At 47.9% G+C, this 221,208-nt stretch overlaps 4 protein-coding genes and 1 long non-coding RNA gene across 11 annotated transcripts; 2 read left to right on the top strand and 3 right to left on the bottom strand.

Moving 5' to 3' along the window:
- Nucleotides 1–1,660: 1,660 nt before the first annotated feature.
- On the bottom strand, nt 1,661–3,659 carry GP9 (glycoprotein IX platelet). Its single transcript, XM_079934646.1, has 2 exons — nt 2,397–3,659; nt 1,661–2,311 (listed from the first exon to the last, which is right to left on the bottom strand). Exon 2 carries the CDS (start codon nt 2,296–2,298, stop codon nt 1,765–1,767), a length of 534 nt encoding a protein of 177 aa, XP_079790772.1. The 5' UTR covers nt 2,299–2,311; nt 2,397–3,659; the 3' UTR covers nt 1,661–1,764.
- Nucleotides 3,660–24,040: 20,381 nt separating this feature from the next.
- Nucleotides 24,041–56,122, bottom strand: EFCC1 (EF-hand and coiled-coil domain containing 1). The gene is made up of 8 exons (XM_079935660.1): nt 55,314–56,122; nt 53,599–53,885; nt 32,627–32,784; nt 30,483–30,639; nt 29,217–29,358; nt 27,292–27,432; nt 25,115–25,184; nt 24,041–24,311 (listed from the first exon to the last, which is right to left on the bottom strand). Exons 1-8 carry the CDS (start codon nt 56,007–56,009, stop codon nt 24,175–24,177), a joined length of 1,788 nt encoding a protein of 595 aa, XP_079791786.1. The 5' UTR covers nt 56,010–56,122; the 3' UTR covers nt 24,041–24,174.
- LOC307193536 lies at nt 44,998–47,800 on the top strand. Its single transcript, XR_013830349.1, has 5 exons — nt 44,998–45,023; nt 45,774–45,891; nt 46,147–46,316; nt 46,598–46,665; nt 47,476–47,800. It is a non-coding gene; the product is annotated as an uncharacterized lncRNA (long non-coding RNA).
- Nucleotides 51,515–154,041, top strand: CFAP92 (cilia and flagella associated protein 92 (putative)). Of its 2 annotated transcripts, none has more exons than XM_079935653.1 (14): nt 51,515–51,760; nt 64,905–65,200; nt 69,025–69,215; nt 69,849–70,053; nt 74,500–74,631; nt 75,556–75,628; nt 84,136–84,257; nt 87,368–87,508; nt 91,888–92,072; nt 100,255–101,159; nt 118,609–118,803; nt 119,401–119,698; nt 152,781–152,978; nt 153,051–154,041. In XM_079935653.1, the coding sequence occupies exons 2-14, from the start codon at nt 64,984–64,986 to the stop codon at nt 153,384–153,386; spliced, it is 3,198 nt and encodes a 1,065-aa protein (XP_079791779.1). In that variant the 5' UTR covers nt 51,515–51,760; nt 64,905–64,983; the 3' UTR covers nt 153,387–154,041. The 2 variants fall into 2 exon arrangements, with proteins under 2 accessions (XP_079791779.1, XP_079791778.1); XM_079935652.1 differs by having other exon boundaries at nt 75,553–75,628.
- A 173-nt stretch (nt 154,042–154,214) lies between these two features.
- ACAD9 (acyl-CoA dehydrogenase family member 9) lies at nt 154,215–215,437 on the bottom strand. 6 transcript variants are annotated; one of them, XM_079935656.1, is made up of 19 exons: nt 214,255–214,302; nt 212,614–212,783; nt 209,902–209,995; nt 180,676–180,777; nt 177,386–177,492; nt 176,555–176,655; nt 175,759–175,837; nt 174,301–174,475; nt 173,685–173,758; nt 161,919–161,994; nt 160,409–160,479; nt 160,037–160,156; nt 159,325–159,453; nt 157,547–157,626; nt 156,854–156,980; nt 156,586–156,663; nt 155,953–156,081; nt 155,283–155,355; nt 154,495–154,921 (listed from the first exon to the last, which is right to left on the bottom strand). In XM_079935656.1, exons 4-19 carry the CDS (start codon nt 180,695–180,697, stop codon nt 154,821–154,823), a joined length of 1,542 nt encoding a protein of 513 aa, XP_079791782.1. In that variant the 5' UTR covers nt 180,698–180,777; nt 209,902–209,995; nt 212,614–212,783; nt 214,255–214,302; the 3' UTR covers nt 154,495–154,820. The 6 variants fall into 6 exon arrangements, with proteins under 6 accessions (XP_079791780.1, XP_079791785.1, XP_079791784.1 ...); XM_079935654.1 differs by lacking the exon at nt 212,614–212,783 and having other exon boundaries at nt 154,215–154,921; nt 214,255–214,475; XM_079935657.1 differs by lacking the exons at nt 212,614–212,783; nt 214,255–214,302 and adding an exon at nt 215,423–215,437.
- Between the last annotated feature and the right edge of the window lie 5,771 nt (nt 215,438–221,208).

Here is a 221,208-nt window from a genome sequence, read left to right as displayed (position 1 = left end):
CCGAGGGTGGGGAGCCCCCCACTCTGCCTGGAGCTGCAGCCTCTGCTGTGGGTTCTCCTCACCTGGAAGAAAAGACTCGGCGGCGGGTTTGGACCGACTCCCGGGCGTCCTCTCTGTGCTCCCCACAGGCCGGCGCCATGGGCCCTGCCGCTTCAGCCCTGATCCGCAGCCGTGGGTGAGGGGGCCACGGGGGTCACGGGAGGACGGCCCCCCAGAAAGGAGCAGGGCAGAATTTAGGGGCACCCCACTTGGGGACTTGAGGCTGAAGGGGCTCAGTTCTGAGGGCCCAGGGCCAGGAAGCTTCCAAGGGAGCGCTTCTCAGGTCTGATGGGGGATGTGTCTGGCCTGTGCCTGTGAAGTGACCACGGGCCTGGGCCTGAGTCCACCTCCATGCGGGGCAGGAGGACAGCACCTCCTCACAGGGTTCACAGGGTACAGGAGAAAGGCCCGTGTGGGGGGGCTTTATGCAGAGCCTCCCACATATTAAGTGCCCAGCGAGTGGATGCCAGCTGATTCCTAATGCAGAAACCAAACTCTCAGCCTCCGGACTATTCATGTTGATTCATATGTTTTATTTGTCCCGTTGATGTATATTTAAAAAAAATTTAAATTTAGTTGCCAATGCTTAAATAATTCAGTTTAACATAAACTTCTTCCAACCTCTCTGTAAGAACGGGCACCTGGCCACCTTTCCACGTGGCAACATTCCACTGGGCCTCTGGATGGAACGTGGGATCCCTGGTTTACCACAGTCCCCACCACTCCCTATTGTCCACCAGCCCCAAGTTTGGGGCTCCTGGTCCAGCCTCACCTCTGTGGGTCACTGCCCTCCGGTGGCGCCTGGTGCCCACTTGGCCTCCCTCGTGGCACCCTCTGACCCACAGCCCCACTATGTGGACCTCCTTGCTGGGGGGATCTTTGGTATAATTATATTGGATTTGGGCTGGCCAGTGATGGATCTGAAATTATTATCTCATATGGTGGAAAAAAGTTTAAGCTTTTAACTGCTGGCACCAGAAACCCACTGAGGGAGAGAAGCATCTTGTTTGAAGACTTTGGTGACCGTTGCTTAGGGTAGAGGTGGGAGCCCAGAGTTTGCAGGTGTCTGATGCCAGCATCCGGAGGGGACTTGCTTCCATGAGAAAAGGGGGAATTGGTTGTTTTGTTTCTGAAGAAGAGGCATAGAGAGGAGGAAAAGGAGAGAGAGTGAGAGAGAGATGATGACAAAGGACGGGGCGGGGTGAGGCCAGGTGGCCTCATGGCCAGGTCAGGGTGGCCAAAGCCCATTTTGGGAACAGTGATGTGCCTTCCAAGGTCTGTCACAGGTATGTCTCCTCTCCTCCCACCTGGGGTCTGTTCGCTGCTGCGTTGTTAGGCCAAGGTTTTTTGTGGAACTTAGAACATTGATGTGAGAGTGGCCTGGACTGTCTGGCGGTCCGTCTGCGCCAGCAGCCAGGAGGGTGTTAGAACGGGACTCCCGGGACCTGGGGAAGTGCCCGGGGTTCCAGAGATGGTGGCATTGGGGGTGGCTGGAGGAGATGTGGAAGTGGGATACACCATTTTGCTAGGAACTTGGTGGATAGAGAAGCCCCAGTCAATATCTGTCAAAACAAACATGGTCGCAGGTTTCCAGGATGAGACAGACTCGGGTGCTAAGAGGGAAACATCTCCGAGCCTGGGTAACGGCTGAGCCGCTGGTTTATTTTAGCTACCGGTGGTTGGAATGCCCAGGGCCGGGGCCGCGATGACCCGGGGGGCCCCGGCTCAGGCTCGGGGCACGGAGACGGTGCACAGCAGGCCCGCCAGGAGAGCCAGGCCCAGCGCGGCCACGACGGCCAGCGCCGCGTCCCACCAGGGCCCCGTGTCGGCCCAGGTCGCCCGCAGGATCCAGCCGCAGCTGCCCAGCTCGGAGCCGCTGAGCTGCCCGAGCGCGCGGCCGGAGGCGGGGCCGGGGCCGCCACAGCGCACGCGCAGCAGCTCCGCGGGCGCGCGGTCCTCCAGCCAAAGGCGCAGGTACGTGACGCCGCAGTCGCAGCGCCAGGGGTTGTGCGCCACGTCGAGGCTCTGCAGCTGAGGCAGGTGGTCGAAGGCTCCCCGGGGCACTGAGCGCAGGCTGTTGTTGGCCAGCAGGAGGTGGCGCGTATGTGCCGGGAGGGCGGGCATCACCGCAAGTCCCCGGCCCCTGCAGTCCACCAGCAGCCCCATGGTGTCCAAGGCGCGGCAGGCGCACGCGGCGGGGCAGTCCTCGGAGGCCTCGGCGGCCGCCCAGATCAAGAGCAGGGCAGCCCAGATGGACATCGGGCAGGACGGGCTGCGGGGACAGTGGCCGTGAGGTCCTGGCGGCCTGCACCCGACCCAAGGGCTGGTGGGACTCGACCGGACAAGGGACCACTCACCTCCCTCTCCGGCCGGGCTGTCTCCTCCGTGAAATGGGTGCTGGGATCAAGGAAGTGAAGCGTGCGGGGTCCAGGCCGGTTGACCCTCCCCGGATGGTCAGCAGGCAGGACCGTGACGGCCGCTGCGGTGGGAGCACGGAGCGGGCTTAGTCCTTCCTTGGGAAGAGGAAGGACCCTCCCGTCCTCTGGCAGAGACCCAGCCTGTACTCCGCGGTGGGGGGAGCAGATGCCTGCTAAAGAATCCCAGGCCTGGCCCCGCCCCCGCCCCGAGGCCGGGGAGGGCCTCCCAGGCTGCTCCCAACACCCACCCTCAAGCCTTGGTCTGGCAGATGGTGTGCACGCCACAGACCACACCTCGGCCCACGGATTCCAAGTAGCTTGGCCCCAGCGGAGTGAACTCTCACAAGTGGTCTCTGGTGTGGAAGGCAGCTGGCTGAGGATGCTGACGGGGGCATAGGGAAGGGGACCCAGAAGGGGCTGAGCCTGGAAAGCTGTTGATCGAGGCTCATGCTTGGAGTTGGGAAATTGAGGCCCAGAGACGGAGAGTGACTTGTGCAGGGCTGCCCAGCGCTCCACGTCAGAGACCACACTGGCACTCAAGTCTCTGCTTTCTGCCTGGTCCAGTGCCCCTCCAGGACTCAGTGCGGGCTGTTTCCCCTCGCGAAGACAAGCTTCCGATGAACGTTTGTTGAATAAACCAATGAATCTTGACTCAGCCAAGGACCTGGTGTCTCAGGGCGAACGCCTGCCCGTGCCCCCCACCCCAAGGAGGGACAGAAGCTGGACTTGCCTGCTGGCCTCCTCTCTCCCTGCCCGGCCTGGTCCCACCGCCTCCCCTGCCAGGGGCCCACACAGTGGGAGGTGGTGCGGGGTGATGAGGGCCGCTTACCTTTCAGGCCTGCTGGCGGGGCGCCCCTTTCCCGGCCTGAGCTGTCCTGGCTGAGACCACAGTGATAGCTCCGTGTGGGGCAGCCGATGGCAGCCCCTGCCCGAGCAGGAGGAAGGAAATGGTGAAAACGGCCTGGCTTATCCCTGTGTGCAGCCCCCAGAGGGCCTATCTCCAGAAGTGGGGGCCCTCGGGGTCCCAGGGACTTGCGCACAGAACCGCAGGTCAAGCCCAGTTTATGGAAGGGTACAGTGCCTCTCACTGCACCGCCAGTGCCCCATGATCCTCAGCGTGCGGGAGAACCAAGGGGGGCCCCGGTCCCAGAAGGTGTGCAAGGCTTCCAGGAGGAGGGTGCCGTTGCATCTTCAGCGCCTTTCAACACTTTCCGATCCTTCTTTTTGACGAAGAGCTGCATCAGTCTCAGGCTAGAAGTCAAGACCATAGTCGTCTGTGCATTGTATTTATTTCTATAGCGACATTCTACTCTGGGGAGTGACATCAGCTTCCCATCTATGCTAGTGATATAAAGTTCTCTATAAAAGATAAATGTATCTTTATATTTTAACGTTATAAAATATGAATTAAAATCAAGCTGAACAGTGAAATATTACAAAGAATTATATTGGGAAGTTAAAACATTAATGTATGCTTTTTATTGGAAGTTATAAAAATGTCAGCAATATGAAATATTAACTTAGTCAATAAGGGATTTGCAGAGACGGCAAAAGTTGCACCCGTGGCGGGCTGGGGGGACTGAGGTGTGGGAACCCCTGGGGTCTAGCAATGCTCTGGGAACAGGGAGAAGGGGTTCTAGCAGCCAGAGGGGCCCAGGAGAGGAGCCCAGAGTGGGGCGCTGCTGAGGAGAGGGACCCCTGGCCATCCCCCATGGCTGTGGCCAGCGTCAGCCAAGGACGTGTCTCGGGCCCCCAGTCCGGACGGTTGTAAACCCTCTAAAACTCAGAGGGTTCGGGCTGGAGAGCGAAACTGAGGCCCAGAGCTGCCATGCTGCCAGCCGAGGGGACACTGGACCGTGACCAGGACCAGGTATCACCCCAGCAGGAGGGAGGGAGCCCGCACCCTCTCCAGCTGATCCTTGTTCTTAAAACAGGGTCGTTGCACCGGAGGTCACGGCGCTGGGCAGGAGAAATCAAAGTCAGGGGGCTGAGGGCGCTTTACCCCCGGCACCCCAGACCCACAGGAATGTTCCTCACGTTCAGGACAGGCAGCAGGTGTTGGCCCTGCGACTCCCAGGCTGTTCCTGACCTGACCTCATGTGGTCGGGCCCACGCTCTCTCCTCCTCTGGGGCCTCTGAGGTTTCCTTCTTATTTTCAACACGTACAACTTAAAACCACAAAAAGCGACACAAATAAGAAATCGTTTTCATTGTGGAAAACCTGAACTCTGCAGATGAGCAGAAGAAGATGATAAAAATTGTCCTCGCCACAACAGTGAGAGGCCCGTGTACCACAAAAAAAAAAAAAAAATTGTCCTCAACCCCAATATCCAGCAAGACTACCTTTTATTTCTGTCCTGTGAGTATTGTTTTCCTACCCAAACAGGGCCACACAGGGTCCACGGCCTTGGGGAACCTGCTTTCGCGCCTGTGGACATAGCCCCAGGTCACCAGCATTCACTGGCTCCATTCTGCATGCATCTTCTACGTGGGGATCCTGGGCATGCAGGGCTCGCCTGCTCTCCTTATCTCCCCGCAACAGGCGTTCGTGGGGACGGGGCTGGGGGCAGCCTCTGGGCTTCCGGAGGGGACACCCGCTTCCAGGGCTGCCTGAGCTGGCCGGCCTGGCTGACCACACGGTTCCCCCGAGGGGAGGCTGAGGCATTCCTGCTCCGGCCTCTCGGGCTCCTTGCTAGGTCCCTCCCTCCCTCCCTCCCTCCCTGTGGAGGCCCCTCTCTCTGGCTCTTTCTGTCTGTAAACGTGCTCAGGCCTCCTTTATTCTGGAAAAATCCTATGTGCGTGTGTGTGTGTGTGTGTGTGTGTGTGCGCACACAGGCCTCCACGTCCTGCCTTCCCACCTGCTCCAGCACAAGGGGTTCCTGCTCCTGTAGGAATCCCCAGGAACGGCCCCCACCATCCCACAGCCTGATCCCTGGATCCAGAGAATCTGATGCAACCTCAGGGCTGTGTTTCATGGGACGGCTGACCCCAAAAGAGGGAGGTTTTCCAGGAGGCCTGAGCTGAACGTGGGAGCCCTTAGACGCAGACAGCCTTCTGCGGCTGGTGCAGAAGAGGAAGCGAGAGACGCAGCACAAGGGGACTTTGTTGCGGTCTCCTCTTCGTCGGCGGGGCTTGGTTACAGCAGCAAGAGATCAACACAAAGGCCGACTCTGCTCTTGAGCTCTGAACTCTGCCCCCTTCACCGGTTCAAGGTCATGGCTGCTGCAGTGAGCCCACTCCCACCGCCCTTCCTGCTTCACTGGACCCTTCCCATCAGATTACAGATGCCTAGAACACGGCGCTTCTGGAAAGCCCACCCCCTAAGTCCACATCTTCCTCCAAATGCCTCTGCTTTCTCTGCCTCTTCCACAGCATTTTGCAGGACCTAAAATTATATTCTGTTTACATTTTGCGTGCAGTTATGAAATGTCTCCTCCCACTGGATGCGAACTTCAGAAGGGTAACCACTGTTTAGGACACACCAGTGCCTGGCACAGAGCAGGTGTAACAAGCATCTGTCAGCCTTGGGGACCATGTCTCCGCTGGTTCCAGCCAATCCGCTTCTCTCTAGGACGGCTGTCTCCTGGGTGCCGGGCTCTGCCTCTGCTGACAGAGGTTTGACCTCATCTTCAGTGTCCTCAGGTTAAAATCAGCTCCTCAGCAGGGTCCTCCCTGGCCTCCTCTCCAGCCTGCCCTGTCATTGCCTTGTAACTGGAAGCTTCATAGCAGGCCATCCTCGTCCCCTCTCCCCACCACAGGCTGTTCTCTTTCTGGAGCCCACCCCCAAACTCCACCTGGCACTCTCCATCCTTTCAGATCCACCTAGGGCATGACCTCTTCCAGGAAGCTCTCCTGGACCGCTCCCCCAGTAGAGTAAGTGGTGCTGCTGTTTGCTGTGTGTCTGCCCACGAGCCCAACAGCTCCGGGGGACCATGGTGGCCACACGGGAAGTGTCCTGGGCGCTGTTCACAGAGCAGGTGCGACTGAAAGTTGGGCAGGGCTCTTAGGCGGTTTCAGGCGGTAAGTGCCTAAGAAATAATGAGAAACACAAGGGGCAGAGCCCCCTTTCCCCTGCCCTGCCCTGGAATTGGAGCCTTAGTCCGTTCACTGTGTTATAAGGGAGAACGCTGAGGAGGACCTTTATCCTGCGGGCCCAGGACCCTTCACTATCCCCCCGAAGCAATTCTTCCTTCTCGCAGAAGCAGAAACCCTGCTTGTGAGTCTGAGGGCGATCATCACCTAGATACATCACACCTGTAACCTGCCCCCACGGGTTCGCTGGAACGCTTGCACCTCCTCCAGGCCGCCCGGAGCCTAAAAAAATGTTTCCTTGAGTTGTTTCGCAGGAACTTGGAGTCATCTGTGTCCAGTTTGAGCTCGAGCCAGTTAAGACTGGTTAGGACCACCGACCCTCCAACTGGGCCTGCGCGAGTGTCCGCTCCCTGACCTTTGACATCAGAGGCCCCGAACTCCACCCTCCGAAGATGTTAATGAGGCCTTTTTCTGAGCATGCGTCCCATGAAGAAGCCTGGAGCGGAAGGATCGCTCCGCACCTTTTTCTTCTGTCCAATCACCGTTCCCTCCTCCGCAGCCTCAGCTTTATCCCATAGATACCCCAGCCCCTCGCCTTCCGGGAGGGGGATTTGAGGTTTGCTCTCCCGTCTTCTCCCTTGGCGGCTCGTGAATAAGCCCTCTCTCTGCTGCAAACCTGGCGTCTCAGCGCACGTGGGTGACTGTCACTTACTGCGTCTTTGCAGACACGCGCCTCCATCAACAGGGCTGTGTGGGGCTGGGCTGCGGGGCTACGCCTGGCTCCCGAGCCCGGTGTGCTTCGCGCCAGCTCTGTGGTCTGGGAGAGTTTCAGCCTGCCTCTGCCTCAGTTTGCTCGTCTGTAAAGTGGGGAGAATGAAGCGTGAGGCTTGAGCGCGGCCGGCGTTGATCGAGGGCTGCTGGGAGCCGGCTTCCTCAGGCGCAGGGGTGGCCTGAAGCCCCTGCGCTGCCCCCGGAGTCGGAGGGCTTCCGTGTCGGGACGCGGCCTGCAGCCCTGACACGGGCCTCCCCGCGCCGGTCTCCTCAGGCTCAGCAAACACACCTGGTCGGAAGCGAACAACGTCGCCGCATCTTCCGTGAACTTACGTCGTGCTTCCGCCTCTGCAGGGCAGGTAAGGCTGCTGTCTCTGCTAGCGTAGAACACACACTTTCCTTCTTAAGGTCATTTACGTAACTTTAAAAAGTGAGCCGATTCTAGGGAAATTGTAGAGTTGGTAGGAGCGCAGGTGGTGGGGGGACATGGCACATCCCCAAGGAGGGGACTGAAGCGAGTCAAAACCTCCCCCACAACGCCCCAACCTGCTTTGAGCGTTTGGACCCTCTCACCTTCACTCCGAGCCGTCGCCACCTGGTGGTGAGAGTGTGAAACTACAAGATGTTTTCATGGCCGGGGTCGGGGAGGGTGGGAGGGGGGAGGCAATTCCAGGCCAACAGAACGATTTTGTTGCCAGAAGGTGAGAGAGGACAGTAGTTAGAATTTCCTAGAAAACACGTTTAATGAGTTGCAGACCATTTGAACAACCCCAAAGAAGCCTCTCTAGAAAAAGGCAAAAGGAGAGTGGTGGACGGGGAGGCTGTTCACAAATATCCCATTCTCCTCCTCTTCCAGAAACACGGCAGGGTTCGTGCCCCGCCCCTGCCCCTACCCTCCTCTGCCCACCCAGGGCCAGCTGCAGGCCCTGCCACCAGTGCAGCTGCCTAGGGCCCACTCGGAAAGGCCCTGGACTTGGGGTTTGGTGCTCTGCGGCCACTGTCCCGAAATTCATAATCATTGTACCTTTGCGTTGTCCTGTCGGTGAAGTCCAGTGGGACAGTGGCGCATGCACCGGGCACTTGGAGCCTTGGCTGCACAGTCTCCGCTTCCTGTCACCTCCTCGACTCCTGGCTGCCTGCGCCCCTGGCCCCCCAGGCCCCCAGGATGCCCTTGGCCAGGGTGTGTTGCGTCAGTCTGCGGCTGGTGGCAGGGGGATCCATCAGGCCTGCGTCTTCCCCCAGTATCTCCGTGCCCTTGAGAGCTCCTTCAGCCGGCTCTGTGTCTGGGTGCGGGGAGCAGGGTTGGTCCTCCTTCTAACCTGCTGGTTATCACTGTCAGGCCTCCGAAGGTTACTAATATACCTAAACACCTGCCGGAGCACTCCCAAATCACCCTGTGTGCTGAGGAAGCATGGTTTTTCACTAGGAAATGTATTTGTTATCTCTTGCTGCTGCATAACACATCATTCCCCAAACTAGCAGCTTAAAACAGTAACACGCATTCCTTTATGAGCTCAGTTCCTGTGGGTCAAGCCCTAGGGAGTGGCTTAGCTGGGCAGGTCTGGTTCTGGATACTGCAGTCAGGACCTCAGCTGGGGCTACGCTCATCTAAAGACCTGACCTGGGCTGGAGGACACGCTTCTGAGATGTGAGCTGGGCCGTTGGCTGGAGGCCTTGGTTCCTTGCTGGCTATTGACAGAGGACGCTGATGTCCTGTCACATGGTCTTTTCCACAGGGCGCCTGGGTACCTTCTTGACATGGGGAGCGAGGAGGCTGCCCAGGCTTTTCAGGCCCTGGTGTCCGAGAGCACCCCAGCAATTCCGCCGTTCTCTGTTAGAAGTGAGTCACGGGACTTCCCTGGTGGCGCAGTGGTGAAGAATCCGCCTGCCAATGCAGGGGCCACGGGTTCGAGCCCTGGTCCGGGAAGATCCCACGTGCCGCGGAGCAACTAAGCTTGTGCGTCACAACTACTGAGCCTGCGCTCTAGAGCCCGCGAGCCATAAATACTGAGCCTGCGTGCCACAACTACTGAAGCCCGTATGCCTAGAGTCTGTGCTCTGCAACAAGAGAAGCCACCACAGTGAGAAGCCCGTGCACTGCAACAAAGAGTAGCCCCCGCTCGCCACAACTAGAGAAAGCCCGCGTGCAGCAACGAAGACCCAATGCCGCCAAAAATAAATAAAATAAATTAAAAAAAAAAAAAAGAAGTGAGTCGCTAAGTCTAGCTCACACTCAAAGGGAAGAGAATTTGGCTTTATATCTCAAAGGAGACTTTGTAGACAGTTTAACAGGAAATTTTCAAATTCAAATATCAATCGTTGCAAGGCCTCTGTCAGGAAAACTCTGCAGCTTTATTGAGAGGCCCTGTGAAGGGATAATTGGTTAATGGAGCTCCCAGGAGCCTCAAGTGACAGGAAACTTCCAGGTCCAGGTTGTGACTGATTTTCAGGCCCTGTTTTTGGTGAGAGTTTCTCAGGAATTGTGCACTTTGCTGCTTCTGACGGAAGGAAGCCCTGTTTCCCATGATGTCAGCTCCCCGGGCTCCACATTTCTCCCCTGGAGAAATCACCCCGGTCTTCAGCTCAGCAAAGGTGGGCCCCGCCTTTCTGTGAAACTGTACCCTTTGACTCCCTTTCCTGTCAGTGACCTCAGACCTCGGTGCCCAGTGAAGGCCCTGCCTGTTTATCATGGTGACAGGGTGGTTAAGTGGTCATGAGTGTGGGCTTGGGTCGGCCAGCCCGGGGCCTGAATCCTGGCTCGATGGCTGGGCTGCATGGCCATGGGCAAGGCCCCAAATCAGCATCCTCGTCAGTCAGGGTGGAGGTGGGAGGAAACCCCACGCCTGGCTTCTGTCGGTCACAGACCCAGGCCTTTCTCCAGAAAAGTCCGTGGTCTTCTCAGGATCTGTCGCCCTGAGGCCTTGGGCCAGGCTTCGCTGGGCTGGGAGCAGCCACCTGACCTTGGGCCAGGGCAGAGCATTAGACAGGTGCTTAGGTCACGTCCAAGTTCAAGGTCTGGGATTGAGGGGGTCCCAGCCTCTCCCCGCTGGGTAAAAGGGAAGGTCACCAGGCTGCAGGCCGGCAAGGCTAAGGGTCCAGGAGGCACCTGACGCCAGGGCTGACTCTGCCCAAAGGTAGCTGAGGGACCTCCTGTGCCCATTCTCCCTTTCTCCTTTTTTGAATAGACAGTACTTTTTAGATCAGTTTTAGGTTCACAGCAAAACTGAGTGGAAAGTACAGAGTTCCCCTTTATCCCCACAGACTCGCCCACTAATGTGGTGCATCTGTTACACCTGATGAACTTACAGCATCACCCAGAATCCATAGTTTACGTGAGGGTTCATGCTTGGGTTTGTACCTTCTATGGACTTTGACCAGTGTATATCTGGCATTATTGTACCATAGAGCATATTTTTGCTGCCCTAAATTCCTCTGTGCCTCACCTGTTTATCCCTCCCTCCTCACCCAGCCCTTGGCAACCACTGATCTTTTCACTGTCTCCATAGTTTTTCCATTTCCAGAATGTTATATAGTTGGAATCCTACAGTTTGTAGCCTTTTTACATGGGCTTCTTTCACATAATAATATGCACTTAAGGTTCCTCTGTGTCCTTTCACGGCTTGATAGTTCATTTCTTTCCAGCACTGAATAATATTCCATTGTCTGAAAGGACCACAGTTTATTTATCCATCACCTACTGAAGGACATCTTGGTCACTTCCAAGATTTGGCAACTCTGAATAAAGCTGCTGTAGACATCTGTGTGCAGGTTTTCGTGTGGGCATCGCTTTTCAGCTGATTTGGGTAAATGCTAAGGAGCACAATTGCTGGATCATGTGGTAAGAATATGTTTAGTTTTTAAGAATTTGCCAAACTGTCTTCCAAAGTGGTTCTACGGCTTGTGGCTTTTCTACCAGCAAACTGGCATTCCATCAGCAACGGGGGCACGAGAGTTCCTGTTGCTCCACATCCTTGTCAGCACTTGGTGCTGTCAATGTTTTGGATTTTGGCCATCCCAACAGGCGTGCAGTGGTAGCTCCTTGTTTTAATTTGCATTTCCCTGATGACATATGTTGAACATCTCTTCATTTGCATATTTGCCATCTCTGTATCTTCTTTGGTGGTTTGTCTGTTCAGGGTCTTTGCCCATTAAAAAAAAAATCAGGTTGTTTTCTTATTATTGAGTTTAAGAGTTCTTTGTATATTTTGGATAATAGTCCATTATCACATGTGTCTTTTGCGAATATTTTCCCCCAGTCTGTGGCTTGTCTTGTGGCTTATTCTCTTGACAGTGTCTTTCTCAGAGCAGAAGTTTTTAATTTTAACAAAGTCCAGCTTATCAGCCATTTTTGATTGATCATGCCTTTGTTGTATTTAAAAAATCATAGCCATACTCGCGGTCCTCTAGATTTTCTCCTGTGTTGTATTCTAGGGGTTTTAAAGTTTTGCATTTTACATTTAGATCTATGATCCACTTTGAGTTAATTTTTATGAAGGGTGTAAGGTCTGTGTCTAATTTTTAAAAAATTATTGGAGTATAGTGGATTTACAATGTTGTGTTAGCTTCAGGTGTACAGCAAAGTGAATCTGTTATACATACATATATATCCACTCTTTTTTAGAGTCTTTTCCCATATAGGCTATTACAGAGTATTGAGTAGAGTTCTCTGTGCTATACAGTAGGTTCTTATTAGGTATCTATTTTATATATAGTAGTGTGTATATTGTCAGTCCCAATCTCCCATTTTATCCCTACCCCGCCTTACCCTCTGGTAAACATAATTTACATCTGTAACTCTACTTCTGTTATGTAGATAAGTTCATTTGTACCATTTTTTTTTAGATTCCACATATAAGGGGTATCACATGACATTTGTCTTTCTCTGTCTGACTTACTTAACTCAGTATGACAATCTCTAGGTCCATCCGTGTTGCTGCAAGTGGCATTATTTCGGTCTTTTTTATGGCTGAGGAATATTCCATGGTATACATGTACCACATCTTCTTTATCCATTCCTCTGTTGACGGACACTTAGGTTGTTTTCATGTCTTGGATACTGCAAATAGTACGGCAGTGAACATTGGGGTGCATGTATCTTTCCGAATTATGGTTTTCTCTGTATATATGCCCAGGAGTGGGATTACTGGATCATATGGTAGTTCTGTTTTTAGTTTTCTGAGGAACTTGCATACTGGTTTCCATAGTGGCTGCACCAATTTACATTCCCACCAACAGTGTAGGAGGGTTCCCTTTTCTCCACACCCTCTCCAGCAGTTGTTATTTGTAGACTTTTCTTTTAAAATTTATTTTTATTTTTGGCTGTGTTGGGTCTTCGTTTCTGTGCGAGCGCTTTCTCTAGTTGTGGCAACCGGGGGCCACTCTTCATCGTGGTGCGCGGGCCTCTCACTATCTTGCCCTCTCTTGTTGTGGAGCACAGGCTCCAGACGCGCAGGCTCAGTAGTTGTGCCTCACGGGCCTAGTTGCTCCATGGCATGTGGGATCTTCCCAGACCGGGGCTCGAACCTGTGTCCCCTGCATTAGCAGGCAGACCCTCAACCACTGTGCCACCAGGGAAGCCCCCTATTGGTAGACTTTTTAATGATGGCCATTCTGACCAGTGTGAGGCAGTACAATTCCACACTGTCTTGATGACTGTAGTTTTGTAGTAAGTCTTGAAGTCTGATACTGCCAGTGTTTCAAGTTTGTTCTTCTCTTTCAATATTGAGTTGGCAACTCTGGGTCTTTGGCCTCTCCATATAAACTTTAGAATCAGATGGTCAATACCCACAAAATAACTTGCTGGAATTTTGATCAGAAATGCATTGAATGGAGAGATCAACTTGAAGAACTGACATCTTGATGATATTGAGTCTTCCTGTCCATGAACATGGAATATACCTCCATTTATTTCATTTAAAAAATAAATTTATTTATTTTATTATTTTATTTTATTTATTTTTTGTTTAGTTTTGGCTGCGTTGGGTCTTTATTGCCGCATGGAGGCTACTCTTCGTTGCGGTGCACAGGCTCCAGGTGCGTGGGCTTCTGTAGTTGTGGCACGTGGGCTCAGTAGTTGTGGCTCACGGGGTCTAGAGCACAGGCTCAGTAGTTGTAGCGCACAGGCTTAGTTGCTTCGCAGCACGTGGGATCCTCCCAGACCAGGGATCGAACATGTGTCCCCTGCATTGGCAGGTGGATTCTTAACCACTGTGCCACCAGGGAAGCCCTCCATTTATTTCTTTAATTTATTTTATTGGAGTTTTCTAATTTTCCTCATATAGATCTTGTACACATTTGTTAGATTCATATCTAAGTATTTCATTTTTGAGGGTGCTAATGTAAATGGCATTGTGTTTTGATATAAACACTTGTTTGTTGCTGGTATTAGAAAAACGGTTGACTTTTGTATATTAACCTTGTATCCTGCAATCTTACTATAGTTGCTTTTTAATTCCCTTTTTCATTGATTTTTTTGGATTTCTATGTAGATGACCATGTCATCTGCAAATGAAGGCAGTTTTGTTTCTTCCTTCCTAATCTTTATTGCCTTTTGCCTTAGTCACAAGATACTATACACTGGGGGGCTTAAACAACAAGTATATTTATTTCTCACAGTTCTGGAGGATGGGAGTCTGACATCAGGGTGCCAGCATGGTCAGGTTTTTGGCTGGGCCCTCCTCCTGGTTTACAGATGGCCCCTTTTCTCATCGTAGCCTCACATGATGGAGACACAGAGAGAGGAAGCGTGTTCCATGTCCGTTCTCATAAGGGCACTAATCATCCTGAGGGCTGCACCCTTGTGACCTAATGATCTCCCAAAGGTCTCATCTTCCAATACCATCACTTTGGAGATTAGGGTTTCAACATGTGTTGGGATACAGGTATTCAGTCCATAGCACCTTTTATTTCCTTTTCTTGTCTTTTGCATTAGCTAGGACTTCCAGTAAGATGTTGAAGATGAATGCTGAGAGGGACATCTTGCCTTGTTCCTGGTCTTAGTGGGAGTGTCTAGTTTCTCACCAATAAATGTGATGTTCACTGTAGGTTTTCTGTAGATGTTCTTTATCAAACTGAGGAAGTTCCCCTCTATTCCTAGTTTGCTGACAGTTGTTTTTTTAAAATCATTAATGGATGTTGGATTTTTTTTCAAATGCCTTTTCTGCATCTATGGATATGATCATGTGATTTTTCTTCATCCTGTTGATGTGATGGATTACATTAGTTGATTATTGGATGTTGAAACAGCCTTGCATACCTGGGATAAATCCCCCTCGTTCGTGGTGTATAGTTCTTTTTATACAGTGTTGGATTCAACTTGCTAATATTTTGTTGACGGTTTTTCTGTCTGTGTTCATGAGACACACCGTCTTCAGTTTTCTTTTTTTTTGGCTGCACCGTGTGTCTTGCGGGATCTTAGTTCCCCGACCAAGGATTGAACCCGCACCACAGCAGTGAAAGCGCTGAGTCCTAACCACTAGACCTCCAGGGAATTCCCCAGTTTTCTTTTCTTATAATGTCTTTGTACAGTTTTGGTATTAGGGTAATGCTGGCCTCATAGAGTGAGTTAGGAAGTATTCCCTCTGCTTCTATCTTCTGCGAGAGATTGTAAAGCATTGGGAAAATTTCTTCCTTAAATGTTTGGTAGAATTTACCAGTGAACCCACCTGGGCCTGTACTTTCTCTTTTGGAAGGTTATTAGGTATTAATTCAATTATTTAATAGATATACGTCTATTCAGATTTCTTCTTGTGTGAGTTTTGGCAGGTAGTGTCTTTCACAGAATTGGTTCATTTCATTTAGGTTCAGATTTGTGGGCTTAGAGTTCATAGTTTTCCTTTATTATCCTTTCAATGTCAATGGAATCTATAGTAAGATCGCCTCTTTTATTCCTGATATTAGTAATTTGTGTCTTCTCTCTTTTTCTTTTTGGCTGCGTTGGGTCTTTGTTGCTGCACACGGGTGAGCGGGAGCTAGTCTTCCTTGTGATGCACGGGCTTCTCATTGCAGGTGGCTTCTCTTCAGGCTTTAGGCACGCAGGCTTCAGTAGTTGTGGCACACGGGCTCAGTAGTTGTGGCTCGCGGGCTCTAGAGCGCAGGTTCAGTAGTTGTGACACACAGGCTTAGTTGCTCTGCGGCATGTGGGATCTTCCCTGACCAGAGATCGAACCCATGTCCCCTGCATTGGCAGGCGGATTCTTAACCACTGCGCCACCAGGGAAGTCCCTCCTCTCTTTTTCTTAATTAACCTGCCTAGAGGCTAGTTGATTTTATTGATCTTTTCAAAGAGTCAGCTTTTGGTGTCATTGATTTTTTTCGTCTATTTTCCTATTTTTAATTTTATTGATTTCTGCTCTAATTTTTATTTTATTGAAGTATAGTTGATTTAAAATATTGTGTTAGTTTCAGGTATACAGCATAGTGTTTAAGTATTTTTTCAGATTATATTTCATTATAGGTTATTATAAGATATTATCTTATAATTATAAGGTATTATCTTATAAGATATTATCTTATAAGATAATGGGTGTATTCCCTGTGCTATATAGTATATCCTTGTTGCTTATTTGTTTTATATATATGTAGTTTGTATCTGATAATTCCATAATTATACATAATTCCATAGTTTCTTACCCCCTTCCCTCTCCCCTTTGGTAAATACAAGTTTATTTTTTATATCTGTGAGTCTGTTTTTGCATATACATTCATTTGTATTATTTTTTAGATTCCAAATATGAGTGATATCATATAGTATGTTTTTCTGTCTTATTTCACTGAACATAATATTCCCTAGGTCCATCCACGTTGCTGCAAATGGCAGTATTTCATTTCTTTTTTTTATGGTGGAGTAATATTCCAGTGTGTGTGTGTGTGTGTGTGTGTGTGTGTGTGTGTGTGTATTAATCCAGTTGGCTGTTCATGGGCACTTAAGTTGCTTCCATGTCTTGGCTGTTGTACATAGTGCTGCAATGAATGTTGGGGTGCATGTGTCTTTTCAAATTATTGTTTTCATTGTCTTCAGATGTATGTCCAGGAGTGGAATTGCTGGATCATCTGGTAGTTCTAGTTTTAGTTTTTTGAGGAAACTCCATACTGTTTTCTATAGTGGCTGCACCAATTTACATTCCTACCGACAGTGTACAAAGGTTCCCTTTCTCCACATCCTTGCCAACATTTGTTTTTTGTGGTCTATTTGACAGTAGCCATTCTAACAGGTGTGAGGTGATATCTCATTGTGGTTTTGATTTGCATTTCTGTGATTAGCAGCGTTGAGCATCTTGTCACATGTCTGTTGGCCATCTGTATGTCTTTGGGAAAATGTCTATTCAGTTCCTCTGCCTATTTTAAAAATCGGTTTTTTTAAAAATTTTGAATTGTTTGAGCTGTTTACATAATTTTGGATATTAACACCTTAATGGTTATATCACTTGCAAATATTTTCTCCCATTCAGTAGGTTATCTTTTCATTTTGTTGATGCTTTTCTTTTCTGTGCAAAAGCTTTTAAGTTGACCTTTTAAACAAAGGTTCCATTTGTTTATTTTGTTTTTTCCTTTGCTTTAGGAGACAGATCCAAAAAATTCCTATGATTTATGTCAGAGTGTCTGCCTGTGTTTTCCTCTAGGAGTTTTATCCCTCTAGGAGTTTTCCTCCAGGAGTTCCAGCCTTGTATTTAAGCCTTTAATCCATTTTGAGTTTATTTTTGTATATAGTGTGAGAAAATATTCTAATTTCATTGTTTTACATGTAGCTGTCCAGTTTTCCCAGCCCACTTATTGAAGAGATTCTTTCCCCCATTGTAAATTCTTGCCTCCATTGTTGTAGATTAATTGGCCATAGGTGTGTGGGTTTATCTCTGGGCTCTCTATTCTGTTCCATTGATCTATGTGTCTATTTTTGTACCAATATCATACTGCCTTGATTACTGTAGTTTTGTAGTATAATCTGAATCACAGAGCATGGTACCTCCTCCTCTGTTCTTTCTCAAGGTTGTTTCGACTCTTCAGGGTCTTTTGTATTTCCATACAAATGAAAAAAATTTTCTAGTTTTGTGAAAAATGCCATTGGTAATTTGATAGAGATTGCATTTTAACAATATTCTTCAGTCATTTTAACAATATTCTTCCAACCATGAACACGGTAAACCTTTTCCATCTGTTTCTGTTGTCTTTGATTTCTTTCATCAGTGTCTTACGGTGTTTTGAGTACAGGCCTTTTGCCTCCTTAGTTAGATTTACTCCTAGGTGTTTTCTTCTTCTTCTTCTTTTTTTGCTGTGCTGTGTGGCTTGTGGGATCTCAGTTCCCCAACCAGTGATTGAACCCAGGCCACAGCAGTGGAAGCCCAGAATCCTAACCACTAGGCCACCAGTGAACTCCCTATTTTATTCTTTTTGGTGTGATTGTAAATGGAATTGTTTGCTTAATTTCTCTTTCTGATAGTTCATTGTTAGTGTATAGAAGTGTCATAGATTTCTGTACATTAACTTTGTATCTATGAATTTACCAAATTCATTGAGCTCTAGTAGTTTTTTTGGTGGCATCTTTAGAATTTTCTGTGTATAGCATCATGTCATCTGCAAACTGTGACAATTTTACCCTTCCTTTCCAGTTTGGATTCCTTTTATTTCTTTTTCTTGTCTGATTGCTGTGGCTAGGTCTTCCAATACTATGTTAAATAAAAGTGGTAGAGTGGATATCCCTGATCTTAGAGGAAATGCTTTCACCTTTTCACCATTGAGTATATTAGCTGCGGGCTTATCATATATGGCCTTTATTATGTTGAGGTATATTCCTTCTATATCTACTTTCTGGAGAGTTTTTTTTTTTTATCATAAAAGGTTGTTGAATTTTGTCAAAAGCTTTTTCTGCATCTATTGAGATGATCATATGATTTTTAAAAAATTAATTAATTAATTTTGGCTGCATTGGGTCTTCATTGCTGCGCATGGGCTTTCTCTAGTTGTGGTGAGCAGGGGCAACTCTTCATTGCAGTGTGCAGGTTTCTCTTGTTGTGGAGCACGGGCTCTAGGCGCACAGGCTTCAGTAGTTGTGGCACATGGGCTCAGTAGTTGTGGCTTTCAGGCTCCAGAGCACAGGCTCAGCAGTTGTGGCGCACGGGCCCAGTTGCTCTGCAGCATGTGGGATCTTCCCGGACCAGGGCTCAAACCCATGTCCCCTGTATTGGCAGGTGGATTCTTAACCACTGCACCACCAGGAAAGTCCGATCATACGATTTTTTTATTCTGCAGTTTGTTAATGTGGTGTACCACGTTGATATTTTTGTGTGTGGATATTGAAATATCCTTATTACATCCCTGGGATAAATTCCACCTGATCACTGTGTATGATCCTTTTAATGTATTGTTGGATTTGGTTTGCTAATATTTTGTTGAGGATTTTTTCATCTATGTTCATCAGTGATACTGGCCTATAATTGTCTTTTCTGTCTGTGTGTGTGTGTGTGTGTGTGTGTGTGTGTGTGTTATCTTTGTCTGGTTTTGGTATCAGGGTGATGCTGGCCTCATACAGTGAATTTGGAAGCATTCCTTCCTCAGCAATTTTTTGGAATAGTTTGAGGATAGGTGTTTAACTCTTCTCTATATGTTTGGTAGAATTCACCTGTGAAGCCATCTGGCCCTGGACTTTCGTTGGGAGTTTTTTTTCTTTTAATTACTGATTCAGTTTGAGATTTCAGCACTGGTAATTAGTCTGTTCATTTTCTCTATTTCTTCCTGGTTCAGCCTTGGGAGGTTGTACATTTCTAGGAATTTGTCCATTTTTTTCTAGCTTGTCCATTTTATTGGTGTATGGTTGTTTGTAGTAATATCTTATTCTCCTTTGTACTTCTATGGTGTAGGTTGTAACTTCTCCTTTTTCATTTCTGATTTTATTGATTTGGGCCCTCTTTTTTCCTTGATGAGTCTGGCTAAAGGTTTATTGATATTTATCTTTTCAAAGAACAAGCTCTTAGTTTCATTGATTTTTTTCTATTTTTTTTCAGCCTCAGTTTCATTTATTTCCACTCTGATCTTTACGATTTCTTCCTAACTTTAGGTTTTGTTCTCCTTTTTCTAGTTCCTCTAGGTATAAAGTTAGGATGGTTGGTTTGAGATTTTTTTTTTTCCTAAGATAGGCTTTTATTGCTATAAACTTCCCTCTCTGAATTGCTTTTGCTGTGTTCCATAGATTTTTTTTAACAGCTTTATTGGAGTATAATTGTGTTCCATAGATTTTGTGGGGGGGGGTCGTTGTATTTTCATTTGTCTCCAAGTATTTTTTATTTCCTCTTTGACTTTTTTTTTCAGTGATTCATTGGTTGTTTAGTAGCATATTGTTTAGCCTCCACATGTTCGTGTTTTTTTGCAGTTTTTCCCCTTGTAGTTGATTTCTTAGCTTTTGTGGTCAGAAAAGATGCGTGATACGACTTCAGGTTTTTTTAATTTGATGAGGTTTGTTTTGTGGCCTAGCAACTAATCTATCAGGGAGAATGTTCTATGTGTACTTGATAAGAAGTATATTCTGATGTTTTTGTATGGAATGGTCTACACATTCTCTTAAGTCCATCTGTTCTAATGTGTCATTTAAGGCTAGTGTTTCCTTATTGATTTTTTTCTGTCTGGATGATCTGTCCATTGATGTAAGTGGGGTGTCAAAATTCCCTACTATTATTCTGTTACTGTCAATTTCTCTGTTTATGTCTGTTAATATTTGCTTTATGTATTTAGGTACTCCTATGTTGGGTGCATATTTACAGTTGTTATATCTTCTTGGATTGATCCCCTGATCCTTATGTAATGTCCTTTTCTGTCTCTTGTTGCAGTCTTTGTTTTAAAGTCTATTTTGTCTGATGTAAGTATTGCTATCCTGACTTTCTTTTGATTTTCATTTGCATGGAATGTCTTTTTTCATCCCCTCACTTTCAGTCTGTGTGTCTCTTTAGATCTGAAGTGAGTCCCTTGTAGGCAGCATATATACGTTTTTATATCCATTCAGCCACTCTGTCTTTTGATTGGAGCATTTAGTTCATTTACATTTGAAGTAATTTTTGATAGGCATGTAATTATTGACACTTTGTTTAATTGTTTTGGGGTTTTTGTTCCCTCATTCTTCTCGTCCCTTATGATACGATGACTATCTTTAGTGTTGTATTTAGATTCCTTACTCTTTTTGTGCGTGTATCTATTATAGATTTTTCGTTTGAGGTTACCATGAGGTTTATATATAGCAATCTATATATGTGTGATTATTTTAAGTTGCTGACCTTTTAATTTCAAACAAATTTTAACATCCCTGTATTTGTACTCCCCTCCCCTCATAATTACTGTGATTTTTTTTTTTTTTTTTGGCCTTGCTGCATGGCACGCGGGATCTTAGTTCCCTGACCAGGGGTGGAGCTTGTGCCCCCTGTCTTGGAAGCGCGGAGTCTTAACCACTGGACCACCAGAGAACTCCCACTGTGATATTTTTGACATCACCTTTTCTGTGTTTTTGTGTATCCCTTAACTGCTTACTGTGGATATAGATTTGACTACTTTTGTCTTTTAACCTTCCTACTAGCTTTGTATGTGGTTGGTTTACTACCTTTAGTGTGTATTTGCTTTACTAATGAGTTTTTTCCTTTCATAATTTTCATGTTTATAGTTGTGGCCTCTTCTTTTTTGCTTAGAGAAGTCTCTTGAACATTTCTTGTAAAGCTGGTTGGGTGCTGCTGTAAAACTTTTGATCTCTCCCTCAAATCTGAATGAGAGTCTTGCCAGGTAAAGTATTCTTGGTTGTAGGTTTTTCCCTTTCATCACTTTAAATATATTGTGCCTCTCCCTTCTGGCCTGCAGAGTTTCTGCTGAAAAGTCAGCTGATAGCCTTATGGGAGTTCCCTTGTGTGTAACTTGTTGCTTTTCCTTGCTGTTTTTAATGTTCTCTCTTTATCTTTAATTTTTGCCATTTTAATTAGAATGTGTCTTGGTGTGGTCCTTTTGGGGGTTGCTCTTGTTGGGATTCTCTGTGATTCCTGGACCTGAATGTCTGTTTCCTTTTCCAGGTTAGGGAAGTTTTCAGCTACAGTGTCTTCAAATAAATTCTCTGTCCCTTTTTCTTTCTCTTTTCCTTCTAGGGCCCCTATAATGCTAATGTGAGTACCCTTGATGTTATCCCAGAGGTCTCTTAAACCGTTTTCATTTCTGTTCTTTCTTCTCTTCAGCTTCAGTGATTTCCACTACTCTCCTCCAGTTCGCTGATCTGTTCCTCTGTATCATATGATCTACGGTTGATTCCTTCCACTGTATGTTTTTCATTTCATTTATTGTATTCTCCATCTCTGTTTGGTGGTTCTTTATATTTTCTAACTCTTTGTTAAAAACTTCTAACTTCTCACTCTGTTCATCTATTCTTCTCCTGAGTTCTTTGATTACCTTTATGATCATTACCCTGAATTCTTTCTTGGGGAGATTACCTATCTCCGCTTCACTTAACTCTTCTGGGGTTTTATGTTATTCCTTCATTTGGAACACATTCCTCTGTCACCTCATTTTGCCTAATTTGCTATTTTTATTTCTGTGTATCTGGTAGGTTGGTTACATTACCCAACTTTGGAGAAGCAGCCTTTTGTAGGAGATGTCCTGTGTGTCCCAGCAGTGCACTGTCCTCCAGCCAGGCTATATGCCATAGGGTGCCCACTATGTGGACTGCATAGGTCCTTCTGTTGTGTCAGGCTGACTACTGTGGGTGGTCTGGTGGGCGTGGCTGGCCCTGGTCCAGTTGGTTGCCTTTTTTCTTTTAATAATATTAGCATTAGCTGGATACGTGGTTTCCCAGCTATAGATGATATTTCCCAGCATCCCTTTCAGCTAGGTATGGCCAATGGGATGAGAGTAGAGGAGATGTGAGCCAGAGTGCCTGACCCTTCCCTTCCTCTCCCCTCCTTCCTGTGGAGGGCAGATGCAGTGCTGGTGAATTGGCTTCCACCATGCAAAGGAGGATGACACCCTAGGGTAAGGCAGAGCAACAAAGTGGAAGGAACCTTGATCCCTGGGTGACTACATGGAGCAGAGCTGCTCTGTCAACCAGGACCACTGGACTGTTACAGGAGAGAGAGTTCTATCCTGTTTGACCCAGAGTATATTGGGATCTCTCTTATCAGGGTGGTTTAGCCTGTACCATAACGAATCCAGACCCCAAGCCTGGAGTTTCCTAGCCAGAGACAGCTGGAAGTGGTAGGAATTGTGTGAGATATGAGATTAGAAAACAGGCCTCAGTCCAGTGTTGGATGCTAATTTGCTGTGTGACGCTGGGTAGCTCCTCCAGCCTCTCTGGGCACCTCTACATCCTAGTCCACGTTATAAACTTGCCTCCAATGAGATGAGGTTCGTACAAGACACAAGGCTGGGCATTGTCCTCCAGCCCTCCCTGTGGCTCCTGCCCAGGAGTGCCTGCTGGTCCCGGGCTCCCCTGATCTCCTTCCCCCAGGGTTCCCCTTCTGTGTCCCGATGACTCTGCTCCAGCCCCTTGGCAACCCCTTGCTCCCAGAGTCCTGCAGCCTCCTGTCTCCTCCTCTCTGCTCCACCCTCTGGGAGGCAGGTCAGAACCCTCCAAGGCCCCCGTTGCCTGGGGGATGGAGTCCTAAACCCTCGTCTGTCATCAAGGGCCCCCTGACCTGCCCCGTCCCTGCCAGGCATCTGCCCTTGTCCCACCGTCTCTGTAGTGCTTCATCCTCCTTGGCTCGAACTGATCCCTCTCAGGTGAGCTCTCAGAACTCTCTCTTCTTTTTTTCTTTTTTTTTAATAAAAATATTATCAAGGCTTCCCTGTGTCGCAGTGGTTGAGAGTCTGCCTGCTGATGCAGGGGACATGGGTTCGTGCCCCGGTCCTGGAAGATCCCACATGCCGTGGAGCGGCTGGGCCCGTGAGCCATGGCCGCTGAGCCTGCGCGTCCGGAGGCTGTGCTCCGCGAGGGGAGAGGCCACAGCAGTGAGAGGCCCGCGTACCGCAAAAAAAAAAAATTAAAAAAAAATTATCAAACCATTACCTTTGATAATTGACTTTATTTGTGGAGTTTTTTGTATACACAAAAATTCTAATTTTCGTATATTCACATATGCCTTCACATTCTTACATAGCTTTGGGGTTGGCAGTTTTAATTAAGAACCCTCTCTTCTACCTCAGGGTAGCCCGGATTTCACCCGCGTTGCACGACTTGCCATCGTATCTTTCTCTCCTACGAGAGGTTAAGGTAGATGAGGCCAGGCAGCTTGTCCTCCTCCTTCCTGTGACCCCATGAGGCCTGGTACCTACTGTGTGCTCAGGAAAGAGGGGCTCTGGGTTCTGTACTAATGGGGGCCCTTTCTGGCACCGCACTTTTGCTCTCACTGTTACCTCACATGAAATGCCCTTCCCTCCTCTCTGCCTATCTAAATCCTATCCCTCTTCTAGAGCTAGTTCAAGGCCAGCTCCACCAGGAAGCCTGCAGTGATCACGCTGCCCACCTTGGAGTTCCCCCAGCCCTGCCTGGGCTTCCGCAATTCCTGAGGCATGAGTAGTTTCCCCGGTGGACCTGGGGACACAGAGTCCCTGCAGCAGGCATGCTGTGGGGAGGAAAGGGAGGAGACCCTGGGAACCCAGGGAAGAGATTCTGGACTGGACCGGGCAGAAGAGTGTACAGCTCTACTCCAAGGGCAGGGGAGACTGCAGCAGGTACAGGCTGATCCAGCAACCTTAGGGCAGTGTGGACCCTGGCAGCAGGAATGCAGGGGCTGCTAGGGAATCTGGGAGGAACCCAAGGAAGGGATGGCTGCCGGGCTCTGAACTGGGGCCAGTCTCAGAAGGAGCCTGCACCTCCAGGGTTCCGAGGATGTGGCCAGGCTGTTCCTCGAGGCTGGTCTGATGGTGGCCAGGCTGCCCAGGGGGCCCACAGACTGGGCTAGCAACCTCAGCAGGAGATGAGGAGGGAGTTGCTGAGTGCTGGAGCTGCAGAGGCTGGTGCCAAGGGCTCTCTACGCAGGAGCTCACAGCCAGCCAGAGCTCGGTGCAGGGCATCCAGCATGGCTGAGGGGCCAGACGTCCCCTCTGAAAAGGAAGAGTGGGCAGCAGGGCGGGTCAGTCTGCTCATTCTGGCCCACAGAGCTGCTCCCCCGCCTCCCTGGGCCCTCCCCAGCCCTGTTCAGCTGTCCCCCGCCTCTTGCTGCTCTCCCACTGAGGACCCTGGGGAAGGGACCTTCTAATGCACAGTTTCTGACCTCCTTCTTGGTGCCAGGGACCATTCAGGGCACTGGACATACCTGAGCCCTGCCCAGCAGTGCCCAGTGAGGCCAGCGAGCAAATGCTCCTCAGCCGTCTGTCTCCCCGCCAGCCTGTGAGGCCCTGTCAGGCAGGAGCCGGCCTTGCTCCTCCTGATTTCATTGGGCACAAGCTGGCACTGATGAAATTCTGCTGCCCTGAACTTTGTCTAAACAACGGGGCCACGTGGCCTAGTACTTAAGGGAGAGACCTGAGGTTTTGGCACGGCTGGCCCTTGGCCTCTCTGTGCCTCCGTCTTCCCATCTGTGGAATGGGTATGATAACAGCCCTTCCTCCGCAGTAAGCCCAGGACTGTGGGTGAGTCTAAACTGCCCACAGGGAACTGCCTGGCTCCCCTGGGGTCTGGCCACACTGGCTTCTGTTTGGCCTTTTCCCTGGGGTGTGTGCTCCCTGCTCTTGTCAACTAGCACCTTCAGCTTCCCGAAGCCTGTTCCTGAATGTACCCTTCGCAGGTGGGCAGGGCAGGAATGAGGTGGCATTTTGCAGCCCAGACACTTAGGACAGAGGTGCTAGGTCAGGATGCCCTCCAGCTGCAGCCAGGCTCTGGAAGATGGGGTCGGGGGCTCACCTACCATGTGCAGGGTCCCTGCAAGCGTCCAGTGTGCTCAGCAAAATCTTCCCCAGGGCTCTTTTCGATATGTTCTTAAAAAGAAATGGAGGGCGGGTGGCACTTGGTGGCCCTTTCGGGCTTCTGTGTGGCTCCCTGTGTCAGATAGTGTCCCCCTGCCCATGGTCCCTCCCTGGCCCCCACCCCTAGGGTGGCCGCACTGCCCAGACTCTAGGTGGGTGATGGAGCAGCACGCAGGACCCGTTTCTTCAGAGATCACGTGCTTACAGATAACTGTCCTTGTGCCCAAGTAGGCACTTGGGAAACGACTGTGAACAGAGAGCCTCTTGATGCGTCAGCTCCTTTAATCCTTGAAAGAGCTTATTTCATTCTCATTTTAAGCAGTGAAAAAAGCAATTTGGGGGACTTCCCTGGTGGCGAAGTGGCTAAGAATCCACCTGCCAATGCAGGGGACACGGGTTCGAGCCCTGGTCCGTGAAGATCCCACATGCCGCGGAGCAACTAAGCCCGTGTGCCACAACTACTGAGCCTGCATGCCTAGAGCCCATGCTCCACAACTAAAGAAGCCACCGCAATGAGAAGCCCAGGCACCACAACAAAGAGTAGCCCCTGGTCACCGCAACTAGAGAAAGCCCGCGCACAGCAACAAAGACCCAACACAGCCAAAAATAAATGAATTAATTTTTAAAAAATTTTTTAAAAAAGCAGTGCTGAGAAAGTGAGAAATCTGCCCAAAGCCACCCAGCTGGGAGATGGAAGAACCAGCATTTGCCCGCAGGCTCCATGGCCCAGAGCTGTGCTGGGAACCACTACCCTCACAGCCCACAGGTGCGGGGCTGCCACTTGCCACTGTCCCAGGCTGTGTCACATCAGGCTGGGCCTCGGTAGCCCGACATCCTGGGCAGCCTGAAGCGCAGGCAGAGCCCACTTCAAACCCTGAAGACCTGTGTTCACATCCTACTTCCAGCTCATAGTGGCTGTGCAATCCTGGCTAAGTTAGTGTCTCTTAAGAAAAATTTTTAAATGGTTTGCTGATGCTATTTAGAAATATTGATCTCTGTCTTATGATTTTTTAAAATTGGGCACCTTGCCAAAGGATAACAATACTTTGCCTTTAGATTCTCTTCGGTATTCTATGTGGATAAATGTGATACATAATTACTAATCACTTTGTTTCTTCCTTTCTAGTCCTTACAGCCTTTCTTTTTCTCTTTATTTATTTATTTATTTATTTATTTATTTATGGCTGCGTCGGGTCTTCGTTGCTTTGTGCGGGCTTTCTCTAGTTGTGGTGAGGAGGCTGTAGGTGCATGGGCTTCAGTAATTGCAGCATGTGGGCTTAGTAGTTGTGGCTTGCAGTCTCAGTAGTTGTGGCGCACGGGCTTAGTTGCTCTGCAGCATGTGGGATCTTCCCAGACTAGGCCTCGAACCCGTGGCTCCTGCATTGGCAGGCGGATTCTTAACCCCTGCGCCCCCAGGGAAGCCCACATCCTTTCTTTTGCTTGTGCTACTGCATTGGCTAGGAACTCTACGTGGCACAAGCAGTGATGACAGGCATGCTTGTCTTGATTCTGATTTTTAGGATTCCTTCTAACATTTCACTAATAAGCGTGAGGTTTGTGAGAGGTAGTTGGCTGAGACTCCTAATCTGATTAAGGACGATCCCTCCTGTTCTTAACTTGCCAAGAGGTTTTATAATAAGAGGAGCTGTTACTGACTGTTCATCTATTGAGATGAACACGTGGTTTTGCTCCTTTTAATCTGCAGTGTGCTGTACTGTGTTAATAGATGTTTGATCTTGAATCATCCTGAATTCCTGGGATAAATCCAGTTTAGTCATATTGCATTTCTTTAAACACTGCCAGATTTGGTTTACTAATATGCCATTTAATATTTTTGCATCCATATTTGAATATGACATTAGCTTATCATTTTCCTTTCTTATTGTATTTATTGTCCTCTGGTTTTGAGATCAAAGTTATATTAGCTTCATAAAATGAATTAGAGAGCCTCCCCTTTTTTTGGATTAGCTTCCCTGAGCTCTTTCTACATCTGGAAGTAGAGATGACACCTGCCTACGTAGGGAAAGCTCAGAGCCAGTCTCGGACACAGGCTGGGCTCCCCAGCCCCGCCCCCCAAGCTCCTCCCCTGCCCTGGCTGTGCCAGCTCCCGTGAGCCTACCAGGTCCCGGAGCCTCTGCAGGAGCCGCAGCACGTCCTCCAGCTTCTCCTCCAGCAGGGACAGCCGCACCCTCTCTGTCTCCACCATCTGCAGCTCCAGCCTCAGGCGCTCATTCTCGTCCACCTTCTGCTGCAGCTCTGCCTGTGGGGACCAACCGGCTCAGCGCCTGCCCTGCTGCCCTCTGCCCCGTACTCACAGCACCGTCCCCAGGCGGGGCCCATGGCCTGCCTTGACCCTTTCACAGAGGTCGTCTCATCTGGCCCCCCAAGCCTGCCAGGTGGCCGGGCACATAGAAGCCCCACTGTCTCCCCAGGGATGGCAGCGAGGCCCAGAGAAGCTGAATGCCGGGCCTGAGGCCACACAGTGAGTCAGGCTGATGTAAGAATACACATCCTTCCTTTTCTGGTGGAAGGACTCCATCCTCCCTTCTCTTCTCTATCCATCTGCTTTTACTTTTTAAAGTTTTTTGGCTGCAAGCAACAAACCGATCTGGCTAGTTTGACCAGAAAGGGAATTCACTGGCAGGCTAGTGCCTTGTTCCCAGAAGGGACTGGAAGCTGGAGAACCTCAGGATGAGGCAGCAGAAACATCTCGAGCCTCTTGTCCGGTGCTGCAGCTGAGAACACTCTCCAGCCATTCCCCCCGCCCCCCCTCACTCGGGACAGAGAGCCCCAGGAGAGGGGCCCCACTGGCCCAGCCACAGTCACTGGCCCACCCCTGGCCAGGGCGCACTGACGCTGTTGATCCCATCAAAATACCAGAGGGTGGATGGTGGGAGGTCGCAGAATGTTGCATGGCCACCTGCCTTCCGAAGCAGGGATGGCAGGAGTGAGGCAGCCCCCTCTCTTAGCACCGATGGAGGGAAAGAGAAGCAGCTGAAGGCATGGTGCCATTGGACGTTCAGCTTCAGGCAGGAGAGAGGAGGCCTGGGAACATAGTCAGTAACTGAGCTCTCCAGACGCCTGTTTGAGATTTAATTAGAAAGGAGTGGTCGCTATGCCCTTTGGAACTGTATCAGATCACAGATACGTTTAAAAAACAAAAGAAAACAAAACAGTATGGATTTAGAATTTCAGGTATATAAATATAAAACTCTTTTATCAAAATCAGTTTGCAAAAGTGCATTGTGCTAGAGGGCTTAGGGAAATAATAACTTTCCATAGCATTCCATGCTTGATTACTATGGAGCAGGGAAGTTGCCATGGTGTAGACAGACGAGAAAAAACATGCCAAGTGGTCTTGTTGAGATGGGGACACCTCTCTCGGTGTTGCCCGGCGCCACCCTTCTCCTCCACAACAAACTCACTAACTTTCCTTGAGGGAAGTGTCCCTCGTCCATTTCATCTGACTTTGATGGAGCTGCCAATCATGGGACCCCGCCCGCCTACCACGTGGGTTAGCCCTGGCACGGATGCATGACTGAGCCCGGACCATTGGAGCTCTTCCCTGAGATTTAATGTACTGGGCTATTATTGTTCCCCCGGGGTTTCTTCAGTGGGCTGACGGGAGCCTAGAACTGCCTGTGGTCCTACCTTCCCGTCCCCCGCCACATGGAGCAGGCCCCTCTGAAGTAGGGGAAAGTGAGGTCAGCACCCAGAAAAATACAGAGCAGATAGGTGGAGGCGGTCTGAGTCCCTGCATCCATCTTAGGGAGCTGAAGTGCCTGAAGCTCGTCTTAGCTGTTCTTTTGAAACTGTTCTCCCAGCTCCGTATTCTAATAACTTCCTGTTTTTCACTCGAGCTGATCTGAGATGTATCCTTTAGCTTGCAACCAGAATATTCTTCATTAGACCTAAATCATCTTCTCTCTGAGTCTCGGTTTGTGCCTCTGGAAATGGGGCACAGCACTTGGCTGAGGTCCCTCAGTTCCGCCTGTGAGAGACTCTAGCATTGCTCCAGCTCTCAGCCTGTGGGACTCAGCTGACCTCCTCCCCTGGTGTCCCCAGGGTCTTCCCACTGCAGCCCTGGGTCCCCAGCTGCTCCAGCTCCCCCAGGGCACGGGCATGGTCGGCACTGCCAAAGTGGGTGAAGTAGGTCACGAGGTTCTTGGCCGTCTGGTCATCACACCTGCAGCGGAGGAGAGTGCCAGCACTGAGGGAGCTGCTTTCCAAAGTCTGCTCCAGCCTGGGGGGGGGGGGCGGGTGTTATTACCAAGTCTGTCTCCCCTGAAAGCTGAGCGGGGCTATGGCACCCCCTGCTCACCCACCCCCGCGGCCCCTTATCTCATCAGAGCAAAAGCCAGAGGCCTCGCCCCCTCTGCCCCGTGACCTCCCGACCTCCCTCCCACCCACCTTCACTCATTCTACTCCAGCCACCGCAGGCTCCTTATGGCCCCTCCTGCATGCCTCTGGGCCTTTGCACTTGCTGTTTCCTCTGCCTGGAATGCTTTTCCCTCATTTCCTTCAGGGCTCTGCTCAAACAGCACCTGCTCAGAGGCCCTCCCCTGCCCCGCCTCTCCCTCACACCTGTCACCACTCACTGGAACAGAGGCTCCAGGGCAGAGGGCCTGTCTTGGTTAATGCTGTTTTCCTGATGCCCCCAAATTTGTTTGGCACAGAGTAGGTGCTTAGTATATGTTTGTTGACTTAAAGGGTTGGTGATAACAATGACCCTGGAAAATCAACGGAACCTTACAATATCATTTAAAAAGTCAAGGCCGCCCCCAGTGGAGTACCTGCTGGGATCGGGTACCCGTGGGGCATTTTACATCCTCGATGGAGAATCCTCACAAAACCTCTGTCAGACAGGTGTTACTGTCCCATCTGAGAGACAGGAAGACTGAGGCTCAGAAGTTGGGCGACTTGGCCGAGGCGCCCCAGGTGTCGGGAGCAGTGGGTTAGGAAAGGGACTGATGTGTTGAGGGTCCCACTAGCGCTTCGGGGCAGGTCCTGGGGCCGCGGCCAAGGGAGTGAGAGTCAGTGGGGATTAAACCACCAGGAACTGTGCCTTGGCTCATCTCATTTCACCCTCACGCATGCCGGGCGCCGTCTTCTCCCCTCCCCCAACAGATGACGGGACAGAGCGTCAGAGGGCATGAAGGTGACCCAGCCTGGACGTGAATCGGGGGGGGGGTCAGCCTCCCACGTTCAGGGTCTGTCACTGCACGGAGGGGCCGCCCTGTGCTTCCAGGACGACTGTGAGAGCCCGGCGCCCTGGTGCCCGGTCTTGGGCGTCCTCACCGGCACACGCACCCACGCCCGCAGCTGGAGAGGCCGGCCAGCAGGGCCTTGACCTCAGCCGGTGGCCCCTGCTCCTGCTGCCACTTCTCACTGTCGTCCTCCTCGTCAGAGGCGGCCTGGCCCTCGACCGAGCGGAACAGCTGCTCATCCACTGCTGGAGAAGCACGGGCTGCAGATAAGGGACAGAGGGAGGGGAAGCAGGCAGCTCTCCGGGGGGGTGCAGGGGGGAGGGGAGAGAGGCCCTGGTGCCATCTCCCCTGCCGGTCCCTCACCGCCTCCGCCAGATAGTGGCTCTCCCACCCCCTTGGGCTGTGCCGTGCGGCCCCCTCCCGTGTGCCTGGCCCGGGACCCCCTCCCTGGTTTCACACGGGGACACTGGGAGCGAGGAGCCTTCCTCTCTTCTCTGCTGAGAAGCCTGGGGTCCGGCTACCCTGCGTCAGGCCCCGTCTCCGGGGGCACCTCCACTCCACCCTGGCTCGGGGGACATGTGAGTCCAGCCTGGCCGGTCAGAGCGCAGACCACCCAGCCACGTGACTGGTGCAGGCAGGGCCAGGGATCCAGCGTAGCCAGGGAGGGTCGGGCCAAAACTTGACTCAAACTTCCAGAGAAGGGTGACACCGCTGTTCCTCCAGCCTGGGGTCTGGAGGGCGTGGGTCTGAGCTGCTGGGGGCCGCCTTGTCAGTGTGAGGGGAGCCCATGCACAGGACGGCAGGTGAGGCCGGGAGGGATGGGGTCTGCTGACACTCTTGGGCCTTTAAGTGAATTCTGTGAAGCAGCAAGTTCCCTTTAACTAGAGCCGGTTCAGGCCGAATGGCCTGACACTCGCGGACAATGTCCTGACTGGCACGGCCGTGGAATCCTCCACCTTCCTGCCCCCAGAGCATCACGCTCAGCAGCTTGGGGGTGGGCCTCGACGCCTGTATTTCTTTCTTTCTTTTTTTTAAACAAATTTATTTATTTATTTATTTTTAATTTTTGGCTGCATTGGGTCTTCGTTGCTGCACGCGGGCTTTCTTTAGTTGCAGCGAGCGGGGGCTACTCTTCGTCGCGGTGCACGGGCTTCTCATTGCAGTGGCTTCTCTTGTTGCAGAGCATGGGCTCTAGGCGCACGAGCTTCAGTAGTTGTGGCACACGGGCTCTAGAGCAAAGGCTCAGTAGTTTTGACACACGGCCTTAGTTGCTCCGCGGCATGTGTGATCTTCCCGGACTAGGGCTCGAACCTGTGTCCCCTGCGTTGGCAGGCGGATTCTTAACCACTGCGCCACCAGGGAAGTCCCTGGGCACCTGCATTTCATGAGGCTCCTGGGTGATCCTGGCCAGCTGGCAAGTTTGGGAACCACTGGCTCAGGTGTCCTGATTTTGGACACCCAGCTGGGTGGGCTCAGGGCCGTTCTGTTTTGTCTCAATAAAGTGTCCCAGACCCAAGAGAACAGGGTTGAGGTGACTGGTCCATGACTTTTTGATTATGTGTGTTTCCAATATTGATCATTTGTTTTTCGTTGTGGGAATTTCCTGATGATGATGATGATGATGATGGTGTGTGTGTGTGTGTGTGTGTGTGTGTGTGTGTGTGTGTGTGTGTGTGTGGTGTCATGATCGTCACAGTCGTCCTGGTGCCCGAGGCAGGGGCAGTAGGGGCCCTGACGTCGGGTGGGAGGGATGGCACCCAGCAGCCCGTCCACTCCTGCCTGCAGCTGAGCTGCAAGAGCCCTACTGGCTCAGACAGCTTTTCTCTCCTTTCCTCCTGATGCTCCACAGCCACCAGACCCAGGTTCATTAAGATGATGGGCCTCTTTGCACTCTTCTTGAGGGGTGACCGTCCAGCCCTACTTACACACCTCTTAGGATGGGGAGATTACTCCACCCCAGCTCCCTGGCCCGACCCACCCCTACACGGGATTGACAAGAGACATATTCTCCCATGCTGAGCCAGAACCTGCCTCCCTGGATCCCAACCTCCCCCACTGGGTGTCTGCTCTCAGGCCCGGGTGTAGGGGGGGCTGGGGGCTGCGGACGCCCAGCCTCAGCAGGTAGGGGATGGGGTTCTGTCTGGAGGCCAGATTGCAGCATCAGCTCAGACAGGACCCTGGGAGGAGGGCTGGGGCACAGCCTGGTCAGTCGTGAGCTGGCAGCAAGCCTGGGTGTGCGGGACAAACCTTCGTGCAGGGGTCTGCTCCCCGAGCTGCTGTCGGAGCCCCAGGCTCCCTCTGGAGGAAGGTCTGGGCCTCTGGTCCCACCATCCTCAGGTTCACCACTCTTGGCTTGTGGCTCTGGGCTGGCTCGTGGTGAGGTTGGGAGGTGGCTGTCCTCCGACCTGTGGGTGTGGGAAGACACGGGTGTTGGGAGGGAGGGGGCTCAGCCAGTTTCCTGCGGGAGAGCGTGGGGTATGGGCCCGCCCTTCCCCACTCCCTGCTCTGCACAGCTAAGCTGTGATATGCCTGCAGAAGCCCCTGTGTGGTCTCTGTGGCCGACCCCATTGGCTCCCTACCCAGTGGCCAGTATGGCCGAGTCAGCCTTCCACGGTGGATATTCACCCAGCCTCCCTTGTAGCTAAGACGTAGGCTTGTAACTGAATTTTAGCCAATGGGACTAAAGGCAAAATCTTCTGAGGAGCGTCTGCATCCGGGAGGGCTGGGCAGGGGTCCTTGATTCCGACCCCAGCGCTGCCAACAGGAACTGGCAGTGGGACTTGGGCTCCATTTTGCAGGTGGGTCACTGGAGCCGATGCCTCTGAGGTCCTCCCGGCTCTGATTGGGTTCTTGCGGTCGGGCCTCTGTGAGAGGGCAGGGACCCGGAAGCCATTAGCTTGTCCAGGAGCTCCTCTGGCCACGTGCCGGTCAGGGGTAAACACAGCAGCTGTCCCGGAGTAACTGGGACACGGGGAGAAGGCACTACAGAGAGCCTGAACAGGTGTGGGCGCACAGGGTTGGTCAGGTGAACTCACCACCCAGAGGACCACCTGCTGAGCCAAACAAGTGGGGGTCTGCAAGGTTGTACAAGGCCCAGGGTGAGCCATCCGCCGCTTGGGGCCATCCAGCACCCCTTCCCCAGGGGTGACAGCTCCCCGATTGTCCCCACCCCCAGCCACAGGCTGCTCACCTGCACAGAGGAGGGCGTAGTACACAAATCAGCGTAATCCCACCCCCAGCCACCATGATTGGCTAAGGGCTGCACAGGTATAGCCAATGAGATGCAAGGAGCTGTAGGCTTGGGGAATTTCCCGGAAACAGAGGCAGCCCCTCCCCAACCGAGCAGGTGTGCCGTGGGGAGATGTGACAGCCACCTGTGACTCTTAGGGGGCCACCTGGAGATGCTGGGGGCTACGGATAGAGCCTAACAATGACGGCAACAGGAACGGATCCTTGGTAACATCATTAGAGTTGCTGGATCAGGCTCTGCCTGAAGCTAGAGCTAAGCCTAACCTTCTGTGTTTTTTTTTTTTTTTTTTGCGGTACGCGGGCCTCTCACTGTTATGGCCTCTCCCGTTGCGGAGCACAGGCTCCGGACGCGCAGGCTCAGCGGCCATGGCTCACGGGCCCAGCTGCTCCGCGGCATGTGGGATCTTCCCAGACCGGGGCACGAACCCGTGTACCCTGCATCGGCAGGCGGACTCTCAACCACTGCACCACCAGGGAAGCCCTAACCTTTTGTGTTTTATGAGCCAGTAACTCTGACTGATAAAGTCCTGCTTTCAGACTCCCCCAGTGCAAGCCGAGAATGGGAAGGTGCTTGGCAGTAATCAGTGTGAGACCCCCCTGGATGGGGATTCTTGGTTCAAAGAGAAACCGTGTGATTAGAGCTTAGGTCATATCATTTGAGGTCTACTTGGGCAGGTGACAGTCCCTCTCAATTCCAGAGGCTCAGACCACAGCCAAAAGAAGAGAAGACACAGGGGTATAGGGTCCCTGTCTCCAAGACTCAGGGCAGGAGGCAGGTAGCCTTTATGTGGCCCCAGAGGGCAGTGCTTGACCAGGATGAAGGGGGAGGGGGAGCAAAGACGAGAGAGAGTCAAAAGAAGGCAGTTTCAGCTCCCTTTGAGGAAAAACTTTCTCACAAGGACTGCTGACCAAGAATGGAATGGGCTGCGTTGGGAGGTGGTGAGCTTCCTGGCAGAGGAGGTATGTAAGCAGATAAAGGACTTTAATGGGTGGAATTTTGAATAGAGTCAGACTAGGCAATGTCTAAGTCTTCCCACTGTGAGGAATTAATTTTTTCCCTAAATTATTTAAGGGCTTCAACAAGCAAAATGAGATGGGGGGACAGCCCTTATTCAAAGTTTCCTAGCAGAGGCTGGGCCTCCCCTCCCTGCATCCCCTCAGCCACTGGAGTCTCAGAAGCCGCGTCCAAGAGCGACTTCCTGCGTCAACACAACAGTAAATCGTTCAGCATGCTCGCTCGGCGCCAGGCACTGTTCTAGGGCTTTGAACATTTCCTCACAACAACCCCACAAGGTAGGTACCATCATCCCCCCCCATTTTGCCAGAGTAACTGCCTCAAGCCGCACAGCTTGGAAGCGGAGGAGCTGGGTTTACACTCAGGCCCCTGTCTCCAGGCCCACGTCTCGGTGGCCCCACCAGGTGCAGCGGAAGCTTGCAAGGCAAGCTTGGAATGGCCCAGCCCAGCTGCTGTCCTCGTTAGGTGACCACAGGTCACATGCAGCAAAGTGGGGAAGAGGAAGCCAGCGAGGACAGAGTTCAGAGAGTGGGACGGATGAGGACACACTGGAATTTTCCAAGTGCAACGGGGCTGCAGAGAAACAGTGGGGTGTTACTCTCGTCCAGCAACTGGTCTCTAACGGCCTGTATCGCTGCCCCTCTCTCTGCTGGGTCGATCTGCAGGATCGTTCGCGTGTCACACAGATGAGCTGTAATATCTCCACCCTGAAACAAACGCAACAACCCTCCCACCATGTGGCTCCTCCACCCGCTTCTCTGCCTGCTCTGCTCACATCTTGTCACCCGGCACCGCCACACTGCCGGGCCTGCCGAGGCAGGGCTGACCCCACATCGCTCCCTCACTGGATGCCTCCTTCCCTCGGCTTCCGGGAGACGCTCAACCTCCCCTGCACCCTTTCTTGTCTGCTTTGCTACTTCCTCCTCTTCATCCTGGCCCCTAACCCCCGCGGCCCTCGGGCACCACCCGAGGACCTCCTCCCTTCTTCGTGTGCGCTCCCTCTGTAAGGTCTCAGCCGTGCTGTGGCTTCAAGCACCAGTGGCTTCCAAATCTGCCTCTAGCTCTGGCTTCTCAGATCTGGTTTCCCAGTGAGCTCCCAGCGCAGCTGCTGCCTTGGCGTCTCCACCTGGATGTCCCACAGGCATCTCCACCGCTTCCTTGTCTTACTCCGTCTGCCTCTCCTGCTCCTCCCGTCCCTGTGTAAAGCGCCGTCACCCACTTGGCCACTCAAACAGTGTCCGTTGGGTTTGGCCACCTGGAGGTCATACGCAGGGCCTAGTCCGGGGGGGCCTCAGCAACGGTGCTGGGCGGAGGGCTGCAGTATAGATGCTATTCTGTGGCGCCTACAGTGCCTGGGTCCGTGCAGGCGGGGGTGGGCGGGGAGAGGGGCGCAGTCCCTGCCCTCAGTGGTCCTCTGGGTGGAGACATGGGACCATCAGGCAGGGAGAGCAGAGACAGCCCTCATTCTTCAGGGCCGTGCCCGCTGGACGCAGGGCTGGACCTCCAACAGACAAGGAGGGCGTGGGTCTGCAGGGCGGGGCGGGCAGCCTGAAGGAGGCAGGACCTGGGGTTGAGCAGCATGAAAGAGGCCTGGGCGGAAGAAGAGAGGTGGCAGGTGTTTGGGGACCAACGGGGGCAGCAGGGCCAGGGTAGCGGGCTCGCAGAGCAGACCAGAGAACGGGGGAGCTGGCCCTGACCTGGCACCCTGCTCTGGGCTGGGCCTTGGTGTGCTATTCCGGGCAACCCTCATCCCTGGGCTCTGAGGTTGCTGTTTCTCAGAGGACGAAAAGATTATGTCACAGAGGTGTTGGGGGCAGGACGGTGATGCGGACCCGGGTCCACGCCCTGCCCAGCCCGACCTGCCCACGGCCCACTCCCTGCTTCACAGGCTCCACTGAGCTTCATACTACAGGTGGTGGAAGCATGTGTTAGGCTGACCCAGGTGTAATTGCTGACTTCCTGCTTTTGACCTGCACAAGGCCACCTGAGAGTGGTTCAGACTAAGAGGACACGTCTGTGTAATATTTCTTGATTGACTGACTGCAAACCCTCACTGCAGTAGTTTGTGAAAGGCTTTGTTGCAATAGTCCGGCCTTAGAAATCTGACAGCTCTTGGCCCTGGGACTGGACCACAGGGCCCAGTGGTTTAATGAGGGTTTCCCATAAGAACGAGATCCCTGAGGTTGGCTCTGGGGAGGAGATGCAGTGACCTGGGGGCAGGTGGAGGTCACCTGTGGTGCCCCCCTGACTTGCAGCTCTAGCTTCTTTGAATGCTCCAGCCCCAAAGTCACAGAGAGGACCCTGTAACCTGATAAGTATGTGTCTCTTTCCACCCACCCCCAGGCCATCAGCACTTGCTGTCATGGCCATTTTCTGGAAAACAGCTCTGACCCTGCTCCAAAGCCTTCTGTGTCTTCCCATGGCTGACCGGACAAGTCCAGATCCCCCCATATTCTAGCCGCTCCCCAAGCTAGTTTCCGCAAGTGATGAAGCTAAGATCCGGAGGAGGAAGGGATATATTTTGTTCAAGAGGGTCCCACAGGTGGCGAGAAGTCCCACTGCCCACCTCCACTTCTGCACTCCAGTCCCCACTCTACTCTGGCTGCCAAAGGGAGCAGAGGTCAGCTCTGACCCCGTCCATCTTCCCTGCGAAATGCTTCAGTGGCTCTCTGTGGCCAAGAGAAAGAACGCCAGTGTCCTTAACACAACCTCGAGGGTCCTTCACGGTCTGACCCGGCCCAGCCCTCCAGCTCATGGCTGCTGATGCCGCCTGGGCATGGCAGAGCCAGACCCACAGACCCTCCGGCGCGTTGCCCTCTAGGTCCTTGTACGTGATGACCATGGCCAGCACCTTACTGTGTTCCAGACGCTGCTCTGGGTGTTTTTTTCCCTTATATATACAGATTTAATTTTTTAAATTGAAGTATAGTTAAATTACGTTATATTAGTTTCAAGCGTACCTCAAAGTGATTCAGTTATACTTGTGTGTATGTACACACACACACACACACACACACACACATATTCTTTTTCAGATTCTTTTCCTGCATAGGTTATTACAAGATACTGAGTAGAGTTCCCTGTGCTCTACAGTAGGTCCTTGTTGCTTACCTATTTATTTTATAGATAGTATGTACGCTCTGAGTGTTTTAATGAAAAAAGTCATCTATTCCTCCCAGCAGCCCTAAGAAAAACTTATTCTCATTCCTACCATTTCACAGATGAGAAAACTGACGTCCAGAGCTGGGGAAACTTGCTGAGACCGCACAGATCCCTCGAGCTGCAGTGTGGACCCATCCCGAGCTAGTCCTGCCTGGAAAACCCTGCTGGTCCTTCAACCACCCACCTGCCGGGTCCCCGACACACATGTCGCTTCCTTTCAGAACTTGCCTCCCTACCTGGATGCCCTGAGCTCCCACGGTCTCCAGCGGCTGTTGTGCTGTGTTTCCCCCATCAGACGGCGTTTCCTGGAGGGCAGCCAGCACAGGACAGAGTGGCCCGTCAAGGTTTGTTGAACGATGAATGCGGGAACGGATGAATGACACCACTGGCAGCAGTACACGGTGACTAGCGGGAGGGCAGGTCAGGGGAGGACAAGCCCAGCGCCCCGGGGGGGATTCCAGCTCCTCCCGTCCCTCTGTTCTTGGATTGTTCCAGAAAGACAGGAGAGCGCTAGCTTTGGAGCCACAGACCGGGGGCGAGTCCCATCCCCATCACTGCCGAGTCCCATGGATGGGGGCTGACAGAGGGGTGGACCCTCCAGGTGAGAGGGTGAGAAGACCTTCCCAAACTGCAGGCATTTTGGGTCACTGGCCCTATTGTTGACTAATACAGATTTCCTTTCATAGGAAACATTATCACCAAGAGTAAAAAGCCACTGTCTCTTGCCATAAATAGAAGGTAACCAGAAAAACAAAGACAACAAAACAGCCAGTTCTAGCTAGATCCTGTTTTCAGGCTGTTCTTTCTTTGTTAAAAAGAGAGGGTGGCTAAGGGGAGTTAGAGATTCACCCGGTCAGCCCAGGACCTGAGACAACCAGGACTGCGAAGGCCGGCAGAGGCCCTCGCTGGCCTGTGACCCCACGTCCACCCCCTGCCCACCTCGGGCCACTCTCCTCTGGGGGCACAGAGGGGCTGGGGGACCTGCAGAGACACCTGTCACCCCACAGGCACAGCGGAGCACCTCCCTCTCAGCTGCAGGCCCTCCTGGGGAGAGGCGGGCCCATGGCAGCCCACGGTCCCCTCACGCCCGGACAGACCACGTCCTTGTGCCAGCAGGGCGTTCCCTCCAGCTGTGCACCTCTGGGTGCCGCCCTGAGCCCCGAGTGAGCCTCCCTCTGACGCCTTCTTCCTGCTGGAGCCCGGTGGCCAACACGATCTGACAAGGGCCAGATGTTCCCCTCTACTCCTTCCAGCCCTGGCAGCTCACGCCCAGCTCCGGGCCTCCGACGGACATAGCCTCCCTTGGTTCTGCGATGCAAAGGGGGGTTCTCGGGAGCTGCCTAATCTGGGTTCCACCCCACAGGACCGTGGCTTTGCGATGTGACGCTCCGCAACTGCCCCTGCCCCCCGGCCTCCATCTCAATTCTCTCTTCATTCACCAGTAAACACTGATGGGCCCTGGGGTCCCATGAAGATGAAAAGAAATAACGGTACTTTTAAACACGGGGAGCTCCTGCCTCCGTTTAGTATTCAAGGGGATTTTAGGTGGCATTCGGATGAACAGGTTGTGTGAGTGTGTGTGTGTGTGTGTGTGTGTGTGTGTGTGTGTGTTACACAGTTAAGTATTTAGTATAATGTGTACTAAAGACAATTAATGAACCATTTTAGTTTTATGTTTATGACAGCGATAAAACTTCCTTTTAAATTAAGTAAAAAGAGTGAGATGATTTAAGGAAAAATAGTAACTAAAGGATAACAATACGGGTGCTCTGCAGGTATGCTTAAAGGTGACACAGCTCCTGGGAGAGTGTCTGAAATTTGGCAAACGCTTGGACAGCAGCACGTCATAAGCTGTGGGCACTGTCGGAGCCAAGCTCTTGCCGTGTCCCTCAGCCACTCGTTCTATCCCCTGCACAGCAGAGGACCCCACCGCTAACATACTGACACCCTCTTTTTATAACATTCCTGTGCTATCCCTAAATGAGCTAATAGACCCTGTCTTTACATACACTTTGAAGAAATTAATGTGATGCCTTGTGATTTAAAGGAGAAAGGAATTTTATAACATACATTTCAATAAGTAAATGCTCAGATATAAAGAAAATTTCAGATGCTTAAAACTATAATGGCTAAGTTTGAATTTGAGAGAGGTAAGGTAATGTTCAGTGGAATGTTGTTGACACTCTTTCCCTATAGTTGACATTTTGAAATAAGGACTAGGAAAAGATATTCAGATAGATGGTGGAGGGACAGATGGACAGACAGATAGACAGATATGCAGACTCCCTGGGACGCAGAGTAATGAATGCCAGTGGACACAGGAACTCCTTACCAGCTGGTAAAGCTTCACAAATGTTGCTATCATCTGTGATGTGGTTATGCAATGATGAGCCACCCTTGGAAAATTCCAAACAAGTCAAAGTATAACCTTCCCTCAACTCACACTGCATTGCATTCTTGCAAAATTCTTTGCATATTAAACCTGTGCAAAAAAACTGTGTTTGTATGGAAAGCAGACTTAGGACCTAGGCTCAGATAATTGCAGTGAAAGCAAGTTTTTCGCAGAACGAACACACAGCAGGGCATTTGGAAGTCATGTGGGGTACAAGGCAGTCCTGGTGGGTCGTACAGGGCCTACCTGGAGGCCTGTATCCCTGGAATCCACCCCCAAGTGCTGGCAGCACCGTCCTCCTAGTCACTGAAACAAACAGTCGCTCCCCACAAATTTCCAGAACGTCTCTGGGGGAGATATTGCTCCCATGCAGATAGCTTGTTCTCACCACATTCACAGGCTGCAGGGATTAGGGTGTGGGATCTCCGGGGTCATTCCTAGAAATTCTGCCCGCCCGCACAGTAGCCATGATGCTGCCACGGCAGGACAGACACTTCATTGGAAAGAAAGGAGAAGTGAGTTGTTCGAGGCTGTACCCAAGCCAGTGGTTCACGGTTGTAACAACAGAAACCATCATTGAAGCAGGAAAGGAATTGGTGGGCAGGACACCCAGGAGCTAACAGAGTCGATGGGCAGCTTGGAGGGCCAGGCTTGGGCAGAAAGCAAGGGAGGGCAGACCCAGCCGGTGCAGGAGCAGAATTTCTAGGAATGACCCCCCAAGATCCCACACCCTAATTCCTGCAGCCTGTGAATGTGGTGAGGTATCACTGCTGGGATGGTGTTACGTTATATGGGACAGCTGACCTTAAGCTGTGTCACCTCATCACACATGTCCCTTTAAAAGCAGAGAACTTTCTTGGCTGGTGCAGAAGAGGAAGTTAGGGAAATGTGAAGTGTGAGAAGGACTTGGGTCGTTGCTGGTTAGAGGAGGAACAGGGACACAGGAGATGGCATGTAGAGAGCGACCCCTGCTGACAGTCAGCAAGGGATGGGGATCTCAGTCCTACAACCACAAGGATCTGAATTCTGTCAACCCCTGGGTGAGCTTGGAAACAGATTCTTCCCCTCGGCCCAAGGTCAACAGCACCTTAATTTCAGCCTTGTGGGAGCCTAGGCAGAGAACCCGGGCAAGCCTGCCTGGACTTCTGGCCTGCAGAATGTGAGATCATAAGTGGGTGTTGTTTTGAGTGCCTCCGTTTGTGGTAATTTGTTATGGTTGCTAGGAACCAAATACAGCAACCCAAACAATCACACCCCATCTGTCTTCTTGGCACAATCTCAATTATTCCGTCAGGCACTGAGTGGCCAAGTGCTTCCCAGGCACTGAGTGGCCAAGTGCTTCCAGACAGGAGATCTGATTGGTTTAAGCTGATCATGATTATTCCTTCCTTTTGCCAAGGATTGGTTTAGGAACAGGCATGTGATGTGATCCTGGCCAATGAGAGATGAGGGGAGGTCTTCCAGGAGGGTCTCTGGGAACAGAGAAGTTGAAGAAGGAAGTTATTTTTCTGTCTCTGGATGTGGCGGTGATGCCTGGGCCATGGCAGCTATCTTGTGACCACGAGGGGCCTTTGCTGATAGGCCAAGATGACAGGCTAAGAGTCGAAAGATGGAGAATTGGGTCCTTGCAAACATCACTGAGCTGCTGTCCCCTGGACTTCTCATGCAGGATTATCAATGTCCCTGTGGTTTAATCCATTGTGAGTTGAGTTTTCTGTTACTTGCAGCCTAAAGCACTGTCACTGATAAACACTTCACAGCACTGCTTGGGCGTTAAATGAGGTTGTGTATGTGAAGTCGTTAGTGCAGTGCATCATAACCACAAGTGCACAGAAACGCTGGCCTCTGTTCCCTCCTGCCTCAACCCCTGGTTGAGTCAGGGTTCACCCAGAGAAGTGGGGCCAGTAGGGGATGCCCATCTACATCCACGTCTATAGCTACAGTGCTGTCTCAAGAGCTTGGTAACCAGGAAGTGGCCTCTGTACTCAGCGCGTCTGAAATCCAGAGGCAGGGGAGCGCACAGGCGGCCTAGACCCTTGGGCACAGCAGAAACTGTGTCCACAGGCGGAACCTCTTGGTTTCAGGGAAGCCCTCAGCCTTGCTTTAAGGTCTAGCAAGTGATTAAATGGGGCTCACCCAGATTAATCAGGATCATCTCCCTTACTCAGAGTCAACTGGTTAAAGACTTTAATTCATATGTAAAATGCCTCAAGGCAACCGTAGGTTAGTGCTTGAACGACTTGGGCTGGAACCAAGTAACTCAGCAAGGTGACCCAGCCAGAGACCGTCACACCCCTGCATTCAGCCTTTTCTGAAATGGATAGAAGACGTTACTCTCATTTGCTTCCCTCTCTGCATTCAACCCTCTGACACCCAGTAGCCCCCGAGCTTTGGGGAGCTGCAGGGCAGACAGGACATGCAGGGCCTGGCCAGGGCTGGCCAGGAGTGGGGTCTCCAGGCAGCCAGAGGCCCTGGAGGCTCGCACACCGGCTGCCTTTGCTGTGTGGCGTTTCCTGAGTGAAGGCTCGCAGGAAACAGAGACGGGTGTGTGAAAACAAAAGAACAACAGTAGGAAGAAGAGCTTGAGGGGGGGCCTTGGAGGAAGAGCCGAAAATAAATCCTGAAGAGGGGAGTGTGCAGACAGGCCTCGGGGCCTGGGAAGCCTTTCTGACTGTTCCTCGTTTCTGGTCCCTACCTGAATGCGGGGCACCGCCTCTACTGGGGGGTGGGTGCAAGGGGGTGTCTGAGCAGGCCCCCCACAGTCCGAGCTGCTAATCTGGCTCTGCAGTTCATCCCACAGATGAACTGTGTGCTGGAGACACTGTACTTACCAGAATGGCCCGACCTCCTGGAGCCTCCCTTCCCCTGGGCGACATGGACCCCGGTGAAGTCACAACAAAAATAAGGCCAGAGGCTGTGAGAGATGACAGGGGAGCAGGCTGGCCGGGCCGCGGCCTCTGAAGATGTCATGGGATGTAGCCAAGATAGCTGGGTGGATGCGAATTAGTCAGAAGCTGCCTGGGAGCAGTCGGGGAACCCTGTGCCTGAAGTGGACCAGGGAGGGGTTTGGGGTTCAAGGAGCAGAGAGGTCAACATGGCTGGAGGGGTGCACAGCGGGCAGAGTGGAGGAAGCTGGGGCCAGAGTGGGGGCCCCATCTCTCAGGGCCACGGTCATGGCAAGGAGGCCCTCAGCCCAGGTATCTCAGGATGTGACTGTATTACTGTATTTGGAGACGGGGCCTTTAAAGAGGTGATTAAGTAAAAATGAGGTCCTAGGGTGGCCCTCATCCAATGTGACTGGTCTCCTTGTAACAAGAGGAGGTTAGGACACAGACATGCACGGAGGAATGACTGTGTGAGGACGCAGGGAAGAGACGGCCGTCTCCAGGCCAAGGAGAGAGGCCTCAGGGGAAACCACTGCTGCCCACACCTTGATCTTGGACTTCCGGCCTCCAGAACTGCGAGACGGTGCCCATCTGTGGTTGATGCCGCCCAGACCGTGGTATTTGTCACGCAGCCCGAGCTGACTAATACACTGCCACTAACACACTGTAGCAAAGCAGCCACCTCCACCGTGCCCTCCCCTTATTCATCCCGTGTACTGTCACCTATTGGTCAGCGGTCTCCCCCCAGGACGTCAGCCCCATGAGGGCAGGGACCTTGCCTCGTTCATGGCTGTTTCCCTTGGACCCAGGGCAGCACGGCACTCTGGGCATGTGACAAAATGTGGTTGGATAAAGAACAGTCAGTGGTTAATTCTGACAGAAAATCGTGAAGAGACCCCACAGAGAATCTCTGTCCCCTCCCCGCTTCAGGGTCTCTGATGTCGGTGGCTCCAGCCTTCTCTAAGTCACCCCTGTCCTCTCAGGAGGATTCAGGGCAGGTGATGGGAGCCTCAGGCGTTTCCCGTGGTCCGTGCACCCGCCCGGTCAGGAGGAAACACCTGCCTTTCTGGGGCAGGCCCTCTGCCCAGCAATGGCCGCAGGGGCAGAAAGGAGGGGCATTGGGCGCCATTGCTGCCCGCAGGAGCTCCCAGTCGAGAGGGACTGCTGTTCTTTGCAGAAGCCACCTCCCCTTCAATCCATCCGTGAGACCCAGGTCCTGTGAACCAGAGTGGCAGTGATTGGTCCAGAGTAGTCACATGACACCCCGCCAACTTAGCCAGTCAGCATATTCCAGCATCCCTGGTACCACTGATTGGTTCAGGGATGGGCGTGACCCATGTCAGGATAATCAAGAGTTAATCTAAGGATTTTCTTGGAGCTATTGGGTTACCCTAGTAGAGGGATTGGTGCTAATCCTGGGCTCGGAGGCCCAAGCATCCCCTTTTTCATCTTCCCTTTGCTTGGTGCCACGCTGCAGCCTTCACTCGTCTTGGATTCTCACTTCTAAGAGGAAGGTCACGAGGTGGAGTCTGTTGCTTTTGTCTCATGGCATCCTCCTCCTGTCTCCTGATAACAGCACCCACTTTGCTTTCAGGAACTGTCCCGCCCCCTACCTAGCATCCACCTCTCCCAGACCACAGGGTTGAGCGTGCGTCCTAGTTCTGGCTGGCTGGCGTATCCTAGCGCCCTGGCCACAGTGATGGCCTAGACGTGGCCTGTCACCCAGGCTGGGCTGGGCAGCGTTCTTCCCTGAGACTTTATCTGCAGGTGCTGGGAAGCAGTATGCAGGTCACTGAATTTGGAAAGTTACGGATCTGGGGTCACTGCAGCCTGTCCCCTCCCGTGTGGAGCCGGAGCGCGTGAAACCAAGCAGGGACAAGCAGAGGTTCGGGATGGATGGACAGTGCTGGTGGCACGGGATTTAAAGTCTGCTCCCTGCAGGTAAGCGCCAACTGATGACAATGAAATTGGTGGACTACTTACTGTGTGCCGGGCACAAGTCAAAGTGCTTTTTACACGTTATCTCACTTAAGTCTTGCCTATGATGTAGGCACTAAAACTAACCTCATTTTCCAGATGAGCAAACGGAGGCAAAAACAGGTAGAGTCAGAGCCTCTCAAGAAGGGTCAAGGCACCAAAGAAGATGGATAAAGCAGGCAGTGGCCAAAGGCGACCGACTGGTCTGGCACTTCAGGCCACCCCGGGCCCTGTGCGGCTGCCCCTGACCTGGGAAACCGATATTGTGGTCCTCTTGTCACGTGTCTGTGTGCCTGAGGCCACCCGCCTGGCTTGGAACTGGGAAAGCAGGGCTCGCAAACGTAGGGTCTCAGAGCATCCCCAACTAACCTCGAAGGCACAGAGCCGAGGCCTGTTCCCGAGCCCCGACGGAAGCAGCGCGAGAGCCCAGGACTCTTGGGCCCCTGAGGACTGAGTCCAGCCTGGGCTATGCCCTGACTGCCTGGGTGACCTTGGCCAGATCACCTCAGGGAGGGACTCTATCCATCGAACAACTCAACCGGTGGTCCCCGGCTCCTCCCCGCTCACTGCCTGCACTCATTCCCCGGCTCCGCTGCCCTCTGGGGCCCCGCCCTGGCTGTTGAGCTCACACAGACGCGCACTTGTGGTTTCTGGGCGGGCCTTGCTTTTCTGGATAGAAACGAACAGATGTCCTGTGCTTTCTGCCTTTAATAGCGTGTGGAGGCCACGTGTCTGAGGCACATCTCAAAGACTCATCACAGAGCCCGCCCCGGGCTTCTGGTCAGGAGCAGACAATGAAACCCAAACCGCAGTGTGCTCCAAGCACTGTTAGGTGAGTTCCTGTAACTTTCGGCGGAAGGGCATCCCCAACTGATGAACCCACCGCTAGAGATGTCTTCCCAGCTGCCCCTGGAAGGTCATCTTTACGCAGGTGTGGTGTGACCGCCCACGTGCCATACTGGCCGTAGTGGGTAACCTGTGGCCAGTGGAGCTAGAGGTGTCGGGGATGCAGCGAGAAATTGTAGGTGGGACTTGAGTTTAGGTCCAGGCGGTGTGGCTTCTTAGCAAACTCTGGCTGCAATTTCAGGGTGACGTAGCAGGGGGATAAAAGGTCCGGTAATCCCCCATCGGTCCCGGCCGGACCCTGAGGACTCAGGAGGAACCACAGTCACCTGACATCCCCCTCCTCAGCCTGTACTCAGTGGGATCCTTTGCTGAACTGGGCTCCTGGGGGTCCGTGACTGTGAACGTGACCAGGTAAGATTCTCGAGGCACGGTTCTCACTCCCACTGACCCCTGAGGTCCTGGCTCGCCATCCAGCCCGCAGCGCATAACGTGCCCACGACACGTCGGAGCGCTCTGTTAACGCTAGGGTGAAAGCCACTCGTGTTTGCTCTCCCCAACCCAGCACGAGGTGAGGACACCACGGCTGGCTCTGGGTGACCCCTTGCTGGCTCCTCCACCCAGAGGTAGGTCCCCCTTGTCAACCTGGCTGCTGCCTGTGGCTCTAATGCCTGTTTCACCCTGCAAATCCTAAGGTGCTGTCCTTGAGGAAGGCTCTGACCTAGAATGGAGAATGGCAGGTTGAGGCTCTGCCCAGCTCCAGGTAAGACCTCCAGGTGTGGGGCTGGTGGTCTGTCCCTTCTCAGGCGCTGGACCCAGAAATGGTCTCCTCACCAGCCTCCTTGCCTCTCACCTTCCCTCCTGCCCATTTGTCCTTCACAGGCAGCCTGAAGCGTTGCTCTGAAGCTCAAAGTGATCACTTCACTTCTGTTTCAAGCCCTTCTCTGTCTCCCTCGTTCTCTGGGGTGAAGGCCTCGTGCCTCAGCCTGGTGCTCAGGGCCCTTCGCCATCCTCGCCTGCCCTTCCAGCTTTCTTTCCTGCCACTTTCCACCTCAAACCGCCAGCCACAATACGTCTTCCTGTTCCCAAGAGGCACCAAGGCCTTCACACCTCCAAGCCTTTGCACTCACGGCAACCTGAATCTGCGATACCTCAGAAAACTCCTACTCATCCTTCAACACCCAGCTCAGATGATGGCATTCCCCCGAGAGATGCCCTAGCCATCATCACTCACGCTGGGGTCAGGGTCCTGTGCTTGCCCACACTGTGCAATTCCGGTAGGACCCTGACACTCAGCTGACACTGTCCACTCCTTGTGGCGGTCGCCACACACATAGGGTTCTCTGGGGCCAGACTCTGTTCATATCAGCGACACCAACGACCACTACCATTACTATTTATGGGGGGTACTGTGATAAGGGATAAATAAAATAATAATCTCCAGCATTCGTCGAGAGTTTTCTCAAGGCTAAGCGTTATTCTAGGTGCTTTGTACATATTAGCACCTTATCTTCAAATTCCCTGTGAGGTGAATATAATAATCATTATTATTCTTGTCACCCTCATTTTACAGATGAGGAAAAGGAGGCTCACAGAAGCAAAAATGACTGAGACATGGGCTCCCCTGGTGGCACAGTGGTTAAGAATCCACCTGCCAACGCAGGGGACACGGGTTTGAGCCCTGGTCCGGGAAGATCCCACATGCCGCGGAGCGGCTGGGCCTGTGCGCCACAACTACTGAGCCTGTGCTCTAGAGCCCGCAAGCCACAACTACTGAGCCCATGTCCCACAGCTACTGAAGCCTGTGCGTCTAGAGCCCATGCTCCGGAACAAGAGAAGCCACTGCAATGAGAAGCCCGCACACCACAACAAAGAGTAGCCCCCGCTCGCCGCAACTAGAGAAAGCCCGCACGCAGCAACGAAGACCCAACGCAGCCAGAAACAGTAAATAAATAAATAAATTTATTTAAAGAAAAAATGACTGAGGCGGGTCTGAGACCAGAGCTGTCTGCTCAGCCTGCACCTCCCTGCCCCCACATCACTGAACACACACGTCCAGGACAACAGGGCCCCACCCCACTTCACAGATGAGGTAACTGAGGCACAGGGGGAGGGGCCAGCTCAAGGTCCCACCGTAAAGATATGGAAAAGCTGGGATTCAAGCCCAGGTTGGGCCGGGCCTCCCGAGCTCGGCCCTCCACCCACCGAGCCCCCGTCTGCATCTCAACGGCCCGGGTGGGCCTGCAGCAGGTGCTGGGCCAGCAGTGTCCCTTTGTGAGCCCGGGGTATTGTCCCCTGGACAAAGGCCTCAATTCCCACTAGCGGCCACCCACACGCTCACTTCTAAGGATAAAGGAATCCGCAGCCAGCCGCCCCCCAGCTCCAGATGGCGGCCCCCGCCTGTCTGCTTCCCTCCTGACCCACTGACTCTGCGCCCACCCCCCATCAGGCCGGGCTGCTGCACTGGGGCGGAAGAAAAGAGGTGGCCCTCCAAGGCCTCATCTTTGTGTCCTCAGCATGGTGGCCGGCCCAGTGAGCTGCCCTACGCCTCCCTCCCCCCCATCCATCCCAGCCTTTTCATCCTTCCCAGACAAGACACAAAGCCACAGAGGCGGCCCCTCCTCCGGCTCCAGCTGAGCTAGCTTTTCTGTCTTCTGGGCGTTGGAGCCCAGCCCCTGCCCAGCAGTGCTGGCCCCAGGCAGCTGCCCAGGTGTCTTAAAGGCCCAGCTTCTCCTCCGTGGCGCAGAGCAAGGGGCGGCAGGGCAGAGAAATGGCTGAGACACGGGGCTTCAAGAGAATCTAGTCACCGGGTGGAGGATGGTTCCCCTCGAAGCAGGATCAGGCCATTGGACCACTCAGGGCTCGCCTGGTGCTGGACTCCCGCACGCCCATGCCCTTTCTGCCAAGACGTTTTTGAGGCTGCATCCATCCATATGCTTGTTGGTCCGTTCACTTGTTCATTCACCATCTTACTGGGAGCCCTGGGCCTGCTGCTGGGCCAAACAACGTCAAGACATCGTGCTTCCCTAGGAGGGCTCACGGGCTGGGCCAGGAGGCCAGTAATCCGGATCCTTTGGGCCCATCCTCCCAGCAGGTCCTGAAGCACTGAGACAGGCGAGGTTGGTGACGGTGCAGAGTGCCCCCAGCTACCCCAAAGCGTTCAGCAGCCTGGGAGAGCTGACTCTGAGACAAGCCTGTCCTGCGCTTAAGCAGGCTTCCTTCCGGGCCCTCCACTCAGAGATTCTCCAGTTGCCACAGGTGGGCTGTTCCCGAGACAAGAAAGGGGATTTGGGCTGTGACTTCCCGAGAGGAGCAAAGGCAGGGGTGTGTGTTATTTAACACACCTGGGATACGTGCTCCCGTGATTCTCCTGGGAGGATCTCAGTCTCAGAGTTCGACAGGGTTGGCTGTGGGTTTGTATATGTTTGGTGGGTAAGTGACTAAAGTTTGGTGAATCAGAGCACCCAATCATCCCGGCCCCCTGATGGGTTCTGGGATGAACATGTTTCCAGGTTTGTCCATTGAGGCTCAGCCTCGCACTCCAGTGGGATAGCTCAGACAAGAGGTGACCTTTCGAGATGTAAGTGCCCCAGAGGCTACCAGGGGAGAGAACTTGCCTGAGAGTGAAGCAGAGCTTCCATATCCTGGTGACATTGTTTGAGTACCTGGATCCAGCCAGGCCTGAAGCTGGACATGCTTAAACTTCACTGAGAGCCAGCTTTTTTAAGCAAGTCAGTTTGAGTCAGGCTTTCTGGCACTCATCTAAGAGACCTGGCTGATAGGAAGAAAGAGAAAACAGAGGAGAGAAAGGTGGAGAGGGTTTGGGTGTAGTTTGGGAGAAGTGACAGGGGAACACTCTAGATGGATGGGGGCAGAGGTTAAATGACACTGTATAAATCGTGACGTCAAGTATTCCAGATGAAACTATTTGCATCATTGCAACGTAATCCGCGTCTTCCCCTATGGATCATCTGTCAGGGTTACTGTGCTCACAAATGTGCTGGGAGGAGGGACTCTCTTGTGCGATTTGGAGGAGTTGAGTCTCCCATCTGGGACGAGGTGGACCCAGGAGACCAGCCGTGGGAAGCAGAAGCTGATGGGGTTGTGGTGGACCGGGTAATCCTCCGCAGACTGGGCTGGCTGGGTGAGCCCAGGGTCTTTGTCCAGCTCCAGGAGGCTGCAGGTCACATTGACATGTGGAATCCTTGTATCTGATCCAGGACTCCCATGGTTCTGAAAGCAGCAGTTGCTCTCTTGGGGCCCCTCTGCACAAAGCATGTTTGTGTCCCAACATGTGCGTTCATGGCCTGTTCCACTCGGGCCCAGGAGACCCTCAGAGGGCAGTGGGCATGCCTGTACCAGTTCTGTGTACCCAGGTATCCGCACAGGGCTTTGTCCATAGAAGGTGCTTAGAAAACGTGGAACGAATACATGAGCGTTTCCAATGGCTTAAATATTTACTGTCTGTTCTCTTAGGTTCCTGGTCAGGATGGTGGATTGAGGTGCTATGGGAAGCTCTCTTTCTATGTACAAACACACAGAAGTGCTGGATAGAATATAACCATTTAAAATAATCCAGTCAAGGTCAAAAACAAAAAGGTAAGATGCCCAGCTTGTGTGGGAAGGGGAGATGGAGCTGAATTGCCCCTGAGGGGTCAGGACTTGGGTTCTGAGGCCCAAGTGGGGAAGGGGCAGGAGACTCTGCGTGCTGAGTGAAGACAGGGAGGCCGCTGCAGGAAGCCCGGGGCCATCCAGGGCCGTCTCATCCGCAGACAGAGGCGAGGAAAACCCTGCTGACTGACCGTGGGATGTTATCCTAAGGAGTGGAGCTCAACTTCTCCCCGCCTGTGTAGTGAGAAACTCTGAGCTAGGAAACGCGTTTAGAAACCAGCCGAGAATCAGGCCCTGGTTGAGGCAGAGGGCGAGCTCCATGACCCTGGAGATCAGGGGGACCCTCCAGGATCCTGGCTTCTGCTAAAGCTAGGCTCACGGGCAGCAACCACAGAGCACACTGGGAACTCATCATCACGACGGGAAGAGCTGGGCAAGCTCGGGGTTACAGCACCCCCAAAGAGACGTGACAGGAGGAGGTTTACCTGAGAAACGGGGAAAGGACTGGGTAGAACCCACAGCAAAGGACTGAGTGGGAGGGAAAAGAAGGTGCAGGTTTGAGAAAGAACTAACTAGAAGTCTGAGCAATGAGGAAGAGAGTTGCTGAGATTGCCCTTGAGGAGGTGGCAGAGAAGGGGAAGGAGGTTTGACTTAGGGTTGGGAAGCTCAGCTGAGCTCTGCATCCATCAAGCTTGGCTATGTGACTAGTGTTCTCAACTGTCCTATCCCCTCCCCTTTCCTTTCTCCAAAGAGGGAGAGGTTTGGGGGCAAGTCAGCCCACAAACCTGCAAGCTCTGACTACAGAAAACGGGGAGAGGAGGTTTGCTTCTGGGGCTGGGTGAGGTTTAGGGACAGGGAAGCGAGTGACAACCATCCCCTAATCACCGTGTGAAGGTCACTCTCTGGTCCTTGGTTTCCTCATTCACTGGGCATCTCCTTTGGAGCCTCTGCAATATCTGCTCCCTTTTTCCTTCCTAAGAGAGCCTCAGGTTTGTTTGGGGCCTCAATATCACCAGACTCTCTTGCAGGTAGGGCCAGCCACGTGACGCAGTTCTGGCCAAGTTGATGGAGGTACAAGTTCTGGCGGGAGAAGGTGGGGGAGCCTCTCCCTGAATAGAATGGCAAAGCTCACTAGAAGAAAATCCTTCCCACCCCCAATATCACTGGTCCTTCTTATGCCTGGACAGCAGACATGAGGCCTGGAGGTGCAGCAGCCATCTTGTAACCATGAGACAGCAACAAAAAAGGTAAAGTGGAAAGACAGAAAGAACACAGGCTGTGGGGGCAGACAGACCTTCCTTTTCCACTTTCTGGCCGTGTGGCCTTGGGTACGTCACTTAACTTCTCGGAGCCTCACTTCCCACAACCTGTAAGATGGGGATAAAACCTCTCCCTTGAACAGTCCTTGTGAGGATTAAATACTGTGTTGAGTATGGATCCACTTTTTCTCCTGTAAAGAGCTATCCCAATGTTTGGAGTTATTTTTACAATCATGCTGTGACAATTACTTTAGAGCAAAAGAAAGAAGAGACCCTTTGTTTCTCCTCTTGGAGAAAGTTCCAAGGCGGGATACGGGCCTCGAGCCAACGGGCCCTGCTCTTTGGCCGATCAGCTATGCAAACAGGAAGTGACTATCCAAACATTTGGAGCTGCAGAAGGCTAGCCCAGAGCCGGCCTCCTCTCTCCACCGTGGTGCGTCCTCGTCTCCCCGCTGGGAGCACCTCAAAAGTCAAGGACGTGGTCCCCCGGATGAGGAACTAGGTTCAGAGCAACCCTTCCGGCTGCCCTGCCCACCAGTCTGGGCCAGACCGCCTGCCTTTCGGGCTGAAGTCGGACGGCAGCCTCTTGCCCGGCTCCCACTGTCTTCTGCCCTTCCCCTCTCCTTCCATCTCTTTGTCACAGCTGTAGCCAGGGTGATTTTTTTGCAGTGCAAGTCTGTTCTGTCGCCCCCTTGCTAGAACTTTCCCATGGCTTCATGCTCTCTCGAGGGAAAGGCCGAAGACCTCATCACAGCCATTGGGGTTGGCCTGGCCTCGGCCTGCCTCTCCAGCTCTACCCCTCCAGCTGCTGTTTTAGCTGCTGGACCGGGCCAAGGCCCCTCCTGCCTCTGCGCTTGGCCCACACTGTTCCCGTTTTCTAGCACGCTCTCCCCCCTCCCCCTCCCTGGCCCATCTCGCCAGGTAACGTCCCACCCTCAGCACTCCACTCCCGGGTCAGGTGTGCAGGCGCTGGCTGAGCCTGCAGCAGGCACGCCGAGGGCCCTGCTCTCCCTGACAGCGGGCAGCCAGCTGTTGCCACACATACGCTCACGTGGGGACCTCACACGCTCACGAGTGCTGCTCAGGGCGAGGACTGCGGAATGTCTTGTTCAGAATGACACCCCCTGTGGCTGGCATAGTCCCTGTGCAGAGCTGGTGCTCAGTAAATGTGGAAGGCAGGCAGGCCGGGTGCCTTGTGGTTTGAAAGGGAGGGAGCTCTGTTTACCGAGCACCTAAGTGAGCCAGGCAGGGCCTCACTGCCTCTTCACAGCCTCCCTGGCAGGCAGGGGCCCCAAGCTCTGTTCCATCCAAGAGGAAACAGGGACTCCGAGGGGGGCCGTGACTTGCCCAAAGTCACACATCTGTCAGAGGCCCTGCCAGGACTTGAACCTTGGTCCCGAGCCCAGCTTCCTACCCTGGTGGAGCTAGCACAAGGGATCACAGCGCATCTGTTTCCTCACCTGGAGAATGGGGACATAACGGTACCTACCTCACAGGTCCGGTGGCTGTGAGGACTCAGTGAGGTTAAGTGCTTAGTCAGGTTAAGTGCTTAGCTCAGAGCCTGGCACACCTTAGGTGCTCGGTAAGTGTTAGCTGTTATCATCTTTGTTATTGCACGGATCAAAGAACAAATAAGAACAAATCTATCCTATTACTCCCAGCGAATAGGCAAACGGAGGGGCTTTATGGGTGAACAGGCCCACGGATGGATGGGTGGGCGAATACCTGAAGACGTGAACAACACGGGGACGAGTTGAGGGGAGGAAAGCGCACCTGAGGTTCAGGAGAACGGGAGCTGATCTGGGGCACCCGGGCCGCCGGCTCACCTGTAGCGCCGCAGCTCGTCCTCCAGCCGCCGCACCCAGCGCTGCAGGCCGGGCACCTGCCGCGCCAGCGCCTCGAGCTCGCGCACGCGCGCCAGGCTGCGCAGCACTGCCTGCCGGGCCTCTTCCGCGCGCCGCCGCACCTCGGCCTGGCCCCGGCGCAGGCGCCCCGCGCGGGCCTCGGCTGCCGTCAGCGCGCCCCGCGCCTGCCGCAGCTCCCGCGCCGCCGCCGCCTCGGGCCCGCCGTGCGCCGCCTCCTGGGCGCCCGCCTGGCTCTTCCAGAGGCCGACCTGCCGGAACAGGGCAGCAGGGCAGGCGGTGAGCGCCTCGCGCCAGACCCCACCCGGCCCAGGGCGCGTGAGCAAAGCAACCCGGCACGTTGCTCGCGCTCGTGCTCGCCGCCCTGGGCCCATCTGAACTCATTTAACCCTCGCCCTAACTCTACCGAGGCGGGAGCTCATGTCACTCCCTTTTAATGGATGCGGGCCACTGAGGCACAAAGCCCATATTCTGTTGTTTGCACAGTTCCAGTGAGTCCCAAACGCCTGCCCTCTTCTCTGTCCGCCTCCGGCCCTCAGGGCACGCCGCTCCCTCGTGCTCCTCCACGCCCTAGACTGGGGAGCCCTCTATGGGCGTTCCCGGCCCTCCTCGCTGTCTGCTGCTAGGCAGCCGCCTCCTTGAGGGTGCGGTTTTCTTCTGTCCTGTTCACTGCTGGGCGTCCGGCGCCTAAAACAGGCCTGGCACACAGTAGGTGCTCAGCAAATACTTGGGGAACTAATGATCCTGGACGATCTTACTCCACACAATGGCAGTACTTTCCCGCCCCGGACTTGGCTTCTCCGATGCCCGCTGGCCGTGGCCCCTGAAATCCGCGCCTTGCACCCCTGCGCACTCCCTGGCCTCTCTCTACCCCTCAGGGCTGTGACGCCGGGCTGTGTGGGGAGCGGGCAGGGCTGCTAGAACGTCAGCTCCCTCCTGGCCTGTGGCCCCTTGGGTCAGAGGCCGTCTGGTCCTCGTCTGACCCCCAGCCCCCCATGGCCTTTGACACACGGCTGGGCACAACGCTCAAGTGCTTTTGACTGAATTGCAGATGCCTGGGCTGGGTCCATGCCTCTCTCAGTGCCTGGCCCCCGCAGCGCTGAGTGGCCAGACCTGCCTGGTCGACAGTGACACTATCTAGCATTGGGACACCAGGCCTGGTCCTGAGGGGGGCCCTCCAATGTTCGTTGAGTGACTGCACCGAGCTGCCTGTGTACCTCGTTAGCTCCTTAAGGGTGCGGACAGGCCTTCCTCACACCTTATCTCCTAGGCCTCCTGGAATCCTGGCACCGCGGAGAGCTCCGGAGGCGTATGTGTGTGAGACTGACCAGGCTTCCTGCGAGGGTCCACGGCTGGGTCAGAGAGGCAGGATGAGATGGGCTGTGTGTGTGTGTTGGCGGAATGGTTTTCTCTGAGGGACTGGAGTTTGGGGGGGCTGGAATGTGTGATGTGAGTAGGGGAGGGGACTAGAGTGTGTTGGAGTGGAATGGGGTGGCTAGGGACAGGATGCAAGTAGGCTGAAGTGGGGAGGGCTGCCCTTCACCCGCCCCCGCGGCGCCCCCCCCCCCCCCCCGTCCTCTTCCTCCGCACAGCAGGGGCTCTGCAGCCAGCCCGCTGTCAAATGCCCCCCACCCCCCGCCCCATTCCGTCGTCACCCTCCGCCCCGGGACCAGGTGCACCTGCAGTGCTAGGCAGCGCGCGTCACTGCTCTGCAGCGCGGCCCGCAGGTCCTCCACCAGCTCACGCAGGCTGCTGTTTTCTTCCTCCAAACGCGCCAGGCGTTCGCTGTCCGGGCCGCCGTCGGAGCCGGGCGTATGGGACGCTCGGCGGCGGCGGCGCGGACGGCGCAGGCGGATCTGCGTCTCGATGTGCTCGCTGAGAGCGCCGCGGGGCAGACGGGGCCCGGCGCGGGTGCCAAAGTAGCCGCAGAGGCGCGCGTGGAACTGGCGGAAGGTGAGCTCAGGCGGCTCGGCGCGCAGTGCCAGGCGCGCCTCCTCCTCCGCATCCGCGTCCCCATCGGTGGCCACCCCAGCGATCACATCCCCGGCGTTCGTGTCTCCCGCGGCTGTATCCCCGGCAGCCTCCCAGGTGGCGGCAGCCTCCTCGGCGCGCAGCCCCAGCACCGCGCAGAGCGCGCGGAAGTCGGCGCGGGGCAGGCGGCCGGCGCCTCGGCAGTCCAGGTGGTGGAAGACCTCCTGTAGATACTGGTCCAGGCCCGTGGCCAGCACCACGATCTCGTTCTCCACGCCTCGGTCCAGCCCGTAGTGGTGCGCCAGGGCGCTCAGCAGCCACTGTGTGCGCCGCGCTGGTCGCTGGTACGGGTCGCCCGCCGCGCCTTCCACGCCGGTCCCCGTGCCCGGGCCGCTGGGCTCCATCGCCGCCAAGCGCCGCTCCTCGGGTCCCTCCGCCCTGCCACTTCCAGGGGCGGCCCCAGAGTTTCTTGAAAGGAGGGGCTTAGCGGTGGCGGTCTGGTTGGAGCGGCGCCGAGGGCCGTGTCCAGCAGCTGCGCTGGCCTGGCAGGGCGTTTGTGTTTTCTCCGGGTTGGCTCTGAGGGGGCTTGGTTAGGGGACCCAGGAGCCCCGAGACCCCCGTGGGGCCACTGCTGACTGGTCTCCCTCCTGATCTCGCTTCTCTCGGTGACCCCTGCACTCTTCTCCCCTCATCACTCCCGGGGCGTCCCTGGCATCCCCTCTTTTCCTCCCATTCCCAGGTCTGTCTGCTTTCAACTCCCCCGCTCTCCACCTAGCTGCGTTGTGCAGAGAGTGTGCCCCGAGACGGGGACAAGGGGTGGGCTCGGGATAGGAAGCTGGGGAGGGCTGGAGGGTGGCCCCCTGGTCCGGTGGCCCCCAGGTCTGTTCCGCGCCCACGCGTCACTCCACCCCTTCTCGCCAGAAAACCTTTCAAGGGTAGCCCCGCAAGCTAGCTGGGGCCGTACTCCCGTAAGTATGGAGAAGCCCCCCTCCCCTTAAATTCAGCGATTGGGTTCCTAAACCCGCTTCTCACTCCACCAGGGCTGGTGCAAAGGGCCTCACGTGGTAACTAGAGCAGAGGAAAACCCAGCTCCGAGAAGTGAGGGGATGCGTTAGGGCCATCCCGCTGGATAGAAGCCGATCTGAGCCGGACCCTTGCTCTCTAAGCTCTGTGTGTGTTGAAGCGGGAGGGGTGGTGGTGGTGGTGGTGGTGGTGTAGGAAAGCCGTGGCCTTCCGTCTTCTCACCCGTTTGTGCCTGGGGAGTGGATTGGCCCTGCGACCGGAATTCCACCTCTGAGCTGGGGTTAGGCTACCAGGTAGCTGTTTGGCCAACACTTCCTCTGGTGCCTTAGAACACCGTTCTGGAAGAGGAAAGAAAAATCAGCCTCTCAGGTGAATGTAAGGCTGCTTTTCCTTTTTTTTTTTTTTTTTTTTTTTGACAAGAGGGGTGTAGAGATGTCCTAACCTGATACCTGCACTGGGAACCCTCATCCAGCCTCGCAGGAGTAAGAGGCAGATTTCTTCAACTGCCTTTGGCTATACGATGGGCAGAATCTGGCCTGTGTACAGCTCTAGGAATTTCAGTGTTAAATCCTGGAATTTGAAAAAGCACTAAAATTCTGTCTCCTCTGCTGCAGTACCCCAGAATAAGCACTTTGTCCATTTGGCAGATTTCTACTCATTCTTGAAGACTGTGCCCACCACTCACCTCTGCCAGGAAGGAGTTAGATGCTTCTCCCCAACCCTTTTGGATGTGCATTTAAAAAAAAATTATTAAAGTGGTAGCAATTTGACAAAACATTTTACATCAACTCCAATGCTTGGCTTCTGCCGTAGAAAAAACACATGTGTACAGGATGTTCATTGCATCGTTGTTTATAATAGCGAGAAACTGGAGACAACATTTTGCCCATTGGTACAGCAGCCGGGATGAATCACCACAAAAGGATGAGAGAAAAAAGCGACAATAACAATAAACCCACACGAAACGGTACTAAATATTTTCTGGGAGGACATGTGTATGTAAGTGCATAGAAAAAGATGGAGGGATTCACAAACGGATTCAGTCGTTATCTCCAGGGGTCGGAGGAGTTTGGCTTTCAGTGTAACATCTCTCTTTTTGACAAAGGAGATGTTTTTGTTTGTTTCTTTTCTCTTTTTCTTTTGGGGGGGAAGACATACTTTATTTGCCATTTACAGACCACAGAGTTCACCCGTTTAAGGTATATTAATAAGTGGTTTCTGGTATATTTATAGAGCATATAACCAGCATCACAATTTCATTTTTAGAACATGCTCATCACTCACCACCACCCCCAAAAAAACCCTTGTACTAGGTAGCCCACCCACTGCTCCAGTTTCCTACCCTCCACTCCCAACTCCCAGCCCTAGGAAACCACTATTTTCTGTTTCTATGGATTTGACTATCTTGGACATTGTGTATCAAACAGAATTATACAATATGTAACCTTTTGTGACTGGCTTCTTTTTGAGAACGTTAACAATAATGTTTTCCAGCGTCAACCAGGTTGTAGCTGGCATGCGGTTCATTCCTTTCTATTGTTGAGTAATATTCCATCGTATGGATGGACCACGTTTTGTTTATCTGTTCATCTGTCGATGGACGCTTGGATCGTTTCCACTTTTTGGCTGTTCTGAGTAATGCTGCTGTAAACATTCACGTAGAAGTTTTTGTGTGTTCATATATTTTCACTTTTCTTGAGCATATACCTAGGGGTGAGGTTGCTGGGTTGTGTAGTAGTTTTTTTTTTTTTTTTTTTGCGGTATGCGGGCCTCTCACTGTTGTGGCCTCTCCCGCTGCAGAGCACAGGCTCTGGACGCGCAGGCTCAATGGCCATGGCTCACGGGCCCAGCCGCTCCGCGGCATGTGGGATCCTCCCGGACCGGGGCACGAACCCGTGTCTCCTGCATCGGCAGGCGGACTCCCAACCACTGTGCCACCAGGGAAGCCCTGTGTGGTAGTTTTATGTTTAACTTTTGAGGGCCTGCCAGGCCATTTTCCAAAGTGGTTGCACCATTTTCGTTCCTACCAGCAGTGTAATTCATGTATTTCTCAATGGGTAAAGGAATACAGATGTTCTCAGTCCTGGACTCCTTCCCTTCCTCCCCTCCAACACCTCCATCTCAGTTCGCGGGGCCTCCAGCCTCCCTCGGCAAATCCCTACCGTCTTGGGTTCTTCTGTCACTTTCGCGCCACATCCGGTCTGTCAGGCCGTGCACCTTCAGAGCTCACCCCCAATCTGACCCCCTCTTCCTGCGCCACTGCTACCCTGGACCAAACCCCCAGCATCTCTCACCTGTATCATTGCAACAGCCTCCTCCCAGGAAGTGCCCTTGAATTCCTACGTCTGTCCTCCACAGCCAGAGGACGCCCTCCTTCGCTCAGCACCCACTGTTATCTCCCTCTCTCAGGGACTAAAGGCCCAGTGTAGTGTGCGCCCGTGTCCCCCGTAACCTCCCTCAATGCCTCCCTCACTGACCTCCTTGCTGTTCTTCTAACTCACCCCAGGGCCTTTGCATCTGCTTCCCCAGATGTTTACAGCCTGCCCCCTCACCTCCAAGTCCCTTGCTCCAGCGTCAGCCCCTCAGTGAGGCCTTCGGTGACATTGCAAGCCCTTTGCGCCCCTAACAGACTCTCTTGCCTGGTGCGTCTGTCTGTCTCCCTGTAACGCACTATCAGCCATGACGGGAGGGACGCTTCCTGTCTGTCCGCTGGGCTTGGTGTCGGGCACACTGAGAGAAGAGCTCCAGCCCCCTTCTGGGTTGCCTGCCCGCAGCTGCTGCCGGGCACAGTGTGGCATGAGGCTCTCCATGTGCTTTCTCTGCCTACAGGTGAGACGTACTTTTTAACTTGTATTTTAAGAAACAGCATTGTACCCCATTGCCACTTGTTTGCAGGCCTGCCACGAGGGCTGAGCTTCACAAGGCCAGAGACCTGGTACCCCCATGCCCAGCACAGGGCCTGGCATTAAGTAGGCACTAATTATGTCATTTTATAGATGTGGACACACTGCATCAGAAGGAAAACTACATGTAGCTGGCATCCCTGGGATTCAAGCATCCTTGTGCCCAGAGATGCTGGAGTCAGCGAGACTCCAGATGTTAGGTTGATTGGACTCCCAGCTGGACCGTAGAAACTTCTAGGCCGGGAGTCCCACCGCCAGGGACGTTGCTGTCTGTACTTAGAACAGGACTCTGGGGACTTCCCTGGTGGTCCAGTGGCTAAGACTCTGCACTCCCAGTGCAGGGGTCCCAGGTCCAATCCCTGGTCAGGGAACTAGAGCCCGCATGCCTGCTGCAACTGAAGATCCCACATACGCCAACGAAGATCCCGCGTGCCGCAACTAAGACCCAGTGCAGCCAAATTAAAAAGAAAAAGAAAAAAAAAAAACGGGACGCTGGAACTTGACTCTGGACTTTTTTTCCCCCCACATCTTTATGGGAGTATAAATGCTTTACAATGTTGTGTTAGTTTCTCCTGTACAGCAAAGTGAAGCAGCGTGTATATACGTATATCCCCATATCCCCTCCCTCTTGTGGCTCTGCAGATGAATCTGATTCAATTTCATGTTAATGCTGAGAGCTGGTGACCCAGGGGAGACTACCCCCGTTGCTGCAGCTGGCCATGGCTTTTGCGGAAGGAATCCTTTGAACAGGAACTTTTCTGGGCCAGTCAGTATCGAAAAGAAAGACTTTAAATATCTTGACGTGGAACCATCGCCTGGCCTCTGCCCCCCGCAGCTCCTTGGGGGCAGGGGAGTCCGGGTTGATAATGGGGCGCTGTCAGGCCTGTCTGTCTGCGGGCAGTGTTACCAGGCGCCTCTGAAATCATCCCGGTTGGACCCACAAGGTTTTTGTTTAAGGCTCAAAGTGAGCAAACTCAGAGGTCTCCTGCGCTTTTGTGTGAGCTGGGGGATGGGTGTGTGTCTGCGTCGGGGAGAGCGGAGAGAAGTGGTTTTTCTGAAGTCAGCTCAGTATTGTTTGAGCCATTCCTAATAGTATATTGTTCACAGTGTCTACAAACAGCCCAGCAAAATGCTAAAGAGCAAAAAAACCATCCCCCCTCGTGCCAACAAGAGAAGAACACAGGGTTCTTTTGATGTATTTGTTTTCAGATGTTTTCCATGCATTTAAGCATGAAAGAACTTTTGGGGGTGGTGAAAACATTCTATATGGGGGTGGTAGTTTCATGGGGGTGGTAGTTTCATGACTGTGTACACCTGTCAAAGCACTTAAAAGGGTGAATTTTACAGGATGTCACTTGTACCTCCTTCAATGTGACATAAAGAAACAAGTTGAAATGCGGCTGTTGGGATCTGTCTCTGCACATCACCCGTCTTCCTAAATGGCTCCGCCATCATTACCATTCCTGGGTAACGTTATTCTCAAAGGCTGGTCCACACTCCCTCTTAGGACTGACCCGGAAGGTGCTTTGTCGTCCCAATAGGTGCACATAGCGGTGGTTTGCAGTTTTTCTCCATTCCAACAACACTGTGAAAGGTTGGCTCTATTTCCTGGGTGCTTTACTGCAGGGCCAAGGAGTGCGGGCATTTTATAAGCTCTTGATGTTGTCAAACTGTTTTTCAGAAAACTTGTGTCATTCTGTACAGTCCCCTGGAGTGTCTGGGATTCTCCGAGAGCCATCAGTTTTAGTGTCAAAGCTTTTACATTTTTAGGAGTCTTGGTTAGTGGATTTGCTTAGTGTTCAGACGCCAAGTTTGACTTCTCTCTATTAAAAATGGGCCTGGGTTAGGCAAAGATTTCTTAGATACAACACCAAACACGTGGTCCAAAAAAAAAGGAAAAAAATCAATACATTGGATCTCATCAAAATTCAGAACTTTTGCACTTCAAAGCGCAGTGATAAAGACGCCCTCAGATGGCTGCGCTCCACGGGGTGCCCCTTTGCAATGTGACTTTGCCCTTCCTCCTGTCGTATTCTGACTTTGCCAGCCCTGAAGCCGTCTTTGCTGAGGGGAGGGGAGACCCGCCCGTCGTGCCTGAGTCTCAGGTGACACACCTTTGCCTTCATTCCATCCCATGATGCCCTGGCTCTTGACCTGGACACTACCTCCCTCAGGGAAGTGGTTCCAGATCTTGGCTATGCAATGGGATCTTGGTGGAGGTGACTTTAACAAACAAGCGTTCTGTTCCAGTTATTTATTATTGCACAACGAATAATCCCCAAATTTACTGGGTTAGGACAGCAGTAACTTACTTTGCTGATAAATCTGCAATTTGCAGAGGGCTTCATGGGGACAGCTGGTTTCTGCTACACATGGTGTCAGCCAGGTGACTCAAAGGCTGGGGGCTGGAATCCCCTGAGGTCTGGCTCTCACATTTTGGGCAGGGAGGCTGGCAGTTGGCCGGGAACCCTGCCGGCTGTTGGCCAGAGCATCTACACGTGGCCTTTCCATGAGGCTGCTTGGGTCTCCTCACAACATGATGCTGGGTTCCTAGAGTGAGCGCCCCAAAGAACAAGGCAGAAGCACATGGAATTTGTATGACCTGGCTTCAGATGTCACCGAGTGTCACTTCCACTCTACTCTGTTGGCTGAGGTGGTCCAAAAGTTCTGTCGGGGTTCAAGGGGGAGGGGACTAGACCCACCACGGGATGTGAAGAGTGTTGACATCACACTGTAAGAAGAGAGGGTGGGAGGGAATCTATTGAGGTGTTTGGAAAATACAATCTATCACCGGTTCCTAAGCCCCACCTCTGGAGAATCAATTCCACAGGTCTGGAGTGAAGCCTCAGGATTGAAGATTTGACATGATCCTGGGTGATTCTCATGCACATCCAGGACCAAGGTTCTTTGGTCTAAGACCTCTCAAGCCTGAGTTCAGGGCCGCCCCACAGGAGACGCTGGGGAGATTGGCTGCTGCCCTTGGTAACAGGGTGATCGAGGACCCTTTGGAGCAAAACCAGCCTCAGGCAGCAGGTGCACCTGACGGGCAGGAGGCCTGCTGTCTGTCCCAGGGAGGGTGGTGTCACTGACCAGCTCTTGTTAATGGGGCCTTTTGGGAGCTGGTGTATCCTAGTAGCCTTTTCCCCTTGCAACCCTGGGTGTGTCTTTTTAGTACTTCCTTGCTTGTGGACGGTAGTCTGCAGGCTGTTGGACAGGGTGTCATGGCACTCAGTGGTGAAACTTGAGTCCTTCTCCCCAGGGGACCTCACTGCCATTTGGAGACTTCCCCTCACAGCTGTTCTTAAGGTTCAGTTTTTTAGACTGATCGAACCTGAGGAATGTTGGAGGGCCCCCGTCAGTGGGAAGTATTCTGGAATACTGGACTACTGTCCCCAGCCCCTGGGGACGGCCTAGGGAGGTGGGCACTGGGTGGGAGGGTGCTTGCGTCCACAGTTTTGCTCTTTGGCCACGGGTAGGTTGTGTCTCATCTCAGAGCCTCAGTTTCTGCAACAGCGAAGTGTGTGTGGAGATTCCGCACCCATTCGCTTGAACAAACTACTGCCCAGGGGCTTGGTACCGGGGTCCCCGTGCGCCACTCCAGCCTCATCATCCCTTCCCTGAACTTGCCACACGTTTTCACTCCACTTGGCCTTTGCATATGCTGTGTCCTCTGCCTGGAATGCCTTCCCTTGCTTTCCTCGCCCGGCAGACCCCACAGTTTCGCTTTTGTCACCTTTTCCGTGAAGCCTGCCCCAACCCGTCCGGGCAGTCGCTTCTGCGATGTGTCCCTCCGCCGCAGCCCCTTTGGTGGTCTGTGGTCTTCTACATCGGGAGCAGCAGCTAGGGGTCCCTTATCTGGGGGTGGGGGGCAGGGTGTCCGTCAGATAGTCTGGCTTTCAATCCAGTGCTGCCGTATACCTGTGTGACCTCAGGCAAATAGCTTCACCTCTCTAAGCCTCGGTTTCCTCATCGCTGAGTTTGGCGCTCATGATGACTAAAAAGAATTCTCGTGATATTTGAAAGACATCAGTGACAGAAGCAGAGTCTGTGCCAGAGAGGATGGGGGGTGGGGTGGGGTCGGGTCATCTGAGTTTGCAGAGCCCGGTGCTTCCTTTGCCTTCATCAAAGAACGGGAGGGGGCCGCTGATGGAGCTGTAGTGGGGGAGCTGGCAATGCCTCTCCCCTGTACTGCAGGTAAGGCTCAGGCGCATAATAGGTGCTCACGTTCAGAGCAGGAATTCCTGAAAGACTGAATGGGGGCTTCCCTGGCGGTCCAGTGGTTAAGACTTCGCCTTCCAATGCAGGGGGTGTGGGTTCGATCCCTGGTCGGGGAGCTATGACGGCACATGCCTCACGGCCAAAAAAACCACAAAAAACCAAAACATAAAAAGCAATATTGTAAAACATTCAGTAAAGACTTAAAAAATGGTCCACATCCAAAAAAAAAAAAAAAGACTGAGTGGATAAGCGAATAACTGAAGGCATAAAGGCAGCTGGTTCTGCATTTGTATACAACTCTCTGCCGGACCTTGTCTGGGCACCTGGCCTGGGACCAGCGAACGAGGCGGGGAGCCCCGCCCCCAGGAGAGGAGCCCCGCCCCGGGGCTGCGGCCACGCGCGTCTCCTAGCAACCGCCAAACATAGCGGCGAGGCGGCTCCTGCGGGCCTCCCTGCCCGGGTGGACGCACCAGGTCCTCTGAGCCTCCTCGGCGAGGAGGCTGTGCAGCTGCTGTGCGAGCTGACCGACGCCGTCGTCTGAGCCCACGCGGCTGCCCAGCGCGTCCGCTCACAGGTGCCGCAGGTACCCCCCCATCCGCCCCGGTCCCCGCTCCAGCTGCGCAGCCCCTTCTTAGCGTTCGCTGGCGTGCGGCGTCCATGGAGGGCGTTCGTGCCCGGAGCCCAGTACTCAGTGCTCGGTCGGGTCTTGCCTCGGGGTCCTCGCCCTCCTTGGCCTCAGCAGGCTCTTGCGCGTGCTGCCCCCAAACCAAGGTCATACTGTGCTTTGGCACAGCTAACCCGAGGCCCTCACCCCCCACCCATTCCCTTGTGATTCTTGGGGAATTGCACTCACCTGGAGCAGGCATTCCAGACGTGCTGAATGATTAACTTTGATCTTGAAAGGAGGAACAGCTGGGGCCGGGAGGACGGGACTCAATTTGGAGACGCTAGCTTTGCTGATTATCACGGTTACTGACGGCATCATTCTCTGAGGTTCATCTAATCTTTATTGAGTGTCCGCTGCGTGCCAGGCAGTGTCTGAGGCCTTGGCTGGTCAGCCCGGAACAGGACAAGGCACGGGGGAGAGGAGGGGGCAGGCAGGGCTTCCCTCCTGGGGGCAGTGGTGGTGATGGCCGTGCCTTTATTTCCTTGCAGCCGGGAGTGCCGGCCGGGGGGGCCGCCCTGCCGCATGTAGCTGCCGGCCTGTGAGTGGGAGGACGAGGACCAGGCGAGCATGAGGACCATGTCCTCCATGGGCAGCTTTTACCAGTCCGGGAGCGAGTGTGAAGTGGAGGAGAACCTGAAGGTTAGGGCCTGGGCCCAGGAGTCGGCCACCGGCTACCAGTGCAGCGGCGAGTCCTCAGAAGGGCCTGCCAGCACCTTCGACTCGGACGTGCCCCACGTTGTCCCCTGCAAGTTCATCATCTCTCTGGCCTTCCCAGTGACTGCGGGTAAGTGTGACAGCAGAGAGGGGGTGTACCAGTGACCTTCTCCCAGGAGTGTAGGGCACCTGTGCTCCCTCAGTAGGGTGGCCAGTGCCAGGAGCAGAGGTCCGGAAAGGAACTGCCACTTTAGGGCCCACTGTGGTCCAGGCAAGGAACAGTTTATGGGCTTCACAGACTCAGTCTTCTCAAAACCCTAAGAAGCAGGTGATGTTATTTCTGCTTTTTGAAAATAAAGAAGTGACGGAGAGGTTAAGGCATTTCCCCCGCCCATAAGCTGGTTGTGCATCATCTAATTCCTTGTTTAAATACAGACTCTCAGATTATTGGATCAAAATCTCTGAGTGCAAAGGTAATCAGCTACTACCCAAAACCGCTGTGTAACAAATACAAACAACTCCCCATTTCATTGGCTTCAAACAGAAATCCCTGTCCTGGGTGAGCAGGCCAGCTGATCTAGGCTGGGCTTCCTGCAGTAGCTCTGCCCTGCTTCTGTCTCTGTCATCCTCCTCTCGGATGATGGGCAACCCAGATGCATTCCTGTCATGGAAAGGCAGGGCACAAAAGAGGGCAAGCCCAGTCACCCCAGCACTCTTCAGGTCTTTGGACACCTCCCACCTGCAGGCATTTTATTGGCCAAAGCAAGGCACATGGTTGAACCCCAAGATTAAGGGCAGAGAAAAGTACTCCACTTTTTTTAAGGTGGACTGTCTTTTTTTATATCAGCTTTTTAATTGAAATATAGTTAATTTACAATGTTGTCTTAGTTTCAAGTGTACAGCAAAGTGATTCAGTCATATATGTTCTTTTTCAGATTCTTTTCCATTGTAGGTTATTAGAAGATATGGAGTATAGCTCCCTGTGCTATAGAGTAGGTCTTTGTTGTTTATCTATTTTATATATAGTGGTGTGTATATGTTAATCCCAACCTCCTAATTTATCTCCCCTCCCCTACTATCCCTTTTGGTAACCATACGTTTGTTTTCTATGTCTGTGAGTCTATTTCTGTTTTGTAAATAAATTCATTTGTTTCATTTTTTAGGTTCTGCATCTAAGTGATATATAATATTCGTTTTTGTCTGACTTACTTCACTTAGTATGATAATCTCTAGGTCCATCCATGTTTCAGCAAATGGCATGATTTCATTCTTTTCATGGCTGAGTAATATTCCATTGTGTATATGTACCACATCTTCTTTATCCATTCTTCTGTCGATGGACATTTAGGTTGCTTCCATGTCTTGGCTATTGTATACAGTGCTGCTATGAACACTGAGGTGCATGTATCTTTTTGAATTACAGTTTTCTGAAGATCTATGCCCAGGAGTGGGATTGCAGAATCATATGGTAACTCTATTTTTAGTTTTTTGATGAACCTCCATACTGTTCTCCACAGTGGCTGCACCAATTTACATTCCCACCAACAGTGTAGGAGGGTTCCTTTTTCTCCACACCCTCTCCAGCATTTACTGTTTGTGGACTTTTAATGATGGCCATTCTGACTGGTGTGAGGTGATGCCTCATTGTAGTTTCGATTTTTCATTTCTCTAATAATGAGTGACATTGAGCAACTTTTCCTGTGCTTGTTGGCCAACTATATGTCTTCTTGGAGAAATGTCTACTTATGTCTTCTGCCCGTTTTTTCATTGCGTTGTTTGTTTTTTTGATATTGAGCTGCATGAGCTGTTTGTAAATTTTGGAAATTAATCCCTTGTTGGTAGCATCATTTGCAAATATTTGCTCTCAGACCTTAGGTTATCTTTTGATTTTGTTTATGGTTTCATTTGCTGTGTGAAAGCTTTTAAGTTGAATTAGGTCCCATTTGTTTATATTTCCATCACTGTAGAAGACGGATCCAAAAACATATTGCTGCAATTTATGTCAAAGAGTGTTCTGCCTATGTTTTCCTCTAGAAGTTTTATAGTATCCTGTCTTACGTGTAGCTCTTTAATCCACTTTGAGTTTGTTTTTGTGTATGGTGTTAGAGAATGCTCTAATTTCATTCTTTTACACGTAGCTGTCCAGTTTTTCCAGCACCACTTACCACTTATTGAAGAGACTGTCTTATCTCCAATGTATATTCTTGCCTCCTTTGTCATAGATTAATTGACCATAAATGCGTGGATTTGTTTCTGGGCTTTCTATCCTGTTCTGTTAATCTCTGTGTCTGTTTTTGTGCCAGTACCATACTATTTTTTTTTTTGTGGTACGCGGGCCGCTCACTGTTGTGGCCTGTCCCGTTACGGAGCACAGGCTCCAGACACACAGGCTCAGCGGCCATGGCTCACGGGCCCAGCTGTTCCGCGGCACGTGGGATCTTCCCAGACCGGGGCATGAACCTGTGTCCCCTGCATTGGCAGGCAGACTCTCAGCCACTGTGCCACCAGGGAAGCCCTACCATACTGTTTTGATCACTGTAGCTTTGTTGTATAGTCCGAAGTCAGGGAGCATGATTCCTCCAGCTCTGTTCTTTCTCAAGATTTCAGGGTCTTTTGTGTTTCCATACAAAAATGTGTTTCCATACAAAAATTTTTGTTCTCGTTCTGTGAAAAATGTCTTTGACGGTTTGATAGGGATTGTGTTGAATCTGTAGATTGCCTTAGATATTATGGTCATTTTAACAATATTGACTCTTCCAATCCAAGAACATGTGGTATATCTTTCCATATGTTTGTGTAGTCTTTGATTTCTTTCATCAGTGTCTTATAGTTTTTGGAGTACAGGTCTTTTGCCTCCTTAGGTAGGTGTATTCCTAGATATATCAAGAAGTACTCCATTTTTTGATATGTCTTTTTTTGTTGTTCTGCCTGAAATATCTCCCCACGATGATTAATTTCAACTTCTCCTTGTAGTTCTGTTGATGGTTGCTTCAGATATTTTGGAGGCTATTTGGTTAGGTGTATACCATGTTTTAGAATTGACCTATCTTCTTGGTGAATTGAATTTTTGGTCATTGTGTGTGACCTCCTCTATCCATAATGGTGCTTTTTATCTTTGGTTGGTTGATATCAAGCAAAAGAGCCTGGAAAAAGACATCTGCAAATACCACCCAAAAGAAAACTGGTGCTTATTTGATTACCTTTAATCCTCACATCTCTTGCAGCATCTCCCAGATTTGTTTTTCTTAGTTGGGCACTTATTCCAAAGGCGTTTACAAAATAGATTGCTGTGCAGCTCAACTTATGAGAACTCGCCTGCGAGTATTTTTATGGCGCCAGTACCTTGGAAGGATCTGTCTTTGGCTGGATATAAAATTCTAGCTTCAATGTTTTTTCCTTCAATACCTAAATAGTTATGAATTTATTTATGAATGTTTATGTAAATTGTTTACTTAAGAGAAATGAGGTCCTGTGTATCCTGTTCTACAACTTGCTCTTTAAAAATTTGATGACCTCTTAGATATCTTACAGGACATGAGCAGACCTGGCTTTACTTTGTTGTTGTTTGTTTTAAACACCTATATCGTATTCCATCGTATGTGTCTAATTTATCCTACCCTGTATTGGTGGGGTTTTTTTGTTTTTTTTTTAACCTGCCTCTTACTGTCAAGACTAGGGGCAGGCAGGTAAGTGCCTACAGTAAAAAAATTTAAGGAGATGCTCACCTCGGAGTCACGCGCTATAATTCCGCACACTGGCTTCCAGCCCTGGGGCTGCTCCTCTGGTGGCTGGGAGGACCGGACATGCATCTTAACTCCAAGCGGGTGGCAGTGGGGAGTCTGCACACGGCACCTCCTCCAGCCTTGGGCTCTTCTTCGTTCCGGGGAATTGTGGAGACGGGTCTGCTTTCCCAAGTGAGGTTAGAACAAGTCTCATTACATCTGTATCTTCTAGGTCACAAAGGAAAATATTCAAGTTTGGTTGCACAGTACAGGAGACACCCTAAAATGGACAAACCTATTGCAAAGGTTCGCCATTACTACCACATCGAGTACTTCCTCCTGCCTGGTGATGGGGAGCCTAAAAAGGTCGATGTGGTGGTGTTTCCAGCCTTGGCCAAAGTGTTCCTGGATTCAGGAATAAAGGTGAATGTGTTGTGAGTATGAGTGTGAGTGTGTGTGTGTGTGTGTGTGTGTGTGTGTGTGTGTGGCCTTGCATGTAGTCTGATACTCACAAGAAATAGCAAGAGCCACAAAGGATGCTCACTTCCCCTGGAACTTGCTAGAAATGTAGGATCTTGGTCGCCACTCTAGGCCTACTGGATGGGAATCTGCATGAACCTAATAATACTGATAGCAACTCTATGATTTTCTCTGAAGGTATTTTTACCTAATAATTTCTTTGGTGTTTCAAAAGTTTTGGCAGCTCTTGTTATTTCTTTCTGTGTGTACACGTGAGTATGTGTGTGTGCACACCCGCCACCCGCACACACACGCACACTCCCGCCTGGGGCAGGGCTCTGGGTCAGGATGGGGAGTCCCTGGGGGGACACTCTTTGCAGGGAATTGCTTTTACTTTATTTTTCCGAGCAACCCAGAGGCGTGCAGGCCCCTGTCTGCGGCACCCATTTCCTGATTCCCTATGTGAGTTGGGAGCCAGGAGGGAGTGGGATGCACAGACAGACAAGCGGAAGGTAGGGCCTTCCACATCGTGGCAGCGGTCAGATCTTGGCCTCTGAGCTTTCAACGCTGAGAGTCTCTTGTTGTCCTTTTACACAGACCATCAGGCCATGGCAAGAAGGGGACAGGGTCTGGGTGTCGTGGGCCCAAAGTTTTAACATCAACATGACAAAGGAGTTACTAAAGAAAATAAATTTTCACAAAATCACCTTGAGGCTCTGGGACACCAAGGACAAGGTTTCGAAAAAAGCCAAGAATTATCGATTAAAACCTTCTGGGTTTCTGGAAGATGCAGGATCTTTTGGTGAGTTCATGGCATTCATGTTTGATTTGAAATGTTTCCGCAGGCGTGTGGCTTCTCACTGGTAACAGCAGAAAAGCCAGCCAGCATCTCCTCGTTTGGTGCGTCTGGTTTTCCTGGGGCCCACGCTGGTTTCTGTCAGCGCAGTGACACCCCCCTCCCTCCAGGGCATGTGTGGTGATGGGAAGGGCGCCCCAAGTCTGTGTGCCGCCCGTCAGCCTCCACTCTGAGCAGTGCTGAGGCGGGCACCCACCACCGGCCTGTGTCCCAGGATGAGTCTGGTGTGCTCCCTGAACAAAAATTAGAGGCTATCGAGAAACGAAACAGAAAACTCGAAAGTCCCACAGCCCTGTTTCCATTAGGCCCTTCAGACTCTTCCTCATGTAAAAATTACTGTATCAGTGCCAGAAAGTCTCCTTTCGAACTCCCCTCAAAGGAGAGAGGCCTACGTTGAAGTCACGCAGCTGAATTGAACCCTGTCTCCATCCCGAGCTAATGGTGACCTTGGGCACCTACTTCGTCTGGCCAGATGCCTGGGGGCAGGGTGGTGGGAGTGCGCCCCCTTCCCCCCGCAATAAGGAGGATTGCATTGTGTAGAGGGAATTTTAAAACTATAATAAAATGCTGCCACTTAAAATATGCAGCAGCATTCTTGTAAGATACATCCCAGTTTTCAGAGATATTAGAAGGTAATGTCGACGTGCTCCAGAGAATGGGGAGAATGAGGTGCTGTTACAGCTGCTGATCGTGGCTTCCAGACAAGTACAGCCCTCCCCACTTTCCATGAGCAAAGTAGGCCTGGACTTGCTTGTAGCGAGAGGCAGCGCCAGAATCAGAACCCAGTTTTGTGTGACTGGAAAGTTTTTTCTCCGGTTTCCAGCCTGCGCTCCTCAGAGAGCCTTCCTGACCTTGGGGGCTTGGGGCTTCCGAGTTTTAATCTTTCATTGCTATCCCGGGTTTCTTAACCTCGGCAGTGTGGGCATCTTGGGTCGGATTGTTCCTTGTTGCAGGGACCGTCCTGGGCACTGGAGGGCTGTTAGCAGCATCACTGACCTCTACCCACTAGACGCCAGGACTAGTCTTCCAGCTGTGACAACTAGAAATTTCTTCAGACGTTGTCTGCAGGTGCAAAATCGCCCCTGGCTGAAAATCACTGATTTGCCTCTAAACTACTAGTCCTGGGTGAGAAAATGGGATTCACGTTCTCTTTTCTCACTTGGACCAAAGGAAAGACCCATGTTCTCAGAGCGTGGGCTCTAAACCACCCACATTGGACACACTTGGAGTGCAGCCTCAATGCAGATTCCAGGGCCTGCCCCGGAGCTGCCGAGCCCAAATTTCTGGTAAACATCTGCCTGGCAGTGGGCTTACCCTGGAGCAGAGGTGCCAGGGTGGGTGTACCAGGAGGACTTCCTGGAGAAGGGGCCATGGAGACAAGTTTGGAAGGGTAAATGGAATCAGCCGGCCGGAAAAGGGAGGAGGACGGGTGTCACGGGCCCTTCAGTGAGGGCCCATGGGCCTTTTGCTGTGACCGTCCTTGGGGCCACTGCACCTCCTTGAACCCTGTCCCACGCCTGGCATCACTGCCTCTTAAGTTAACTAATTTTTTCCGTTAAAAATATCAGTGTGTGTTCACTTTGCAAAACAATTTAGAGGTAGATTAGCCAAAGGGAGAAAAAATTAAAATCATATGATGTCTGAGCAGAGACAGCCATTGCTAACATTCTCCTGTGCATTTTACAACTGGGTACAAAATTTTAACAAAGACGGATCCAGTGTACATACTGTCTTAAGTCCTGCCTTTTTCCACTTAAGAAGTTATCTTTTTGTTTTATTTTGGAGGAGCTTTTTTTAATCAGTATTTTTTTAATTGAAGTATAGTTGATTTATAATGTTTACCACTGTACACTAAAATGATTCAGTTATTTGTGTATACATTCTTCTTTTTAAAAATATTCTTTTCCATTATGGTTTATCATAGGATATTGACTATAGTTCCCTGTGCTGTACAGTAGGACCTTGTTGTTATCCATTCTATATATAATAGCTTAGATCTGCTAACCCCAACCTCCTGCTCCATCCCTCTACCAGGCCTCTGCCCCTTGACAACCACCAATGTGTTCTTTGTATCTGTGAGTCTGTTTCTGTTTCATAGATAGGTTCATTTGTGTCATATTTTAGATTCCACATATAAGTGATATCATATGGCATTTGTCATTCTCTTTCTGACTTACCTCACTTAGTGTGATAATCTCTAGGTGCAAATGGCATTATTTCATTCTTTTTTATGGCTGAGTAATATTCCATTGTATATATGTACCGCATCATTTTTTTTAACATCTTTATTGGCATATAATTGCTTTACAATGTCGTGTTAGTTTCTGCTGTATTACAACGTGAATCAGCTGTATGTATACATATAGCTCCATATCCTCTCCCTCTTGAGCCTCCCTCCCACCCTCCCTATCCCCCGCCTCTAGGTGGTCACAGAGCACCGAGCTGATCTCCCTGTGCTATGCAGCTGCTTCCCACTAGCTATCTGTTTTACATTTGGTAGTGTATATATGTCAATGCTACCCTCTTACTTCATCCCAACTTACCCTTCCCCCTCCCCATGTCCTCACGGTACCATGTCTTCTTTATCCATTCATCCGTTGATGGACATTTAGGTGGTTTCCATGTTTTGGCTATTGTGAATAGTGCTGCTATGAACATAGGGATGCATGTATCTTTTTGAATTATAGTTTTGTCTGGATATATGCCCAGGAGTGGGATTGCTGGATTGTATAGTAATTCTATTTTTAGTTTTCTGAGGAACCTCCATACTGTTCTCCATAGTGGCTCCCACCAACAGTGTATGAGGGTTCTCTTTTCTCCACATCCTCTCCAGCATTTGTTATTTGTAAGACATTTTAATGGTGTCCATTCTGACCAATGTGAGGTGGTACCTCGCTGAAGTTTTGATTTGCATTTCTCTAATAATTAGCAGTATTGGGCGTCTTTTCACGTGCCTATTGGCCATCTTTATGTCGTCTTCGGAGAAATGTCTTTTTAGGTCTTCTGCCCATTTTTGATTGGGTTGTTTTTTTGTTGTTATTGAATTGTATGAGCTGTTTGTATACTTTAGAAATTAAGCCCTTGATGGTTGCATCATTTCCAAATATTTTCCCCCATTCCGTAGGTTGTCTTTTCATTTTATTTATGGTTTCCTTTGCTGTGCAAAGCTTATAAGTTTGATTAGGTCTCATTTGTTTATTTTTATTTCTGTTGCTTTGAGAGACTGACCTCAGAAAACATTGGTACGATTTACGTCAGAGAATGTCTTGCCTATGATCTCTTCTAGGAGTTTAATGGTGTCATGTCTTATGTTTAAGTCTTTAGGCCATTTTGAGTTTATTTTTGTGTGTGGTGTGAGGGTGTGTTCTAACTTCATTGATTTGCATGCAGCTGTCCAACTTTCCCAGCACCACTTGCTGAAGAGACTGTATTTTTCCCATTGTATATTCTTGCCTCCTTTGTTGAAGATTAATTGACCATAGGTGTATGGGTTTATTTCTGGGCTGTCTGTTCTGTTCCATTGATCCATATGTCTGTTTTTGTGCCAGTACCGCACTGTTTTGATTCCTGTAGCTTTGTAGTATCACCTGAAGTCTGGGAGGGCTATGCCTCCTGCTTCGTTCTTTTTCTTCAGGATTGCTTTGGCAATTCTGGGTCTTTTATGGTCCCACATGAATTTTAGGATTATTTGTTCTAGTTCTGTGAAAAAGGTCATGGGTAGTTTGATGGGGATCACATTAAATCTGTAGGTTGCTTTGGGTAGTAGGGCCATTTTAACACTATGAATTCTTCCAACCCAAGAGCATGGGCTATCTTTCCATTTCTTTGAATCCTCTTCAGTTTCCTTTATTAATGTTTTATAGTCCTCAGTGTATAAGTCTTTCACCTCCTTAGTCAGATTTTTTCCTAAATATTTTATTTTTGGGGTTGTGAGTTTAAAAGAGATTGTTGTTCACATTCCCTATCTGATATTTCATTGTTGATGAAGAAGTTATCTTCTTTTTTAAAATTTATTAAATTTATTTATTTCTGGCTGCATTGGGTCTTCGTTGCTGCACGTGGGCTTTCTCTAGCTGTGGCGGCTCTTCGTTGCGGTGCATGGGCTTCTCATTGTAGTGGCTTCTCTTGATGCAGAGCATGGGCTCTAGGTGTGTGAGCTCAGTAGTTGTGGTACGCGGGCTCAGTAGTTGTGGCACGTGGGCTCTAGAGCGCAGGCTCAGTAATTGTGGTGCATGGGCTTAGTTGCTCCGTGGCACGTGGGATCTTCCCGGACCAGGGCTCAAACCCGTGTCCCCTGCGTTAGCAGGCAGATTCTCAACCACTGTGCCACCAGGGAAGCCCCAGTGTGTATTTCTGATTGAGTCCATGATGCTTTCTTCTCCTGCATTCTAGAGGAGGTGAAACATTTGGTTTTAAGTCAGAGAAGATCGTCTGAACAGGGCATTCACATCAAAGCGAAGCTGCATCAGGACCACACACCAGGGAAGCCAGAAAAAGCAAGAAAATGCTTAAGGTCTGGACATGGTGAGTGGAGACCCCGGCAGGGAAGGTGGTTGGTTGGCGTAGCTGGAGTGGCACATGTGCACTGGCGTCCGCCCCGCGCGTACGGTGGCTGTGCTGTGCCCCTTCACCCTCCGAAGTGGGCGCGGCTCTCCCTGCACGACTCTTTCATTGTGGATTCTTGCCATTTCATTTTTGTGACTTACCAAAAAAAAAAAAAAAAAAACCCAAACCTTTCCTAGCCGTAGAAGTTAGGTACATCTTTTTTTGTTTGCTTTTCAGAATATTCAGTGAATATGCTGGGTTGGCCAAAAAATTCGTTCGGGTTTTTTCCGTAAGGTGTTACAAAAGCACAAAACAAGCAGGGAAATAAGCTATCGTTCTGTCTCCAGGGACAAACGTAATATTTTGGTTATCATATTATGGCAACTCCTTTGTTTCTGTGCTAAGATTTTTTTTTTACATGGATGAGGTTATTCTGGACACATAATTTTCTGTTCTGAGATTACTACATCTCATGCACTGTCCTGTTTCCTTAAGAACTTTCCGTAAACTTCATCTGTGGTTACTTTGTAATATTTCCTCTGCTGGCGGCACTGTAATGTGCTTAACTATTCCCTGTTGGTGGGAACTTAGGAATCGTGGGGGGTGTTTTCTGTATTCTCTACGGTGCTGAAGTGGACAGTTGAACAGATGATAGACTTTTCTTCTTTTTTGTTCTCTGGGGGGTTAGATAAGGACCTAGGGGCCTTCTCTTGCCTCCATTTGTCCAAAGTAACCATAGTGATTCTGTGTATTCATTCATTACTCACGTATTATTGACAGACCTTTATACTGAATGCTTGGGGACTGTTGCCCGGGGGCTGGCATTGCGTGTGCCTTAGTGAACTCGTATAGAACAGGAAGTTTGGAGACGCTGGCTAACATTACTGGCTTCTCACCCAGCAGAAAAGGCAACTCTTCCCAAGACCACCAAGGACGATGAAGAGCCGCTCAGGACGGAAGATCTTGACACAGTACGGTAAGGATGGCCCTGTGTTATTTTGGGGTGTGGGAGTGGAACCCCCTCTTGTACTTGCCCCACAGATTCTCACCCAGAGTCATGTCGATTTTTGGTAACTTCAGTTATGTTCGATCTCACGCAATCCAGCTGAGATGAACGGAACGGAGAGAGGCGTGCTGTGCCTTGAGTGTGTGTTGTGCGTCGGGCCCCATGCTGTTGCGTGCGTTCCTGTATCGCATTTAATCGTCAGCATTATCACCCTGTGGGGTGGTATTACCATCTCCATTTCCTCCATAAAGTCACTGAGAGGTTACGTGATTTTTACAAAGTTATACAACTAGAATTCTTGGTCATCTTGAGAGTGTTGGTAACGCCGGGATCCCAACCCACACCTTCAGATAACTGAGTCCACAGCCTTTCCTGTTGGGAGTGTGGTTGCTCTTGGGGCCTCCTGTAGCCTAATGAGGGTCCAGCAAAGGAGGCTTCTCAGATGCTGTGGGGAGTCAGGGAGAATGGAGGCCCAGCTGGTGGCTTGACGGCATAGGATGGGAAGAACCAGAGAACATGTCATTTTTTTCAAAAATTTTATTGAATTATAGTTGATTTACAATGTTGTGTTAATTTCTTCTGTACAGCAACGTGACTCAGAACATGTTTTAAAGTGTTGATTAAAAAATTTTTTTGCAGGAATTTACAGATTAATTTGGGGAGAATTGACTCCCCCCCCAGAATATATATATATATATATATATATTTTTTAACATCTTTATTGGAATATAATTGCTTTATAATGGTGTGTTAGTTTCTGCTTTATAACAAAGTGAATCAGTTATACATATACATATATCCCCATATCTCTTCCCTCTTGCGTCTCCCTCCCTCCAACCCTCCGTATCCCACCCCTCTAGGTGGTCACAAAGCACTGAGCTGATCTCCCTGTGCAATGTGGCTGCTTCCCACTAGCTATCTATTTTACGTTTGCTAGTGTATATATGACCATGCCACTCTCTCACTTTGTCCCAGCTTCCCCTTCCCCCCTCTGTGTCCTCAAGTCCATTCTCTACTAGGTCTGTGTCTTTATTCCCGTCCTGCCCCTAGGTTCTTCATAAACATTTTTTTTTTTTAGATTCCATATATATGTTAGCATATGGTATTTGTTTTTCTCTTTCCGACTCACTTCACTCTGTATGACAGAATCCAGGTCCATCCACCTCATTACAAATAACTCAATTTCGTTTCTTTTTTATGGCTGAGTAATATTCCATTGTATATATGTGCCACATCCTCTTCATCCATTCATCTGTCGATGGACACCTAGGTTGCTTCTGTGTCCTGGCTATTGTAAATAGTGTTGCAGTGAACACTGTGGTACATAACTCTTTTTGTGTTTTTGGTTTTGTTTTTTTTTTTGTAGTACACGGGCCTCTCACTGTTGTGGCCTCTCCTATTGGGGAGCACAGGCTCCGGACGCACAGGCTCAGTGGACATGGCTCACTGGCCCAGCCGCTCCGCGGCATGTGGGATCTTCCCGGACCAGGGCACGAACCCGCGTCCCCTGCATTGGCAGGCGGACTCTCAACCACTGCGCCACCAGGGAAGCCCCTTTGTTTTTTTTTTATGTCTGTGTGGATAGTGATAATAATCCAATAGTAGTATTATCATCAACAACAGATTTTAAAAAATTTTTGAATTTTATTTTATTTTATTTATTTATTTATTTTTTGCGGTATGCGGGCCTCTCACTGTTGTGGCCTCTCCTGTTGCGGAGCACATGCTCCAGGCGCGCAGGCTCAGCGGCCGTGGCTCAGGGGCCCAGCTGCTCCGTGGCATGAGGGATCCTCCCGGACCGGGGCACGAACCCGTGTCCTCTGAATCGGCAGGTGGACTCTCAACCACTGCGCCACCAGGGAAGCCCTATTTTATTTTTTTATACAGTAGGTTCTTATTAGTCATCAATTTTATACACACCAATGTATACATGTCAATCCCAATCGTCCAATTCATCACACCACCCCCAAGCCCCCGCCGCTTTCCCCCATTGATGTCCATACGTTTGTTCTCTACATCTGTGTCTCAATTTCTGCCCTGCAAACTGGTTCATCTGTACCGTTTTTCTAGGTTCCACATATACACGTTAATATACGATATTTGTTTTTCTCTTTCTGACTTACTTTACTCTGTATGACAATCTCTAGATCCATCCACATCTCAAAAAATGACCCAATTTCATCCCTTTTTATGGCTGAGTAATATTCCATTGTATATATGTACCACATCTTCTTTATCTATTCGTTGTCTATGGGCATTTAGGTTGCTTCCATGACCTGGCTATTGTAAATAGTGCTGCAATGAACATTGTGGTGCATGTGTCTTTTTTATTTTTTTAATTCTTGGAGGGGATTTTTTTTTATTCAAACAGAAAGTCACAAAAATTATAATCATCCTCATCAGTTCACTCAGTCCCATGTAATTTTTTTTCATCTTGATCTTTTGTTAGCACTTTTATGAGTTCATCAGTTTTCCATTAGAGCTCTGAAAATGCTTATTCATTCAGTTCAGCAGTATAGTCAGTTACCAGAAACCTGTACTTGTCAGAGTCTTTTCCATGAATTCCTTGAAGATGAAACCCTTTTATAGGAACATTTTTGCAAAATCATCAGAGTACACCCAGAACTGTCTGTAAATGACAAAAGACTTAAATATGTCCACGGTTAAAGATTTGATGAAAGTTCATAATTATGCAATTGACAAGGAAATTTAGTTATTTCTGAGATATACACTTTAAAGTAATAACTAGAATTATGACTTATAACATTATACCAGAACATATAAGATTTTTAGAAATTTCATGTAATGTCTGAAACATTTATATTAACATATTTCCATACAAATAACCCAAAGAAAGTTTAGTATTAGTTGGGTTTTTTTTGTTTTTTTTTTATACTGCAGGTCTTATTAGTCATCAGTTTTATACACATCAGTGTATACATGTCAGTTCCAATCGCCCAATTCAGCACACCACCATCCCCATCCCACCGCGGTTTTCCCCCCTTGGTGTCCATACGTTTGTTCTCTACATCTGTGTCTCAACTTCTGCCCTGCAAACCAGTTCATCTGTACCATTTTTCTAGGTTCCACATATGTGTGTTAACATACGATATTTGTTTTTCACTTTCAGACTTACTTCATTCTGTATGACAGTCTTTAGATCCATCCATGTCTCAACAAGTGACTCAATTTCGTTCCTTTTTATGGCTGAGTAATATTCCATTGTATATATGTACCACATCTTCTTTATCCATTCGTCTGTTGATGGGCATTTAGGTTGCTTCCATGACCTGGCTATTGTAAACAGTGCTGCAGTGAACATTGGGGTGCATGGGTCTTTTTCAGTTATGGTTTTCTATGGGTATCTGCCCAGTAGTGGGATTGCTGGATCATATGGTAATTCTATTTTCAGTTTTATAAGGAATCTCCATACTGTTCTCCATAGTGGCTGTATCAATTTACATTCCCACCAACTGTGCAAGAGGGTTCCCTTTTCTCCACACCCTCTCCAGCATTTGTTGTTTGTACATTTTCTGATGATGCCCATTCTAACTGGTGTGAGGTGATACCTCATTGTAGTTTTGATTTGCATTTCTCTAATAATTAGTGATGTTGAGCAGCTTTTCATGTGATTCTGAATGTCTTCTTTGGAGAAATGTCTGTTTAGGTCTTCTGCCCACTTTTGGATTGGGTTGTTTGTTTCTTTAATATTGAGCTGAATTAACTGTTTATATATTTTAGAGATTAATCGTTTGTCCGTTGACTTGTTTGCAAATAGTTTTTCCCATTCTGAGGGTTGTCTTTTCGTCTTGTTTGTAGTTTCCTTTGCTGTGCAAAAGCCTTGAAGTTTCATTAGGTCCCATTTGTTTATTTTTGTTTTTATTTTCATTACTCTAGGAGGTGGATCAAAAAAGATCTTGCTGTAATTGATGTCAAAGAGTGTTCTTCCTATGTTTTCCTCTAAGAGTTTTATAGTGTTCAGTCTTACATTTAGGTTTTGAATCCATTTGGAGTTTATTTTTGTGTATGGTGTTAGGGAGTGTTCTAATTTCATTCTTTTACATCTAGCTGTCCAGATTTCCCAGCACTGCTTATTGAAGAGACTGTCTTTTCTCCATTGTATATCCTTGCCTCCTTTGTCATAGATTAGTTGACCATAGGTGCATGGGTTTATCTCTGGGCTTTCTATCTTGTTCCATTGATCTATGTTTCTGTTTTTGTGCCAGTACCATATTGTCTTGATTACTGTAGCTTTGTAATATAGTCTGAAGTCAGGGAGTCTGATTCCTCCAGCTCCGTTTTTTTCTCTCAAGACTGCTTTGGCTCTTCAGGGTCTTTTGTGTCTCCATACAAATTTTAAGATGATTTGTTCTAGTTCCGTAAAAAATGCCATTGGTAATTTGTTAGAGATTGCATTGAATCTGTAGATTGCTTTGGGTAGTATAGTCATTTTCACAATATTGATTCTTCCAATCCAAGAACATGGTATATCTCTTCATCTGTTGGTATCACCTTTAATTTCTTTCATCAGTGTCTTATAGTTTTCTGCATACAGGTCTTTTGTCTCCCTAGGTAGGTTTATTCCTAGGTATTTTATTCTTTTAGTTGCAATGGTAAATGGGACTGTTTCCATAATTTCTCTTTCAGATTTTTCCTCATTAGTGTATAGGAATGCAAGAGATTTCTGTGCACTAATTTTGTATCCTGCCACTTTACCAAATTCATTGATTAGCTCTAGTAGTTTTCTGGTGGCATTTTTAGGATTCTCTATGTATAGTATCATGTCATCTGCAAGCAGTGACAGTTTTACTTCTTCTTTTCCAATTTGTATTCCTCTTATTTCTTTTTCTTCTCTGATTGCCTTGGCTAGGACTTCCAAAACTATCTTGAATAATAGTGGTGAGAGTGGACATCCTTGTCTCGTTTCTGATCTTAGAGGAAATGTTTTCAGTTTTTCACCATTAAGAATGATGTTTGCTGTGGGTTTGTCATATACGGCCTTTATTATGTTGATGTAGGTTCCCTCTATGCCCACTTTCTGGAGGGTTTTTATCATAAATGGGTGTTGAATTTTGTCAAAAGCTTTTTCTGCATCTATTGAGATGATCATATGGTTTTTATTCTTCAGTTTGTTAATATGGTGTATCACATTGATTGATTTGCCTATATTGAAGAATCCTTGCATCCCTGAGATAAATCCCACTTGGTCGTGGTGTGTGATCCTTTTGATGTGTTGTTGGATTCTGTTTGCTAGTATTTTGTTGAGGATTTTTACATCTATATTCATCAGTGATATTGGTCTGTAATTTTCTTGTTTTGTAGTATCTTTGTCTGGTTTTAGTATCAGGGTGATGGTGGCCTCATAGAATGAGTTTGAGAGTGTTCCTTCCTCTGCAATTTTTGGAAGAGTTTGAGAAGGATGAGTGTTAGCTCTTCTCTAAATGTTTGATAGAATTCACCTGTGAAGCCATCTGGTCCTGGACTTTTGTTTGTTGGAAGATTTTAAATCACAGTTTCAATTTCATTACTTGTGATTGGTCTGTTCATATTTTCTGTTTCTTCCTGGATCAGTGTTGGAAGGTTATCCCTTTCTAAGAATTTGTCCATTTCTTCCAGGTTGTCCATTTTATTGGCATAGAGTTGCTTGTAGTAGTCTCTTAGGATGCTTTGTATTTCTTCAGTGTCTGTTGTAACTTCTCCTTTTTCATTTCTTATTTTATTGATTTGAGTCCTCTCCCTCTTTTTCTTTATGAATCTGGCTAATGGTTTATCAATTTTATTTATCCTCTCAAAGAACAAGCTTTTAGTTTTATTGATCTTTGCTATTGTTTCATTTCTATTTCATTTATTTCTGCTCTGGTCTTTATGATTTCTTTCCTTCTGCTAACTTTGGGTTTTGTTTGTTCTTCTTTCTCTAGTTCCTTTAGGTGTAAGGTTAGATTGTTTACTTGAGATGTTTCTTGTTTCTTGAGGTAGGCTTTTATAGCTATAAACTTCCCTCTTAGAACTGCTTTTGCTGCATCCCATAGGTTTTGGATCGTGTTTTCATTGTCATTTGTCTCTCGGTATTTTTTGATTTCCTCTTTGATTTCCTCAGTGATCTCTTGGTTATTTAGTAACGTATTGTTTAGCCTCCATGTGTTTCTGTTTTTTATGGTATTTTTCCCTGTAATTCATTTCTAATCTCATAGTGTTGTGGTCAGAAAAGATGCTTGATATAATTTCAATTTTCTTAAATTTCCTGAGGCTGGCTTTGTGACCCAAGATGTGATCTATGCTGGAGAATGTTCCATGCGCACTGGAGAAGAAAGTGTAATCTGCTGTTTTTGGATGGAATGTCCTATGAATATCAATTAAATCTATCTGGTCTATTGTGTCATTTAAAGCTTCTGTTTCCTAATTTTCATTTTGGATGATCTGTCCATTGGTGTAAGTGAGGTGTTAATGTCCCCCACTATTATTGTGTTACTGTCAATTTCCTCTTTTATAGCTGTTAGCAGTTGCCTTATGTATTGAGGTGCTCCTATGTTGGGTGCATATATGTTTATAATTGTTCTATATTCTTCTTGGATGGATCCTTTGATCATTATGTAGTGTCCTTCCTTGTCTCTTGTAACATTCTTTATTTTAAAGTCTCTTTTATCTGATATGAGTATACTTTCTTTTGATTTCCATTTGCATGGAATATCTTTTTCCATCCCCTCACTTTCAGTCTGTATGTGTCCCTAGGTCTGAAGTGGGTCTCTTGTAGACAGCATATATATGGGTCTTGTTTTTGTATCCATTCAGCAAGCCTGTGTGTTTTGGTTGGAGCATTTAATCCATTCACGTTTAAGGTAATTATCGATATGTATGTTCCTATGACCATTTTTTAAATTGTTTTGGGTTTGTTTTTGTAGGTCCTTTTCTTCTCTTGTGTTTCCTATTTAGAGAAGTTCCTTTAGCATTTGGAACTGGTTTGGTGGTGCTGAATTCTCTGAGCTTCTGCTTATAAAGCTTTTGATTTCTCCCTCGAATCTGAATGAGATCCCTGCCAGGTAGAGTAATCCTGGTTGTAGGTTCTTCGCTTTCATCACTTTAAGTATATCATGCCACTCCCTTCTGGCTTGTAGAGTTTCTGCTGAGAAATCAGCTGTTAACCTTGTGGGAGTTCCCTTGTATGTTATTTGTTGTTTTTCCTTTGCTGCTTTCAGTAATTTTTCTTTGTCTTTAATTTTTGCCAGTTTGATTACTATGTGTCTCGGCATGTTTCTCCTTGGGTTTATCCTATATGGGACCCTCTGTGCTTCCTGGACTTGGGTGACTATTTCCTTTCCCATGTTAGGGAAGTTTTCGACTATAATCTCTTCAAATATTTTCTCTGGTCCTTTCTCTCTTTCTCCTTCTTCTGGGACCCTTATAATGTGAATGTTGTTGCATTTAATGTTGTCCCAGAGGTCTCTTAGGCTGTCTTCATTTCTTTTCATTCTTTTTTCTTTAGTCTGTTCTGCAGCAGTGAATTTCACTATTCTGTCTTCCAGGTCACTTATCCATTCTTCTGCCTCACTTATTCTGCTATTGATTCCTTCTAGTGTAGTTTTCATTTCAGTTTTTGTATTGTTCAGCTCTGTTTGTTTGTTCTTTAATGCTTCTAGGTCTTTGTTCAACATTTCTTGCATCTTCTCGATCTCTGCCTCCATTCTTTTTCCGAGGTCCTGGATCATCTTCACTATCATGATTCTGAATTCTTTTTCTGGAAGGTTGCCTATCTCCACTTCATTTAGTTGTTTTTCTGGGGTTTTATCTTGTTCCTTCAATTGGTACATAGCCCTCTGCCTTTTCATCTTGTCTGTCTTTCTGTGAATGTGGTGTTTGTTCCACAGGCTGCAGGATTGTAGTTCTTCTTGCTTCTGCTGTCAGCCCTCTGGTGGATCAGGCTATCTAAGAGGCTTGTGCAAGTTTCCTGATCGGAGGGACTGGTACATGACTCTTTTTGACTTATGGTTTTCTCAGGGTAGTGAATTGACATTTTTACATTTTGTAGTTCTCCCATCCATGATCATGGTGTATCTTTTCGCCTAATTCAGCTCCTCCTTTATGAATTTTAATAGGGTTGATTTTTTTTCTTCCTATAGTTGTTGTGGATAATTCCTGTAAAAGAATTCCTAAATATTTTAGAGTTTCAGTTGCTTTTTATAAAATATATTATTTTTTCCATCATAAATGATAATGCAAGTTTGTCTGCAGACTGCCAGCCTCAGCATGACTGGGAGCTTGTTAGAAATGGGAATCTTAGGGACACCCCAGGCTTGCTGAACCACAATCTGCATTTTATTCAGTGATTCATATGCATGTTGAAATTTGAGAAGCAGTGGGTTAGAGGAATGCGGTGTTATATTTTTAAAAGTCTGCTTACATGCAGTCCAGTAAATAAATTACTAGATCTGGTCCCTGATTTTTCTCACTTTCATTTATTTTTCTCTTTGTGAATTTTCTAGATGTGGTACTTCAAGACCAGTTATTGCTTTGGGAGGGGCAACCATGACAGACATGGAGGAGTTAATTGAGAGGCCGTCATTTAGCAGCTTAACAAACTTGTTGGAAAAGCAAACATTTCAAAGTAAGTTAGGATGGGACTTCGGAAATTTATAGTATAAGTAGACCTGGAAAAGAATTATGAAATATTTCAAATTCAAGATACTTCAATAAGATTCAAATTTTATTCAAAAGTAAAAACTACTACATGCAATTTTAACTTACCCGGTCCATCTCACCTCATCCGTCCGTCCATCCATCCTATCCCATGCCATCCCATGCCATCCCATGCCATCCCATGCCATCCCATGCCATCCCATCCCATCCCATCCCATCCTATCCCTTCCCATCCTTTCCCATCCCATGCCATCCCATCCCATCCCATCCCTTCCCATCCTTTCCCATCCCATGCCATCCCATGCCATCCCATGCCATCCCATGCCATCCCATCCCATCCCATCCTTTCCCACTCCACCAGTATTTCTGTGCTCCTGGTCCATGGTGTTGTGTGTATGGGAAACATGAAAATCTCTAATATTGACCAGAGACTTCCAGATAAATAATTACACTTCTATGTGATAGATGCTGTGTAGGGTGGGTATGTGGGATGTGGGGGTGGAGAGGCTGTCTTTGGAAGATGAGAAGCCATTTGCTTCTTATGGTGGAATGAGGGAAATGGCACTCCTGAAAGCATGTGATCTGTGTCCGACTCCCAGCAAGGACCCTCGGGTCCCTGAATCTACCTCCTCGTTCTTGGCCTAGATCTCCTCAGCAGTGTTTCAGCAAGCGGTTGTGTTTCCAGTATGAGGTGGAAAATTCTAGAGCCGGGGCAGTTGCTTCCCGTTTCCCATTTGTTGAGCTGTAACTGCTGCAAATCGTTTCCTTAACCCTCAGTCAATCTGCTTTTCCCGGTTCTAGTCCAACCCTGAAGCTTCTGGAGTCAGGCTCCTCACTGGCCGTAGGAGATGTAGGGGAGTAACATCAGTCCTGTTTTTCAGGCCCTAAAAGACTAGGAACACCTTGCAACTCCTTCCGAGTTTTCTCTTTCCAGGTTAAACAGCCTCAGTGCTTTTTAATGTCCTTTAAGCATTTTAATGAGGTTTTCAAGCCATGCTTCTTTTTTTGAAGTAGAGAAAAGTACACAGAAAAATGTACAACGATGTACCCACAATTTAGGTATTAATATTTTGCCGTATTTCCTTTATTTCCTTCTTGTTCCTTTTTTCTTTTCTTTCTTTCTTTTCTGTTTTTTTTAAAGAAATAAGAGGCTACAGATACAGTTTATGCGCCCTTGGCTTCCCGTGCTTTTGAGAAGCGTACAGCCACCCTCGCCTAGAAATCGGTGTAACCCTCCCCCCTCGCCCCCCTCTTTCTCACACGTTCATACAACATTGTAGTGATTTTTTTTTTGTATTTTTGTTTTTGCGGTTCGCGGGCCTCTCACTGTCGTGGCCTCTCCCGTTGCGGAGCACAGGCTCCGGATGCGCAGGCTCAGCGGCCATGGCTCACGGGCCCAGCCGCTCCGCGGCATGTGGGATCCTCCCGGACCGAGGCACGAACCCGTGTTCCCTGCATCGGCAGGCAGACTCTCAACCACTGCGCCACCAGGGAAGCCCTATAGTGATTTTTGGTTTCGTGAGTTACAGAAATGACTCCACGCATGCGTATTTAACAGCAGCTTGCTCTTTCTCTCGACTTTATTTCTAAGATTTATTGGTGTCAGTACATCTCAGTCCAGCCCCTTCTACCTTCTGTAAAGTGCCCTGTCGGCTAGTGCCCCCTTCATCCCTGCAGGCCCCGCTGAGGGATGTTTGAATAGTCACCAGTTTCCTGCTCTTACCAGGAACTGTCCTTGCGCGGGGTTCCAGCGCACGCGTTGGAGGGTGTAGGGTGCATGCCCGGTGGGATCACGGGCGTAGGAAATGCGCTGTGACCGCTCAGGGTATGCTGCCTGTTTAGGGTCCCGGTTGTACTTCTTTGCCCTCCTGACAGCAACCCCGAGAATTCGCGCTTCTCCACATCACCCTTGCATAGTCAGGGGCCCAGTTCCTGATTATAGGGATGGAGACTATCTAGAATGCTTATCTGGTCAGCACTTAGGTCATTTTCCTATTCCCATTTCTTCACTTATGTCGTTCTGTTGTGTTTAAATTCTTTTTCTTGTTGATCCCCAAACCTTTTTTTTTTAAGGTCTTTTGAATAACTCTGCGTAGTTTCGTGCACTGTAAACCTCACAGGCTGGGGTCTGTATCTTACCCTTTCCCTTCATGTAGGGTGTCTTGTTGTGTACCCCGAGTGTTCACCTCTTGCCGTCCAGTTTGTACTTTGGGTAACACTTGAGAGACCCTTCCTCAAACAGATGGCAGTCTAGTCTCCCAAATATTCTTCTAATGATTTTGAAGTGTTTGTTTTCCACCTTCAGTGTGCAACTCATTTTGCATACGGAACGAGGTGCCCTATAATTTCATTTGCCTCCAGATGGACAGTCAGTATCATTGATGGACTGGTCCATCTTTTCCCACTGATTTGAAATGCCACCTCTGGCCTCTGTTAAGTCTCCCTATGTGTGTGGCTCTATTTCTGGGCTTGCCTGCAATGGTCTGTCTTATTGGTCTCTCTGTCACAGAACCTATAGCTCATGGTTTTAGTTACCCACACTTATGTGTCTTATCATCTCCTTTTTCTTCTTGATCTAAGCTGGGTGCTGAGATGAGCATCTTATGTGCCTTTGCCCACTGACTCTTCTCGATGCCCTGAGGAGGCAGGTGCTGCCCCCATTCGACAGACGGGGGCGTCGAGGCTCAGAATGGTTAAGAAGTTTTCCCTGCAGGAGGGAGAGAGCTGATTCTAGAACTTTGGTGGTTCAGCTTCAAAGCCCAACCCTCAGTGCTGCGCTGAGGTTATAAGCCGACGGAGAGGAGAACTTGGGTATTGTGTGGTGCTGGTGTCGTCACAGCTGGCTCTGGGTAGTGGCGAGTTGGGGGATCAGGACCCCGTAATTTCTTGCTACGTGTAACCGACGACTGCTGTCCGCGTTGGGATGCGTCTCCCGGTTGCTGGGATAGACGAGGAGCACAGACTCTGCCTCCAGGGAGCCGCCAGAGCCTTCCGCATCCCTGCCGCGTGAAGCAGCCACGTACAGCCTCTGGGACAGGAGCTCCTCTTAACGTTTATTCCCTTCCTCTGATTTCACAGTTAAACGGAAAGAATCAGACGCGGGGAGGAAAAGCCAGAGGAGGAGGGAGAAATCTCGCATGGAGGCAGACTCCAGGCTGGCAGGCCACGGGAAGCAGGGCACGTTCGCCATGCAGCTGGCGGTGATGCCGCTCCTCGCAGGTAGCCACACCCGTTCCCAGCAGCGTCCGGTCTCCTTGACCCGTGTGGCTAGAATGCCGGTAAACAGGACACTCGCAGTGGCCGAGCCCCTGCCCTATGCTCTCAGCCACCCCCGCCAAGTGGGCGTGTCTCCACTATACAGAGCGGGAAATGGAGGCGCAGCGAGGTCAAACGCGTCGGCCAAGATGACGCAGCGAGTAAGAGAAGCCTGGGTTTGAACCCAGGTCTGATTCCAAAGTCCAAGCAAATGTGAGAGTAAGAAACGTCATGGGCTTCCCTGGTGGCGCAGTGGTTGAGAGTCCGCCTGCCGATGCAGGAGACACAGGATCGTGCCCCGGTCCGGGAAGATCCCACATGCCGCGGAGCGGCTGGGCCTGTGAGCCATGGCCGCTGAGCCTGCGCGTCCGGAGCCTGTGCTCCGCAACGGGAGGGGCCGCGACAGTGAGAGGCCCGCGTACCGCAAAAAAAAAAAAAAAAAAAAAAAAAAGAAACGTCATGGTTTTGTTTGCTACATAAGATGCTACTTGGTATAAACACGTTCCTGCAGATTTTTACAAAGACGTCTAGTAAAGGAAATGAGGAAAGGCGACCAGTATTTATGCCCTATCATTCACTTCTCACGGCCAACTCTGATCTTCCCAGTGAACTGGTGCTGGTGGTATAGGGCGTGGTTATCATTGTCACGATTTTTTCAGGGAGGAATCAAAACTCAGAGAAGTGAAGCAGCTAAACCTGAAGGCACACAGCTCAGTGGCAGAACAGGGGTTTGCTTCATTTGCTTTGTAAGATCTGTCACCGTTTATAAACTCAGTTTGATAAAGAATAAGTAGGTATTTATTATGTCCATATGTTTAGATAATGGAAGGCTCAGAATATATTTTGGGTAAAATTAAGTGACTTTATTTTAAAAAGGGAATATGGGGGGAACCCTCTTCTTTTTAGAGAAAATAATTTCACATGTTTCATTGTGGGGTTTTTGGCCATCAGGGTGAACGAGTGCCCCCTTCTGGCCTATCTGGAGAAACTTAGGCAGACACGGAGGGTCAGTGAAACCCCATAGGGTCAGAGTCCAGTGCCGGGGGTGCCGGGAAAATCCTTATTTCCACAAGCGCTTGGGTTGATGTCGATATGTTTTGAGGAACTATTAACTTTTTTGTCCACACGTTTAGATGGATTTTTGAAAATTAGTTTCACCCAAAGTGAGTTTTCAGAGACTCTTACCCACTGCTGAGCCGTGTCCAGGAGGACCGGGCCTTTCACGCAGCGGCCACGTGGCCCCGCCTGGGACAGTGACTTTGGTTCATGCTTCTTTGGTCTTGAACGCAGAAGCAGCCGGTGCTGCTCCAGGTGGGCGGGCCCCAGGGGACCTGCCTGACCTGCTCCTTACTTTGCTGTGAGGGGAGGGAGATGCTGAATGGTCCTGGTGTGCCCGGTGTGACCATTTCCAGCAGGTGAAGCCAAGAGGTGCCTGGGCCTCCGCCCCGTTTAACTTGTGCCGCCACGGCCCTGTACAGTGACAGTTATTGCAAGAGTGACAAACAGACTTTGAATCCTGGCTCAGCCCTTTACCAGCAGGTCGCCTGCTTTCTGTGAGTCTCAGTTTCCTCATCTGTAAAATGGGGACAGTAACTCCCACCCCAGGGGGCTGTAGGAAGGATCATGAGAGATAATGTGTGTAAACAGCTTGGTGGGGAGCCCTGCGCACGGCAGAGCTCAGGCAGGTTACTGGTGAGAGGTGGCAGCTGCCTCGCCCGGACATCTGGGTGGGCTGTGTGTAGGGCCCTGGGCCTCCGGCAAGGGGGGCAGAAAGATCCCTGCTCCCTGGCACCGAGGCCACAGCTTGTGGTCATGACTGCAAGTGGCCGTGGTGCAGCAGGCCAATTGTAGGTTTCTTTTTGCCATAAAATAGAATAGCATAAGATTATTCCACAACTAGAATGATTATTTTTAGTCATCTTCAATTTAATTTTTGTAAAATTATTTTATTGTGTTTATTTTTGGCTGCGTTGGGTCTCCGTTGCTGCGTGTGGGCATTCTCTAGTTGCGGCGAGCAGGGGCTACTCTTTGTTGCGGTGCACGGGCCTCTCATTGCGGTGGCTTCTCTTGTTGCAGAGCATGGGCTCTAGGCGTGTGGGCTTCAGTAGTTGCGGCACGTGGGTTCAGTAGTTGTGGCGCGCAGGCTCAGTAGTTGTGATGCACGGGCTTCATTGCTCCATAGCATGTGGGATCTTCCTGGACCAGGGCTCGAACCCGTGTCTCCTGCATTGGCAGGCAGATTCTCAACCACTGCACTGCCAGGGAAGCCCCATCTTCAAGTTAAGATTAGGCCGCAGACTTTGCATACCTTAGTGGTAAATATTGTTGGCCAGTAAGTGTCTAGAAAGGTTCTGTGTTTGGAGTGAACTCTTATGTTTACTTCACAGAGAAGGGGCCACACTTTTAGCCACGCAGGACTGGTTTTGACACTGGTTCTGCTGCATATTGGCCAAGAGTCCTTGGACGATCACTTGACATCCCTGGACCTATCGTGTTCAAGTCCGGCAGCTGTAGGTGCACAGACCCTGTGGTGGCCACTTGCCCTTGCCTTGTTCCTTACGTGGGACAGTGGTTCTCACCTTGGGCACTTATGCCCCCGGGGACACTTGGCACTCTGTGAGGCATCTTTGGGTGTCACAGGTGGGAGTGGGACACTGCTGAATGTCCCATGATGCACAGGGTGGTCCTCATGACGAATAATTATCAGTCCTCAAGTGTCAGTAGTGCTGAAGTTTAGATCCCTGCCCTGGATCATGGCTGACATCACCTGAGATTTCTGAATGTTGATATGAGTAGGTGTTTGCACTAAGGAGTCTTTCTAAACTGGACAATCTTCTATGAAAAGGCTGGCAAAGTTCTAGAACACAAATCAGAATTGGCTATGGTCTTAATGAGTTGGTTTTGAAGAGAGTCACAGGGAGAAGTGGGGGGTCCCCAGGAGATGCCCACGGCCCAGGCAGACAGTGTACACCTCGGGCCCAGGACTTGTTCTGGAAGCAACTGCTCTTTCTGAGTGTGAGTGATGGGGCTCTCACATGCCCTAAAAATATATTTACCAGCATCATGAAAGAAATGGAATTGGTCTTTTTGAGCGCAGACCCTGTGCTAGGAGGGGCAGTGTACCTGACACTTTCCCGTACATAATCCCTCTTCATCCTCTTAACCCTAAGAAAGGTGGTATCTCTGTCCATTTGGCACACGACGAAATCGAGCCTCAAAGAGCCTCTGACTTGTCGTAGGTCCCATGATGCCTAACAGTCGGATTTAGGGTTTGAAAAATCTGCTTGCAAATCGGGAGCATTTTTTTTTTTTGGCCTTCACCAGTGTCTCTCCACCTGGTGAAATGTATGGGCCCCTTTTGCGAGAAAAGTATTCTCACAGCTGCCCACGTGCCCTGCAGTGGTCAAATCACCCACCCTTTTCTGCAGTTGCACTGTTGCACAACTGTCACAGCGGGAGGTGTTCCAGGCTGGATTTGGCTCGAATGTACCACTTGTGTTCTATGTCAGTACCTACACTTCCCTCCCTGCATTACAACGGTGAAAGTGACGCCACTGGGCACCAAACACAGACACTGGTGTTATTTGTTCCTGAATGTGTTCTAGTCTAAGAGAACTGCCTGGAGAAGTGCTCCAGAGCTTTCTGCAGTGAAGGACTTGTTCTGTGTCTGCTCATAGCCACACATGGCTGCTGAGCGTGTGACGTGGGACTCATGTGATGAAGGAAGTGCCTCTTAATTAATTAATTAGTTAATTTATTGGCCATGCTGTGCGGCATGTGGGATCTTAGTTCCCCGACCAGGGATTGAACCTGGGCCCCCTGCAGTGGAAGCGCGGAGTCTTAAGCACTGGACCAATGGCGAAGTCTGAAGGAAGTGCATTTTAAATTATATTTAATTTTAATTAATTTAAACATAAATATCCACATACGGCCAGTAACTATGGGACTCGCAGCGCAAGTCTGGTGGTTCTGGAATTACTTGGAGAGATTTTAAAAATCCCAGTGTGGAGGCTACAGCCCAGACCAAGCCCATGAGCCTGGGGGTGGGACCCAAGCGTCATTGTTCCTGATTATAGCCTATAGGTGATTCAGGAAATGCTTATTTCACAAGGTGATCATCAATATTAAATCACAAAATGAAATTCTCTTAGAGAACCTATGGGACCCCAGTTGAAAAAGTGGTGCAGACATACTGCCTGTAGATGTTTCCCAATTATTATTTTTTAAAGTTTTCCTCTTTTCGGTGTAATTTTATCTTTGGCTCTCAGGTTGCCTGATCCCTCCTGTGCTGGTTTCGGGGCCATTCTGAATAACATTCTAACGCTGTGTGTATCTCCCTGCAGGATGGCAAACTGTCGTGAGTCATGGCAGTGGGAGGTCAGCCAACGTCTTAGATTGTTTTTTGACCCTAAAAACAGAAGTTCCCCTCATGACTGAAGAGCAAAAGCGGGACTTAAACCCCCTGACCATAGAGATCAAGTGTGTTTCCTGCCTTCCATCACGGTCTGTGTCCTTCAGTGAACTAGAGGTAAGAGTGAGCCAGGCCAGCTGGTTTGAGAGGTGCTTTTCCCAGCCATCTGCCCATCGCCTGTCGCCCCTCACCCACAGTGGCCCTACATGAGAAGTATGATCATCAACCCCATTTCCTCATTTAGGATCTCACAGCCAGACGGCAAAGAGATTAGGTTCCTGGGATCAGGGGTTACCAAGTGTGAGGTCTCCTCTGCTACACCACAGGGTTCTTCAGGTGCAGGTAGCGACCCTCCACTCAGGAGGAGCCCTATGCTTCCTTGTTACAGCAGCAGTGCTTGCCTAGTCCTCACTTATTTTGAACCAGCCAGTTTAGTGCTGCTGTTTACCTTGGGAGTCCCCTGTTCCTCTCCTGGTGGGTCCCTGTCCCTGGATTCTGTGTCTTGCTCTTGCTTTGTTTCCTCTTTGATTTTGCTGGAGCACATCCTCCTGTAGCTTTCTGAGAAGAGGTTAATGGGAGATACTTGTTTTATGATCTCTTATGTCTGAAAATATCCTTATTCTACCCTTATACTTGATTGATAGTTAGGGTATAGAATTGTAGGTTAAAAAATCATTTTCCTTCAGTTTAAAAGATTTTTATTGGAGTATAGTTGATTTACAATGTTGTGTTAGTTTCAGGTACACAGTAAAGTGAATCAGTTATACATATACACATATCCACCCTTTTTACATTCTTTTCCTATATAGATAATTACAGAGTATTGAGTAGAATTCCCTGTGCTACACAGTAGCTCCTTGTTAGGTATCTATTTTATATATAGTGGTGTGATCTCCCAATCCCAGTCTCCCAATTTATCCCTCCCCCATCTCCCCTGGTAACAATAAGTTTGTTTTCTACATCTGTGGCTCTATTTCTGTTTTGTAAATAAGTTCATTTGTACCATTTTTTTAGATTCCACATATAAGCAATATCGTATGATATTTGTCCTTCTCTGTCTGACTTACTTCACTTAGGATAATTTCTAGGTCCATCCATGTTGCTGCAAATGGCATTATTTCATTCTGTTTAATGGCTGAGTAATATTCCATTGTGTATATGTACCACAACTTCTTTATCCACTCCTGGATAAATTATCTATCCATTGATGGACAGTTAGGTTTCTTCCATGTCCTAGTTGTTGTAAACAGAGCTGCAATGAACACTGGGGTACGTGTATCTTTTTTTTATGTATATAAATGTATTTATTTATTTATTTATTTTTGGCTGCATTGGGTCTTTGTTACTGCATGTGGGCTTTTCTCTAGTTGCGGCAAGCCGGGGCTATTCTTCATTGCGGTGTGCAGGCTTCTCATTGCGGTGGCATCTCTTGTTGTGGAGCATGGGCTCTAGGTGCATGGGCTTCAGTAGCTGTGGAACGTGGGCTCAGTAGTTGTGACTCGTGGGCTCTAGAGTGCAGGCTCAGTAGTTGTGGCGCACGGGCTTAGTTGCTCCGTGGCATGTGAGATCTTCCTGGACCAGGGCTCTAACCCATGTCCCCTGCATTGGCAGGTGGATTCTTAACCACTGTGCCACCAGGGAAGCCCCATGTATCTTTTTGAATTACAGTTTTCTCCGGATATATGCCCAGGAGTGGGATTGCTGGGTCATATGGTACTTTATTTTTAGTTTTTTAAGGAACCTCCATACTGTTCTCCATAGTGGCTGCACCAATTTATATTCTCACCACCAGTGTAGGAGGGTTCCCTTCTCTCCACACCCTCTCCAGCATTTATTGTTTGCAGATTTTTTTGATGATGGCCATTCTGACTGGTGTGAGGTAATACCTCATTGTAGTTTTGATTTGCATTTCTCTGATAATTAGAGATGTTCAACATCTTTTCACGTGCTTTTTGGACATCTGTATGTATTCTTTAGATAATTGTCTGTTTGGATCTTCTGTCCATTTTTTTTTTTTTTTTTGCAGTACGAGGGCCCCTCACTGCTGTGGCCTCTCCTGTTGTGGAGCACAGGCTCTGGATGCGCAGGCTCAGCAGCCATGGCTCACGGGCCTAGCCGCTCTGTGGCATGTGGGATCTTCCTGGACCAGGGCACGAACCTGTGTCCCCTGCATCGGCAGGCGGACTCTCAACCACTGCGCCACCAGGGAAGCCCTCTTCTGTCCATTTTTTAATTGCGTTGTTTGTTTTTTTGATATTGAGCTGCGTGAGCTGTTTGTATATTTTGGAGATTAATCTTTTGTTGGTCTTTTCATTTGCGAATATTTTCTCCCATTCTGTGGGTTGTCTTTTTGTTTCGTGTTTGGTTCCCTTTGCTGTGCAAAAGCTTTTAAGTTTAATTAGGCTCAATTTGTTTATTTTTTGTTTTTATTTTCATTACTCTAGGAGGTGGATCCAAAAAGATATTGCTGCAATTTATGTCAGAGAGTGTTCTGCCTATGTTTTCCTCTAAGAGTTTAATAGTATCCGGTCTTACATTTAGGTCTTTAATGCATTTTGAGTTTATTTTTGTGTATGGTGTTAAGGAGTATTCTAATTTCATTCTTTTACATGTAGTTGTCCAGTTTTTCCAGCACCACTTATTGAAGAGACTGTTTTTTCTCCATTTTATATCCTTGCCTCCTTTGTCACAGATTAGGTGACTATAGGTGCATGGGTTTATTTCTGGGCCTTCTATTCCGATCCATTGATCTATATTTCTGTTTTTGTGCCAGTACCATACTGTTTTGATTACTGTAGCTTTGTAGTATGGTCTGAAGTCAGGGAGTGTGATTCCTCCAGCTCCGTTTTTCTTTCTCAAGATTGCTTTGGCTATTTGGGGTGTTTTGTGTTTCGATACCAATTTAAAAATTTTTTGTTCTAGTTCTGTGAAAAATGCCATTGGTAATTTAATAGGGATTGTATTGAATCTAGATTGCCAAGGTGACTATCTGTAAAAAGGTCTGCCTGAAAAGCTGGCCCTTGGCAGGTGTCTAGGAACTTGAATCGTTCTCTAATGAGAGTGGTTCCTGGGCCTGACTGTTTCTGCCAACAGTGCTGACCATGCTTTCCTCCAGGGCGCCTGGCGTATTGGGACACAGGCTGGGGGAGCCTAATACCAGCCCCAGTCAAAACCCTGGGTGCTGTGTCTCCAGTGAGCTCCCTGGTGGACAGTACGTCACCTGAGTTGTCACAGTCAGTTGTTCAGGAGCTCAATGCATCCTGGGACACACAGTAGGAGGCCATGGGGAGATGGCGCCTGTCCCCCTGCTTTGCCTCGCAGCCCTTTTCCCTTTGCAGGCTTTGCCTTGTCTCCTCTGACCTTTATGAAGCCCAGCTGTGGGTCCCACCACAGCTGAGTCCTGAGGTTCTCCTAGAGAATCACGGATCTGGGGGTGGCCCCGGGGCTGCCGACTCAGCAGTGTTTTCCTGCTTCGCGGGTCATTGTCCCTGTTTGTACAGTCCTTGTTTCCTCAAGTTGGTTTTTCTGTTTGTTTGGTCTCCATCGTCACATCTGTCTCAATCCCCTGGTTCGCTGCTCATAGGTAAGAGTGGGGGCCTCAAAAGCAGCCTTGGGTGCCGAGCGGGCTTGTGGGTTCTGAGCCTCATGCTGTGGTGGCCTGGGTGGGCTGGTGGTGGGGAGACCTCAAGTTCGATCTCTGGAGGTCTCTCCCAGTTGCCCGCCTGGAGGGTAAGGGTCTGGTAGCCAAGGGATGAAAAGGACGTGGGGTCTGCATTGGATGGTCCGTGAGCATTTGGTCACCTAATACATCTGGTTTGGATAGGAGCTGAATGCCATCAGCTGTCCCTCATTCCAGAGACCCTCTGGTTTTTTAATTTTTAAAATAGCAAGCAGAAAAGTAAAACTATCCTACAGAATCGACTCTTTTCTCTTGGTGTGCAGTTCTGTAAATTTCAGTTCATGTGTGCGTCAGCGTTCTCACCACCACAGTGAGGATACAGAACACCTCTATGACCGCACCCCCGAGACTCTTTTGTACTAGCCCTTTATGACCACATCTTCCCCACCCGCACTCGCGGCAACCGCAGACGTGTTCGTCGTGATAGTTTTAACTTTTGAAGATTGTCGTCCAGATGGGGTTATATATTGTGTAGCATCCACACTAACAACCTCTGCTGCAGCAGGGAACAACACATACAGCCTCCTTCCCTCAGAACGATGCCGGCGAGATTCCCGCAAGCTAGAATTCATCCCTTTTTGCTGCTGAGTCGTATTCTGCAGCTGGATGGAACCGCAGTCTGTCCGTCCATTAACCCATGGAGGATGTTCAAGTTGTTTCTGGTTTGGGGCAGTTACGAATACAGCTGCTAAAACATCTGTGTACGTGCTTTTGTGTGAACATAAGCCTTCAGTGCTTTAGGATAAATGCCCACAGTTCTTTAGGATAAGTTCCCGGGCTCTGTGGAGAGGCTATGGTTGCGTCTCAGCAGCGGTGTGCGGGGGCTCCAGCTGTGCTTATCCTCCCCAGAACTTGGTATCATCAGTGTTTTATTTTTAATTTTGGCCACTCTAATGAGTATGCAGTGTTATCTCATCGGGGTTTACCATGCATTTCCCTGATGCAGAGTGATGTGGCGCATCTCTTAATCTGCTTATCTGCCACTTTATGGCCCCTTCGGTGAAGTGTCAATTCAAGTTTTTGCCCACATTTCAACTGAGTTCTTTTTTTTAAATAAATTTATTTATTTTTGGCTGCATTGGGTTTTCGTTGCTGTGCACGGGCTTTCTCTAGTTGCGGCGAGTGGGGACTACTCTTCGTTGCAGTGCGTGGGCTTCTCGTTGCGGTGGCTTCTCTTGTTGCAGATCGTAGGCGTCCGTAGTTGTGGCTCACGGGTTCCAGAGCGCAGGTTCAGTAGTTGTGGCGCACGGGCTTCGTCGCTCCGCGGCATGTGGGATCTTCCCGGACCAGGGCCCGAACCCGTGTCCCCTGCATTGGCAGGCGGATTCCTAACCACTGCGCCACCAGAGAAGTTCTCAACTGAGTACTTAGTTTTCCTGTTGTTGAGTTGAGAGTTTTTAAATCTATTCTGGATACAAGTCCGCTTTTGGATATGTTCTTTGCAGACATTTTCTCCCAGCCTATAGTCTGCCTTTTTATTCTCTTACTTTAATTTTGATAAAGTCCAAATTATACATTTTTGTCTTCTATGGGTTGTGTTTTTTGTGTCACATCTAAGAACTCTCTGCCTAACCCCTGCTGACAGGGGTTTTCTTCTATGTTTATAGTTTTACATCTGGATCTATAATCAATTTTGAGTTAATTTATGTATAAGGTTTAAGTTAATGTTCATTTTTTTTTGCAAACACATGACTAATTGTTCCAGCACCATTTGTGGAAAAGACTTTTTTTTTTCCATTGAATTTCTTTTGCGTTTCTGACAAAAATCAGTTGGCTGTACTGGTAGAGGTCTATTTCTGGATCCTTTATTCTTCTTTTTCAAAATTGTGTTAGCTCTTCCAGTTTCTTTGCCCTTTCATTTAAATTTTATTTATTTTTTTCATATAAATTTTAGAATCAGCTTGTCTCTATCTACAAAAACTTGTGCTAGGATTTTGCCTGGCTTTGCACTAAATCCATAGGTCAGTCTGGGGAGAACTGACGTCTTACTGTGTTGAGACTTCAACCCCTGAATTCAGCGTGCCTCGCCATTAGTTTAGGTCTCCCCTTTTCTCTCTCATCAGTGTTTTGAAGCTCTCAGGACCCTTCATTCATTTGCCTGCACAAAAAACTAACAGCCTCCCGCCAAGCAGTAGGGGAGGGGAGGGCACGTGGGCCGGCTGGCTTCTCGGGACTCGCAACAGTTCCCTTGCTGGGCTCTTTGCTGTGACCCCCAGATCCAGAGATGCTGGGTCCTGCCAGTTCCTAAGTCTTTTGAGGATTTTGCAGAGAATGTGGCTGGTTCTCAGCTTCTCCATTACATGCTCGGGGTTTGGCTTCCTCACCTGTGCTGTGTCTGCACCACTTGCTCGTCCCTGTCCCGGCGCTCATGCTGGCTTCTCTTCTCTTCTCCTTGTCCTTGTATGTTTATGTCTTAAAAAAAAATTCCCTGTGGTTTTAGGGGAGTTCGGTGAGGGGTGTAACCAGATATATGTGTTCAGTCTGCCACTTGAACTGCATGATGTGATGTTTAGTTCATGTCCCCAGTGGGCTGAAGTCGCCTGCACAAGGGACCATGGTGTCAGCGTCCCCAGCGCCTAGCCCGGGGCCTGGTACAAACAGGAGCTCAGTGACCATCACTCGAGCATGAGAGCCAAGGAACAGGACATTTTGATACACTGTTTGCATCACAGTTCATCTGTTCAAAGAGGATTCCCCTCACTCAGATTTTCAGTTGCCTGCCCAGCTGCTGCCACTGCACAGATTACAGGTTGGGAACTTGAACTTGCCAGAGGGCAGGTCCAGGAGAGAAAAGCAATAGGGAGTTTCCTTCCACTCTCTCTGTCTCATAGGGTTCCCACACCCCATTCCTTGGAACAGAAAGAGAGCTCTGTCTCTCCATGCCTGGTGCATAATTCTGGGATTCAGGCTTCCTTTGCGTCTAGTCTGGGACATGCAGGAAGAGAATAAAACCCAGGAAACTCACTGGGTTTGGTCTCTTTCTCCAATCTGCCCACTGCCTTCTACTTTTCAGAAGGTGTTCTCTGCATCTCTGTAGGGTTTTTTTTCCTCTAATATTTATTTATTTATTTAGGCTGCGCCAGATCTTAGTTGCAGCACATGGGACCTTAGTTGCGGCATGCGGACTCTTAGTTGAAGCATGCCTTCTGTTGTATTCAGTGGGAGGTGCAGGGTGGGTGTGCTTATTCCGCTTAACCAGATTTGAAAGCTCCTCTTTTATTTTTCTTCAGAATATCTCTTCTTTTTATTGATATATTGTGGATACGAGTCCTTTGTCAGATATGTATGCATTGTACATACTTTCTGCCCCTCTGGAGCTTGGCTTTAATTTTCTTAATAGTGTCTTTGATGAAGTCCATCTTATCAACTTCTGTTATGATTAGTGCTTTTTGTGTCATATCAAATACATCTTTTTTCCACCCCAAGTTTATGAAGATACTACCCTGTGTTTTCTTCTAGGAGAGGTATGATTTTAGCTTTTATGTTTAGGTCTATGATTCCTCAAGAATTAATTGCATTTTCCTAACCATAAAAATAGTATATTTCTTCCTTTAGATTTCTTTAATTTCTCTCTGCAGTGTTTTGTAGTTTTCAGTGTACAGGTCTTCCACATCTTTCATTTCTTCCTAAGCATTTTATGTCTTGATGCTGTTGTAGGTGATATTTTAAAATTTTCAGTTTTAGAATTTTCATTGCCAGTAAATAGAATTATGATAGTTTTGACCTTGATGATATACTTTTACTTTTTAAAAACCAAACAAATAGATTTATTTTATGTACCTGATCATTCTAATACCTGTGCCTTTGTACATCTGGTTTTGCTAGTGGTACCTTTTTCCCTTAGGTGTTTTGTGATTTTTACTATGATCCCATGTCTGATGGAACTTTCTCTGTGGGAATTCTTTGAGGCCTAGGTCGGAAGTGGATTTCTCCAGAAGGTTTTCTTAATTATTTCTGCCAGGTACCTGGGAGCCCTACCAACCCAGGATTATTTTTAAATAAAATTCAGCATCAGTGGTAAAAGAAATAGTAAAATAAATAGTACCCTTGGAGTATGCATTCGAACCACACACTTGTGTAACGGTGAGCTTCTGATGATAACGTTGTAGCATGCGCAAGGTTTCCTGTTTCTGTCCCGACACAGCCCTGCCCCCCGCCTGCAGCTCAGCCTGCGAGTCCTCTTAAACCCAGACCCAAGTTCTGCTTGGTCACTTTATATGCTAAAGGTGAGCCGTGCCAGCCCTCCAGATGCGTGTCTGGGAAACACGGATTCTCTGTTCTAAAAGCCACTCCTCTCCACACTTTCTGTGCCCGGCCATGGGACGGGAAGAAGCGCAGGGCCTGTCCTCGTGGCACTGGCCATCCGGGGGAAGTAGTTGCTTCAGCTGCCAGCTCAGCGCCGTACACGTGGCTCTCGGGCCTCGCAGTGGCCTTGCAGAGTGGGCTCTGTCCTTGGGGTTTGTGAATGAGGAACCACAGGCCGCAGGGGCTGCAGGGGCTGCCGGGCGTGAGCCTGGGGCCGGGATTTGAGCCGCTGGGTGGGGGCCACCTGGAGAGGAGGGGGGCCGGCAGGGGGTGCCCGCGGCTGCACCCATGACCGCCGCCCCTGCTCTCTCGCAGCGGCTGTGCACCCCCGTGTACTGCAGGTACCAGTTCTACAGGACCCCAGTGCACAGGACTGAGGGCCAGCCCCATGGGACCCACGTCTACTTCCAGGATATCAACGTCATCTTCCTTGGGGCCATGCACCCCAGCGACCTGAGGGAATACCTGGAGGGCCCCCCGATGGTGGTGGAAGTTCATGACCGGGACCGCAAGTCAGAGGGGTATTCCCGCAAGCCCGCCCTGTTTGGGGAGGACCCGCTGGATACATACCTCAACCTCCAGACCCTAATTTCCCCGAAAGAGACGGAGAACAACCCCTTTGAAACCCAGGATAAGATGTGGGACCCTTACGGGGTTGCCCAGGTCAGCTTTGCCGACCTCCTCCTTGGCCAGAAGTACTTGAACCTGGTTGTCCCCATCCACAGCTGCGAGCCCAAGGCCACGCGCCTCGGCCATGACAGCAGGAGCAGGAAGGCGGTGGGGTTGCGGGTGCCCGGAGATGGCCTGCGGCACAGCCCGATGCCCCCGGGCGACTACCTGGAGGCCAGCTGCCTGCTGAAGCTGCGGGCGGGCGTGGCGGCGCCGCTGTGGGCCGGGACCGAGGCCCTGGACGCCCACCCCACGGCCTCCCAGTTTGGCCGCGTCATCTTCGTGTTCACCTCCAGTAAGCTCTCACTCCTGCACGGCCTGCTGCAGGACGTCGCCGTGATCAACGCCGGGGCCCTGGGCCTGGACTCCTGCCCCGTGGAGGCTATCCAGCAGATCCTGTCCGCCTTGAAGATGCCGGCGAAGATCCAGGAGCGGCCGGACCTGGACGTGCTCACTGGCTTCCACCTGCTGGACGGGCGGGGCCACCTCCTCATCCTGGAGGGCTTGGCCGACCGGGGCCTGAGGCGGCTGTGGGAGAGCCACCAGAGCCGGTAGGTAGGTCTCCGCGTTTCTGGGTGGGGAGGGGTGGCCAAGCTCAGGTTCTGTGACGCCGACTGTGGGAGGGACCTGTTGATTTGGTGCCTCTCGGGGTTCGTATAAGGCACTTCACAGAGCTCAGCAGCTGGGAGAGCCGCTTGCCTTTGGTTGAAGCGAAGACTTCATGGGTATATGGAAGGGAGGCTGGTTCAGGAAACTGGGTCCTGCCTTCACACTCCCGAGGCGCCCCCCTGGCCAGCGGGGAGCAGAGTGTTCTGCCCGGCCCTGAGAGGGACACCACAAGGACACAGACGTCAGCTCGTCCCGAGGGAGACAGGGCGGATTATTGTGAGGCTGGAGGGCTGCTTACGCTGCAGAAGTCCCCTTCCCTGGAGGCCAGGAGCCCCCGATGGCCGCCCCCTGGAGATGTTGCAGAGGCAACGGAAGTGTCCCCTTCTGGGCCGCAGCAGGTGGCCCCTCGTGGTCTTCCGTTCTTTAGTTGTGGTGATGGGATAACTCCCTTTTTCTTTCATGATTTGCAACTATCCTAGTTTGGATCAATAGGGCCTTCCTTCTCTGCTCTGGAGGCCCCCTATCTGTTCTCAGAGCTCAGATGCCCCATGACTCAGATGCTGACAACAGCAGGGTGTCCGGATGTTGACTGTGTCCACCCGGGGGGGGGCGCTGTCTTGATGTGCTGATGGCCAAGAGCACGGGGGCAGGGGAGGTGGGGAGGCCGCCTCGTGGCTGGTTATCCTCCCAGGAGGCCTGAAAGCATGCATACACACAAAAACGTGCACATGGATGTTCATAGCACCGTTATTTATAATAATCAGAAAGTGAAACGACTCAAATGTCCATCAGCTGATGAACAAAACATCCATACCATGGAATAATATTCAGCTGTCGAAAAGGAATGAAGTATTGATACAGATACTTCAACACGGATGAACCTTAAAAACGTTATGCTAGGGGACTTCCCTGGTGGCGCAGTGGGTAAGACTCATGCTCCCAATACAGAGGGCCCAGGTTTGATCTGTGGTCCGGGAACTAGATCCCTCATGCATGCCGCAACTAAGAGTTCGCATACCACAGCTAAGGAGCTGGTGAGCTGCAGCTAAGAAGCCCGCCTGCCGCAACTAAGGAGCCCGTGAGCCACAACTAAGGAGCCTGCGAGCTGCAACTAAGGAGCCCGCCTGCCTCAACTGAGATGTGGCTCAACCAAAACAAACAAACAAACAAAAACTCATTATGCTAAGTGACCTGGAGGGCATTGTGCTAAGTGAAATAAGTCAGACAGAGAAAGACAAACACTGTATGTTATCACCTACATGTGGAATCTAAAAAATAAACTAGTGAATACAACAAAAAAGAAACAGACTCACAGAGAGGACAAACTAGTGGTTACCAGTGGGGAGAGGGAAGGGGGGAGGGGCAAGATAGGGGTAGGGGAGGAAGAGGTACAGACTATTGCATATAAAATAAATAAGCTACAAAGATCTATTGTACAGCACAGTATAATATTTTGTAGTAACTATAAATGGAGCATAATCTATAAAAATTTTGAATCAGTATGTTGTACACCTAAAACTAATATTGTAATCAACTATGCCTCAATTAAAAATTATGCTAATAGGGACTTCCCTGGTGGCACAGTGGTTAAGAATCTGCCTGTCAGTGCAGGGGACGCAGGTTCAATCCCTGGTCCAGGAAGATCCCACATGTCGCACAGCAACTTAGCCCGTGCGCCACGACTACTGAAGCCCCCACGCCTAGAGCCCGTGCTTCGCAACAAGAGAAGCCACCACAGTGAGAAGCCCACACACTACAAAGAAGAGTAGCCCCCGCTCGCTGCAACTAGAGAAAGCCAGCGTGCAGCAACAAAGACCCACCGCAGCCAAAAATAAATAAATAAATTTAAATGTTATGCTAATAAAAGGAGCCAGACATAAAAGGCTACCTATTATATGATTCCATTCATATGAAATGTCTAGAATAGTCAAGTCCATAGAGATAGATCAGTGGTTTCCAAGGTCCGAGAGGAGGGATGCAGGAGAAGTGGGGAGTGATAAAAATGTTCTAGGATTAGACAGTGTTTGTGGTTGCACAACATTGGGAGTATACTAAAACCACTGAATTGTACACTTACTTTGGGGGGGGTATACTATTTTATTCAAATTTAAATTTCACCATCAAATACTGAAGTATATGCTGGCCCTGTGTTTAGATTTTTGAAATAAAGGTGGACAGACAGATTTAAGGGTGCAATGTATTAAACACTGTACAATATATTAAACAATTAGAGAAAATCTAGGGGTGCTATAACTCTATATACCTTTGTACATTGAGTGGCGTTAAGTATAGGGACAAGCCCAGCACCTGGAGGAAGAGCCCATTGAGGACTGAACAGAGGCCCTTGGCTGCTGTCAGAATCTCCCCTTGACTTTCAACAAACCAAGGCGTCTGTCCGTCTACAGAAACCACCAAATCCGGGGCAAACAGCAACAGGATAAATGCTAAGGAATTGGCTCTTTCCAGTTAGGACTCTGGGGGCCGGTCTGAAGCACACGGGGCTGGCTAGAGCTGAGACGTGTTGCAGCTCAAGTCTGGGATCTGTAGGTCAGAGCAACAATCGTTTCTAGAGACAGAATGGTGAGTGCATTCTGCAAAAGCCCCCAGGGTTTGCCGACAAGTTCCTAGGATGCTCTCCTCAAATGGCAGGAATTGGACACTTAAAAGAGTGGACTTCACGGTGTGTAGGAAAGAACTTGGCCTTGCCCAAGAGAGGTCTGGCTTTTGCCCTTGGCTTCTGGGAGGTGATCTGTGTCATGCCTGATAGGAGTGTCTTTGGTTAGGTTGCGGGCTAACCACACTGGATCTTAGGCTGAAGCCTCACCAGAGAGTCACAGGATGGAGGTTGGTGGGGCTGGAAAGACCAACGTTGTGACTTAGGGCAGGGGCTTTGGGTCATGCAGTGTCATGGGCACATTTTTGTGTGGATGCGTGCTTTCAGTTCTCCTGGGCAGATAACCAGCCACGAGGTAGCCTCCCCCTGCCCGCCACCCCCTGCTGTGCTCTTGGCCATCAGCACATCAAGACACGCCCCCTCCTGACATGGAGACTGAGATTGCTATGTGGGCCATCAATCAATCAATCAATCAATCATTAATGGAGCCCCAATAAAAACTCTGGACACCAAGCCTAGGGGGAGCTACTCTGTGTAGTGATTCTTTCATCATCTTAAAAATACCTTTTCCAAAGAAAAAGTTTTGAATTTTGATAGAGTCCAATCTATTGATTATTTTTTCTTTTATACACTATGCTTCTGGAGACATGTTTAAGAATTCTTCACAAAGCCTTAGGTCTTGAGTATTTTTTCTCTGTTTTCTTCTAAAAGATTCATGGTCTTATGGTTTACTTTTAAGTTTATGATTCGTTTTGAGTTAATTTTTGTATGAAGCGCGAGGTTTAGATTGAATTTTTCCCTTTTCTTAAAAAATTGAGGTATACTTTGCATGTAACAGTATGTTAGCTTTGGGTATACAACTTCATGATTCGATATTTGTATATGTTGTGAAATGATCACCACAATAAGTCTAGTTAACATCCATCATCATACAAGTTACAGAATTTTTTGTGATGAGAATGTTTAATGCCTACTCTCTTAGTAACTTTCAGATATGCAATACAGTATCACTAACTATAGTCACAGTGCTGTACATAACTAAATGGCTTTGTAACCTCTTGACCCCCTTCATCCATTTTGCTCACTCCACACACCCTGCCTCTGGGTGGGCAGCCACCAGTTTGTTCTCTGTATCTGTGAGCTTGGGTTTTTACTATTTTGCTTCTGTTTTTTTAGATTCCACATGTAAGTGAGATCATATGGTATTTGTCTTTCTCTGACTTGTTTCACTCAGTATGATGCCCTGGGGATGCATCCATGTTGTTCCTACTGTCAAGACTCTCTTTTTTTATGATGGAATAACTTAGGTTGTTTCTATATCTTGGCTATTGTAAATAATGCTGCATTGAACGCGGTGATGCAGATACCTGTTCGAATTAGTGTTTTTGTTTCCTTAGGATGAATACCCGGAAGTGAAACTGCTGGATCATATGGCAGTTCTATTTTTAACTTTTTGAGGAACCTCCAAAGTGTTTTCCATAGTAGCTGTACCAGTTTATTAATACATCCTTACCCACAGCGCCTGTGGGTTTCCTGTACTCCACATCCTCACCAAAATGATTATTGCTTGTCTTTTTTATAATAGCCATTCTCAACAGGTATGAGGTAATGTTTCACTTTTGTTTCAATTTGCATTTCCATGATAATTAGTGACGTTGAGCATCTTTTCCTGTACCTGTTGGCCATCTGTTTGTCATCTTTGGTAAAATGTCTATTCAGATCTTCTGCCCATTTATTTATTTATTTTTCCTTTTCTGTGATTTTATCGACTTTAAAATTTTTTTTATTGAAATATAGTTGATTTACAATGTTGTGTTAATTTCTGCTGTACAGCAAAGTGATTCAGTTATACATACATACATATATATATATATATATATACACTTTTTTTTTAGCACCTTCATTTCTTTCCTTTTTTTAAGTTTATTTATTTAGTTTTGGCTGCGTTGGGTCTTCGTTGCTGTGCGCGGGCTCCTCATTGCAGTGGCTTCTCTTGTTGTGGAGCACAGGCTCTAGGCACTCGGGCTTTAGTAGCTGTGGCATGAGGGCTCAGTAGTTGTGGCTTGCAGGCTCTAGAGCGCAGGCTCAGTAGTTGTGGCGCATGGGCTTAGTTGCTCTGCGGCATGTGGGATCTTCCCAGACCAGGGCTCAAACCATGTCCCCTGCATTGGCAGGCGGAGTCTTAACTGCTGCGGCACCAGGCAAGTCCCCACACATTCTTATTTTTACATTCTTTTCCATTATGATTTATCATAGGATACTGGATATAGTTCCCTGTGCTATACAGTAGAACCTTGTTGTTTATCTGTTCTATATATAATAGCTTACATCTGCTAATCCCAACCTCCCACTCATCCCTCTCCCATACCCCTGTCCCTTGACAACCACAAGTCTGTTTTCTATGTCCATGAGTCTGTTCTGTTTCGTAGATAAGTTCATTTGTGTTATATTTTAGATTCCACGTATAAGTGATATCATATGGTATTTGTCTATTTCTTTTTTTAAAAAAAATTTTATTTATTTGGCCATGCTGGGTCTTAGTTGCGGCATGTGGGATCTTCAGTTGTGGCATGTGGGATCTTCATTTGTGGCATGTGGGATCTTTTAGTTGTGGCATGTGAGATCTTTAGTTGCGGCATGTGGGATCTAGTTCCCTGACCAGGGATCGAACCTGGGCCCCCTCCATTGGGAGCACACAGCCTTAGCCACTGGACCACCACGAAAGTCCCCATCTTTCTCTTTCTGACCTACTTCACTTTTTATGATAATCTCTACGTCCATCCATGTTGCTGCAAATGGCATTATTTCGTTTTTTTAATGGCTGAATAGTATCCCATTGTATATATGTACCATATCTTCTTTATCCAGTCATCTGTTGATAGACATTTAGGTTGTTTCCATGTATTGGGTATTATGAATAGTGCTGCTATGAACATAGGGGTGCATGTATATTTTTGGATTATAGTTTTGTCTGGATATATGCCCAAGAGTGGGATTGCAGGATCATCTGGTAGCTCTATTTTTAGTTTTCTGAGGAACCTTCATACTGTTTTCCATAGTGGCTGTACCAGCTTACATTCCCATCAACAGTGCAAGCGGGTTCCCTTTTCTCCACACCCTCTCCAGCATTTTTTATTTGTAGACTTTTTAATGATGGCCATTCTGACTGGCGTGAGATGGTACCTCATTGCAGTTTTGATTTGCATTTCTCTAATAATTGGCAACGCTGAGCATCTTTTCATGTGCCTATTGGCCATCTGTATGTCTTTTTTGGAGAAATGTCTCTTTAGGTCTTCTGCCCATTTTTTTTTTTTTTTTTTTTTTTTTGCGGTACGCGGGCCTCTCACTGTTGTGGCCTCTCCCGCTGCGGAGCACAGGATCCAGACGCGCAGGCTCAGCGGCCATGGCTCACGGGCCCAGCCGCTCCACGGCACGTAGGATCCTCCCGGATCGGGGCACGAACCCGTGTCCCCTGCATCGGCAGGCGGACTCTCAACCACTGCGCCACCAGGGAAGCCCCTGCCCATTTTTTGATTGGGTTGTTTGTTTTGTTGTTGTTGTGTTGTATTAGCTGTTTGTATATTTTGGAAATTAAGCCCTGTCAGTCACATTGTTTGCAAACATTTTCTCCCATTCTGTAGGTTGTCTTTTCATTTTGTTTATGGTTTCCTTTTCTCTGCAGAAGCGTGTAAGTTTGATTAGGCCCCATCTGTTTATTTTTGTTTTTATTTCTTTTGCATTGGGAGATTGACCTAAGAAAACACTGGTATGATTTATGTCAGAGAATGTTTTGCTTATGATCTCTTCTAGGAGTTTTATGGTGTCATGTCTTATGCTTAAGTTTTTAAGCCACTTTGAGTTTATTTTTGTGTATGGTGAGGGGGTGTGTTCTAACTTCATTGAGTTACATGCAGCCGTCCAACTTTCCCAACACCACTTGCTGAAGAGACTGTCTTTTCCCATTGTATATTCTATTTTTTTAAAATATTTATTTATTTATTTATTTATCTTTGGTTGCATTGGGTCTTCTTTGCAGAGTGCGGGCTTTCTCTAGTTGCTGTGAGTGGGGGGCTACTCTTCGTTGTGGTGTGTGGGCTTCTCATTTTGGCAACTTCTCTTGTTGTAGAGCACAGGCTCTAGGTGCGCGGGCTTCAGTATTTGTGGCTCACGGGCTCTAGAGCACAGGCTCAGTAGTTGTGGTGCATGGGCTTAGTTGCTCCATGGCATGTGGGATCTTCCCAGACCAGGGCTCACTGTGTCCCCTGCATTGGCAGGCAGGTTCTTAACCACTGCACCACCAGGGAAGTCCGTCCTGTTGTATATTCTCACCTCCTTTGTTTAAGATTAATTGACCATAGGTGTGTGGGTTTATTTCTGGGCTGTCTGTTCTGTTCCATTTATCCATATGTCTGTTTTTGTGCCAGTACCATGTTGTTTTGATTACTGTAGCTTTGTAGTATTGTCTGAAGTCTGGGAGAATTATGCCTCCTGCTCTTTAAATTTTTTTTTTCCCCCTCAGGATTGCTGTGGCAATTCTGGGTCTTCTATGGGTCCATATAAATTTTTGGATTATTCTAATTCTGTGAAAAATGTCATGGGTAATTTGATAGGGATCACATTAAATCTGTAGATTGCTTTGGGTAGTATGGTCATTTAAATAATATTAATTATTCAAATCCAAGAGCATGGGATATCTTTCCATTTCTTTGAATCCTCTTCACTTACCTTTATTAATGTTTTATAGTTCTCAGAGTATAAATCTTTCACCTCCTTGGTGAGGTTTATTCCTGTGTTATTTTTGGGGTTGCAATTTTATTTTATTTTATTTATTTTTATTTATTAGTTGACTATAGGTGCGTGGGTTTATCTCTAGGCTTTCTATCTTGTTCCATTGATCTGTGTTTCCATTTTTGTGCCAGTACCATATTATTTTGATTACTGTAGCTTTGTAGTATAGTCTGAAGTCAGGGAGTCTGATTCCTCCAGCTCCGTTTTTTTCCCTCAAGACTGCTTTGGCTCTTCGATGTCTTTTGTGTCTCTATACAAATTTTAAGATGATTTGTTCTAGTTCCATAAAAAATACCATTGGTAATTTGACAGGGTTTGCATTGAAGCTGTAGATTGCTTTGGGTAGTATAGTCATTTTCACAATATTGATTCTTCCAATCCAAGAACATGGTATATCTCTCTATCTGCTGCTATCACCTTTAATTTCTTTCATCAGTGTCTTATAGTTTTCTGCATACAGATCTTTTGTCTCCCTAGGTAAGTTTATTCCTAGGTATTTTATTCTTTTAGTTGCAGTGGTAAATGGGACTGTTTCCATAATTTCTCTTTCAGATTTTTCATCAGTAGTGTATAGGAATGCAAGAGATTTCTGTGCATTAATTTTGTATCCTGCCACTTTACCAAATTCATTGATTAGCTCTAGTAGTTTTCTGGTGGCATTTTTAGGATTCTCTGTGTATAGTATCATGTCATCTGCAAGCAGTGACAGTTTTACTTCTTCTTTTCCAATTTGTATTCCTCTTATTTCTTTTTCTTCTCTGATTGCCATGGCTAGGACTTCCAAAACTATCTTGAATAATAGTGGTGAGAGTGGACATCCTTGTCTCGTTCCTGATCTTAGAGGAAATGCTTTCAGTTTTTCACCATTGAGAATGATGCTGGCTGTGGGTTTGTTGTATACGGCCTTTATTATGTTGATGTAGGTTCCCTCTATGCCCACTTTCTGGAGGGTTTTTATCATAAATGGGTGTTGAATTTTGTCAAAAGCTTTTTCTGCATCTATTGAGATGATCATCTGATTTTTATTCTTTGATTTGTTAATATGGTGTATCACATTGATTGATTTGCATATATTGAAGAATCGTTGCATCCCTGAGATAAATCCCACTTGATCGTGGTGTATGATCCTTTTAATGTGTTGTTGGATTCTGTTTGCTAGTATTTTGTTGAGGATTTTTGCATCTGTATTCATCAGTGATATTGGTCTGTAATTTTCTTGTTTTCTAGTATCTTTCTCTGGTTTTAGTATCAGGGTGATGGTGGCCTCATAGAATGAGTTTGGGAGTGTTCTTTCCTCTGCAATTTTTGGAAGAGTTTGAGAAGGATGAGTGTTAGCTCTTCTCTAAATGTTTGATAGAATTTAACTGTGAAGCCATCTGGTCCTGGACTTTTGTTTATTGGAAGATTTTTAATCACAATTTCGATTTCATTACTTGTTGTTGGTCTGTTCATATTTTCCGTTTCATCCTGGTTCAGTCTTGGAAGGTTATCCCTTTCTAAGAACTTGTCCATTTCTTCCAGGTTGTCCATTTTATTGGCATAGAGTTGCTTGTAGTAGTCTCTTAGGATGCTTTGTATTTCTGCGATGGCTGTTGTAACTTCTCCTTTTTCATTTCTAATTTTATTGATTCGAGTCCTCTCCCTCTTTTTCTTGATGAGTCTGGCTAATGGTTTATCAATTTTGTTTATCTTCTCAAAGAACCAGCTTTTAGTTTTATTGATCTTTGCTATTGTTTTCTTTGTTTCTATTTCATTTATTTCTGCTCTGGTCTTTATGATTTCTTTCCTTCTGCTAACTTTGGGTTTTGTTTGTTCTTCTTTCTCTAGTTCCTTTAGGTGTAAGTTTAGATTGTTTACTTGAGATTTTTCTTGTTTCTTGAGGTAGGCTTTTATAGCTATAAACGTCCCTCTTAGAACTGCTTTTGCTGCATCCCATAGGTTTTGGATTGTCGTGTTTTCATTGTCATTTGTCTCTAGGTATTTTTTGATTTCCTCTTTGATTTCCTCAGTGATCTCTTGGTTACTTAGTAATGTATTGTTTAGCCTCCACGTGTTTGTGTTTTTAACGTTTTTTTCCCTGTAACTCATTTCTAATCTCATAGTGTTGTGGTCAGAAAAGATGCTTGATATGATTTCAGTTTTCTTAAATTTCCTGAGGCTGGATTTGTGACCCAAGATATGGTCTATCCTGGAGAATGTTCCGTGTGCCCTTGAGAAGAAAGTGTAATTTGCTGTTTTTGGATGGAATGTCCTATAAATATCAATTAAATCTATCTGGTCTATTGTGTCATTTAAAGCTTCTGTTTCCTTATTTATTTTCATTTTGGATGATCTGTCCATTGGTGTAAGTGAGGTGTTAAAGTCCCCCACTATTATTGTGTTACTGTCGATTTCCTCTTTTATAGCTGTTAGCTATATATATATATATTTCCTCGATTTATATTCTGTCGATTTATAGCTGTTAGCAGTTGCCTTATGTATTGAGGTGCTTCTATATTGGGTGCATATATATTTATAATAGTTATATCTTCTTCTTGGATTGATCCCTTATCATTATGTAGTGTCCTTCCTTGTATCTTGTAACATTCTTTGTTTTAAAGTCTGTTTTATCTGATATGAGTATAGCTACTCCAGCTTTCTTTTGATTTCCATTTGCATGGAATATCTTTTTCCATCTCCTCACTTTCAGTCTGTATGTGTCCCTAGGTCTGAAGTGGGTCTCTTGTAGACAGCATATATATGGGTCTTGTTTTTGTATCCATTCAGCAAGCCTGTGTCTTTTGGTTGGAGCATTTAATTCATGTTTAAGGTAATTATCGATATGTATGTTCCTATGACCATTTTCTTAATTGTTAATGGGTTTGTTTTTGTAGGTCCTTTTCTTCTCTTGGGTTTCTCACTTAGAGAAGTTCCTTTAGCATTTGTTGTAGAGCTGGTTTGGTGGTGCTGAATTCTCTTAGCTTTTGCTTGTCTGAAAAGCTTTTGATTTCTCCCGTGAATCTGAATGAGATCCTTGCCGGGTAGAGTAATCTTGGTTTGTAGATTCTTCCGTTTCATTACTTTAAGTATATCATGCCACTCTCTTCTGGCTTGTTAGAGTTTCTGCTGAGAAATCAGTTGTTAACCTTATGGGAGTTCCCTTGTTATGTCATTTTTCGTTTTTCCCTTGCTTTCAATAATTTTTCTTCATCTTTAATTTTTGCCAATTTGATTACTGTGTGTCTCGGCATGTTTCTCCTTGGGTTTCTCCTGTATGGGACTTGCTGCGCTTCCTGGACTTGGGTGACTATTTCCTTTCCCATGTTAGGGAAGTTTTCAACTATAATCTCTTCAGTATTTTCTCTGGTCCTTTCTCTCTCTCTTCTCTTTCTGGGACCCCTATAATGCGAATGTTGTTGCATTTAATGTTGTCCCAGAGGTCTCTTAGGCTGTCTTCATTTCTTTTCATTCTTTTTTCTTTAGTCTGTTCTGCAGCAGTGAATTTCACTATTCTGTCTTCCAGGTCACTTATCCATTCTTCTGCCTCACTTATTCTGCTATTGATTCCTTCTAGTGTAGTTTTCATTTCAGTTATTGTATCGTTCATCTCTGTTTGTTCTTTAATGCTTCCAGGTCTTTGTTCAACATTTCTTGCGTCTTCTCGATCTCTGCCTCCATTCTTTTTCCGAGGTCCTGGATCATCTTCACTATGATGATTCTGAATTCTTTTTTTGAAAGGTTGCCTATCTCCACTTCATTTAGTTGGGGTTTTTTTGGGTTTTATCTTGTTCCTTCAATTGGTACGTAGCCCTCTGCCTTTTCATCTTGTCTGTCTTTCTGTGAATGTGGTTTTTGTTCCACAGGCTGCAGGATTGTAGTTCTCCTTGCTTCTGCTCTGGTTTGCAATTTTAAAAGGTTTTTTTTTTTTTTTTTTTTTGCTGTACGCAGGCCTCTCACTGTTGTGGCCTCTCCCGTTGCGGAGCACAGGCTCTGGACGTGCAGGCTCAGAGGCCATGGCTCACAGGCCCAGCCGCTCCACGGCATGTGGGATCTTCCCGGACTGGGGCATGAACCATGTCCCCTGCATCAGCAGGTGGACTCTCAACCACTGCGCCACCAGGGAAGCCCGCCACCAATTTCTGTATGTTAATTTTGTATCCTGCTACCTTGTTGAATTAATTTATCAGTTCTAGTTGTTTTTGTGTGGTGTCTTCAGGGTTTTCTATATATAGTGTCATATCATCTACATATAATGACCATTTTACCTCTTCCCTTCTAATTTGGATACCTTTAATTTCTTTCTCTCATCTGATTGCTGTGGTTAGGAATTTCAATAGTATGTTGAAGAGAAGTGGTGAGAGTGGGCATGCTTGTCTTTTTCCAGATTTTAGGGGAAGCCTTTCAGCTTTTCACTATTGAGCATTAAATTGGCTGTAGGTTTGTCATAAATAGCTTTTACTGTTTTGAGATATGTTCCCTCTAAATCCACTGTGGTAAGAGTTTTTTCGTGAATGGATGTCGAATTTTGTCAAATGCTTTTTCTGCATGTATTGAGATTATCATGTGGTTTTTGTCTTTTCTTTTGTTTATGTGGTGTTCTTGTCAAGGTATTTTTTGTCTTTTCTTTTGTTGTTGTGGTGTATCAGATTGATTGATTTGTCTATACTGAACCATCCTTGTGAACTTGGGATGAATCCCTCTTGGTCATGGTGTATGATCTTTTTTACGTGTTGTTAGATTTGGTTTGCAAATATTTTGTTGAGAATTTTTGCATCTATATTCATCAAAGATATTGGCCTGTAATTTTCTTTTTTTGGTGGTATCTTTGTCTGGTTTTGGTATCAGGGTGATTGTGGTTTCACAGAATGTCTTTGGGAGTGTTCCCTCCTCTTCAATCTTTTCGAAGAGTTTGAGAAGAATCTGTGTAAGTTCTTCTTTGTATGTTTGGTAGAATTCGCCTGTGAAGCCATGTGATCCTGGACTTCTTTTTGTAGGAATTTTTTTATTACAGGTTTGATTTCACTTCTAGTGATTGGTCTGTAGAAATTATCTATTTCTTCTTGATTCAATTTTGGTGGGCTGTATGTTTCTAGACAATTCCATTTCTTCTAGGTTGCCAAATTTGTTGGCATATAATTGTTCATAGTATTCTCTCATGGTGTTTTGTATTTCTATGGTATCAGTTGAGATTTTTCCTTTCTCTTTTCTTATTTTGTTTATTTGGATTCTCTCTCTTCTTGGTGAGCCTGGCTAGAGGTTTGTCTATTTTGTTTACCCTTTCAAAGAACCAGCTTTTGGTTTTGTTGATTTTTTTTCTATTTTTAAAAAAAATCTCTACTTTATTTCCTCCCTGATCTCTATTATTTCCTTCCTTCTGCTGACTTTAGGTTTTGTTTGTTCTTCTTTGTCTAATTCTTTTAGGTGGTAGGTTAGGTTGTTCATTTGAGATTTTTCTTGTTTTTGATGAAGGCCTGTATTGCTATGAACTTTCCGCTAAGAACTGCTTTTGCTGTGTCCCATAGATTTTGTATGGTTGTGTTTTCATCGTGCAGGAAGGTGGTGGCTGGGGCTCTCGCCCACTCCTGGCGCCTGGGCAGGTGCGTCAGTGGCCCATGACCAGTCTTGTTCAGGAGGGAGTTGGTGGAGGCTCACAACCACTCCTGCGTTCTGGGCAGGAGTTGGTGCAGTCCCTCAACCACTCCTAGGGTCTGGGAGGGTTTTAGTGGGGGATTGTGACCATTCCTGGCATCAGGGTGGATGGTGGTAGAGGTCTGTAACTGCCCCTGGAGCCTGGGCAGGCAGTGTCTTGCCCTCTGGGAGCACACATACATGGGAAAAAGGCTATAGTCTAGGTCCCACCTCTCCCCTCCTACACCACCCAAACAATGCTGACCGGCCTCTGAGGCAGCTCAGGCTTCCTCCGCTTATACCCCCAGCTGTGGTGGCACCGGATTCATCCCCCCGCCCCCAAGTCTGTCTCTACACAGCCAACCCCAGTCCTCTCCCTGGTTCTGATCTCTGGAGCCGAAGTTCCAGCACCCAGCCCCTGCCAGCACTGGGGATGCACATGTCAGGCTGGTGAGTGCAGGTCTGCGGTACTGACCATCTGTGCAGTTCTCCCTCTGCTCTGGCTGCCACGAACTGACTGCTGCATTCTTCTCAGAGGCTCTGAAGCTCCCCTTCTGTCCTGGCAGATCTCCCTGCCGGTGAGGGGGCTTCCCAGGGTGCATGAACCTTACCTCTTTCACAGCCCCCTCCCAGGGGTGCAGGTCCCATCCGGATACCTTTCTCACTTTGTTTTTCATTTTTCCTACCTGGTTACATGGAGATTTTCTTGCCCTTACAGCAGTCTGAAGTCTTCTGCCAGCGTTCAGTAGATATTCTGTGAGAATCGTTCCACATGTAGATGTATTTTTGTTGTAGATGTGGGAGAGAGCGAGCTTTGTGTCCTACTACTCTGCCATCTTGATCAGTCTCATGTTTTCTGTTAGCAATTAACATCCTTTCTTTTCAACTGAAAGGAGTCCCTTTAACATTTTTATAAGGCCAGTTTAGTGGTGATGAACTCTGTTAGTTTTTCTTATATGGAAAACTCTTTTATCTCTCCTTCAATTCTGAATGATAACTGCCGGGTAGAGTATTCTTTGTTGGAAGGTCTTTTCTTTTGGCGCTTTGAATATATCGTGCCTCTCCCTTCTGGCCTGCAAAGTGTCTGCTTAAAAATCTGCTGATAGTCTTATGGGAGTTCCCTTGTGTGTAACAATTTGTTTTTCTCTTGCTGCTTTTAAGCTTCTCTCCTTGTCGTTAGCTTTTGACCTTTTAATTATAGTGTGTTGGTGCGGGTCTCTGGGCTCATCTTATTTGGAATTCTGTTTTGATGTGGCTGGTTTCTCTTTTGCCCTATGTGAAGGGGTCATTCAGCTAGTTTTCAGTTTTTGTTTTTGTATCTTTCTCCCCAGAGGAAATTGTTCCCTATGGAGCTGTAGATTTGGTGTGTCCTTGGGAGGAGGATCTCCCTCCCAAGAAGCTGTTCCCAAGGAAGATCTTCCCAAGGAAGATCTTCAGGATCTTCCTCCGTCACCGTCTTGAACTGGAACCTAGGTTGAGTTTTTGTTGTGTTTCATTTAGCCTACATATATCCAATAGCTACAGCATCATTTGTTGAAAATATTATATTCCTTTACTGAATTGCTTTTGCATCTTTATAAAAAATCGGTTGGTCATAATTGTGTGGATCTATTTCTGGGTTCTCAATTCTGCTCCATTGATTTCTGTGTCTGTCCCTTCACCAATACTACAAAGTCTTGATTACCGTAGCTATATAATCAAAGTCAGGCCACTTTATTCTTTTTCAAAATTGTTTTTGTTGTTCTAGATCCTTTGCCTTTTCATATAAATTTTACAATATGCTGTATGTATCTACAAAACATCTTTCTAGAATGTTGATAGAAATTATGCTCAACCTATGTATCATTTGGAGAGAACTATTTGAGCCTTCCAATCCGTGAATATTTATTTAGATTTCCACTTATTTACATTTTTTAAAATTTAAAAAATTTTTAAAATTTCTTTCATCAGCATATTCAGCATACAAGTCCTGTACGTATTTGGTAGATTTATATCTAAGTATTTTACTTTTTGAGTGATTTTTAAATGGTTCTGTGTTTTTTAATTTCAGTTTCCAGCTGTGCATTGCTTGTATATAGAATATAATTGATTTTTCTATGTTGATTCTACAGCCTTGCTAAACTCACTTATTGGTTTGAGGAGTTCTGTTCGTCTGATTGATTGTTTTTGGTAGATTCCTTGGGATTTTCTACACTGACCAAGATGTCATCTGCAAATAGCAATAGTTTAATTCCTTCCTTTCCAGGCTGTATATCTTCATTTCCTTAGGGTGCTAGCTAAGACTTGAAGTACTATTTTATATAAGAGTTGTCACATCCTTGCTTTGTTTCTGGTCTTTGGTGGAAGGCAGTCTTTCCCCATTACGTGTAGGTTTTTTGTAGATGTCCTTTATCAACTTGAGGAAGTTCCACTTCATTCCTTATTCGCTGAGAGTTTCCTAATTTGCTGGCTCACACAGTTCACAAAAATCAATCCCAGACAGAGTAAAAGCTTATTTGAAATAATTATGGACTCACAATAAGTTGCAGAAATTATAGAGAGGTTCCAGGTACCCCAACACCCTGTCTCCCCCAGTGGTGACATCTGACATATTGATGGATGCAGTACAGTTAACTAGACCACAGTTGTCTGTTCTTACTCAGGTTTCACCAGAAATATCTTGTTCGTTTTATTTTTCAGATTCCACACATAAGTGAGAACATACAGTATTTATCTTTCTCTGTTTGACTTATTTTACTAAGTTTAATACCTTCCAAGATCCATCCATGTTGTTGCAAATGGCAAAATTTCATCCTCTTTAATGGCAGAGCAATATTCCACTGTATCTATATATCGTGTCTTGTTTATCCATTCATCTGCTGATGGGCACTTAGGTTGCTTACATATCTTGGCTGTTGTAAATTGGGGTGCATATATCTTTTCAAAGTATTGTTTTCACTTTCTTTGGATACATACCCAGGAGTTGAATTGTTGGATCATATGGTAGTTCTATTTTTAATTTGTTGAGGAATCTCCATACTGTTTTCCATAGTGGCTGCACCAGTTTACATTCCCACCAAGAGTGTAGGAGGGTTCCCTTTTCTTCACATCCTCACCAACACTTTATTTCTTGTCTTTTTGATGATAGCCATTCTGTGAGGTGATACGTCATTGTGGTTTTGATTTACATTTCCCTAATAATTAGTAATATTGAACATCTTTTCATGTACCTGTTTGCCATCTGTATGTCTTCTTTGGAAAAATGCCTATTCAGGTCTTCTGCCCATTTATTAATTGGGTTGTTTGTTTTTTTAACACTGAGTTGTAGGAGTTCTTTATATATTTTAGATATTAGCCCCATATCACATATCATGTGCCAATGTTCTCTCATTCAGTAGGTTGCCTTTACATTTTGTTGACGGTTTCCTTTGCGGTGCAAAAGCTTTTAAGTTTGATTAGGTCCCATTTGATTATTTTTGCTTTTGTTTCCCTTGCCTGAGGAGACAGATCCAAAAAATTATTGCTAAGACCAGTGTCAAAGAACATATTGCCTATGTTTTCTTCTAAGAGTTTCAGGTCTTATACTTAGGTCTGTAATCCATTTTGAGTTTATTTTATATATGGTATGAGAAAATGTTCTAATTTCATTCTTTGACACGTAGCTGTCTAGTTTTCCCAGCACCACTTATGTAAGAGACTGTCTTTTTCCTGTTGTATGTTCTCACCTTTCTTGTAGAAGAAAAATCTATTTTTAAAAAGTTGAATTGTAAAGCTTTTAGATAGTGCTACAGGAGGACATATTCATGACCTCAGAATAAAGAAAGACTTCTTGAGTAAGACAGAAGTAGAAAAAATAAAGGAAAAAATGACAGGTTTGGCTATGTTAAAATTAGTAACTTCTCTTCACCCAAAGACCATAAAAATTGCGAAAAGAAAAGCCACAAACTGAGAAAAAAGTATTTGCAATGTATGGAGCTAGTATTCTGAGAGTACAGAAACGCCTGTGAATGAATGAGAAAACAGTAAAAACATCCCAGTGGAGGAATGGGCAGAAGACTTGAACAGGGACCCCCCACAAAGGGGAACCACCGCCACCCCAACACACAGACTCAGGGTGGGATGCACAGGCTCCGTGCAGATTCACCGGGTTCAGGAAGGTGGAGGAACCTGAGCCCAATACAGCGGGTGGCTCAAAGGTCGGGGGTGGGGGGTGGGGGACGCAGAGTCGGTGGGAGGGGCGGGTCGGTAGGGGAGGGGGAGGAAACAGAGATGGGGCGGGGACAGCGAGACACAAGCAAGCCCAGGCCAGTGCCAGCGTTTCCACCACCAGTGGCCCTGGGAAAGTGCCGAGCTCTGTGGCGGGCAGAGCGGCAGCGGCGTGGGGCCCCTCTTTTTTCTTGCAGGGTCCCGCAGGCAGAGCCCGGCTCCTACAAGGCGCTCTACAACTCGCAGCTGCGCTTCCGCCGCCGCCTCTACGCCGACCTGGAGACCGTCCCGTACCACGTGCACCTGTCCCGGCCGCTGGCGCAGCTGATGAAGCACGCAGTGCTCTACGTGCGCAACACGGTGCCGCGGCAGGTCTTTCAGGCACTGAGCAGGTGCGGCCCGGCCCGTGCCCCGCCGTCCCGCACGCTCTGCCAGGGGGGCTTCGGAAGTGTGCGGCGGACAGAGGGCAGCCTAACCCGAACCACAGTTGTGCCTGCTGAATGTGTTTTTAAAAAGGGGGGGTTGGGGCGGGAGAGAGGGGGGCGTCCGCTCACCCTGGTGGGGGTGGGGGTGACTACTCAGTCCTCGAACTGTGCTGACATGAGGCTCTGTGCCTCGTACCCTCTGCCTGGGCGGGAAGGAGCTCTGTGGTCCACACCCCCGACGGCCAGCCTGTCGAGGCCACTCCCTGGTGGGGTGTGGGTTGGTGCGAGGTAGGGAATAAGGCCATCGGGACCGAAAAATAATCAAAGCAGAAAGTGGGAAGCCTTTAACTGCGGGGGGACTGAGAGGGGAGAGGGAAGGGGACATCTCCCCACACCCCAACCCCGTGGGCTCAGCACGCGGCATCTAAGCTTCTCGTGCACGAGCTGGGTGACCCGGGATCAGCTCATCAACCTCTCTGTGTTTTCGTTTCCTCTCATAAAACGGAGACCGTCTGACCTGTCGTGCCGGGCAGGCAGGCTGAGTGGGCCTCTTCTGTGTTCCAGGATCTACTGCATCTGCCATTACAGCTCCAGGCTCAGGGAGGTGATCACCGGGGACCTGCTGCCCTCCTCCTCCATGATCAAGGGGCTGAGCCAGGAGTTTGGGCTGCCCATTTCCCCGGAAGATCTTACAGAGGGAAAACTGCTGGCTATGTCCCTTCCTCCTGCCCCCAATCTGGAGGACTTCCGGAGCCGGAATTCCACCCTCACTTCTGAGATCCAGGCCCACCAGGAGAAGTGCCTGCAGTGGCGGAACACCATGGTCCTGAAGAACCGAGACCAGAAGTACAGCCTGATCCAGGTAGGCGCTCCCACCCCCAGGCGTCCCGGGCCTCCTGCGGCCTGTGTCTGTTTCCCTGGGCAGGGTTCCCAGGCGGGATGGGCAGGAGGTGCTGCCTGCAGGGCACAACTGTGCCAGGAGCTTTGCCTCCCAACCCTGGAGTATCTTGTCCTTCTTGAAAGGTGAAGAGGAACCCTCTTATGTGTAATTCCTTTCCCCTGGCCCTGGAGTTCATCTTAGAGGAAGAACTGTGTGTGTGTGTTCACATTTTGCTTAAGCTGCTGAAGGCATGGATGCCATATGATGTCCAAGCAACACAGGAGACAAACTAACCTGTGTGAGAAAATGTGCGTAGAGGGGAAGAGAACAGGAGACTGAGAAGCTGGTGAGGTGATGGAAGGTCAGGTGCATGTGGCCTGAATGGCCAAGGGCCTCCCTCAGCCCATGCCAACCAAAAAGGCTTAAAAACGCCAACATCTGAGGTGTGCCTTGAACTCGTAGTGTGTATGGGTGAAGCCACTGCCTGGCCCTCCCACCCCAATCTCTAGTAAAAGTCGTCTTAGAAGTCTCTAAGTTTTATATATGTGCCTTCTTTATGAAAATCGACAAGGAGGTGGTGGTTTTTTTCTGTCAGTGTTCAAGTTTTTAGCTTTCTCAAAAGAACCGGTTCTTTGATTTATCAATCAGTCTACTTTTCCTGCTTTCCTAATTCATTAACTTCAACTTTTACAATTTTATTTATTTATTTATTTTTGGCTGTGTTGGGTCTTCGTTGCTGTGTGGGCTTTCTCTAGTGGCGGTAAGCGGGGGCTACTCTTCGTTGTGGTGCGCGGGCTTCTCATTGCGGTGGCATCTCTTGTTGCAGAGCATGGGCTCTAGGCACGCGGGCTTCAGTAGTTGTGGCATGTGGGCTCAGTAGTTGTAGCTCACGGGCTCTAGAGCGCAGGCTCGGTAGTTGTGGTTCGCGGGCTCTAGAGCGCAGGCTCAGTAGTTGTGGTGCACGGGCTTAGTTGCTCCGCGGCATGTGGGATCTTCCTGGACCAGGGCTCGAACCCACGTCCCCTGCGTTGGCAGGTGGATTCTAAACTACTGTGCCACCAGGGAAGCCCCAGAAGTAGAATTTTTTTTCAATCTTTAAAATATATATATATATATATATTTATGGCTGCGTTGGGTCTTTGTTGCTGTGCACAGGCTTTCTCTAGTTGCGGCGAGCGGGCGCTACTCTTCGTTTCGGTGCACGGGCTTCTCACTGCGGTGGCCTGTCTTGTTGTGGAGCACAGGCTCTAGGCGTGTGGGCTCAGTAGTTGTGGCTCGCAGGCTGTAGAGCTCAGACTCAGTAGTTGTGGCACACAGGCTTAGTTGCTCCGTGGCACATGGGATATTCCTGGACCAGGGCTCGAGCCCGTATCCCCTGCATTGGCAGGTGGATTCTTACCCACTGCACCACCAGGGAAGCCACAGAAGTAGAATTTTTGGGTCATTTAATAAGTTTATGTTTAACATTTTAAGAAACTGTCAAGCAGTTTTTCACCATATGTCCACCATTTTATGTCACCAAACGCAATGCACGAGGGTTCCAGTTTCTCCACATCCTCACAAATGCTGGTAGCTGTCAATTTTTTTTTTTTTTTTTTTTTTTTTTTTTTTTTTTTTTGCGGTACGCAGCCATCTCACTGTTGTGGCCTCTCCTGTTGCGGAGCACAGACTCCAGACAAGCAGGCTCAGAGGCCATGGCCAAGGGCCCAGCCACTCCACGGCATGTGGGATCTTCCCGGATTGGGGAACGAACCCGTGTACCCTGCATCGGCAGGCAGACTCTCAACCACTGCGCCACCAGGGAAGCCCAGTGCGTGTTTGTTTTATATATGTGTTTATACGTATTTTTCTGTGTATGTGTTCATGTGAACCGCCTAACTTATATCTCCTACCCCACTTTCTTTTTGGTAACCCTAGCTTTAATCTGAAAGTCGGTGACTCTGTTTCTGTTTGGTATACTAGTTCAGTTGTATGTATGTTTCCCTTCCTGTTATAAGTGATATTATATGCTGTGGGTCCTCCTCTGTCTGTCTGACTTCACTCAGTGTTTGGGCATCCCAGGTCCATCCACGTTGCTTCTGATGGCATTATTTCATTCTTTTTGCTGGCTGAGTAACAGTTCCTTGTATACACGTAGGACCTGCTGTTTATGTATTCATCACTCGCTGGACTACTTGTTTGTGTGTCTTGGCGATTGTAAATAGTGCTGCAGTTAACGTTGGGGTGCTTGTGTCTTTCTGAATTATGGATTTTCCGGAGTAGCGCCCAGGAGTGGACATGCAGTAGTATAGGGTCGCTCTCTCCTTAGTTTTCTAGGAACTGGGATACAGTGCTTTCTAGTGGCGGTCACCAATGTACATTTCCACTCACCGAGCTGGAAGGTTCCCTTTTCTCCACACTCATTCCCCATCGATTGTTTGTAGACTTTTTGATGCTGGCCATACCGCCTGCTGCGAGATGATGCCACTTTAGAATTTTGATATGCATTTCTCGGATAATCAGCGACTTTCTGCTTCCTGTCGTGGTCGGGGTTTTTCTTTTTAAACAGTGTGAGTAAACTTTCCCTCCTGCAATTTGGCTTCTTGAAAGTCTGTGTTTTTCGAATGTTTTTTCGGTTACCTAACCCAGGTCATTTTTGAAGACACGTGTTATTAAAAGCCCCACAGGCTCTGTGAGTATTAGGTGCCCTGAAGCACCGGTTGTAAAGTTGTTGTTCCGCGAAACGTCCACAAGGCGGCAGCATTTCTTCATGCCCAGCTCTGGTTCCTCGGCAACCAAAAGTTTTAGGGGCAGTCATGGTGCTGGGCTGTGAATTAGAGGGGAAGGTGCCAGAGGCAACACCCAAGGGCTTGTGTGTCACTACCTCTTCCCTGTTAAGCTTCTACGCCCCCGAAAATTCGAAACCCTGGCTAAAGCTGCGGGTGCTGCGGTGTGTAGGTCGGGTGACTCCTGGCAAGGAGGCCGGATGTGGGAAGCCCACCAGCAGCAGCCGTGGAGGCTCGGTCACGGTTTGAATCTCCTGCAGCCTAGATGGTCCCCCATGGTTGGGGTGCACTTGGCTTCCTTTTAGCTCTCGGAAGGCCCACCTAGGTTCTGAAGGTTTGGTTCCCCCCACAAAGGAAGAGACAGGACAGCTCTAAGGGGCTGCATTTGCAGGCACGTCCTCTTCACGTCTCTCGGCTCCACCTCAGTGCACCCTTGGGACCCCAGGCTGCTCAGGCTGCTGGGATGTGACACCAGCGCCTATCACCGGGGCCCGAGGCGAAAAGCATGCCCATTTCTTTCCTTTTACTTTCTTTTTCAGCTTAATTCTGATGGTATGTTGTACTAGAGTTGATTTCCAAAGTGGGGTTTGGTGTAGTGTACAGCAAGCTGATTGAGTTACACATGTAATACAGCTACTATTTTTCGGATTCCTTTTCCGTATAGGTTATTGCAGAACGTTGAATAGAGGTCCTGGTGTTGTACAGTAGTCCTTGTCAAGTGCGTGTTTTTTTTAATATATATATGTTTATAGGTATTTTTCTGTGTATGTGTTCATGTGAAACGCCTAACTTATATCTCCTACCCCACTTTCTTTTTGGTAACCCTAGCTTTAATCTGAAAGTCGGTGACTCTGTTTCTGTTTGGTATACTAGTTCAGTTGTATGTATGTTTCCCTTCCTCCTATAAGTGATATTATATGCTGTGGGTCCTCCTCTGTCTGTCTGACTTCACTCAGTGTTTGGGCATCCCAGGTCCATCCACGTTGCTTCTGATGGCATTATTTCATTCTTTTTGCTGGCTGAGTAACAGTTCCTTGTATACACGTAGGACCTGCTGTTTATGTATTCATCACTCGCTGGACTACTTGTTTGTGTGTCTTGGCGATTGTAAATAGTGCTGCAGTTAACGTTGGGGTGCTTGTGTCTTTTTGAATTATGGATTTTCCGGAGTAGCGCCCAGGAGTGGACATGCAGTAGTATAGGGTCGCTCTCTCCTTAGTTTTCTAGGAACTGGGATACAGTGCTTTCTAGTGGCGGTCACCAATGTACATTTGCACTCACCGAGCTGGAAGGTGTCTTTTCTCCACACTCATTCCCCATCGATTGTTTGTAGACTTTTTGATGCTGGCCATACCGCCTGCTGCGAGATGATGCCACTTTAGAATTTTGATATGCATTTCTCGGATAATCAGCGACTTTCTGCTTCCTGTCGTGGTCGGGGTATTTCATTTTAAACAGTGTGAGTAAACTTTCCCTCCTGCAATTTGGCTTCTTGAAAGTCTGTGTTTTTCGAATGTTTTTTCGGTTACCTAACCCAGGTCATTTTTGAAGACACGTGTTATTAAAAGCCCCACAGGCTCTGTGAGTATTAGGTGCCCTGAAGCACCGGTTGTAAAGTTGTTGTTCCGCGAAACGTCCACAAGGCGGCAGCATTTCTTCGTGGCCAGCTCTAGTTTGTTGGCAACCAAAAGCGTTAGGAAGAGTCATCTTACTAGGCTGTGAATTAGAGGGGAAGGTGCCAGAGGCAACACCCAAGGGCTTGTGTGTCACTACCTCTTCCCTGTTAAGCTTCACGCCCCCGAAAAGTCCAAACCCTGGCTAAAGCTGCGGGTGCTGCGGTGTGTAGGTGGGGTGACTCCTGGCAAGGAGGCCGGATGTGGGAAGCCCACCAGCAGCAGCCGTGGAGGCTCGGTCACGTTTTGAATCTCCTGCAGCCTAGATGGTCCCCCATGGTTGGGGTGCACTTGGCTTCCTTTTAGCTCTCGGAAGGCCCACCTAGGTTCTGAAGGTTTGGTTCCCCCCACAAAGGAAGAGACAGGACAGCTTTCAGGGGCTGCATTTGCAGGCACGTCCTCTTCACGTCTCTCGGCTCCACCTCAGTGCACCCTTGGGACCCCAGGCTGCTCAGGCTGCTGGGATGTGACACCAGCGCCTATCACCGGGGCCCGAGGCGAAGGGTGTACCCATTTCTGCTCTTTTGCGTTCATTTTCAGTTTAATTCTTACGGTATGTTGCGGTATGGGTAATTTACAGTGTGGTGTTTGGTGTAGGTGTACAGCAAGCTGATTGAGTTACACATGTAATACAGCTACTATTTTTCGGATTCCTTTTCCGTATAGGTTATTGCAGAACGTTGAATAGAGGTCCTGGTGTTGTACAGTAGTCCTTGTCGAGTGCGTATTTTATATATATGTTTATAGGTATTTTTCTGTGTATGTGTTCATGTGAACCGCCTAACTTATATCTCCTACCCCACTTTCTTTTTGGTAACCCTAGCTTTAATCTGAAAGTCGGTGACTCTGTTTCTGTTTAGTAAACTAGTTCAGTTGTATGTATGTTTCCCTTCCTCCTATAAGTGATATTATGTGCTGTGGGTCCTCCTCTGTCTGACTGACTTCACTCAGTGTTTGGGCATCCCAGGTCCATCCATGTTGCTTCTGATGGCATTATTTCATCCTTTATCCTGGCTGAGTAACGGTCCCTTGTATACACGTAGGACCTGCTGTTTATGTATTCATCACTCGCTGGCCTATTTGTTTCTGTGTCTTGGCGTTTGTAAATAGTGCCGCAAAGAACGTTGGGGTGCTTGTGTCTTTCTGAATTATGCATTTTCCCGAGTAATGCCCAGGAGTGGGCCTGCAGAAGTATAGGGTCGCTCTCTCTGTAGTTTTCTAGGAACTGGGATACAGTGCTTTCTAGTGGCGGTCACCAATGTACATTTGCACTCACCGAGCTGGAAGGTTCCCATTTCTCCACGCTCATTCCCCATCGATTGTTTGTAGACTTTTTGATGCTGGCCATTCTTCCCGCTGTGAGGCGACGCCTCGTTACACGGTGGATTGGCATTTGTCAAATAATGAGTGATATGCATCTTGTCGTGGTGTGTATTTTTTCATTTTAAACAGTGTGAGTAAACTTTCCCTCTTCAAATTTGGCCTTTTGAGGGTGTGTGTGTTTCTAATTTATTTTTCGGTTGCCTAACCCGGGTGATTTTTGAGCACACGTGTCGTTAAAAGCCCCACAGGCTTCCTGAATATGATGTGCCCTTAAACACCGGTTGTAAAGTTGTTGTTACGGGAAACGTCCACAAGGCGGCAGCATTTCTTCATGCCCAGCTCTGGTTCCTCGGCAACCAAAAGTTTTAGGGGCAGTCATGGTGCTGGGCTGTGAATTAGAGGGGAAGGTGCCAGAGGCAACACCCAAGGGCTTGTGTGTCACTACCTCTTCCCTGTTAAGCTTCACGCCCCCGAAAAGTCCAAACCCTGGCTAAAGCTGCGGGTGCTGCGGTGTGTAGGTGGGGTGACTCCTGGCAAGGAGGCCGGATGTGGGAAGCCCACCAGCAGCAGCCGTGGAGGCTCGGTCACGTTTTGAGTCTCCTGCAGCCTAGATGGTCCCCCATGGTTGGGGTGCACTTGGCTTCCTTTTAGCTCTCGGAAGGCCCACCTAGGTTCTGAAGGTTTGGTTCCCCCCACAAAGGAAGAGACAGGACAGCTTTCAGGGGCTGCATTTGCAGGCACGTCCTCTTCACGTCTCTCGGCTCCACCTCAGTGCACCCTTGGGACCCCAGGCTGCTCAGGCTGCTGGGATGTGACACCAGCGCCTATCACCGGGGCCCGAGGCGAAAAGCATGCCCATTTCTTTCCTTTTACTTTCTTTTTCAGCTTAATTCTGATGGTATGTTGTACTAGAGTTGATTTCCAAAGTGGGGTTTGGTGTAGTGTACAGCAAGCTGATTGAGTTACACATGTAATACAGCTACTATTTTTCGGATTCCTTTTCCGTATAGGTTATTGCAGAACGTTGAATAGAGGTCCTGGTGTTGTACAGTAGTCCTTGTCAAGTGTGTGTTTTTTTTAATATATATATGTTTATAGGTATTTTTCTGTGTATGTGTTCATGTGAAACGCCTAACTTATATCTCCTACCCCACTTTCTTTTTGGTAACCCTAGCTTTAATCTGAAAGTCGGTGACTCTGTTTCTGTTTGGTATACGAGTTCAGTTGTATGTATGTTTCCCTTCCTGTTATAAGTGATATTATATGCTGTGGGTCCTCCTCTGTCTGTCTGACTTCACTCAGTGTTTGGGCATCCCAGGTCCATCCACGTTGCTTCTGATGGCATTATTTCATTCTTTTTGCTGGCTGAGTAACAGTTCCTTGTATACACGTAGGACCTGCTGTTTATGTATTCATCACTCACTGGACTACTTGTTTGTGTGTCTTGGCGATTGTAAATAGTGCTGCAGTTAACGTTGGGGTGCTTGTGTCTTTCTGAATTATGGATTTTCCGGAGTAGCGCCCAGGAGTGGACATGCAGTAGTATAGGGTCGCTCTCTCCTTAGTTTTCTAGGAACTGGGATACAGTGCTTTCTAGTGGCGGTCACCAATGTACATTTGCACTCACCGAGCTGGAAGGTTCCCTTTTCTCCACACCTATTCCCCATCGATTGTTTGTAGACTTTTTGATGCTGGCCATACCGCCTGCTGCGAGATGATGCCACTTTAGAATTTTGATATGCATTTCTCGGATAATCAGCGACTTTCTGCTTCCTGTCGTGGTCGGGGTTTTTCTTTTTAAACAGTGTGAGTAAACTTTGCCTCCTGAAATTGGGCTTCTTGAAAGTCTGTGTTTTTCGAATGTTTTTTCGGTTACCTAACCCAGGTCAATTTTGAAGACACGTGTTATTAAAAGCCCCACAGGCTCTGTGAGTATTAGGTGCCCTGAAGCACCGGTTGTAAAGTTGTTGTTACGGGAAACGTCCACAAGGCGGCAGCATTTCTTCGTGGCCAGCTCTAGTTTGTTGGCAACCAAAAGCGTTAGGAAGAGTCATCTTACTAGGCTGTGAATTAGAGGGGAAGGTGCCAGAGGCAACACCCAAGGGCTTGTGTGTCACTACCTCTTCCCTGTTAAGCTTCACGCCCCCGAAAAGTCCAAACCCTGGCTAAAGCTGCGGGTGCTGCGGTGTGTAGGTGGGGTGACTCCTGGCAAGGAGGCCAGATGTGGGAAGCCCACCAGCAGCAGCCGTGGAGGCTCGGTCACGGTTTGAATCTCCTGCAGCCTAGATGGTCCCCCATGGTTGGGGTGCACTCGGCTTCCTTTTAGCTCTCGGAAGGCCCACCTAGGTTCTGAAGGTTTGGTTCCCCCCAGAAAGGAAGAGACAGGACAGCTTTAAGGGGCTGCATTTGCAGGCACGTCCTCTTCACGTCTCTCGGCTCCACCTCAGTGCACCCTTGGGACCCCAGGCTGCTCAGGCTGCTGGGATGTGACACCAGCGCCTATCACCGGGGCCCGAGGCGAAAAGCATGCCCATTTCTTTCCTTTTACTTTCTTTTTCAGCTTAATTCTGATGGTATGTTGTACTAGAGTTGATTTCCAAAGTGGGGTTTGGTGTAGTGTACAGCAAGCTGATTGAGTTACACATGAAATGTAGCTACTGTTTTTCGGATTCCTTTTCCATATAGGTTATTGCAGAACGTTGAATAGAGGTCCTGGTGTTGTACAGTAGTCCTTGTCAAGCGTGTTTTTCTTTATATATATATATATATATATATATATATATATATATATATATGTTTATAGGTATTTTTCTGTGTATGTGTTCATGTGAAACGCCTAACTTATATCTCCTACCCCACTTTCTTTTTGGTAACCCTAGCTTTAACCTGAAAGTCGGTGACTCTGTTTCTGTTTAGTAAACTAGTTCAGTTGTATGTATGTTTCCCTTCCTCCTATAAGTGATATTATATGCTGTGGGTCCTCCTCTGTCTGACTGACTTCACTCAGTGTTTGGGCATCCCAGGTCCATCCATGTTGCTTCTAATGGCATGATTTCATCCTTTATCCTGGCTGAGTAACGGTCCCTTGTATACACGTAGGACCTGCTGTTTATGTATTCATCACTCGCTGGCCTATTTGTTTCTGTGTCTTGGCGTTTGTAAATAGTGCCGCAGAGAACGTTGGGGTGCTTGTGTCTTTCTGAATTATGCATTTTCCCGAGTCATGCCCAGGAGTGGGCCTGCAGAAGTATAGGGTCGCTCTCTCTGTAGTTTTCTAGGAACTGGGATACAGTGCTTTCTAGTGGCGGTCACCAATGTACATTTGCACTCACCGAGCTGGAAGGTTCCCTTTTCTCCACGCTCATTCCCCATCGATTGTTTGTAGACTTTTTGATGCTGGCCATTCTTCCCGCTGTGAGGCGACGCCTCGTTACACGGTGGATTGGCATTTGTCAAATAATGAGTGATATGCATCTTGTCGTGGTGTGTATTTTTTTATTTTAAACAGTGTGAGTAAACTTTCCCTCTTCAAATTTGGCCTTTTGAGGGTGTGTGTGTTTCTAATTTATTTTTCGGTTGCCTAACCCGGGTGATTTTTGAGCACACGTGTCGTTAAAAGCCCCACAGGCTTCCTGAATATGATGTGCCCTTAAACACCGGTTGTAAAGTTGTTGTTACGGGAAACGTCCACAAGGTGGCAGCATTTCTTCATGCCCAGCTGTGGTTCCTCGGCAACCAAAAGTTTTAGGGGGAGTCATGGTGCTGGGCTGTGAATTAGAGGGGAAGGTGCCAGAGGCAACACCCAAGGGCTTGTGTGTCACTACCTCTTCCCTGTTAAGCTTCTATGCCCCCGAAAATTCGAAACCCTGCCTAAAGCTGCGGGTGCTGCGGTGTGTAGGTGGGGTGACTCCTGGCAAGGAGGCCGGATGTGGGAAGCCCACCAGCAGCAGCCGTGGAGGCTCGGTCACGTTTTGAATCTCCTGCAGCCTAGATGGTCCCCCATGGTTGGGGTGCACTTGGCTTCCTTTTACCTCTCGGAAGGCCCACCTAGGTTCTGAAGGTTTGGTTCCCCCCAGAAAGGAAGAGACAGGACAGCTTTAAGGGGCTGCATTTGCAGGCACGTCCTCTTCACGTCTCTCGGCTCCACCTCAGTGCACCCTTGGGACCCCAGGCTGCTCAGGCTGCTGGGATGTGACACCAGCGCCTATCACCGGGGCCTGAGACGAAAAGCATGCCCATTTCTTTCCTTTTACTTTCTTTTTCAGCTTAATTCTGATGGTATGTTGTACTAGAGTTGATTTCCAAAGTGGGGTTTGGTGTAGTGTACAGCAAGCTGATTGAGTTACACATGAAATACAGCTACTATTTTTCGGATTCCTTTTCCGTATAGGTTATTGCAGAACGTTGAATAGAGGTCCTGGTGTTGTACAGTAGTCCTTGTCAAGCGTGTTTTTCTTAATATATATATATATATATATATATATATATATATATATGTTTATAGGTATTTTTCTGTGTATGTGTTCATGTGAAACGCCTAACTTATATCTCCTACCCCACTTTCTTTTTGGTAACCCTAGCTTTAACCTGAAAGTCGGTGACTCTGTTTCTGTTTAGTAAACTAGTTCAGTTGTATGTATGTTTCCCTTCCTCCTATAAGTGATATTATATGCTGTGGGTCCTCCTCTGTCTGACTGACTTCACTCAGTGTTTGGGCATCCCAGGTCCATCCATGTTGCTTCTAATGGCATGATTTCATCCTTTATCCTGGCTGAGTAACGGTCCCTTGTATACACGTAGGACCTGCTGTTTATGTATTCATCACTCGCTGGCCTATTTGTTTCTGTGTCTTGGCGTTTGTAAATAGTGCCGCAAAGAACGTTGGGGTGCTTGTGTCTTTCTGAATTATGCATTTTCCCGAGTCATGCCCAGGAGTGGGCCTGCAGAAGTATAGGGTCGCTCTCTCTGTAGTTTTCTAGGAACTGGGATACAGTGCTTTCTAGTGGCGGTCACCAATGTACATTTGCACTCACCGAGCTGGAAGGTTCCCTTTTCTCCACGCTCATTCTCCATCGATTGTTTGTAGACTTTTTGATGCTGGCCATTCTTCCCGCTGTGAGGCGACGCCTCGTTACACGGTGGATTGGCATTTGTCAAATAATGAGTGATATGCATCTTGTCGTGGTGTGTATTTTTTTATTTTAAACAGTGTGAGTAAACTTTCCCTCTTCAAATTTGGCTTTTTGAGGGTGTGTGTGTTTCTAATTTATTTTTCGGTTGCCTAACCCGGGTGATTTTTGAGCACACGTGTCGTTAAAAGCCCCACAGGCTTCCTGAATATGATGTGCCCTTAAACACCGGTTGTAAAGTTGTTGTTACGGGAAACGTCCACAAGGTGGCAGCATTTCTTCATGCCCAGCTGTGGTTCCTCGGCAACCAAAAGTTTTAGGGGGAGTCATGGTGCTGGGCTGTGAATTAGAGGGGAAGGTGCCAGAGGCAACACCCAAGGGCTTGTGTGTCACTACCTCTTCCCTGTTAAGCTTCTATGCCCCCGAAAATTCGAAACCCTGGCTAAAGCTGCGGGTGCTGCGGTGTGTAGGTGGGGTGACTCCTGGCAAGGAGGCCGGATGTGGGAAGCCCACCAGCAGCAGCCGTGGAGGCTCGGTCACGTTTTGAATCTCCTGCAGCCTAGATGGTCCCCCATGGTTGGGGTGCACTTGGCTTCCTTTTACCTCTCGGAAGGCCCACCTAGGTTCTGAAGGTTTGGTTCCCCCCAGAAAGGAAGAGACAGGACAGCTTTAAGGGGCTGCATTTGCAGGCACGTCCTCTTCACGTCTCTCGGCTCCACCTCAGTGCACCCTTGGGACCCCAGGCTGCTCAGGCTGCTGGGATGTGACACCAGCGCCTATCACCGGGGCCCGAGGCGAAAAGCATGCCCATTTCTTTCCTTTTACTTTCTTTTTCAGCTTAATTCTGATGGTATGTTGTACTAGAGTTGATTTCCAAAGTGGGGTTTGGTGTAGGTGTACAGCAAGCTGATTGAGTTACACATGAAATGTAGCTACTGTTTTTCGGATTCCTTTTCCATATAGGTTATTGCAGAACGTTGAATAGAGGTCCTGGTGTTGTACAGTAGTCCTTGTCAAGCGTGTTTTTCTTAATATATATATATATATATATATATATATATATATATATGTTTATAGGTATTTTTCTGTGTATGTGTTCATGTGAAACGCCTAACTTATATCTCCTACCCCACTTTCTTTTTGGTAACCCTAGCTTTAACCTGAAAGTCGGTGACTCTGTTTCTGTTTAGTAAACTAGTTCAGTTGTATGTATGTTTCCCTTCCTCCTATAAGTGATATTATATGCTGTGGGTCCTCCTCTGTCTGACTGACTTCACTCAGTGTTTGGGCATCCCAGGTCCATCCATGTTGCTTCTAATGGCATGATTTCATCCTTTATCCTGGCTGAGTAACGGTCCCTTGTATACACGTAGGACCTGCTGTTTATGTATTCATCACTCGCTGGCCTATTTGTTTCTGTGTCTTGGCGTTTGTAAATAGTGCCGCAAAGAACGTTGGGGTGCTTGTGTCTTTCTGAATTATGCATTTTCCCGAGTCATGCCCAGGAGTGGGCCTGCAGAAGTATAGGGTCGCTCTCTCTGTAGTTTTCTAGGAACTGGGATACAGTGCTTTCTAGTGGCGGTCACCAATGTACATTTGCACTCACCGAGCTGGAAGGTTCCCTTTTCTCCACGCTCATTCCCCATCGATTGTTTGTAGACTTTTTGATGCTGGCCATTCTTCCCGCTGTGAGGCGACGCCTCGTTACACGGTGGATTGGCATTTGTCAAATAATGAGTGATATGCATCTTGTCGTGGTGTGTATTTTTTCATTTTAAACAGTGTGAGTAAACTTTCCCTCTTCAAATTTGGCTTTTTGAGGGTGTGTGTGTTTCTAATTTATTTTTCGGTTGCCTAACCCGGGTGATTTTTGAGCACACGTGTCGTTAAAAGCCCCACAGGCTTCCTGAATATGATGTGCCCTTAAACACCGGTTGTAAAGTTGTTGTTACGGGAAACGTCCACAAGGTGGCAGCATTTCTTCATGCCCAGCTGTGGTTCCTCGGCAACCAAAAGTTTTAGGGGGAGTCATGGTGCTGGGCTGTGAATTAGAGGGGAAGGTGCCAGAGGCAACACCCAAGGGCTTGTGTGTCACTACCTCTTCCCTGTTAAGCTTCACGCCCCCGAAAAGTCCAAACCCTGGCTAAAGCTGCGGGTGCTGCGGTGTGTAGGTGGGGTGACTCCTGGCAAGGAGGCCAGATGTGGGAAGCCCACCAGCAGCAGCCGTGGAGGCTCGGTCACGGTTTGAATCTCCTGCAGCCTAGATGGTCCCCCATGGTTGGGGTGCACTCGGCTTCCTTTTAGCTCTCGGAAGGCCCACCTAGGTTCTGAAGGTTTGGTTCCCCCCAGAAAGGAAGAGACAGGACAGCTTTAAGGGGCTGCATTTGCAGGCACGTCCTCTTCACGTCTCTCGGCTCCACCTCAGTGCACCCTTGGGACCCCAGGCTGCTCAGGCTGCTGGGATGTGACACCAGCGCCTATCACCGGGGCCCGAGGCGAAAAGCATGCCCATTTCTTTCCTTTTACTTTCTTTTTCAGCTTAATTCTGATGGTATGTTGTACTAGAGTTGATTTCCAAAGTGGGGTTTGGTGTAGTGTACAGCAAGCTGATTGAGTTACACATGAAATATAGCTACTGTTTTTCGGATTCCTTTTCCATATAGGTTATTGCAGAACGTTGAATAGAGGTCCTGGTGTTGTACAGTAGTCCTTGTCAAGCGTGTTTTTCTTAATATATATATATATATATATATGTTTATAGGTATTTTTCTGTGTATGTGTTCATGTGAAACGCCTAACTTATATCTCCTACCCCACTTTCTTTTTGGTAACCCTAGCTTTAACCTGAAAGTCGGTGACTCTGTTTCTGTTTAGTAAACTAGTTCAGTTGTATGTATGTTTCCCTTCCTCCTATAAGTGATATTATATGCTGTGGGTCCTCCTCTGTCTGACTGACTTCACTCAGTGTTTGGGCATCCCAGGTCCATCCATGTTGCTTCTAATGGCATGATTTCATCCTTTATCCTGGCTGAGTAACGGTCCCTTGTATACACGTAGGACCTGCTGTTTATGTATTCATCACTCGCTGGCCTATTTGTTTCTGTGTCTTGGCGTTTGTAAATAGTGCCGCAAAGAACGTTGGGGTGCTTGTGTCTTTCTGAATTATGCATTTTCCCGAGTCATGCCCAGGAGTGGGCCTGCAGAAGTATAGGGTCGCTCTCTCTGTAGTTTTCTAGGAACTGGGATACAGTGCTTTCTAGTGGCGGTCACCAATGTACATTTGCACTCACCGAGCTGGAAGGTTCCCTTTTCTCCACGCTCATTCCCCATCGATTGTTTGTAGACTTTTTGATGCTGGCCATTCTTCCCGCTGTGAGGCGACGCCTCGTTACACGGTGGATTGGCATTTGTCAAATAATGAGTGATATGCATCTTGTCGTGGTGTGTATTTTTTCATTTTAAACAGTGTGAGTAAACTTTCCCTCTTCAAATTTGGCTTTTTGAGGGTGTGTGTGTTTCTAATTTATTTTTCGGTTGCCTAACCCGGGTGATTTTTGAGCACACGTGTCGTTAAAAGCCCCACAGGCTTCCTGAATATGATGTGCCCTTAAACACCGGTTGTAAAGTTGTTGTTACGGGAAACGTCCACAAGGTGGCAGCATTTCTTCATGCCCAGCTGTGGTTCCTCGGCAACCAAAAGTTTTAGGGGGAGTCATGGTGCTGGGCTGTGAATTAGAGGGGAAGGTGCCAGAGGCAACACCCAAGGGCTTGTGTGTCACTACCTCTTCCCTGTTAAGCTTCTATGCCCCCGAAAATTCGAAACCCTGGCTAAAGCTGCGGGTGCTGCGGTGTGTAGGTGGGGTGACTCCTGGCAAGGAGGCCGGATGTGGGAAGCCCACCAGCAGCAGCCGTGGAGGCTCGGTCACGGTTTGAATCTCCTGCAGCCTAGATGGTCCCCCATGGTTGGGGTGCACTTGGCTTCCTTTTAGCTCTCGGAAGGCCCACCTAGGTTCTGAAGGTTTGGTTCCCCCCAGAAAGGAAGAGACAGGACAGCTTTAAGGGGCTGCATTTGCAGGCACGTCCTCTTCACGTCTCTCGGCTCCACCTCAGTGCACCCTTGGGACCCCAGGCTGCTCAGGCTGCTGGGATGTGACACCAGCGCCTATCACCGGGGCCCGAGGCGAAAAGCATGCCCATTTCTTTCCTTTTACTTTCTTTTTCAGCTTAATTCTGATGGTATGTTGTACTAGAGTTGATTTCCAAAGTGGGGTTTGGTGTAGGTGTACAGCAAGCTGATTGAGTTACACATGAAATGTAGCTACTGTTTTTCGGATTCCTTTTCCGTATAGGTTATTGCAGAACGTTGAATAGAGGTCCTGGTGTTGTACAGTAGTCCTTGTCAAGTGTGTGTTTTTTTTAATATATATATGTTTATAGGTATTTTTCTGTGTATGTGTTCATGTGAAACGCCTAACTTATATCTCCTACCCCACTTTCTTTTTGGTAACCCTAGCTTTAATCTGAAAGTCGGTGACTCTGTTTCTGTTTGGTATACGAGTTCAGTTGTATGTATGTTTCCCTTCCTGTTATAAGTGATATTATATGCTGTGGGTCCTCCTCTGTCTGTCTGACTTCACTCAGTGTTTGGGCATCCCAGGTCCATCCACGTTGCTTCTGATGGCATTATTTCATTCTTTTTGCTGGCTGAGTAACAGTTCCTTGTATACACGTAGGACCTGCTGTTTATGTATTCATCACTCACTGGACTACTTGTTTGTGTGTCTTGGCGATTGTAAATAGTGCTGCAGTTAACGTTGGGGTGCTTGTGTCTTTCTGAATTATGGATTTTCCGGAGTAGCGCCCAGGAGTGGACATGCAGTAGTATAGGGTCGCTCTCTCCTTAGTTTTCTAGGAACTGGGATACAGTGCTTTCTAGTGGCGGTCACCAATGTACATTTGCACTCACCGAGCTGGAAGGTTCCCTTTTCTCCACACCTATTCCCCATCGATTGTTTGTAGACTTTTTGATGCTGGCCATACCGCCTGCTGCGAGATGATGCCACTTTAGAATTTTGATATGCATTTCTCGGATAATCAGCGACTTTCTGCTTCCTGTCGTGGTCGGGGTTTTTCTTTTTAAACAGTGTGAGTAAACTTTGCCTCCTGAAATTGGGCTTCTTGAAAGTCTGTGTTTTTCGAATGTTTTTTCGGTTACCTAACCCAGGTCAATTTTGAAGACACGTGTTATTAAAAGCCCCACAGGCTCTGTGAGTATTAGGTGCCCTGAAGCACCGGTTGTAAAGTTGTTGTTACGGGAAACGTCCACAAGGCGGCAGCATTTCTTCGTGGCCAGCTCTAGTTTGTTGGCAACCAAAAGCGTTAGGAAGAGTCATCTTACTAGGCTGTGAATTAGAGGGGAAGGTGCCAGAGGCAACACCCAAGGGCTTGTGTGTCACTACCTCTTCCCTGTTAAGCTTCACGCCCCCGAAAAGTCCAAACCCTGGCTAAAGCTGCGGGTGCTGCGGTGTGTAGGTGGGGTGACTCCTGGCAAGGAGGCCAGATGTGGGAAGCCCACCAGCAGCAGCCGTGGAGGCTCGGTCACGGTTTGAATCTCCTGCAGCCTAGATGGTCCCCCATGGTTGGGGTGCACTCGGCTTCCTTTTAGCTCTCGGAAGGCCCACCTAGGTTCTGAAGGTTTGGTTCCCCCCAGAAAGGAAGAGACAGGACAGCTTTAAGGGGCTGCATTTGCAGGCACGTCCTCTTCACGTCTCTCGGCTCCACCTCAGTGCACCCTTGGGACCCCAGGCTGCTCAGGCTGCTGGGATGTGACACCAGCGCCTATCACCGGGGCCCGAGGCGAAAAGCATGCCCATTTCTTTCCTTTTACTTTCTTTTTCAGCTTAATTCTGATGGTATGTTGTACTAGAGTTGATTTCCAAAGTGGGGTTTGGTGTAGGTGTACAGCAAGCTGATTGAGTTACACATGAAATGTAGCTACTGTTTTTCGGATTCCTTTTCCATATAGGTTATTGCAGAACGTTGAATAGAGGTCCTGGTGTTGTACAGTAGTCCTTGTCAAGCGTGTTTTTCTTTATATATATATATATATATATATATATATATATATATATGTTTATAGGTATTTTTCTGTGTATGTGTTCATGTGAAACGCCTAACTTATATCTCCTACCCCACTTTCTTTTTGGTAACCCTAGCTTTAACCTGAAAGTCGGTGACTCTGTTTCTGTTTAGTAAACTAGTTCAGTTGTATGTATGTTTCCCTTCCTCCTATAAGTGATATTATATGCTGTGGGTCCTCCTCTGTCTGACTGACTTCACTCAGTGTTTGGGCATCCCAGGTCCATCCATGTTGCTTCTAATGGCATGATTTCATCCTTTATCCTGGCTGAGTAACGGTCCCTTGTATACACGTAGGACCTGCTGTTTATGTATTCATCACTCGCTGGCCTATTTGTTTCTGTGTCTTGGCGTTTGTAAATAGTGCCGCAGAGAACGTTGGGGTGCTTGTGTCTTTCTGAATTATGCATTTTCCCGAGTCATGCCCAGGAGTGGGCCTGCAGAAGTATAGGGTCGCTCTCTCTGTAGTTTTCTAGGAACTGGGATACAGTGCTTTCTAGTGGCGGTCACCAATGTACATTTGCACTCACCGAGCTGGAAGGTTCCCTTTTCTCCACGCTCATTCCCCATCGATTGTTTGTAGACTTTTTGATGCTGGCCATTCTTCCCGCTGTGAGGCGACGCCTCGTTACACGGTGGATTGGCATTTGTCAAATAATGAGTGATATGCATCTTGTCGTGGTGTGTATTTTTTTATTTTAAACAGTGTGAGTAAACTTTCCCTCTTCAAATTTGGCCTTTTGAGGGTGTGTGTGTTTCTAATTTATTTTTCGGTTGCCTAACCCGGGTGATTTTTGAGCACACGTGTCGTTAAAAGCCCCACAGGCTTCCTGAATATGATGTGCCCTTAAACACCGGTTGTAAAGTTGTTGTTACGGGAAACGTCCACAAGGTGGCAGCATTTCTTCATGCCCAGCTGTGGTTCCTCGGCAACCAAAAGTTTTAGGGGGAGTCATGGTGCTGGGCTGTGAATTAGAGGGGAAGGTGCCAGAGGCAACACCCAAGGGCTTGTGTGTCACTACCTCTTCCCTGTTAAGCTTCTATGCCCCCGAAAATTCGAAACCCTGCCTAAAGCTGCGGGTGCTGCGGTGTGTAGGTGGGGTGACTCCTGGCAAGGAGGCCGGATGTGGGAAGCCCACCAGCAGCAGCCGTGGAGGCTCGGTCACGTTTTGAATCTCCTGCAGCCTAGATGGTCCCCCATGGTTGGGGTGCACTTGGCTTCCTTTTAGCTCTCGGAAGGCCCACCTAGGTTCTGAAGGTTTGGTTCCCCCCAGAAAGGAAGAGACAGGACAGCTTTAAGGGGCTGCATTTGCAGGCACGTCCTCTTCACGTCTCTCGGCTCCACCTCAGTGCACCCTTGGGACCCCAGGCTGCTCAGGCTGCTGGGATGTGACACCAGCGCCTATCACCGGGGCCCGAGGCGAAAAGCATGCCCATTTCTTTCCTTTTACTTTCTTTTTCAGCTTAATTCTGATGGTATGTTGTACTAGAGTTGATTTCCAAAGTGGGGTTTGGTGTAGGTGTACAGCAAGCTGATTGAGTTACACATGAAATGTAGCTACTGTTTTTCGGATTCCTTTTCCATATAGGTTATTGCAGAACGTTGAATAGAGGTCCTGGTGTTGTACAGTAGTCCTTGTCAAGCGTGTTTTTCTTTATATATATATATATATATATATATATATATATATATATATATGTTTATAGGTATTTTTCTGTGTATGTGTTCATGTGAAACGCCTAACTTATATCTCCTACCCCACTTTCTTTTTGGTAACCCTAGCTTTAACCTGAAAGTCGGTGACTCTGTTTCTGTTTAGTAAACTAGTTCAGTTGTATGTATGTTTCCCTTCCTCCTATAAGTGATATTATATGCTGTGGGTCCTCCTCTGTCTGACTGACTTCACTCAGTGTTTGGGCATCCCAGGTCCATCCATGTTGCTTCTAATGGCATGATTTCATCCTTTATCCTGGCTGAGTAACGGTCCCTTGTATACACGTAGGACCTGCTGTTTATGTATTCATCACTCGCTGGCCTATTTGTTTCTGTGTCTTGGCGTTTGTAAATAGTGCCGCAGAGAACGTTGGGGTGCTTGTGTCTTTCTGAATTATGCATTTTCCCGAGTAATGCCCAGGAGTGGGCCTGCAGAAGTATAGGGTCGCTCTCTCTTTAGTTTTCTAGGAACTGGGATACAGTGCTTTCTAGTGGCGGTCACCAATGTACATTTGCACTCACCGAGCTGGAAGGTTCCCTTTTCTCCACGCTCATTCCCCATCGATTGTTTGTAGACTTTTTGATGCTGGCCATTCTTCCCGCTGTGAGGCGACGCCTCGTTACACGGTGGATTGGCATTTGTCAAATAATGAGTGATATGCATCTTGTCGTGGTGTGTATTTTTTTATTTTAAACAGTGTGAGTAAACTTTCCCTCTTCAAATTTGGCCTTTTGAGGGTGTGTGTGTTTCTAATTTATTTTTCGGTTGCCTAACCCGGGTGATTTTTGAGCACACGTGTCGTTAAAAGCCCCACAGGCTTCCTGAATATGATGTGCCCTTAAACACCGGTTGTAAAGTTGTTGTTACGGGAAATGTCCACAAGGTGGCAGCATTTCTTCATGCCCAGCTGTGGTTCCTCGGCAACCAAAAGTTTTAGGGGGAGTCATGGTGCTGGGCTGTGAATTAGAGGGGAAGGTGCCAGAGGCAACACCCAAGGGCTTGTGTGTCACTACCTCTTCCCTGTTAAGCTTCTATGCCCCCGAAAATTCGAAACCCTGCCTAAAGCTGCGGGTGCTGCGGTGTGTAGGTGGGGTGACTCCTGGCAAGGAGGCCGGATGTGGGAAGCCCACCAGCAGCAGCCGTGGAGGCTCGGTCACGTTTTGAATCTCCTGCAGCCTAGATGGTCCCCCATGGTTGGGGTGCACTTGGCTTCCTTTTAGCTCTCGGAAGGCCCACCTAGGTTCTGAAGGTTTGGTTCCCCCCAGAAAGGAAGAGACAGGACAGCTTTAAGGGGCTGCATTTGCAGGCACGTCCTCTTCACGTCTCTCGGCTCCACCTCAGTGCACCCTTGGGACCCCAGGCTGCTCAGGCTGCTGGGATGTGACACCAGCGCCTATCACCGGGGCCCGAGGCGAAAAGCATGCCCATTTCTTTCCTTTTACTTTCTTTTTCAGCTTAATTCTGATGGTATGTTGTACTAGAGTTGATTTCCAAAGTGGGGTTTGGTGTAGTGTACAGCAAGCTGATTGAGTTACACATGAAATATAGCTACTGTTTTTCGGATTCCTTTTCCATATAGGTTATTGCAGAACGTTGAATAGAGGTCCTGGTGTTGTACAGTAGTCCTTGTCAAGCGTGTTTTTCTTAATATATATATATATATATATATGTTTATAGGTATTTTTCTGTGTATGTGTTCATGTGAAACGCCTAACTTATATCTCCTACCCCACTTTCTTTTTGGTAACCCTAGCTTTAACCTGAAAGTCGGTGACTCTGTTTCTGTTTAGTAAACTAGTTCAGTTGTATGTATGTTTCCCTTCCTCCTATAAGTGATATTATATGCTGTGGGTCCTCCTCTGTCTGACTGACTTCACTCAGTGTTTGGGCATCCCAGGTCCATCCATGTTGCTTCTAATGGCATGATTTCATCCTTTATCCTGGCTGAGTAACGGTCCCTTGTATACACGTAGGACCTGCTGTTTATGTATTCATCACTCGCTGGCCTATTTGTTTCTGTGTCTTGGCGTTTGTAAATAGTGCCGCAAAGAACGTTGGGGTGCTTGTGTCTTTCTGAATTATGCATTTTCCCGAGTCATGCCCAGGAGTGGGCCTGCAGAAGTATAGGGTCGCTCTCTCTGTAGTTTTCTAGGAACTGGGATACAGTGCTTTCTAGTGGCGGTCACCAATGTACATTTGCACTCACCGAGCTGGAAGGTTCCCTTTTCTCCACGCTCATTCCCCATCGATTGTTTGTAGACTTTTTGATGCTGGCCATTCTTCCCGCTGTGAGGCGACGCCTCGTTACACGGTGGATTGGCATTTGTCAAATAATGAGTGATATGCATCTTGTCGTGGTGTGTATTTTTTCATTTTAAACAGTGTGAGTAAACTTTCCCTCTTCAAATTTGGCTTTTTGAGGGTGTGTGTGTTTCTAATTTATTTTTCGGTTGCCTAACCCGGGTGATTTTTGAGCACACGTGTCGTTAAAAGCCCCACAGGCTTCCTGAATATGATGTGCCCTTAAACACCGGTTGTAAAGTTGTTGTTACGGGAAACGTCCACAAGGTGGCAGCATTTCTTCATGCCCAGCTGTGGTTCCTCGGCAACCAAAAGTTTTAGGGGGAGTCATGGTGCTGGGCTGTGAATTAGAGGGGAAGGTGCCAGAGGCAACACCCAAGGGCTTGTGTGTCACTACCTCTTCCCTGTTAAGCTTCTATGCCCCCGAAAATTCGAAACCCTGGCTAAAGCTGCGGGTGCTGCGGTGTGTAGGTGGGGTGACTCCTGGCAAGGAGGCCGGATGTGGGAAGCCCACCAGCAGCAGCCGTGGAGGCTCGGTCACGGTTTGAATCTCCTGCAGCCTAGATGGTCCCCCATGGTTGGGGTGCACTTGGCTTCCTTTTAGCTCTCGGAAGGCCCACCTAGGTTCTGAAGGTTTGGTTCCCCCCAGAAAGGAAGAGACAGGACAGCTTTAAGGGGCTGCATTTGCAGGCACGTCCTCTTCACGTCTCTCGGCTCCACCTCAGTGCACCCTTGGGACCCCAGGCTGCTCAGGCTGCTGGGATGTGACACCAGCGCCTATCACCGGGGCCCGAGGCGAAAAGCATGCCCATTTCTTTCCTTTTACTTTCTTTTTCAGCTTAATTCTGATGGTATGTTGTACTAGAGTTGATTTCCAAAGTGGGGTTTGGTGTAGGTGTACAGCAAGCTGATTGAGTTACACATGAAATGTAGCTACTGTTTTTCGGATTCCTTTTCCATATAGGTTATTGCAGAACGTTGAATAGAGGTCCTGGTGTTGTACAGTAGTCCTTGTCAAGCGTGTTTTTCTTAATATATATATATATATATATATATATATGTTTATAGGTATTTTTCTGTGTATGTGTTCATGTGAAACGCCTAACTTATATCTCCTACCCCACTTTCTTTTTGGTAACCCTAGCTTTAATCTGAAAGTCGGTGACTCTGTTTCTGTTTGGTATACTAGTTCAGTTGTATGTATGTTTCCCTTCCTGTTATAAGTGATATTATATGCTGTGGGTCCTCCTCTGTCTGTCTGACTTCACTCAGTGTGTGGGCATCCCAGGTCCATCCACGTTGCTTCTGATGGCATTATTTCATCCTTTATCCTGGCTGAGTAACAGTTCCTTGTATACACGTAGGACCTGCTGTTTATGTATTCATCACTCGCTGGACTACTTGTTTGTGTGTCTTGGCGATTGTAAATAGTGCTGCAGTTAACGTTGGGGTGCTTGTGTCTTTTTGAATTATGGATTTTCCGGAGTAGCGCCCAGAAGTGGACATGCAGTAGTATAGGGTCGCTCTCTCCTTAGTTTTCTAGGAACTGGGATACAGTGCTTTCTAGTGGCGGTCACCAATGTACATTTGCACTCACCGAGCTGGAAGGTTCCCTTTTCTCCACACCTATTCCCCATCGATTGTTTGTAGACTTTTTGATGCTGGCCATACCGCCTGCTGCGAGATGATGCCACTTTAGAATTTTGATATGCATTTCTCGGATAATCAGCGACTTTCTGCTTCCTGTCGTGGTCGGGGTTTTTCTTTTTAAACAGTGTGAGTAAACTTTGCCTCCTGAAATTGGGCTTCTTGAAAGTCTGTGTTTTTCGAATGTTTTTTCGGTTACCTAACCCAGGTCAATTTTGAAGACACGTGTTATTAAAAGCCCCACAGGCTCTGTGAGTATTAGGTGCCCTGAAGCACCGGTTGTAAAGTTGTTGTTACGGGAAACGTCCACAAGGCGGCAGCATTTCTTCGTGGCCAGCTCTAGTTTGTTGGCAACCAAAAGCGTTAGGAAGAGTCATCTTACTAGGCTGTGAATTAGAGGGGAAGGTGCCAGAGGCAACACCCAAGGGCTTGTGTGTCACTACCTCTTCCCTGTTAAGCTTCACGCCCCCGAAAAGTCCAAACCCTGGCTAAAGCTGCGGGTGCTGCGGTGTGTAGGTGGGGTGACTCCTGGCAAGGAGGCCGGATGTGGGAAGCCCACCAGCAGCAGCCGTGGAGGCTCGGTCACGGTTTGAATCTCCTGCAGCCTAGATGGTCCCCCATGGTTGGGGTGCACTCGGCTTCCTTTTAGCTCTCGGAAGGCCCACCTAGGTTCTGAAGGTTTGGTTCCCCCCAGAAAGGAAGAGACAGGACAGCTTTAAGGGGCTGCATTTGCAGGCACGTCCTCTTCACGTCTCTCGGCTCCACCTCAGTGCACCCTTGGGACCCCAGGCTGCTCAGGCTGCTGGGATGTGACACCAGCGCCTATCACCGGGGCCCGAGGCGAAAAGCATGCCCATTTCTTTCCTTTTACTTTCTTTTTCAGCTTAATTCTGATGGTATGTTGTACTAGAGTTGATTTCCAAAGTGGGGTTTGGTGTAGGTGTACAGCAAGCTGATTGAGTTACACATGAAATGTAGCTACTGTTTTTCGGATTCCTTTTCCATATAGGTTATTGCAGAACGTTGAATAGAGGTCCTGGTGTTGTACAGTAGTCCTTGTCAAGCGTGTTTTTCTTTATATATATATATATATATATATATATATATATATATATGTTTATAGGTATTTTTCTGTGTATGTGTTCATGTGAAACGCCTAACTTATATCTCCTACCCCACTTTCTTTTTGGTAACCCTAGCTTTAACCTGAAAGTCGGTGACTCTGTTTCTGTTTAGTAAACTAGTTCAGTTGTATGTATGTTTCCCTTCCTCCTATAAGTGATATTATATGCTGTGGGTCCTCCTCTGTCTGACTGACTTCACTCAGTGTTTGGGCATCCCAGGTCCATCCATGTTGCTTCTAATGGCATGATTTCATCCTTTATCCTGGCTGAGTAACGGTCCCTTGTATACACGTAGGACCTGCTGTTTATGTATTCATCACTCGCTGGCCTATTTGTTTCTGTGTCTTGGCGTTTGTAAATAGTGCCGCAGAGAACGTTGGGGTGCTTGTGTCTTTCTGAATTATGCATTTTCCCGAGTCATGCCCAGGAGTGGGCCTGCAGAAGTATAGGGTCGCTCTCTCTGTAGTTTTCTAGGAACTGGGATACAGTGCTTTCTAGTGGCGGTCACCAATGTACATTTGCACTCACCGAGCTGGAAGGTTCCCTTTTCTCCACGCTCATTCCCCATCGATTGTTTGTAGACTTTTTGATGCTGGCCATTCTTCCCGCTGTGAGGCGACGCCTCGTTACACGGTGGATTGGCATTTGTCAAATAATGAGTGATATGCATCTTGTCGTGGTGTGTATTTTTTTATTTTAAACAGTGTGAGTAAACTTTCCCTCTTCAAATTTGGCCTTTTGAGGGTGTGTGTGTTTCTAATTTATTTTTCGGTTGCCTAACCCGGGTGATTTTTGAGCACACGTGTCGTTAAAAGCCCCACAGGCTTCCTGAATATGATGTGCCCTTAAACACCGGTTGTAAAGTTGTTGTTACGGGAAATGTCCACAAGGTGGCAGCATTTCTTCATGCCCAGCTGTGGTTCCTCGGCAACCAAAAGTTTTAGGGGGAGTCATGGTGCTGGGCTGTGAATTAGAGGGGAAGGTGCCAGAGGCAACACCCAAGGGCTTGTGTGTCACTACCTCTTCCCTGTTAAGCTTCTATGCCCCCGAAAATTCGAAACCCTGCCTAAAGCTGCGGGTGCTGCGGTGTGTAGGTGGGGTGACTCCTGGCAAGGAGGCCGGATGTGGGAAGCCCACCAGCAGCAGCCGTGGAGGCTCGGTCACGTTTTGAATCTCCTGCAGCCTAGATGGTCCCCCATGGTTGGGGTGCACTTGGCTTCCTTTTAGCTCTCGGAAGGCCCACCTAGGTTCTGAAGGTTTGGTTCCCCCCAGAAAGGAAGAGACAGGACAGCTTTAAGGGGCTGCATTTGCAGGCACGTCCTCTTCACGTCTCTCGGCTCCACCTCAGTGCACCCTTGGGACCCCAGGCTGCTCAGGCTGCTGGGATGTGACACCAGCGCCTATCACCGGGGCCCGAGGCGAAAAGCATGCCCATTTCTTTCCTTTTACTTTCTTTTTCAGCTTAATTCTGATGGTATGTTGTACTAGAGTTGATTTCCAAAGTGGGGTTTGGTGTAGTGTACAGCAAGCTGATTGAGTTACACATGAAATATAGCTACTGTTTTTCGGATTCCTTTTCCATATAGGTTATTGCAGAACGTTGAATAGAGGTCCTGGTGTTGTACAGTAGTCCTTGTCAAGCGTGTTTTTCTTAATATATATATATATATATATATGTTTATAGGTATTTTTCTGTGTATGTGTTCATGTGAAACGCCTAACTTATATCTCCTACCCCACTTTCTTTTTGGTAACCCTAGCTTTAACCTGAAAGTCGGTGACTCTGTTTCTGTTTAGTAAACTAGTTCAGTTGTATGTATGTTTCCCTTCCTCCTATAAGTGATATTATATGCTGTGGGTCCTCCTCTGTCTGACTGACTTCACTCAGTGTTTGGGCATCCCAGGTCCATCCATGTTGCTTCTAATGGCATGATTTCATCCTTTATCCTGGCTGAGTAACGGTCCCTTGTATACACGTAGGACCTGCTGTTTATGTATTCATCACTCGCTGGCCTATTTGTTTCTGTGTCTTGGCGTTTGTAAATAGTGCCGCAAAGAACGTTGGGGTGCTTGTGTCTTTCTGAATTATGCATTTTCCCGAGTCATGCCCAGGAGTGGGCCTGCAGAAGTATAGGGTCGCTCTCTCTGTAGTTTTCTAGGAACTGGGATACAGTGCTTTCTAGTGGCGGTCACCAATGTACATTTGCACTCACCGAGCTGGAAGGTTCCCTTTTCTCCACGCTCATTCCCCATCGATTGTTTGTAGACTTTTTGATGCTGGCCATTCTTCCCGCTGTGAGGCGACGCCTCGTTACACGGTGGATTGGCATTTGTCAAATAATGAGTGATATGCATCTTGTCGTGGTGTGTATTTTTTCATTTTAAACAGTGTGAGTAAACTTTCCCTCTTCAAATTTGGCTTTTTGAGGGTGTGTGTGTTTCTAATTTATTTTTCGGTTGCCTAACCCGGGTGATTTTTGAGCACACGTGTCGTTAAAAGCCCCACAGGCTTCCTGAATATGATGTGCCCTTAAACACCGGTTGTAAAGTTGTTGTTACGGGAAACGTCCACAAGGTGGCAGCATTTCTTCATGCCCAGCTGTGGTTCCTCGGCAACCAAAAGTTTTAGGGGGAGTCATGGTGCTGGGCTGTGAATTAGAGGGGAAGGTGCCAGAGGCAACACCCAAGGGCTTGTGTGTCACTACCTCTTCCCTGTTAAGCTTCTATGCCCCCGAAAATTCGAAACCCTGGCTAAAGCTGCGGGTGCTGCGGTGTGTAGGTGGGGTGACTCCTGGCAAGGAGGCCGGATGTGGGAAGCCCACCAGCAGCAGCCGTGGAGGCTCGGTCACGGTTTGAATCTCCTGCAGCCTAGATGGTCCCCCATGGTTGGGGTGCACTTGGCTTCCTTTTAGCTCTCGGAAGGCCCACCTAGGTTCTGAAGGTTTGGTTCCCCCCAGAAAGGAAGAGACAGGACAGCTTTAAGGGGCTGCATTTGCAGGCACGTCCTCTTCACGTCTCTCGGCTCCACCTCAGTGCACCCTTGGGACCCCAGGCTGCTCAGGCTGCTGGGATGTGACACCAGCGCCTATCACCGGGGCCCGAGGCGAAAAGCATGCCCATTTCTTTCCTTTTACTTTCTTTTTCAGCTTAATTCTGATGGTATGTTGTACTAGAGTTGATTTCCAAAGTGGGGTTTGGTGTAGGTGTACAGCAAGCTGATTGAGTTACACATGAAATGTAGCTACTGTTTTTCGGATTCCTTTTCCATATAGGTTATTGCAGAACGTTGAATAGAGGTCCTGGTGTTGTACAGTAGTCCTTGTCAAGCGTGTTTTTCTTAATATATATATATATATATATATATATATATGTTTATAGGTATTTTTCTGTGTATGTGTTCATGTGAAACGCCTAACTTATATCTCCTACCCCACTTTCTTTTTGGTAACCCTAGCTTTAATCTGAAAGTCGGTGACTCTGTTTCTGTTTGGTATACTAGTTCAGTTGTATGTATGTTTCCCTTCCTGTTATAAGTGATATTATATGCTGTGGGTCCTCCTCTGTCTGTCTGACTTCACTCAGTGTGTGGGCATCCCAGGTCCATCCACGTTGCTTCTGATGGCATTATTTCATCCTTTATCCTGGCTGAGTAACAGTTCCTTGTATACACGTAGGACCTGCTGTTTATGTATTCATCACTCGCTGGACTACTTGTTTGTGTGTCTTGGCGATTGTAAATAGTGCTGCAGTTAACGTTGGGGTGCTTGTGTCTTTTTGAATTATGGATTTTCCGGAGTAGCGCCCAGAAGTGGACATGCAGTAGTATAGGGTCGCTCTCTCCTTAGTTTTCTAGGAACTGGGATACAGTGCTTTCTAGTGGCGGTCACCAATGTACATTTGCACTCACCGAGCTGGAAGGTTCCCTTTTCTCCACACCTATTCCCCATCGATTGTTTGTAGACTTTTTGATGCTGGCCATACCGCCTGCTGCGAGATGATGCCACTTTAGAATTTTGATATGCATTTCTCGGATAATCAGCGACTTTCTGCTTCCTGTCGTGGTCGGGGTTTTTCTTTTTAAACAGTGTGAGTAAACTTTGCCTCCTGAAATTGGGCTTCTTGAAAGTCTGTGTTTTTCGAATGTTTTTTCGGTTACCTAACCCAGGTCAATTTTGAAGACACGTGTTATTAAAAGCCCCAAAGGCTCTGTGAGTATTAGGTGCCCTGAAGCACCGGTTGTAAAGTTGTTGTTACGGGAAACGTCCACAAGGCGGCAGCATTTCTTCGTGGCCAGCTCTAGTTTGTTGGCAACCAAAAGCGTTAGGAAGAGTCATCTTACTAGGCTGTGAATTAGAGGGGAAGGTGCCAGAGGCAACACCCAAGGGCTTGTGTGTCACTACCTCTTCCCTGTTAAGCTTCACGCCCCCGAAAAGTCCAAACCCTGGCTAAAGCTGCGGGTGCTGCGGTGTGTAGGTGGGGTGACTCCTGGCAAGGAGGCCGGATGTGGGAAGCCCACCAGCAGCAGCCGTGGAGGCTCGGTCACGGTTTGAATCTCCTGCAGCCTAGATGGTCCCCCATGGTTGGGGTGCACTCGGCTTCCTTTTAGCTCTCGGAAGGCCCACCTAGGTTCTGAAGGTTTGGTTCCCCCCAGAAAGGAAGAGACAGGACAGCTTTAAGGGGCTGCATTTGCAGGCACGTCCTCTTCACGTCTCTCGGCTCCACCTCAGTGCACCCTTGGGACCCCAGGCTGCTCAGGCTGCTGGGATGTGACACCAGCGCCTATCACCGGGGCCCGAGGCGAAAAGCATGCCCATTTCTTTCCTTTTACTTTCTTTTTCAGCTTAATTCTGATGGTATGTTGTACTAGAGTTGATTTCCAAAGTGGGGTTTGGTGTAGGTGTACAGCAAGCTGATTGAGTTACACATGAAATGTAGCTACTGTTTTTCGGATTCCTTTTCCATATAGGTTATTGCAGAACGTTGAATAGAGGTCCTGGTGTTGTACAGTAGTCCTTGTCAAGCGTGTTTTTCTTTATATATATATATATATATATATATATATATATATATATGTTTATAGGTATTTTTCTGTGTATGTGTTCATGTGAAACGCCTAACTTATATCTCCTACCCCACTTTCTTTTTGGTAACCCTAGCTTTAACCTGAAAGTCGGTGACTCTGTTTCTGTTTAGTAAACTAGTTCAGTTGTATGTATGTTTCCCTTCCTCCTATAAGTGATATTATATGCTGTGGGTCCTCCTCTGTCTGACTGACTTCACTCAGTGTTTGGGCATCCCAGGTCCATCCATGTTGCTTCTAATGGCATGATTTCATCCTTTATCCTGGCTGAGTAACGGTCCCTTGTATACACGTAGGACCTGCTGTTTATGTATTCATCACTCGCTGGCCTATTTGTTTCTGTGTCTTGGCGTTTGTAAATAGTGCCGCAGAGAACGTTGGGGTGCTTGTGTCTTTCTGAATTATGCATTTTCCCGAGTCATGCCCAGGAGTGGGCCTGCAGAAGTATAGGGTCGCTCTCTCTGTAGTTTTCTAGGAACTGGGATACAGTGCTTTCTAGTGGCGGTCACCAATGTACATTTGCACTCACCGAGCTGGAAGGTTCCCTTTTCTCCACGCTCATTCCCCATCGATTGTTTGTAGACTTTTTGATGCTGGCCATTCTTCCCGCTGTGAGGCGACGCCTCGTTACACGGTGGATTGGCATTTGTCAAATAATGAGTGATATGCATCTTGTCGTGGTGTGTATTTTTTTATTTTAAACAGTGTGAGTAAACTTTCCCTCTTCAAATTTGGCCTTTTGAGGGTGTGTGTGTTTCTAATTTATTTTTCGGTTGCCTAACCCGGGTGATTTTTGAGCACACGTGTCGTTAAAAGCCCCACAGGCTTCCTGAATATGATGTGCCCTTAAACACCGGTTGTAAAGTTGTTGTTACGGGAAACGTCCACAAGGTGGCAGCATTTCTTCATGCCCAGCTGTGGTTCCTCGGCAACCAAAAGTTTTAGGGGGAGTCATGGTGCTGGGCTGTGAATTAGAGGGGAAGGTGCCAGAGGCAACACCCAAGGGCTTGTGTGTCACTACCTCTTCCCTGTTAAGCTTCTATGCCCCCGAAAATTCGAAACCCTGCCTAAAGCTGCGGGTGCTGCGGTGTGTAGGTGGGGTGACTCCTGGCAAGGAGGCCGGATGTGGGAAGCCCACCAGCAGCAGCCGTGGAGGCTCGGTCACGTTTTGAATCTCCTGCAGCCTAGATGGTCCCCCATGGTTGGGGTGCACTTGGCTTCCTTTTAGCTCTCGGAAGGCCCACCTAGGTTCTGAAGGTTTGGTTCCCCCCAGAAAGGAAGAGACAGGACAGCTTTAAGGGGCTGCATTTGCAGGCACGTCCTCTTCACGTCTCTCGGCTCCACCTCAGTGCACCCTTGGGACCCCAGGCTGCTCAGGCTGCTGGGATGTGACACCAGCGCCTATCACCGGGGCCCGAGGCGAAAAGCATGCCCATTTCTTTCCTTTTACTTTCTTTTTCAGCTTAATTCTGATGGTATGTTGTACTAGAGTTGATTTCCAAAGTGGGGTTTGGTGTAGTGTACAGCAAGCTGATTGAGTTACACATGAAATATAGCTACTGTTTTTCGGATTCCTTTTCCATATAGGTTATTGCAGAACGTTGAATAGAGGTCCTGGTGTTGTACAGTAGTCCTTGTCGAGTGTGTGTTTATATATATATATATATATATATATATATATATATATATATATATATATATATATATATATATATATATATATATGTTTATAGGTATTTTTCTGTGTATGTGTTCATGTGAAACGCCTAACTTATATCTCCTACCCCACTTTCTTTTTGGTAACCCTAGCTTTAATCTGAAAGTCGGTGACTCTGTTTCTGTTTGGTATACTAGTTCAGTTGTATGTATGTTTCCCTTCCTGTTATAAGTGATATTATATGCTGTGGGTCCTCCTCTGTCTGTCTGACTTCACTCAGTGTGTGGGCATCCCAGGTCCATCCACGTTGCTTCTGATGGCATTATTTCATCCTTTTTGCTGGCTGAGTAACAGTTCCTTGTATACACGTAGGACCTGCTGTTTATGTATTCATCACTCGCTGGACTACTTGTTTGTGTGTCTTGGCGATTGTAAATAGTGCTGCAGTTAACGTTGGGGTGCTTGTGTCTTTTTGAATTATGGATTTTCCGGAGTAGCGCCCAGAAGTGGACATGCAGTAGTATAGGGTCGCTCTCTCCTTAGTTTTCTAGGAACTGGGATACAGTGCTTTCTAGTGGCGGTCACCAATGTACATTTGCACTCACCGAGCTGGAAGGTTCCCTTTTCTCCACACCTATTCCCCATCGATTGTTTGTAGACTTTTTGATGCTGGCCATACCGCCTGCTGCGAGATGATGCCACTTTAGAATTTTGATATGCATTTCTCGGATAATCAGCGACTTTCTGCTTCCTGTCGTGGTCGGGGTTTTTCTTTTTAAACAGTGTGAGTAAACTTTCCCTCCTGAAATTGGGCTTCTTGAAAGTCTGTGTTTTTCGAATGTTTTTTCGGTTACCTAACCCAGGTCATTTTTGAAGACACGTGTTATTAAAAGCCCCACAGGCTCTGTGAGTATTAGGTGCCCTGAAGCACCGGTTGTAAAGTTGTTGTTCCGCGAAACGTGCACAAGGCGGCAGCATTTCTTCGTGGCCAGCTCTAGTTTGTTGGCAACCAAAAGCGTTAGGAAGAGTCATCTTACTAGGCTGTGAATTAGAGGGGAAGGTGCCAGAGGCAACACCCAAGGGCTTGTGTGTCACTACCTCTTCCCCGTTAAGCTTCACGCCCCCGAAAAGTCCAAACCCTGGCTAAAGCTGCGGGTGCTGCGGTGTGTAGGTGGGGTGACTCCTGGCAAGGAGGCCGGATGTGGGAAGCCCACCAGCAGCAGCCGTGGAGGCTCGGTCACGGTTTGAATCTCCTGCAGCCTAGATGGTCCCCCATGGTTGGGGTGCACTTGGCTTCCTTTTACCTCTCGGAAGGCCCACCTAGGTTCTGAAGGTTTGGTTCCCCCCAGAAAGGAAGAGACAGGACAGCTTTAAGGGGCTGCATTTGCAGGCACGTCCTCTTCACGTCTCTCGGCTCCACCTCAGTGCACCCTTGGGACCCCAGGCTGCTCAGGCTGCTGGGATGTGACACCAGCGCCTATCACCGGGGCCCGAGGCGAAAAGCATGCCCATTTCTTTCCTTTTACTTTCTTTTTCAGCTTAATTCTGATGGTATGTTGTACTAGAGTTGATTTCCAAAGTGGGGTTTGGTGTAGGTGTACAGCAAGCTGATTCACTTATTGATATTCATGTATGTATTCTATTTCGAATTCTTTTCACATATAGGTTATTGCTGAACGTTGAACAGAGTTCCCTTTGCTTTACAGGAGGTCCATGTTGATTATCCATCAAATGTGTGTGTATATATATATATATGCACATATATACACACACTCACACACACATATATATATATGCTTGTGTGTACATGAAGGCGACCTCCTAATTTGTTCTTTGCCTCTACCTTTCCTTTTTGTGAGCCCTACGTTCGTTTTCCAAGTAAGTGTGTTGCTGTTTTGTAACACTGTGTGTTACCCAGCGTTCATGCTGTGTTCATGTGTGTCTAGTGTTCAGTCCTAGGTATAACTGATATCATATGCTATTCGTCTTCCTCTGACTCACTTCACTTACTGTATGATTATCCCAGGTCCATGCATGGTGCTGCCAATAGCATTATTTCATTGTTGTTTATGGCTGAGTAATAGTCCATTGTATATATGTACCATATTGTCTGTATCCAGTCATCTGTCGGTGGACATTTTGGTTGTTTCTGTGTGCTGGCTGTTGGAACTATAACTGTGGGGCGCCTGGTTCATTTCCAATTATGGGTTTCTCCAGATACATGCCCAGGAGTGCTCCTGGGGCTGGGCTCCTTTTCCTTTTGTTAGGAGCTTCGATACTGTCCTTTATGGTGGCTTTTGCCAATGTACATTCCCACGAAAATATAGGAGGGTTCAGCTTTTTCACTCCTCGAGGGACGTGGCCCTCACTGGGCTGCTGCCTGGCTCTGGTAACCAGCATGCACCCCGCACGGCCAGGAGCCAGCATCCTGCCCCCAAGACTGGCAGCCGGTCAGCCCCACCGAGGTCTGCTGTCAGTCAGCCCATCTAGCCACGTCTGCTCGCATTTCCAGGAGCCGAGGAGGAGACTCACGCACTCCCAGAGCTACCTGTCAGCCACAGTGGAGCCTCAGGATTCAGAGGAGAAGAGAAAAGCCGAGAGGAAGTCCCGTGACGCCTGGCTCACACCCAACGGGTTCCAAGTGACCGGTCTTCACAGCACGGGCAGGACACATCACCTGGGGCTGCCACCCCTCGGCACTGTCACAGAGGTGGGTGGCGGGAGTGGGTCTCCGGTGGGCGTCCGCAGGGGCCTCCCCCTGACCTGCTGCCCCCCAACGTAGGAGTGGAGGGAGAAAGCGCTGTTTGCTGACATACTGGAGCCAGTGCTGCACCGAGAGAGCAGGGGCTGGGACCGGCGCCCCCAGGACTTGGATTTGTACACACAGCCGCCGCCGGCCCCTCCCGCGCCAAAGCCCGGGACAGGTAACTGTGGGCGGCACCCGTTCTGTTTTAGCAGCCACACTCCTGGGCTGGGAAATCAGGATTCGGCGGGGGGCTGGCTTCAGAGCGCAGGCTGGCCGGAACTTCTGGTTCCAGCTGGATTCACTTGCTGTGTGATGGCGGGGGGGGCGGGGGGGGGGCAGGTCCCGCCACCGCTCTGGGCTTGGTTTCTATGAAAGGGAGGCCTTGGAAGGTAGGGCTAAGGGCTTTCAGGCTTCACACTGTGTTACCCATGACCAGCCTCGGCAGGCTCTGGGCGCTGCTGGGCCCTTCCGGCTCCCAGACACAGCTGGTTGTCACCCGTGGGGGCGGGTGGGGGGTCTGGCCACACCACCCCTCCAAGTCTTCTTCATCCCCCGTTTGTGAAGAGGGACCAGAAATCATTTATAGGTAGAGAACCAAACCTGTGAATTAACAGAACCAGAATCTTCAGGGAGAAAGAGCGGTGAGTTGATCTGGCCACAGACCCCTTGCCCAGAAAGCTAGACTGGATAAACGGTGGAGTGCTTTCCTTCCCTGACTCCTAAGGGCTGCTGGTAACAGCTCCGTGAAACCGGAGGACGTGCTGACAAGCTGCTGAAACTGGTCTACTCCCCTCCTCTGGGCTGTGCCACCTCCCTTCAGTAGAGGCCCCAGGCTCAGGGACAGCAGGCTCGCTGCTCCGGCCCTTCCCAGCCCCAGGGCCCACACCTGAAGACACATGGGTGAGAACAGCTCTCCGCAGACTGCTGTCCTGGCACCAGGTGAGAAGCCATGACCTCTCCATCTACGCCAGCAAAGAAGCTGCGGTGTCATCGGGAAGATGAGCTGTCAGAACGCCGGCAGCAGGCCTAGCCCCGCAGGTGGATGACGGCTCCTCCTCCCAGGACCAAAGCCTGGCCGCCTCAAGGCAAGGCCTGTGATGGGCAAAGCACTGGGAACCGCCCGAGCAGGAAGCCTGCCAGGTGAGCACACCAGGGCAGGTGTGTAGAGGCCTGTCTGTGCCGCCGGAAGATGCTGCTCGTCCTTGTCAAGTGGCAGAGAAGCACCAGCTAGGAGCAGCACCTGCTGTCAGTCAGGCAGCAGCAACATCACCTGCGCAGGACCAAACCCGCACGGCACCGTGGCCCGGGCACCTGCCCCTCTGCTCCTGGAGCCCTCTTCTCACACATGAGGACAAAGGGCCCTGGAAGCCACCACCACAGGGGGGAGCGCAGGGTCAAGAGGTTGTGAGGCTGGCTCTGAGGAAACAGGTGACCAGTGCAGCAAACACTAGAAGGGGAAACACAAACTGTCCTTCCTTTGGCTCCTAGCTTAAAGAATGACACATACGCGGTTTTCAAGCTGTTTCTTGCAGAACGTGTGGTCTGGCAGAAATGGCCACCCTGCTGAGACGCGGCCCTACCACCCCAGGCCAGCTTCCACCCCGAAGCCTCCCGGTGAGGCGAGTCTCAGCAGCTCCGCGCTCTCCCCGTGTCGGCTCAGAGCCCGGGATCGTGTCAGGCAATAGTGCCCACGGGGGCCTGGAGAAAGCCCGTCAGAGAACTTGGTCAGCTTGTAATAAAGCAAGTTCTCTACCTTCTGGAAGGCGTGTGTCAGGCGGACAGCAGCAGGGATGCTGTCCCCCTGCTTCAGGATGTCCAGTCCAGAGGGTGGGCACAGACGTAGGCTCGCTTCTCTAGGACCTGCTGGGACACTTTCTTGATCAGTTCATCGAGATTTTCCGGAGAATCTGGGAGGGAAAGAGGAAGAGTAGGTGATCTTCGGAAAAAAATGTTCCAGCAATTCCTGTTATCACGAAGTCAGCCCTCCGGTGTGAAGGAGCCCTGAAGGTGGCAGCCCCGTCCCCAGGAAGTGATTGTGGGCTGCCCCCTGGCGACCCCACCTGCTGGAGAAGCCATTTCGTCATCCCCACTGCAGGCGGTGACAGCCGCGTCAGCACGGTGGGTGTGGGGTGCCAGTGCTCAGAGTTGCGTGGAGTCCCGCGCTCCTCCCTCCGCAGGTCAGCTGGGTACAGGGGTCCCCCCAAGAGGCTCTCACCTGGCATCAGGTCCCACCCCCCCACTCTCCCCCAACCTGAGCCGCCCACTTACACTTGTCCAGCTGAGACAGAGCGAAGAGATTCTGGTAGTAAGCTTCCGTGCAGAAGATGTTGGCCAACAGAACCTGCCAGAACCAAAGTCCGAGAGGATGACTGCTGAGGACCCTGGGATCGCTGGGCCTTAGCGCCGCCCGGCCTGAAGCCTGACCTCTGAGCTTCAAAGAACTCGGTCAGCCAAAGTGGGCAGCTTGACCAGAGTCAGGTGGCCTGGCTCAGAAGCCATGGCAGCCGTGAGCCAAACCAGCCCTGTCCCCAGGGCAAGTGACTCAATCCCTGCAGGCACGGTGCACGTCAAGACTGCCGGCGTGCACACAGCAGGTGCTCAGACTGCACCCACCCTGCTGTGAGGGCGCTGGGGTTCGGATTCCACACTCACTCCCCCTCCCCGCCCCCAGGCAGGAAGGTGAAGGGCAGTGGCCCTGTCTCCTGAACAGCACAGACCCACCCATGGGAGCTGAGAGCACCAGCTATGGCCACGGACACAACTTGGCAACCCCACCCATTTCTGGGTCAGCTGGCGTGGACCCGTGCTCACCCTGACCCCCGGGACACAGCCCTGGACGCGCCCAGCCCCTCCCTTCCCCACTACCCAGCCTCATTAAAATGCAGCAGGAGGACCCCTGCAGGGAGGCTGCCTGTGCAGGTGGGAGGGGCGGGCCCACCTCATGGTCGTGGTTCTGGAGCCCCACGCGGATAGAGCGGCTGGCCCGCGACAGCACGGCCGTCATCCCGTACAGGTTGATGAGGATGTTGGCCACTCGCTTCAAGACCAACTGCTCCTCCACGATGGTCTGGGAACAGAGGGCAGGGTGGAGACTGGCCACCCGGACACGACTCCAACACACTCTTCCAGGCCCACCTTTGCTGATCTCTGAGCCTCTCTCTACACCCTGGGGGAGCAGGGCTAACACTGCCTTCCCTTCGGGTTTTCCCTTAGCTCTGTCCAGATCTGGGCAGGAGTCAAGACAAGATCATGTCCCAGAAGCCGGGCTGAGAGCACCGGCCAGTGCTTATTACCACCTTTAGATGCAAGAAACACAGATCAGGGCCTAAGAGTAAGGTCCAGGTGGGGCTACCCCTCCCGGCTCCAGGGAGCCTCTGGTCACCTAGAAGGTGCCCACCCAGCAGGGGCTCCCCCCACGCTCCCCAGCTAGCTGAGTGGTCCCCAGGGCAGGCAGCCACAGCCAGCCCTGCTTCCCCAGCCCTCCAAGGTGACCAAGATTTCTAGGCCTGGTCCCCACGCTTGGCAAAATGTCATCTCACAGATGCTGGCCCGCTTCGCTGCCCCCAGGTACCTTGCCAAAGCGAAGCAGCAGGGTCTCCACCGTGCGGCTGAAGTAGTGCACATTCTGCTCGAGCTTGTGGGCACTGTCCTGGGGGGCCGGGGGGAGGATTCCGCTCAGCACCGCCCTCCCGTGGTGCCCAGGCCCTGCTGCCAGGCTTGGCTGTCCTCCACCGTGACGGTGGAGAAGGCACCTGGTGACCCTCGGACTGCCTGGTCCTCCCCGGTGCCCCCGCCACGCCCCCTCTGGGAAGGGGATACCCCTGGCTGGACCCACTCACCTCCATGCTGGGGTGCACGGCTCCGAGCTTCCCTGTCAGCCCAAGGTCCACAGTTCGGCCCAGGGAGTCCCGAACCCTCTGGCTGACAGTCTCCATGATGGTGGTCACATTGCCCTGTTTAAGCTGCCTGCAGAGAACCCAGGCTCTGTAAGCAGAGGCCCTGCAGCCGGCTCCTGCTGCCCAGCAACACGGCCCCGCCTCCATGCCAGCAGCTCTAGGGAACCCGGGCAAAAGCTCCCTGACTATGCAAAGCCAGAGGGGCCAACCCAGGACCTGGACAGTTCGTCAGGGAGCAGCCGTCTCCTGTACAGCCCGAGGGGACACCCAGGTCACACCTGCTTCCAGGTTATTCTCTCCCCGAGAGCCTGAGAAGTCCTCTGGGCCAGCCATGCCTGGGCGCTGGCAGGGACTACTCACTGTCCTGGCCCCAGGGTGGGGGCAGGAGAGGAAACCAGTCCTGTGTTGGCCTTGGAGCTGGCGTCTCTCCTTGCCCCGGTTCTAGACGGGAGCTGCAGGGGAGGAGGGCAGGGCCCTGGCGGCTTCCCTCCCTCCAGCCAGCCTGTGAGCCAACTGAGCCCTGCCAGGCTGCACGCCTGGTCTACGGATGAGGCGGCGCCCTTCTCTGGCTGCCCTGGGACAGGCCTCTGCTGGGCAGGGTGGACCCGAGGGGCAGACGGTGGCCGTGGTACCTACTTGACCCTTGCAGTCAGGATGCGGCCGGCATGCTGCAAGCCTGTCAGGGCGATGTACATCCGGAGAATCTCGTTGGTTCCCTGTGGCCAACATTATCCAGGTCAAAGGCTGCCCACGTCAGGGCAGCCCTAGCAGTGCCGCGTGTGTGACTGGCTAGGCCCTGCTGCATCCCGCTCACTCTTCAGAAGCAGCTGGGAGCAGGGCTGTGACTGGGGGCCAGGGCAACACGTGGGCTACTGCTTCCACGGGACAAGTTGGGGCTGACCAGATGGCGGCGGCCTCCCTCTGGGACCTACCCCATCCCATGACCGACTGTGCATGAGTCATTCCTTTTTCCAAGCTTCCGATTTTACTTCTTTTAAGCAGAGAAACAGCCCCCTTAAAAGAAGTGAAGGGTACTAGTACCCAGGACACAAGTCCTTAGTGGACCCACTACTAGCTCAGTCCAGGCCTGGCTCCTCGGGAAGCAGCTGGCCGCACCGCAGTGCCAGGTGCCAACACCCTGGGGGCTACCTCTTCCCTGCTGCCACCCCTGGGCACCCCCCCCAACCGTGAGCCATGTGACCTCAGGGACGCAGACCAGGGGGCTTGTGCCTGTCGTGCACAGTGGTGCTGAGAGTCAGAGAGGCGGGGCTGGACTGGGGCACACCGCCAGGCCACGCCACGGACGGAGACTCCGTGGGAGCAGAAGTGGCAGCAGGGAGAACTCCAGGCTGACCCAGGCCCGTCCCGGTGGTCTTGGCTTCACGCTGAGGGCCCTGCACCCCTCAGAGCCCCTGAACCCGTGCTGACCACCCCACCAGCCACAGAGGACCGCACTCGCCTAGGCCAAGGGGAGGGGCCTTGGGAGAGGCAGGCCTGGGGCAGCAGGGTCGTGAGGTGGGACCTGTCCCTGGGGCCTCGGGCTGGCCGCGCCCTGTCCACTAAGGGAGAGGACACAGGGGACACCAGCAGCCAATGCGGTCTTTCCCCTGGAGGGGGAGCCCCCCAGCCACCCAGCCTCGCACTGGTCCCAGGGTCTGCCTCCGCACACCTGTGTCCAGCCTGAAATCCTGGCCGGCCTCCCTCCACAGCCGCTGGCCGCACCGCTGCCACCTACGCCCTGGGCAGGCTTGGGGCATTTCCAGGGTCGCGAACGCAAGCAAGCCATTCTCTGCTCCAAACTTTGTTACTGCTTCCCGGCCCTCACAGTACGATCCAAATAGGCTTCCATGGCTGGCTACTCTCTGGCCTTCCCGCCCAGCCCCTCTGCCCTGCCCACCCTGCCCCACCAACACCCCAGCCCCGCCGAGCAGGACCGGCCGCTGCTCCCTCCGTTTACCTGGTGCCGGCAGCTAAGGTCCCGTCAGGACCTGGCACACTCCACTCCCCTGCCCTCTCTGCCCCCAAGGCCAAGTGCGCTCCTTCCTGAGACCCCAGCCCCTCACCACACTGGTGTTCTGGAATTGTCCTCTCTCAGCCAGGCTGCACGACCAGACCAGTAGCGCCCCAAAGGCGACTCTGGGGTCCCAATGCCCTTTCCTCCCTGCTCCCAGCCTGTGAACTCCCAACATCAGAGGTGCCGGGGAACGCCCTTGGGGTGACCCTGCCAGCTGCCTCATCACCTGGAATGGGCACTGGAGGCTGCACCCCGGCCTCCCAGGCGGAGACCTGTGGGCGGTCAAGCGAGAGGACGCGCCAGCCGGCCTGGGCTCTGCGGCCTGGCGCCAGGACCATGAGGCTCTGGGGTCCACAGCAGAGCGGGGCGGGGCCGAGAGCCCGGCGGGCGGCGCACTCACCTCGAAGATGAGCAGGATGCGGCTGTCGCGCAGGATGCGCTCGTACGGGTAGTCCCTCATGTAGCCTGAGCCCCCGAGGACCTGGAGCGCCTCGCTCACACACTGCCAGGCGGCCTCGGAGCTGAACACCTGCCGTGGACCCGGGGCAAGGTCAGCACGGGGCCGTCAGCCCCAAAGCCCCTTCAGGAGGAGGACCCTCTGCCTCGGGGCCAGGTGGCTGCGGACGGGGTGGGAGGCTCCACGCGGAGGACTGGGCTTTGGGATGAGACGACCCAGGTAGGAGCCCTGACGGTCACGTCTCACTGGTGGCCAAAAACTGACCCCCCTCCCCAAAACAAGACAGAAGCACAGGGAACTCTGTGCTATTTACCTCAACCAGCTATTTCATGAAAGGAAGTTTTGATACCAAAATGCAGGAAGACCACAGACTCAGGACAGCACAGTCCTTCCCAAGGAAGCCCAGCTGCTTTGTTAGGAAGACAGGAAGTTACAATACACAGTGTGTATCCTCTTCTTTTGCTGTCATCACCAGCAGCTTGCTGGGAGACACTGGCCTCTCGTAAGCTGGACGCTGTCCTCTGCTGCTGCTCCTACGCTACTCTGCTCTCCCCGGCTGCATCCCAGGGGTGCCTGGCACGGTGGGTACCTCGTAAATACCTAAGCAGCGACAAACTAAGGAGGAAGACGGCAGGCACGCTGTGCGTGGGGTTACCTTCACCATGGCGGCCTCGATGGAGCAGTCAGGGAAGCCCGGCTGGTCCAGCATCCCCGCGGTGAGGTAGGCCATACTTTCCATCACGTAAGCCTTCTGAGCCATCAGGGCAAACTTCTCCTGGAGTGTTCAGAAAAATACACAATCAAGAAAGAATCTGCCTGTACTGAGACCCAAACCTGCCGAGCAGCAGAGAAGGTAATTCAGACCAGGCCCAGTGCCCAAGAGCACCAAGGCCCGGCACTCGTAAAAGGGGCCACGTGCTCATCTTCTCCCCGAATCACCGCCTAGGAGTTGGCAGTACAGACCCCCAAGCACACTTTCAATGCCCACGAGGTAGAGTCAGCCCGTGCGGTGCTTGACCCTCCATACCTGAATCAAGCCAAACTCGCTGAGGTTCCTGTTGAACTGTTTCCTCGTGCAGGCGTACTCGGCGGTCATTTCTGAAGAGGAGCAGAGTTATCAAAGAACAATTTTCCGGCTGTCTTAAAACGATTTCCTCAGTCTATCGTCACCACCCTTCAAACACTCAGGCAGGATCTACGAGAAGCGGGTCTGCTGAGACCGACACCCTGAAAATGAGAGTCCTGTCTTCCAACATCTCCGGGTTCAGGAGTGACTGTCCCCTCTGAGTGGCACCCAGGGTGGGGGACAGAGCAGGATCAGGAGCCAGTCAGACACGTCTGGACCCAACTCTCGCTCTTAGCAGCCGAGCCTGGGCCACGTGGTCTCCCTGCCCTCATCAACACTATTGACCTCAGAGACACAGCAAAGGCCACGGGACGCCCTGCACAGAGAAGCAGGCTCACACCAGGCACATATGTCCGTCTGGCAGCAGGAGGGTGGCCTGTGGCTTCCGCGCCAGCCCTGCAGGCATGCACGTGCCCACAGTGGACCCCCTCCCTGCAGCCAGCACTCTCCCAACACTCCCCACGGACATTCACGCGTAACCCACTCTCACAGCGGGCTCGCATGGTAGACACCCAGGGTGGACAGGCTCCCACATTCCCCCATTTCTGGGCCTTGCGATCTCAGGGGCTCTACATCCTCTGGGGACAGACTGACCACGAGAGCGAAGCCCTTGCATTGAGGAGTTTTCCAGACAAGGAAGCACAGTCCAGATGGGCTCAGGGCCTTGGGGGAAGCTTAGCAGAGGGAGACAAGCCCTGAGCTCGCAGTCTGATCGGGGAGTGTGATCTCGGGCAAATCACTCCCCCGCTCTGAGCGTCCGTCCCTTTGTCTATAAACGAACTCTGCCCTGAACTCTGAGCAGCTTCCTGAGCACCCAGTGGGGAGCTGGCCCCGGGTACGCCCGCACCACAGCCAGGGCCCTGCGTGTCCCTGTGGTCCCTCGCACAAAGCAAACATGGCAGTGACGTTCCCGTGCCCCCCAAAACCCCTATCAGGCTGTTTTAACTTCACTGGCAAAGGGAAGTCTAGGGTTCAGTGCCCATAAAAGAGGAAAGGGACAATCCAAAGGCTGAGGGCCCAGGGTCCCCAAGCTGACCCCGCGGCTCACCCGCTGTGCAGAGTCATCCACAGACAACCAGTGCTCAGGCTTTTCGGAGTCCAGCTCACATTCAGGTGTTCACTCAGCGGGCAGAGCAGCCACCCCTCTCTACCTCCACCAGAAGGTCCCCCCCCCCCGCCTCCCCCATCCTGTGCGTGTTGAAACCTCAACACTAGCCCTTCAGGGGCAGCCTCAGTGCACCCTTCAGTCTAAATTGAAGCCCTGATCCTAGACTTGGCCAGGACTGGCTGTCAGCAGCCTGGCTCAGTGCTGGCCCGCCCGCCCAGGGACGTGGCAGAGCCCCTGGGCCGGAGCAGGCAGGGGCACCAGGGTAAGTCTGCTGCAAAGGGCTGCTGTCCCTGACTTACGTACCGATCAGTTTCTTGAGCATCCCAGCCACGGCACTGCCCATGCTGAACCGCCCGCTGTTGAGGATGTTCATGGCCACCTGCAGAGAGAGAAGGGCTCAGCGCGGGTCCAGCTGGGAAAGCTGAGGGCCCCAGAGGGCTGAAGGGGACAGACCGCAACAGTGCTCATCTGCTCTTACCAAAAGCTTTCCTGAAGACAACAGGCAGCATCCAGATGGAGTTAACCATCCTGCCAACCCTCCCCGGGCCGGGAGAGAACAGTCCCAACGCCTCAGAACCAGGCAACCTGTCACTGAGATGCTCTCACAAACATCCCTGAAGGCACCCCCCCCCCGAAAAGAAAAGAAATGGGACACCCTTATCCTAAAGGAAGTGGCCACTTCCCTCAGCCTCAGGGGAAGAGAGCAGAAACTAAGACTGGCTGGGTACCCACTGCCAACTCCTCACTTTCCCAGCAACGCTTCAGCGTCAGGGTCCTCCTTTCACAGATGAAGAGCCAGAGGTTCCAAGTGGGGAGCCAGTCACAGACGGAGCACGCAGCTGCCTGACATGCACGCCCGTGCACCCTGCACTGAGCCAGTCCCTTTCACAGACGTGACACGCTCCTCCCCCCACAGAGCCTACAGTAATGACCCTAGCTAAGGAGTTCTGTCAGCCTCACGCCTCTCTTCCAACCCCAACTTTCTCCCTAAAGCCGACGGCAAGCACACACACTGCTTCCCAAGTACCAGACTACCTGGGTTTGGGGAGGCACCCCCTTACAGACCTAAAGGGACCTAGAGACCATAGCCACCCCGGCAGCAGGGGAGGAGGGGCATCCCAGGCACACGGTGGACGTGTGGCCACCAGCACCAGGCTCCTAGAGGACGCTGTCACCTGCCCACCTCTGCTCAAGCCTGTGAGGCCCAAGGAGGAGGCGTCAAGGCAGGGCTGGGGCCTGGGGGCAGCAGGCAGCCTGGGGCTCAGCTTCACACGTGGCACTGCTTGTACTGACTGCTCGCCTGCGTGACTGGGATTAACCAAACGTGCCTCTGAATTTGAATTTATGACTACTTGCTAAATAACCTGAATGGAGACTCTCAAAACAGATCCTGTGGGGCTGGGGAGACTGGAAACACCTGCTCCAGCCACTGGGCAGGCAGCACTGGTCCTGACAGGCGAGTCCGAGGCGGGTGGGCAACTCGGTGGGCACGGCCAGAAGCTGGGGCTCGGCGAGGTCACAGTGCAGTGTGACCTGTTGTGCCTCCGCTCGGGCCTGTGACCTGTAATGTCAGACTCCCTGTGTCTCAGGACATGGAGGGGGGACGAGGAGGGGGACACCGGTCCTGCTTGACCTGCCAGGACTGCAAGCAGGAACTGAACCCCCACCCTTGGTCCCTTCTCCCAGCCTGGTTCTTAAAGGCCGCCTCACAGCTGCATGAACAAACTTACGTCACAGCCCCTTCGTGGTTGATTCTCAGCTTCACTTACCACAAGAACAAGAGGAGGAGAGGACTGGACACCAGGCCCCAGTCCCCAGGAGGATGGAAGGCCTGGCCAGCTCAGCCTTACCTGAAAGGGCTCGTGAGCCTAGGCGTTCCCTCCCACCCAGGCCTGATCCTGCTGCGTGGTCACCTTCCTACCGCAGAGCAGTCCCCTCCCACAACTACACTCCAGGTACGAGACACGGCCGTCCCCGCAGCCCCCGTCGCTGACTGCCTCTGCGCCCCGATGAACCTCCTACTTGACCGCACGAGGCATCGGCACTCCCCAGGCCTGTGGTCATCCTACCCGCCATCGCTGGGATCACCCTAGCGTGTCGCGCTTTTCAGTGCTGAGGCTGACTGGCAGGCAATCCCACTCATCACAAGATAGGGCTTTAGAAATCTGTTTTTCTTTTGCATACTAAAACCATCACTTCTCACCTAACACAATGGAAAAAAAATTTTTAATGCAGAGTTGGAAAGGACTGGGGAAAGACCTTACACACAGTCCAACCGTCCAGCAGGCAACATGGCAACATGGACCAAGGACTTAAAAATGACCACGTCCTCTGACCCAGAAACTTGACTGGTATTTAAACTCAGGAGGTGATGAGAGAAGTGTGCAAGTTATGTATAAGGATACATGCCATGCAGTGCAGTCCCGAGTGGGGAAGAAGGGAAACTGCACTAAATGCTCGATCCTGGAGACCCAGGGACAGTGAATGTGGCGTCACCACATGAGGAAATGCTGTGTGGTTCTGAACCTCAGCAAATCAAATTCCCTAGCATGAAAAGACTGAGGGCTTGTTGATAAGTGAAAAATACCAGCTATCACCTCTTACACACACACACACACACACGCAGAAATATTTCAGTGATGTAAGCTATTTAAAAAGATCTAGAAAGACAAGCACCAAAAGTGTGAACAGTGGAGACAGCAGAAGCAAGAAGAACTGCAATCCTGCAGCCTGTGGAACAAAAACCACATTCACAGAAAGACAGACAAGATGAAAAGGCACAGGGCTATGTACCAGATGAAGGAACAAGGTAAAACCCCAGAAAAACAACTAAATGAAGTGGAGATAGGCAACCTTCCAGAAAAAGACTGCAGAATAATGATAGTGAAGATGATTCAGTACCTCGGAAAGAGAATGGAGGCAAAGATCGAGAAGATATAAGAAACGTTTAACAAAGATCTAGAAGAATTAAAGAACAAACAGAGATGAACAATACAATAACTGAAATGAAATATACACTAGAAGGAATCAATAGCAGAATAACTGAGGCAGAAGAACGGATAAGCGACCTGGAAGACAGAATGGTGGAATTGACTGCTGCGGAACAGAATAAAAAAAAAAGGATGAAAAGAAACGAAGACAGCCTAAGAGACCTCTGGGACAACATTAAACGCAACAACATTCACATTCTAGGGGTCCCAGAAGAAGAAGAGAGGGAGAAAGGACCCAAGAAAATATTTGAAGACATTATAGTCGAAAACTTCCCTAACATGGGAAAGGAAATAGGCACCCAAGTCCAGGAAGCTCAGAGAGTCGCATACAAGATAAACCCAAGGAGAAACATGCCGAGACACATAGTAATCAAATTGGCAAAAATTAAAGACAAAGAAAGATTATTGAAAGCAGCAAGGGAAAAATGACAAATAACATACAAGGGAACTCCCATAAGGTTAACAGCTGATTTCTCAGCAGAAACTGTACAAGCCAGAAGGGAGTGGGCATGACATATTTAAAGTGATGAAAGGGAAGAACCTACAACAAGATTACTCTACCCAGCAAGGATCTCATTCAGATTCGAGGGAGAAATCTAAAGCTTTACAGACAAGCAAAGCTCAGAGAATTCAGCACCACCAAACCAACTCTACAGCAAATGCTAAAGGAACTTCTCTAAGTGGGAAACACAAGAGAAGAAAAGGACCTACAAAAACAAACCCAGGGCTTCCCTGGTGCCGCAGTGGTTAAGAATCCGCCTGCCAATGTGGGGGACACGGGTTCGTGCCCCGGTCCAGGAGGATCACACATGCCGCGGAGCAGTTAGGCCCGTGAGCCACAATTACTGAGCCTGTGCATCTGAAGCCTGCGCTCCACAATGGGAGAGGCCGCGACAGTGAGAGGCCCACGCACCGTGATAAAAAAAAAAACCCAAAAAACCGTAACAATTAAGAAAATGGTAATGGGAACATATATATCAATAATTACCTTAAACGTGAATGGATTAAATGCTCCAACCAAAAGACACAGGCTCGCTGAATGGATACAAAAACAAGACCCATATATATGCTGTCTACAAGAGACCCACTTCAGACCTAGGGACACATACAGACTGAAAGTGAGGGGATGGAAAAGGATATTCCATGCAAATGGAAATCAAAAGAAAGCTGGAGTAGCAATACTTGTATCAGATAAAATAGACTTTAGAATAAAGAACGTTAGAAGAGAAAAGGAAGGACACTATATAATGATCAAGGGATCAATCCAAGAAGAAGATATAACAGTTGTAAATATATATGCACCCAACATAGGAGCACCTCAATACATAAGGCAACTGTTAACAGTTATAAAAGAGAAACGACAGTAACACAATAATAGTGGGGGACTTTAACACCTCACTTACACCAGTGGACAGATCATCCAGACAGAAAATACGGAAACACAAGCTTTAAGTGACACAACAGACCAGAGAGATTTAATTGATATTTATAGGACATTCCATTCAAAAACGGCAGATTACACTTTCTTCTCAAGTGCACACAGAACATTCTCCAGGATAGATCACATCTTGGGTCACAAATCAAGCCTCAGTAAATTTAAGAAAATTGAAATCATATCAAGCATGTTCTCTGACCACAACGCTATGACATTAGAAATAAATTACACGGAGAAAAACGTAAAACACACAAACACGTGGAGGCTAAACAATATGTTACTAAATAACCAAGAGATCACTGAAGAAATCAAAGAGGAAATCAAAAATACCTAGAGGGCTTCCCTGGTGTCACAGTGGTTGAGAGTCTGCCTGCCGACGCAGGGGGACACGGGTTCGTGCCCTGGTCCGGGAAGATCCCACATGCCGCGGAGCGGTTGGGCCCGTGAGCCATGGCCGCTGAGCCTGCGTGGCCGGAGCCTGTGCTCCGCAGCGGGAGAGGCCACAACAGTGAGAGGCCTGCGTACCACAAAAAAAAAAAAAAAAAAAAAAAAAAATACCTAGAGACAAATGACAATGAAAACACGACAATCCAAAACCTATGGGATGCAGCAAAAGCAGTTCTAAGAAGGAAGTTTATAGCAATAAAATCCTACCTCAAGAAACAACAAACATCTCAAATAAACAATCTAACCTTACACCTAAAGGAACTAGAGAAAGAAGAACAAACAAAACCCAAAGTTAGTAGAAGGAAAGAAATCATCAAGATCAGAGCAGAAATAAATGAAATAGAAACAAAGAAAACAATTGGAAAGATTAATAAAAGTAACAGCTGGTTCTTTGAGAAGATAAACAAAACTGATAAACCTTTAGCCACACTCATCAAGAAAAAGAGAGAGAGGACTCAAATCAATAAAATGAGAAATGAAAAAGGAGAAGTTACAACAGACACTGCAGAAATACAAAGCAACCTAAGAGCCTACTACAAGCAACTCTATGCCAATAAAATGGACAACCTGGAAGAAATGGACAAATTCTTAGAAAGGTATAACCTTCCAAGGCTGAACCAGGAAGAAATAGAAAATATGAACAGACCAATCACAAGTAATGAAATTGAAACTGTGATTAAAAATCTTCCAACAAACAAAAATCCAGAACCAGATGGCATCAGAGGTGAATTCTATCAAACATTTAGACAAGAGCTAACACCCAACCTTCTGAAACTCTTCAGAAATTTTCAGGGGAAGGAACACTGCCGAACTCATTCTATGAGGCCACCCTGATACCAAAACCAGACAAAGATACTACAAAAAAAGAAAAGAACAGTTCAGTATCACTGATGAATACAGATGCAAAAATCCTCAACAAAATACTAGCAAACAGAATCCAACAACACATTAAAAGGATCATACAACATGATCAAGTGGGATTTATCCCAGGCATGGAAGGATTCTTCAATATAGGCAAATCAATCAATGTGATACACCATATTAACAAACTGAAAAAGAAAAACCATACGATCATATCTCAATAGATGCAGAAAAAGCTTTTGACAAAATCCGACACCCATTTCTGATAAAAACTCTCCAGAAAGTGGGCATAGAGGGAACCTACATCAACATAATAAAGGCCATATACAATAAACCCACAGCAAACATCATTCTCCATGGTGAAAAACTGAAAGCATTTCCTCTAAGATCAGGAACAAGACAAGGATGTCCACTCTCACCACTATTATTCAACATAGCTTTGGAAGTCCTAGCCATGGCAATCAGACAAGAAAAAGAAATAAAAGGAATACAAATTGGAAAAGAAGAAGTAAAACTGTCACTGTTTGCAGATGACATGATACTATACATACAGAATCCTAAAGATGCCACCAGAAAACTACTAGAGCTAATCAATGAATTTGGTAAAGTTGCACGATACAAAATTAATGCACAGAAATCTCTTGCATTCCTATACACTAATGATGAAAAATCTAAAAGAGAAATTGAGGAACACTCCCATTTACCATTGCAACAAAAAGAATTAAATACCTAGGAATAAACCTACCTACAGAGAGAAAAGACCTGTATGCAGAAAACTATAAGACACTGATGAAAGAAATTAAAGATGATACAAACAGAGAGATATACAGTGTTCTTGGATTGGAAGAATCAATATTGTGAAAATGACTATACTACTCAAAGCAATCTACAGATTCAATGCAATCCCTATCAAATTACCAATGGCATTTTTTACAGAACTAGAACAAAAAAAACTCTTAAAATTTGTATGGAGACACAAAAGACCCTGAATAGCTGAAGCAGTCTTGAGGGAAAAAAATGGAGCTGGAAGAATCAGACTCCCTGACTTCAGACTATACTACAAAGCAACAGTAATCAAGACAGTATGGTACTGGCACAAAAACAGAAATATAGATCAATGGAACAGGATAGAAAACCCAGAGATAAACCCACACACCTATCGTCAACTAATCTATGACAAAGGAGGCAAGGATATACAATGGAGAAAAGACAGTCTCTTCAACAAGTGGTGCTGGGAAAACTAGACAGCTACATGTAAAAGAATGAAATTAGAACACTCCCTAATACCATACACAAAAATAAACTCAAAATGGATTAGAGACCTAAATATAAGACCAGACACTATAAAACTCTTAGAGGAAAACACAGGAAGAACACTCTGACATAAATCACAGCAATATCTTTTTGATCAACCTCCTAGAGTAATGGAAATAAAAACAAAAACAAATGGGACCCAATGAAAATTCAAAGCTTTTGCAAAGCAAAGCAAACTACAAACAAGACGAAAAGACAACCCTCAGAATGGGAGAAAATATTTGCAAACGAATCAACGGACAAAGGATTAATCTCCAAAATATATAAACAGCTCATTCAGCTCAATATTAAAAAAACAACCCAATCCAAAAGTGGGCAGAAGACCTAAATAGACATTTCTCTGAAGGAGAGATACAGATGGCCAAGAAACATATGAAAAGCTGCTCAACATCACTAATTATTAGAGAAATGCAAATCAAAACTACAATGAGGTTATCACCTCACACTAGTTAGAATGGGCATCTTCAGAAAATCTACAAACAACAAATGCTGGAGAGAGTGTGGAGAAAAGGGAACCCTCTTGCACTGTTGGTGGGAATGTAAATTGATATAGCCACTATGGAGAACAGTATGGAGGTTCCTTAAAAAACTAAATATAGAATTATCATATGACCCAGCAATCCCACTACTGGGCATATACCCGGAGAAAACCATAATTCAAAAAGACACATGCACCCCAATATTCACTGCAGCACTATTTACAATAGCCAGGACATGGAAGCAACCTAAATGCCCGTCGACAGACGAATGGATAAAGAAGATGTGGTACATATATACAATGGAATATTACTCAGCCATAAAAAGGAATGAAACTGGGTCATTTGTAGAGATGTGGACGGATCTAGAGACTGTCATACAGAATGAAGTAAGTCAGAAAGAGAAAAGAAATATCGTGTATTAACGCATATATATGGAACCTAGAAAAATGGTACAGATGAACTGGTTTGCAGGACAGTAACTGAGACACAGATGTAGAGAACAAACGTAAAGACACCAGGGAAAGCGCCAGGGGGTGGGAGGTCGTGGTGTGATGAACTGGGAGATTGGGATTGACATATATACTAATATATACTACTAAAAAGGGTAACTAATAAGAACCTGGTGTATAAAAAAAATAAAATTCAAAAACATAAAATAATAATGAAATAGGTAAACAAAAAAGTGTGAACAGTGGATGGCAACTCCCCAGGGACGGGCTTCAGGGGACTCACGTGTTCCCTCATCTGTGTGTGACATCTGCACACAGACGCCCATTGTGTGTCCTCCACCTCCCCTACCCTCTGCTCCACACTTCCCAGGCAGCAGTGGCTGAAGCCCTGGCTGACGGTCCTTGGGTGATTCTTGTAATGCTCAGGAGGCCAGGGAGGTCCTGCTTTGATCCCTGTTCACAGCCAAGGTGGGGCAGCTTCCCACTGTGAAGACACTTACCCAGGCCACCCAGTAAATTAGGGCAGAGCAGCAATATAAAGACAAATAGCCCAATTTAAAGACGGGCAGAGATTTGGAAAAATGTTTCTTCAAAGGAGATAAACAGCCCATGGAAACAACCTTAATGTCCACTGACAGATGAATGGATAAAGAAGATGTGGTACATATATACAATGGAATATTACTCAGCTATAAAAAAGAATGAAATAATGCCATTTGCAGCAACATGGGTGCAACTAGAGATTATCATAAAGTAAGTCAGAAAGACGTATTATCTGAAGTAAGTCAGAAAGAGAAAGACAAATACCATCTGATATCACTTATATGTGTAATGTAAAATATGGCACAAATAAACGTATCTACAAAACGGAAACAGACTCACAGACATAGAGAACAGACTTGTGGTTGCCAAGGGGGAGAGGGGAGATGGAGAAAAGGATTGGGAGTGTGGGACTAGCAAATGTAAACTATTATATACAGAATGGATAAATAACAAGGTCTTACTGTATAGCACAGGGAACTATATTCAGTATCCTGTGACAAACCATAATGAAAAAGAGTATTAAAAAAAAAGAATGTCTGTATGTGTATAACAGTTACTTTGCTGTACAGCAGACAATGGCACAACACTGTAAATTAACTATACTTCAATAAAATATTGGGTTGGCCAAAAACTGACTTCAGTTTTTAAGTAATAATAAAAGACACATTTTTCATTTTCATCAAGAGCTTTATTGAACAACATATTCACAGTTTTGTTCCACTACCTCCACCATTTTTCAGGCAACTTCATAATTCCATCTTCGCAAAACTTTTTATCTTTTTGAGCAAAGAATTGTTCCAGGTACCTTTTACAGTATTCCAGGGAATTGAAATTTTTCCCATTAAGAGAATTTTGTAAAGACCAAAATAAATGGAAATCTGAAGCCTGGTTGAATATGGTGGATGAATCAGAACTTCCCAGCCAAGCTGTAACAGTTTTTGCCCGGTCATCAAAGAAACATGTGGTCTTCCATTATTCTGATGGAAGATCATGCATTTTCTGTTGATTAATTCCGGATGCTTTTCTTCAAGTGCTGCTTTCAGTTGGTCTCACTGGGAACAGTACTTGTTGGATTTAATCATTTGGTTTTCCAGAAGGAGCTCATAATAGAGGACTCCCTTCCAATCCCACCAATATATACATCACCTTCTTTGGATGAAGACCAGCCTTTGGTGTGGTTGGTGGTGGTCCATTTTGCTTGCCCCACAATCTCTTCCATTCCACATTATTGTACAGTATCCACTTTTCATTGCCGGTCACAATTTGTTTTGAAAATGGAATGTTTCATTACATTCCAGTAGAGAATCCATGTGGAAATATGGCCAAGAAGGTTTTTTTCACTTAACTTATATGGACCCCAAACATCAAAGTGATTAAGATAACCAAGCTGGTGCCAATGATTTTCAACATTTGATCTGGATATTTTGAGTATGTCGGCTATCTCTCTCATGGTATAACGTTGATTGTTCTCAATTAATGTCTCGATTGATATCTATCAACTTCAACTGGTCTACCCGACCGTGGAGCATCGTCCAGCAAGAAATCTCCAGCACAAACTTCACAAAACACTTTTGACATGTTTGATCGGTCACAGCACCTTCTCCATACACTGCACAAATATTTTTTTGCATTTCAGTTGCGTTTTTACCTTTCCTGAAATAATGAAACATAATATGCCCAAAGTGTTGCTTTTTTTTCTTCCACCTTCAATATTAAAATGGCTACACAAAAATTCACCAATTTTGATAAGTTTTTTTAAAAAATGCATGCTGATATGACAGCTGTCAAAATACGATCTAGCAAAATTGTTTCGAATGAAATTAAAGACAACTAAATGCTACTAGAGCCATCTTATGGAAAACATCGAACGAACTTTTTGGCCAACCCAATAAAATAAAATAAACAAAGGGGATAAATAGCCAATAAGCACATAAAAAGATGCTCAACACGACTAATCATCAGGGAAATGCAAATCAAACCACAACGAGATACACTTCACGCCCACGAGGATGGCTGTAATTTTAAAAATGGACGATCACACATATTGGCAAGGATGTGGAGCAACTGGAACCCTAAGGCACTGCTGCTGCGAATGTGAGACAGTGCAGCTGTTGTGGAAGAGTTTGGCGGTTCCCCAAAAAGCTAAACATAGAGTCACCATTTGACCCTCCATTTCTTCCAGGTGTGCGCCCAACAGAATGGAAAACAACATTCACACAAAAACGTGCATGACTGTTCACAGCAGCATTATTCAAATGGCCAAAAATTGAAACAACCCAAATGTCCATCAGCTGATGACAGATGGACAAAACATGGTCCATGCACATGATGGAACGTTACTCAGCTATAAGAAGGAGTGACAGCTGCTAGACTTGGATAAACCTTGAAAACCTTATGCAGCGTGAAAGAAGCCATACAGGAAGGACCACACATGGATTCCATCTAAATGAAACATTCAAAATAGGCAGATGGGGCTTCCCTGGTGGTGCAGTGGTTGAGAGTCTGCCTGCCCATGCAGGGGACACGGGTTCGTGCCCCGGTCTGGGAAGATCCCACATGCCACAGAGTGGCTGGGCCCGTGAGCCACGTCTGCTGAGCCTGCGCGTCCGGAGCCTGTGCTTCGCAACGGGAGAGCCCACAACAGTGAGAGGCCCGTGTACCGCAAAAAAAGAAAAAAAAAAAAAATCCGCCCGTCAGTGCAGGGGACACAGGTTCAAGCCCTGGTCCGGGAAGATCCCACATGCTGTGGAGCAACGAAGCCTATGCGCCACAATTACTGAACCTGTGCTCTAGAGCCCACGAGCCACAACTACTGAACCCACGTGCCACAACTACTGAAACCCGCACGCCTAGAGCCTGTGCTCCACAATGAGAAGCCACCGCAATGAGAAGCCCTCGCACCACAACGAAGAGTAGCCCCCGCTCACCGCAACTAGAGAAAGCCCGCACACAGCAACAAAGACGCAATGCAGCCAAAAACAAAAATAAAATACATTTATAAACAAACAAACACAACAGGCAGATCCACAGAAGCAGAAAGTGAAACAGCGACGGCCGAGCTCTGGGAGAGGGAAATGAGAAAGTATGGGGTGTCTTGCTGGGGTGATGGCAATGTTCTAGAATTAGACCATGGAGATGGTTGCACAAGCACAGTGAATATACTAAAAACCAACAAAGCATTCATTTGAAAATGGTAAATTTTGTCATGTGAATTACCTGTTATTAAATATATTCTTACTCTAAGAAAAAAAAATCAGGGTAAGCACTGAGGACCCAGGGCTGTGCATCCTGAGCTTTGCAGGGCCACTGGGCTGCTCTCTCCACTGGCTGGGGGAGGACTCTACCCCTACGTGAGGGAGGGTGAGACTGAGCGCTGCTGCACCCCTGCCTCCCAAGGCTGACTTCTCTCCGCTCTGCTGACCTCCATGCAGAGAGCCATGCATGGCCGCCCGGCCAGCCCAGCCCAGTGCACTGCCAGCAGGGAGGTGACGGGAAGCTGGGCCAACGCACACGAGACTGCAACAAAGGTCAGCACACGCAGGGCAACGCACCTTAAAGCCGCCTCCAACTTCTCCGAGGACGTTTTCCACGGGCACCCTGGTGTTCTCAAAGTGGACCTCGCAGGCTGGAACACATGACATCCAGGACCTCAGCTGAGGGGGACGAAGCGCTCTACCCCCGACCCCCACTCGAGGGACGCGGTTCATTCACTCACTCGCTCATTCATTCAGACCCTCCACAGTCCGAGCTAAGGGACCCAAGAGGCTGAGCCTCGTGAGGACCACAGGGCAGCTCCAGGTGGGCCGAGGGCCACTTACAGGATACCAGCCTCGAGTGAGCTGAGTGCCGACTGGGCTTAGGTGGGGAGGAGGGAGAAGGGAGGAAGGAGGAGTCCCAGGCTGGAAAGATGGGGGTCTGCTGTACTGCAACACTGACCCAGGACCCCCAGCACCACCTCCCTCCAAGGCTGAGCGCCACAAGGTGGCGACGACCTCACCTTGAAGTCATCATTGCCCGATGTGTGGAGAGATTTTGCCAAATGCTCAGGTGGAAACAAAACTACTTAAGTCTCATGTTATCTTGATGTTTGATACCTTCTTATCAAGATAAAATCTCACCTTGTCTCTTTCTCTCTCATACACACACATGCATGCACGTGCCACTCACTGTTGGAGCCTCGGATGCCTAACTTATCCTCAGGTTTCCCGCTGGTGATTCCACCAAAGTCTCTCTCTACTATGAACGCTGTGACCTTGTCCTTTACTGAGCCATTAGAATCAACAACCTCTGTCTTTGCAAACACAGTAAAAACACTGGCTAGTCCTCCATTGGTGATCCAGACCTGAGGAAAGAAAGCAAAAGGGCTCCAGAGAAAACCAAACTACTACAAACTGGCCACCCTCAGCACCAGCTGCCCATCACAGCTCAGGCCAGAACGGGCTCAACCCAGCATCCCCAGGGCATGGAGTTCCCCAGCAGACACAGGTGGCCCTGCACGTGTGTCAGTGCGTGTGTCACGCAGCTCTGGCTCAGCATGAAACAGCTGGGGGTGGGAGGGAGGCAGAAAGGAGTGAGGGAAAGCGGGAGGGGGAGGGGAGGGGGAGAAGGAGGGGAGAGAGGAGGATGGGGGAGGGGAGGGAGGGGAGGGGAGGGGAGGGGGGAGGGGAGGGAGGGGAGGGGGAGGGGAGGTGGGGAGGGGAGGGGAGGAGGGGAGGGGAGGAGGGGAGGGGAGGGGAGGGGAGGAGGGGAGGGGAGGGGAGGGGAGGAGGGGAGGGGAGGGGAGGAGGGGAGGGGAGGGGAGGGGGAGAGGAGGGGAGGGGAGAGGGGGAGAGGAGGGGGGAGGAGGGGGAGAGGAGGGGGGAGGAGAGGGGGAGAGGAGGGGAGGAGGGGAGGAGGGGAGGGGGAGGGGAGGGGAGGAGGGGGAGGGGAGGGGAGGAGGGGGAGGGGAGGGGAGGAGGGGAGGGGGAGGGGAGGGGAGGAGGGGAGGGGAGAAGGAGAGGGGACAGGGAGGGGGAGGGGGAACAGACTTCTCAACAAACTGCTCCATGTAGAACTTATTTGGATCTTAATTCAAGCAACTTGTTTGTAAAAAATAACTATGAGACAATCAGGGAAGTTTGAACGTTAAGCAGATAGTAAGAAATGATCAAGGTTTAAGTGTACGCCGTGACTTTCTCAGGCCCGTCCTGCAGAGATGCACTGAGCTTGTCACGGCTGCCATCCAGGACTGCAGCGTGACGGAGGAAGCACTGAAGCCGGGAGACGGGGGTGGATGTTCACGACACTAAACTTTTGTGTTTCAAAATCCGTGTAATAAAAAGTTAAAAGAATGGACACACGAGAGCAGCTCAGGGAGGTGGGCAGCACTACGGAGGCCTGCGGGCTCAGGAGCCAGGACACCTTGGTTCCCATCCGGCCACTAAGCGGACGGTATGGTGGCGGGTCATGTAACCTCTCTGAGCCACCGTTTCTTCTTCCAAAAAGGAGGCACATCACCTGAGGATGACGGTTAAGGGGTGATGTGCCTGCCCTTTATGATCCCTGGAGCATGGGAAGTGGTCAGTGCGTGGTGGTGAAGGTCAGGACGGAGACCCTGACGCGGCCACGGAGGCCACGCAGCTGTACCTTGGAGCCATTGAGGACGTAGTGTTTCTTATCTTCACTTAACGTGGCCCTGGTCCGGATGGAGGCAGCATCGCTCCCACTGCGGCGAAAGAAATACGCGGTTGAGGGGTAATGCTGGAGACAAGACCCCACGGAAAACAAAGGGCCAGCTAATAGACATATTCAGCTTTGCAGCCACAGACAATCTGTAGACAGACGGGCATGTTCCAGTAAAACTTCATCTATGAAAACAGGTGGCGAGGTGGGTTTGGCCAACCCCGCTCTGTCACATCGGGTGAGAAGGCGGCAGCGACGACGTTTGGGAGGTCTAAACACGGAAATGCCGGCTCACGTGGGCTCTAAGCTCCCGCGAGGCGAGCGCAGGGGACCCAGGTCCCCAGGTGGGGAAGCAGGATGGAAAGGGGCTGGATAACGGACTTGCCCTGATGGCGGCTATGAGACTCGGGGCTCATCACCCCATCTCACTGAACCTCAGTTCACAGCCTGTAAAGTGGGCACAATACCACCCGCCCTTTATACTCTGAAAGTCGCTGTGAAGCCTGAATGCATTACTGTATATAAGGAGGGTTGCAAAGCACAAAGAAATTACAGGTGCTGTCAGCCATGTTATCTCATTTGTAAAGGTCACCAGGAAAGAGAAGTAAGGTAGAGATAAGAGAGCATGAAGAGAATGGGTGAGAAAAGCTGTGGACTCAACTCCCGGGAAGTCTTCAGGGAGGGAAGAAGCCAGCCACCCCGCTTCAGTAAAAAGAAAAGCCCCTGGACCCTGAAGCTGTGAGTGACGCGCAGGGCTGACCTGGCTGGCTCCGTCAGGCAGAAGGCGGCCACGTGCTCCCCGGAAGCCAGCTTGGGCAGGTACCTGGCCTTCTGCTCCTCGCTGCCGGCCAAGATGATGCCCTGGCAACACACACGGGCTGCTTTCAGCGGTGGCAAGAGAGAAGTGTGTGAAACGTGCTTGCAGAACACAGCCCCTCTGGAACACGCTTCCTTCACGCAAGAGCTGGCAGCCGCAGTAAAAAATGGGGAGCTGTTGGAGGGTCTGGGGAGCTGGGCTGCCAGGGAGACCCCCAAGCGCACAGTCCAGGGTGGCCTGGCACAGCTCCAGGAAGGGCCTCAGTCTTTCCGGCAATTCCTCCACTTCCCGGCAGGGTGGCCAGAGCCGGGTGGCTGGAGCCACAGCTGGTGCTTGGGCAGCGCCACGCCCGGGCACCAAGCTTGCTGTGCACTCAGCCCCCTCGGTTTCTACACTGAACAAGAACCACCCAAGGAATGAGCTGTGGGCCCCTGGACCTGCCCTGAAAGACTCCAAGCAGCGGAGTAGGAGGACAGGTGCCAACAGCAGGGGGGACACGCTCAGGCCCTGAGGGAGCCAATCAAGAGGTGGGGTCACCTCCAGCCTGTGGTGAAGGCAGGCTCCATGGAGGCAGTGGCATCTGGCCTGGGCCTGGAAGGATGGGTCAGAGGCGATGGGGCAGGAGGAGGTTTCAAAAGGAAGGACAGGGCCACCGAAGGGCACTGAGCACGGTACAGCGAGGCTGCAGGACAGTGAGGCTGCAGGACAGCGGGCCTTCCTCCGAGACGCTGAGCCGGCTGCCCCCTCGCCACTGCGGAAACCCAGACCCCTGACCTTGAGGCCGATGGCCTGGTGTGCTGCCAGCGTCACGGCGATGGAGCAATCCAGGCTGATGATCTCCCCCAGCCGCGCGTACATGGTGTTGGAGAGGCCCAGGCCACCTAGGGCAGAAACAGGCCAGCTTCACTTACGCTCCAGCCCCAAATTCCTCCCAGGAAAGGCAAGTGGCTTCATAAAGTCAGCTCCCCAATTTTTAAAAATCACAACACAGAATGGTACAAAGGAAACAGAAACTACCCATGAACTTGTCACTCAGAAAGAGCACTTTTGTGCACATCCTCTCAGACTTCTTCTAGGCATGTAAGCGTATACAGGTGTATATTTTAATATAAAAATGTAATATTTAATACAAAAACATATGAACACCTGAACACACAAAGTTACTTGAAATGCTGTGAATACTTCCTATCACAGATCTTGGGCTTCACAAACATGAACCCCATTCTGAAACCCACCCCCAGCATCTCGTGGCCTCCAGGAAAGGTCTCTCTGCCTGGGATACTGGCATCCGGGGTTGGGTCCTTCTGTCGCAGGGGTGCCCCGTGTGCTGTAGGACGTGGGGTGGCATCCTTGACCTCTGCCCACTAGAAGTTCCCTCTCCTCCACAATTCTGACAACATAAATGTCTCTAGATGCTGCCAAATGCCCACCCAGGGTCGGGGGGCAAAGTCACCCTCGGAAGGAGTCAGTGTTCTAGGAGCAAAAAGAGAAAACACTAAAAACGCAGACTCCGCTGAACTTGGGTATTCTGCATTTTATCTTCAACTTCCAGTGGTGGTGGGGTGGCCTTGTGTGCACCTTACAAATGACTACCCGAGGCCTAAGGTCACGTGCGGCCCAATTGCAGGGGGCGCCTTCCACACAAGGGGAGGGCCGAGTCCCTGCAGGGGTGCGCAGCGTCCCCTGCGCCCAGTGGGGACCCAGGGAAGGCCAGGGCCCTGCGGCACCCATCACCATGCCGCTTTCAATCAAAACGCTTGTGCTCCTACTTATTTCACATACTGAAGTCAGTGTTGCTTGTTAAAAAAAAAAAAGCTGTGTATTTTTTTCCCCATGAAAGTATCAGAAAAATCATGGGGGGAGGACAATCAATGGGGACCGATGACAGGTGGGTGGAGACTGCTTGACGGGGGGAGGGGCTGAGGGGCCGGAAAGACCCGGGGGGTTCCCAGGGAACTGGGGGCGGAAACCAGGCTGCCGGTGGAAAGGCCTCTTTTCCAGGATGGCGGTTTCCAACCAGCCCTCAGAACACTCCAGGACTGGGAACAATTCCCGAAAATGTTTTGGCCATGAACATAAGGTTGCTGTCGCCTTAATCTCCCCAGGAAGGATTTTAAAAAAGGAAAGACAATGAAATAGTCCCAAATGTGACCACTGTCATCTCATGAAAGAGCATTTTCACACCCAAGAAGGGGACATAAAACAGGAATAAGGGATGGATTTGTGCAATCACATACACACACACACACACCACACACACACGTGCTGGCATAAGACACAGAGAGATGCAAAAAGACATACTCCAATTTCACACAAAAATTGTCTGGAGGAAAACTTAACTGCTGCTTCTCCTCAGTCAAGAAGCCGTTTCCTAACGCTTCTGAAGGGGAAACATAATCACCAACCTGGCTGTCTGCCAGCTTTCCTCCACTATCTGTTTTCTCCAAACATTTATTTTTCTCAGCTCATGACACCAACTGCCGCTCTGTGGCTCAGCCCCACCTGGTCTCTCTTCTAATATTCGACGTGGCCCCCACCTTACGGCAGACAGTTCCCCGGGGCCTGTGAGTTACCGACAAGTGACACCGACAGGTCTCCAGGTGTGGGGAGAGCTCAGTCCCCGGTCCCCAGAGCTGCAGGTGTAGCTCCCCCCAGAGGCCTGTGCTGCATCCCGCCACCAGAGGGAGCAGCAACAGCAATTATTTCATGTTTTCTGCACAGACTGGAACTCCTTCCATACATTTGGAAACGCGGTGACAGGGATTTCATAGGATGACGAGTAGGAGACGTCCTTTAACAGCTTAATACACTGTGACAGACACACATATAAATGAAGATTTAACCTGATTAAAATATGCCTCTCAATTAAGGAAATCAGGCATCAAACTCGTTTGTTCTATATTTTCACATTTTGTCTCAGACTGCAGCAGCTGCAGGATAGGTCCCAGTGGGACTTCCTGCACAGGCAGCGAGGGCCCCCACCCTTGGCTGTGGGGTGGGGTGTGCGGGGGGCACAGGTCTCACTGAGATAAACCCGGCAGAGGCAGAACGTCAAGGACAGCTCCCGCGTCCGGGCCTCGCCGTGCAGGCCTAACCCACGGCCTGGCTGGGAGAACGTACCTGGGTGTCACACACCACCTACAGCTCTCGGGTCCAAACCACTGACCCTGTGCTCATGAAGCTGGAAGCCGCCTCAGCCTGGGCTCAGCGGGAGGGCTCAGAGAGCAGGGGGTGCGGGGTGAAGGCCACACGTCTTCGTCAAAAGATCCCGAGAGTGAAAATACAGGGACATGCGTCCGTGCCAGTGCTTGCGAGGGACTGTGTTTTGTCCCTGCTCCTCCCTCACACACTCCGTGCCTGTCCCCTCGCTCCCACAGAACTGAGAGGACCACCCCTATATCAGGCAGGAGACACACAAGCTGCACGACGGGCTCAGTCTAACAGGGCACAGCCACCGGGCGGGGATCCTGGGGGGAAGGCAGGGCCTTCCACTGTAAACCTCCAACAGCAACGAGCACGGCCCAGAGGACAACGGGCCTGCTCGCAAGCTCCCGAGACCAGGGCTCCACCTCCTCGAGGCGGCCCGCGCCCCACAGCCGTGCACCCACCCCTTTGGCCGCTGGGCCCTGGCCCCTGGGCGCACAGTGCGTGGCCTTCCCTACACACAAAAGCATTTGCGGGCCTGGGGCAGCTCCTCTGCCAGAGAGACCACAGGGCTTCACAGTGGAGACCACGCTGCACCGGCCCGAGCTGGCCGGGGGTGATTCCCACCCCTCCTCCCCCACCCAAGGGACCCAGAGAGCACAGACATCCTGCAGGGTCCCTCCCCACCTCCAAGGAGGAAGGCAGGGAACTGGATAGCTCTTCCTGCTGAAAAGCCTCTTGGGCCACACACTCACCAGCCAGCCACCCTGGATTTAACCCACAAAGGGACGTTTTACAGCCTGACCTTGGACTTCGTGCATTTTCAAAGGCCACCTTTCTGGAACAGAACCCTTTTTTGGACAAATACGGAGGGTTTTCTTAAAAGCCAAACTGGTTGGGTGGTGGTTTCCTTTACTTACCGTATTCTTCTGGGACTTGCATCCCAAAAAGCCCCAGGCTCTTCAGTTTCTCTAAAGTTTCATTTGGGATTTTTCCCTCTCGGTCGATTTTTTGAGAGTCCACTGCCAAGAGGAAATATTTTGATTAAACAAAATATAACCTATGTTTACACAAATAGAAGTAAACAGAACAACTGTTGTATGTTATACAATCCCAGCGTCAGAAACTTCAGACCTGGAAATTGTCTAGCCATGGTTATTCAGCATGCGTTCTATTTTACCTTATTCGCCCAGAAAGAACTGCATTTCAGAAAATTACCACTACCAGGTAATGTTCTGTTTCTTGATCTGGGTGTATTCATTGCGTAAAACTGCAGAAACTATACATTTATGAGACCTAAACTTTTCTGCAGGCATTTATTACTAAACTTGAATTTTTGTTTTATCACCTGTACCTTCTAGAAAATTAGACAATAAACACGCAGCTGCCAGCACTGCCCTAAAACGTTTGGCTACGTGGCCAGACTCCAGGCAGCTTCTGGACCCAGCTCCACCAGTGTTCAGAAGCACACCCTTTCCCCAGAGTCCACAGGTTCTTGAGAACAGGTCAGTCTGTTTACCACCAACACACATAATCATCACAGCAAAACTCAACCATCACTGTGTTAGGTCTGCAGCTGCACTTTTATAAGAATCAGGTAAAAGTGTTTCCGTCAGCTGCCAACAAGTTAAGCTTCATCACTGTTATAAACCATAAAACAACCATAACCACGCTTGTAAATTTTTATACATATGGGTCACTAATGAGAAAGATAGGTTCCCCAAATGGAGTCCAAACCCCTGGGTTTTTTTTTTGCGGTACGCGGGCCTCTCACTGTTGTGGCCTCTCCCGTTGCGGAGCACAGGCTCCGGACGCGCAGGCTGAGCGGCCATGGCTCACGGGCCCAGCCACTCCGCGGCATGTGGGATCTTCCCGGACTGGGACACGCACCCGTGTCCCCTGCATCGGCAGGCGGACTCTCAACCACTGCGCCACCAGGGAAGCCCCAAACCCCTCATTTTTTACTTTTACAATTCTACTGACATATGTAATTGGCACACAATAAACTGCACATATTTAGAATAATTTTTTCAGTTCTGACAGATGTTCACCCATGAAACCATTCGCACAATCAACAAAAGCATTTCCTTTTCCACCGAAATTTCCTCATGTCCCTCTGTGATCAATCCTTCCCTCCACCTCCATCTCCAGGCAACCACTAATCTTTTCGGCTACAGATTGGTTTGCATTTTTTGAGTTTTTATATAAATGGAATCACAAGGTATTTTTTTTTTGATCTGGCCTAATTTGGCCTAATGATTTTGAAGTTCATTCATATTGTTGCAAGTATAAATACTTAATTCCTTTTTATTGTTCACTACCTACTGTATGGGTATAAAATTGTTTATCTATTCACCCCTTGAAGGACATTTGGTTGGTTCCCAGTTTTTGGCCCTTAGAAATAAAGATCCTGTGAACATTCATATTCAAGTTTTGGTGCAACTACATGTTTTCATTTCACTTTGGAGTGCAGTGGCTGGGCTGTATGGTAGGGTATGTTCAACTCTGAAGAAACTGCCAGGATCTGGGAAGACTTCCTTCCCGCAAGATGGAGATACAGGGACTGGATTTATCTCGCTGCCTTAGAATACAGGATATTAGATACACGGAGGAAGAGTCATGTGTTACTAGTAGCAAAGAATCAGTCCGAGACCATGTATTCTCAACAGGGCAACATCACCCCCAAGGGGGTGAAAGCGGTTCTGGAGGAAGGGGAGCAAAAAAATATTTTTTTATGTATAAAGCACAGCAACACGTATAATACATAAACAGATAATAATATAGTTGTGGCATTAAAATTTCACAGAGGGATGTGATTAGGGTAAAAAGATGTCTAAAAAGGCTCTGGGGGAAGAGAGAGCAGTAAAAAAAAGTTGAGAACAGTGCCCTACAGGCTTCCTCTGTTCCTTCTAACGACACTTAAAGGCAAGTCTCGAATGGATCAAACTATTCCAAGTAACTTAATCGAGCCCTGGAACAAAGCTTAAGACCATACTACACACACACACACACACACACACACACACACACACACACACACAGCACCAAGAATGTAAACTCCACAATGACTGGCATCCAAGAGAAAACCACCAGGCACATGAAGAAGCAGGAAAATATGAGTGACAATGAGAAGAAAATCAATCAACTGAACATGACCTAGAAGTAACAAAGGTGCCAGTGGAAAAGGGTATCACATGAGTTATTACAGGGGCTTCCCTGGTGGCGCAGTGGTTGAGAGTCCGCCTGCCAATGCAGGGGACACGGGTTCGTGCCCCGGTCCGGGAAGATCCCACATGCCGTGGAGCACCTAAGCCCGTGCGCCACAACTACTGAGCCTGCATGCCACAACTACTGAAGCCCGCGTGCCTAGAGCCTGTGCTCCACAGCAAGAGAAGCCACCGCAATGAGAAGCCTGCACACCACAACGAAGAGTAGCCCCCACTCGCTGCAACCAGAGAAAGCCCACATGCAGCAATGAAGACCCAACGCAGCCAAAAATAAATAAATTTATTTAAAAAAAAAGAGTTATTATAACCAAATGCTCAAAAACGTAGAAGAAAATATGAGCATATTAAGGAGAGACATGGAAAAATAAAAAGACACAAATCAAATTTCCAGAGATGAAACAATGCTTAAGATGAAAAACACTGGATCGGATTAACAGCAGACCAAATACCGGGGGGAAAAGAAGATTAGTGAACATAAGACATAATAATAAAAGCTATACAAAATAAAAAAGACAAAAAAACAACAGAGCGTCAGTGAGTCGTGGGACAACCTCAAGCAAATATATATATCTATATCTTTATATATGTATATCTTTTTTATAGATACGTATGGTTTATATATAAAGTCTCCAAAGGAGAGCAGGGAGGAAGGAGTGTGGGAATGTGGTATGGTTGGTGATAAAACAATGTTTAAAGAAATAATGACCAAAATTTACCAAAGTTGATAAACACACAGATCCAAGAAGTTCAAAGGACCCTGAGAAAAATGTGAAGAAAACTACACTAATATCAGTTTCTCTAAAACCTCTTAAAAGCAGCCAGATACGAAGAAACACACACAAAAAAAACCGAAGATAATATGGTAGCAGACATCTCATCAGAAACAATGCTAAAACAGAAGAGACCGCTAAAAGAAAAATGTTGTCAACACAGAAATCTTTTCTGATGAAACAGACTTTCCAGATACATAAAAGCTGTAGATACTCACCCCTGCAAAGCTGCACCACAAGAAAACTGAAAAGAAGTCCCTCCCACAGAAGAATGATGGTACCAAGAGGAAGTCAATACATAAAATGGTAAATTTTATTCCATGTACATTTTATGACAGACAGAAAGGAAGGAAGGAAGGAAGGAAGGAAGGAAGGAAGGAAGGAAGGAAGGAAGGAAATGAAGTATTGTAGGGTTTATAAAGAATGTAGAAATAAAATGTATGAAACAGAACATGGGCTGGGAAAGCAGAAATGTAAGGTTCTTACACCATACATGAAGTGGTATAATATTAGCCGAAAGCAGATTTTGATACATAGTATATGTTTACATACTATAAATTCTAAAGCAACCACTTATAAAACACAAGAGGCATAACTAATAAACCAACCAAAAAGATAAAATAGAATCATAAAAAATACTCCATTAATCCAAACAGAGCAGGAAAAGAGGGAAAAAGGTCAAAGATAATATGGGACAAATAAACAGCTAGATGCTAACGTTAAACCCAACTATATATGTATCAATAATTACATTAAAATAATCATATATCAAAAACCAATTAAAAGGCACAGAATGGGGGAGGGTGAAATGGGTAAAGGAGATCAAGTGTATGGTGATAGATGGAAACTGAAGTTTTGGTGGAATGGCATAATATACACAGAAATAGGAATATAGTGTTGTACACAGGAAACTTACAATGTTACAGACCAACATTACCTCGATAAAAAATAAATTAAAAAAAGGAGGGCTTCCCTGATGGCACAATGGTTAAGAATCTGCCTGACAATGTAAGGGACATGGGTTCGAGCCCTGGTCCGGGAATATCCTACATGCTGTGGAGCAATGAAGCCCATGTGCTACAACTACTGAGCCTGCGCTCTACAGCCCATGAGCCGCAACTACTGAGCCCACGTGCCACAACTACTGAAGCACACGTGCCTAGAGCCCATGCTCCACAACAAGAGAAGCCACCGCAATGAGAAGCCCACGCACCACAACAAAGAGTAGCCCCTGCTCACTGCAACTAGAGAAAGCCCGCATCCAGCAACGAAGACCCAACGCAGCCAAAAATAAAAATTAAATTTATTAAAAAAAGAAAAAAGGAAAAAAGACTGTCAAATTGGATTAAAAAAACAATATTCAACTACGCTACCCATAAGAAATCATTTTTTCATTTTTATTTTAAACTTTTATTTTCACATAATTTTAAAGAAAAGTCACAAAAATAGTATAGGGTTCCCGTATACTCTTCATCCAACTTCTCCTAACAGAAGCTAATAGAACCATGGGGAAACTATCAAAATTAAGAAATGGACATTCATACAATATTACTAAGTTACAGAATTAATTTGAATTTCATCAGTTTGTCCATTAATAGCCTATTTCTTTCCTGGGATCCAATCCAGGATCCCAACTGTATTTAGCTGTCATGTCCCCTTAACATCCTCCAGAGTGAATCCAACAATACAAAAAAGGATAATATATCACAACCAAGGGGAACTATCCTGGGAATGTAAGTGTTGTTCAGTGTTCAAAACCCAGTCAATGTAATTTACTACGTCAACAGAATAAACAGTAAAAAAAAACATAATCATCTTCACAGATGTAAAAAAACACTGGACACAATTTGATACAATTTATGATGAAAACACGCGACAAACCAGAAATAAAGGGAAACTTCCTTAACCTGGTACAGGGCACTCCAAAAAAATGTACAGCTAACTCATACTTAATGGTAAAAGACGGTGTTTTCTCCCTAAAATCAGGCACAAGGCAAGGAAGTTGGCTCTGACCACTCCTATTCAACATACTAGAGATGTTAGCCATTGAATTAAACAAAGAAAAGAAAGGGAAACCAGGCTGGAAAGGAAGACATGAAACTGCCCTCATCACCAACCATGTGACTGTCTATGTACTAAACCCTCTGGGATCGATCAAAAAAGTTGCAAGAGCTAATAGATGAGCTTAAGAAGGCTGCAGGATACAAGGTCAATATACAAAAACCAACTGTACTCACTGAAGAGGCTACATTAAGGGAACAACTAAACACATGAAAAAATGTTCAGCATCATCGGGCATCAGGGAAATGCAAATTAAAACCACAATGAGGTAACACTCCACATCTAACAGAATGGCCAAAATTTTTTAAAGTTTTTTTTTTTAAAACAAAACCAGTGACAACACCAAACCCTGGCAAAAAAGGCACAGAAACTGGATCACATACACTGCTATTGGGAACGTAAAACGGTACAGCCAACACTTTGAAAATAATTAAACACAGAACTACCTCAGGACCCAACAACGGCACTCCTGGGCATTTATCCCACAGAAAAGAAAATATGTTCACACAAAGCTTGTACACAAATGTACACAGAAGTTTTATTCGTAAGAGCCTCAAAACTGGAAACCACCAAGATGTACTTCAACGTCAGAACAGTCAACAAATTGTGTTAACCCGTAACATGGAAAACTACCGAACAATAAAAAAGAACAAACCACTGATACACAGCAACTTACAGGAGAATTATGCTGAGTAAAAAAGGCCAATCCCAAAGTTTATATACTGTATGGTTCCATTAATATAACATTTTTGAAATAACAACATTATAAAAATGGAGAACAGACTAGTGGTTTCCAGAAGCTGGGGAGGAGAGGGCAAGAAGGGGCTATATCTATAAAAGGAACGCATGAGGGATTCTTGTGATGTTCTGTACCATGATTGTGGTGCTTGTCACATGAATCTATATATGACAAAATTACATAAGTACATACACAATCAGTAAACGTACAACTGGCAAAATCTGAATAAGGCTGATGTCAATTTCCTGGTTGTGATAACATTCTGTGGTTATGCAAGACGTATTCCATAAAGCTATGCATTGGGGGAAACTGACTGGGTGAAGGGTATAACTGATCTCTGAATTATTTCTTACAACTGCATGTGAATCTACAATTATCTCAAACTAAAGTTTTTTTAAAGCAAATAATGTCATCATGAAATGTTATCATATTACATACATATTAAATTTAATGGGTATAACCCTGAGGTTGAATTAAGAAATCCCCACGAAAACACCCACATCTGCTGAAGTTCAACTAAAATTGATTTTTAACAACAAAAACTATGACACAATGGGTGACATTTTTCTTTCATCTTGTTTAGTTCCTAAATCTCCTTTAAACGAGTGTGAATTTCTTTTATTAATGAAATATAGATTATGAAGAAAAATTTCAGAAATAGAAACAAGTATATACAGAAAAAAGTGAACTTCCATACCACTGTAAAAATAATGTGTAAAAAATCAACTGCATTACTATATGCAAACAACGAACAATCAGAAATTGGAATTTTAAAAAATACCATTTACGATAATGTCAAAGAATTTTAAATACTTATGGATACATTTTACAAACCATCAAAAAAACATTAAGGATCAGTTGAGAAACCATCAGAAACTTTTGTCAAAATTTGTCCAAGGTTGGGACTTCCCTGGAGGCGCAGTGGTTAAGAATCCGCCTGCCAATGCAGGGGATATGGGTTTGATCCCTGGTCCGGGAAGATCCCACATGCCGCGGAGCAACTAAGCCTGTGCACCACAACTACTGAGCCTGCACTCTAGAGCCCACGTGCCACAACTACTGAAACCCACGTGCTGCAACTACTGAAGCCCACGTGCTCTAGGGCCTGCATGCCGCAACTACAGAGCCAGCATGCGGCAACTACTGAAGCCTATGCTCTGCAACAAGTGAAACCACCACAACGAGAAGCCTACGCACTGCAACGAAGAGTAGCCCCTGCTCACAACTAGAGAAAGCCTGCACACAGCAACGAAGACCCAATGCAGCCAAAAAAAAAAAAGTCCAAGGTCTATACACTGACCATGACACACAAAATGCTGCTGAGAGAATTATATAAGAATCAAATAAATGGGGAGATATCCCATGATCGTGCATTTGAAAATTCAGTATTGTTATAATCTCAATTCTCCCTCAAACTGATTTACAGATTTATTGCAACCCCAATCATAACACACAAAGGCCTTTTTGTTGAAGCTGAAAAGCTGATTCCAAAATTTATAAGCAAATGCAAAGGACCTAGAGGAGCCAAACAACTTCAGAAAAGAACAAGGCTGCAGGACTAACACTTCTTGCTTTCAAGCCTGTTACAAAGCTCAGTAAAGAAGGCAACATAATATTTGCATCAAAATAGACAAACAGAACAGAGGATTCAGAAACAGACCCTCACATAAATGATTGATTTTTTTCCATTTTTTTATATTGTGGCAAAATACACATAAAATTTACTATCTTAGCCAGTTTTAAGTGTGCAATTCAGTAGTATTACGTACATTTACATTATTGTGCAACCATCACCACCACCCATCTCCAGAACTCGTTTCACCGTTCAAAACAGTTAACTCTGCCCTCATTACACAATAACTCTCCATTCCTCCTCCCCCCCACCCCCTGGCAACCACCATTCTATTACTTTGTCTCTATGGATTTGACTGCTCTCAGTATCAATACTTCATACAAGTGAAATCAATCAGTATTTGTCTTTTTCTGACCAGCTTATTTCACTTAGCATAATGTCCTCAAGGTTCATGTTGTAGCATTGGTCCAAATTCCCCTCCTTATAAAGGTTAAATAATATTCCATTGTATGCATATACATTCTGTTTACCCATTTATCTGTTAACCTGGTTGTGTCTTTGGATCTAAACTGAATCTCTTGTAGACAAGATATAGCTGGATTATTTTTTAAATCTGGCAACTTCTGACTTCTGATGGAAGAGTTTAATCTATTTACTTTTAATTAGTGATAAGGAAAGACTTCCGTCATTTTGTTATTTATATAGCTTTTTTGTCCATCTTTTTTTTGCATTACTGTCTTCTTTTTACTTGATTTTTTGCAGTGAAACATTTCAATTCCTCTCTCATTTGCTTTCATGTATATTCTTTAGGTATTTTTCTTTGTAGTTACCATGGGGATCACATTGAACATCTCAAAGTTGTAACACTCATGTGAATTTACACCAGCTTAACTTCAATAACATACTAAAATTCTGTTCCTTGAAAGGCTCCATATCCACCCTTTTCTTTTATTGTTGTTGTCACAAAATTACATCATTATGCACCATGTCCAAAAACATAAATAATTGTTTCAAACAATTTTTAGTCTCTTAAATTATTACAGAGAACAAAATGTAAAGTTACAAAGTTACAGTGATACTAGCTTTTAGACTGATGTTTTTCTAAAAAATATATTAGACTCTTAAATCAAGTAGAAAAACTACAGTTATAAACCATTGTTACAATAATACTAGGTTTTATACCTGCCCATGTATTTACCTTCAATGAGATCTTTATTTCTTTACATAGACTTGAGTTACTGTCTAGTGTCCTGAGCATTTCTTGTAGGGCACAGCCAGTGGTAACAAACTCCCTCAGCTTTTATCTGGGAATGTCTTACTTTCTCCCTTACTTTTAAAGGACAGTTTGCCAGATATAGCATTCTTGGTTGAGAATGTTTTCCTTTTAGCACTTTGAATATATTGGCCCACTGCTTTCTGGCCTCCAAAATTTCTGATGAGAAATCTACTGAAAATCTCATTGAGGATTCCTTGTCTGTCGCTTCTCTCTTACAGCTCTCAAGACTCTTTTGGTCTTTGTCTTCTGACAGTGTGATTATATAACGTGTCTTGGTGTAGGTCTCTATGATTCATCCTATTTGGACTTTGCTTAGCTTCTTGTATGTTTATATTCACGTCTCACGAAATCTGAGAAGTTTTCAACCAATGTTTCTTCAAATAATCTCTCTTCTCTTTCTGAGACTCCCACAATATGTATGCATTTAACAGTGTTCCACAGGTCCCTCAAGTTCACTTTTCTTCAATCTTTTTTTTCCCTGTGCTTCAGACTTGATTATTTTCCATTATCCTATCAGCAAGTTCACTGATTCTTCTGCCTTCTCAAATCTATCTTTGAATCTCTCTAGTGAACTCTTCCTTTCAGTCACTGTACTTTCCAGCTCCCAAATGTCATTTTGTTTTTTAGGTTTACTCCCTCTTTATTGATATTTCCATTTTGTTCACACATTTTTCACTTCCTGCATGTCTTGTTAGTTAAGCATCTTTAAGATGGCTATTTTTAAGTCTTTGTCTAGTAGGGCCTCCATCAGGTCGTTTACAGGAAGAGTTTTTTATTGGTTCGTTTTTTTTTCTTTGAATGGGTCATACTTTTCTGCTCTGCTTTTGCTGAAAACTGGACATGTGAATTAATAATGTGGTAACTCTGGAAATCAGATTTTCCTTCTTCCCAGGGTTTGCTCCTTTTTCTTTTTTGGCCGTGCTGTGTGCCACATGGGATCTCAGTTCTTTGACCAGGGATCAAACCTGTGCCCCCTGCAGTGGAAGCACAGAGTCTTAACCACTGGTCCACCAGGGAAATCCCCAGGGTTTGCTCTTTTTTCCTTAATCGAAACATGTGACGTATAACACTGTCTAAGTTCAAGGTGTACAACATGTTGATCTGATACATTTATGTATTGCAATAGGATTGCCATCATAGCCTTAGCTAATACCTCTACTACAACACACAATTATCATTTCTTTTGAGGCGGTAATAATTAAGATCTATTCTGTCAGCACATTTGATATTTATAGTACAGTGTTGTTGTCTATAATCACAATAATGTACATTAGATCTCCAGGACTCACTTATCTACTAGTTCCAAGTGTATACCCTTAAACAACACCTCTCCAATTCCCCCATTCCCCAGCCCCTAGTAATCCCATATTCAACTGTTTTAGGAGTTCAATTTTAGATTCCACATATAAGTGATTATCACAATACTTGTCTCTCTCTGACTTATTACACTAAGCATAGTATCCTCAAGGTCCATCCATGTCGTTGCAAATGGCAAGACTTCCTTTCTCATAGATGAATAATATTCTATTTTACTTACATATATCTTGGTATCTTACATCTTCTTTATCCATTCAACAACTGGAGAACACTTAGGTTGTTTCCACACCTTGGCTATTGTGAATAATGTTGCAATAAACATGGGAGTGCATATTATCTCTTTGGGTATTTTCATTTTTTAAAATTAATTAATTAATTTATTTTTGGCTGAATTGGTCTTCGTTGCTGCACACAGACTTTCACTAGTTGTGGCAAGTGGAAGCTACTCTTTGTTGCGGTGCATGGGCTTCTCACTGTGGTGGCTTCTCTCGTTGTGGAGCACGGGCTCTAGGCGCATGGGCTTCAGTAGTTGCGGCACACAGGCTCAGCAGTTGTGGTGCACGGGCTTAGTTGCTCCATGGCATGTGGGATCTTCCTGGACCAGGGATTGAACCCATGTCCCCTGCACTGGCAGGTGGATTTCTAACCACTGCACCATCAGGGAAGTCCCAGTGTTTTCATTTCTTTTGGGTATATACCAAGAAGTGAATTACTGGATATGGTAGTTTGATTTTAATTTTTAAAGGAGCCTCCACACTGTTTTCCATAGTGGCTGACAAATTTACAATCCCACCAACAGTGCACAAGGGTTCCATTTTGCCACATCTTTATCAACATTTGTCATCTGTGGTCTTTTTGATGATAGTCATTCTAACAGGTGAGAGGTGTTATCGCATTGTGGTTTTGATTTGCATTTTCCTGTTTAGTGATATTGAGCACTTTTTTCATGTATCTGTTGGACATTTGTGTGTCTTCTCTAGAAAAATGTCTATTTAGTTCCTCTGCCCATCTTTTAAACTTTTTTTTTTTTGCTATTGAGTTGCATGAGTTCTTTATATATTTTGGATATTAGTCCCCTATCCAATATATGCTTTGCAAATATTTTCTCCCATTTCTTAGGATGCCTTTTCATTTTGTTGATTATTTCCTTTGCTGTGCAGAAGATTTTAGGTTTGATATTCCACATGTTGATTTCTATTTTTGTTGTTTGTGCTTTTGGATTTTGTTTTGATTTTTAATTGTTGTAGGCTTTGTCTATGCCAAGGATCAGCCTGGTGTAAACTTAAGGTCTTTTCAGGTCTTTCCTGAGCCTGTCTCTTTCCCAGTTCATTTGCCGCCCATATATGCATTTGCTTTAGAAGGTCCTAGTATTCCATCTGGCTCCTGAAAAAACAAAAAGAGGGACTTCCCTGGCGGTCCAGTAGTTAAGACTCCACCCACCCACTGCAGGGGGCACAGGTTTGATCCTTGGTTGGGGAACTAAGATCCCACATGCCACACGGCCAAAAAAAAAAACGCAAAAAGAAAATGAAGAGGAAAAAAGGCACTAGCCCTTTAAATCCCTTAGAAGTGACTTCTGCCAGAGGGGGAGGGGCTTGCAACACTAAGAAGCTGCAACACCATGGCCTCTGCCTCTTTGTCTGCACCTCTGATCAGAAGCAGCAATCAGCAACCAGCACAGAACCCTAATACCTGATGCACAGGGTCCGTTTTGCCCACTCTGGCTCCCACAAGCTGTGTACAGGCTGCTCCAGGAACAAGTGCATAGCAGCTTGCTTTGGGTCTGGGGGTGGGTAGCTGCTTCTGTGCTCAGAGCTGAAACTGATTGAAATTAACCACATTTTTGTCCAGGCACCCTGCCCCCCCGATCCAGACTCCAGAGCTCCTCAACAGTTACAACGGACAGATTCTGCCAGTGCAATTGTTGTCTGGGAGGGAGACAGATTCCTGCTGCTACATACTCTGCCATCTTCCGGGAATCTTATGGTTAACTGGTTTTTGTTTTTGTTTTTGTTTTTTTTTGCAGTACGCGGGCCTCTCACTGTTGTGGCCTCTCCCGTTGCGGAGCACAGGCTCCGGACGCGCAGGCTCAGCGGCCATGGCTCACGGGCCCAGCCGCTCCGCGGCATGTGGGATCTTCCCAGACCAGGGCACGAACCCGTGTCCCCTGCATCGACAGGCGGACTCTCAACCACTGCGCCACCAGGGAAGCCCTCAACTGGTTTTTGACAGAAGTATCAAAGTCAGTTAAATAGGGAAAGGATCATCCTTTCAATAAATGTTGCTACAATGATTGGATAGCCACATGCAAAAAAGAAATCCTCAAATGTTACCTCACATCATCAACAAAATTATCTGGGAATGGATCATAAGTCTAAATGTTAACAGATAAATATAAACCTTCTAAAAGAAGATATAAACGAAAATCACCATGACAAATGATCAAGGGATCGATCCAAGAAGAAGATACAACAACTGTAAACATTTATGCACCCAACATAGGAGCACCTCAATACATAAGGCAAATACTAACAGCCATAAAAGGGGAAATCGACAGTAACACATTCATAGTAGGGGACTTTAACACCTCACTCTCAAATGGACAGATCATCCAAAATGAAAATAAATAAGGAAACACAAGCTTTAAATGATACATTAAACAAGATGGACTTAATTGATATTTATAGGACATTCCATCCAAAAACAAAAGAATACACATTTTTCTCAAGTGCTCATGGAACATTCTCCAGGATAGATCATATCTTGGGTCACAAATCAAGCCTTGGTAAATTTAACAAAATTGAAATTGTATCAAGTATCTTTTCTGACCACAATGCTATGAGACTAGGTATCAATTACAGGAAAAGATCTGTAAAAAATACAAACACATGGAGGCTAAACAATACACTACTTAATAACGAAGTGATCACTGAAGAAATCAGAGAGGAAATCAAAAAATACCTAGAAACAAATGACAATGGAGACATGACAACCCAAAACCTATGGGATGCAGCAAAAGCAGTTCTAAGAGGGAAGTTTATAGCAACACAATCCTACCTTAAGAACAGGAAACAGCTCGAATAAACAACCTAACCTTGCACCTAAAGCAATTAGAGAAAGAAGAACAAAAAATCCCTAAAGTTAGCAGAAGGAAAGAAATCATAAAGATCAGATCAGAAATAAATGAAAAAGAAATGAAGGAAATGATAGCAAAGATCAATAAAACTAAAAGCTGGTTCTTTGAGAAGATAAACAAAATTGATAAACCATTAGCCAGACTCATCAAGAAAAAAAGGGAGAAGACTCAAATCAATAGAATTAGAAATGAAAAAGGAGAAGTAACAACTGACACTGCAGAAATACAAAAGATCATGAGAGATTACTACAAGCAATTCTATGCCAAGAAAATGGACAACCGGGAAGAAATGGACAAATTCTTAGAAATGCACAACTTGCCAAGACTGAACCAGGAAGAAATAGAAAATATGAACAGACCAATCACAAGCACTGAAATTGAGACTGTGATTAAAAATCCTCCAACAAACAAAAGCCCAGGACCAGATGGCTTCACAGGTGAATTCTATCAAACATTGAGAGAAGAGCTAACACCTATCCTTCTCAAACTCTTCCAAAATACAGCAGAGGGAGGAACACTCCCAAATTCATTCTATGAGGCCACCATCACCCTGATACCAAACCAGACAAAGATGTCACAAAGAAAGAAAACTACAGGCCAATATCACTGATGAACATAGATGAAAAAATCCTCAACAACATACTAGCAAACAGAATCCAACAGCACATTAAAAGGATCACACACCATGATCAAGCGGGGTTTATTCCAGGAATGCAAGGATTCTTCAATATACGCAAATCAATCAACGTGATACACCATATTAACAAATTGAAGGAGAAAAACCACATGATCATCTCAATACATGCAGAGAAAGCTTTCAACAAAATTCAACACCCATTTATGATAAAAACCCTGCAGAAAGTAGGCACAGAGGGAACTTTCCTCAACATAATAAATGCCATATATGATAAACCTACAGCCAACATCATCCTCAATGGTGAAAAACTGAAACCATTTCCACTAAGATCAGGAACAAGACAAAGTTGCCCACTCACACCACTATTATTCAACACAGTTTTGGAAGTTTTAGCCACAGCAATCAGAGAAGAAAAAGAAATAAAAGGAATCCAAATAGGAAAAGAAGAAGTAAAGCTGTCACTGTTTGCAGATGACATGATACTATACATAGAGAATCCCAAAGATGCTACCAGAAAACTACTAGAGCTAATCAATGAATTTGGTAAAGTCGCAGGATACAAAATTAATGCACAGAAATCTCTGGCATTCCTATACACTAATGATGAAAAATCTAGAAGTGAAATTAAGAAAACACTCTCATTTACCACTGCAACAAAAAGAATAAAATATCTAGGAATAAACCTACCTAAGGAGACAAAAGACCTGTATGCAGAAAATTATAAGACACTGATAAAAGAAATTAAAGATGATACAAATAGATGGAGAGATATACCATGTTCTTGGATTGGAAGAATCAACATTGTGAAAATGACTCTACTACCCAAAGCAATCTACAGATTCAATGTAATCCCTATCAAACTACCACTGGCATTTTTCACAGAACTAGAACAAAAAATTTCACAATTTGTACGGAAACACAAAAGACCCCGAATAGCCAAAGCAACCTTGAGAACGAAAAATGGAGCTGGAGAAATCAGGCTCCCTGACTTCAGACTATACTACAAAGCTACAGTAATCAAGACAGTATGGTACTGGCACAAAAACAGAAATATAGATCAATGGAACAGGATAGAAAGCCCAGAGATAAACCCACGCACATATGGTCACCTTACCTTTGATAAAGGAGGCGAGAATATACAGCAGAAAAAAGACGGCCTCTTCAATAAGTGGTGCTGGGAAAACTGGACAGGTACATGTAAAAGTATGAGATTAGAACACTCCCTAACACCATGTACAAAAATAAGCTCAAAATGGATTAAAGACCTAAATGTAAGGCCAGGAACTATCAAACTCTTAGAGGAAAACATAGGCAGAACACTCTATGACGTAAATCACAGCAATATCCTTTTTGATCCACCTCCTAGAGAAATGGAAATAAAACCAAAAATAAACAAATGGGACCTAATGAAACTTCAAAGCTTTTGCACAGCAAAGGAAACCATAAACAAGACCAAAAGACAACCCTCAGAATGGGAGAAAATATTTGCAAATGAAGCAACTGACAAAGGATTAATCTCCAAAATTTACAAGCAGCTCAATAACAAAAAAACAAACAACCCTATCCAAAAATGGGCAGAAGACCTAAATAGACATTTCTCCAAAGAAAATATACAGACTGCAAACAAACACATGAAAGAATGTTCAACATCATTAATCATTAGAGAAATGCAAATCAAAATTACGAGATATCATCTCACACCGGTCAGAATGGCCATCATCAAAAAAATCTAGAAACAATCAATGCTGGAGAGGGTGTGGAGAAAAGGGAACACTCTTGCACTGCTGGTGGGAATGTAAGTTGATACAGCCACTATGGAGAACAGTATGGAGGTTCCTTAAAAAACTACAAATAGAACTACCATATGACCCAGCAATCCCACTACTGGGCATATACCCAGAGAAAACCATAATTCAAAAAGACACATGCACCCCAATATTTATTGCAGCTCTATTTACAATAGCCAGGACATGGAAGCAACCTAAGTGTCCATCATCAGATGAGTGGATAAAGAAGATGTGGCACATATATACAATGGAATAGTACTCAGCCATAAAAAGAAACAAAATTGAGTTATTTGTAGTGAGGTGGATGGACCTAGAGTCTGTCATACAGAGTGAAGTAAGTCAGAAAGAGAAAAACAGATACCGTATGCTAACACATATATATGGAATCTAAGAGAAAAAAAAAGGTCATGAAGAACCTAGGGGTAAAATGGGAATAAAGACACAGACCTACTAGAAAATGGACTTGAAGATATGGGGAGGAGGAAGGGTAAGCTGTGACAAAGTGAGAGAGTGGCATGGACATATATACACTACCAAACGTAAAATAGATAGCTAGTGGGAAGCAGCCGCATAGCACAGGGAGATCAGCTCGGTGCTTTGTGACCACCTAGAGGGGTGGGATAGGGAGGGTGGGAGGGAGGGAGATGCAAGAGGGAAGAGATATGGGAACATATGTATATGTATAACTGATTCACTTTGTTATGAAGCAGAAACTAACACACCATTGTAAAGCAATTATACTCCAATAAAGATGTCCAAAAAAAAAAGAAAATCATCATGACCTTGGGTTTGGTAGATATTTTATGTACAATACACAAAGCATGAACTACAAAAGAAAAAACGTGTACCTAATCAACATTAAAAACTTTTGCTCTTTGAGACACTGTTAAGAAAATGAAAAGTCAAGCCACAGACCAGGAGAAAATTTTTGTAAAACATATACCAATTAAAAGTCTTAAATCCCAGTTTCTAAAAACTGCATAAAATATTTGAAAGACACTTCACCAAACAAAGACATACAGATGGCAAATAAGCACATGAAAAGATGACCAACATCTTGTTAGTCATTAAGGCAATGAAAATTACAACCACGATGAGATACCATAGCACACCCACTAGAATGACTAGAATTGAAAAGACTGACCGTACCAAGTGCTGACAAAAATGTGGAGCAACTGGAACTCCAATGCACTAGTGGGGATGTGAAGTGGTGACCACTTTGGAAAACAGTTTGGCACTTTCTTAGATTTCAGCATGAACCTACCATATGATTCAGACACTCCATTCCTAGGTATTTCCCCAAGAGAAATGCAAGCACATGTCTATACCAGACTCACAGAAAAATGTTCACGACATCCCTTTTTGTGATAGCTGAAGTCTGGATACCTACCAATTGTCAATGAATAGGTTAATGGAGAAACAAATTTTGGTATATGCATACTGATTAAGAAGAAGAACTATTGATGCACACAACACGGATGAAATGCAAAGTTAGGCCAAAAAAGCTGGACAAAAACATACATAACATATGAATCTATTTAAATAAAATTCCAGAAAACGCAAATTAATCCACAGTGACAGAAAGCACATTAGTGGTTGCCTGGGGACAGAGAGAGAATGAAAGGGGCACAAGAAAACTTTTATGGGTTAAAAACAAAATGATACAAAAGTCCTTGAGGGATTGGATCAAGATGGTGGAAGAGCAGGACGTGGAGCTCACCTTCTCCCCACAGATACATCAAAAATACATCAGAAATACATCTACGGGACTTCCCTGTTGGCACAGTTGTTAAGAATCTGCCTGCCAATGCAGGGGACACAGGTTCGAGCCCTGGGCTGGGAAAACCCCACATGCCTTGGAGCAACTAAGCCCATGCACCACAACTACTGAGTCTGTGTGCCACAACTACTGAAGCCCACACACCTAGAGCCCAGGCTCTGCAACAAGAGAAGCCACCGCAATGAGAAGCCCGTGCACCGCAACAAAGAGTAGCCCCCACTCTCCGCAACTAGAGAAAGCCTGTGAGCAGCAACGAAGACCAATGCAACCAAAAATAAATAAATATATATATATATATATAAAAAATTGAAGTCAAGGTCTTGAAGAAATATTTGTACACATATGTTCATAGAAGCATTATTCATAATAGCCAAAAGGTGGAAGCAACTGAAATGTCGAGCAAGAGATGAGTGGGTAAGCAAAATGTGACAGATATAGTCCATTGAATAGATATTATAGATTTGTGAACAGACATATAGATATATAACTATGATATAGAGACATACATGGAATATTATTCAGCCTTAAAAAGGAAAAGAAATGGTGACACAGGGTACAACACAGGTGAACCTTGAGGACACTGAGCTGTGAAATAAGCCAGTTATAAAAAGACAATACTGTACGATTCCAGTTCAGTGAGGTATCTAGAGTAGTCACATCCTTAGGGACAGAAAGCAGATGGTAGTTGCCAGGGACTGGGAAGAGGGGTGATGGGAGGTAACGTTTAATGGGTACAAGTTTTCGGTTCTGAAGATGAAATGAGCTCTGAAAATGAATGCCGGTGATTGCACAACAATAAGAATGTACGTAATATCACTGAACTGCACACTTCTAAATCATTAAGATAGTTGAATTTTATTATGTATCTTTTACCACAATAAAAAATTTTTAAAAAACTTAAAAAAATAAATTTAAATGAATTAAAAATTTTAAAAAATGCTTCTACATGTGGAACGATTCTTACAGAACATCTACTGAATGCTGGCAGAAGACCTCAGACTTCCAAAAGGGCACGGAAATCTCCATGTAACTGGGTAGAGCAAAGGAAAAAAGAAAAAAAAGAGAGAGAAGGCAATCAGGATGGGACCTGCGCCTCTGGGAGGGAGCTGTGAAGTGGAAAGGTTTCTGCACACTGGGAAGTCCCCTCACTGGTGGGGACAGAGGGTGAGCTCCAAAGCCTTGGAGCACAGTGCACCAACAGCGGTGCAGAGAGCAGAGTGGAAAGAGACCTGCACAGAGGGTTGGTGCCAACCGACACTCGCGAGACTGAAACAATTGTTACTACCCACTGGGGCGGCTGGCGGCTGGGTACTGAAGCTCGGGCCACTGAGGTACTGAGGTCAGACCCTGGGGCAAGGACTGGGATTGGCTGGATGAAGACAGCCTGAGGGGGCTGGGGTGTAGTGCGCCACCACTGAGGGAGTCCAGGAAGAAGCCTGGGCCTGCCAGAGAGGCAAGGCACCACTGCTAGGGAGCGTGCGAGGAGAGGGGCGGGCCCACCATAGGAGCTTCTTTCTCGGAACGCTCGCAGGCGGCAGGTCACTGCCTACATGAGCTCCAAGGGCAAGAGCAAGCTGCCATCTTGGACTCCAGAGGTGGGCGCAGGCTGCTGCTGCTGCCACCGCCAACGGTCTTGGGAGCAGGTGCAGATCACTGCCCCCACCTTTCCAGGAGCCTGCGTGCCTCACCCTGCCGAGGACCTTGTGACCTGGTGCCAACCGCCCAGGGGCATGTGACCCACTATCACCGCTGCGGAGGGACCCATGACCGGAAGCCAACCACTGCTCCCGCCTCCCTGGGAGCCCACGTGAGCTGAGCACCTGCGTACATGCACGGCCCTACCAAAGGGATATGAGCCAGCATATGCTGAGGAAAGAGACAGCGAGCATCCACAACAAAAACTGCCTTCACGCCAAAAAAAAAATTAAACCCACACAAGCTACACAGGGACGCTCCTGCATATAAGTAGCCCTCCAAGATTACAGTAGGCAACTGTTTCTCCTAAATTCACAGACTAAGAGAGAGATAAGCAAAATGAAGAAGCAGAGGAATCACTCTCAGTTAAAAGACCAAGAAAATTCCCCTGAAGGAACAATGAAACAGACCTCTTCAGTCTAATAGACACCAAGGGACTTCCCTGGTGGTCCACTGGCTAAGACTCCACGCTCCTAATGTAGGGGGCCTGGGTTCAATCCCTGGTCAGGGAATTAGATCCCACATGCCACAACTAAGAGTTCGCATGCTGCAACTAAAGATTCCCCATGCCACAACTAAAAGATCCCGCATGCCGCAATGAAGACCCAGCACAGCCAAATAAATAAATAAATAAAAATTAATAGACACTGAGTTCAAGAAGGAGATAATGAAAATACTGAAAGAATTAAGAAAGGTTATTGACAGAAATTCAGATTACCATAAAAATGAACTAGAAACTATAAGAAGGACCCAAGAAAAGTTAGAAAATTCATTTGCCAAGACGAAAGCCGAGCTCAAGGCAATGAAGAGCAGAATGAATAATGCAGAAGAAAGAATAAGTGACCTGGAAGACAGACTAATGGAAATTACCCAATCATAACAGCAGACAGGAAACCAAATGCAAAAAAATGAAAGCAATATAAGAGACCTATGGGATAATATAAAGTGGGTCAATGTACACATAATAGGAATTCCAGAAGGAGAAGAGAAAAGGGGATTGAAAATGTATTTGAAGAAATTATGGCTGAAAACTTCCCAAACCTAAAGAAGGAAACATATCCAGATACAGGAAGCACAGAGGGTCCCATACAAGTTGAACCCAAACAGACCTACACCAAGATATATTATAATAAAAGTGGCAAAAGTTAAAGAGAGGATTCTAATGGCAGCAAGAGGAAAACATTTCTTTACAAAGGAACCCCCATAAGGCTATCAGCTGATTTCTCTACAAAAACACTGCAGGCCAGAAGGGAGTGGCAAAATATATTCAAAGTCTTGAAAGACAAAAATCTGCAACCTAGAATACTCTACCCAGCAAGATTATCATTCAGAACAGGAGGAGAAATTAAGAATTTCTCAGACAAGCAAAAACTAAAAATACAGCAATACTAAACCTATCCTAAAAGAAATATTGAAAGGTCATCATCTCTAAACAGAAAAGAAGCAAGAAGAAATAGGAAATCACAATTGGAAGTAAATCACGTAAACCAGCCAGTCTACAGATCAAAAAGAAAAGAAAAAAAACCTATTTGTGAAAGCAATGATAAACACAACGAATAGCAAAAGGATAAACATGAAGATGCAAAAAGGGACATCAAAATCATAAAATGTGGGGAAGGGGAGTAAAAAAAAAAATGCAGATTCTTTTTTTTTTAAGAATGTGTTTGAGCCTTTATGACTATCAGTCTAAAGAAAGCAGATATAGGAAAGGGTTAACATATAATAATTGAGAAACAGGGCAACCACAAATCAAAAACATATTATAGATTCACAAAAACCTAGTAGAGGAGAACACAAGCATAAAAGGAAATCATCAAACCTCAAAAAGAAAAAAAGAAAAGGGAACAAAGAAGAAACAAGGTTTGAAATGGCAATAAATACTTATGTGACAGTAATTACCTTAAATGTCAATGGACTAAATGCTCCAATCAAAAGACAGACTGGCAAACTGGATTAAAAAAACCAAGAGCCTACCATATGCTGCCTACCAGCGACCCACCTGAGGGCTAACACATAGATTGAAAGTGAGGGGATGGAAAAATATATTTCATGCAAACTGAAATGACAAGAAAGCAGGATTTGCAATACTCATATCAGATAAAATAGATTAAAGCAAACGTTATAGAGAAAGATAAAGAAGGACACTATATAGTAACAGGATCAGTACAAGAAGAGGATTTTACACTCATCAACATATATGCACCTAATATAGGACCACCCATACATACAACAAACACTAACAGACATAAAGGGAGAATGGATACAAGAAGTACAAGAAGAGGATTTTACACTCATCAACATATATGCACCTAATATAGGACCACCCATACATACAACAAACACTAACAGACATAAAGGGAGAATGGATAGGAATACAATAGTAAGAGACTTTAATACCCCACTCACATCAATGGACAGATCTTCCAGACAGAATCAATAAGGCAACAGAGGTCCTAAATGATACAACAGAACAGTTAGACTTAATTGATATTTTCAGGACACTACATCAAAAAAACCAGAATAGGGCATCCCTGGTGGTGCAGTCGTTGAGAGTCCGCCTGCTGATGCAGGGGACACGGGTTTGTGCCCTGGTCCGGGAAGATCCCACATGCCACGGAGTGGCTGGGCCGGTGAGCCGTGGCTGCGGAGCCTGTGCGTCCGGCGCCTGTGCTCCGCAACGGGAGAGGCCACAACAGTGAGACACCCGTGTACCTCAAAAAAAAAAAAAAGCCAGAATATACATTCATTTCAAGTGTACACGGAACATTCTCTAGGACTGACCACATCCTAGGGCACAAAACTAAGCTCAACAACTTTAATAGGAGTACAGAAATTATTTCAAGCATCTTCTCTGACCACAGTGGCATGAAACTAGAAATCAACAACAGGATAAGAAACGAGAAAAAAGACTACATGGAGACAAAATACCATGCTACTAAAACACCAATGGGTCAATAAGGAAATTAAAAAGGAAATTAAAAAATACCTTGAGACAAACGACAAGGAAAACACAACTATGCAAAGTCTATGGGACGCAGCAAAAGCGGTTCTTAGAGATACAGGCCTTCATCAAAAAACAAGAAAAATCTCAAGTAAACAACCTAACCTACCACCTAAAAAGAATTAGAAAAGGAAGAACAAACTAAACCTTACATCAGTAGAAGGAAGGAAAGAATAAAGATCAGGGTGAAAATAAACTAATTAGAGATTAAAAAAACAATAGAAAAAAATCAACAAAAATAAGGGCTGGTTCTTTGAGAGGGTAAACAGAATTGACAAACCTCTGGCCACGCTCACCAAGAAAAGACAGAGAACCCAAATAAACAAGAAATGAAAAAGGAGAAATCTCAACTGATATTGCAGAAATACAAAAGACCATAAGAGAATACTATGAACAATTACATGTCAACAAATTTGACAACCTAGAAGAAATGGACAATTTTCTAGAAACATACAGCCCACCAAATTTAATCAAGAAGAAATAGGTAATTTGAACAGAACAACCACTAGAAGAGAAATAGAATCGGTAATAAAAAAAACTTCCTAAAAACAAAAGTCCAGGACCCGATGGCTTCACAGGTGAATTCTACCAAACATACAAAGAAGAACTTACACGGATTCTTCTCAAACTCTGTCAAAAGACTGCCGAGGAGGGAACACTCCCAAAGACATTCTGTGAAGCCACAATCACCCGGATACCAAAACCAGACAAAGATACCACCAAAAAAAGAAAATTACAGGTCAATATCTTTGATGAATATAGATGCAAAAATTCTCAACAAGGTATTAGCAAACCGAATCCAACAACACATAAAAAACGTCATACACCACGACCAAGTTCGACTCATCCCAGGTTCACAAGGATGCTTCAACATATGCAAATCAATCAACATAACACAAATTAATAAAAGAAAAGTAAAAAACCACATGATCATCTCAATAGATGCAGAAAAAGCATTTGACAAAATTCAGCATCCATTCATGATAAAAACTCTTACCAAAGTGGGAATAGAGAGAACATATCTCAACATAATAAAAGCCATTTATGAGCAATCCCGATATAATACCCAATATAATACAAACAGCCAGTATAATACTCAACGGTGAAAAGCTGAAAGACTTCAGACAAGAAAAACAAATAAAAGGCATCCAAATTGGAAGGGAAGAGGTAAAACTGTCACTACATGCAGATGACATGATACTATATATAGATAACCCTAAGGACTCTACACAAGAACTACCAGATCTAATAAATGAATTCAGCAAAGTAGCAGGATACAAGATAAACATTCAGAAATCAGTTGCATTCCTTTACACTAACAATGAAATACCAGAAAGGGAATGTAAAAAAAAAAACCTACCATTTAAAATTGTACCAATAAAAAAAAATACACCTAGGAATAAACCTGACCAAGGAGATGAAAGACTTACATGCTGAGAACTATAAAACATTAATAAAGGAAATAGAAGAGGAGTCAAAGAAATGGAAAGATATCCCACACTCTTGGATTGGAAGAATTAATATTGCTAAAATAGCAATACCACCCAAAGCAATCTACAGGTTTAATGCGATCCCTATCAAATTACCCATGACATTTTTCACACAAGTAGAATAATCCAAAAATTTATATGGACCCATAAAAGACCCAGAATTGCCAGAGCAATCCTGAGGGGGGGGAAAAAAAAAGCAGGAGGCATAACTCTCCCAGACTTCAGACAATACTACAAAGCTACAGGGACTTCCCTGGTGGTCCAGTGGCTTCCCTGGTGGTCCAGTGGCTAGTCCCTGGTCAGGGAACTAGATCTAGTCTAGTCCCTGGTCAGGGAACTAAATCCCACATGCTGCAACTAAAAGTTTGCATGTGGCAACCAAGTCCTGCATGCTGCAATTAGAGATTCCCACAGGCCACAACTAAAGATCCCGTGTGCCACAACAAAGATCCTGCATGCTGTAACTAAGTCCCAGTGCAGCCAAATAAATAAATATTAAAAAAAAACCCCAAACAAAGCTACAGTAATCAAAACAGTGTGTTATTGGTACAAAAACAGGCATACGGATCAATGGAACTGAATAGAAAGCCCAAAAATAAACCCAGACACCTATGATCAACTAATTTTCGACAAAGGAGGCAAGAATATAAAATGGGAAAAAGACTTTCTCTTCAGCAAGTGGTGCTGGGAAAGTTTGACAGCTGCATGTAAATCAATGAAGTTAGAACACCACCTCACACCATACACAAAAATAAACACAAAATGGCTTAGACTTAAACATAAGACATGACACCACAGAACTCCTAGAAGAGAACACAGGCAAAACATTCTCTGACATAAATCCTACCAATGTTTTCTTAGGTCAGTCTCCCAAGGCAACAGAAAGAAACCCAAAAATAAACAAACAGAAACTAATCAAACTTACAAGCTTTTGCACAGCAAAGGAAACCATAAGAAAAAACAAAAAGACAAACTATGGAATGGGAGAAAATATTTGCAAATGATGAGGCAGACAAGGGCTTAATCTCCAAAATATACAAACAGCTCATACAACTCAACGACAAAAAAACAATCCAAGCGAAAAATGGATAGAAGACCTAAACAGACATTTCTTCAAAGAAGACATACAGCTGGCCAGTAGGCACATGAAAAGATGCTCAACATCTCTAATCATTAGAGAAATGCAAATCAAACTACAATGAGGTACCACCTCACACTGGTCAGAATGGCCATCATTACAAAGTCTATAAATAACAAATGCTGGAGAGGGTGTGGAGAAAAGGGAACCTTCCTACACTGTTGGTGGGAATGTAAATTGGTACAGCCATTATGGAGAACAGTATGGAGGTTCCTCAGAAAACTAAAAATAGAATTAACATATGACCCAGCAATCCCACTCTTGGGAATATATCCAGACAAAACTCTAATCCAGAAAGATACATGCACCCGTATGTTCATAGCAGCAGTATTCACAATAGCCAAGACAGGGAAACAACCTGAATGTCCACTGACAGATGAATGGATCAAGATGTGGTACATGTATACAATGGAACACTACTCAGCCATAAAAAAGAATGAAATAATGCCATTTGCAGCAACATGGGTGCAACTAGAGATTATCATACTAAGTGAAGTAAGTCAGAATAAGAAAGACAAATACCGTATGATATCGCTTATATGGGGAATCTAAAATATGGCACAAATGAACTTATTTACAAAACAGAAACAGACTCACAGACATAGAGAACAGACCTGTGGTTGCCCCAGCGCAGGGGTGGAGGGTAGAGATGAACTGGGAGTTTGAGGTTGGTAGACGCAAACTATTACATATACAATGGATAAAGAACAAGGTCCTACATATAGCACAGGGAACTATATTCAATATCCTGTGATATACCATAATGGAAAAGAATATTAAAAAAGAATATTAAAAAGAATATTAAAAAATCCTTGTATAGCTGAGTCACTTTGCTGTACAGCACAGACTGGCATAGCATTGTAAATCAGCTATACTTCAATTAAAAAAGGGAAAAAAAAAGACCTTATTTACAAAGCAGAAAGAGACTCTCAGACATAGAAAACAATTTTATGGTTACCAAAGGGGAAAGGTGTGGGGAGGGATAAATTAGGAGCTTGGGATTAACACCTACACACTACTATACACAATACAGGTAACCAACAAGGACCTACCATATAGCCCAGGGAACTACACTATTTTTTAACAACCTATATAAGGGAAAAGAATCTGAAAAAGAATATATATATATCTGAATCACTGTGCTGTACACCTGAAACTAACACAACTTTGTAAATGAACTATAATTTTTAAAAAGTTTAATAATAAATTTTAATTGTTAAACTTAAAAAAAAACTTTTAGAGGTAACGGGTATGTTTATTATGTTAATTGTGTTGATGCTTCCTTGGCAGTAAAGTTTACATGCCAAAATTTATCAAACTGTACACTTTAAATATGTGCAATTTATTGTAAATTAATTATACCTCAATAAAAATTGGAAGAAAAAAAGAAAAGCCTGACAAACCAGATAGTAAGTATAAATAGAAGAACAAAGAACTAAGGAACTAAAAATAGATAGGAGTAATAAGATAACCACTAGAACAAAAATAGAATAGAAACAAAACGTATTTATACACAACTCAGCAACTTTTAAAACTAGAAACATGATAGCTCTGTAGATCAGCAGTTCTCAAAGGGTGCCCAGGGGACCTGCCAGACTTCCAGGGAGTCCACAGAAGAAAACTATTTTAATAAAAGAAAGATGCTCTTTGCCTTTTTTTTTTTTTTTTTTTTTGCGGTACGTGGGCCTCTCACTGCTGTGGCCTCTCCCGTTGCGGAGCACAGGCTCCGGACGCGCAGGCCCAACGGCCATGGCTCACGGGCCCAGCCGCTCTGCGGCACATGGGATCTTCCCGGACCGGGGCACGAACCCGTGTCCCCTGCATCGGCAGGCGGACTCTCAACCACTGCACCACCAGGGAAGCCCGCTCTTTGCCTTTTTAATCCTAGTTATCTCATGAGCCTACAGTGGAGTCTTCCAGGGCCTATGTGGTTTGTATCACAGATTAAATGTAGAAACAGATATAAGAATCCAGCATCTTCCAATAAGCCAAAAAATTTGCGAAACTGTAAAACAATGCCACTCTTCATCAAAAACACTGTTTATTCATTGCAGCACTATTTACAATAGCCAAGACATGGAAGCAACCAAAATGTCCAACAACAGAGGAATGGATAAAGATGTGGTGGACTTCCCTGGTGGTGCAGTGGTTAAGAATCTGCCTGCCAATGCAGGAGACACGGGTTCGATCCCTGGTCTGGGAAGATCCCACATGCTGCGGAGCAACTAAGCCCCTGTGCCACAACTACTGAGGCCGTGTGCCACAACTACTGAAGCCCGTGAGGCTAGAGCCCATACTCTACAACGAGAAGCCACCGCAAAGAGAAGCCTGCACACCACAACGAAGAGTAGCCTCCGCTCGCCGCAACTAGAGAAAGCCCGCGTGCAGCAACGACGACCCAACGAAGCCATAAATAAATAAATTTATTTTTTTAAAAAAAGATGTGGTACACATATACAATGGAATATTACACATATACAATGGGATATTGCTCAGTAATATACAATGGAATATTACTAAAATTGAAATAATGCCATTTGCAGCAACATGGATGGACCTAGAGATTATCATACAAAGTCTAGTAAGTCAGACAGAGAAACACAAATATCACTCTTATATGGAATCTAATTTTTAAAAATATGATACAAATGAACTTACAAAACAGAAACAGACCTACAGATATCGAAAACAAACTCATGGTTACCAAAGGGGAAACATGGGAGGGAGGGATAAATTAGGAGGTTGGGATTAACATACACACACTACTATATATGACAGATAACCAACAAGGACTTACTGTATAGCACAGGGAACTCTACACAATAATCTGTTATAGGGTTTCCCTGATGGCCAGTGGTTAAGAATCTGCCTGCCAACGCAGGGAACACAGGTTCAAGTCCTGGTCTGGGAAGATCCCACATGCCGCGGAGCAGCTAAGCCTGCGTGCCACAACTACTGAGCCCATGAGCCACAACTACTGAAGCCTGTGCGCCTAGAGCCCATGCTCCGCAACAAGAGAAGTCACCGCAATGAGTAGCCCCTGCTCGTCGCAACTAGAGAAAGCCCGTGTGCAGCAACGAAGACGCAACGCAGCCAAAAAATAAATAAATAAATTTATAAAAAAAATAAAATCTTGTTAAAAAAGTAATCTGTGATAACCTATATCATAAAAGTATCTGAAAAAGAATGAATATATGTATAACTGAATCACTTTGCTGTACACCTGAAACTAATACAAAAAAATAATCTGTGACAACCTATATGATAAAAGAATCTGAAAAAGAATGAATATATGTATAACTGAAACACTTTGCTGTACACCTGAAACTAATACATTATAAATCAACTACACTCCAATAAAATAAAAAAAATAGTTTAATAACTGAAAAAAGACATTGTTTATGTTAACATGTGATGGGCTTATTATTTTTAAATGAAGTAATAAATGAACACAGCATTTTAAAAATTCCTCAGTTTTAATTTGTAAAAGGGCACCAGTTGATAGATAAAACCCACACAAACAAAACTCCTCGGGGTCCTGAGCGGTGGGGAAGCACTGCTGTCAATCTGTCATTGCTCAACCCCCCAAGGGACTCCCGTAGGCAGAGGTCACTACCCTCACTAAGGGCAGTGACCCCTGAGTGAGGGACCCTGCACTCCACACTGGTGCCCTCAACCTATGGTCTGGTCCCTAGATCATGCCTGGTTCCTAACAAGCTAAGTACAGAAATCAAGATTAAACCTTCAGAAACATTTACAGCAATTTTACATTGCCACACAACCAAGCACATGATTGATGTATTTTGTATGTTTTTTTAATTCCATTTTTCGAATTGTTCATTTTTATTGTATTTTACAAAAGTGTTAGCCTGCAACAGTTTGAAATGTTTCAAGTGGTCCTTCACCATAGATACATTAAGAAGCACTAAAGTCGGGACTTCCCTGGTGCTCCAGTGGCTTAAACTCTGTGCTCCCAATGCAGGGGGTCTGGGTTCAATCCCTGGTCAGGGAACTGGATCCCACATGCAGCCAAAAAAAAAAAAAAAAGGGCACTGAACTAGATATCATATAATTAAAGAGCAGTTGGACTTATTTATTTTTGGCTGCGCTGGGTCTTCATTGCGGCGTGCCGGCTTTTCTCTAGTTGCGGTGAGCAGGGGCTACTGTTCGTTGCGGCGTGCGGGCTTCTCATCGCGGTGGTTTCTCTTGTTGCAGAGCACGGGTTCTAGGTGTGTGGGCTTCAGTAGTTGTAAAATGCAGGCTCGGTAGTTGTGGCTCACGGGCTTAGTTGCTCCGCGGCATGTGGGATCTTCCCGGACCAGGGCTCAAACCGTGTCCGCTGCAATTGGCAGGCGGATTCTTAACCACTGCACTGCCAGGGAAGCCCTGGAACGATCTCTTAAGCAAAATTTGTCGATAGAACTATTTCTCCATGATTAACGTACACTGCTCCTAACATAAGTATCAAAGCATTGCCATTAAAATGGAAATTGCTAATGGTAAAGAAAATCATACATACCCTCTTCAGTGAAGAATTTTTCTACAGGTCCCACAAACTGATTAATTTCATTAAGTTCATCTTGGCTAACTTCCGGAAATGGGAAAACTTCTTTCTAAAAATGATAAACATGTAGTAAAAATTTAATTTTTGGCAACCTCCCATAGTGGCAATATCAACCCAAAGGGAAGGAAAAAGACTTGCTAGTGTCCACATCGGCTGGCAGGGCCTTACTCGCTGAAGGAGCCGGAAAGCAAACTTCAGAAGGAGCTTAAGACAAGGAATGGCGTTAGACTCCAGCACCTTGGCTCATCCTCCTCCCTGACCCAAAATTGTTCCTAATTTTGGTCAGCTTGCCCCATGGAGCGGAGAGCCTGGACTAACATTTCAAAGCCCAGTCTGAGCCCTGATTTGCAGCTTACTAACTGGGCAGCCTTAGTCACATCCCATCACCTGTCCACACTGCCGTTTTCTCACCTATAATGAGCAGGTAATATTTACTCAAGGTCGTTGTGAGGACCATGGAAGATAATGCATGAGCAAGCTCTTTACCAAAACACAGAAATCCACCTCAGTTATCCTGTGAGCTCAGAGATGCTGCCACCGACAAGATCGTACTGTGGTCACGGGTCTGACATCTTGCCGGGCTCCCACCTGGCTGCTCGCTCCAGCACCCGCCCGTCCCGCCTAATGAGCCCTGCTCCGTGCGCTGAGCAGGGCCACCAGAGGAGGCCCAGACGAGGAGCCAGATCAACCGGAATGCAGCCCTGGCTCTGCCGATTCTTAGATGTGTGATGGGCAAGTCACACCCCTTCTCAGTGTCAGTTTCTCTCCTGCTACAGGTGATGCCTCAGAAGGCAGCTGTGAGGCTCAAAGGAGATGAGGTGTCCTGAACACGAAATAGCTGCAATTATCTGTATTGGGTACTGGCTCTGCTCCTGTCCCCACAGCCTGGAAAGCGACTCCGCTTCAAGTCTACCTCAGACTGATAGAGGAGTGGACAATGTTTCCAACTGCCCCTGGATTCCCAACCAGGCCATGGCTATATGCTGCCTAAAATCATCCCACTGTGCCCTCTGGCTTTTGGGCTCCAACCCCCGTTAGCTGCCAGCGTGACCCGAGTATCTGGATTTGACTGACACCTGCTGAGAAGTGATGTCCCAGGCCCTAAGCTGCCCCCAGGAGCCCTGCCTCTCCTCACAGCACCTCTCACCAAGCGTCTTGAGAAAGGTCTTCAAAGTAGAGGAGTCCTGTCTGCTCTCGAACCCTGTATATAATCAGCCACTCTAGTTACAGGCTCCCAAATCTACTTGCTTCTTTCCGGTCACCTGTACAGGTGATAGGTGGGTGCCACGCCCAAACTTAAAAGAATCCCTGCCTCCAGGCCACCTTCGACCCTGCCCCTGAGGTGGTCTACAAGGAAATTACACTGAGCTGTCACCACCCCGCAGCCGCTGAGAACAAAGCCGGCTCTTTAGCCGACTGTAGAGGCCACGTCCACTACGCCGGCCTGCACGGGCTCACCTGGGCCTGGTGCAATGGCTGTGTTAGAGGGAGATGATTCTGGTACCAGCGAGCAGCCAGGTGAGAGGAGAAAACAGGCTGGGAACCAGGTGGCCTCAACTGCAACCAATGGACAACTGTCCCCAGGAGAGAGATCTCGTGCACATGTGAGAACAAATCTCTGATCGCAGTGTTCAGAGTCTAAATAGGGTGCCTCATGGGCGATGCGTTCAATTTCACCAGCACTTTTCAAATTTTTGAAAGTACAACCAGTTTTTCAAATAAATCTGGTGCAGAAACCAAATATGCAAAACAGATGCAAGCCAGGCTGCTCTGGCTGAGGCTGTGAACGGGGAGAAAAGTCACGCAGATCCCTCCCACTTGACTCCCCCACTAGTCCCTGCAGCAGCCCTGGGGATGCTCTCAGGAACAGCCTGGGTCCAACTGAGGGCAGGGGGACAACTGCCGGCCTGCGTGATCATGAAGGTCTCCTTCTGTTCCGAGATTCTAAGCATCTCGGATACCACGTTGCCGCTCAAACCCCAACAATGCTGCGAGAGACGATGTCTGCCTGAACCAGGGAGGTACCGGCGGAAGTGCTTAAAAGCTGTCAGATTCTAAATAGAACCTGAACGTAGAGAAAACGGCATTTGCTGTTGGATTTGATGTGGCTTATGAGAACAGGAGGTGTCAAAGCTGACTCCAGGTATTTGACCTGAACAAGTGGAACAGCAGAGTCACCACCCTCTCCGATAAGAAGAGCGGGAGGAAAGACAGGATTGGGTGGGCAGACCAGGAGCTCAGCTTTGGGTGGGCTAGACTGGCAATGCCTAGTAACATGCAAGTGTAGCTTTTGAGTAGAAAGGTAGATATGAAGAGTATGGAGTTCAGGGAGAAATCTCAGCTGGAGAAATAAATGTGCATCCTCAGGATACTGACAGCACGATACTGAATTAGATTATCAGAGGAATGCTTGTAGATGAAAAGAGAAGTCCACAGACTAAGCCTTAGAAAACTTCAACTCCGACTGAGCTGGTTGGAAATGCTGTCTAATGTTTGGACTTGTCAAGGAGCCAAGAAGGAATCAATGTCCTTGAGTAGCTGAGAAAGCTTGGGGTACAGTTGGCCTTTGCTGGGAGTGGACGGTTCCCCACATCAATGCAGAGAACGCAGACCACACGGGCACACATGTGGGGAGGAGGGGGTAAGCGTGGTGGTAGAAGTTCTTACCTGACTGCGTGTATTTTCTCAGTGAAACAGGAGGCAAAGCCGACAGGTGAGAGTGCGGATGGGGGAGGTGGCGCCATAGGTTTGGAGAAAGAGGAGCCTGAAATGAGACAGGCTGGGACCTGGGACTCTTTGCTGCAGTGCTGCAATCATTGCACCTGTTGACACCTCTCCTTGAGCAACAAAACACAAAGAAGCTGTATGGGACTAAAAATAACTGCGTGCATGCGCAGCTGGGGCAAATTCTGGACCCAACAGATACAAAAAGACCAAAAAAAAAAACAACTGCCACTTTTGAAGAGCCTGGAGCAAAAACAGGGTACCCCACATGCCCCCTGCACACACCACAACCTAAGGGGTGGACAAAACACCTAAGCCACCCCTCCGGCCTGACCCCTGGACACATTTCTACCCTCACCCCATATAAGAAACCAGTTTGCCCCTCTCAGGGATTGAGCAAGCAAGGGAACATGCTGTTTGTTCTTCTTCCCCCCTGCTGCAGCAGAGGCCCCGATAAAGCCTTGCCTGAATTTCTTGTCTGGCCTCTAGTAAATTTCTATTTCTTGGGGAAGGCCAAGAACCCTGGTCGGTAACAGAGAAATGTGTGTTCTTTCTTCCCCAAGCTGCTGGGAGCCACGGGGGTCCCACGACAGAGCACCACACAGCCCCAGGTTCTGGAGAAAACGACTTCCCTAACTTTTAAGACCTAGCTTCGTACTTCTAGCAGGGCAAACTACTCCAGTCAGAGTGTCTGCATCTGTGCCTGACGACCTTAGAGAATGTCCTAGAAAAACCAGGGAATAACTCCTAAAGTAATACAGAATCAGTCAACATTCCAGCCAAGCTCAAAGCACTTTACACACATTTTTCTTTGGCTTGTGGGCCACCTGTAGGAGGGGGCGAGGGCTGTTTTTACTCCTATTTTCTGTATGAGAGCACTGAGGCACTTCACAGGAGCTATTAGCCCAAGGTCACAAGACTAGCAGGTGTTGACGCCAGCACCGACTACTCATTCTGCTGCTTCATGAACCTGTACCGCATCTTAACAGTTTAAAAAGCATTTCCACGTATATACGTCTCGTTACAACACATCTGAGACGCAGAACACATCGCAAGCTCCGTTTTAAGGCTGAAAGAACTGGGACTCAAAGTCACAGAGTCAAGGTCAAATCCAAGCCTTCTGACTATAAGAGTCCGGTGAGTGCTTAGTAACACTAGGTCGTGCGACCCGTGGAAGGGACGGGCGGGGAAGGCACCTTTGAGCCGGGCTTCTGGGGAACCTGAAAGGTGGGGTGAGCCGTTGAGACTCGGCCGTGGAAGCCAACAGAGAGAGGAGCGGCATGGTCTGTGCTTAGGAAACAGGAAACCGGAAACCCCCTCCAGCCCCCCCAGTTCGCGGCCGGAGTGTTGAGTTGCGGATCACTTAGCGACCACCTCGCCTAGGGTTTCCCAGGGTGTCCCGGCAGGCGTTACCTCGAACACAGGTCAAAACCATAGCTCCTCAGAGCCACAGGGTTAGCACACCCGCCCGCAGGTGCGTTTCTAAGGCAGGTGTGGGGACTCTAACCAGGCTCGACCGGGCCCTTCCCGCAAAGGGCAAAAGGCGAGGAGGAGGGGCAATGGCCGGCCGGGGCTCGGCGTTACCTTCTCGATTTTGCCCAGGAAGAGCTCCTTGGCGAAAGCTTGGCTCGGTGGACTGGTGCGCAGCGGGCGCCGACTCGCGGTGAAAGCCACCAGGGCACGGCCCAAGCGCGCCGCCGCCGCCGAGCGCAAGAAGAGCCCGCAGCCGCTCATGCCGTCCCGAGCCGCTCTCGCCGCCGCCGCCGCCGCCGCCGCCGCCGCCGCCGCCGCTTTCCCAGCGCCTCAGTCACTTGCCCCGGGATCGCGCCTCCCGATGACGCCACCCATCTGCGTCGGCCCGCCGGCCGCCAACGCGCTTGCGCGGCCTCGGGCGCTGCCCGGGGCCGCGGCCAATCTTGACGGTTTCGCGAATGGGCGGCTTCGCAATTGGGCGGCGGCGGCGTGCTGTTTTCAAACACCTGCAGTGGTTTTGCCTAAATGCCGTAAATTACCAGCCGGGGCAGCGTCTCTGGGAGCCGGAACCTAAGCGGTGGCCCAGCTGCCTCCACTTGCCTCTCTCTCGCCAGCTGGGGCGACGAGGACATGGTGGAACTACAAAGCGGGGGGTGGGGGAAATTCACGATATTGGTTATCTCTGGAGGGAGCGCACACACGAGTTACGGTCCTTGCTTTAAGTGGGTGATTAGTGAGGATTCCTTTGGTTTTGCTTCATAGCTTACGTATTAGTCACATATATGGGGGGTGGGGAGAAGAAAAGGAGAGAGATATTCCACCAGAGAGGTCTGGATAAGACCCTGTAGTTACTACGTCCCTGGGAAACGCCAACCTGAAGGGCAAGGGTGGGGGAGAAGCTGGAGCTGGGACCGGTGGCAGGGACGGGATAGGAGGGAGGGCGCCCCCCTCCCCACACCCAGCGATGCCCTGAAGGCCCTCCTCACCTGTGCCTGCGCCCTGCCTGTCGCATTTACAGGGCAGTAACAATACGCCTTTTTCTCATTGGAAATGCTCTCTGCCGCCGTCAATATTCAGAGAGCAGTGGGAAACGCATTCAGCTCAACGTGCTGTGCCAGACCCAATAAAAGGTACACTTGTTTGGGTAAAGACTTGATGAAAACGCAGTCCTTCTCAGGAGGGACTCGAACCCAGCCAAAACTCAGATTGGGACTCAACCCCCACTCCTGCATCGCAGATGTGGACGCGAACCCACTGTCTTTTAACTAAAACCTCTCACCTGGTGTTAGGACTTAACTGAAGCTCAGCTTCTTTTGTCTGGTTGCAGAAGGAAGTCGGTGTGAGGCAAAGTGATAGGTAAAGAGTGAGTCTGTTAGCATAGGACGCTTGTGAGAGATACAAGCGGGCTGGCAAGAGAACTGAGCCCTGAGAACCAAGAGGACTACATCTTTATCGTCCGAGAAAAAGTGGGGAGGGGAGAAGACCACCTTCTTCCTCATTCTTAGGCAAACGTCAAGGCTTACATCATTAGTTCCTCCTGTGACCCTATATGGTCTGACCAGGGCTGTCATGGCGCTATTTAATTCATATTTATATTAGCAAAAGGGTAGTAACATAGACTAAAATATGGTAATTAATCTCAGGTTTCAGTATAATGTCCCATTTCGGCTAGTTTCTTTCCTTTTCACCTATATTTCTGTCTTGGCTACACACAGAAATGCTATTCTTAAAGGATGATTAACTCCCTGACTTCATGTAACAAGATTCAGACCTCATGTCTCTTGTCTTGTGCTTTAACTATCAGGGTTTCTGGCTTGAGTGTGCCTGGCGCTTGGAGGCACCTGTCTTCCTTCAAGGTCGTGTAGATCGTTGCTAGGTTACTGGATTCCTCTCTTGAGTGGTCATTAGCTTACACAGTCTCCCAAACTCCCTTAAAATTCCCTCTGTGTCTTTAATCCCCTAGTGGGATTTCTAAACTGACTATTTGATTATCCTACTCTATCCCGATCAATGACATAGCATCAGGGAAAAAAGAGCTCAAAAACTTCCTTGGTTGCAAAATACCTGTACTTGCAGGCATCTTCTGCAATGTGTTCTCTTTTTGTCTTTCACTTTTAAAGGCTTTTCACCTGGTTTCTTCATCAGTGGTCAGTATTTGCCAGTTTCAGCATTCAGCTTCTCGAGAAGGCATTTGGTAACAAGTGCCTTTGTGAATTAACTCTGCGGGTGAAACAAAGAAAAAGTGCCAATGCTGGGTTTTAAGTTTGAGCTTGTGTACATTTTGGCCAAAAGAAATGTAGTCAGTCCAATCAAGTCATCCGATAATGTGCTGGTTCCTCTTTAGTGGATCCTAATTTGGTTGGATCCTCCCTAAATTAAACAAGTGAGAAATTCAGTGGCACACAGTTTCCAAAACAAAAATTAGAAAAACATTAAGGCATAATTTCTACGTACTCTAGTAGCATGTACAATGGGAAAAGTTTTGGAGTTCTACAACTTTGCCAGTTTCTAAATTCAGTTTTCTCATCTGTAAAAATGAGTATAATATCACTTACCTCACAGAACTTTTGTGAGGATTAACTAAATCCTTACAAAAGCATCTACCACAGCAAATGATCAATGTTTTTCTTCATAAAAAATGAAAAAAAGAAAGAAAAAAACATTTTTCTTCATAAAAAATGGTTACACACTGAGATTTCCATCTTATACTTGAGTATTAGCCCTGAGAAATAGGATGCCATTTTTAAAGTTTGCTTTACACACAGAATTTCCACATTTCATACTTAAAACACTCTCACCGAGTACCTCTGAATGTCCTTCTGTATGATCATGTCAGTACAACTGGTTCTCATACATGACCTACCAGCAAATAATCTGGCACTCTTGTGTGGCCATCGTGTTGGTGTTAGCATACCAGGATGCTTGGCTCTGGGCCTCTGGCACATCCTCTGAGTAGGAAACTATTCCTACACCCCTCAGCGTGAAAGCCATACACCGGGGAAGGTCATGGAGACATTTACGAACACAGAATTAGAAGAAAGGGGTGGCGTTGTCTCCTGTCCTAAGGTTACAAGGTCAATAGTCAGTCATGTGAAAAATGAGAGTCTAGTCAAGGTTCCTGCCTCGTAGCCATCAGCGTCCTAACTGAAGGCTCACAGATAAATCATGCACAGTTATCACCAGTGCATTTCCTGCTGAGAGAAGTTGGCTGACACCTCACTGTCCAGACATCAAATACCTGCAAGAAGAGAGGTGTCCCTCAAAGAATAATGTTGTCTCATACACTAAATTATGTTGTCCACTACTACTTCCTTCCTTTTTGACGTGTATTTGTCCACTTTATTACGGAAACATGCAAGTCACTGGCTTGTTGAAAGCCACAAAGGTAACGAGGTGTTATGGGTTGAATTGTGTCCCCCAAAATTCATTTGTTGAAATCCTAACCCCCAGCGCCTGAGAATGTGACCTTATTTGGAATGAGGGTTTCCTATTGCATTGTGTTGCAGGTGTAATGAGCTAAGTTAGGAAGAGGTCATAGTGGGGTGGTGTAGACTCCTAGCCCAGTACAACCGGTGCCCTTACAAGAAGGAGAAAAGTAGACAAAGACGTGCACACAGGGAGATGCCATGTGAGGGTGAAGACAGAGATCAAGTTAACGCTTCTACAGGCCGAGGAAGGCCAAAGAGGCCAGCAAACTGCAGAAGCTGGGAGAGAGGCCTGGGACAGATTCTCAGCCCTCAGAAGGAACCAACCCTGCCAACACCTTGATCTTGGACTTCTAGCCACCAGAAGTGGCAGGCAGTAGACTGTTTAAGCCCCCGGTCTGTGGTTCTTTGTTAGAGCGGCCCTTGCAGACTAAGACATGAGGGCCTGTGATTCTTGGCACATGGCAACATCAATAAACAGGGCCTAACAGCGACCACGGGGCTGGGGCCGTGTCTCATAGCCCACGCACCCAGGGCTCCTGCTACGGTTTAGAATCAATGGCTTCCTTCTAGCTTTTAAGAAATGAGTGGTCATTCTCTGCTGCCTCCTCTTCCACCAGCTGGAAGCAGAGGACTCGGCCCTAGTGGGCGGCGGGACGAGATAGGAAAGGCCTATGTCTTTGAATATTGGTCTTTTCCTCCAAAGGAGGAAAGCCAGCCACGGAATAGGGACACCCATGTTGAATATTAACAGGAGCAACAAATATGTGCTGTATGAAGCCACTGACATTTGGGGGTTTCTTACGGCAGCCCCCAACTAATAAAAATACCTTCCAAGTGTCAAGGAAAACACTATAAGCAACAGTATAAACATAAAGGGTCATCACTTTAGGGGCCAGTCACACCTGCCATGCAGGTCAACTGAGCCCCAAGCAACCAGATTGGATGAGTGCCCTTCTATGCCAGACACTGGCTGGCTCACGTGCTTCACGTGTGTCAATATCATTTAATCCTCTAAACGAGCCTGTGAATTCAGACACTTTATGCCCATTTTGCAAGTGGGAAACACAGGCACTGAACGCTCGCAGTCCTAAACAGCAAAGCCAGGCTCCGGGCCCCGCCGGCTGGCTCCTGGGCCTGTGTCCTCATCCCCCCGGCTGCGCTGCCTTCCTGAAGGCGGCAAGGCAAGACTGGGCGGGTGAAAAATGACCTCCTTCTCTGTCATCACTCGCCCCCATTACTGGCTGACCTGAAGTAAGGTGAAATTACCCTGACGGAGGTCAGAAACCCCATCAGGCCTTGGAGTCATTCTCCACCTCTGCCAGCTCGATGGGGTGACACACCCTTAGGTCAAGTTGCAAGGAGGGTCAAGCATGGCTCTTGGTACTTAGGTGCCCCTTTTACGTGTGTCCTGGCTCTTCTTTCTTTTGTGGGATTGTCAGTCTGAATGTCTCGGACTGACGTGTCTGAGAGGTCCGTCTGCTCAGTGATGCGTTTTCACCAATCCCCTTCATCATCCTCCTCCACCGCCAGCCCTCGGGCAAGGCACGTCCTATTCCAGAGGCCCAGTTTCCTCACCTATCAGATGATGAAATCAACACAAAACATGGATTTTTATGCAAATTAAGTGGTCTAACATTTAGTTCTCCTCCCACGCTACACACTGTAGACTTCAGGGTCTAGCAGCCCTGAAAAAAAAGAGTCTAAAAATAGGGGCTCTTAAGTTGAGACTTGGTCCTAGTGATAACAGTTTTTCAAAATCTCAGGAGAGCTGAAATTTTAACCGCATTAACAACGACAAAAACAAAATACCTCTGATTTTTCCTTATGCTTCAAAAGCCAAAGGAACCTAAGATTCAACCAAGTTCTAGAGCGTGTGTCCCCCACTATTACAGTATGAAAAGCATGTTAAAATAACATGCAACAAACGCTGTGTTGAAACGGCCAGCATTCCCAAAGCAACTGCTGTAATATAAGAGCCAAACAAGCACATTCACTCACTGGGTCTTATCTGTTTGCACAAAAGCCAGTAGAGCCTGAAATCTTATTTCAAGATGCCCAAGTGGCAGAGCCAGCATCCTTAACTCATGGGAAACTGCCCTAAAGGAAGATGCGATGCCAGTCCTTGCTGAAGGGACTTACTGTGGACTATTCTTCTTCAACTCAAACAAATAACTCCCAGGAAACATACTGGGGGACGCACAGTCCATCACCCTGATGCCTGCAGTAGCGGAATCCTGACGCACAGCGAGATCCGGCTGGGTCATTGTCGAGAAGCTCTGCAGTCAGCTTCTTGCCAGAAAACCCTGGGAGCCCCTGCAAAGGCGTTTGGCACTCAGCACTAACATTTCTTTGAAACCAACAACAATATTTTTTTGTAATCCTTTTAAGCCAGTGACTGTGGGGCTGCAAACCAGATAATGAAGCGTTATGGGGGAGAATTCATCTTAATGGTTCACCCACTGATCCCGGGAGGTAGAGACAGCTCAGGCCCCAAGTCGGTCCCTGCGTTTCAAAAAGCTTTCAGTGCTCACTCAGCATGAGCTGATAAAGAATAAAGTTTGCTCGCCATTAAAGCTCAGTAACAATATCTAGCGGACCACACTGTGCTTTCCTAGGCAGAGACTGATAATCAGCTCTGCTCTCCACATCTGTTCACTTATCATCTCTACCCTGCCTGCCTCCAAGAAGGGACCGGCCTGTATATTCACACACCATGGTGAGAATGAAACGCACGAAAAAATCCTCTTTCCGTCATTCCTGGATGCTGTAAATGCCGATTACAGGACCATGGAGAGTCGGCATTAAGTCAAAAATTATTGGTAATTGCTGTGTCTTTTCTCTTTTAAGGACAATTACTCCTCTTGATTTTTTAAAATAAATTTTATTTATTTATTTTTGGCTGCATTGGCTCTTCATTGCTGCGCGCGGCTTTCTCTAGTTGTGGCGAGCAGGGGCTACTCTTCATTGCGGTGTGCGGGCTTCTCATTGCGGTGGCTTGTCTTTGTTGCGGAGCACGGGCTCTAGGTGCGCGGGCTTCGGTAGTTGTGGCACGTGGGCTCAGTAGTTGTATTTCGTGGGCTCTAGAGCTCAGGCTCAGTAGTTTTGGTGCACGGGCTTAGTTGCTCCGCGGCATGTGGGATCTTCACGGACCAGGGCTTGAACTCATGTCCCCTGCATTGGCAGGTGGGTTCTTAACCACTGCACCACCAGGGAAGTCCCACTCCTCTTAATTACTTAATAGAACTTGGCATTTACTCAAATTCATTTTTTTCCCAGTTGTAATTTGTAAGAGAGATAACCAAGTGAAACTCGTCTGAGGACCTCATTTTGTATTTTTTCCCTGCAATACACTGTAATTAATAGTTGTTTTTTTTTTTTCTTTTTCTTCTTTTCCTGAAGATCCAATATTCTCTCACTGGCCAGGTTGCAGTGTGTAAACTGTATGTGCCCAGCACTGCCCTACAAACAACTCCCGTCCTGGCTGTTGGTTACAAAAGGCCGACAGCAGTGGGTTTTCAGGAAGTCTAGCCAAAGGTGTCAGACATCCCAGTTTGGACTCCAGGTCACAAGGAAAGGGCCATTTGAGGTGCCACTGACTAAGAAAAACTCTATAGAAGGAAGGCTGGTCCCGCCCAAT

The sequence above is a fragment of the Stenella coeruleoalba genome (genome assembly GCF_951394435.1).
Source record: "Stenella coeruleoalba genome assembly, chromosome: 10".
NCBI lineage: Eukaryota > Metazoa > Chordata > Mammalia > Artiodactyla > Delphinidae > Stenella > Stenella coeruleoalba.
Note: the sequence above shows the minus strand (reverse complement) of the source record. Positions and strands in the feature narration are given on the sequence as shown.

What these genes read in the sequence shown, in the direction of transcription:
- GP9 (XM_079934646.1), bottom strand. Translation starts at nt 2,298, where the DNA reads ATGTCCATCTGGGCTGCCCTGCTCTTGATCTGGGCGGCCGCCGAGGCC.
- EFCC1 (XM_079935660.1), bottom strand. Translation starts at nt 56,009, where the DNA reads ATGGAGCCCAGCGGCCCGGGCACGGGGACCGGCGTGGAAGGCGCGGCG. An exon ending in CTCTCCAGCTGCGGGCGTGG is followed by an intron (nt 29,359 to 30,482) that starts GTGCGTGTGCCG and finishes CCTCCGCTGCAG; the next exon opens with GTGTGATGACCAGACGGCCA. An exon ending in TTGCAGGGACCCTGCACATG is followed by an intron (nt 24,312 to 25,114) that starts GTAGGTGAGCCC and finishes CTTCCTTTTCAG; the next exon opens with AGGGGACGTCTGGCCCCTCA.
- CFAP92 (XM_079935652.1), top strand. Translation starts at nt 64,984, where the DNA reads ATGAGGACCATGTCCTCCATGGGCAGCTTTTACCAGTCCGGGAGCGAG. An exon ending in GGAAGATGCAGGATCTTTTG is followed by an intron (nt 70,054 to 74,499) that starts GTGAGTTCATGG and finishes CCTGCATTCTAG; the next exon opens with AGGAGGTGAAACATTTGGTT. An exon ending in GGAAAAGCAAACATTTCAAA is followed by an intron (nt 84,258 to 87,367) that starts GTAAGTTAGGAT and finishes CTGATTTCACAG; the next exon opens with TTAAACGGAAAGAATCAGAC.
- ACAD9 (XM_079935654.1), bottom strand. Translation starts at nt 214,404, where the DNA reads ATGAGCGGCTGCGGGCTCTTCTTGCGCTCGGCGGCGGCGGCGCGCTTG. An exon ending in AAAATTCTTCACTGAAGAGG is followed by an intron (nt 180,778 to 209,901) that starts GTATGTATGATT and finishes TCCTCTTGGCAG; the next exon opens with TGGACTCTCAAAAAATCGAC. An exon ending in ATCCTGACTGCAAGGGTCAA is followed by an intron (nt 156,981 to 157,546) that starts GTAGGTACCACG and finishes GGTTCTCTGCAG; the next exon opens with GCAGCTTAAACAGGGCAATG.